Source organism: Pholis gunnellus (genome assembly GCF_910591455.1).
Source record: "Pholis gunnellus genome assembly, chromosome: 4".
NCBI classification, from domain to species: Eukaryota; Metazoa; Chordata; class Actinopteri; order Perciformes; family Pholidae; genus Pholis; species Pholis gunnellus.
The window spans coordinates 6,952,836-7,241,193 of NC_136530.1; the positions used below are offsets into that span (position 1 = coordinate 6,952,836).

Below are 288,358 nucleotides of genomic sequence, written 5' to 3' on the forward strand. Positions count from 1 at the left end.
ATAATGCTAATTATTTAAACGTTTTAATCTTGGTTCAGCCATTTGAAGAGCGCTTCAAAAATAAAGTTGATTATTATTACTATTATATATATATAGAAGCAGCGGCAATTTTACAAGTAATACAGCATTAGTTAAAAAAATAATGCAAGATTTGTACTTTTAATAGTTGTTAGTATCCAGTTAGACTGGAGTGATAACAGAAGCTGTATGTATGGTTCAGGACTGGCTTCACTTCAGATTGTCCTCAGCTGTTTACAGCAAAAGAACAAAACCACCATCACATTAATGACCATCTTAATAAGGGTCACACGATTTCACTTGTCTGAATTAAATTGCTGAAATATGTGATTAGATGCCAGAAAATGTCATATTATAGTATATCATGACAATTGTCTTAGTAGTATAAGTATAAAAATGAAGTCATATTTTATAAAATGGTACTGAATATCATAGCATAGTCGGCCATAAAAAACAATATTGTCGTATGTCATGAAAACTGTATGTTATAAAAAGTCATGGTTTGCCATAAAATGTCAGTATATTATGCCATAAATGTATTGATATAGTATTTTATTTTTAAAAAGTCATAGTATAGTATGCCACAAAAACGTGTTGTTAAAAATGTCGTAAAATTGTCATAGTATAATATGTCAATAAAATGTAATCGAAAATGTCATAAATATAGTATGTCATAAAATAAAGTTGTAGAGTTGTTAGTCCTAAAAAAGCCATTGTGTCAAGTCATATTGAAGTATGCTATAGAAAATAATGTATTATGTCTAAAAAAATGTCATAGTAAAAGCCATCAAAAATGCCACAAAATGTCACAGTATAGTATTTAAAGAATTAATAAAATGTCATAGTATAGTATTGCTTAAAAATAGTGAAATAGTAATTATACAGTATGTCGTAAATATAATTATATATTAACTATGACTTTTTGATGCATTTTTATGGCATATCATACAGTGACTTGGAATTACATAATATATCAAGAATTTATTTTTAGGCATGCTATACTAGTTAGTAATCAGCCGATAATCTATAAATAATCAGTTTTGAACTATGTTGTCCTAGCAGTGCTAGAGCATCTCATTGGACGGGAGTGGGTGTGTCTGTTTTTGGTTTTTGATATTGGCATACGCTCAGACCTCTCAGATATGTGTAATTTGTGCACAGCTGGCACAGCGTCGGTACATCCACTTATTATTCATGTCTACCATGGTTGTGCGAAACTAGACTGTAATTATAATGATTTACGGATGGGTTATAGAAATAATCTTTTACATTTTGAATTTGCATTATTTTACCTGCTCTTTGCCCTAAATTATAACTAACCCAGTCCGTTTAACCAGTTTAAATAGGGTCAATTCTGTTGAAAATCGTTAAAAGTGGTAACAGTATATATTAAAGTGGAGTGTTGAGTTTCTAGTTTAAAAAATGTAAAAGGAGATACGTAAGGTTTAATGGAGTTAAAATTGTATTTTTGACAAAACTCCAAAAGTATAAATTTGTTTATTTTTACATACTTTGTGACATATTACCATGGATGATGCATTTTAATCCTCACTTTACACAAGTTGCTTTATTGCACCACCTCCAACAACACCATCTCCAGAGAGGTTTTATTCTGCACGTCTCTTCGCCCATGGGTTGAGTCAATATAATAATCCATTTCATCACTTTTTGTTGTGTTGTAAAGTATAACATATTTTTGTTACAACCATCATCAAATTATGAAAAAACATAATTGTCGTGTTTCATTTGACCTCGTCTAGATGTATCTGAAAAGCTAAAGCCCTGTTGATAATTGTTGCCTGGACTAATAACTGTGTCTCACCTTTGAAATCAAAACACGGAACAGTGATGGAAGCTTCATTAAAATCAAAGCAAACAAAAGCCAAGTGTAAAGAAAAATGTGTTTATTATGCGTATGCTAGAACAGTTGTTTATTTTTGTGGCTTTAGGGGTGACTTTTGAAATGTCTGTAATTGTTTTTATGCAGATGTCAATAAAGACTATAATGTCAAGGATCTAGTGGGTTATGATGGTTTTATTTGCTTTCCCCCATTGGAAACCATTGGAAACCATTAAAAATCTTCCAATATGTTTTAAAACTAGGATCATGCACACAGTTTAACAGCTATCCAAATAAGCTTAACAATACAATTTTGAATATAACATATAAACTCTAAAACTATTAATATTGTTAAATGTCTTTTACGTGCAGCCATAATGACTCTGATGAATTTAGCTTTTATCACAGATGTTGTAGCTGCCAGCTGTTTTTTTCACAAGGCATTAAAACATCACAGGGAGAGGCACAAGAAAAGCAGCAACATCCAAACAGAGAAAGGTGACTATGAAGCAACAGTGACAGTTTATACATTCAGTTTTGTTTACATAAAAGAAACTATTCTAACAAGAGGGTTGTAGATGGTGTCAAAGTGGGCAGTGATACTATATTTAGCATTACCTGTTATCTGGACAAAAGTTCAGTTTATGACACAAAGAATACAAACAATCAAAATGTCTCACAAAAACAGATCCAACGCAAATGTAGTGGTCATGGGAATGATGTATCCTGATTTATCATTCTTTATAACCCTGCAGTTCATAACACTGTGAAATAGGTTAGCATCATATACATTGATATTCAGGACATTGATATTTTAGAATCCTTTACCGATTCTCAGATGGCAGTGGAGATCTCTTTCGCCCACATGAAATCTCTCCTCCCCAAAAAAACACTAGCAGGTAATGTCACCGTTTACTGTCACGAGTAGTCTTTAATATGTTCATTCATTAAGCTTCAATTAAGTAATTACATTTTTACATTGAGCCTTACTCTGAATGAATAAATAAACAAACATAAATACTACATTAAAAACATATGAAGTATAAAGTCCAATAGAAAGCAATTCATTACAATCCATCAGTGCTTCCCACAGTATACGATAATATGAATTATATCGTATGAATTATGTAATACGATGTCATATCAGTGTCATTACTAATAATCCTTTGTAACCGTCCTGTGAGCTGTCAGCTAGTGATGAATCATTTCTATGTCACTTGGCGGTATACAGCTTCATAAGAAAATGTCTGGATATCACATGTTCAACAGGCTTCACTACAGCATTGGTAACAAATGGAATCTGCAGTATATAGTGACTACATTCAAATGTACACTCAATAAAAAAGCGTATTTGTTTGTCGGTTAAAACGTATATCCGGTTAAACTATTTACTTGCTAAGTAGATGGTTCTTTCATCTTGAGGCTAAACTCTCAGCTCAGCAACATTTTCATTCTTTACTTTGACCAGTGAGGCCTCCAAGAAAATCTTGAAGCCTGATCTTTTTAAAATTCTTGTCACAGTGTCTTATGGGAAATGCACATGAAATTGAGCAGGATGAGCAGTGACATGTGCCAGATGTCATGAGATCTCAGAATCATTCACCATTTGAAAGTTCACACCGGTTCCTCTATTCTGGCAGAAGGAGCACAGCCAGTAAAAAAATCATCGAGCGTGGAATGAAAACTTACAGACAATGGCCGACAATCACTGGTATTGTGTGTACTGTGCATCCCTTTGCAGACCCTGCTCAGAAGCAGTACTCAGTGAAAGTCCAGTTAGCAGAAGACCTGTACAGGATGAGGGTGAAGGCTACCACTAGAAGGGAGTGTCCATCTGGCTGCATTTTGCAGCGGGTGGCACCACACCATAGCTCCGCTCCTGCCACCTCAGCCACTGCATGTGGACCTCTTTTTGGACCTGTCAAACACACACAAACACATATAGAAAATGCGGTATTAGGCTGTTTTCAAACTAGTCAGATGATGCTGTTGCAACTTACATGCCACATGTATTTATTCAAAGAATTATGTAATGTTTTTTTTTTTTTACTAATTCAATACGTGTATACAACACGGCAATATACTTAGCAATAGTTAAACATACAGTTACATATAAGGCTACAACCAGCATCTAGTTAGCTTAGCTTATGAATAAAAAACGTGGAATTAAAATGCATAATTCCATTGAGCAGTTACGCTTGATTATCACCACGGCGATCACGACACATCATTAGGTAGGTAGAGACAAATGTGTTTTGTGATGCAGTGAAACAGAATGTGTTTTAAAAGAAAAGATGATGTGGGAGACAACCCTACACCTCTAAAAGCTCAAAAGTGTGTGGTGATGCAATATGAATACATTACATTTGAATTCATAAAGGCAAGCAGTCAAGGGTGATGGGAAGCAGAATATTTATTTCGGTCATTACAACTGACAAAGGCACAGCACATTTACAGCTCGGTGGATTTTTTTTCCTTTTTTTAGTCATGTTATGTTTTTTTTTACTCATTTATTTGGAAAGTTGGTCCTCAGAATTTATTCCAACAATCAGACGTGTACATTAAGTTACAAAAGATTGAGAACCTCTGGTTTAGCACAAAGACTTGGGGAAACAGGTGACCTGGCTCTGTCCAACGGTAAGAAAATCCGCCCGCCAGCACCGCTAAACATCCTGTATAACATCGAGTGTGACGGGGGGTTGTGTCCAGGACAGTTTGTTGGTCAGGAGCGGTGCTTCTTGGGAGTCAACACTAGTTACCTGGCACATAAATTGTCCATTTACTTAACACCCCTGCAAAACAGCAGATTGTTGATTTTACACTTTGGTGTTTGTGTGGATTTTAATGCATTTATTTGTCACCGTTGGACACAGCCAGGCTGATTTTCCTCTTGTTTCCACTAAACTAAACTAACTGGATGCTAACTGAGCCTTAATTCAAAAGGACAGACATGAAAGTGAAATCAATCTTCTCATCCCACTCTTAATAAATAAATAATAAGCATAATCCCCAAACTATGTCTTTATACTTCAAAAAGAGGACAAAAACACTTTAAACATTAAATTCAATATTTACTTCCCCTTCCATCACAGAAGTCCTTTTATTGGATATTAAGCAATCTAATGTAATTATTTGACTTGTTATTGGGGTATCGTTAAATTTATAAAGCCTCAGGATATTAATCATGGATAATCCACTGCTGTATTTTTTTTAGTTCTTAATCTACAAAAGGATAAAGCTGTAGATTAAATGAGCTAATCCATTAGTGTATTTGAGGATTGAGTGACTTCCAAGTACTACCCATGAGGCCCTACAGCACAAAACAGATGAACATGGTGTTTAGAGTTATTGTGTACTGAATATTAAACACAGACTGTGTGGGGTTGGAAAGGCCTCATATTAATCTTAGTGGTTACATAATTGCTCGAGGTCCTTCCCTTATGCAATGAGGGTAAGAGGTGCTAATTATTTAGCTTTTTAAGCCCTGACAACTGTGAACCACTCAACCCTCACTGGTATGTGATCTGAAAACACCGGCTTATTATGCAACACAGAGCTGCAAATGTATCTGAGTGCTTTGTTGAATATGTTATAGTAAATGCTTGCGAGCGCTGTGGCTTGTACTGACCTCTTGATTGAGGAAGCAATAGAGAATCGATACAAGAAGCCCCTGTAAGAGAGATGGTGTGATCAGTAACATTTAGGACTAGTCTGCACCATTAGGTTGCTCATGTGAAGACAGCTTAAATAGCAGATGACAAATGAGAGCTGACAGGCTGAAGAATAAAAAAAGGAAAATCTATTATATTTCTCTTACACAGCCAAACAAGAGTGGAATAATGAATCGTTTGGATTTATATCTCAGTAATACATATCTGTATGATCTAAAGGAGAAGGCTGTAAACCCTGCTGCCTTTCTTCTTATCCTTATACTAAAACATTCCAAATAAAATTGGACATACTTGTTTCATCTATCTTAAAAACAAAGCCTGGGTTACAGTATATTTCAAGTATATTCCACACTTATATGACTCATCTGTGCCTAATTGATTTGAATCCAGGAAGGGGGGGCGGGGGCAAAATCCATTTGGAGAGCCGGCCAGCAAACCAGCCTGTGTGCCATGAAGTGGAGAAAGCCATTTGACTTGTCTGTGGTTGCAATTCATCTTCAACAGATGCAACACGGCCCTGCTAAGTCCTTTTCCACTAATTTACTTACGGCTTTTCAAGGATATAAGTAGGGCTCTTCAAAAGCATTTTATATTAAATCTGGTGTTCAAATTGAAATGTCTATGATAATCTTTTCAGCCATGTTGGTCCAGATTTAATATCTCATCAACAACTAGGCACACTCATTCATGTCCCCTTCAGGATGAATTGTTATCGCTTTGGTGAATCCAAGAATTGACAAAAGCCCTTTTGCTACACAGAAAGAAAAACATGAGAAAAACAAAAACAGCCGTCTGTTCCTGTAGTGCATTTTTGAGCATTTGCATCAGGAGGAATGTAAACAACAGCAACAAAACATTTCTCTTGGCAATATGATAAAAACCGTAACATAAAAAAATCAACATCGGGGAAACATTGTCCATCAACTTTGACTATGGTTGAGCACCAAGCATCATATAGGTGAACACAGAGTCCACCACTACATATTTTTTATGAAATAAGGTCCCATGGTGGTCAACCGGAAGGGGAGGGACGACACTCTCTATGCACAGAGAAGAAAAAGGACCTGAGAGGTTCAAGGTCTACTCATAACAGAGGACATTTCAACATCTTACCAAATTATATATTCCTATTCTATTAGTATAAAAAAAAAAACATGTGAACAAATTTAGCAGTGTCGGCTACTACAATGGTATTTGAGCATGTACAATGTGTCAGAATGGTGTGTGTGTGTGTGTGTGTACCTGGAAGGATCCAATGCACAGCTCGATACAGAGGCGCAGGTTAACATTGAAGTAGTCGGGCAGAAAATTGAAGACCATGTAATGAGTACCAAACAAAGGGATGAGGAGGAGAGTGGACTTAGTCAGGCGTCTGTTGCACAGAAGGAAAGAAACAAGATGCAGGAGATGAAGCTACCACAGGGAATCATCTAGTGATTCCCTGGGGTAGGGAAGTCTAATCTAAATACTGCTCCGGATAGCATCGTGCATGCAGGCAATCATCAGATTGCAATCAAGAGGATGTGTGCGCGTCAGTCTTCACGCAGAATTTCTTTAATGAGGGGAAAGGTAGTAGGTGCATGATTCAAAGTGAGGACAACAAAACGTGAGTGCAGATGGGTATGTTTTATTTCGTATGTGCAGGGGAACAAATCAAATTACCTGGTGCAATCAAGTCAAGCATCACTCAACTTACATGCCTTTGGTATGTCTGTTATAAGATCTGGATATGCATTATGTTCCTAAACACTTTCAGAGAATGTAGTAGACTATTTCAAATGGAAATTCTAATTCTGGGTAGCGGAACGCTACACGTGGCTATACTGAGTTTGAGGTTCAGTAGTGACCGAATGAATTATACATCGCCGACTGTCGAGCATCAAAAAGTTTTAAAACGACTTGCATCTTTCCCGACATCAAAGTGTTTACTTATCAGAGATAAATAAAGTCACACGGACGCAACTTTGAAAATTCAAGACTGTGTGAGAAAAAGATGAAAGCAAAATCTGATAAGAGCAATAAATGCTGTGATGACTAAAGTATGAGAAACTGTATCACTGCTGAGTTCAGCCACTCATACTGTGTCTGCATGCGTCTGCAGCCAGAGCATCACCTGTACTGAGAGGAGTTGTTGAAGTGGATCAGCCGAGGATTGAGCTTCTGTATCAGGATTCTGATGATGTTCATGAAGAGAATGAAATTGACCTGTCGATTGAAAAAATCAAGAAATGTTAAGCTTTAACGAGATAGAATGTCAGATGTCATTATTGAATGTCATGGCAACAATATGGGCAGCCCAGTGAGTAATTGACTAGGACAGGTGTGAGGGCAGCCTTTGACAGCCTATTCAAACATGCACAAAAGATGTTTTCGCTTTTTTACAATTTCTCCGAAACCATCTAAAAAAAAAAAAAGGAAACAAAACATCTGCACAACAATCTCCTAGGTGCATAACTAACAGCTTTGTTTGTTTCGGCACAATGGGAGTATTTACCGCAATAGACACAACAATTGGTCCCTTGATGATCCACCAATAGGGCGAGTCCTCGTTGATGTCCCAACATCTATATAGGAAGACAACTTTTAAATGTGCTCTTTAGACGGTCTGCAGAAGTTCTTTAAGGGTTTGATGTACAATGACTTCAACTGACCGTATAAAAGTCAACTCATAACCAGCAAATACTAACAAGTACAAAGTGAGTGCAAATTAAAATACATTTTCTCTCCTCACGGTGTGTTTTTTCATCAAAAAGCTATACTGCACATCATTACATTTTAGGAACATTCTACACACTGTGGCTCTGTTGGTCATTACGTCTGTTGTAGTGTGCCTTAAATATATATATATAAGAAATAACTGTGCTTGTGGAGATAGAAGTGGTACTAGAAGTTTATACAAACTCTGTGTCCTCAAAATACACCCTGGATCCAATCCACAGGACGATGAAGATCACAGGTACACCTGTGGAAAAAAGCAAAACTAATGTCAGTGAAATGCAATCAATACACACTGAGTTGGTTGAGTCTTTATTAGAAAGTTATCAATGTGTGAACCTGTTGAATGAAAACTTTTCTAATATCTGTATTGATCTGTAAATTGAATATTTTAGAGGCTTTATGCACTACATGTCTACAGTAACAATGTCCTGCCTTGCCACCGCTGGGACAAATTCCTGTATATTTAAATACATTAGAAGGGACTGCCACAGGGATGTTAACTTTTATTGAGTTTGTTCGGTAATTACAGCTGATGACACCGAGCCAGGAGAGTTTCTGGCTGTTTTAAAATATTAATTAAGTCGGGGATATCGGCCGATGGCAGTCTGTCTGCTTCTTGTTGTCCCTAAAGGCAGCTGTGAATCTCTTTTGAATGACAGAACTGCAATAATAACCATTGACCTCAATGGGATTGAAGTTAGTTATCTGATTTTGGAGAATGAAGCATAATTCATAAGTCATCTTAGGCCCACTTGGCATGATGTTGATGAGAGTGGTAGGTGGGATACACTATGTTAGGAATTTAATAATAAATGCTATTTGGAAGTAATTAGAGGTAAAAACGTCAAACTCTCCAGTGAGTGACCCTGTGGAGACCTAAAGTAAATGTCAGTTTATTTTTAAATTTGAAACTGCGAAGCTGCAATGTGACTTTCATAATACAGAGGGATGACGGCCCTAATTTAATTCAGTGTGCTACATTCATTTGCAGACTGAAAAATAAAGAAACCTCGTAAGTGAATAAAAAAAATAAATGATTGCAACACAAGGAGAAGTGTTCACTTCCAAACCAGGTGCAAGTCATGGAGTGAACACAAAACCACACACTGAGAGAATTTCTGCATCCCAAGAACAATATATATTAATATCAAACCATCAGTATACTGATACAAAACACATCTATTTTCTAAGATCAAAAAAGCAGAAACTCATTATGCACATAATGTATTAGCTGCAGAATAGACAGCAGTGCCTTAGCTCACACAAACCAATGTGGACTTGCGCGCACTTGCAAATTTTGCAATTTGCATTGATAACCGTCTGCTAATTTCCTTTTTCTCTTTCTCTAATGTATGTGTAACTCACCTTAAGCCAACATAGATTAGATACAAAACTCTGTAAAATATCAATCATCCAGTCTTTTTAAGTCCACTCAATTTGTTATGCTTGCATCTATCACCCACAAATGTTTCATACTGTTTCAGTAGTATCAGGAGTATCATATTATCATACAGGATACTATATTTTGTGACATCTCATACTGGAACAAAAGTCTGAAGCTCAGCATAACAAATGTCGAGGAAATGGCATGTCAAGATCTCTCACCCCATCCCAGCAGGCTGAAGCCCCAGAGGCATCGAAGGCTGTGATAAAAGGACGAAAGCAGCAGGGAATTGAGGTAAAGCGCCTCCACCAGGAGCCAGAAAAAATTGGACATTACACAGTAGTGACAGAAGACCACAGAGGCCTTACAGGCAAACTGGACAGAAAAAGACAAGAAGGAAAAGAAAGGTGAATTGTAAGGGGGGGATTAGTAAGAGAGAGGTGCACAGAGCCATAAGGAAGCTGCCCAGAGACATTTCTTAACACAACCAAGAGCCTCTTGTTCTTACTGTGGAAAGGGTGCAGTGGTTGGTGTCATCACTTGAGAACAGAGTTGCATCCTTTATGAACACAGCCACAGCTTTCAGGATAAATGTGATGAAAAGCTGGATGTGGATGAAGTTCCTGGCACAACGCAGCCTCCTGTTGAAGGATCAGGCAAGTAACAAATGTACTGTAGTGTCGTCTAATGCACAAAAATGGCCTATCAAAGCGAGACGAGTACAAGTCGGCCAGACGTTTAAAATATGTTCTGCATCACAACACATTGTCACACTACATTGTTACACCCTAACTAATACCTACAATCAGGGGTGTTTTTAGGATCCAAAGAAAGGGGGGGCTTAGCCCCAAAGAGAGAGGCATGTTAAATAAAACAATAAAAATGAACAGTATGAGGAACAAAGACAATAAATACAAATGTAAAAAGAGATGGAAGTTATGGAAGGGATTTCAAAGAGATTTTGTTACAAACAGATGTATAAAAACGGCACACCAGGTGCACAGAGAAAAAAAGAAACCATTAATTGAGCGGTTTTATTGTTCTACACGCTCCTACTTCTTTTAATCCAGTGAACCACAGAGCTGAGTGATGCGGGGAGATGAGGAGATCATTGACATTGAGATCAGTTGCTAAGTGGACTTATAGCACCTGTTGACCCATGTCAATGAACTGAGAGGAACGACACAGATAAAGGAGAAGCACGTAAGGGATTATGAGAGGGAACATTATGGTCATTTTTTTTACTTTGGGTTTCAAGGTTAGTGGCTCTGAAATGACTTCTTACAACAGCATCGCTCCTCTGCCTTAAAAGAAAAGTACAACATTTTGGGATATAGAGTTAGAAGAGAAGACCGGTACCCTTTTTCCGTGTGTACGCTATATGAATACTTTTTGTAATGCAAATACAACTTAAGAGTTTTTACATTTTCATTTGGGTACAAACTAAAATGTTGTTTATAAGTAATATTTAGAGGTGTTGGCTGGTGGACCTTTTGTACTTTTGGCAGGACCAGGCTAGAAGCTTCCTCCAGTTAAAAGTCTTTATGCTAAGCTAAGCTAATCACCTGTGGTGTCAAAAGTGCAGGAGTATTTCCCAAAATGTCAAACTATGCCTTTAATAAACTACACTAGGACATCACTTTAAATGCCTCAAAGCCCAAACAAACGCCCCCAAAGGACTAAAGGTGCCTTGGAATAAACCTTTTTGTTTACAGCACAATAGTGTTGTGATTGCTGTTGCTTGGCTCTCTGTGGTGAATGGAATGGCCTTGAGCTTACCAAAATGCACTGATTACTGATGAAACAATGAAATAAAAGTCTGTCTGTCCAGTTCTCTCTGGACAACCACGACTTATTTTAATGTTATCTATTCTTACCTGAAGAGCAACAGGATGAACACGGCAACACTCAGCACCACCAGAGAGATGCTGTAGCCGACGGTGTATATCAGCTTCACTGTGGCAAAGTATGACTGCTCCGTCTGAAAGCGAAACCAGAAGGAAGATTTGGTATAAAAAGGACGTTGTACTCCAGTGTTGAGGCTTTTAGAAATGCTGCGAGGCCTTAAATAAATTAAAATGACACCAAATTGCAGACAATGACTCAGCCGTACTTCAAAGATGAACGCGGCATTAGAGCAAGAAAGCTTTCTGCATATTTTGAAGGTGAGTCAAATGGCAGGCAGTATGTCTGGACTAAGCAGACAACTGAATCGATTGACAAAGCACATAAAAAGCTTCTTAATTACAGCAGAACTTTGAATTTGTGACTTTTCACCCTGCTATTGGAAGACTTAAAGGTATTTTTTTAACTCAATACAATAGAACTGTAGTAGTACCAAAAGGGATTTTCTGATAATTATCCTCCAAAAACACTGTTCAGTACGATTAAGCACCATTCTCTCTTTGTGAAACAAGATAATTTCAGCTATTACCTGATATGGGTTTATATTTTCATATGAGGCACATTTATGCTTGAATACATACTGGAGAGATAACGAGCCAGGAGGCATTCATACTCAAATTTAAACTATCCCAAAAAGAAACAAAAAGGTATATGGGCAGCAGTCTCTTTTCATAACAGTCTGACAGGCTGCACTACAATTTTGACAAGAACCTCTTGTAACATGGTACATTCATCTTTTCAAATTAGGCTTCTTGGTCCGTAAATATCTGGAGTCCCTGCTTCTATTTGTTCTTTTTCTGGTGGTTTTGTCCTTGCTCCTGTTGCATCGCCTCTTGTCCTGACCTCTGTGCTCTCTATTTCCCACTCTCCAGTTGGACCCCTTCATCTGCCTGCACACAGAAGAAGCTCTCACCTCGGGTATGTCATCATCCACACTGCAGGCGATGTGGTACGGTGGGAAAGGTCTGGACCAACCTTCTCTGGTGCAGTTACGGCTCACTGAACCTGAGGTGAAAGGTCAGGATATCAAAAAGATCATTTTCAGAATAGATTCACAAACTTGTCAAGAGATAGAAATTGAATGTGCGGTGATTTTAGCCATGCTGGTATATATATATTGTAATTCTGTCCCTCACACAACCAGCTCTGTGATCAAACAACCTCATTGAATTCTCAGATAATCGTGACCGCTTGCTTGTTGTTAACGTGAGAATCTTGACTGCAGCATTTGCATTTCGCTCAGAGCACCACTGTGCCCATATACAGCCTCACAGAGCCAATAGTGTGGATAGTCTTATTTCGACACTGTTGTATATTCTTACCGACACATAACACTTGTCAAGGTACTTTGTCTAATTTAGTTTAACATTTGTATGGTTTTCGATATCTGCGTACACTCCCAAACCTGCTACTTGCTACTAAGACAAAAGATTTCAGATTCCTGTGACAATGAAGCAACCATGTCACTAAGAGCCGCCATGAAGCTAAGAAAACATATCAGTAAATGAATGCCTGAACAAGTAAATAAACAGACATACTTTATGAGCTAAAAATCAAGAAATTTGATTTTATTAGAACAACAATTTAACTTTTTGACTCACTGTTGAAAACGCTGGTCTCGTCATTATCTCAGCCCGAACACCCTACTCACCCCCTCTTTCACCATGTGACCCTTTAGTCACCTGTGTTGTTTTTGAAGAGGGAAAAGACGGCAGGACAAGCTTTTTGGACCGGTTCCCCAACAGCTGCATGCGGCCAGCAGGCGACTGCATCCCAGAACGGACGACAACCTTTTTTGTAGAAGAAGAAAAAAGGTTTAAAAAAAAAAAAGGTAGGTGTGTGTCTGTCGGGGTAGTTAATCAGAAAAGAGATTACATGAACACACATTTATATGCAATGTCATACAAATGAAATCCAGTTTAAATATATACTCATGGAGTGGAGGTACCACAATACCTCCAACGACATACCTCAATGCCATAACATCCCCCTCTGTGTAAATTGCATTACAACATTCCAACCCAGACCTTTATCTTGAGATAGATTACATCAATTCTTGTGTAACTATCCTCAATGGTCTTCTCTACCGATGCATCACAGTGACGGATAACCCAGTGCGTTTTCAATCTGCAGTTGGGACGACCTGACAACTAATGATTCTCTGGGAAGCATTTATTCCAGCTCAGACCGTTGTACTTAATGTGAACATTGATTTTGAAAATGTAAAACACACCTTCTGTGCTTCTGTTGTCCTGCTCTGCAATGTACTGCAGGCAGTGACGCTCCTCCTTCTCCAGCTGAAATATGAACTCGCATTCGGGGTGCAGGCTCGACAAAGCCTAGAAGTAGGAAGGAAGGAAGAAAGAGATGCTTGGTTAGATACAGCTGAGGACACAGCGGCCACTCACTCTGCAATTCCATGAAAAAGGCATTGCCATGTACTGTGTATGTCAATCTCTGAAGGGCATTGAGTCATTTTGGCTTCAGCAGGAAATGCTTTCTCAGTAAAACAGTAACCTTTCGGTCTATTTCCGTCAGTGGCATTAAGCAGAATGGTCTTTCACTACAGCATACAGAGAGGGGAAGCTCAGAAAATTCATTAAATTAGTTTGTTCTTAAGAACACAGACACATTCCCAACAACTGTGCGCACCATCCATTTAGCACTGCTCAGAGCTCCTTCTGTTATTCTGCCCCATGCTCATCCCTTCGTTTAATGATGCCAAATACAAACAGAATAACTGCACTTGCATTTGACTGACATTGATCTGAGACGATTGTCGAGAAAATCGAGGGACAGACACACAGAGAGGAGGACGGCCGTGCTTTGATCATTGTCTAGAGGGAAGCATTATGGATATGCATATAGAATGCTTGTATTAGTCAGAATGGGTCATTTTCATTTGTGGTGACAGGTTTTCAGATGATTGGTATGCCAAAGAAAAGAAAAGGCCAGAAGTGAGTCCACATAACAATGTTAATTTTATTGTAAACATTCATTAAAGCAGATAATTTCCCTGTGCTCACTGAGAAAGCTGGTGGTCGTACTGTAAGTGGAGTATCTTGTGTAAATGGGCTCAACTTCACTGGGTTCAATTAAAGCATCATTTCATTTTATCTCATGCTGCTGCAGGAACTTAGGTGTTCTTGAATGTAAAGGTCAGAGCAGCAGGCAGGTGCCTTTTTAGTGAGCTTTGACAGCATACTGCCTAACAATGTGTGTTTCCGTGGTATTGCTACTGACAGAATCTCTTTGCTTACTTTTAATTCACCTCCACATTTTGGCATCATAAAATATCTGCTTTCTTTCTGCACCCTGATTTTTAATACTTGGGCAAGGGAAACACAAGAGATTTGCTTGCACATTATACAATATTAATTTATGTTAATGTCTGCTTGCCGATTATGGTTAGACTTTAGTCATTGACTTGGAAAGAAACATAACAATTTGATTTCAATTACTCAGCCATTCTGTTGCCGAATTTACAACGAAAAAGAAAATTATCTCAAAAAGATAATCACAGAGTTTAGCATAAGCTCCTCTTTTCTAGTCTCTGCGTGGGCCTTGAAGAAATCATCATCTAAGGTTTGTGTGTTCGTGGGTGAGTTTTATCCATGTTTTGGGGATTTGCCTTCCTTATGGGGACAAAATGCACACCCCCATAAAGCAAACCAACAGATTTTAGGGTGACTTAGTTTAAGGTTAGGTGCCGCTAGGCTAGTAGCGGTTATGGTTAGGCTAAGTCTCCAGGAAAGTCATGAAAACACAAGTGTGTGTGTGTGTGTGTGTGTGTGTGTGTGTGTGTGTGTGTGTGTGTGTGTGTGTGTGTGTGTGTGTGTGTGTGTGTGTTAAAAAGAAGAGAAAAGCACATGCAGATTACTCGAAATCTTCAAAATGTAGTATAGTTTTTCCCATGCTGAGTAACTTTGAGGCTGCTATTTCAGTGTAATAGAAAAAGATGAGTAAAACACAGAGGACAACACAGCAGGTTGCAGACACAACCGTAATGAAGTCATCTCTGTTATTGAAAGGCACACTGCACGTTCTGGATTCAGCTTTGGTCCATCGCATTTTGAAACACTTGAGGGAACTCATAATGAAAGGAGCTTCAGAGACTAAATTCCTCAGGGTCCACAAACTCTCTCTGGAGAGTTTCCCCCCACTCAACAGCCATCTGAGTGCCATCCAATAGAATGCGCCCGTTGCGTGATAAATATTTCCATTAAAAAGATGGATGAGTTTCTCGGAGGGTGAAACGGCAACATCTGCAAACCCTCCTGGAGCCAGTTCATGAAATGACATGACTGAATATGCCTTGCATAGATATAGCTTTATTATCATAATGTGGTGCATATGATTTGAACTGAGTGAGGGTATGTTGTTACTGGAAACACAAAACCTCTTGGGAAATTGAGAACAAAATGTCAAACATGTACTGGCAGCGCACTAACAGGATGTTTGTCCAAAATGTACACATTTTTTTATATTTAAGTAAAAGAAGTTGATTTGTGAGGTTCAAAACGGTATACAGATTTAGATTGAAACATATTCATTTCTTTTACACATTGATTAATATTTCCATAAAGTGTCAGAAGCAATATCCAATCTCCTAATTCAATCAAGCTATTGTTGAACTGGTTACAAGAAACAGTCTGTCTTTAAGATTGACATGAAAAGGAAAAGCCAGAGCATTGGAAGGATTTAAACCAAAAATACTGGATATTCAATAAAGACTGATGCTGTGAAAATAGATAACCATAGGTGAAATTCTGTTTCTACACCGCAATCAATCACCTCAGCCTTTTCTTCTCATTTTGTGTCTGAAGTGTGAACTCGTGCACCATCTCACACACACACACACACACACACACACACACACACACACACACACAAATAAAGGGGCTCTTAGAAAAAAGCTTGTGTTTGTGCAGAATAACAAACCATTTTGGCAACTGTGTCAAAACCACCTACAGAAAAAAAACAATACAAAAAACTCGTAAGAATTGAACACAATCCTCCCAACAGTTTTTAGATGGGAAAAATGTTTTCTCCTATTTTCTTTAAAGCTGCTGTGAGGAACCTTTCACTGTGTATTGACTTGCTCCGCAGCGGGGTGGTCGCTGCCCGAGTTTCTGGTGAACCCGGGTGCTTTCGTAAAATCCGACCCGGTGGCACCGATGACAAGCGTTAAGAACAACTATATAGAAATAGCCTATCTTCTCGCCGATGGTGTTTACCTATATATAAGTCATATAGAGTCATCCGTATTAAATGAAGACGGTTTCATTAACAGTTAAAAGTTCCTCACACTCACTTTAAATAAGTAGTAACAAACAAACAACCTCTCAGCTCCATCTCTCCCTGCATCAATGAGGAACAGACGTGTCGGAAGAAACCTGAGCAAATTGCTGCCAATCCTCTTTGTTCTTAACGCAATGCCAATAATTTACGAAGCAATTACTGCTCCGCCTGTTCAAAGGAAGGCGAGGGAACTGTGAAAAAAGGGTTTATCTTACCTCCTTCTGAGATGCCAGATCTAGCAGCGAGTGTGCTTCAAGCTGGGACATGTATACAGATGTAAAGGTATATTGTTCTTTGCTAAACTGTGGCTGTCTCATTATAATTCATTGTTTGAGCAGGCATGAGATGAACAGCACCACAGTTAGGGCATTTGCATTCAAAGCAGAAACACTTGTGTTACCATAAAGCGCACAAAAGCATCAGCTAAACGGCACACTGTGTGTGAGATGGGGCTCATATATGTACTACACATACCTTCCCTATTTATATGTAAGAGGATACTGTGAAGACATTTTATTCTAAGAATTGTGTGCAGTTGAGAGCAAAGCTTTGAGTAGCAGGGGATGAGGAACAAAGCAAGAGACTGGGTGCCTGATGACGTGCTCATGCATTTTAAGGAAGGAAGACACTAGCATGAATTTAAGAAACAGAAAGAGATATAAGGAGAGAGGTCTGGGGCTGTCTGGGTCCTATGAGCCATTAAACTAAATGCAAAGGCCCTTTCACACTGGCAGGTTGGTGTGCAGTCTGCTGTAAAAATGCTCTCCGAGAGGTGAACCCCATTATCCACTAACCAAAAAGTGTCCATCAAACTGGGCTCACTTTGCAGATGTTGCCTTATTTTTTACAGCAAATAAGGTGCACTTTTATGCTGCCGCCATGGTACTGTGGCACGGGATTACAATATAAAACAACCAGGTATCAGAAAGAGATCACAGACACAGATCACTTTGGAAAATGTGATTAGGTTTCTTGCTAGATGAGAAAATTGATACTATTCTTATATCTGTATGCTAAATATTCATCTTGAACTAGCAACTGGTTAGCTTAGCCTAGCATAAAGACTGGAAAGGGAAGCAGCTAGCCTGGTTCTGTCCAAAGCTAACAAATTCTAGCTAACGAGTACTTCAGTAGAAGCGTAAAAAAGGACAAACAGTGGTTTTTAGAGTGGTGTTTCGTGCCAAACTATTTCTTGGCCAAACCATAACTTGTCAATTAGCGAGCTGTTTCCTTCAGTCTTTATGCTAGGCTAAGCTAACCGGCTGCTGAATTTGACGTTAGCTCAATATTTAGTCGTACAAACATGAGACTGGTGTTGAGCTAACTCTTGAAAATGAATGACCGTATTTCTCAAAATGTCAAATATTTGTTTAACTGACAACTGTGTCAAGATGTGTTGGCTGCTGGTGAGACAATTCAGGTTTATTTTTTCACCATACAGCCAAAAAGATGACCAGACAACTTGTTTTTCTTTCTCCTGTGCTTCTTTAGGTGCAACAATTCTGTCATATCTGAACATTCAAAAGAGACAATGTACTAGTTTCCTTGTTTGTGTTAAAAAATCATTTCACTACAGGTTAATAGCCAGGACATTCTGATGTTGCATTTCAAAATTAAAGCCCTTCAAAATCTCATTCATGAGCGAACTTCAAATCACATTCATGAGACAATTTGTCTAATTTCAGATTAGATTTGAGAGGAAATGGTGCATAGTTACACAATTATTTCACTACAGGTTAATAGCAGACCACCTCCAGGTGTGACTCAGAGAGAACCAGGACATTCTGATGTAGCATTTCAAAATTAAAGCCCAATTAGAGAGAAGCAGGACATTCTCTAAAATGTAAAGTACTGAGTACAAAGTAATAATAAAACAATGCATGATGCTTGCATTTTACACACACTTAATTTATTGTTATTCACATGCATTAAGTAGCTAATAGATTAAATTCAGATCCGTAAGCTGATACAGTCCCGCGGACCTGTGAAGAACCAAACACCATCAGGTGCCTGCAGACGGACGCAGGGCGCGCACACAATCACCCAGACGCACAGGCTTGTTTTGATCAAAGCTTATTGAACACCACACGTCATTGATTTGTTCAATAAAATACAAGTCTAGACAGAGAACGGAACACGAGAGAAACGTTCTCAAATACATAGTTTAAGGTGTTCATTCGTTCACTGTTAAATGTCCTGCAAAAGAGAGCTTGAAGTTTTATACGTGGCAAACATAATAATTTATATTTTTCTTCCATTCACAAAGGTAAAATTAAAGTAAGTCACTCACAGTTGAAGCCAAACACATGGAGAGAAAAATCCCTCTGAGGTTGAGACAGGACATGTCGTCGGTTCTCATGTTCAGTCCAACGTGGCGCTTTCATCAGTGAGACTGCAACACGCACACTCCTGTAGGACGGGATGCTGAGACTTTCTCTCTGCCCAGGTGTAAAATACAACATTTATCAAGCACACAACAATCAAAATGTAGCAAGTCCTGTGTGTATTTTCAGAATAAAAAACTATTGGTCAGAAATGGCTCTGAAAAAAACAATTTTCCATTGATTTCTAAAGCCTTGCAAATAACCGCCTCTAATACTATGGTGAAGGATAAAAGTCAAATAAACCAGAGGTTGCTAGATTGTGAAGAGACACGTTCCTCTTTTATTTTGAAGGCAAAGGGTATAGCTTCTTGTTTGGTCATAGAGCTTCATAGTTGCTGCTGCTGGTGTTTGTTAGATACTCAAAACTCACCCCTCTGCTTTCCTGAGCCTGAAAGTGTCGCCAAACACAAACACAACAGTTGGTCTTGTGTTATGTTTCACAGAAGCATCAGGCTGGACTCCCACTTTGAACTCTAACTGAAAGAAAAGATTCATGAGATATGAGTCGCAGACCTGACTTTGATGGAAAACGTGTTTTGTTCTCTCTGAAGCATTAATTTTTGTCAGATTGCTCATTTTATCAATTTGTGTATTCGGTCAATTTCGTGGAAAACTGTTCATTTATTCACATACGATCTAGGTTAGTAGTGAACTGTTTATTTTTAGGGATTATAAAAACTTTCCCCTCTACATCACTTCTGATGTATATTGAGATATATTCAGATATTACCTCTGTTCTACTTTGTTGTCCTTGTTTTTATGTATTTATTGTTTATTTGTATATTCTGTGTATGTACGTTGAGAGCAACCTAAAACACGGAGTCGAATTCCTTGTGTGCGTACGCATACATGGCCAATAAAGCTGATTCTGATTCTGATATTTTTAGAAAAGAGGTCTTGTTAAACAGGAATGTTTGTGTGCTGCCGTCTCTGTTAATGTCAGACTTCTGAATGATTCAGGCGGCACACAGAGATATGTTAATCTTGTTGTTTCTGTCGTTTCAAGCTGTCAAACACTAAATCAGACACAGATTGGTGGATGTCGGAGGCATTTTATTCATGTTTACTGGGTTTGACAGATCTATTACCAGGTACACTGAGTGCTTGTAGCGATGATTCATGCACATTACATTCCCCCCAAATTATCCTTCAAAAACAGAAAGTAGAAAAATCTGTCCCAGCGCGAACACTTTGACAAAGATAAGGTAAACTTAACAGATTTAATGTTGTTTGTAAGAATTTATAAAATAATTATAACAAAGTGCAGCTCTGTAGAGAAAATAGGAGCCTTTGCATAGAAACCAATTTACACCCATCAAAAATATAAGTGACCGGGCTGTGAAGTGCAAACACATCTCTATAAAAGCAGCATATAGACACGCCCTTGCTTCATAGTGTATGGTTGTGTACAAAAGTGAGCGAGCCCGTTTTTTCCTTACTGCTTTGCTATAAAAGAAACAATTAACGGCACACGACACTGAAACCCCTCTGATCACCGAGAGATCAGCGCAGAGGGTTATCTAAACATATCACAGAAAGATTCCAGAGATTCAAATGATATCCAGACTGAAAAATCATTTCAACTGATAAAACTGAAACACATACTGTGCATATTGTGATTTAAATGTAACTGGAATTACATTTTGACAGAATAGTATCAACTCATACCAGGTGTCATGTTTTATGCGGATAACAAAGAGTAAAATATACCAATATAAATGAAAACTAATCTCTGGCAATCAAGAGTTAATAGGCACTTTGAAAGTACTGTAGCCCATAAGCTGACAGTCATTAATATACTTATAGTGTTCATCATTGTAAGTCAGTCTGTGTAAGAACAGGCACTCCGCTTCATATATGCTCCTATAACCAAATGGAGAAAGCTGGTTTGTAATCTCCTTGCACAGAAAGTAAGATGGCAATTTTCCTTTTTTTTCTTTTCTAAAAACACAACATTAGGACATGCTTCCACAATTTGATGTCCCACTCCTGAGATTTGCACAGAATTCATATGCTATGTGATCAAACAGAAACAGTATTTTTCCAGGCCAGTCACTTTTTTTCCTTCCTGCGCTGGCAAAGTGCAAACATAGTGTTCAGACAAGTCAGTTAATAAACAAGCTAGGAGCAAACCACTGTGTCTGCACGTTTCTGCTCTGAGAGCTTTGACTTAAAAGATTGCACATCAACTGACCATGATTTAGTAAATTTTAAAAATCTTTCCTGGGTCTCCATAGACTTCTTTTGCAAATAAATACTTGTTGTTGGACAACAGTCTCTTATCATATTTCATACCCCGAGTGTTACTTGCAGTGATCTGCATTCCCTAACGTAACAGCATATTTGGGAAAAAGAGAGATCGAAGCAACACTGAGACCAAACAGACAGAAATGAAAGGAAAAAATAACAAAATCAAACAATGTCTTAAACTTGACAGATTACTAATTAAAACCTAGCTGAAATAAAAGTACGTGCATTACTTGGTTTATATTTTAAAAACACAATAAAACTTGCATGAACATTTGTCTTTCTGTTTCTTTCTAAAACCGTTTTCAGATTGTTGACAACGCCTCAAAACATGAACACCACACACTTAAATATTAAAGAAAACGTGAAATACTTGGGTAAAAACAGGTTTTGGGAACAAAAGAGCAAAACCTTAATAAGAAACAGTCACTGAATTTGCCACCACAGTGACATCATGTCATCCAGCTTCAGGGAAAGTCGCTTCCATCATAGATTATGGGCCTCTCCATGGTCAGATGGTAGAAGACTTTCTTGGAGATAAACCTGTTGGAAAAGGGTTTTTGATCAAAAGACTGCAATCCGATGTAGTTGAAACGAGACACTGAGTGTGCCGGGATATGATTGCAAAGACGATACGAGTTAAAACACTTTACAACGGTAATTCTCATGCTTCTCCCACTGAGAGGAAGAATCAGCACCAAGACGCTGGATGTCAGGAGTTCCATACCGTGAGAAGGAGTTGTCAAAGATGAGCGTGTAGACGCCGGGGTTTCGGACTTTCAGTTGTCCCTGAATTGTCTCTTTATGGGAATTGCAGCGAGTTAGAGGAATCAGGACCTGAGAGAAGAACCGACACAGGAAGTTAAACTCAATGTACAGATGAGAGGATTCTGTCACAGGTTGTTGAACAAATCTCTCTTCGGCCACCATAACAGCTTCAATACTTTTGTTTTTATGACATTTACGTTACATTACACAATTGCTTTTGCTGTAAAGCAAAAATTGAATTACCATTATTATTATAATAATTGTAACATAGGGGATGATATATGACACAAAATGTCATATCTCCTTTACAAGCCTGACATTTTAAGTGCAGGACGTGTACCTCAACCTGCTGAGCGCTGCAACACTGGCAACCGGCAGTGGTTTTCCTCAGTCAGTGATATTTGAAAGATCAAGTAAATAACTAAAGACTGTAGGGGGCGCCCATGAAAGCATGCACAGGGTCAGTCCATTGTGTCTAGTGACAACTTCTGCTTTTAAATCATCATCATTTTTTAAGTGGCTGCCATTTTTAACAATTGAAAAGCACTGCCTCCAGCTTTATGATGTACTTTAATCTGAAATGATATAACAAAATTGGCTTTTGTGCTCTTGGACTTTTCCTTGGACTGAGTCTCACAACGCAGCGCATCTACCTTTGACTGCTCCACATGAGTGTCAGTGGATTCCCTGTAAACCACACTAAAGGAGATGCTCTTAGGCTCTGAGGAAAACATCCAGCTGATGGTTGGCCCGCAGTCACCCACGGCGACAGTTATCACACTGTAACAGCTGGATTTGACGAAGATTTCCCTGGAACCGTCGCCAAACTGAGAAATATCTTCAATGCTGAGAGGGACGGCCATCCTGCAATGAGCCCAAATTCATTTTAAGAGTGGTATGAATACCGAGTGACTCATCACATTAAAGGGTCACTTTGTTAATTTTTCAACTTGGATGCAATTTTTCCATGTTTTTGTGTCCATTTTGTGTCTTATTTTTTTAAACTGGTCCAGTATTGAGGGAGAATGCGTCAGACGGCAAACGGGCTGCAATGTTGTCGTTTTGGGCAATTTCTCACCGTCAACTTACGTCCTATAAAAGTGCTTGTTTCTTTCCTCTGACAGACTCAGATTGTTCTTATTGATGTCTGACAACATCATGGAAAACCTACATTGTTGAAATCAGCTAAATATTCAGCAACAACATTAACGTTTTTACGGCTGTCCTCTGCAGCGTTCTCCCTAAATAATGGAGCAGTTTCAAAAATTGTCGTCCCCTATTGTTCTTCACTCGGACACAAAAACATAAAATAGGGTCCAGGTGGAAAAAATACCAAAGTGACCCATTAAGTTAACCAACGGTCAAGACTTACGTGACATCTCCTGATTTGAGAAGGTTGATTTCTGAATCCTGAACAGTGGCAACATGGTCTTCAGGGTCATCAGGCGTCACATCTCTTGTGCCTCTGCAAGACACACAAGACACACAAAACACACACTGTAACATTTAGTTTTCAATGCATAGAACTCTTTAATGATAATCAAAGTATCCTGGTGACATAGGCAGAGCTGTCTTCAAAATGTCTTGGTGATACACTTCAGATTCATCATCATGGATTTAACCCATCCATTCTGCAGGTTTTATACATTATGTTGAACAATATTTATGACATTGACTTCAATCTAAACACAAGTTACTTCAATGTTAACTCATCTTCCCCCCCAGTTATCATTGAGGTACATCTTTGTACATTGTGTATTTTATATTTGTGGTATCTAGGATAACAGCAACGACAGAATACTTCTGCACATAAAGGTGTTGAAAAAACATTACACACAACATAATGGTAACACATGAGTGCTTCAGCCTCTCTCCACTATCCTTTCGCCTTCAGTAGCATGAAACTGGCACTTCTTTATTCTTATAAATTGCTTTTTCGCTGATCAATGGAAACAAGAAGAAACACTTCCCTAATTACTATTTGACACCTGGTAAGAGGCAGAAATATGTGTGCTGAACTCAGGGTGCTACATGTTGGAGATCCTATTTCCTGGGGTGTGCTGTGACTTCTAAGAGAGTGGGACAGTCTAGGGTAATGGGCCATGATGAGTGTCTTCAATGATCTTGTTGTTTACAACAATGACTGATATAGGTTAGAATGGACACATTGTCTCTTTGTAATTTCCTCTGACCCAATTGGGGTTGCATTATTAATACAGAACTAGTTCACTTCCTTAATCCTACTTCCCACCTTTGAAAGTTCGAGGAGGTGAAAACAACACGGCAAGCCGGAAGAACGCCTCATTGCTTGGTTGCTTTACAGGATTTGAAACATTTACACCTTAATCATAAAACTATTGTGTTGTATTCCTCCGTGACGGCATTATGTTTCCATCTGTATATACGTTCAACACAATATCTCAGGAATGCCTGGAGGGAATTTCACAAAACGTCCATTTGGACTCATGGTTGAACTGATTCGATTTTGGTAGTCAATGGTCACTGTGACCTCACAAAAAACATTTTGGGGCATAAATCAATAATTCATATGCTAGTTATGGACAGACATGGATGTAAACTGAAATTTGACTGAGGCAGTGATTCTAGTTTTGTATTTAAATGCGTCCAGCACCCGACCATACAGGCCTTTTGACTTGAAACAAGCTCTGCTTAGCCAACACAACACCAGTACACTTCATGAGTGTACTGTATGTAGTTGTCTCTCTTCTTAGAGCTATAACTGATTGAATTCATATATATATATATATATATATATATCACACTCACATATCCAGTGCTCCTGGAGGCCGTCGGTCTTGTTCTCCCTCCAGGGAGCCTCCTGTGGTCTGGGAGGTGGCGTCACTGTCGTAGACGCCGTTCACTTCCTCCTCTGTGATTATGTCAAAAACTCCATCGTCAGATCTGTGGCTGGGGTCTGAAACTGTGAGGAACAAATTAAACTATTGAACCACTACATATTCTCATAGTATAGTCTTGTGATTACACAGTATGCATAACACGTATTGAGTGTACACAGTAGAGAAGAAAAAACATTCTAGAAATCATGTTTGAGACAAAGCCACCACAAAAAGAGACCCATTGTAACATTATGCAGAGTCCCTTTCTTTACCGTAAAAATAAAACAGCTTCTCATGTGAAAGGAAATGTCACCCACTTCCCCTTTTGTCTATTGAACAAGACTTCTGCGGCAAAAGTTTCTGTCCTTGTTCCTGAATATGATAAACTCAATCTCTTTACTTCTGCTTAAACGCTCCCAGTGACCTTACAGTAAAGGGCCGGAGAACTACTAGCAATCATCTTTTTGGGCCAAGGTTGCAGTCATGTTAGCATGTAGTAGTTAGCATGTGTTTTGCCTCTTCACCTGTTACCCTGGGAGTGGGTTTATACGGGGCTGGCTCAGGTGGTGGCTGGGGTCCAGCTCCCGGTGGAGGAGACTGAGCGTCTGAGGGACTCAGCTCTGCCTCTGTGAACCTCTCCACCACCACGCTGTGTTGGGTGTAACAGTCCCGGCAGCAGCGCTCCTTCTTCCCACTGTGCTTGGTCGTCACAAAGTTGTTGCTGCAGTAGTAGCAGAAGATGCGTCCACACAGCCTAGAAAATGTAAAATGTAAGGATAAAAAAAAAAAAAGGGTTTTCATCCATATCGTACCAGTCATTTTGTGGCATTTAGGCATTTTGAGAAGTGCTACTGTATGTAGTGTGAAAATCAAACAGTGCCAGGAGCAACGGTGTGCAGTTGGCCCCAGTGTCCACGGAAGGCTCACCTGCAGTGATGTCTGCGCAGCCACCAGGTGAACTGGCCCTGGCAGCCGAGGCATTGCGTGGCCTCCTTGTCCACTAACCACCAGCGCTCCTCTGCTCGTAGTCTCTGCTCAAACTCCAGAGCGTCGGACTTCTGCCAAAGAGCATCTTTGTCCCTGTAATGCGAAAAAAGACAAACGCATTCAAGTTGTGAGTCATTCTGTGATGGATCGAAGATAAAAATGTTGTTTTCACATGTATGAGTTCAAATTAAAGCTACTACGAGGAATTTTCATTCTGTGTCCTTTTAGAAACCATATTTCTGCACTAAGAATAACTTCATAAAAATAACCAATCTTCTTCTTTAGTTATGTAGGGAACATCAGTACTACATTGAGTCTGTTTCACAACCAGTTTAAACTTCCTCATAGTAACATTCATTATTGTGTTCTGTTGGATGTTGGAATACACAATGCTCAGTATTTCAAAGCTGTTGCGGAGGCAGATAGTAGCTAATTGTAAAATAAACAAGACCTTTGAAGACTGAACAAATTGAGCATGTAATGCACATGTGCACATATGAACTGTAATTGTATACTACCATGTTGGATATACTTGACACCGGAAGTAGCCTCATTACCCCAAAAGATGCAGCTGAGAAGAACAATGAAGCCATACATGATACTAAAGAAGAAAAGACTGTAATCCATGTGGGCACACATGATTACAGTCAATCCCAAAGGAGTTGAGTGAATCATTGTATATGTGTTTTATCCCTTACAGAGTATGAAACCCTTTGAGGCAATAGTTGTCCCTGAATCCAGTGTAGAATTAATGATGAAAAGCTGTCTTTCTATTCGGTTCTCTACCACACTTCACCTGTTATGTTGGCCTCTCAGCATTACCTGCTCTGTTCTCTGTAAAGTATCTCAGAATTCATCGAAGCCTTTCCCCCTGATCCTCAGCCTTAACTCTCCCTCTTCGATGTCAAGTATAATAACATCAGAGATCTACTCTTACTCGAAGAACCAATTTAAAACACATTCCCCAGTGGGTCTATCAAAGAGCCTGTGGCAACCAAAACATAACAAGGCGGTAGACATCCAACAAGAAAATGAACTTTATCCCTTCTTTCATTAAGAAACTCTAGAAACATGCACCCCTGACGCTGCTGACAGCTGTAATAGAGGCAGGTCGTACCGTATAAGCTCGATGAGCCGCTCCTCCAGGTTGACTTTGGTTCTGTTGAGGTCATCGATCTCTGCAGTCATCTTCAGGCTCTGGTTTTGTTTGTCACCTTCTGCTGTGTTGAGCTTCTGCGTCAATTCCTCGCTGACCTTTTGCAATGCCGCGTGGGCTTCTTCAGCACTGAAGAGAAGTAAGTGTAAGGAGGATAAGTCAGCAGCTGTATTTTTGCACCCGGATGAAATGTGCAGGTATCACTGGTCCAAAAAAAACGCACCTGGTTACTGCATTTCTCAGTTGCTGAATCTCGCTCTCACTCTCACGAATGGATGTTTCTGCCTTTGTGATGTGAGTATCTTTCTCGCCAGTTAGAAGCAAGTACTTCTCATTTGCAGCCTTTATTAAACATTATAAAAACATGCAAAAAAATAACCATTAGTAAAAACATCTTTGACATATTCTTCTCTATAAATTAAACAATTGTTCCATGTTTGTTCTGAAGTTGGTCTCAATTCTGTTGAACGCACTTCAAGTATTGTACTATAAGAATCTGAATCTCATGTGCAGGCACACTTTGACTCTCACAAATACACTCAATAACATCTATTCTGAGGCCAATTATATCACCGGTACAGGCGAGTCCCCGACCCCCAGGTTGAGAACCACAGCATGTAGAAACATGTCATTCAGTTAAATCCAATATCAATCATATTGATCCATAAACACATCAAACCAGAGAGGATGAATTATGATTTGAAAGCAATTTCGTTGAGCTATCAATTGGATAGGGACCATTACATTGCAGTTATTTTGTATTCTACCTTCTGCAATCAAAGAAAACTGCTAAAGCAATCAAGGTCTCGCATTATAAAAAAAACAGACCTGAAAATCGTCTCCTGTTAATGAGTACTAAACAAACAATCAGACAGTTATTATGTCCCATGTGGTGTGTAGCTTCCTTTTCTCCATCCTCTCTGCAAATCCACTAATGATAAAGGTGCTGGTGTGACTATAGGATGTTGCACTTTTGACTGCAATCTATCTACAGTCTTCTCTTAATCATATATGGATGTCTTAAGACTTGAAAAAGTGAGTACATTTTCTTCTGATGATGGTCTATTTACATAAAACACAATTCTCCCCCTGTAATGACCAATCACTGTGTTTGACGCTTGAAAGACACAGACCTCTAGTTCAGACACTTTGCTCTGCAAGCTGGACACCTGCTTCGACTCCTCCTGCAGCTGTGCTTTCATCTTGTCCAGCTGCTCATTTACACTCTGAAATATAAGATAAACATAAAAAAAAAGAAACAGGAAGAGTCTACAGCCATGCTAGCAGCTCTGTGAGGCCGTAAAGGCCCAGCGGGGCTTTGAGCTAAATGATAATATGCTTACAATGATGGTGCTGCTATTCAGATATAATGTTTACCATGTTCACAATTTTAGAAGTACGTTGGCACGCTGAAATTTGCTAATTAGCACTAAACTAAAAGCTGAGGCTGATGGGAATTACTTTAGTTTTGCTGGTCATAAACCAAAGGTTAAGTATTGGACAGATCAAAATGTTGACTTGATGATGGCGTTACATGCAAAGTCAGTTACTAAAGTGTGCCAAACTGTGTAATTACAACTTTGAAAAAAAGGCCTTAGCGAGTAAAATGTGACAGGGGCCAAAAACGCTATGACTGCTTGGGATCAGAGTTAAAATGCGATCTGGATACATTCTCTGGAGAGGACAGTTAATGCCAGGTGTAAATGCATGCATGGTAGAGCTGGTCAGGCCGGCATTGAGATCTGATCTTAGGTGTAAATGCAATTCTGACTGATTCACCTTCATCTGGACCTGATGACTCATGCTCTCCGAGCTCATTTGGAACTTGACGGCCTCCACCTCCTCTCGGTTAGAGCCCTTGACACTCTTCATTTGGTTCTTGGCCTTGTCCAGCTGCCCCTGGAGCTCCACGATGGTCTCTGGGAGTTTCACCTTCTGTGTCAGCTCCTCTCTTAGTTTGGTATTCTCCAGCTGTAGTTCTGCCATGCTCTCTTCAAGTCGCTCCACCTCTTTCCCCACTTCTTCAATCCTGGCAGCGTCCCCTGCCCAATGCTCTCTAACCTCCTCCTTTTCTGCACTTAGCTTACAGATGGTCATCCCAAGCTCCGCCATCTCTGTGTTTGCCTTGTGTAGACCATCACGTGTCTCGCGGTTCTCTGAGGCTAGCTTGCCATTTTCTGCCTTGAGGGCGGACAGCTCTTCTCGGATGGCAGCCGCAGAGATAGACAACTCGGCATGGGCGGCTACTTCGCTATCACGCTGTTCAATCAGAGCCTCCTCTCTCTTTTTGCACTCCATAAGCTCTATTACATGCCTTTGATTCAGCGCCTCTGCCTGGACTTTAAGATGCTCGGTCAGAGTCCTGAGCTCGTCTCTTTGGGCCTCCGTCACCTCCAGCTGTGCTTGTGATTTTAGCCGTTCCTCCTCAGACCTCTGTAGCCGCACCCTCAGGTCCAGGATCTCTGCCTGGAGTCTGGACACTTCTTTCATGCACATCTCCAGTTGGCCTTCAAGTGTGCCTGTCACATCCTGGTTCTCTTTTGCCTGGACTGCGCTCCTCTCCAGCTGAGATTTCTCCATCGCGTGCTTGTCCGAGGTAATCCTTTCGATCGCCTCTGTCTGTTTAGCACAAGTTGCTTCTGCATCAGCTTTGGCAATCTCAAGCTCCTTCTCCCGGGCCTCAAGAGATTTTAAGCCGGACAGCACCTCAACAAGGTTCTTCTCTTTACTTTGTAGCTCGGCCTCTTTGGCTTGAAGCTGTTCTTGAAGGCTTGCTTCGTTCTTGCGTGACGCTCCTAAGTTCTTCTCCAAATCTCCGATCTGCCCGTTAACACTCTTCAGGTCAGCTTGCATGCGGCTGAGAGCTGCTTTCACAGTGTCCTGCTCCTCTCTCAGACTCTGGTTCTCATGCTCCAGCCGCTTTGACGCGGCCTCGGACTGCTTTACGGCCATCGTGGCTCGCTGCAGATTCTCATCCAGCTTGCGGTTCTCCTCACGCAAGCACTTCTCTTTTTCATCCACTGTCATCTTGGTATCATCCATCTGGCCGCGGAGCTGTTTCTCAGAAGCTCTTAGCGCTGCTAATTCAGCTTCAAGCACTATTCGGTTTTCCGCCATCTCCTTCTTCAGCTCCCCGTTTCTCTTCACCGTGGTCATCAGTTTCTTATTTACTTCAATTAGATTGCCGCACTGCGTCTTGTACTCTTCTATCTTCGTGACTTGTTCTTTGACGTCACCCTCCAGCTCAACGAGGTTAGTGGTCAGTTTGTCCCTCTCTGTGATCAGGCTTTGGTTCTTGGCTTCTAGCTGTTGTAGTGTCTTGCAGCTGGAGGTAAACTCTGCCTCTTTCCTCTTTAGTTGCTCCTTAAGGGCAGTGACTTCTACTTCTAAGGACTCTTTTAAAGCAGCAGCATTCTTCAGCATTTCATCTTTATCTTTTTGTGCCCTCATCTTCACCTCCTGCACCTCTTTCTCCTTCTCCTCTAGAGATCCTTGAAGGTCCTGCAGTTGCCTTTGGAGGTTGCTCGCCTCCTTCTCTCTCACTGTCAAGGCCCCCTGCAGCTTATCAATGGCTCTGCACTGTTCCTCCACTTTCGCCTCTGACTTGGCCTTCTCCTCAGACGCAGATATAACTAATGCTCCGAGTTTTGTTTCGCCACGCTCTGCAGCTGCCTGCTTGACTCTCAGCTCATCCTCTAGCCTTTCTGCCAGTCTCTTCTTATCCTCTACCTCAGCTACAGCTTCCATCTTCCCTCTCTCTGCCTCTTTCAATCTGTCCAGCAACTCGTGTATCTTTTGAGCTGAATCAAAATAACTGGTTGCCTGCTGGCCCTTCTCATTGAGAACCCCGTCCAACTTGGCCAGGAGCTCTATGTTCTTCCCCTCAGCAGCTGCCAACTTTTCCTGGAGCAGCTGTCGTTCAGCCTCCCTGGCTTTTTCCCCAGTCCTGAGTGCTTCCACGTCTCTGGACAGGGCTTCTTCTCTTCCCTGAAGAGCATTGAGATCTCCTTGCAAGCCCTGTTGCTCCTCTTGGGCAGCAAGGGACACATCCAGCTGCCTCTGGAGCTGCACAACTACGCCCCTGAGCTCAGCAGCCTCCTCACCCAGCTGCTGCACCTTATCGAGGAGCTCTCGCTGCTTCAGCTCTGATTGGTCCAGCTCCAGGCGAAGATCTTCAACTGTGCTGACATCCTCGTTGCAGGCAGGCAGAGACTCGTTCAGGTCACTAAGCAGACCCTGACCATAGTCGGGGCTGGAAGGGAACTCGTGTGCTTGCTAGATGGTTGCAATGGAAACCAGAGGAGAAGGGAAGGAAGAGAGGAGGAGTGATGAACCTCATGCAATCATTTTAGTATTATGATAAAATGATGTTATATGTGCGTTACCTGGGAGTAGGTGCTGGCCAGACTGTTAATACTGGAACTGCGACTTGGTGGTTTCCACATGTGGCCAGGTGAGTTTCCCAGTGTTCTCCTGTTGATCAGAAAATTAAATATACTGTAAAGATACTGTACTCCAAAGTAGGTGCAAAGGCTGTATTTAGACACACATGTTTCTGTAATACTTGGTAGATATTTGTGTGGTATTTATCTGCTTTACATGTTGTTTTCATGATTCGTTTTGTTTGTTACCTTGCAAAGGTGGGCCAGGAAGCATCAAGATCATGGCCCCTGGAGGCCACATCAAACTGGACCTCATTGAGTTCGTACAGGTGGTTGATTATGTCAACAGTAAGGTGGGGCTTCAAGAAGGGGCTTCTTGCATAGTACCAGTCACTGCGGGAAAAGAGATGAGGAAGAGGTCACAGTAGAACATAGCGTAACAACAAGAAACAATAATGGTGACTAAGAAAAGTACGTTTTGTCCAATATTTTGACACCTAAGAAGAAAGTGACACCTAAACCAGAAAAAAGGCCTATGGCACCAAATGACTGATGTATGCCTTCTTTTTCCTTGTAGTTGTGTATTTCTCTGGCTCTACACTCTAAACTCGGGTAAATAATCATAAAAACAGTATCTTAATTTGTCTTTGTTAGACTCAACTACAGCTGATGCTACTGACTGCTACTTTAACAGAGAGGGGAAATGGTGAAGTAAAACAGCACAACAGAACATCAACATTCAGTTCAGTGTAAATAAGGAAATCAAATGCCTATTTCTGCAAAAGTGTTTCCTTGTGATCCAAAAAACAGGTGCAGTTCCATTTTTATATTCAGTTTACTTGCACTTCAACAAAAGCCCCATTCTTCATATCTGCATGACAAAAAAACATTGCAAAGAGACGTGTTGTGCTCTGACAGTTTTACCTGGTGACTCTCTGGTTCATCAGACACTGCTGCAGGGTGTCAGCCAGTCGCTGATGTACGAGGGAGTATCGGATGAACGCTCGTCCTTTCCCCATAGATGTCTTCAGCTATCGAAGAAAAAAAAAGAAATACATTGTTTTACGTGGAGCCTTTGGTGTTAACTTCATACTCAAACTGCAGGAACGTCAAAAACAAAAAAAAGTAAATGACAGTTCATTATTTATTCGAAATGATGTTATCAATGTGTTCAAGATGTAACGATGCAGTTAGGGTCTATTTTAAACGCAACAATTCATAATTTTTCCAACCAATTACTGAATTTATCTATGCTCTTTCAAAGCAACAAGACTCTATTTACAAAAACTACATAGATAAGTTTCACTTTCAGTCTAGTTCCCGTTTAGAAAATATTCTAAATATAGCATACTTAAACTGGTATTACTTTTTTAGGTGGGCCTTTCTTTTCGGTAGCTAAAATAAATGTTGCTGCTGCCCCATAGCAGTATGTTGCTTCGCTCCTGTGCTAGTACTCCAGTCTGTTTCTCTAAACTGGGGGCGTGCCAACCACCGTCTAGGATAGGTAACATGCTGACTACGGATACGTCTCATACAAGGAGTTAATGATTAGTATGTAATCAGCGTTATATTAGCGAAGTCATAGTAAAAAAAAAAAAAAATCTTCTTACCTCAGTGATGGATTTGACAAAGCGGATCCCATCATTGGCTCCTTTGATTTTAGCCAGACAGTCAGTGAAGTATTCCCAATAATCCTTCTTTGTACCAAGAAATGTAGTTTTGTCCTTCTGGTCAAACTGAAAGATAGATATATATATATTGATACAGTTGGAACGGAAAACTGTTGAACATGTATTTTGAGGCACGCATTGATCATCTAGTTATTCACATCTTCCTTGAGTATAAGCTAAATAAATCACACCTGCAGCAGGTACTCCAGTTTGTAGGAGAACTTGTGCAGGTTGGTACTGTCATCTGTGATTGGCTCCCCACTTTCCCTGTACTCCTTTGCAAGCTCTGCCACAGCCTCTGAGATTCACATGGTTCAGAAATGAAAAAAGATCAGGGATTATAATAACAGCACAGGGTTCATACAAATAGGTGGCATGTCGGCAAATATATATTAGGGATGAAGCATCGAAACAAAAAGGCAGAAATGTGTATCTCCTTTTACCTAAAGTCACAAGGCCTAAAACAAAAGAAAATGCTTTTTGGTTACACACTCACACCCAAACACTCCTGGTGTCTAAATCTTCAAACTATTTCCATTTCTAACCTCTTCAAGCTCAGCTAGTCTGTAAATCAACCACTTGCCTCGTATCCATCGCAAAAACTGGAAGGACACCCGTGATGGGTGCATCCTCAGTATGCACTCTCTGTCTCGCTGCATGCTGACAGAGGCTTCCACCACACCCTTTCTACAGGGACATGAGGTCAGGTGCACGTTTTCCCAAATGATTTGATGACCAGGAAAGGTCAGATAGTTCCAATTGTAAAGATTGTACTTGGACTTGACTCTGAGACTCAGGTCATGACATCACATCATGTCCCTTCTTTCTCCTCTCTTCAGTCAAACCATGTCAGCCCAAAACTGCCTGCAGCCAATCTATTCACACACATTCACACGAACAGGCGCACACACACACACACACACACACACACATAAAGCTGCCGTACCATGCAGATCTCGGATAATCCTCTGGAGTTGGCTCTCCCCGACTGTAGCCCCAGCAGCCATGGCCCCACCGCTGGGTCACCGGGTCACATCCAGTCTGCTGAGTCAGAGAATCAGAAGCAGTCAGGAACAAAAGATGGACACGAACGCTCCAACACACTGTACTCCCTCGTGGCACACTTGATACACAAAAATGTTTGACACATTAATGACCGTTCTCATGATGGGTACATTGCATCTGGTAATGTATGATTTGTATAACAAATGTCACTTTACACATTCTGATCTTCTGGCTACCAACAACTATTCAACTGTTTTATTTTACATCTGTCAAACTACGCATCTTTGTATTTGTAATGACACAATAAGAAGGTAATTACATTCTAATATAACTGCAACATTGTGAATTTATGGATGAAATTCCAGGATTCTTGATTTACTGAAGAAGAAGAATACCAAAGGAGCGCATTTGCATAACTTGATCACTGTAACAACAACAAGAGAGTAAAATGTCCTGCGTCCTGATGAACGTTGGATCAGCCAGGACACTGTCTTTGGTCCATAAAGTCTGTGGGTCGGTAACACATACTTAAACCCAACATATTTCATGGAAAACAGGCATGGTAGGCTGGAAGATCTACCTAACATAAATGTAACTTAGTTCTCGCTGGATGCTGGTTAAACTAGACAATGCTAAATCTCACTCATCCACTTAGGAAATACCGGGAGAGAGTGAGTTATTCTTCACTAAAATGTGTTGAATTATATGTGCTGCTTTAACTCCCAGTGTCCATAAGACACCAGCACCACACATTATGGCTGCCATGATGACCACAGAGTTTAGTCAACTCCTCTCTGATAAAGTTTCAACTAAGCTGACAATCATAACACAGAGGAAGTACTAGCTGGATCGTTTGTTACGGTGTCCTCCTCCTGTAAACTCCTGTTAGTGAGCTGAGAGGTAGTAAACAAAGCATGCAAAGAGTATGTTGTATGCCATCTAGCTATAACTTTAACAAACCAAGTTTAATACATAATCATCGACACATTAATAACGCTAACGCTAGCTAAGCCTCTAAGATTTGTTCCACGTTAGCTAACAGCTAACTAGGTTAACGTCAGTTGGGTTTCAACAGTTTGAAAACAGTTTTACAACCCTAACTATCCGCTCGTACAGCGCTAATATTGTTATCTAACATCTAAGAACCACTGATAAGAAGCAACACGCTGGCTACTGAGCTTTTACAGACGTTTTTTGTTCTTTTTGAGGCTGTCACGGTGAAGTTAACGTAGCTATATTTAACTAGTTAGCTTTGACACAGTGAACCTTTGACAGACATTTTGAAAATAACCGTGACATCAACGGCAGACGATACATACAGTCTATGGCTTAGTTTCAGGTGAAAGAATAAGAAAATAAAAATAACTTTGACATACTTTTTACAGATATGACTCAAGTCCATAACAAACCAGATATTTTATGAGAGCATACAATCTTGTTGAAAGTGTCGTGGCTGACATTGCGTCGTCCAATCACAGAGTGACATGTAGCCCTTCAACCAATGACTAGAGGTTGGTAGGCGGGACCCTAAAGCTGGATAGTTTGGTTGTCGTAACAGAGTAAACAGAGGTGTCATGTGATCACAATGACATTCATAAATGCGTCTCTCTGAGGTCCTTTGTTTTCTATTATTGCACATCTTTAAAGTGTATTTAACGCAACTGCACCCCCCAACGCCATTTAGTTTATAACAACTAAAACAAAACTTGTATTACTTGCAAAGCCTTTGTATAGCATTTACTTAAAAATTAAAATAGTCTGACATTTAATATAACGCCCAGATCATTGGTCAATTTTAGTGGGGACTCATTTCTTAAGGGACCCAAACCATCAACTAAAAGTCAGGGCATCTCTGCTTCTGCTCCATCAATTTTGACCCTTCTTTAAAATAAAAAAAAAATCTGTTCCCCATAGGTAAGACATTATGAAAGTGCAACACTAAAGTTCCAGAGTACCCATTTTAAGTCTCATATCTCATTTAATGTCTCAGTATGTCTTGTCTTAAAGCGCTGGTTACTACGTTTAGTTTACTTAGGTAAATTAGTTTAACTTGTCCACATTTGGGATTTCTAATAATGTATAATATAAATAGTCTTTAATAAAACGGTTCACAGCATGTGTTGTGGATTATCCACAGAAACAGAGACAGTGCTCATGGAAATGCATGTTGCTGTTCAATTTTATAATTGTTCAAAGGTGTGAGCATCGTGAACAAAATCTCCCCTATCACCATTGTGTTGGCTCCAGAAATCTCTGAGAGGGATATCTAAACCACACACACATTCATTCCATAGACATAGTGTAATGTCTGTTTGTTGTTTTTTTATGAGAAAGTTAGCAATTTGTCTTTCTCCGAGATGTGGTCTAAATAAACAAGCACAAATCCGGCAGAGGTGAGGACAAAGCCATTATGATAAAATAAAGCAGGTTACTGGAACAGAAGTAGGAACAGAAAACACTGCCTGTCACGAGATTATAATAGCTACCCCGTTTTGAGCTTTCTGAGTATAAGGCATCACATCCTGATCCTACAACATATCAGTCCCATCAAGCAAGAGGTAGGTCAGTTGTTTTCTAAATACTCTAAATACACTAAATATAGTAACATTACACAAGTGGCGTACTATTATGTTCTCATTAAAGAAGTTTGTGTAACATGGAAAAATACCCTTTTTCTTATTATTGCTCTAATTGACCCTCTTGTCTCTATTTTATGTTGATTTAACAGTGACATGACTTAGAATAACCTACAGTAATGCACAAACTAATTCTATCTTTTTTTTTCTAGGATCCAGTTGAACAGCAATGAATGACTCTTCCTTTGACCAATATTCCCTGGACTATGGCGATGAAGTGTGTGAAAAAGACGAGGTGGTCAAGTTTGGATCCATTGCCGTTCCTTTGTTCTTCTCCGTTGTGATCACACTGAGCCTCACAGGAAACATCCTCGTCCTTGTGATCCTTGCTTTGTACGAAAACCTCAAGTCTCTCACCAACATTTTCATCCTGAACCTGGCCATCTCTGACCTCGTCTTCACCACCGGTCTGCCCTTTTGGGCAATTTACCACATCTGGGGATGGTTGTTTTCAGAGGCCCTTTGCAAAATAGTGACTTTTGTCTTCTTCACTGGGTTTTACAGCAGCGTCCTCTTCCTGACCGTCATGACCATCTACAGGTATCTGGCAGTGGTCCACCCGCTGTCTAACCTGAGCACACCAAGACTCATCACCGGGGCGTATGTGTCTTTCCTCATGTGGATAATCAGCATTGGAGCAGCCATTCCCTCCCTGCTCTACAGCACCCTTGTCTCGATCCCCCACAAAGATAAACACTCCCTGGGCTGTGAGTACGTAGACCCCCTGTGGAAAAGCATTAGTGTCTTCCAACAGAACATTTTCTTCTTGGTCGCTTTTGCAGTGATGGCTATCTGCTACATTCAATTGCTGTGGAAAATCACAAGAACAAGATCTCACACAAAGAACAGAGCAGTGAAGTTAGTCTTCTGCATCGTGGCTGTGTTCTTCCTCGGCTGGGTGCCGTACAATGTGGTTATCTTTCTGAGGGTTTTGGCTGACAATGTGGTTAAACCATTCGATGACTGTGACGCAACCATCAACCTTGACTATGCGTTCTATGTGTGCCGGCTCATTGCTTTCTCCCACTGCTGCCTGAACCCTGTCTTTTATGCGTTTGTTGGCGTGAAGTTCAGGAGTCATTTGAAGTCGTTGCTGCTCCGATTGTTCATTCGAAGTCCAGCTGAAGAACGGGAGGTTAGAATACCGAACTTCTCACATGCATCAATGCTGTAGTTGCTGTTTGAGTATGTCATTTCCTTGAATTTACTGCTGCATTTGCTGAAGTCCAGTGTGTGCTTGATAAAATCCATTGTATTGAAATATAGGGTTCATACTTTGCAGTTTGTAGCAAGCTGCACTCAATATTCAAATCTGACTTTTTCTCTTTATCGTGTCTGTGTTAAACCTCATAATATATAGTTTGTATGGGACCAGGGGTCTTGAATTGTTACATACATTTATTTACTGGCTCTTTAAAAAGAGACTCTTGTGTTTCATGGACATACAAATATAATTAAATAGTTACAGTGGAAGTGGAGCCTTTATATAAAATATGTGTTCACTGTGCAAATTAATTATTATGATATTTATTTAAAATTATACCTACTCTCACTTTTGTGAGGATGTTTTCGCTTATCATTTAAATTCTGATTTATTGTGTGAATTGAATACAATGTGCCATTGCATACAACAGTATCCAGGGATCAACAAATGTTGGTATTTCATATTTTAAAAGGAAGGGGTTTATTTATGGCCTTTATGTTTTAATGGTACTAAATATGCTTGTATATTATATTTAGTCCGTTAATGGTCCCACCCAGTAAAGATGTTTGTAATTTTGAGTCCCTCTGTGCAATAAAAAACACTGGCTTTTTTCAACTGACCACATGTTGTTTTTTATTGTGAGTCTCTACCAAGTGGTTGAGATGTCAATTAATGGTAAAAGTGCATCCCTACCAAAGTAAATGTCCGCTAATGGACAGGGTGGCTGTGGCTCAGGAGGTAGAGTGGGTCGTCCACTAATATGAGAATAAGTGTCCTTGGGCAAGATACTGTGCTCCCAAAGGCTTTAGATCATCCTCTGATTAATAGCAACCTCTGCCATCAGTGTACCAATGTGTGTGTGTGTGTGTGTGTGTGTGTGTGTGTGTATGTGTGTGTGTGTAGTGAATGTAGTGTCAAGCACATTGAAAGCTTGGATGACTAGAAATTATGACTATCATTACCAGCAAATGTGTTCAACAATTGTCATAGATTATGCAGTATATATATATTTTATTTTATTTATATATATATATATATATATATATATATAAAATAAGGCATCTTATTATATACAGCATATCAAATGACATATATATATATATAAGTCATTTGATATGCAGTCCAGCCTTTATAGAAAAAAGTCAAACCTGCTCAAATGGGCCCTCTACAGGTGGCATGGCACCTCAATCTGGACACACACTTTCAACGGAAGTTCCCCGGTGATCAAAGCGTTCATTACTATGCTTAGGGTTGGCTTTGCTGAATCATTGTTACCAGCATTAGCGTTTACAACATTTTAAAATAGCCAAAGAGGATAATACTGATATAATACTGTCAACATATATACATTGGAATAGCATTACATTTTGCCAGGGTCCTCTACTTGCCCTCATTATTAACTGCAAAATAACGACTGATGATGCTTTCACATTATACCTTCTTTGCATACTACCAAATAATGGTAAAATCTTGAAAATACAAAAATATATGTTAATGAAGCAGACACAAGAGAAGAAGCAAACTCTGTTTCATTATGGGTTGATTTTGAGTTGACAGTTATTTTGATTTGAGGTACTCATCAAGGAACTGTGTTTCTATCGGCACTGCAGACTCGGATCTGTATCGTGCTATAAATTAAGGATCCTGCATTCTTTTGGGAAACAATCTGAAACACAGGTGTAGTCCACAGTAAACATACTGTACTTTCTCAATCATTTAGATGTGCGTGTGGGTGGGATCAGCCGTGCACTTAGATTGCCCTTTCTAACTTCCTCCTTCAGTCTGTTGAGTTGTTGCTGTGCTCTCTAGCACACACTGCACGCCTAACTGTCACGGAAGAAGGATCCATTTCTGAGGTTTCTTCCTGTTTTCATCTATAAGGATTAAATAGCAAGTTCTAAGGTCTAAGTGTCTACGGTCGTAGTGTGATATCTTTACTCAAGGTTTCTTTTTTAAGGACGTTTTATACAAATATTTGAAGGTAAGAGAAAAGAGTTGTTATTATTACTGTGTGTATTACTGAGGACTTATGCTATAAATCCTAGTTTGTATTTGAATAAATACTGTGAAAGAGCTCACTAGAAATGCTTGCTGTTAACTTTCAGGCCTAATTTTAGTTTTTTTTATTGACATTTTCCAAAAGAAAAGAGCTGACTTTAATTGATGGGTTAGTTCAAAGGCATATTGAGTGAACAGTGTGGATTTGTAAAATTGTCATTGTCCTTCTGCATTTTTCAAAAGTTGGAGGAGTATGTATGATGATACTTATGGTGCCAATGCATCAGCTGAATCTCACGGTGACGGAGTTTCAGGTCAATATTATTCATTTCCAGAGACTGCATGTTTATGAAGAAGTCATTTTGTTTTACAGATGTGGTTGTGGATTTTGATTGGCCTTAACATCATCGCAAAGGTGCATGGGTTTGCATCTGGTAACATACAAAACTCGTGTGACGACATGTCACCTCATCATGCGAGACCAGATGGGTTATTTTATGATCCTCAGAACACTGTACCGCCCTTTGAGTTGAGTTGTGATAAACCTGGAAACAAGGAAGACCCTATTACAGGTAAAGAGACTATTGGATCCATTTTCCTGGAAGCTTGTATATCACTATCAAAATGTGTTGCAGTTGTCATTCCCTAAGTAGTTATCACTACTAACGCTGTCTTCATTTTCTGTCCCTCCACCTTCTCTCCAATGAATCTTCAAACTTTTTACCCAGTTGTTCTAAAGAGCAAACAACCAGCCACACAGTTCAGGGGCTTTATGTTGCAGGCGCTCGAGACAAGCGGCCGTCCTGTTGGAAAATTCATCTTGCTTGACCCTTCTATGACTCGTCTCTTGTCTTGTGTTGGTTCAGAAGTAAGTAACCATTGCATTTTTTCATTATTAGAGGTATTAAATGCATTACATTAATAAATTGAATACTTTCCATTTCCATTTTAAATAACACGTTTAATTGAAATTTACGGGGCAATTCAAAGCCAAAGCCTTAATAATCTGTCTGGTGGAAGTGACGCTTGCTTTACTTTTGTCTCTCTCCTTAGGACTCGGCTGTTAGTCATAAAAATAATCGAGGCAAATCTTGGCTTCAAGTTAACTGGATGGCACCGGGTGCAGACGTAAACATAACTTTCAGGTATTCGAACACTTTGACTGCCCTCCAAAGGTCAATATTACAATGCAAAGCAAAACGATTGTCATCAACATGTGCCTGTCTGATATATTTCAGAGCCACATTTCTTCAGACTTTTGATACATTCTGGAAATCAGTGGATGCGAAGGACTGCACCACCACACCAACACCCACTACTCAACCTACTACAAGTACTGTGCCCAGTACTATAATAAGTACTGGGCCAAGTACTACAATAAGTACTGTGCCCAGTACTACAATATGTACTGGGCAAAGTAATACAACATGTACTACTAAGCCAAAAACTACAGAGGCAAGCATGACCACTAAGCAAGTGGTTAATAGCCGCTCACGGGAGGTAATGGAGGTAAGGAGCGACACGGCGGTGGATTTGATTGAGTTTTGTCGACATTGTGCAGAAATCTATGCATTAAAAGGACAGTGTGTGGGATTTCGGGGCATCTAGCGGTGTGGTTGAAGAGTGCAATCATCTGATTACCCCTCCGCTCAATTATGCCTTTCCAAGAGTCCAGTGATATGGCTGGCGGTACCACGTTTTTGGAGTTTCACAATCCTGTCAGAGGTGAGCCAGTGTTTGGTATGTCCATTCTCGGCTACTGTAGAAACATGACAGTGCAACAAGACCCGCTCCCTATGTAGATACGAAGGGCTCATTCTAAGCTGATGAAAACACAACAATTCTTAGTTTCAGGTGATTATGCACAAATGAAAATATAGTTATGATTATTATATTCCCTTTCTGCACGATAGAGCCCACGAAATTTGATACACTGGCCCTTTGATACATAAATGTCAAACATTTTATTTACACAGTTCCTCCGTGTTTCTCTTGATTTGTCTTCAGAGAGCAGGTACTGTGGCGATTATTTCCGTCAGTTTTTTGGTGGTACTCAAAATGGTATGGTATTTATACATTTATGTTACCCAGTGAATTCCATTTACACAATAGTCCTACTACAGAAAAGTGTACAAAAAAAATGTATAATTCTCTTTATCTCTCATCAGGCACTGTCTAGTATATGCATTACCGCCCTCCACAACAGCCTCTTTTCTCGTTGTCTAAATAAGGTAAGACGTGAGGGCTTTTGTTGTCACTAACTGTCCTCCCATACTCTGTAGTGAAAACTATACAGAGGTAATTACAGAGTTTAAAGATATTGAATGACTTTTTCAGAAAGCCAACCAAAAAAAGGTGTTAAGCAACTTTCATAGTAGATTTGATGTACTTAGTGGTAGCCATTTGCATGTTGAGTTCATTGTTTGCATTTTGTATAAGTGCATTTTTCTTCTGAAAACGTAAATTCATCTTTCTAGCGTAAAACTTCCTTATATAGACAAGTATTGCAAATCAGCACATCTTATAAATGTTTGATGACATTTGTAGGCTCAGTCCGTAGTCTGTGCTTGTGTGTACAAACACGTATTAAATACTAATTATTCAGGTTTATTGAGATAAGTGAAAGTGCATCTTATTTCTTGTGTAGGTGTCACAGATATCTTGCAGCCTGCTGTGTGCGGCGCTGGAAATATCGGCTGTGATCTTGTTTTGTGTGGCTGAACCTGTTCAAGTAAGTAATAATAAGAGGTGTACAACATTTCTCTATATCTACATCTATATCAAATTTCTTAGTTGTACGAGGTTGTATTGACTGTGTGTTTACGTCTGTCTGTGTGTCTGTGTGGGCACGTTTAGGTCACTCTCGTTGCTCTTGTATGTGTGGCGATAGTGATTAATTTCATAGAGCTGGTAATCGTCTGTCTGCCAATTGAACCCAGTCATGAACTGTAAGTTGAACTTCCTCTTCTTCTGCCTGAATGTTTGACCTGAAACTCAACTGTAACACTTTGTGCACAGCTGTTATTGTTCCTCTTTTCTTCTGTTCAAGAAAGGAGATCTGTGAGCATGCTGTCAAAGTGTGTTCTGTCATCCATCAGATTTTTACAAGTGAGAGAGATTCACCTGATTTTAATCTATAAAGCAGTAAACTTAACTGCATTAATTTCTCTCTGTGACATGTTTAATGTATTTAATGCAGTAGTTTGCATCCTTGCTAACCAACGTCGCAGATTGCACGGTCTCTTAGTTGCCACAGCCTTATTTATTGCGCTGATTTTATTTCCAAATATGTTTTACACACAGTCGCTGTCATCTTCGTTGGTGTTTCGGACAAGTGCAGAAAGGACTGGCTTCTGAAAGTGATGGTCACTTTCACAGTGTTCTTTGTCCTGTATGCAATTTGGCTTTTCGTCAGCAGTACTCAAAGAAAAGCAATACTGGGGAGAAGCAAATTAGGTGAACGACTTGTACTACAGTGCTGTGTGAATATCAGTACAGATACACATTAAATACAATATAGAAATCATATATGAAGACCAAAATATCTGTCACTATTTTCTGTTACAGGGGGTTTACAAAACCGTGAGAGAGGGAAGCTCAGAGCCCAAGTGATCGTCATTGCTGTCTCAGTCATCTTCACCGTTGGAAACTTGTGTTTCGCTGTAGCGGTCGCTGTCGGGATGTTTGGGTGTCATCAAGAGTAGGCCTGCGTATGAAGGTGTGCTGGTACTTTGTGTGCATGTAATTCACAGTTGTTTTTGGGTTGTAATGCTTTTTTGTTAAATTTTTAAAAGTTAATCATGAATACAAATTAAATTAAAGTCCCAGATTCCTGACTGTAAGTTGCACACTTGTATGCATGCTCATGTTTAAAAGGGCATTCTTTTTTAACTGTGTGTTATGATACTTGTGTATGATACTCTTTTTGCACTATTCTCTGCACCTTGTTTGTATACTGCTGCTGTGACCTTCACATTTAAAAAATATTTTGTATCTAAATAGTATATTTTGTAAAAGTAATGAAAACGTATGTTGAATGTAAAATTGCGTTTTCCTGGTTGGTTCCAATCTCAAAATAACAATAAAGCAATCGAAGTTGAAAATGCTGTTTAAACCACACACACAATGTTTCAGTGTTTGCATATAACATCTCTAAACTTTTTCCAAGGAAGGTAATAAATGAGGTCACCTCACCTTCTTATCAGAGTTACACCTGTCATCAAGATCAAACTGCAAATATCTCCTCAAGTTACATTAGGTCATAGTTAAGTATCTCCTTGTACCAGGCGAATCATTTCCCAAGCTAATAACTGATTGGAATAGCTATACATTATATAGCTGAAATACTGTGTTTTTAAACATAGATGGATGATAGAGATAAGAATGATACCACATGTTGAACACTCAATCATGGCATAAATCTCGACTTGTGTTTACGGGCAAAGGTAAGTCCACTAAAGGAAACTTTAGTACATGATATGAATAATAAAATGTTGTTGATTACGCTAGGAAAATCTGAAGTCATGGCAATGCGTAGTTTAATGTGTAAGGAGGAATAAAACACAGGACTTTCAACCGAGAGACAAGATTTAACCTAATTGCAACAGCAATATTCTACACATATAGTCCAAAAAGAGAAATATGCACATCCATAAACAAATCAACCCCACGTGAATGATTGAGACTGGATTGTTAATGTTAATGTGTAAATCACAGTTGTTCAATATGTAAACAAAAATGAATGCACTGTGACTTAAAAATGATTAGTCATACAGCAAAGCGTGATTCATACATGATTATTAATTGTTATGGTACCCTTGAAGGGAGCAACTATCAGCTGTGTCCACGTTCATGTAGACAATTATCTAACTATTAAACTTCTGCCAACGTGTCAAGATGATGAGGCACATCAATCACTGAGCTGTTGATTAAACTTTGTTTCTTGACAGAACACGGACAATGTCAATTCATTTTCACATTCATTTTGATTTCCTGCTCTATAAAAGCACAGTAAATATTTCAGTTATTTTCCACAGCTATAAACATCACACAGTCATGAACTCTGCTTCGTATTGTTTATCCATGAATAGATCTGTGTTTTCAATACCGAGTTATACATCTTAACCTCTTAGTAAATGATTGAACAGCTGCTGTGTTTTTCAGTTGTAACTTCCTGGTTTCAAAGCTTTATAGTGCACTCTTAAGATGTTGTTTGACCTACACTCTATCACTTTATTGCAGTTTATCAACTACAGCAGGTTAATATTCTGATATTACACATGGGTGCTGGTGAGAAAAATAAAATTGCATTCTGGTCATGATTTTAATCCTTACCTTACAAAAAGTGTGCCATTTCTCTCCTAACAGAATAAAAAGTTTGTACATATTATATATATATATATAATGTTAACATATGTGACTGCACACTGACAGTCTTTAATAATACACCAGTAGTACAAGTGTCAGAGAAAGACGATCCTCCTGAGGTAACATTTTTACCACTGGGAACTATTTCTACTATGAACATAATGAAAATCTGAAACACTTGTGTCTAACACGGTAGGCTATAAAACTAAAAAGCATCTCTTATGCTATGAAATAAAACATTTGAATAAATAAATAATACAACTTGGGCTTTAGTGTTTCAATTAGTTACACCGTGGCTATATGCCAAAGTGGTTATGCTGCATGCAACTGCCAGATGATTTTAGACGTGCACCAGATGTAGCATTTGTTTTTAAAACCATTGTACTGTCGTTTATATTACTCTCCAGATAAGCACAGTGAATTCCCTCTGTAGGAAATACTTAATATTGCTATAAACTAAATGTCAATTACTTCCGTAATTGTTTGATCCTGTTGTGCTTTTGCACCTGAAGGTCTCCTGAAAGCAGTGATGAGGACAAGGGTTGGGCTCCGGGTGTGTCCATTCACATACTCAAAGAACATTTCGGTTTTCAGGAAAACACAACAATGAGTTACATCAATTATTAACTTTTCTAGTTATCAAAATAATCTTTATTGAAAATGTACACGTTCACGTGAGCAAAACTAAATTCATCTCAGAATGAAAACGTAAGAGGAATGAGGAAAAAACACTTTCCTGTATTTTTAAATTGTAATTTGCACAAATCAGTACAAACTCTTTCTGCAAGAAACCTCATTTGGGTTCTGAGGTTGTGAAGATACAGTATTAAATGATTCATGAGTGTTTCAAATATAGTCTATTCTTCTCCATTTCAGTGTTTAAGGCACATTTCGTGACTTGTTGACTAATATTTTAACAAATTAAAATCACCTAGTGAGAAGCTGTATGTTTCAAAGTCGACATTTCAACAGTTGCAAAGAACAAAGCGTTTTATATTCAATACAATATTCCAATCTAGGAAAGAGACAACATATCACAAATACACATTCAGAAAACAAACAAAGAATATAAAATATTTATCTTCATAAAAGCCAGCACTCTTGATAAGGATAGATAAAGCAAACATTTTAGTGCAAATCCAATTGTGTACACAAGAGAATTAAATGAACAATGGGACACACATCTCCATGGGGATATCAAACTGAAGTATAAAGCAAGCCAGCAGTTGTCTGAGAGATTTGATACAGAACAAGAAATGCAAATTTCCTCCTAAAACAAAGATGTCAATTAAAGATTTTACATTTTTCATTAGTTCCAATGAAGGACCCATTGTAATTCATGCTGATTGTTCAACAAGAACTCTTCGATGGGTATAAAAGCTGTTGTACAAAGTGCTGTCAAATCAAAACAAGGAGAATACATCAAACCAAATAATGTAATTGTGTGTTGTATGTATATAGTATGCTAAATCTGAATGAGAATATGCATTTCATACACTACTTTGGAAGTGGAACGATGGTGCCACTGTCACATCCTTATGCAAAAGCCTGTACATGTGTGCACGTGTAAAAACTCAGTGCTGGGAATCTTGAGAGCCGTTAAACAGAATCATCAACATTGGACTGCAGCCCAATTATAACCTCATCTTCGACAGAAGGAGATCAATACAACGGTCAATCATTTTAACTCAAGTATATATGTGAAATGTAACAGCACACGCGTTATATTTACATGTTACTTCTCTGGTTCAGAGCTCCTATACCGTGCCAAGGCGGACCAGACTGGTCCAAAGTGGTATTCTGACGTCCTCATTGACGGCTGACGGATTGACGGATTCATCAGCATCCTTTCTGCTCCACTTCCTTCTCAGACACTACAGGTAAGATAAGATGGGAGATGCGGCTCCACAGTCCCCCGTACTTGTCAAGGTCCATGTCACTGAAGCCGGCTTGGTTGCTGGAGTCCACCAGCCTTTCCTTGACATAGTCGTGCACCATCTCCTCCAAGTCCTTCAGACTCTGGTCAGGCTTGACCTCATCTTGAGGAAGAAGCACAGTAAACAACAGGAACACCCGCTTGTACGCAGCGCTCTCGTGGTCGCAGTAGCGGTAAAAAATGAGGGTGGAGCCTGGAGGCAGCTCTTCGAAGCGATGAATGACAGCCACTGGTTTGTCTCCTTGAAAGGCTGCTCGCAACTGTCTGTCAATGTCCAGCTTCACCTCATCGCTGTCCTGGCTGGCTTTACTGGCTCCATCGATGTGAAGGACGGAGGCGTTGAGGGCAGATGAGAAGGAGGAGGCCAGCCGCTGAGCCAGGCAGCGCAGTGTGCTCTCAGCCCTGTGGCCTGCAGTAAAGATCAGACTGACCGGCTCTGTAGGGTGGGACGTTTTGAGGTGCTTCTCCAGGTGGATCTTGCTCATCCTCCACAACTCAGGCCGCTGACTAGGGAACTGAGTCTCAAGAAGAGACAAATGATCAGCAAACATTTCTGGATTTACAGCCGTGGATGGATGCGTTCCACCATCTGCAGTCTTTTTGAGTACCGGGATGAACTTGCATGCCAGCAAGAGGGCCGAACAGAGCAGCGCCAGGAGAACCAAACGCCACAAACACCACATGAAGCCTGGAAGGACACAAGGCCGTATTCAAATGTACTATAGCAAATAATGTACAACAAGTATCTTTGAGTGTGACGATAATGCAAATAAAATGACGATAGCTCACCTCTACAGGAATATCCAGAGCTTTTCTTGATAACAGCAGCTTTTTTTATCCCTTGTAAGAGAAAAAATCTCATTAAATCAATGTCCAACATGTCACAGCCACATTACATGTTGCTAATGATTGAAATAATCAGTTGAAGCTGCAATACCTTGTTTTTTGTGCTGAGCAGTTTCTTTTTGTGTCGGAATGTTGTTCACACGTTGTCGCGTTGGGTAGGTTTTCTTTGAGGCTGGGTGCACACTTGGGACTCGGTGGTTAACTGTTGGTATACCTAAAGGTGAGGCAGAGTTTATCAATGTCAAATATGATCACTTTTTGGAGATGTAAATCCATTGGACAGGTGCCCAATGCAAATTCTTTTGACTAAAATATAAACGGGTACAATACCAGGGCTCTGGGCCTTGGCCTCCATCGTCTTCTTGTAGTCGGCCATGCTGGTGACCGTCACATTGTGTCTGTTTGCTGGTGGTCTGATTTGTGCGGCAGACTTGGTGGAGGCTACAGGGTCCTTTGTTGATGGTTTTACTGAAAACAAAAAAAAAACAGATTAGGATGACTGTATTATCTTCCCGTGATGAAATCATTCAGATTAATGCAGTATGAATCCATAGCCTTTACATACCTCTCTTGGTTTTCATCAAGTCTGATTCTAAATTTACAGCAACATTGGATCTGTGGCGTTCACCGAGCATAACACGTGGGGATAAATTCACATCTCCAAGATCGCCTGGTGTATAGAGAGAAAACCTTGATTTAGATAAAAACCTGTAAACTGCCGGTGATTAGATCCGATAGTGGCAACAAGTCTTAATAATCAGAGATTTAAAATGTCAGAGGTAAACAATCAGAGAACCCTAAGATGCCACATTTGTCATTTGATAACACAAAGACCAGTGTGCTCTGATAACATAAAATTATATACAAATATCACTAAGCAACTTTGGCTGGTGAAGAAATAATTGATTAACTTGTTAGTTGATCGTAACAATTTATTTTCCCGATAACTGGTTAATTTTGAATAAAGCAAAAATGCCAAATCAGCCTCTCAAGTGTTACGGTGTGCTGCCTTTCTAAGTTGTATATAATGGCTCATGATATACATTGAACTTGTGAACTATTGGTTACATAAAACAATATGAAGTTGTCACTTCAGACTGATCAATAATGACATTATTTCATTAGCTGCAGCACTAACCGTGGCATGTTGTTGGTCGATGAGTGCCACAAGAGGAGTCCTGTAGAACATCCATTTCCTGGTCTTCATCTCTCTCCAGATCTTCTTCGTGGACATCCATCTCATTCTCATCTCCACCGCCATCCACTGGTCTACCAGTCTCTGTCCGGCTCTTCTTGGCAGGGGACTCTGTTAAACGGGACAGAAAAGTCTCAATTTTTTTTCACACAGACTTGAAAAAAGGACTCACTGTTGGGCAACTGTTGTTGTAACAAGTCAAACAAGTTTTAACTGGAGCATCCCACCTTCATCATCGGAGCTGTTCTCCACATCTCCGGAGCCATTGACAGCTGGAACAGGAGCTTGGCTTTTTAACTCTTTCCTGGTCCTCTTGAGAGGGCCCCTGGGGGTCGGTTCAAACGTCAACACTAAAGAAGGAGCAGAAAGACATTATTGTACCGAGTGTCCCAAATCACTGTAGATTAAAGTTTCAAAACAACTGCTACACGTTAACGTAAAGCTCATTGTCTAGTCTGTTGATCGTCTACATTGACTAAGTCAGCTGAAATGAGTTTAAGCATAAATTAAAGGGGTGTTCTAGTCAAACTTTGAGTGCTGTTTAGTTTGATGGCTAAACTAGCCCAATTGTAAAACAGCCAATTTGCTCATCTTTAACGTTACCCGATGACTTCCTTGTTGATCGTCTCAACGAGTGAGACTCCTTATTTTCAGACACCCTGGAATCCATTATGAGAACGATGATATAAACATATATTAATTAACACGATAAACACATCGTGTTCACTCATAGACGAGCTTCCCTGACTTCCTTGTAGTTGTGTAGGGGAACCATTTTGTGGCAGACCGCCGTTGATGTCCGGGAAGTGTCACATTTTAGATATCTCGATGGGAAACACGGGCACCGCTGAACGTTCCGACTGGATGTTTGTGACCTGTCAGTGCGACACACGTAACGCAAGCTTCACAAAGATAAGGAAGCGGTACACCGGTCATATTCCTCGGCGATGTGATCGAGGGTTACGTGTGGTAAGAATTATAAATTACTATTCAACATATATGTATGTTATTTAAGTTAGTCCTTTCAGAAATAAGCCTGGCTAACTGGTGTAACCAGCATATCTTGTGTGACACTTAAATCGGTAGCTAGTTGGTAGCTAATCACTTGACAGTTATATTAGCTCCCGTCTCTCTGAGCGAGTGTTGCTAGCAACACTAATAACTAGCTAACTACTATGTTTTAGTTTGCTTACAATGTCTGCAAATTCAGTAAATTAGCCTCCAGATGTCACCAAGCTAGCCTCGGGGCTCTTGAAACAGACAATTCAATATTTCCAGTTTTGAGGTCAGGAAGCCTTTGTGTGCTTTTTGTTTATCGTTTACTCCAGACTTTGAACCTGTGACGAGAATCTGTCTAAAACTGATAACGCATAAAAAACTAGTGCTTTTCACCGATTTTCCTCATGCAGCCTTGAACCATCTCTTGAGTGAAGTGCCCCAATCCAAAGACATGGCAGAGCAAGAAACGGATCACCACCACACAGCAGGTAACGTTACTAAAAGGACAGATATTGGTTATATTAGACTATTATGTTTACTAAACATTTACAGCAGACAGTGGTTTAAATTCACATGTCATGTACTTTTTTTTTTTTTTTTAAATCAGAAGGCAAGGGACAAGAAGCTCAGCTCACACATATGGACCATGTCTCAGCATTTGATGAGTCCAAACAGGAGGAGACTGATATCGTAAAGCAGCGACTCTCAGAAGGTAACGTTAAGAAATACAAGCGAGGTCAATATGAATCCGTTCAACGTGTCTTTACCAAATGCTTTTTCTGCATCTGCTGTTCTAATCAAACATGGTCCGTCTCACCCAACAAGATTCAGCTTCATCATCCGCAAACAGAGAGACTAACGACGACGATGGTGAAGATGTGGTGCAGCCTGATGTTGAAAGCAAGTATATAATATTACAACGGTGTTTCATTGCTGAAAATAAGATTCTTAATTGAAAATTAAACATGAGCCGTTCAGTTGGACTAGAACTTTGATGACACTTGATTTCTATATTTGATTACAGACATTGATTCAGCTGCAGAGAGGAGGGTGTCTCTAACAGTAGGATCTTCACCTCCAGAAGACGACACAACGCCGAATGTGAAGGAGAACAGCAACCCACCTCAGGCTGAAGGAGGAAGTCATGGTGATTACAAGAGAGAGACACCAAGAACCGAGCAACAGACCACGACAGCGGAGGAGATTTCCAGTGAGTGTTCCCGTCTAAGTGTTAGAACAAGTGATTTCGACTTTATTATCCTTGGTATTCACATGGTCAAAGAGCCAGGGCACTTATATTTACCCACTGCGGAAAGTGTCATTTGTCGCAGTTTTGTAACTGTTCTCTCTAACGGCCCACTTCACTGTGTTAAAGTGAATTTACTGTATGCTCTATGCAGTGGTCGTGGTGTTGGTTCTGTGCAATGAGGTGAGGTTTCCACCATGTCACTGCAGTCACATTATACATCATCTCCATATGGAAATATTGATCTTGCCACGAACACCACAAATATCACTCAGAAATCCTTTTTGCCTAGCTCACCATTTTAAGAGCTTCCAAATGTTTTGCATTCACACTTTACATTCATATGGAGTTGTAAGCTCTGTGTGGATGTTTATAGATGCAAAATTACAGCTTTATGCACAAAACGAAGCCAAATCACCAAAGCAAATCAGTACAGTGTGCACAGGCTAGCAAATATGTATCCTGCAGTTTAGCATCCCTGTCATGGACGTGGTTGCTTTGTTTACAGCTGTTCTTTTAGTGTCTTTTTATGGTGTTCCTAGCGCTTTCTCCACTGCAACTTGCAGGTGGATGTCATTAAACAAACTGACCTTCAGTCATTGAACCCACCCTTTTTTTTTTTTAAATCCCTCTTAAAATGTAACTGTAAAGACACCATTGTTTGAGTTGCTTTCTGATGTCATCAGGAGAATACCACCCTGGAGAGACGAAAGCACCAGAAACAACCAGCCCACCAACCCTGGGTGGCAGACAGGATGACCAAGTAGATGGACCTGATGAGGAAACCCCAGACTCTAACACAACAAACCCCGACGCTGGAGAGGGTGAGTTTTCTCGAAATTCCAATGACTGGAAGTTTTCTCGTGCTGAGCTTCTTGGTATTCCAGTCTAACACAACAGGTGGGGTTCACTGGTGGGAAGCCAGTGAGGGAGCATGAACGCGTAGCTGTGTGCTAACCAGTTTTTTTTTTTTTTCCTCCTCTTGGTCAGATGACGAGAGCTGCTCGGAGAAGGAAGAAGAGGATATACAGATGAACACCATCTCCCCACAGACGGAGGAAGATGTTGAAACCATTGGTCCTACCACTCAGGAGACTGCTGATGCTGAACCAGCAGTTCCTGGAAATCGTGGAGGTAATCTTGTTAATTTATCCTTATGTTTATATCCTCGTTTCTCTTTCGTGTCATGGTGATTAATCGCTAAGATACACATTTATATCAAATGACTGCCAAGGCCTTACCATCTCAGTGGTGGTCATTTAAATAACTGCTCTCTAACTTTGTATATTGTGTATTTACAATTATAAATAACTTATAAATTACTTACTAAGTACACGTGCCTTCTCGCCATAGGAATTACAATCCTGACAGCAGCTGGTTTGGCGGTGTTAGTAATTGCCTTAGTTATTGCCTTCCTGTGGCCGCATCTCTTCCAACCCAAGTCTCCACTTCAGAAAGATGAAGTGCGGCAAATAGACATCTTCCTCAGGCAGTTGGAAAAGGTAAAGACTCAGTTCCCCAACCAGCGTGCGGAGCTCTGGAATAGGAGCAAGATCCACCTGCTGAGACACCTCCAAGCAGCCCAGCCCACCGAGCCGGTCAGTCTGATCCTGACTGCAGGCCACAGAGGTGAGAGGACACTGCACTGCCTGGCTCAGAGGCTGGCCTCCGCCTTCTCGTCTTCTCTCAACGCCTCCGTCCTCCACATCGACGGAGCCAGCAAAGCCAGCCAGGACAGCGACCAGGTCAAACTGGACATCGACACCAAGCTGCAGGGAGCTTTCGAAGGCGACAAACCCGTGGCTGTCATCGACCGCTTCGAGGAGCTGCCTCCAGGCTCCACTCTTATTTTTTATCGCTACTGCGACCACGAGAACGCTGCCTACAAGAACACTTGTCTGATCTTCACAGTGCTGCTGGGGGAAGAAGAGGAGATTCCCGCCGAGACTCGCCTGAGTACTGTGGAAGAGATGGTGGACGACCATCTTCAGAAGAAGTTCCTCTCCGATGGCCATCCGGTGTCTTTTGACAGGATGGACCTCGACAAGTACGGTGGACTGTGGAGTCGTATTTCTCACCTCATCCTGCCTGTGGCAGCAGAGGAGAGGATAGAACACCAAGGGTGCTAGGGGACATAAATAGTCACTCTTGAACCTTTAGTCCAAGCACTTAACGACCAACTATCTATCAGATTTCTCACTGGGTGACTCCAGTCATTCTGAGGCTAGTAACAGTGGTTTTAAACACCCAAAGGTTTCTTACAATTGCTATAACAAAGCTCACTACAGATTAAGGCATAAAGTATAAATGAGACACTTAATATTAAGATTATGTTGTGGGATGTTTGTAAAAAGAAAAAAAATCTCTCTGGACATCCATTATGGTGCTTTATTCTTTTAGTACTTTGATCAAATGTTATTATAGATAAATTACAAGATGGTTACACTTGGGGCTTTGTGGATTTTGCGTCACAAAGCTTGACAATACAGAGCTATTCTTTTGGTATCACAACAGGGTTTATTATTTTTATGACTTCTTTTTCTGCGATACTCAAACCTACATGGCACCACAAGCCTTAACCGAACTTCCTATGTTCCTTTTTATATACACATAAACATGTATCACACTGAGACTGTATATGATCACACTACAGTTAAGAGTTTGATTAAAAAAATAAAAAATAAAAAGTGCAGGAATTGGATGTGCCTTAAAGTGCAAATAAACAGGTAATTTAAAATGCTTTGTCATTGTTATGGCTTCCTTTTTAAAGTCCTTTCAGAAATATTTATTTCGCCCAGAAATTCAGCAGCTTACTCACGGTTTGGTGTCCAGTTGAATGAATAGAAGAGCAACGTACGTGTGTGCGCGTGAAACTACGTCATAACAAAATAGGATATTCCGCAGAAACCCAAAGTAAAGAGACACAATTTCAACTTTCACTTTGTCAAATGAACATGTAAACTATTTAAAAAAAACAAAAGCTATTTCTGCTGTTAGCATCCTGAAGGTGCATGCACCGTGTGCACAGCTGGTACTAATGAATGACGTGATCAACAGGTGCCAATTTACCAACAATTCAATGCCACGGTTGGCCACATGGGGCGCAAATACCAACCAGAGTCCAGCAGCATACTTCATAACAAGGAATTGAACTTCCTCCATCGTAGTGAACTATTTTGCCGCTAGGGGGCAGCAAAACCACAGCTGGAACTGGGCAGTTGCATGGAGACCGAGAAGCATCAAATCAATATGCAACAGGTCGAAATATCCTTTAGAACCTTAAATGCCAAGTTGAATCCAAAGGAAATATCAAGATCACGCTGAAGCTTTCAATGCATTTTATTTTTCCCTCACTAATAATAATTGTGCTTCACCATCATGTTTGAGAAGTCTTTTGGAGCAGTTTAACTCCTCCTCGCCCGTCTGATCAGGTCCGCCTCCTGTCAGCGCGGCTCCAGCAGCAGATGCCGGCTGCTCCCTCACTCAGTGCGCTGTTTCTCTGCATCCACTGACAACGAACAAGATGACATCCCGCTTTAAAGCTTAATCTCGCTAACTGATGGCTCCTCTAGATTCGCCTCTCTTATTTAGGAGCCAGAAGTAGGCTATGATATTTTCTTGGCAGCTAAAGTAATTTGTGACAGGCTGTGCCTGCTTGCACACTTGCAACGTTGTTTCTCTGCTCGGTGCTCTGTGAGCTTCACAACATGTATAAGTTATGCATTGTCTTCGTCCTGTGCTGTGCGTTTTTTCCACGGTGCTCTGCAGCGCCAAAGACCTGGGGTGCAGATCCCAGGTCAGAATTTGAGCGCCAGGCAGAGCAAAACGACGGGCTGCAGCAGGAGATAAACGGCCAGGAGAGCATCCTCTCTAAGGTAGGAGGAAACATCCCTTCTTCACATGTTTTATGGACATTTCATCATTTCGTGCGTAAACATTTTTGAATTGAGCGTGGTGCAAAAATCATCCGTCCTCTTCTCTTTGTAGCTGCTGGGTGATTATGACAAAGTGAAAGCCCTCTCGGAAGGCTCTGACTGTCGGTGTAAATGTGTTGTCAGACCCCTGAGCAGGAGCGCCTGCGGGCGGATAGAAGAAGGGAGCGCTACTGCGCAGGACTTCTACACCGTGGAGACTATCACATCTGGACCAGAGTGCAAGTGCGCCTGCATCGCTCCTCCGTCAGCAGTCAACCCATGCGAGGGAGAGTTCAGGCTGAAAAGACTTAGAGAAGCTGGAAAAGAGAATGTCAAGGTGAAGTGTCGCCCGGTCCTTTTCCCAGCCGTATACTCGACCCCACAATACACATACGTCTACATGCTCCAGTGCCAATAAAAGGCTGTTATACGCCTGGTTTTTAAAGAAGCCTGGATCACTGGGGTTAATGGATATCACGGGTTATCAAATTCAGGAGACTGAGTTTGGATGGGCTGGGGATAGACCTATTCTACACATGACATGTCTTTGACGGAATCCACTTGATCATTCCAGCTTTCCACTATCCTCGAGCTGCTGGAGGGCTCCTTCTATGGCATGGATCTACTGAAGCTGCACTCCATTACCAATAAGCTGGTGGATCGCATGGAGAACATGGAAAAGGTACAGCAGCAGTGTACCTTTTTTTTTTTTACTGTGCAAAGGTTACTGCAAATATGTTGGCATAGCAAACTATTGGCAGCAGGTGTGTTTTATATTGATGGCTTCTGGATTCAGTGTGTCCAATAAAACACACTCTTTGGGACAGTTTTCAAATGTATTAGGGGCTGGACCTGGAAGGAGTGCACAGACGTTCCATCACAGTTTAACTCACTGAGTATTGATCCCTCCTTAATAGCTGACTGACCTGATTATAATGGACTAACAAAATACATTCTTTGCCCCCTTCCCCCTATTTAGTAAATTACTTTTCAATTCATATTCATTTATAGAATGAAAATATTAACCAAATGTTTATTAAATTATGTAGAATAGTATTTTGGAGTTGACACAATAGGAGTTGAGTTCAAGTGAAATGGTTTAAAACTTACAGTCCTTTGAGTTGAACACCAATTAACAGTTTTAATTCTCAACTGTGAATTTATTTATACATGAATTGGATCAGATGGTCCAAATCATATCTATAATTGCCCCCAAAAATGTCTTGTACGTGTCACTCTATGGGTACTGAATCACTGAGTGAATTGGACTGTGGTATAATTCAACTCATTTCATAGGGTCACATGCAACATACCGTATACCTGCCCCTGAAGCTGCAGTGCATAAAACTGTCTGGGCAAAAGCTGCATTTGCTTCTGAAATAAACATGTTCACAGAGTGGTCTTGGCATGGAAAACACAGCTGCAGGGAATCAAATTAATGGATAAATGAAGCGTATCCATTATTACTTGTATTAGTTTCAGCTGCGCCTGTCCTGGTAAATGACAATGTGAGAAAGGTTAGTTGTTGAGAATTTGCAGTGACATCACTGACACTTTTTTTGTACAATGCAGTCTGGGAAGTATAAGGGAGACAGAATACATTTGTTGCCTGTTCCAATAATAATAGCACATGTGTAAATAATGAAATTACTTATAGCTGAATTGCATGTAGCTGCTGCAGGTTCGGGGTTACTGTCACACTTTAACTGTTTACGGGGACACTTGAATAGAGCGGAGTGATCTTTAATGTGCTTTTCTTACTGTGACAAGTCAAAATGTCTGCAGTGAAAACGGCTCATTAATGACTTAAGATTTCCTTCTGTTAGTGATTATGACTGCTGACGATTGCTGCCAATTTTCCATAAAAAACATGCACACTATTTCTGTTCAACATCTTGATTTGTCCATGACTGCATGAAGGCAGTAGCTCTGAACTACACCATGGTTGAAGTGAAGCCCCAGGAGAGCCCTCAGATCCAGGCAGATGCGACTGAAAGCCCGCCCACCCCTCCCACGCACCGGCATCAGGACCAGAAGAGACCAAGTGAGGTCAGCAGAGCCGCAGCATATCAAGACCCAGATGTAAGTGACATCTTATTATCACAGGTTTAACAAACGATGTAGAGGTAAAGAAAAGGGCTAAACTATGAACGCCAGTCAGTGATATTGGCAGGTTTTTATTTGACTGTACTATAATAAAACAGTAATAACTACATTTGTATTTTGGTAATTATTGATGCAAAAGGGTGATTATCTTTAATTGCCAAATAATGCCAACATACTGTAAATATTAAGTATTCACTTGTTATTTATGCTTTAATAGATAACACCTCAAAATGATGATACTGTCACAAAACATAACTTGGCTAGTATCATTAAATAAGATAACAGATCAGTAATTCCTAGTATTCACCAGATACTTATACAAAAAATATTTATACAGCAAAGTACATGGAGTCCTACCTGTAAATGATAACCGGTTGTTAGTAACTATTATAGTACCTACCTAGTACATACATATTTATTATGCTATTTACTACATTTATTCCTACCGGGACCCTTTGTAACAGAGATTCAAAATATCGGTGGGAATATCCTGAATAAATAAAGGTGAAATTGTAAATAGATTAATTCCTAGAAAATACACCCAAAGGACCAGTTTGTAGCATTTGAGGGGATTTAGTAGCAAAACTTTTCATTAGGGTATAATATAATTTTGCACTTGGCAGCTTACAGTCTTGGAAAGTGAGCGGAGGAGAATTCATTCGGTTGCCTTCTGCAACTACACCGCAAGATGCCACTAAATTCTACACACAGCATATTAATAACTTATACATAGATAATTACTGTTTCTGTTACTACAATGTTGCTTGGGACCCATGTGAGGTAATTACTGTTGTGAACAAATAACTCCACCAGAACTATCTGAACATCTAATAACAAAATAAATATTGTGCTTTAAATTAAATTGCCACTATTTTCATTTTTCACACATTACATTACACCAGTCAGTGTGTTATAACTCACTGTGATGTAATTCTTGAATGAATTAATAGCAGCTTAATAAAGTTGCTAAACTTATCCATGGTATAACTATGAGACTCTTGTCTTGTGTTACATGCATCAGTTTGTTACAGGACAAATCCTGACATACGGTAATCAGTATTGAAAGCCGTTGTGAAGGCTGTGAGTGAATAAACTGAATTCAGGAGAAAAACAAGTATAAAAGAAGTGATTGGATTCACATGTTGCTGCTCAGGCTGCGAAAACATTATTAAATCTTGCAAACCTTCAAAACAAAAGCAGCAATTATGTGTTCTTTCCACAAAGCCCCCCATAAAATCATCGTCCCCACGATACAAATGTGTAAAAGAGTTATTGAGATAATTGGAAGGTTTGGCAGACCCAGTGGACAACAGCAGACCTCAGACCAGCGACTTCACCACTGGGGCCCGATCCATGAGTTGGGTGGACCTGGGCTTCACATGCAAGTGATTCACAAGTTTAATATGCTTCACTAGGGCACTTGTAAGAAGCATGTATTAATGAAAATTAAAAGTTTCCACTTTATTAAAGAATAATTCAGGTTCATTGCAACTTGAGTTGCACTTTGTAGTTTTGGTCATCATGTATCAGTAATAATAACATTGTGCTCACCAATTTAGTTGCTGAGGACTGTGAATGTGGCTACTTAGCTAAAAAAGGAAGTCAGACGGTACAAGTAACAGGATCATGGTCACATTATCAGACTATCAGACTTATTTAGAAGACAAAATAAAGATAAACAGTAAAAGTATTAGGTAACACATATTGGGTGTTGCCAATTTATTTCCCAAAAGAAGTTGGTTCCGGCTAAAATCGTTTACAATGTAACCAGAAGCTCACCAAACAAAAAAGAAGTAATGTGTCCCTGGAACAAAACATTTCATGTAATTAGGTTTCTCCAAGTGTTCCACAATTAAGTTGCCAGTGCAACAGTTGTATACTTTCCTGTTTTTCTTTTCTTGGTAAGATGAAAATGCATCTGAAAAAACATTCACATAAAAGTCTTTAGTAAAATCTCTGTCTCACCAGTATGTAATCAAGCAGATGTATTGGTCTCATCCTACTGCATTTAGCTGCACTGGTAAATATTCTTTCCTCATAGAAGTTCTGTGTGTCCATCTGTCCACTAACAGAAACAGTATGAGAAGTTTATTGGGGAAAATCCATCCTTCCTGAAGACAGATGGTTCTGCTCAGATCATTGAAGTCGAACCTCAGGTGACTCTCAGAAACGTGGCAAACAAGGAGGCTCCTCATGTGTCGAAGACCGGCCCCAACGGAATGATCATAAGAGGAATGACTTTTTATAAATCAGAGCCAGATCCGATGGTGGCGGATGACGGAGAGCCTGGAGAGAACCGTGAGTGCAAACCCTCAGTCAGCTTTAAGGGTATAGGTTAAAAGCAGAGGAGGTAAACTAAAAAACTAAACTAGAAAATTAGAAATCTGCACATTACAGTCGTGTAATAATCAAGTGATCATCCAATTCATAGCTTTGCTTAAAAAGTGTAGCTTCTGCTGTTTGCATGCACTTCATTTATGATTTCAGACACAGATGAATTTGAATAGTATTGGATGATTTAAAAGAAATCATTTTGCTGCTCAGAATATTTGAACAAAAATCTTTTCTTTTACCTTTTTTTTTAGTTTTTGAGTATCATGGATTCAGTGGTGATGGCCCAATTAACCTCTTCATTGAGGAGAATCTTTTACAACACAGAGTCCCTCACCCCAAGACGAGGATGGGACCAAGATCATTTCAACCGAAGACAACCGGCCCTTTGCACGGTTCCACGAAGATCAGCCAATTAGCAAAACCGAAAGAAAGTGAGCCCACCTCAAAAACTCATCATGAGTTCGTCAGTGTCGTTGGAACCACATCGGTGGACGAGTCTACAGATGTACAGAGTGACGCATCCACAGCGAGAAGCGTCACGTTTGGACCAACCATTACCACACAACAAACCAGGACCACGGCCACTGCAGCTCAAACTACTCAAAGAGTCACTGCTGGAATCACTCAGCGGCCCATGCCTTTAAAGGCTGAACCATCTGGCACTTCTTTAAGCATCACTTCCAAGGAAACAACCAAAACTACAATAAACCCAACCCAACCATCCAAAATTACAGCCACAGAAGAAGTCGTACCAGCATTCACGACAAGAAACACACCAACCACCATAATGAAAACCTCTGCCCAAGCGGTGAAAGAACAAATACAAATCATCCCCAGCAGCACTGCAGCTCCTATAAGCACACATACGTCAAATACAGCCACTGAGCCTTCGACTACCATTCCGTCTTCCACTACAACCATCACGACCCATGCTGCCCTGACCACAGCCCGAATACACCCCACAACAGCTTCCACACCGGCTATCTCCACACAGGCAGCTGCCACGACACCAGAAGAAAAAACTGAACCCACCTTCTTTTCAGCTTCGACTTTGCCTCCTACCACACAGAGGCTGACCACTTTGTCTCCCCGCACTTCTCTGCCTTTCACCACACCTGAGACTACCCCTTCTTCAGCTGCCACCACCACCACCACCACCACCTCTACCACTACCACTACCAGACAGGCTGCTCAAGTCAAACAGAAATACAAAATCAGCTGGGAAGAGACGGCGGAGGAGGAACACCCGGAATTAGACGAGCCGATGCAAAGGCAGGAGGAATCTTACTCAAGGAAAACTGGTAAGTTCAGTTTTTATGTCGAATGAGCGGAAGACTTATCGAATGTTTATCAAGTCAGGATTAATATAAACAAATCTCTATTTTGCTATTAATTAAATCAATACCAAAGGCATTCATGCTTTTAAAGAAAACAGCTAGAAACGCTAGAAAACAGCAAAAAAAAAACATGTTTCAGTGCGAGACATGTTGATCGGCTGGTAGACTTTACTTTCTATGTACAGAGACGCTTTGAGCTCAGTGCTAATGTCAGCATGCTAACATGCGCTACAACTGAGGCTGATGGTCATAAACCAAAGTATTGGATAATTTAAAAATGATAGGCGCTAGATGTAAATTAAAAAAAAAAAAGTCAGGTTACTGGGACATTGGATATCTGTACCAAATTGAATGGGAAACCATTCAATAGTTGTGGAGACGTTTCTCTAAAAACTACAAATGGCGACATCATGTCATTGGCGACATTGCCATCCAAAGAGCCAGAGTGGCTAAAAAACATCTTGGCAAGTCCTTATAGGAGTTTACCACCAAAGATATCGCCAAAAAAGAATTTCCTTGTTAAGATTTGCTGTAATTACTGTTAAATACCAAAGAGAAAGGACTGACTGCCTTAACACTTTTCATATTCTCATGAAAGATTAAGAAAACTCTTAAATTGATATTGTTCCGTAAAGCTCAAAACTTTGTAATTCAGTGCTCAGTCCTTTGTGGCAACCTCAACCTTTCCGTGATACAAGCTGGTTAAAATAAAAGCCTCTAATTATTTTCAGACGTAGGTTTGAATAAACAGCCTCTAAATCCTCACTCATGGCTCTGACTCTTTCACAGGGGAGTGTAAGGACACTTTGGCAATGATTTCGGAGCCAGTAACTCACAACACCTATGGCAGGAATGAAGGAGCATGGATGAAGGATCCAAAGTCCGATAATGACAAAATTTACGTCACAAACTTCCTCTACGGAAATAATCTCCTGGAGTTCCGCAACCTGGAGGTTTTCAAACAAGGTGAGAGCCGGTCGTCAAAGCTTTCACTGACTTACTGCTTGTTTTCCTCTTGCTTTGAGGGAATCTCATGCTTCTCCACTCTTCTTTATCCTTTCCAGGCCGGTTTACCAACACATACAAGCTTCCTTACAACTGGATTGGCACAGGGCACGTGGTCTACGACGGGGCTTTCTACTACAACCGCGCCCTCTCCCGAGACATCATCAAGTATGACCTGCGTCGACGCTACGTGGCCGCCTGGACCATGCTGCACGACGCTCTGGTGGAAGAGTCGTCGTCGCCGTGGGAGTGGCACCGCCACTCAGAAGTGGACTTTGCCGTGGACGAGAGCGGCCTGTGGATCATCTACCCGGCACTTGACGACGAGGGCTTCTTGCAGGAAGTGGTCGTTCTGAGTCGACTGGACCCCTCGGACCTCAGCATGCAGAGGGAGACCACCTGGAGAACCGGGCTCAGGAGGAACCGCTACGGGAACTGCTTCATCGTGTGCGGCGTCCTTTATGCTGTTGACAGCTACAACCAGAGGGACGCCAAACTGGAATACGCCTTCGACACACACACAAACACTCAGATGACTCCCAGAATGCCCTTCACCAACAACTACACCTACACCACGCAGATTGACTACAATCCCAAAGAGGGTGTTCTGTATGCGTGGGACAACGGACACCAAGTCACATACAACATTAAGTTTGCCTATGTAGACCCGTAGTAAAGGGCTGACAGTAGTTATTTTATAAAGTCAATTGTATGGTTTGAATGGATTGTAGATCAGTCCACATGACCTTCAGTATGGAGACAAATGTACAAATATACTGAAGTGTATTGTGACAAAATTGTTTTGTTTAAATTTTAAACTGAAATGAATTAAACGATGGGCCCGATTCCTCAGTCAACACATCAAGTTGAACTGTGTATTGTTAATGTTAAAAAAAAATCGTCTTGGGTCAAATAACGCTTTAACAATTCACATAAATGAACTAATTCTTCCCCAAATTATGTGGAGAAATTCCATGTTTGTTTTATACACATGATTTTTTGTATTTCATTGTTTTTTGCATCATATGCCGCAGGTCGTCTGTGTCGTAATATCACAGGTGTTGCTGTTGACCTTTGTCTTGGGAAAGCACTTACCCCTCTCCATATCAGACTGTTTTTGAAGAGACTGCAATAAAGTTGGTAAATACTAACAGAAAATGTCATCTTTGTTTGGATAATCACATTAAAGTCAAAGTGGCTTTAATAATAGCTTGTGTGTGTTGATTTAACTGGCAGAAAAAAGAACAAAGAAAAACCATAAATACAAACAGAGGCAATGATTGTTCAAGCCTGTTCTTGTGGAAGAAAATACTCAGGAACAGTCTTTCTATTGTACTTGTTGAAAATATTCCCCTCAATAGCCCAAAGGATACACACAAAGGTATAGTAAAATCCAGTGTTTATTTTGGTTTATGCACATAATAGAATACGAAAAAACAAAACACTCACACATTTTTAATTGTACTGTTTGGATGCAATGAAACAATGCGGTGAATCAAATATGTTTGAAACCAAAAGGGGAAAAAAGAATTACACACACAGACACACAGATGGCTTGGCTCAAGAAAACACAGGCAAAGGTCATCTTTGTATGGGCTTGAGCTAAAACATAACCATCTGTACAATCATGTAGCTAAAAATCTTATATAATATAAATTTTGCAAAAACATCAATAAGTAAAAGACAGAATTGATCTTCCCAGGTTCTGCATTTATAGTGCAAATATTTACAACTAATTAGGACTAAAACTCAGATAATGCAACAGTTTCTAGTAGGTTGCAATTTCAATATAGGCTCAAGTGAACCAAATAAAAGTGCAATTTTGCCCACGGACGGAGAAGTCAGGACTCAAACTATGTTTCTCCCCAAGGTTAGAAGTCAAACATTGCCATTTTTAGCTCAACTGTAAAGGCATTGAGGCATTGGGTTTCAAATTTGATGCAGATCATTTTTTGGGAGATAAAAAAAAAGGGTGGCTACCCAGTGAAAAATACCCGATAGTTCTAACATTTATGATACATTTCCTTCCAATCCACCATTTATATACAATACAGTCATTTTGTTTTCTGAAGCGACTAGAATAAAAGTGTAATCAGACAGATAGAGAAAATGTAAAGTCAATAAATCTTGACAGAATAAATTCTAACCACGAAAAAAGGGAGAATTACATCTCACCACAGGAGTCGGCTTTACTGTTACATGATAATAGAAATAAATATGTACAGTATCTGAATCTGTTCAATAACATAAGAGAAGCACAGTGCAAAGATCTCAAAACTGACAAAAAAAAACAACACCTGAATCCTTGAATGGATGGGAAACCAGCCAACAACATAGTGGTTAGCCTGCTAGCTTTCACAGATCACCTGACTTCCTGAGTTTACTGACTGCCTCTAATTAATCTGGCATCTCCTACTGTTTCACTGTTTTCCCAATTATATTTTATCTAGAGGCCAACAGACTACAAATGAGTAAGAGAGAGCATTACAGCGCTCCGTTTTGTAACCACGAAACAAACACAAATGCCTTCCCAGTGCGATCAATCTTCTGTGCATAATTATTTTCAGTTGTGTCTGTTTCTGCAGCTCGCTCCCGAAATTAAGAATCCAAAAAGAAAGAGCAGGCTTGAGGACAGCCGCTACGGGGAGAAAGTATTTGTGTTATGACGGGGTGACTCAGGGTTCAATGCTCAGCCCCCCCCGCCGTTAAGCAATTACCCTTATGTGGGTCATCTGGGGTTACGGGGAGAAGTCAGTGTTGCCACACAAGGAGCAGGCGTCTGCTCGGACCCTATTACAGACCACCTCCGGATATCAGCCCTAATAAAGAATGCAGCCGACTAGTGCTGACAATTTGTATTTCACTTACATATAAATCAAGTCAGTGGGAGTTCACCAGATTTGAAATATACTTCATCACACGCACAAGATAAAAAAAAAAGAAAAAAAGTGTCAACTGGCGTCTTATCTTTTGTTTGTCTTCGTGGATTTAGTGGAGGAGTTATAAATAATAACAGGTGGTGTAGAGCGATCTTAAGCAGACCCCATGAGCACAGCGACCGGAGGCGCGGCCTGGCTGTCGGTCGATGAGTGCTGGTAAAACGTCTGTGTGCGGTTGACCCGCAGCAGCGGTGGGATGGCGGAAGACCTGATGTGGATGATCTTGGTGTCCGTCACTTCACAGTCAATCTGCATCATCACCTCGTAGTCTTTGTCCCTTATGATGCTGTCTGCAATGGCAGCAAAGGAAGCGGTCATTAGGTTATTGTTGACTGGTTTGTGTATTTGCTACATCAGCAGTGGGTTTATATAACAGGAAAGGATTTAATCAACTCAAGACACGAATAGTGCTCGCCTCACTGTATTCGTCATCATAATCACTGGCAGGTTTTCTGTCACTCGAGTTGCAGAAAGACATGATAAGAGTATTCTGGGAGCGTAAAAGAGTATTGTTTTGAGGCAGTTGTGGGGGGGGGGGGGGGGGGGGGGGTCTGAGAACCGCAGCGGGAGAGGGGTTGAGGCCGGGTCACATATGGAGTCCAGAGGTGAGTCACATTCTGGATTTCTCCATCATAGAGATAAACAAAACAGCCCTAAACAATAGCAGGACATGCACATTTGAGAGGGAACTCTGGAGCTAGTGTGGGAGAGAGAAAGAGAGAGTGATCACCGATGTTGAGTCAGTGATCCTTCAGACTTCTTCTCGTCATTTTTAAGAGATGAAAAGAAAAGAAACTCTGGCGAGAAAGAGATCAATGTTGATGAGTCAGGCTATATTGTGTTTGGAAAAAGTCCCAGAGACTACAACACAGTCCATGATAAACACAAAGCTTGTTATCAAACATAAATACATTTTCCCCAAGGTCGTCCTGATGTGTGACGTGCAAACAGCTGGCTTTATCTTGAGAAATTCAAGTTTGGGAAAAAGATGCTGGACTTGAGGCAACGGTTTTGGTTCATGGTTTTGTGATCTCCTAGAGCTTTGGGGGGAAGAGCATGTCAAATTCTTTTTCTATAAAAAGCTCTTACCAGCATGTTGAAGGGTCCTTTGTGGAAAATACATTAACGAACAACTCGAGAACATGTGGCTTCCTTTGTATGTTAGCGAGAGAGACAGGATGGATGATAGCAACATTCCACATATGGAGCACACAAGACAAACACACCTCAGTCAGTCTTAGTGCACGCTTATATGACTCACAAATGGAGCTGTAGGCGTCTTTAAAATTCCTGAGAGCGCTGCAAGTTGTTTTAAAATCTGCAGTCGTTTTCCCAGACACCTGTGCAAGACATCAGCTTCTTCTGCCTCTCGGCAGGATTTCCACGGATGTGTACTTTAGAGAATTTATCAGATGGTACGGTGACAATACAATAGCCCCTTCTGCAGCCAGAAGACTCCGCGGATGTTCATATGATTAAATGGTTCGTGGACGTAATGCAGAGTATGACTTCATCTGCTGCCGAGCTTCCGCTTTTGCACCTGCGGTGAAACTGGAACTCCTCAAATGGCTTCAGCGTTTCAACAGACATCTCTGGAAACCATCCTCTGGGTTAGGATTTTATGACGCAATGTCTATCTTAAATTAAGCCTCTGAAGCAGAGCTAGAAAAGTTATTCTCTGCGTATCTCCATATAGTTTCATGAGATCACAATTGATTTTTTTTTCTCCCCCCCCGAATGGTTCAAGGTCCTTTCATTGCTGCACAGTTCAAATCACACTAAACGGTTCTGACATTACCATCACTGAGCTCATTTAAATCCAATAATAAACCCCAACAGATGCACAAAGTGGAAAAGTGTTACACTCATAATCCAAATGCACAACACATGAGGAGGACGAATATAATGGAAATCCTGCAAATTCTGATGGATGTATAAAATAATGATAATAATAAATGTAAATCCAAGTGAATATTGGACTTCAAAGGAATGTTGATTTTTGCTCAAGTGTACACAGGCAACTTTTTGCTGACACGTTATGTGCAATGATGTGTCAAAGTTCTGTTCCCCCTTAGCGAGATTACTGCACCCCATCATTTCTTTATAAGTGCCCAACAATTTAAAATAATAATTACAATGTAATTTGTGGACCATAATCTAAGCATCATTATCCAAAAATTGAGGATTCCCATTTAATCCTCCACACTGTTTATATCCACCTTTTCACCAAATTACCAAAGTGTCTAAACTCTCTTCAGCCGCCTGCTTGAGAAGCCTGAACGGTGAAACGAGAAACACACAAACACGCAGCCACGGGGCACAGCTTCAAACAGCAGCTCTCTGAAGAAGCTGCCAAATCTACCGTCCTGCTCCGCGTGGTCTCCTTTCCCTCCCCCGTTTACTGGTGCCATCTGGAGATGTTCCAGAAAGTTTCAGCGACACAGTGAGCCGGTGTGCGCTGATAAAACCCTGCTGTCTGGCAACGACGCATCGGAGGAAACCTGAGAGCGCATCTCCGGGGGGACGGTGGTGGCTGCCAGACTGGCACACACACTGAGGACTTGTTCACGACGGAAGCTTTTCTTAATGTCAGAAAGGAAGCAACTCCTCAGCTAATTTAATCACAAAATGACAAAGCCAATAAAAATAAATGCGGGTCTAATCGGATGGTTATTAGGCAACTGAGACGTTCACATAACCTACTAATCCACACACTTTTTTAAGCCTTTTTGAGTCGGGAAATTCTGCCAATATGTTCATCTTCTATTGAATGAATGATTCTACAATAGTGGAACGAGCCAATGTAGAACAACAAAGTCATGTTTTACCATTAGATAATTAATCTCACATAGCTAGCAATGCTAATAGCTAGCTTTACGTATGGAGAATTAAGTCGCTGAGGCATAAGAATCACTTCCACAAGTTCATTTTGCAAGGGTGGCAAGGGTTAAACATGTGGGTTGCTAAGAGTGCACTCCTTTTCAGAGCACTGGGTGTTTGTTTAGATTAGAGGAGTAGGAAAATGTGACCCCCCATCTTCTTCAGTGGTGCGGAGCTCTATCCTTGAACCCCACAGAGAAGGCTGCCTGTTAGCTACAGCGCACATGTACAATCTCAGAGAAGGAAAAAAAAAAAAAAACAGACTGCCGTGCGTCTCCCACGGTCGATCCACCTGTAAATGATGTCACCTCCAAAACATTCCTCTCCTCCAAACATGTCGCTTCCACTTGATTGAGCTACTTTCAAACTCGGGGGATGTTAAATAAACAAACCCTCCGGTCCTTATGTGGAGCCACTGCTCAGCCAGATACGTTTTTTTCAGACAGAACCAAGGCGGTCACGGTCAAGTAACTGTAACAAAGCCTCCGAACCGTGGACAGCAACGAGTCGACGGCTTACATCAAAGTCTCCATATTCAACGTTCACTTATCGACCACGACAGAACAAACGCTGCCTCCAGATTAGCGGAGTCTATCCACCTCCTCCAGATGAAAACCATTTAGCGACTGGAGAAGGAAGGCATTCCTAAAGGAGAGCAGCAACAGGGAGCTGGAACGAATTATCCTCCACTGTGGAGCAATCACGCTCCAGAGAGAGGACAGTGTTTGTGCTTTGCCAAGGGTCTCGCCCAGCTAAATGTGTACATTTGCACTTAATCACTTCAAAAAGTTTCAAAGGCAACATAAATATAAAATGCGACTTGAAGGCTGTCATCTGTGTGACACGTGGGGCTTTTTTTTATTTTAACGTATGAAGGAGGGTGTTGAGAATCACCACCACGTCTGTGGCAGCCATCTGTTGGCTCGCACTTCAACTGAAGTCCACGCATGCTTTCTGTCAGGTCATCGAGGAACTAGCAGGAGGAGCAGTTGTGGCGCCTGAAAGTGAAGCTACTGTACGTGCATCTGTGCGAAAATAAAACTGCCGTTTGTCCTCTCTCTCTAAAAGATACCACATGATCTCGCCGGCGCATTAGATGCAAACACACCAAATGCCTGAAACAAGCTGGAAAAGACTTTTGGTACACAATGTTTTGCATTTGCGGCCAACTGTAGCCCCTCCATGACAGAACATGCAAATCGAAGGCCCTTTCCTCGAGCTACCAAGAATCTTTCCAGACTTTTCGATATCTCTCCCTGAAAGCCACCTTTGTTTGGCCATTTCAACAATTAGCTGAAAAGGACGTCTTGGATTTCACTATTTACTGCTGTTTCAATGGGCCATCTGACCGGCACGAACTGTAACATTCCTCCTCGACAAGACCAACCAAGAACAATGTTTACCTTCATCAATCTTCATCTCTTACGGCCCCCCCTCCCAGGAAAAAGAAAAAAAAAAGCTATTTCCCATCGGCCATGTCTTCCCTGCTGAGTAAGAGGCTCATATTCCACTGACTCACTCCTCTCGGAGCTGGTTGACTAATCAAATCTGGTGCTGGTGCTTTGCCACAGACGAGACGGCGAGATATCAGAGGAACAAGAGGAGTTCTGATAAGAATGCCAGGCAAGCACCCAACAACAACAGGCGGTCTTCCTAATTGCTCACACCCAACACAAACGCGACCCCTCTTGAACAAGTTTCCTTTCAGTCCCGCAGGCTTAGTGAAAATCAAGCCACCTGATAATTAACTGCAGCATTTGGCCAAAGACGACTTCATTCCACTGGAATCTCTGATGACCGGACTCTTGACATACCGTATTGATAATCCAGCAGATCTGAAGACCATGGAGAAAAGCTATGATGAGCTCATGGAAATCAAGAACATCTGTATACTTTAGTGATTCAGGAAAAAAAACAAAAACAAGTTGGCAACAAATGCAACAGTCCAAGTCCAAGTCGATTTGAATGTTCAGATAGTGAGGCGTACCTCGAGTATACCATTGGTAAACTGTTTACAAGAGGTTTTGTTTCTGAGGGCAGGCGGTCAAATAAACGGGTGATTGCATCTCAGACGAGCTGGTGGAAACCACCTTCCCCCCCAAACCGCAACCAAGAGCGCTCTGATTGCCACCCACTATGACAAGATGTGGACAGCAACTGTTCTCTTTGAGAGGAATTCAAGCAGTCTAGATGAGCGTTGTCCCTGCTCTATAACCTGAAGAGAACCTGCATTTGATGGTTCATCACTAGCATGCAGCCATCATGTGCGACAGTGAATGTTGTGCGTGGCACGCTCAAAACCAAAGTGTTTACATTTCCGCCAGGACCAAAATTGTCCAGAATAATTATTTCTTAGGTAAACTACTCCTACCTGGCATGTAACACGCTCACAAACTCACATTTAGCGAAGAAGAAACATAACGACACGTTGAACAGTGTGCTGACTCAAATAGCTGGATCTGATATCGGTGACAATGGGGCCGATCTATTCGATTCAATTCTATGTTTGTATACTATATATGCACTGGAATTATAATTCCTGTTTAAGTTTTGGCCAATTTGTTGAGCATTGAAAAAGGTCCACACTTGTTTTGTAGTTCAATTTTTTTTAAAGACTTTTTACCAAGTTGCTGGTGTACGATTTATCATCTTAATAATAACAATTCAGTAAATGTATATCTATGTATTCCTTTGTTGCATCTTGTTTTACTGATGTTGCCTATTATATAAAAGAATGATCCAAGTCAATTCCAAATAGTAATGCTCAAGTTCAAGCAATGTATTTAGTGATAACAAAGATGTGGTCGCATTAGGTGCCAGCATAAAGACATTTAAAAATGTTTTTTCTTAAAAAATATCTGTAATATAACTTTGGTAAATCTAACGAAATTCTCAAGTCACAGGCGTCACCTTCATTATTTTCATCACACAAAGAAAAAAAATCAAAGAAAAAAATCAAAGCTACAATGAAAAGGGAATGGCTGAACTGAACTAAAAAGGCAATTTTGTATGCTTGTGTCTCTCTGTGGTTGGTGTCAGTGGCTGTGGCTGTACAGACACTTGACAGCATTGCTAAATGCAACAGAAAGCATAATCAGAGGCTGAAGGACATCACAGAAACCACAAAGGGCTCACAAGGAGGTAGGGGGCGAAAAGGGCTTTGAGTCAAAGAAACTTTTTGGCAAACAAAATCTTTCAAGAAACTTTGATTGAAGTTAAACTGGCAACACACACTCTACATCCAAGAAGGTAGATTTTTGAAAAAAATACCAGCACAGATGAAAAAGAGGATAAGAATCATCTTAATAGGCTTAAAAAGCAAAAGTGCTCTATTTTTGGTAATAGGAGTGTCAAGTGTCGTACAGCACAAGTAATGCATTCTTGTAGGGAGACGCGTTTCTGAATCTACTCCCAGCTCGCCTTTCATCTGTTACATTGTGTGGAGTGACCAAACCCCCCCCCCCCGCCCAACTGTTGTGTCTGTGCTGCAGTGCCAACCGTTTATGTTCATGGCTGGCAACACCAAAGACATCTTGGGTCGACTTCCTTTGTTGTGGCTGGTGGCAGGAAGTAGAAGATGATCCTGAGAACAAAGAGGAGAAGGTCACCAGGAGGAAAATACAACTCATTTGAAAGCGAATAAAAACGGTCGGTTGCATGCATTCGCCAGTTGTTCATCAAGATTTTGAGTTTGAGGAGTAGATCCTCTGGAGGACATGCATTAACATCTTGAGGTTATCAATGATGCAATGGACATCTGGGAGGTCTAAGGGTCCTCGCATAAGGCAACAATTTCCATGACGGCCTTTCTAGTCATAGAATTCTTCAAATTGAGCACTTTTTTTAATACCTGGCCCCATCATCTAAATAGTTTAAATCAGTCTACTGTTACTCTAGGCTATTGGAGCACTTATTGCACTTATTGATCTACTAGAAGTCTACTAGAATTCATAAGAGAATGAGCGGGAAGAGTTTTAATCTGAGCACATCCTCCCAGAAGGAGTTGTGGGAGCGAGAGGAATGCTTATGTGCGAACACACATGTGACTCACGCACACACACACACACACACACACACACACACACACACACACACACACACACACACACACACACACACACACACACACACACACACACACACACACACACACACACACACACACACACACACACACACACACGGCGGTGTTTAGCTGTAGGTCCACTGCCAGATTTAAAAGCTATGACTCAAGTCATTTAATCAGTTTAATGATTGATACTGTGATGGTGAATGAAATCCAACATTATCTGAAAAATAGATTTTGTATTATCTTGACTCAGTTTGTAAGAAAAGAAAGTGAACTGAAAAAATTAAAAAGAAGAGACAACAAAAAATGTGAGCACAGTTAAAGGGTTAATCCGTGAATTCAGTATTTCACTTCCATAAAGTTGTGTGACTGAGTCAAAATCAAAGCAGTACATATCTTGTTTGTGGGTCAATCTCCAAAGAATCACTGGATCCTACTTTTCCCATAAAACAACTCAATAATGCCTTTCATTAACACCCGTCTCCTAAATACTGTTATCAAACTCGTCTTGCTAAACTCCGCCTGGGTGAACTGAAAATGAGGGGTGTTGAGGTGATGACAGGCAGGAGTGCGGTCTGGGGTTTAGGAAGAGATTACAGCGGGAAGATAGAAACGAGCAATGTAGAATATGTACAATCAAGGAGACTTATCGATCATGTGTGGGAAGAACATGATATATGTGTGGATAGGAATAAAGAGAATATTAAGAAAAGCAGAGCACGTGTGGGAGGCTTTTGTATGTCATTGTTCTTCATAATGCCAAGTAACACTAAGATGATGCACTCAGCTTAAGAAGTTATCTTGTGTAGCGTCATCAGTAGTGTTTCTTCACAATAAAGGGTTTGGTGTGATATACGATCTTGGCACTGCAAGGAATAAAAGGATAAACTGTCAGCCACCAAAGGGAGTATTAAATGCTACAAATGCCTCGACTGTGTTGTCAAGCTGACAAGCTCGCCGGTCCAGCTGCAGCTGCTATGAAAACAGGTGAATTTTCCTTGAATGGGATACGGTGCAGGGTGAAAGCAGCCAGTGTTTCCACCACCTCACCTCAATGCACACATACATAAAGCCACAGGTGCTGAAACAACACCAGAAGTGAAGCAAGACCGCAAAAACGGCGGTGGAGTGAGAGCAGTTCCGTGTTTTGGTCTTAAGAGTTATGTTTTCCATCACCTCACCTTGTTTCACACTTAAACAACGCCGCAGGTGGTGGTAATGTATCTATCAAGGATAAAGCAACCTTGACCTACGACTGGCCATCTCTGAGCGCGCAACATACTGCAGAGTGACATCAACCACTTGGGAGGGCAAGACGAGGCCACGATGAACCTGACGAGTCCCCCCCCCCCCCGCGGGGACACAAGTCAAAATTGGTAAGGATTGGCTTTAAAAATCCAAACAAAATTCCAAATTTGATCCAGAGCTTTGGCAAATCTCAATAATAACATCATACCTACTGGAACATAAAAACAAAAGCACACCCGTTTTTGCCGACACACACTCACTGAAACCCAGGAAACAAAATAAAGGCCAATAAACTGACTGAGAAAAGCTAATAAAAGTCTGTGAGAACTGTAATCTATGATCAGTCTTTTACTATTTTAGTGCTTGCTGTCATTCCCAATAATGCATCGTTGATTCCTCGAACCTTTCCCGCTTATTAAAACCAGGACAAGTTCTCCTCAGCATTGAAAAATCCCCCAAAAGACCAGGCATGTGGTAAACAAGGCAGGACTTGTGATATTGTATTTGATGTTAAAATGAGAATCAGAGGAAGTCAGAAAAAGTCACAAATCTTCTGAGAACTGAGAAAACGAATCGACTCATCAACCGCAAGTAAGTGAATCAGCAACTATCTTTATAGTGGATTAACCACAGTCTGTGGTTCAAGTTTCTCAATTGTGAAGATTGTTTGTGTTTCTTTGTCTTAAGCGATTGTAAACTGAACATCTTTGGGTTTTAGACAAAACAAACAATATGGAGACATCGCCCTGGGCTCAAGGTACTGTGATGGTCATTTCCTCATCGTCATATCAAAATAATCAAAGCTTTAAAACCATTGAAAAGCCTGTTTTCACTCTGTGGTTATTGTTTATAAATGCGATTACAGCGAGAGTCAGTAAATCTGGGTGATTCATTACAAAAACTGTGAGACTCTGACCTGCTATTTTATTTAACTGTTGATTAAAAGTGAAAGTATCCGAGAGGTTTTTGAGCTGTAATGTTGAACACCCTCTATAAACACTGCTCGTGCAACACGGAGCTGCTGGAAACTGACCGACAGCCACTTGACCTGTGGAGGCCCTCAACTCGGGAACACCATTGTTACCATTGTCCCTGCTGTCACCATGCCGACTGAGAGCCAAACCTATGCGACTTACTCGGTGACAAGCGGGTCTTGATCTTTGACCAAATGCTTCACAAGTCCCGCCCCACTGAGTAATCCTGAGGATTTAAGGGCTTAACACCACCCAGAGGTGTCGAGTGTGATATGAGCTCTTTGGAGTAGTGACCAAATATGTTTTTGTGAAGAAACACTTAATTTAATTAATGTTACTTTTTGGACAAATTTGTAAATAAATGTGCCTTCTTTGGCACAGTTGAGATGGAGCTTCCCATAATAATGAAACACAAACAATAATGGATAGAACTCAAAGGAAAAAGATTTCCCCTTCAGCACATTTGTTTTATTTTCCTTGAAAACAAAAAGGATTTAAGTTTGGCGCTCGAAATACATTTTTATTTTTGAAAAGAAACAAACAAATCCAATAACTTTTATGTGATCTTTTAACTTTTATTAACTAAAAACAGGTTCAGAGTCTCAAATGTGGAAAAATGGTCAAATGAATAAAGACCAAGAAGTTTAACAGTGACATAAACCATGCCTAGAAATCTACAACACGGTCTTGATGATTGTAAATGGGCCGAGGAGACTGGACTGGAAAGGCGTAGTTACACCCTTGGGCGTGTGTATTTCATCCCCTCCCCCACCCTCCACTTTTCTCTCAAATCAAACCTCCCTGTTGAGGAATGGACCTATTGCATATCATTTATGATTCATAAGTTACTCCGTCTATAATTCATTTCTTGCTTTTCATGGCCAGTTTGGGATATACATTTGAAAAGTTCAACGGTTGATTGTTGTTGATCTTTGAAAAACGTTTATTTTAACCACTGTGTCAGACTCTGAGTGGAGCCAACTCCCGTTTTTCTCCTCTCGAGTCAGTGTAACAAACCAAAAGTGTTGACACTCACCCTGCGGAAAGACACTACGTAGAAAGTGTCACCACGACGATTGAGCTCATCAAAGAAGTCACTGTAGGTGTGATGAGGTGCGTAGTATACCTGCAGCTCACTGCCTGGATTCCTGTTGATGAAGAGCAACAGAAAAATATGAGCAACACAGAAAATCAGTAGTTGGAAATATTCAGAAACAAGGAGAAAAAGACACGTATACCAATCAATGTTCTGTGCCAGAGACATGGATTATATTTGGCAAGTTGGGTGCAGATGAAATTCTTTAACTGTTTTGATATCAGATTTCTATCAAAACTCTAATATCAAATATGATCTGATTTTTCTATCCGTTTAACCCCAATTCAGACACTTTCTTCCTTGGTGTAAGAACAAGATCATTCAATCAACAAATAATCCAACGTATACTAGTGGAGCACACAGTCAGTCATCAAGAGCTGCAACTATAAGTCCATTAACCAGTCAATCAAAATGAAATCAATCTGCAACTATTTAGATAATTGATTGATTGTTTATGTAATTCTTCAAGAAAAAAATGCCGAAAATGATTTAGTTCAAGGTTCTCAAATATGAGAATGCTTTTCCTTGTTTTACATATGAGCTGTTGAACTTCCTAACATGAGCTCTGAGCACATTATTATACATCATTCAAACTACTGATTTGTTTCAGTCAATACAAATACAATCTTTTATTTCTTTATCATTTGAATTGTGTGTTTTTATGAAGAAAAAAACACTATAAATTACTATAAAAAATCACATTTTGTATTTTTGATGGTTTATTGACTTCAGAGCATTGAAATTATTTTTGGGACGGTGACATAATATCGTTGTAGACCAGCTGCTGTAAAACAACAAAGAGATCAGTAACTGTTAATATGGATCAATAATTATCAAAAATTAGTATCGGTGGCAAAACAATGTGATCATAGATCTAAAAGTTATATTTCCTCCCTTGTTTCTTTCGTGCTGATCTGAACCGTGACTTATATGATCCGTTGCTCCACTAGTCGACTGCTTCTAGTAGTATTTTTCCATCCATCCTCTGTAACCTCTTATCCTATTCTGGATTGCACGGGGGCCGGAGCCGAAGGCAGGGTTCACCCTGGACAGGGATCCAGACTCTAGCAGGACTGAGACAGACATTCACACTCACATTCACACAACCTAACATGTCTTGACATTGTGGGGGAATCGCCATCGCCCAGATAGAACCCACTGACGCTGACACGGGGAGAACATGTAAACTCCACACAGGAGGGCCGTCCTGTGAGGTGACTGTGCTAGCCACAGCACCAGCGTGCCAACGAGATGGTATGCAGGATAGCCTCTACCCACAGAGGTGTAGCACCCTGGCCTACCTCTGTGGGCTGGAGGTCCGTCGCATTCCACTCCATCTAAGGATCTGGTGGACCCAACTCACTGGATCAGTGAATCTTAGCCCTACTGGTCATCTGATCTGTTACATCACAGGACATCGCCTTTGATGTGACGGAACACTCTCTGTGATGTCACGGAACAAGCCCAACTGTTGTGTAACGGAACGTTCTATGGAACTGATGACATCATTAGTTGTGTAACCGAACGTTCTACACACATGTGATCCTCAGATTATATAACGTCCTTCTTCCTCATCCTTCTTTTTTTTTCTTTCCTTCCCTCGCTCCTCCCTTCATTGCTTCCTTCCTTCCCCTCCTCCTTTCCTTTCCTTTCCTTCCTCCCACCCCCCTCCCTCCTCCTCCTTTCCTTCCTTCCTTCCTTCCTTCTTCCTCTCTCTTCCTCGTTTTTTTGATAAACTTGAATAAATCCAGTAGTTTGAAATAGTTTTTCACATGAATATAAAATAGATATTAGATCGATATTAGTACACTCATTCTCTTTGGGTTTTAGACTGTTGGTCAGACAAAACAAAACATTGAATGACATCATCTTGAGAAAACATGATGATTATTTTACACAATATTCTGTTTAGCAACCAAGCAATTAATCGGTTTATCAAGAAATTAAACCACAGAAAATCAGTAGTTGGAATCGTTCTTGTGTATTTTCTATTTTCATTCTGGCCAACAGGTGGCCCTGCAGAGGTTAACTGCTGAAACTCGTTTGTTTTCCTCTTTTGTCCTGTAGATCTGGATGTTAATAGCCAGACTTACAACTGGGGTAAAAAAACCTGTGGGTGGCCAGATAACTATCGTCTCCCTCTGCCTCATGTTAACTACACGGTGCAGTCCAGCGGGAAATGTTCTTGCTGACCACAAAACCTCTGACGCTGTTCAGGGGGTCATGCATGATCAGACAGATTATGAAAACTGAAAAGCACACAAATACCAGAAATGTGGAAATAGAGGCAGAGATGATATTTCCCATTACAGTTCCATTCAAAGAGCCAATTTGGTCAAATACAACTGAATGAAACATACCAGTTTATGTCTACAGTTGCTTTACACAATGTGTTTATGAGTATCCCGCTGACTATAAACAATACAGTCTGCAGCACTAAACAGTTCTACTTTACCACAGTGTTGGTTCACCACACAAGCAGTAGTTACTGTATATCTACAGTATATTCTGCCCCCAAAATGCTTAATGCAGCTTTAAAATCAAATAGGCCTTCACTCACTTTTCCTCAGTAGATTCTGTGTATTGGACCGTCACAATCTGGGCACTCTCCTTATTCTCTGCTTTCTGTTAGGAAAGAAAAACACAGAATGAGCTACAATCTCTTTATATTCATATCAACTAATCTTTAGTAGGAGCAGGATAAACTGTTCGCAACACTTAATACAGACTCTGTCACAACTGACCATCATTTTAAAACATCTAGATATCAGCACACACATTCCAGTCCCACTGTGTGTCTGATAAATCACTTATAGTTTAGGAATCTTAAGATTTAAACTTGCATGTAAAACTATTCAAATGAACAAATATACAATTAAAGAGTTTTATTTTATTAATATACATAGGTTGAAATGCTGTGAAGACTTACAGTATGACGGTCTGTGGGGCTAGAACAGCTCAATGCAGATGAGAAATAAACACGTGTACTTTTCTATTTGACGTCAAATGAAGAATGGGTATATGCGAGCTAGGCAGCTCCTAATGGATTAGACCTACTGTGACAGATATTTAAAAAATGATGGAAAAACAGAGCAGGGGGCACTAATCCCACAGTGTTGTGTTTACTTTCTCAAGGCTGCCGGATTAAACTCAGCCCAATAAAGAGAAATGAGAGGCGGGAAAAAAAGGGGAGGTGAGGTAAAACAGTGGTGAAAGAAATGTTTTGGTTTGCCAAAAAAAACCCTAAAAACTTTATATGGCCTAAATTACAAGTAGAGTTTAGTTTGTAAGCTTTATTGCAAACACTGAACATCACGAACATTCTTACAAGACCCATTAGATTTACCAGAATGGACTTACCAGAATGGTCCTGGTGGGTTTGTGATTGCTGTTAGTCATGCGCCGGGATTTGGTCTGGTGTACTTCATGACGGTGGACCCAACCCCTCAACTCATGGGCCAACCTGCCAATCAAAGTGGATTAGACTATTCGCTTTTCTTTTTTTTTTACATTTTCGGTCAAATTTGAGCATTTTTGTGGTCTTACGTAAAAAAGGACCAAAGTAGGCCATGCATTAAAGAGTTCCTAACTTACTCTAAGCACTTTGTCCTGTTAACAGGAGGCTGGCAGGGGGGAGGTGGCCTGAGGAAGATAGAATCCTTCAACACCATCAGGGCCTTATCCTCAGAGCTGCAACGCAGAGAGAGGGCGTTACACTAAGAGAAGAGTGATAACAGAGACCTATCATATGCTCTCACATCAATGTAACATTCCAAACAAGAATCTGTACGAAAATATTTTCCACATGTTGAGAATATGCTTTGAATGCAAACTGAGAGCCAACATGGCCGCTTGCCCTCCGACGGAGGTGAAGCACCCAGAGTGGATCGGGTAACAGGAAGTGAAACGGTACCAAAAAAATAAACCAGCTTGGCTTCAATGCGGGGACAATTATATTCCTTTTGAATTTCAATGGTTACTAATGAGATTCATTGATTCAGATTCTTCATACTTGACATGTGCAGAGGTGGCAGAGCTTCAGTCGCTAATTGTATGGAAGAAAAATTCTGAGAGGGGAAGTGCAGATTCTGAAACGATACGTCCACGTGCTGTTAAGAGAATGATCAGAAACATGTTACAGACAACTGAGCACCACCACCCTGCAGGTCACACCAAGTCTGATTCAGGACAGCCCAACAATCTGGGTTATTACAGTGGGTTTAAATACATTATGGATTAGAAACAAACTGCATTGCTTGACTTGACCTTCCTCCTCAGACGTTACTGTGACGTTAATTACAACTGTTATAACCCTGCGAATGAATGATTATGTTGCTTGAGGTGATGATGTAGACTGTCCACAGTCAGGGCCCACCTGCAGGGGGCTTGTTACCAAAACGCCTGCCACCGACGTAATACCTCCCCCAGGCCCCGTTGATTTGAGCCAACACGTCGACTAGGCCTCGCGTTCCCGGTTCCAAACGCTCTGGAAATGGTTCGGCGAGACAACATGTCAGCCCACAGAGGCTTGATCATAATTCTAACTGAGGGCCTTGTATTAACCTTCCCGCACACACACTTTCCTGTTCAGTGGGACCCCGAGATTATGTTGCATGTCTCCCCCGTCATCCTCGTCCCCGGTGCGTTTGGTGCTGTCAACCCTTTTGTAAAAGGCTAATGTGTTCCTTCCTGCCCGCGCTGGTGTAATGCTGCCGGGAAACCTGACACTACAGCTGAATGGTTCGCATTAACATGTAACATACCCGATGCAGAGATCTGACAAAACCCAGGCTGGCGATGCCATGCACACATTAGGCGCTCTGACCACCTCGCAAAACATTTCAGGACATGGGGGGTGCAGGTAATGCCCCAAACAAGAATGTTATTTATGCAATTTACAAATGAGACTGCTGGGCCTCAATCGCATTTTAAAAAAAGAAAGACAAATATACAACCCTTTAGGTAAATAAACTCTTACTGGCAATATAAAGCTGGATGTCAAACAAGGCCGGACCCCAATTTCCCACCTTGTTACTCAAAGCACAACTGCTGGCTAACTAGCCAGGGGCCTGGAGGCATTTGAAAAAGCAGACGTTTGGACAGAGTTGGTAATCGGCTGGCGCTCGTGTTTACACATGCGGTAATGAGCTGTACCGATTCAGACTGGGCCCAGGCACAGGTGCATCCGGGTCTGCTGACGTGGCGTTGTGTAAGGTGTTGAGCTCATTACCTGTCGGCCATCTCAGAGGGGCCACCGTCGAGGGGATCGGGGCCCATCACAACCTCAGTTTCTGCCTCGGAGGAGAAACCCAACAGGTGTCTGCCGCCCTGCTGCGTGGAGATAACTCCGAGCTTGGAGCCCGGGCCACCCTGAAACAGACTGAAGAAACAGAGGACAGGCGAGGTGAGGAAAAGAGACAGGTGAGGCCAAATCAGTACAGTTGGGATGGAGGAAACGCACTGAGACAAAGAACTGGTTACTGGACTGAAATAAGCGCCAAATTCCATGTGGCCCACATCCTGTGCACAGGAGGGTTTTTCGTTTTTAGCCACAAGCAGAATCTGAACTTTGATCTAGACTGCATAACCCAAAGCACGGCGGGGCGCACACAAGCAAAAATACACAGTCTCTTTCAACGGTATTACTTCTCTGGGTGGCATTTTCATTTCAAAGGGATCCGACCTCAAAAGCGGGCATATTTTACATTCCAAAAGGAGAGCCCAAACACAAAACACACAGATTCAAGCACAGGTACAGACACACACACACATGCTTCAGCTACTGTGAATGCCTCTCAAGTCGCAAAAACAAACTCATTCACTGGCCCACAGAAACATTTTCATGTATGTCGAAGCTCTAGAGAACAACTGAAAGGACACATTCCCAGCACAGAGTGCAGGCAGATTATCAAAGCAAGCCCGTCCAACAGTCTCTGTGGAAGAAGTTAATCCCAGGAGAAAACAAACATTTTCATAACATGAGAACAGAGAAGTCATCGTTATATAGTTAAGAGGTGGATTTGAGTTGAGCTTGTGGGATTACGCAATCTCTCCATCTGCTAGCCGGGTGGAATAAACTATTTTCCCCAGTGTAGTTTTACGTAACGTATGTTAATTTGTCACGACTGTTAACATTACGAGCACAGATAAGAAATATTGCCATAAACAAATGGTTTACACTTCTTTTGTAGTCTGAAATGATTTTCTTTTCACATCTGTTAAGTGGTAAGTGTTTACTTTCCTCGCAATCAAACCGGGTGTTTTGAGGCTGATTCACGCATTAGTCACAAAGTCCTAAAACTCTGGCAGCAACAACAGAGGAGCGGAAGATATTGTACACACAAGAGCCATTTGGCATGGATGCACTATTAGGCGTCGCGGTTTCTTTACCAATTACCGGTACATCAGTTTCACTCAGGATAAGACTGTAAAACCATTTGATTTTCATGATGTCTTTCTGAAAATATACGTTTATTCACCTTCTGTCTGAAACGCTCCCTTTTAACGCCGGCCTCTTTAAGATACTGAGATGATTGCGTTACAATTTGTCAACTTTTATTTTTATTCCACTATGTTCATTAACTTTGTCAACTGAAATATGGGGGAAGTGGGTTTGTGTGAACACATTATTTCAATGGTAAATGTTGTGCTCTGTTTTCAATAAACGTTTTTTTGCGTAATGTCTTACAGGAGAGGCGTGATTCCCACAATGACTCATGGGGATTCCCATTTGTTTTCCTCCGGTAATCAAACTCTTGCACAGCCACAGTTTGTGGCAGTTACTGTTAATGTTCATGTATCTCGAGCTACAGCACGCCATCATTGGTGTTCTTTTGTTCTGAACTGAATTCAAGCTTTTAGAAACTAAAATCGGATTGCTGCGGAGACATACAGAGAGAAATCCATGGTCGCACAGCATGCGTCACAGGCTCACCTCATTGGTCCGACGTTGAGCATGACGAACATCAACACCACCATGAGACACACGGCTCTCCTCTTGGGGGCGGTTACCTTCAGCACCGTGTTCTGCAGGAAAAGTTAAGCATCACGTTGCATTACAAACTTCAAATCAGAGATTCTATACATGCATAATTCTCTCAAGACTTGTTGTGCAAATTCCTCCGCTTTTGTTACTTTGCACAGGCATCTTTATAAGTGCAGGCTGTGTGGAAGGATTGGCAGAGCTGTGGCTGCGAGAGCTCTCACCTCACTCAGCATGCCCTCCAGCTGCCTCTTGAGGTTGCCGTTCTCACTCTTGAGCGACTCGTTCTCAGACAACGCCACGTTCAGACGAGCCTCCAGCGAGAGCAGGTAGTCTTTCTTCTTTTTCCGAGACAGGGATGCCGACTCGCGGTTCTTTATCATGCGCTGCTGCCTCTGGCCCAACTTCGACTAAAGCGAGATGAGCGACAAAGACAGAAACAGCAACACACATTTGAAATATGTCATTACTCATATCAAGTCATCCCATTGTGGATGTATGCTCACCACACCTATCCTAACAGGAAAAGAGGGATGGTTATTGCGAAAACACGATGAAATGCCTGCCTGAGCCACATGTTGGGTTGTAGATCATAATGTGACCGGATGCAGTAGTACATCCTGTATTCGAGATATTATGTGTTGGTATGGGTATTAGAAGGCACAGCATGGTTTTCAATGATCTCAACGACAATTGGTTGAACATGACTTTTCATTCATATGAGCAATCTCTTTCAGTGAAACCACCCAAAACAAGTGTCGAGGGGATAAGTAGGAAAGCTCGCGCTTGTTTGCCTCGACCAGTCGTTCCTGATATTGCGTTCAAGAGAATGGGACGTACGTGCAGACAGACTCACAAATGAACTGACATACGGACGGATGGACAACCCGAAAGTGTGTCGGCATACAAATGGAATTACACACATTTATTTATGCAATAGTACAGTCAATGGTAGAGATGCTTTTACATATTTTCCAGAACCAGACCTCCATCTGCTCGGTCAAGGTTTTGCACCCACTCATTAATACTGAGGAGGATGTATGGGGTACATTGAACAACAGTGAGAACCTCCATACAAGAAGAAGTGAGAGAAGGCAGCAGAAGTTTCAAAAGGGCGACTCTGTGCTTGACAGAGAAACCACCAGTAAAAAGACAGAACACATAGTGAGAAACTAATTGGAAGAGGGGTAGTGGAAGTCGTCATAAAAGCCAGGGTCGACTTTGTTATTCTCACTGAGAGAGCACCACCTCGGCTGCTGATGGTCCAGTTTACTACGGTGACAGAATCATACAGACATGTTCAAGATGTGTCTTTAGGGTTGATGCCACCTCTGCTACAAATCATGGCTTTAACATCTCCCAAAAGAGCCCTTAAGTGCACACGATCAAGCTTCCGCTTGAAAATATTTACACCGAAAATCCTCTGAAAGGTCCAGAGGCCGCCTGCAATACCTCTGTTCTATATGTGAAGGAAAAGAATGTGTTTAGAGAGTGTGTCACTCTTTGAGAAATGGGTTCACATCTAAGACACATAAACACAGAGGCAATGTTCCAGGTCTGGATGTAAAAAAACAAGTCTTAATTGCCTTAATTAGCATCTTACACAAAGGTCCATTTGTAATTAAATAGACAATAATCAGCATTTTTCTATTTTTTTGTTGTTTATTTAAGGCTTCATTAGAATTGAAGGTTGCCTAAACCTCTGAAAAGGTGAGCATAAACAGAAAAGCGGGAAAATACTTAATAAATAAATAAGTACGAGTAGTTTTACAGCTTGTTTCCAGTAAGGTTGGGATTCCTTCCACTCAAGGTAAGTGAGGTAAGGACCGTAACACGACCTGTGGCAAATTAACACGACCCATGGCTGTGGTGTTACCCAAACACCTCCATTGACCATCCAGGCCACAGTTACCCCTCTCCTGTCCTTCTCCAAACTCAAACTCCCTCCCCCAGAGTAAGCCTCTACGATCCTGGGCCTAATAGTCCCGCTGGTGATTAAGTTATTTGGATCCCTGTATTTGTGTTCCGTCTCCTGAGAAACCCCTCTGTCTCCCAGCCCAAAACTGGGAGCCGTGCCACTAGCCCGAGCCTGGGAACGCTGCAAGTAAGCAGTTACCAGGGAGTGCAGAGAAGGGGGAACTTCTCATCGCCACCAGAACGAGGCTGAGGAGGAAAATGAGGGGCAGGCGGCAAAAAAGAAAAATGGCATTTCTCAATGAACCTCGCTGGAATGGGTGAGAGCGCGGACACTGGTTCAAACTCAAACTACAGCGTCTGTGGGAAAAGTCAACAAGGAAAAAGGAAAAAAAAAACTGCCAAAGTGCCTGTGAGCAGGGCACTTTTCCTCCAGCTGCTCTTGCAGAACTGCAAAGTGGCCAGCCGCATGCTGCAGGGTGTTGCTGAAAGGCAGAATGCCTGCTCAAAAACTCTTCAATGGATGAATGCAGGTGAAGAGAGAAAAAAACAAGAGTTGACAAGCCAACATATCCCAGCATGCCGAGCTGTCCCCTCTGCTGTTGAGGGTCGACTCCTTTCATTCATCATCCGAAGGGTTGCTCCAGGGGGAAGTGTGTGATGAACCAATAACCTATCCGAACAGGAGGGGGCTTAGTTTAACAAGTTCCTGATTTTATTGTAGCTCATTAAACACCTATAACTCTGGTATGTGTTCCTCAGGTGACACAACTGTCAACCTGTGGTGTTGAATCTTCCTAAAAGCCATTTGTGTTGCAAATCACTGTTTAGGTACTCCATTTCCCTTAATATCCACTTTAACACCCACACGGTACTTAACCAACTGTGCTAGGGATTAAACATGTAGGTGCAGAGCAGAAGCAAAAAAGCATGTCTTGCGGCGGATTTCTCATTGAGGTATTTAGGCAGCCATTAGTGCAGGAACCGGTATTTTTAAGGCATGTAACAAATGACAAAATTCACACTTCCATTAGTTACATTACAGCTGTTGTAACTGTCTGCAAATCCTACTTTGTCAATACAAATTAAACTTAACGTCAAGATGAAATGAAAACTTTACTAAGAAGGTGGTCATATAACCAATTTTAAACAATACTTTCATGGCATCTATCCATCAATCTGCAACTTTTTAGGACAAGCGAGGTATGTTGAGCCACAGTCCTCTGTAGCTCCGGATCGCGCTTCATTCTAAAAGGTTGCCCAATTTTTAGCGGCCCAATCAAATCTGATTTAAATCCCTCTTGTAACTGTACACCGCACAGATATTCAGTTTCCCTGGGGAATACTCACAGTACAGAAGCTAAAGATGCTCTAACTTCCGTTTCTCTGGGACTTCAATAAAAGTATATCATTTTCCACTTTTTAACAATGATAATCCCATTTTTCTTGAACTCAACGGAGCACTCCAAGTTGGAAACTGCACACTGATGCAAAAGAAAATTAAAGGTATAAAAGCACTCACATTGGAGGTAGGGCACTCGCTCACACACACACACACACACACACACACACACACACACACACACACACACACAGCTGAGACCCCCCCTACACGCAGCTAAATCCCTTTCCGTATAGGCACTCATTACAGTACAGTGACCCAATCCCTGATGGCTGTTTACAGCTGTCGCCAATGCTTCATCCTGCACAACACCTGTCTGAAGCATGTAATCGTTAGCAGCCGTTTAACGCGGGGGCTTATATATGCTAACTATAACCCAAAATACAGTGCTGTAAACAACATGAACAGTGTGTTACGGGCAAACTGTAGATACAACACGTAGTACCACCTGGCACAAGCACGTCATCTTTAACAGGCATTTTACACATCCCCCGACCACTGTGCTGTAGCCCAAAAAAACACAATGAGGTTATAAAGTGAACACAGCTGCAGCACACACACACACACACACACACACACACACACACACACACAGCTCAAAAGCTTCTCGGTGGGCTCCGGAAACGACTCTAAAATCCATTTACAGCGAGACCGGTATGCATACTTAGAAAGATGAAATAATTGATGTATGCCTTTATGACTCCTCTCTACTTGTGCTACTGTTAAACTGTGTTTTACTTATATTTCAATCATAATCGTCACCATTTAGCACAACACACATAGTCTCCCTTTAAATCATTATCAGACACCCAGATTCTGCAATATGAACATATATTTTTCCCACCTTCACTAAAATATCGTAAATACTTTCACCACTCCCTCTTGAGAAATGAATGGAGGTGTCAGCTCCAAAAAAAGCCACGTCTTATTTTCCCCCTCACGATTAATGTGAAGTCCCTCCCCTTTAATCACCTATTGTAAACTTTATTGACTTGATTTGCTTTACAAATGGCTGAGAGGCGTATTTGTTTTGGCCTCTGAGGTTGGGAATTCCTCGACACTGTTCGCAAGGTCTGTTCCTCTCGGGCCCTTTTACAGCCAGGGGTCAACAGTTGTCATTCATAAAACAACAACCACTTGCGAAGTTTCGGTTGAGGTTAATCATTAAAATAGCCTGATAAAAATTTAAAAAAAACACAGTTAACGTCAAGACAAATTGAGCAGACTGGTAAAACAGAACGTTGTGACATTAGGTGATGACTAATGTTGTTTCGTGTCCGTGGGTAATGCATCACTACCACATAATGATTATTCCTATAAGTTGATAATAGCTGACAATTGGATCCATTTTCTGTGGTCGTCCCAGAAATCACTGCAAATGATTTACAGTTGGAGACATTTCACAAATGTGACACATATGGTTCCTCTTAATTAAAAAAAAAAAAAGCGACCCTTATAAACAACGATGCATTTTGCAACTTCACTTTGCAACTTCACTGCCACGTCAGTTTGAGCGAGACGGCGTAATGGAAACGCTGAATGTGAAAGATTTTCTCACAGGAAAAAAAAAAAGGAGTTTCTCAACTCACTAAAAGGTCAGACATCAGCGAGCCATTAGGAGTTGTTGTGCCTGAAACAACACTGAAGTTGCTGAAAGTCACGGCATCTCTCTGACTTGGAGACGGACAATTCAGACCGGCAGAAAGATGCATTTGCAGTTTATTCGAGCAACAAAGAGAAAAGAAACAGAAACACAGGCCAACAAACTCGCCCCCCCAGGTCTTTAAAAGAATAACACTCTTCCACCCAAAATAAGCCCAGCATGCACATTGAGAGGCCACAACTTTGTACAACAGAACACACTATAATTGAGTTTTCTTTTTTAACTTTTAAATATCTGTGTCAGACACCGCTGCACCTTATAGGATTCCATAAAAGCTCTATGCTGTCATTACACAGACCCAAGAGAAACGAGTGCACTGGGGAGAATTACTGACGATCGGGAGGCTGTGTGTGTTAACTTTGCGTGTTTGTGTGCGTCTCCTGTTCGCTGCAGCTGTCCTGACATCACCCCTGAACGCAACACACGGAAAGATCTCACCCTCTGTCATCCACATGGAGAGTAGCCGAATATCTCTCTATGACACCGTTCACGCCGAATAAACTACAAATGCATAACGTTCATCTTTCCAACGAAACCCCACTGAGGTCAGCGATGATCATCTGGGAACTGCTTGTGGCTCCATTAAAGCCCTCGAGGCTCATGGGTTAACTTTTTCCTTCAACATTATATTTTAGGCCGTTAAATTGAAGTTAATGGTATGTGACATTAAAATAAAACACTAAAAATAGGGTGAGATGTTGGACATGGTATCCACAACATCATAGTAACATGGTGGGCAAGTACAAGCACGCCTGTGATGCACGCAGGCAAGTCCTCCCATGTGCATGCACACAAACACAACTCTTGAAGGTACTATTAAGTTGCTTATAAATTGCTTAGACACATTCTTAGACAGGAAGCAAATTAAAAAGGGTGAGAGCAAAAATCCCTACAGATTAGAGTAAAAAAAGAGAACAAAACTAAATGGTTGACAAGGATGTTAAGGATTCAGTGTTTGACATTTTGCTTTCAGCATTTAGATGTCAAACTAGATCTACAGAGTTTGGGAAAATGACACTAGTTCACCGGTATTTACCGACTTGATTTCTAAGTGAACAACCACACGTTTGTGTAACGGAGTTTCATGTGTAACTCAGCTCAGACAGAGAAAAACAGGTGGAGTCCCCTCGGGACCATGTTGGGTGTAACTGATGGAGGCAAAACTGAGAAATCATGTTGAAATCATTTAGAGACTCCTGATCAAATAACATTCTTACAGTTATGTGTACATGAGCAACCGGCTATAATGACACAAATAATAGATAGTTGGAAGGGGACAAATTGTAGGTTTTTTTTAGATGCAAACGTGGCAAAGCAATGTTACATTCTCTTGCATGACTAGTTACACATAAGAGGACGTTTGCCATTAACCCTTTGAAAGAGGGCAGCAATATAACTCAGCGCAGTTCAACAACGTAACAAGGAGGAAGACTTGAGTGATAAAAGAGCGAGGACGGGACTCACGTCATCATCGGAGGACGGGGCTCGCAGCGTGACAGAATACGCTGGAGAGGCAGCGACAGGGACGGTCCTGTCCTGGCTGAGCATCGGCATGGTGACCACATTGGCGGTGACAGTCTGTGGTGCCTGGATGTGTAACACCTGGCTGGGCTGAGACAGCACTATGGAACGTCCTGAGAAAGAGTACACAACACATGCACACATTTTCAAATTACGGGTATTAGCTATACTATAATCATGTTGTTGTTTTTTTTTACTGTATGATTAACATCGATAAACGCTGACTGTGATTGTCGGTTTGTTCCTGCGTTTGTGTTTATGTTCTTATCCCACATTTGCCTCGTCTGTAACATTCAACCTGATATTCGACACAATCTGGAAGCCGCATCCGTCTGCTGTTGAAATCGCCTCCTGCCACAGATGGTACAGTCCGGATCCTTAAACCCCCCCCCCTCACCGCCGGTGACCTACACTAACCCCTTGTCTTTAACGGGACTCTCTGTGTTTAAAGTACAGGTGGAAAAGATGTTTACCCTCTCGACCTGTGGTCTTAAACTTCCACATTCCAGACTGAGAGGTGTGTGAGTTTTATGTGCATGAACACACATAAACCTGCATGTTGGCACACATTCATAATGTACTATTTGTATGTATGTATGTATAAAGAGACTAGCAAAACACGATAGTGTCCGTGTTTATAAAGGTCCTGTTAATGTAGGCGCTTCCCAGAGTGAGGCCCACTCCTCCCAGTAAGACTGTGCCAGGAACCGTTCCTCGAACTGACCCAGCAACCTTCACCTCCAATACTAAACAACCTGCCAGTGCTAATTGTGGAGAAGTGTTACTAATGACTGTGTGTGTGGTGCCAACGCTGTGTCTCACCATCTGTAGGAACAATTCACGAGGATGAAAGCGAAAAGAAATGAAAAGCCTTTGGGAACACCTGTCAGCCTGTTTGTTCTTTGGAAATAACGGTCAAACTCCATCAAATGTGAACTCATTAGTAAATATCTCTTAATGTCTTTCTTCCATCTGCCTGATGCCCAGGGCTCACTCCTCAGCTGTGGATATTGTGGAGATCCTAAACCAAAAGGGACTCGTAACACTGAGCAGGCTTGACTTGACTTCCATCTGAGGTCCTAAACTTGGATGTCTTGGCTTTATTCATCTGCCATGTTGGCCATTACCAAGCCGACTGAGAGCCAAGTTCAAATTGAAAGTCGAGAGAGGTCAGATACTCCACCCATTCGGGTTCCAGACAATGACATAAGTATTTACATTGGCCACGGTGCTGCCGATGTAACCAGGTTGGTAACCCAGGCAGGCTAAACCACAAAACAAAAATAATAATGATTTTAATGCATGAAACACACAAAATCACACGGCAGCCCATAAATAGTCTGTGGCTGACATATGGGTTATAAAACAAACTTTCCTGATTGCATATTTCTGAAGGCTGATTCCCAGCGTTGATTTTTTTCCACTTTTAACATATTTTGGATACAAAAAGTGAGAATCAAACATCTTAATGTCTCATTTACTTATAATCATTTGACCATCAAGCAGAGTAACATGGGACAGTGAGGACTAAAGATGAGCATAAACTAAGGTTATACCACCATCTGCTGGACAAAACAACAATTCAATTATTAATTATAATATAATAATTATTAACGACAAACTGTACTACAGAAATACCATGTCACCTATAAATGAAAAAATAATAACTCTAAAGTAAGGAACACCGCACTACTCGTAAATAAATCCAGTGCACTGATCTGACGCGATACAGTGTGAGGTGAGGCAATGTGTCTTGCAGTGTGAGGTCTCACCTAGAGGGGGCGCTGGTTGGATGTTGATTGGAGCTTGTTTGACCGCAGACAGCACAGCGGTCTGCAGGGGCTGGATGATGATCGTCTTGGTCTGCAGGGGAGCTGCTGCATGAGCCAGGGGCACGGCTGTAATCAGCGGTTTCGGTTGGATGGAAACCTTCGGGCCATTCTGAATCGGCCTCTTGACAGGCTGAGCTGGTCTGGCTGGTATGTTTGATGGGGGGTCGACGGGGAGTGAGATAAGAAAACAGGATTTACGTCAATACAAGGAATGGGAGACCACAGATCACATGCCAGAATTCTGCAAACCCAGAATGTGGTGCAGAACTTCCTGTGGTTTTTGGACAAAGCGTACAAATATAGATAAGCTAGATAGCTGAACTGGGAGAGGCTGCCTCACCTCGGGCGTTCTGGTTGGTCCTCTTTGGAGCTTTCTTAGCTGGGGGAGAGATTACAGAAAGGCCGCTGGACTCTGAGCAGACTGAAACAGGGGAGGGCAGCGATTGTGGAGACAGGGCCTCGTCCTGGATGGGGAAGCAGAGAAGACTTGTGTCAATTAGATGCCGATACCTCTTTTTTTCTAGACATCAGCAGTAAACAAAAGCAGTGAAATCTGAATCTGAAATACAGGTAACTCCGACAAAAGGTTTCATTATTTTGACTTCTGCTGCTCAACACTTACAAATGCACAGTTCTAAGCTGTGTACCGAGTGCTTGTTTTTGTCACGCAAACGGACATTACGTCAGAGTAGCTGTAGATTCATGATGCTTGCCTGCAATCAGTCGTCGGCAAACTTCGCTAGAAGGTAGAGCACACTGTCTGACAGTATACGATTGTTATCACATCAGATGAAATATGAATCAAGTGTCCTTGTCAATATTCAAAGACTAGTGGACAAACGTGTCCTTGGATTCAGTCAGGCGGGTTCAGTTAGCAGACAAACGTGTGCAGACTGTGTGGGGGCCAGACGAAGATGTAACCCGTGTCCTTGTTTTGACACACTGTGAAAACATCTGCCTGCTAAATTATGCTAATGTGGCTGAAGTTGTCAGCACCTTCTATTTAACGAGGGGGCGGGGCACAGCTCAGGCGGGCGGCAAATTATTAGTGTGACAAGGTGTTTAAGGGTTTTGTTAATAAAGTGTCTAAAGTGTGTATGTGTAGTGCATCCAAAAGTAAAGAGCAGCTGTTAATGTTTGGACACCATCTGGATGAAGAAGCTTTTGCTTGCTCCGACCGCGCACGTATGTAAATATTCGCAACCAGAAACAATAGAGGAAGATTTGCATTGGAAATACAAGTCAACTGTCAAAAAACTGAGAAGGACGAAGAGTTGAAGACAGTGACTTACCTGTAAGAAGTATGGGGACAGGGCTTCCACAGAGGAAGGAGAGGGGACAGAGCTCAGAGTGTGCGCAGGTGACAGAGAGTCCACACTCACCTCACCATCTGGATTCACAAGGACAAAGGCATCAGAAAAATGTGTCATATATGTAGGCTTATAGATAGCATAGATAGCATAGATGGGATTTGCTTATCCCTGTGTAGTCCCACACATAAACTCAACACTGACACTCTTTCTGTATGCTTTATTCATTTAGCATAAATCACTGTGTCCCATAAATACACACCTCATTAATAAGCTACACCCGCTGTCTCTGCAAATCAATCATAAAGCGCCTATGAAGAACATGAACAAACTGAAGTAATCAGTTATATTTTGTCAGAATAACCCTCATTTTTCAAGAAATATTGCAAACATTCTGAGAGGTAGATGACTTCAGAAAATAATATATCATACATATAAATTATAATAATCTTAGGTAAAAAGTTGTTTTCTTCATCAATGGTACACTACACTTAAAACTTCCGACAAACACAACAACAGTGTACCTGAGAATATTCTATCACATCATCACATAGGCTACATCATATAAATATCAAACAGATGGATATGGGACTATTTTTTTTTGTTTAGTTCACATTCACCTAATTTGATGCTGAAATGTGATAGCCATGTTTACACAGATGTCAACATGTGTTGCTGTACCTGTGCAGGTGCTGTTTGTGTCCACTTCACTCCACGACGGTATGTCGATATCGAAGTCCAGGTCTGGACCCCCACTGGCCTGAGAAACCAAACACACAACAATAGACTTAATCAGAATGCACATCGGAAACAAAGGCAATGTCTGATCAACAGTCTAAGTAGTGGTCGTATAATCCCTTTATTATTGTTTTCTGAGCCATGCATTTCTGCCACGTGAGGAAAGCAGAATGTCAATAAAACTCTTGTAAAAATCCCTGTTATTGCCTTCGTTATGCCTAACACCTACAGTGTGTGTGTGTGTGTGTGTGTGTGTGTGTGTGTGTGTGTGTTTAGTGCTGCTCCTGCATGACGTGTTCTTACCATACTGTGCTACCATGTTAGCTAATGATGCACCTGCATCTCTGGCCCTGCACCATTGTTGACAAGCACATCCCTTTCAGTTTCAGTCGACAATATACATTTGCATACTGAGAGGATGAGTTACTCACACAGCCAGCATGCAGCAGGGCCTGAAACAGCTCATCCGCATCTCCCAGGTCGTCCAGCTCATCAAACAAGCTAATGTCTGTGTAACAACAAGCATACAGCACACAACATCAAGTCAAACTGCTGTCAGTAAGAGACAAATCCTGCCTTCAAATGTTACATTTCATATTTGCCCAGCAGAAAGTGTATGCAACTGGTAAATGAGAAACTTATATATTTCTATTTATAACTAGACCGTTATAAACTGTAAGCAGTTTGTACACAATACAGTTTTCATGTTAAATATAATAAACAGTTTATAGCTAACTCATTTGTTTTTTTTTCAGCAAAGTGTTTGCACCTTTTATGATCGATAGCACTAGTGTTGTATCTCTGTGTTGCTCGTTATTACACTCTCGCTCGGCATATTACATCACATCAGATAGCTAATGCTAACTGTATTAGCTACGTCTTGAAGGGAAGTGTAAGTACACGTACGCGATCATAATCAGGCGTGTTAAGAGTGTTTTTGAAACGGCAACCATGTCACAAATTGTATTTTAAAGGCACCTTAAATGATGTCCTCAGCTAGTAGCTAGCTAGACATCAGTACAGCTCTGTCTAGGAAGTGGAGTTAACCAACACTTACCCCACTCTCCTCCGTGGTCGATAGACATGGTGCCCGTCTCATCATCCATCACGGGATATTGTTGATGATTTTCTAAGTATAACGTTGTTGATGCCATCTTTTAAATTCATCGGTAAATCGTCTCAGGCCAACAAGTTGCGATCAAGCGATGGTACATAGGATTCACTCATGTTGCATGTTTGGTAGAACACTTCCTGTTTGACGTTTAGCTGCCAGTTAGATACACGTCCGACTTTACTGTCAATGTACGGGTGCCGCCGAGGGACTAACGTGTGAAAAAAGCAAACGCAGGGGAGCTTGTTGTGAAAATGTGCTGCCTGACGAGGCCACGAGGCGGCAGGATAGTACAGCAGGCCTTGACACATGCTATAGTGAGAAAGTGTGCTTCATACAGTGAACCTCTCTTAAAACAGTTTGTAACGGTGCTGAGTTAATGAACAGAGAGGAAGTATTTGAATTTTGCTAAATAATTTATGACACTATAATGGTTGTAATTTTAAATCACTTAATTGCATAATCCCCTCATTCTGAAATTATTGACAGTCCTATCCTTTAGAGTATTTTGTTAATCCAAGAGATACAGGCTAAATCAAAAATTCAACTGATCTTGCGAATGGAGTTAACTTGCGCCTTATTCTTGAGAATAAGGGGCAGTGATACACGAGTGTACGGCTGAGAGACAACAGGGCACAATAGGCCACCTGAGAGTCCCCCTTGTTCTTGATTGCCAACATACTGTTTGCGCTTTATGATACAGTATGAACTTTGGTGCTTACATTTTATGAAAACTCCTAAAAGTGCTCTGGGTAAAATCATAACAACTGAGCTCACTTGACAACTAATCCATCTCTGTGACAACTTGGCAAGCTGCATCCACTGATGGTGAGCAGCGCTGGAAAAAGGTAATGACTGGACATGAGTTGGGATTGTTTTGTCCAAATTCAACCACAATTCAACCAATAGCCTGAGTTGTTAAAGCCAGTGGTTCTCAAAGTAGGGTCTGGGAACCCATAGGGAACTGTAGCCCCTGCCAGGGGGTCTGTGAAAGGCTTTCAGAGTTGTTCATTTCAATATCATAATGTAAAAAATGTATTCTTTTTAATGATTCAATGCTTCAACGAATACTATTATACATTTTTAAATCTATAATAGTTTATAGATTATGCTCTAATCTAACAAATCTATCTTAGAATCTGCAAATATATTTAATACATGTCTAACTTATTTCTAATACACTTTTCTTGTGCTTTTCTTTCACATAACTATGACTGTAGGAGTGTAAAAAACAGGCAAAGTCAAATAATTCCAGGGGATATACATGAGGGGGTCCCCTATTTTTCTCCCTTGCCAACTTTGCGAACTGATGTCCTGTTTGTAGGCTGCGCCGGGCATTCAAACCACACAAAACGTAAATTTATGAAACATACAATAGTTTGATGAGGCAGTCTATGTTCATTAAAAATCCTTGATTTAAGACAGATAAATGAGATAACCTCTACATATTTCTAACGTAGCCTTCCTTTAAAACTACATTTTTGCATTGAATACACTGATTGGTTTGGTAATGCTGATGTTCGTCAGCCTGGTGAAGATAGTTTGGCGGTCCGCTGTCCTTTGAGGACCAGGCTCACCAAGGTGCTGAATAGATATATGGGTCTGAGGACAGTGAGGAGTGGTTGGAGTTGATGTGGATTGGACAGATGGATGCTTCCATATGGGTTTACGTGCTGCTGACGCATCAATTATGGTGTAACTTGTACTTTAGTATCACGACAGGCAGCGCAAGCATCTGGCTTGGAGCCCTTTTAAGCCATATAAAGCCTGTTTGAGGACAAAGGCTTTGCGAATTAGAATTAAGGTTCTCCATCATAACTCTATTTTTTTAGTAAGTGGGTAAAATCTATTTATGGAGCACTATTACAATGCATACTACAAAGAAAGATAGAAAATGTAAAGATAATACTTAGACATTATTCAGAAAATCTAAAATAATGATTTCAGGAAAATATGTGAAAAATGCACATGAAAATAACATTATATAATGTGTCAAATAGCTCTGTGTCAAGTCTTGAAAAATAAAAACAACAAAGACACGAGTGTTTACCAGGCAGGGAGGATCTATTTAAAGACACTAAAGAGTTGCATAATGGGATGTGAAGGATCCAGTTTTTTCATGTAAAATCAGGACATCTTGGCCTCTACTCTTTTTAAAATCCCCAACTTTATGAAAGTGCAAGACTTATCTGCTGGCCTACCCTTTCAACTCAGGCGATTTCATATACCAGTCTATAAAAAGAATCTCCGGTGTTTGGTGACCCTCTCCTGATTGGCTGAATCAGTACATGAATCATTTGAATCAGCACATGTAAATGTCAGTGCACCTATAATTTGATCTAGCTTGTTCATGGAACAAAATGTTCTTGAACTGCTGTAACTGCCTTTCCCACATAAGTGCTGCATGTTGTGGATACACTGTACACATGAAAAAACACAAACATGACATCTATCACACAGTTGGACAGGAGCTCTATCAGCTTCCTGTTGAATGCGTTTCAAAAAGTGGCTTCTTATCCGATAAATCTGCAAACAGGTCTAATGTCATCAGATGGATATGTGCGTAAGCTCTTGTTACAGAATGAACCTACTCCATTACACTTTGTTTGTGACTTTTAAATGACACAGCCGCGGCAGTAAGTGACATTGTGTGCTGAAAATCTGCGACTGGGCTTAATCCTTCATGGGCTTTTCAGGTCGTAGCGAGATTAACCTGAGGTGGTCTGGCTGATTCCCTGCTGGATCGGTTCAGCGCCACACTGGAAGAACAAGTCCCCAGTCTGTATTAACTTATTAAAGCAAGGTAGAGACTAATATAGAGGTCAGCCATCTGCCTGGAGTCTGTGGTTTACCTATAACATAAACCTAATCAGCTAATGTAAGCAATCATGAATCACTGCTGTGTCCAGTCAGTGTAAGGTTTCTATGCTCTTTGTTGCTAACGTGACAGTGTGACTGTGCACTTTGTCGAAATCCAAGGTTGTCTAACGCGTCAAAAGTGTCAATTATTACTCACAGATCTTAAAAATACAAGCCATGTGTCGGGCTAAAACACGTGTCCTGATGGTAATGAAAATGCACCCGCATCAGATTGGAGTGGTGTGGTTAATGACACGCACTGTGTATTTAGTCTGTGGATAGTTGAGGACTCATCATATTGATTGTGTGTAAAGCCCCTCAGACACACACACGAACAGTAGATTAACAGGTTAACCTGATTTGTTTGGGCAGAACGGTTTAACAGAAGGTTTGTGGGAAATGAAGTAGAGGCTTTGGTCACATTGATGTTGAAACTGTTACAATGTGTCTCATCATTTGTCTGAAGTATGACATCCAAAACAAAATAACGTGACTATCAGTGAGAAGTGCCTCTTTTAGATAGATAACACTATTAAAATAAATCCAAAACTTAAAAGAGATTTAAACAAGATAATCAACGAGACAATATCACATTTTGTATCTTATCAGCTATGCATACTTCAAGATGTTTGTTCATTGATTAGCCATCATATCAGAACACAGCAAGATTATCCAATTTGAACCAACATTTAGCATTTGGCCGACTGTGTCTCTTGTGATCGGTAATCAAAATGGCAAAAGATGAAACAACTTTGCCGGCACGTCAAAGAAGAGATGAAATAGGTAAAAACAGCACAATGTTGTCCACTAGAATCCTATTACCACACACACAAATCTGCTATTGCGCATAAGTTCTGCCACTACACACCAACCATTGCTGTCTTTATGCTGCTGCCAAAACACAAAGTTAAGCTTAGAACTGGTTTGCAGGATTTGGCACAGCAACGGTTTGTAATAACTTTAGTGCTAAACTGAGTGTGACAATCACATCATGGCAGATTACACTAAACTCATTGAAGGACAAACTCAGTCATAAAACTGTCATGCATCATAATAATCCCCTTTTTGTTATCTTAGAAAATGTATTGTGTTTTATGTGTTTGGAATGTTGATTCTTGGGCCTCTTTGGAAAGAACATTTTAATCTCAGTGGGTTATTTTACCTGAATAAAATGACTTCAAATCAAGACATTGGTGCCTGTCAGAGACTGTGACCAAAGACAAAAAGCCCCTTGCTGGTGGTTAGACAATGTAAACCTAATTAGGCATAAAAAAAAGAGGAGAAACAAAAGGTAGATGGTGGTATTTGTGTGTGTGTCACTGGTCTTTACCACCAAACAAATGCATGTAAATTTGGCAGAGGCCCGTTGGAGTGTCCACAGTCTGTTTTCAATCAGGCGTTCCTTATCTGGAACATATTTTTCCTGCAGAGGAACTGAAACAGAGTTCATCTATCACTGGAGATGTTGAAATGCTGTCTGGATACTTTTGTGTTTGTGCAATTATGCTCTGGTGTTTGTTTTTTTTGAAATACTTAGAATAGTTGCAAATGCGTTAACTACTTAACTCCCATCAAGCAAGGCAGAAGAATTTGTTGGTGAACCAGTAATCCAGCAGTGAAAAGGAGCGAGAGAGGTGGAGGACGAGCTTCCTCTAAGCAAAGAGAAACCTCTTTGCAAAAGGGAGTTCGAGCTACATTTCATCTTTTGTGTCCCAGATTGATGACCTCTGAGATGGATGATGTTCTGTAGTGCTGTGTGGCATTGTCTTATCCTGGCCGACACAAAGAGGGGGAACACTTATCATCTCAGGCTTATGTATGGAGCAGGGGGCAGGGGTTGTCAGAATTGTGAAGAGGGTCCAGGAGGGTGGGGGGTGCTGGGGGTCCCCCCCCCCCCCTTCGATAAAGCGTGGTGGAGATGGGTTAATGACAGCAGAGGCAGATGGAGAGAGCCGTCTCCCATGACGACGCAGCCAGAACCTCCATACTGAAGCCAGAGAGGGATGGATACAGAAAGACAAGGAGAGAAATAGAGGAAGGGGGCCAAAAGGAGAGAGAAGTGGACTGAAAATAAGATTTGTGCGTGTGTTTGGATGCCAATCCGTGCTTGTTGTGCTCTTTGTATTAATGCATGTGAGGTGCTGTTAGGTGACTTTAAACAGGCGGTTTGTTGCTCAGGTTCGTGTTCGCTTCTTAGCTAAACTGTGACTTGCTAGCAGGTGGCCCAGGTCTGTAGAGCTTGGTTTAGGATTAGGCTTTCGGACATTGTTTGGTGGGAATGGTGGTGTGAATACAAAGGGATTAGTGCAAAGGGTTGCTTCATTGAATGTGAGTTTGTATGTGTGTGTGTGTGTGTGTGTGTGTATATGTGTGTGTGTGTGTGTGTGTGTGTGTGTGGGGGGGGGGGTTCTGAAGTTGATGGATGAATTGGATAGCCACCAGAATAAAACATTTTCCTCTAATTAGGCAAAAACAATAGAAATGAAAATGTAAACCATATCAAAACAATAATGATGGAATAAAAAATGAATACAAAATAACAGCGTTGTTCAGGTCAGCAGACATCCCTGCTGATTTTTTGACTCTATTTTCAGAGAGAGCATAGCAAATAAATGAATACATAAATAGAACAGTAAACTGTTAAAATTTGAATTTGAAAGTGTAAACCGCCACCATGCTTGAAAAGAGGGAAACATAGGTTTTCTCCAGTTCCCACGTTCCTCCCCTAATGCACCGGAGAGGAAGAAAAGCCCCACCAAAATCATCTCAATGCCTCCAACCATGTGCCACCATTAGGGACACACAAAGGGAGATCTGACAAATGACCATTTTAACGTCCCTCTTTGACTTTAATGAATTTATACGTTATCTGGCCCTAATGGAGGCTGAGGGTGGAGGGGCTGGCGCAAGGCCATAACAAATGAAAAGCTCTGATTAGTGTAGAACGAGTGGAGGAAAAAAATGCCATTCATCTTGGTTAGCATCCTCCTGTGCTCTTTTATGGGGCGCTGTTACAAGGACGGTGGAGCCGGGGGTGCTTGTCCCATTAGCGGGGCAGCCCAAAGGCCCGCTGAGTGGTCAAGCGGGCCCGGCGTTGACGGAGCGTCTGCCCGCTCCGCGGTTCAGAACTGTGAATGCCTCAGTGCGGCTTGACTCCTGAATAACCTTCTGAGGTACCGGGAGCTTCACCCCTCCATGACCCCGCACTCTGAAGAGGGGTGTGTGGGGGGACTCCGGGGGGTACCCAGACCAGGACTCACACTAGCAGTATGTAAACACTGGAGTGATCCCCTCGAAGAAGGAAGGACGGCAGGAGATTAAAAAACAAGTGTTTTGCATTTGACATTTTTAGAAGCATCACATTATAGATTTAATGGACTTTAAGCAATCCCCGATTAGATACTTAATTCGATTAAATAGCACCGATCCACAAGGACGATGTGGGAGCTGAAAAGCTGTTTTAAATTATGCTACAACACATTTAAATAATTGCAAATATCGTTGTAGACATTAAAAGTATCATGACAACCAGTGTTTGATATGACTGGTCAAAATAATCACAATAACCTAAAATAACATGGTTTGTAATCTAATCTAAATTGATAGCTATATGCTATCAAATCTGCTGGCATCACTGATATGTTTACATTTCCTTATTAGACCTACTGGCTGCAGTTCTTTTTCAGTATTGTGTTGAGATCTGTCAGATTGTGTTGAAACGCGATTTAAAAATGGGGTTGCATTCAAAAGCACCACCGTATCTCACTCTTTTTTTTCCCCCTACTGTCGCGATTCCTGGAAGAAACATTTTACTGTGAAAATATTGCAACACAGTGTCACTGCAGGAGAGATGTTTCGTCACGATCGCGTTGGAGTTTGATATCGACCACTGTTGTCATTGGGAGAAGCCCTGTTTGGCCGCCCCCCCTCCCCCTTCGCTGGGCCCCCGTTGTGGAGCCGCCTTGCAGAGTTCAGTCGGGCTGCGAGAGGAATGCGCTGGGATGCGGAGCAGCACCAACCGTAGGAAATCGACGCAACAACTCGCCCAGTATGGACAGTAATGATCCGTATTTACACCTCAGTAAGTTCGCCTCAAAGATGTATTTATAGCCCAGTCTGTCCGCTGTGTTCTTCGCTGAGCTGCTGCATGTTGTTTTGAGTTGGAGAGTGCGTTCGCTTCATGGCGTCTTCTCCCCAGCCTGCGAGCTGTGCGCGAAAGCGTCCGCGGACTTTAACCGCCGACTCCCGTCTGGGAATCCGCTTATTCTGCTATTTCTTCTCGTTGATAATCGTTTTTTTTTGCAACTGTTCCGATTGAAACGTACGCCGCGACCGACACAAAAGTCAGGTGATCGAGGTTGTGCCGGTCAGGCAAGGTCAGAGGTTGGCACTTTAATTGCGCGTATGTAATTTATGGCGCTTGTCGCGCGTCTCTTGCTAAACTGTTTCAGACAGAAACAGAATTTATTGGTCTGGGATGGCCGTCAGATCCACGAGTGAAATGCATGAAACTGCGTTGAGGAATGGCGGAGCTCGACTGATGAACAAACTTGTACTTGGGGGTAAAAAGAACGACGCGCCCAGGTCACTATACCCAGCTGAATGACAGCATGATGTGGTTTTGCTCGGTAAAGCTGAACTCTGCTCTGACTCGGCGACTTTGCCCTTGAACCCAGCTGATGCCTTTTTCTTTTCTATTACTAGCAGTTTTGTGGCAATCCTCAGAGACAAGGGAATCGGACTCCACTGTGGAGTTTCCAACATGTGGGATACACTCTGTACAAATCCTAATTTTATCGTGCCAAATAATCGCCAGGCCTCTGTTTTTGTTAGCTAAACCTTTCTTCTTCTTCCAGATTAGACTCTATCTGGAGGCTGTGAGCGCTTCACTGAGTCACACACTGTATGCATCATTTATCATGTGATGTTTTTTTTTCTCTCACTGAAAGATACACTCATTGTTAAACCCCACTGCAGCACAGATATGCCATGTGCTTCTAAACCAATGCCTTCTGTGAAGGGGGGCCATGAGCAATAATAGTGTGGCTTTACAAGGAAACAAATAAAAACTGCTGTTGGAAGATTAAAGAAAACTGTGCAACCCCTTTATGGTATCGCAGCTATCTCGGCACCATTTTGAGGGGCTGAAAAATTGTTTCCATAATGAATGTGACTCCCCGGGGAATGAGGGAGACATCTGGATTGGAGAGCTTGTGGAGGGAAGCCCGCAGCGTACAGGAGTAACAGAGAGGTCCCTCTGGGCTACACAGGCCTTCTTGTCTGTCTTTGAAGACTAACTCTGATCAGACAGTTGTGGCATCTAAAGGTTTATGCACATCAGGACAGCATGAGACTAGTGTATTATTGTGCAGATATGTTATTGAGCCTTTATTAATAAGTACGAGATATTTGTTAGTCATGTCGTCCCCTGCTAATGCTGTTTGCCCGATGTTACTCTCTGGTAACAGCGACATACAACTGTCTGTAAAAAAAAAAAGAAGCTTTTCTTATTTACATTCCTAGTGCCTTTGATGGCTTATTCAATTGTTTACACGGTATTTATAGTTTTTAAAAACTGCTCATCTCAAAGAATTGGATCAATCTTGGTCTCAATGAAGATTAAGCTCCAACAGTAATGCTGTTACAGCTTTCCTAGCCGACAATGACTTGCAATCTTGATATTGGTCATTTTTTAAAAGTACTGGTTATAAAATAGTATCAGCTGAACTCTTATCTGTTAGTGCTTTCACATTCTATAAGTTAATAAAGCACTGAGCTGTTTATGAGTGAAAAGCCACAACCGCTAAAAGATAATTTCAAGGAAGAACTGTTCTTGTTTTGCCTGTGAGTGTTAGCCCCCCCCCCCCCCCCTAAATATGATTTATGATGTATTTTTGCACCAACAGCCCTCACACCGAAACATGTACAAAAACAGGGCCACTAACTCCTTCGGTGGGAGAAGATCGCTCTAAAATGAATCTGTCATTAGTGTGAGGCAGATTCGAAGCAGTCAGGAAAACAGTCTGGTGTGTGGATTGTTTCGTGATCCACTCGGCTTTTCCCTGACACGGTATGTTTCAGCAAGTTTGATGCAGGCCTGCCCCCGGGCTTTAGGTTGAATCAGCATTTTTCTCTCTCGGCATTTAAACATTTTTTTTTCCGTCAGTGGAAGTGATTCTAGACGAGCTGACGAGCACCCACACAGGGAGAGTGTATTTAGCTCGCAGATCGGGGAAGTCATGGCAAAAAGAAGAACGGCATGGGAGAGTGAAGGGAGAAAAATAAAGGGGAAGTGTGTGTGTGGGGGTGGAGAAAGAGGTCACCCTAGTTGATGTGAACTCTCATCACTTGCCAGGGGTCAGTGATTCACCTCCCAGTGCACACTCAGAGGGTCACACACACGCACACAGTCACACACTCATGCCTAAACTTCACAGCTGCAAATATATGGACCTCCTATGTATAGCTTGTTGCTCAGCAAAATGTGACCGTGATATCATGTGACTTAAAGAATGTGGGTGGTGCTATTTGACTGTGAAGTGCCGGCAGTATTAAACCTGCTCTCTTAACAGGCCGATCCCTGCACAGAGCATTCCCCCACCCACTCCTACAGAGTTAAAACAAACCACACAGGTAGAGAGGGGTGTGGCTCTTCGCAGGTATTTGCTCGAGAATTGTGTAGCTTGAGACCTGCAGAGCCTCAACGCCGACACACGCATTAGCACACACTGCGCACAATGGGTTTATTCCCAGGCACTTTTGATTGAGTGTGTGTATTTATGTGTCGGAGAGGCTGCTTTTCTACAGAGTGTGTGTGAGAGTGGGTGCTAATTGTGAGAACAGGATGAGGAAGAGAAGGGGCGTAAGGAGGCCATTCTCTGGGCTAATTGCCAGTAATTAGTCATTAGTGAAGAAGGTCAAAGCCTTGATTTAATTCCAGCTTTAATCAAGCAGAGAACCTTGAAAGGCTCACGGGCTGCAGCGGTGTTAGGTTATCACATAGCTTTTTCATCATGTATTACACATCCCTCTCATCTCAAGCGTGTATCTATTTCAGTGTTTGCTTTTAATTAATGAATCAATCGCAAAGGCATAGCAAATAAATACATGGCAACATCACATGTTGAATAAATGACAGTGTGTCTCAGTGCAGAGTAAATGCAACAGACAGCTGTTGGTGAGTCTCCAAAACCAAAATTATTCCCAGACATCATCTTTAACAATAAGTGGCAAGTAAAATGCCACGTCGGGCTAGTAAATCCATCAGCTCACCTGCCCGATCGGGAAAATGGTATAAAAGGATTAAACACATTATATTGTTGGATTGTTGTTATTGAAGCATTAACATGTCAGCAGTACTTTAATGTTGTAGTTGGTTGAGGTGGAGTTTATTTTAACTCCCTTATTTACTGTTGGGTAATTTAATCTATTTAGACACTATTTATAAACCAATTACATGTTTTATATGTAAAATACTAATGTGCTACTAAATGTGGCTGTCGCATAAATGTGTCGAAGAAGTTTTATATTTTCCTCAGAAATTAAGTGGAGTTGAAGTATAAAACAGCAGAAAAATGAAATACTCAAGTAAAGTACAATTCGTATGCACGTAGGTGCTTTCCACCAATGTGTACATAGTTGTACAACATCCTTTGATATACCCAGATAGTGCGGAAATAATTTGTCAATTAATAAATTGCTCAATCAATAGAACCATTTATGAACAAAATGTAATTTTCTGAACTTACAGACTTACTGAAATAATAGCTGTTTTATTATTTGCCTTTAACCACTTAGTCATTATATCCACATTGCTGATTATAATGCAAAAATATGATTGTGTAAATATCTTGTAAAAGCACCAAATACCTCAACACATCAATATTGAGGTATTTGGTCAAAAGTATCGCGATATTTGATTTTCTCCATATTGCCCAGCCCATGATGGGCTTTTTCATTATTTCAGACATTTAAAAGACTTAACCATTAGTCGCTTCATCATACAATTAATTAACAGATTAATCAGCGAGGGGAGATTTATGGCTCAGTACAAGTTGGTTTGACTGACTGGGCAAAGAGTTCTACTCGGCACTCTGAGCTCCACAGGAGCACGAATGGCAGCAACAGGTAACAGCTAAGTACATTATGTCTCATTAAACCTCTCCACCGAGGGACATGAAGAACAGGCTGAAAACCTCGCTCGGCTATTTTGAGTGCTGTTTTAGTGTGCCGCTCCTGTCTCACGCCTAAATGCATTAACACCCCAAGCACACTTGAAAAAAACAACATCTTTTTCTGCTTTTTTCTCATTTGCTTTTTTCAAATGCCATTTCCTATAAATGTCCACCCAACTGAGTGTGTTGCATGATAATGTCCTTGTTTTTCCGAGAGGAAGACGTAAAGAGAAAAGTGTCTCCTCTAGAGATCAGTTTAGCGGGGCAAACTAGCGGAGTCATTGCTTCTCTTTCTCTCAGTCAAGTCTGTACAAAATGTACAATTTGTAGACACAAGTTCATGACACTGGCTACAAAATAACAATTAGGTTATTAACCAGTTCAGAATAAACATTTAAGAGTGTACCACAAAATAAAGGATGCCAGTTATCCTCCTCCCACGTTTTCATAGATACTATGATCTATGAATGCTAATTATGGCTCTCAGGACTAATTTAGCATGTATTATGTGGGCCACGACACAGTATTATAACACAACGTCCATTTAAGGAGGACTGCATTATTTTAGCTTCTCCCTGCGGGATTTGCCAAGACTGAAAGAGAGACAGCATGTGTGTCTCCTCCTTCTCCGTCCTCCCGTCTTCTTGTGTCTGTCGGCTGAGTCTCTTGCCAGTTTACTGTCACTGAGGGGATCTGGTTACTGGTGGCTACCCTTCAAGCACTGTATAGACATTCGAATCCAGCCTCATGCAGGTGCACAGCACAAGAAAACTCTGTTGAGTCATGTCGAGTAAAATAGATGCACACATGTTGGGGAAAGCTTCTCAAGTTTTGAGCAAATGCCTGTTCCCCAAAGCTTGAAGGGTGCCCATTTGATCGGATGGCAGGATAGATTAAAAGGAGCAGCTGCAGATTAAAATCAGTGCCAATTTTACATTTATTGCCTCAGGCTATTTTCTGGGGATAGTGATATGACAAACTTCCATGACCAAGAATGCATGCTGCCTCAGACATTGTTGACCTAAGTTAACTCCTACTTTTCGCAGGCTGAGTTTAGTGCCGTTTGTTCCACTAAAACCATTGTAGTACTGTTTTTTAAAGCCTGTTTTGATACGCAAAGTCTTGAAACGGTCAGACTGATGATTGAATCCATCCCTGCGTGGGCCTTCTTCGTTGATTTAGGCTCCCTTAGGGTTTGCCATGTATTGTTCCTCGTTGCCTTTAAGGTATATTTTTGGCCTGTGTTTGCATCTGGGTTTTCACTTTGCTGTGTGTTTGCTTGACTATCCTAGTGCACTGAAACAGACAATTCCTGACTTCCTGGAATGCTATAACACTTGTTAAACACACAAACATACTAACAATGTGCACGTAGGCAACCTGACATACCACTACAGTACCATTAAGCATGCATGCGGCTGGCACAGTTATTTCTTGGCATTGAGGGAAATTAAAACTGTTATGAGGGGCATACAAGAGGTAATTATTTAGCTTCTTGATACTTCCAGTCACCTTCTTTCTCAGCAGTCATCTCCCATTTATACCACCTACATATTAGACAGAAAGCTTGTGACTAATATTCAGCAAAAAGGAAGAAAGTGGGGATATCTCTCATTGAAAAATGTCATTCGACACATAATAATCTCTGTTCTACAGGAACATCAGCGTCGTACTGTCTCCCCATGCTCTCCAGTCTCGGCCCCTCTTAAGAGGGAGTAATTGGAAACGTGTGCTTGTACTCACTACACAAGTGTGAGCCCATCCACCATGAGCACCCTCCTCCCTCGTGCCAGTCACGCTTGTTCTGCCAGCTGCAACATGTGTCGCTGTACGGATAGTTTTACCGACGCTGACAGAAAGAGACGCACGGTGTTAGTGGGCGTGTGGTAGAGCTGATTTGTGCAACGGTCGGTCAGTAAACAGTTGCCGTTGGATTGATCTCTGGGGAAGGATAATCTGGGTAATCCTATAACAGGCGCTCGTGGACCCCGCCTCTTTTGCTCTTCACTAACGCCCCGCCCATTTTCCACGTCGATCCGTTTGTTCCTGTTCTGTCCTGAAAAGTCGTTGATGTCTGGAGTATCCACATAATTTTTTTTTTTAGTTTGTCTCCGAGCCAACACTTGAGTCCTGGTCCTGGGTGACTGGCGTCCTGCCAGCGCCACGCTTGCACCCGAAGGCATGTGGCACCCCATGGCATCCCCTGCAACTGGAGGCAGCCCCAGGAAGGAGATAGGTTATGGCCACTGTGAGTAGCCGGGTTTTTGTCTTGCTTGCGTGTGTGTGTGTGTGTGTGTGTGTGTTGTTGGATCAGATCAGAATCAGAATGTATGTTGTGGAAGAGGTTGCCTGTCTGTGCACTGCTGTTGCTCTGTGATTTTCCACAGAAGTGGAGATGGGGCACTAAAAGCTAGCGCTGCACAGATGCACTACGGTAATGCCTCTAATCCCTGTGCACTCTCCGAACAAGTTATTTTGAATTTCCTTCCCCAGTAGGAGAAACCTGCAAATAACAGGGCAAATTCAGCGGTTGACTTCTTTGCATATGGATTATATACGATCCTCACTGTGATCCGTTTCCCACATTGACTGTATGTGGGTAGGGTTGGTATTATGATACCGATTTCATGATCTCTTTGGCCCCCAGCAGCTGAAAGCCTTTAAAGTCATTGGATCATTTTAACCAATTGTGACAGGTACAAGGCTTTGGTGTTGCTTGTGACTCACTTTAGGTCTCAGATGTGGTCAGTGGGGATGCCACTCAACTTCAGAGGATGCTTCCAGCTCTCTTTGCCTCGTCCTTCACTTTCAGTTTCTCCCTCGACACTTGTCCCTTCCTGTTCGCCCTCTCAATCCTGCTTTCTCTCACTCTATCTGCTGTCTGTCACCCTGCATCCCTCCTTCAACGCTCACTGTGATGAGTTTTTTTTGTTGCTTTACCACCTTCCTGTGTGAAGAGATGTTGGAGGTGTTGATGTGAGCTCACTTTCACGCATACTGTAGTCGGCCTATTAACTGGCTCACTGTTTGTATGTTTGTGTGCACAAGTCTAATGTGTAGATTCTTGTATCTAGTGTCTTTGAGGGAAGCACGTGTCCCTCGTGTTTATAACTGTAGTTCCTCCTGGCTGACAACTTTGAGGCTGTTCATTCATTTTTCAGCTCGGGGCCCGATGAAAGGGTAGAGACAAACTTCACAAAGCTTTTCACAGCATCTGATCTTGGCCCTGGAGTACAAAAACGTCCATGCTAATCCACCTGTTCTGCATGTACATGCTGTCTATATTTTCTGTTCCGCTCTCTCCACTAAGCGCACAGCAGGGCAGTCCACACAGCTGCGATTACAACCATAATAATACTCATCATTAGTCCACAATAATGTTGATGGAAAAATGGATTGAAAGGTTACTTGTGCCTCTGCTGAATCTTTGGAGTAATGTGTAGAAACAACTGGATCATTGTGTAGATAAAAGCTGGATGATTATACTAGAGGTTATGTATGTTATGCATGTTTTTCATTAACTCTAGACATTTTAAATTGAGATTTGTGTAATGATTTTATTTGTTTTAGTCTAAACTTGATGTGACTTTCTGTGAATTCATTTTCACATTGTGGTTGTATAATGTAATAAATCAATTTGAAATTGTTTAAGTTAAAGGGGTAAAACATGCAAAGCTAACAGCCCATTTAATAAAGCTTTTTCAGACATGGTTGGTCTGTGAGTCGATCCACCACTTAGGTCCAGTCTGAAATATCTAAAAAGTTATCGAATGGAATGACATTATGGGTAGACATTCATATTTCACTGTGAAACAACATTGACTTTTCCTGTGGTGGCACCATCACGTCCACTGGCTTATTGGTTTATGACCAAAAATTCCCCACAAAACTAATGACATTCCCACCAGCCCCAGCTGTACGTTGTGTTCGGTGCTAATTAGCAGATGTCTGCATGCTAGCACATTAAACTAAATGTTGTCATCCGAGCTTCTCTGTGCTTTGTTGACATAGCCTGATCGGCTGTCGTGCCTTTTAGTGCATGTGAGTGTGCCCTGCAGGCTAGCTCATGGACACCACTCTGCACTGCTGTCATACAGCAGTTTAGCTGATAATGCGTTCCAGACCGACGGCGTCATGGCAAAAGTGTAGCACTGTTAGCTGACAGCACTGTTGCTGTTGTTTGCACCATTACCACTGTTAGTAGGCTACCGTTAGCTGCTAGTCGGCCGCCGCCATGTTGAGAGCCATGTGAAAGCAATAGATATGCTCTGATTCAAATTGAGCACACTCAAATAATATACCTGCTTAACATCAACATGTTAGCATTGTCTTTGTCAGCATGTTAGCACGGACTTTAGCATTATGCTTAAAGCTACGCTGTTCTGCAAAAGTACAGTCTCACAGAGCTGCTGGTGTGGCTGTTTACTGCCTTAATCAATAGCTAGATTTTCATCCTGATGTAGCGCAAATGTTAACAACATTTTCAGAAAATCACGTAATAATGCGCCTTTCTATCCACTGCTGTTATGTGAACAACTTGGAGTAGGTTCATCAAGATAAACAGCGTCAGTCAAACCTCAAACAAAGGGAACAATGTAGAAAATAAGATGGAAATATTGCATTTCTGTTTGTGTCATGTAGTAATTTGAGGAAAGTTACAGTCTCCACATTACTCCACACAGATCTGATGCAATTCTTTGTCTCTTCAGTGAAACGTAAACCTCAGTGGATGCTTAAGTCAAATGCTTTATGTATGTCATGATTTTTATGTCTGTTTTCATTTTACTTTTATCAACAGAACAACTTTTCCACCTCAGCCAGACATGAAACACAACTTAGTATTATTTTGAGGATTTTTTTCCTCTAATTTCCAGCGTTTTCACTCAGGTATTGTTATACACAAATAAAAACAGAAACATTATTAATGTTAATGAAAATTTCTTTCACAATTTATACGATGCCACTTTACCATGAGACTACTAAGCTGGTTGTGTAGTCTGGCTGTCCTAGGATCTGGTCACAGATCCTGAGGTCAGGTCGCCCTGGTCACACTCACTTGGTCACAGCATGAGCTGAGTGGGTTGGTATGTATTTTGTGTGTGTGTGTGTGTGTGTGTTTTGATGGCCCCTCCCCATCTCTCCGAAGCCCTCTGTAGCAGTGAAAGACTACTTCTGGGAACTAATTTGAGTTACCTCATCAGACGGATGCTTCGGTTTGCATTGGGCCTTTCAGTCCACCTGTTTGTTTGCTTGGTCAGCCTGTTCTGTCTGTCTGATAGCTCTTGCAGTTTAAGTTCCACATTTTCTTTATCACTTGCAAAACAATCTCTATCTCGTCTCTGTCTCAGCCCTGGCCTCCTCATCGATCCTTTGCCTCTGCGTAAAAAGTCTCCCGATTGCATGTCTGCAGTGTTTGTGAGGACACAGCAGCAACGGCCTACATATGGGAAACACAGTATGACGTGTTTGCTTTATGTTCATTAGCTTGCCTGACATTTTCTCTTACCTTTTTGAAGCTATGCTATAGAGGAACTACAGAGCGAGGGGGGGATACAGTAGGTAGAAAGGGAGTTCATATATCTTCTTTTGATGGAAAGTGTGTGTGTTCACAAGAGAGTTCACTACGGGACAGAATTTAGAGTCAGAGAAGTTCACCAGCTCGAGTGCTTGTGTTGTCACAGCCGCATGCCTTTATGGTAAAAACATGTTTCTATTTCTTAATGTTTTCAACAAGAGAGGAATATTATATATTATCTGCTTTTAAAAAAAGAAGTTCATCCAATATTATGCGCTGTATTTATTTTGTCTGTTAAACTCCAAAAGGGCAGTCAGAAATTGGATCAGGAGTCCCTGGAGCAGCTCTGGACATTTTGCTGCTTATGTAACAGTAGAGAACGTCTTCATTTTCTCTCACCAATAACCATGTCTATCTCCTCAATCACAGCTCTGCAGAAAAAAACAAACAAGGGCTTTTTTCAATTGATGATTTAATGTTCTCAGCCAGGAAGAGAGATTAGAGCGTGTGTGGTGGTGGGATCATGTGAGCTTTGGGGAGGGATGCCGTTTCGGGGCGAGACAATGCCCTCCCCCATCCACCCATCGTCCCATCCATCCGTCCATCCACTGCTCCCTTCCTTCCTATCTCCATCCCTCTCTCCGTCCCCTCCTACTCTGCCTCCCACCTTCTTGACAGCTGGCCTGCTGAGCTGCAGATACTTACCCGGGGATAAGAGGATTTACTGACACAATTGATCAGACATCAACCTCATTTAGCACAGAAATGAATGTTTAAAGGGTGGTGATTTTGTGCTAGTGTGCATGAAAGAGTTTGTTTCGCCTCTTTTAATGTGAAAGTCGACCAGTGAGCATGCTCGCGAGTAGTGTGCGTGTCAGACGAGGGTTCACGGCTGGCACTTATGAGCTGGATTGGCAGGGAAGAGATTTCTTAATTACATGTCCGCTGTATGTAATGAGCTGTGCAGGCTGACCCTCTGATTGCTTTATGAAGCGTTCTGCTCGCGGTCACTTGGTCAATGTCAGCCTCAGATATGAGCATGAGAGCATGCACGGGTACGACACACGCAGACCCATACAACATGGTATTAAACAGATCAATGCACACGCTGAGGGTCTGTCTTCATAGGGCTAATCTGATAGATATTGAGGAGTTGTTCAGGAGTCGATTTGCTGCTCCCACCCCAGTCACTCATCCCTCACTCCCCCCCCCCCCTATCCGACATAGACTCCTATTGCTAGTCTGCTCTCTCCAGACAGGAGATATTATTAGCTTGTGGGCCATGGGCTTATTGAATTACCACACAGTGGAGTGCTCCATCCAGCCTCTACCCAGTAATTAACAGTGAGGGATTTAGTGGGGTTTGTGGTCTTTTATGATTCTTTAAACCTGTTGAACATCACATCATTGTGATACATTTGTGGCTTTGGCTATTCTCTGCCACAAATGTGGGAATTTGTTTGACCTACATAAATGATTATACAGCATACAGCAGCTGTGTGGTGATGATGACGAGGAAATCGGAAATTGTTTCCATTGGAGATTCTGATTTTCCTTGACTACGCCTCTGTAATTGTTTGACAATATAAGATGCTTTCAAGAACTTGAAATACTTGAAACTGAGAAAAGCAGCAAATCTTGATAGATGAGAAGCTGGAGACAGAATGGTTTGCAGTTTTGCTTAACACTTAACTTTAATAAATGATCTAGATAGTCGGAGATTCATTTCAGCACTTTCAATTTCACAATTTCCGAGTTTCAGCACTAGCTCACAGTATATCTTGGGACTACCCTTCTGTCCAGTACTGTATGTGGTGCCATTCTCCAGTCCTTGTACCATGTGTGTCAGTGTACATATAGTCGTCTGTGGAAGACCATATATGTCTAGCAAATATCATATATCCAGATATAAGTACAGTTCTTTCACTAATATGACCAATGCAAATTTCTGTTTATTTTGTATATACACTAGTTATAATGGTTTCATATTAGGACTAAACAATAAACTGAATTTAGAAAATTTGCCTACAATAATATTATCCTATTAAATAACTTCTATGACATTATACTCAAAATGACAACAACACGTAACAAACTAATCAGGCCAAAGTTCAGTCCAGGTGGTCGCAATCAGGACAAAGAGGTGAGCCGGCACATGAAAGAAAATGTCATTTGCTAAGGTAAAAATAGTGTTTGCTACATTTGTTGCTGTTATAGTTACTTCATCAATTCCTCATGATTAGTGTACATCCCTATCCCCATCCCTAATTCAGATCAAACTTTGATGATTTGCTGTATTAAGTGCATAACATTAGGCGCCGGTGATTCACTTTGTAGGTTGTACGTCCCCTCTGTGCAGTCATTTCTGAGAATGATGAGTGGAACTGTAGGCTGCTGCAGATAGGAACCTTTTTGAACTTGTTTCAGGAGTTTGGCAACAGGCGACCTTTGATTTGCGACGCTAGCGGTCAAAGGTGCCCTTCGCTGCTCTGTCTGTTTGTTTGTGCTCAAATAGATGCTTGAGTTGCTGCAGCACTGTATAGGTTTAAACTAGGGCTGCACGATTATGACCTAAATGGTAATCATCATTATTTTAAACAATTTTGAGATCATCATTATTCCTTGATTTTAGGGACAAAATATTTGTGCTACATTCTTGCTTATGAACAAATCTTTGCCTCAAAAGCAGACTGGTCCTTATTCACAGTGCATCTCCTTGGAGCAATTTAAAATTGTACCCAAGCTTTTTTACACAAAACGTACTACTGTTTATGCTTTCAAGTTGTGCGAGGCTACATTCCTGCAAATGCATCAAATTAAGACTTAAAAAACACTCAATTCAGTGCATTGTTGTGCAGACGGGCAATACTAGTATCGCTCGATGGCCTCCTGGTGGCTGTCTGTTAGTTTAGGAACGCTTGATTCGATATGCAGCAGAGTTTCTGAGCGTAGAAAACTCTCTCAGTCGATCATGTTAATTTAATTGCTGGAAGCCAAAATCGTGATCACGGTTTAATTTACTGTGCAGCCCTAGTTGAAACTGACAGGAAGCAGTGGAAGTAAATCTGTGGGAATTCTGCGAGTGTCTTATGATTTTTTATGATTTCTGTGAACAACCTCCCGGGGATTGCTAATGTACCTTCCTCTGTTGTGCAACGTGTGATAGGCGTGTACATTCCAGTGGCTTCTTTGTTTAGAGGTGATTTACATAGAATAGATATGGAACAGCCGGTTGAGGCGGGTCATTCGAGGATAGGCCCCTTTGAGCCGCTCTGGGCCGATTTATGCGTCCTCCGCTGAACATGTTGGCCTCCTTCCACACACACACACACACACACACACATACACACACACACACACACAAACACAAACACACACTCCCCTCACAAAGCATGCTCAACTCGCCAGCCTTTCCTTTTCAGGCATCCCGCCACCAGCTGACTGTCCATGTGGTTTTGTGCTCTCCTGTGTACTGCATCTAGGAAGACTCTCAGGTCTGGCCAACATGCAGCCATCTTTGGTTTTGTCCTAAACATGCAGTTTATGTTGAAGACTTGAATTGTAATATCATGTAGGAAAATGTACACTTCACCAAGACAGAGACTGAATCGGTTCTTAAATAGGAATGCACCTCATGGCTAATCTAGAAAATGGCAGCAATGTTCAACTAATCGATGAATCGGCTATTCACCTCAGCGTAAGTTTGACGTTATTGGTCTTAAAATACATGTTTGGGACCAGAGCAGATGATGTCCTTCTAATCCTGCACCTCGACATTTTGTGTAAGTGTGTGTGCATTATTAAATAGAGACAGGGTTTTTGAGTTTGGGGCTGTTGCTTCGCTTGTTTGTCTTGATTTCAAGCTCATGAGAAAGTGTGAAAGTGTCGACACAATCCAGTACAAGTATAAGTATAAGCATTGGTGCCCTGCTCAAGGTTGTGAGTTTAGTTTTAAATGGTGCTCGTGTACCCCACCACTCTGCCTTTTAAATACTTTTTTCCATGTAACAACCTTTATCTTCTGGCCTGGGCGATCGTGATACTTTTTAGTCTCGATGTCTGCGAGAACACGTTGGTAAATTGTTGGCTGGAGTGACGATAGGCTCTGTTACTGTATCTCAGCACTTCTAGAATAGAATGGATCTTTGCGAGCCCAGAAGGGAATTTGTCATGCACATAAAGAGGGGTCAGCGCACAAAATCAGACACAGTACATGCTGTACAGTCCTCATCCATTACATAAGCTCGTTATTTAGAGGAATCTGCCCTCCAAATAGCTGGGAATACACATTGTAGAATTTAAATCTAGGTAGCACTTACAGGCAGTAGCATACAGTTTAAAGAGTTTGGTGCTTTTGAATTGTATTGTACTGCAATATGTCTTGTGTGTCCAGTCAGCTCTGTTGGAGAGAGGGAGGCCCCAATACATATTTGTCTGCCAGGGTTCACTCATGGAGGGCTGGAGAAAGTGGGCGAATGGGAGAGGGGGTGGAGAAGCTGTAGTCTCAGCGCTAAACAGGAAGTTGCACAACATCTGTTCCTTGGCATACAGAGAGGGAGTGAATGGTCAGCTGTGTTTCCTCATGTTAAAAATAAAAAAGTGCATCAAGGCAGACAATGTGACATTACTCTTTGTTTCCCAATTCCCTGAAATCTGAAAGCAACTGTCTTGCATTGCTCAAACTTTCCATTTCCTTAAAATAGAGTCATGATATCCAGTGGAGAAGAAGCTAATGTGCACTTAATCACTGTCAGAGGTTAAGTATCAGAGCAGCATTTCAAAACGATTGCAAAGTATTTAGCAAGTCCGTTTAACTTTCAGATAGACTGCAAAACTGAAGTCACGTGCAGAATCAGTCCAAACATTATTTGTGGATTTAGTCTTTAGAGCAATAGAAATGGAGAACTCATGCTGAAATATGACACATGTGAGTTTAAATGATCAGTGCAGCTCGAGGCTGGAGAAATTATCAAGAGAATAATGTCTTATTTACAATTTTATCTCACAGCACATTTTCACATTTGTTGGCTCTTTAATGAGACACAGCTCCCTTTTATTGGGCCTTGAGTGGCAACACGGAATCTGTGCGAATGTAAAATGGATCATGTAAAATGGTCATTCTTCCTAACAGCCATCAGGGGGGGCGACTCCTCTGGTTGCAAAAAGAAGTCTGATTGTATAGAAGTCTATGAGAAAATGGCTCTACTTCTCATTTGATTTATTACCTCAGTAAATATAGTGAACATGAGTTTATGGTCTCAATCAGTAGTTTCAAGTCGTCTTCAATACAGTATAATGTTCATTTAGTAAATGATGGTCCATACAGAATAAAACAGATGAGACTTTATGGTTGAAAAAGAAGAAAAATTACCTCTGTTTGTCTCTTTTTAAGAAACAAAAACACAGGTGCTGTGCATTGCGTGCCATGCTACCCTTATACACATAATAAATTTGACATTTAATTAAGAACCGTGTCATTGGGCCTGGTGTCACACTGCGAATCGATGTGTGTGTGTGTGTGTGTGTGTGTGTGTGTGTGTAGAGGTGGGTGGGCGGATGGTGCACTGACACACAAACAGAAGCTTTTGAATTTTCTGAGCATTGAGATGAGGCCAGATGCGCATATGGTGGCATGTCACTCTTCATCAGTAACATTTTGCTCAAACAAAAACAGTTTTATTCATTTCGTTGAGTCATCAACGTTAGCCCAGAAGAGGCGCTTATTGCATTTGTCTGTAAGAGAACAGGCAGTGACAGCTTGTGGCATTTGCCTGTGCAAGAAAGTACATTTCGATCCATACATGTATGTTGGTATTTGTAATATGTGGTGATGATGAATGAATGTGCTCACAGCTACATCACATGCATGAACTTACCACCACGCCCCGATACTCAGTTGACTGACAGCTTTTCTAAGTAGGTCATCTATGTAAATGCCAGCCTGTCGGTTTACATCAATGGATGAAAAGCAAAGTCAGCATCCTCTGACCAAAATCTGACGTCCTTCACTCTCTATAGCCATATTCACCCAACCGTGGCTGCATGAAGACATATTCCACTGTTAGTCAGCAAATTATTCTCCGATTCTCAGGCTTGTTTAATTCCATTCATATGGTGCTTAACATTGAAATGTGTATATGTACTATACTATACTGTCATTTTCCCATAGCTGGTCCTCTGACGATGTTTGCCATGTAGGCTATATAGATGGAAGACGCGTTTCCACTTCCTACCACTGTACAACAGTGAAGTCAAAATATCCCAGACACAGGAGCTGCCATCTTGATATTTTTACCTCATGTGAAGGCAGAGTCTGCACTGTAGTCATCGATAGGGCTGGAGTCGCAGTATCGAAGGCCTTCCTGAGCCAATCACAAGCCAGGGCTTGTTAGCGTGAACCGGCTAGCTGCTACGTTAGCACAATGATAGCTGTTTGGCTCGAAAGACACAACAACTAACCACGGTATACCTGCTACATTTATGATCAAACTGACACATATTCGACTACATTTTGTCCCGACTACTTTGCTCACAGCAGCTGTCAATCACAGCTGTCGATCATGATGTCTCACCCCCTTTTTTTCAGAGCATTAAATAACTAATCAAAACCAAACATTTCACAAAAATGAAAACTTAAATGTACATCAGCATGATAAGAATTGACAAAAAGTGACAAAAAAGATTTTGGTAAAACTGTATTTGACGTGTACTTTGACTTGTGTCCCATCCGCTAACAAAGAGGGGGCGGGGCTTTTGACTTGTACTGCAGCTTAGCTATCAAGATGTTTTGGCATCACTTTTGTGCAGCTGTCATGTCTTCCATCCTTATATTCAGTCTATGGTTTGCCTTAGCTACTTCGTAAGTTGATAATATGTCAGTGTTGGTGCGTTGGTCCCTTATGGCAGGTTTAAGCAATATGATTTATTATAATGGATGCATTCGGTTACCTAATCAACTGGTAACTCTGTATAAATCTTTTTATCTTGTGTCTCCTCATTCGTTTTAACACATTCTTCCTTCTCCTCCAGACTCTTCGGGGCCAATGACCCACACCCACCCTCCTCCCATGGGTGGCATGGTCGGCCACCCGTCGGTCATCAGCACCTCCAGGCCCTTGACGTCCCCAATGTCCACTTTGGGCTCTCCGATGAACGGCCTGGCCTCGCCCTACCCCGTCATCACATCATCCCTGGGTTCGCCCTCTATATCGTTGCCGTCCACGCCCAACATGAACTTCGGACCACTCTGCAGTCCACAGGTGAGAAAATGCGTGGGTGTGTTAATGGTCGTCAGATAGCTATGGACTTTGTCTTAAAAGGCATCTTTTTCAGAAGGACTTCAATTTAAACTTTCCACTTAAAGAAAATATGCTTTTGTACATTATTAGAGGCCCTTCCTTAACGAAGCTACCGCCTCAGTTAGTGAAAGAAAGACATTTGAAAAACATCAAGCCAAGGTGCTTTGAAACAGAGCGCATGTGTTTAGTACTCAACACTAACCCTCTATTCATTCCTCCTAAGCTCAGCAGAGGTTCATATTCTTTCAAATGTCTTCTTTTGGAAAGCATCGTCCCTGTTAAGCTATCATGGTCTCTGGTTAATCATGTGCCTCTCATTCTTGAAATCTCCTACAGCAGACCCAGGTTGAAGGTTAGCCATATCCAATGTGTTTGGCAGGCATACCTTGGCTTTCCTCCCTCTCCCCTACCCCTCTACCGACCTTTAAACTTCTCGCCCTAAAGGTCATCCCTAAATTCTGTGTTACTGCTGTCATGCAAGGGGACTTAAGATGCAGTCCGTCTATTAGCCCTTTAATGGATTACTGAGAGAAAGGAGAAGGAGAAGGAGAAAGAGCAGCCTCAATTTTCTCTGGATTTCTTCACTCTTTCTCACCATTTCTCCTCTTCTTTTTTTTTTTACCACACTTTCTCTTTCCTTGTCACGGTAGTCTATTTTTTAGTTCCATCTCGATTATTATGATACCTGAGTTGTTCATGATCCTACAAGAGATCCTTTCGCTGCGAGGTTGCATCTTTTAGATAGGATAAATAATATAATGACGGGCGCATAAGACTACGAGAGAGAGAGCTAATGGAGCGGCTTTCTTAAGGAGGTCTCTTGAATGAACTACAAACCCCACAAGGCTCAGTACTTTGATGCTCATCTGCACATACAGAAACACAGATGAACGCACACACGGAGTGCTTTAGAGGCTGGATGGAGGCCAGTGCTGCAGGGCACAGCAGACAATGATATACATTGGTTCAATCACAGTATGGATCTGTGCCTTAAGGGGGAGCCATGGTTGATACAATTGCCTGATGTAACCGTCTTTTCACTGCTCGCTGGCCGCCAGTGACCAAGCCTCCATCAGGTCACTGCATCATGCAACATATGATTTTCATGGGTGAACTGAGGTTCATGAACCGTCCACGGCTGACAGAAGCAGGAGCCAATTCATCATTATAGCTGTACAGCCATTCTGGTGGTATTCATGTTTTCTACTATCATCTTGTTCTTACCTCTTTAATCAGTATTTTCTGATCATATAAATTGCAGGTATATATTCACCTGCATAATTCACACAGTGAAGAATAAAGTGTTTTTCATGATATGCTGCATTTCGTTGTAAGCAAACCTGTGACTGCAGTTATGTTATGTTCCTTTATATTATGAATTGAAAGATACATCAATCAATCTATGAGGGGGAGCTATTTCCACTCATGTGTTTTGAGTTTCACATAGGAGGAGGAGGAGGGGGCGGCATTTTCATGATCGATTTCATTTTTTGCTTAATTAGGGATTAATCATTTGATCCATATTTATTGAAAATAAAAATCAATCAAACAATCTCAAATGAGGTAATCATAAATCATAAGGTCCCCCAGCATGAATAGAGGATAAAAACACTGCAAAGATTGTGTGAGTTCTTTCTTACATGATGCTACATCCTGTATTTATTTTTTACTTCTCTACCATGATAGCCAGCTAGCCAGCTTTTTCAAGTCACTCGTGACAATATTCAAAATTATCCCAATGATGGAAATTCACCACGTGTGAGTGTTTTTAATCATGACCCACGATTCAGTCCTACAGCGTCCCATTCCTACATGTATGATGCAGTGTGGTCTACACGCCATGTATTGTATAAAGAATGTATGACGCATCAATAATCCAGATACAGTGCTTGTAGCAGTTTTCTACAGACGTATGTTCTCTGTCTAAAGCGACATGTCTGAACAACTGTTTGAATGCTCCACAAGACTTCTTTTTTCAAACCATACATTACCATACATACAGTATTTGTGTTGAGTGGTGCGCTGATGAGGAATAGCTGGCTCACTATTGACTCACATAGGCAAGTACGCGGGGGGCTCAATGCTCATTTATGTGTGACTACCTGCCTTTGGGGCAGCAGGAGAAGGTTGGTGGTGGTTTAGAGAACTAGTGAGCTCAAGGAAAACTGAAAGACAGAAAATAAAAATCTCTTATATATACTCTCTTGTATCTCTTGTATATACTCTCCTCTGCTGTAAGGTCACAGTCTGCCATTAGGGGATATTCAGAAGAGTGCACATTGTAAATAAGTGATAGAAAGAGCCTGAGGTGACTGTGGGAAGGATGTCCTATATGCAACGCAGCATCAGATATATAGGACAGGGGGGCATGTGTAGGTCAGTCCTGTTGTTGCAACTTGGAGTGCAGATGTTTGCAACTAAACAAACAAAAATGCGCCAGCACAAACATGCATTCCGCCCGGCACTCGTCGGAAGGAGAGGGTCAAAGGTCGCAAAGTTGATAAAATTGAAAGAGACATATGTAGACGTCAAAGGGACTTGTTGCTTGTCCTGAACTCGTTTCACCCCTCATTTCTTAAATGTTTCGGGAGACTGTTTGGGATCACATATGAGATGTTTTAATGTCTCGTGACGCTTTGATTAAGGGGTGAATTGTGGTCGATCCACCTGGGATGCCGTTATAAGAAGCTGATGATAAAAGAAAATTTGGACTGGTGTGTAGATAAGAAGTCTTAACAACGTTTTTCAAAATAAAAAAAGACCCTACGCAGGAGTGCCCTCTGCTGTGTTTGTCAGAGAACTGCACTCCCTGCACACGTGACTCCTCCTCTCATCTGCCTCTTCCTGTCAACAAACACCTCAAAACCTGTATGACAAGCCTCAGACAGAAGCCTCAGTCCCACCCACTAATTGAGCATGTGATCGCACCCTACACTTTCACAGTAAAGTGTATGGGTGGAGAGAGGAAAAAATAATACGCGTGAAGAAAATGAGAGGAAGGGGGAGAGTGTCATGAGACGGCCTCACACTTGTCACTCTTACTTCCTCCACTGCTCTGTTTAGTTCAGTTCTGGCCACCTAAGCTTAACATCTTTATCTCCTCTGTCTTCCTGTCATCCTCAGATGAACTCTATGAACAGTGTTAGCAGCTCGGAGGACATCAAGCCTCCGCCGGGCCTACAGAACCTGGGAAACATCAACTACCAGTGTACGAGCCCCGGGGGAATGTCAAAGCACATCTGCTCCATATGCGGGGACCGCTCCTCAGGTAATGTTAGAGGGTGAGGCGGGGGGGGGGGGGCAACGCAAATGTACTCTCCCACTCACCACAAACATCACCACCCAGATAACTGAGGGGAAGATAACAAAGGCAGATAGATTTCAAGGTTACTTGTCGGGCTTTTTGTCAGGTTTATTAGCGCAATGTTGACTTGCTCTTTGATCATTTCAACAGTGTTATTGGCCTGAAACCAGAAAGCAGCCGTGTTGAGTCAGAAAAGAGAATGCAGGAGTGCAAATTCAGAAAAAGAAATGGATGTGTTTGGAATTGTCAATGGTTGTTTTTTTTTCCCTCCAAAAAACACAAGACAATACTGCAGCTGGTTAAGCCACTTCTAAAGCAAGGCAGCCGGGACAGATTGGAAGATTCCAATCTGTCTACAGACCTCATCACAGCACTGATAATCCGTTAGAGTCCTCAGTTGCTTCAGATCCTATCTGGAAGACAGGGTCTATGTTGTTGCCATTGGTGATCATAAATCTGATCAGATAACAATGACATGTAGAGTCCCACCTGAACATGCTCCCTGTAGGTCAAATCATACATGACGATAATGGGTATTACCACAGCTGCACTCTAGCTGTATTTTATTTTATGTTTTTTTTTTTTTAATTTCATTTGATCTTGTCTTAATTAACTTAATTCAGGTTTTTATTGCTTTTGTTTGTGCTATATATGAGCTATAAATGTGCCATATACAAAAGCTGCCTTGCCTTGCAGTTTTAATGTTGCTAAGATCTTTATTGTTTTGTTGTCAGTGTATTTACAAAGGGTTTGCCATTGTGGAGTGAAGGGGGGAAAAATGCTCTCATTTGTGACACAGAAAATGGTTTACAATATTGTTGCTGACGTCGTTGTCTCTGTGTCCACAGGAAAGCACTACGGCGTGTACAGCTGCGAGGGATGCAAAGGCTTCTTCAAGAGGACCGTCCGTAAAGATCTTACCTACACGTGTCGAGACAGCAAGGAGTGCCTGATTGACAAGCGCCAGCGAAACCGCTGCCAATACTGTCGCTACCAGAAGTGCCTGGCCATGGGCATGAAGAGAGAAGGTGTGTGTGCAGGTGTGATATGCTTTTAAGGATCAGTCTGAGTATGAGCTGCTGGCTTGTGCTCTTGATCATTATTTCCATCATTACAAATGCATGTTTACCCGACAGCAATTCTTTTAAAATTGTAGTCAAGATCCCAAAGAATCCGAAAATACGAAGCATGTACTGCTCTGTGGAAATATGTATGACACGATGCATCTTTGTGTTCATCTTTGATGGTATGGTGCAGTCATTTTTGCACTGTAAGCAAGTCCAGTGCAGAGTTAACATTAGTGATGTTATAGTTTTGCTTCTATCTAGTCAATGACCATAAGCATGGGGGTGTTGGACCTGAAAATATATGTGTGTTTGTGTGTGCGTGTACAGCGGTGCAGGAAGAGAGGCAGCGTGGAAGGGAGCGAGGGGAGAGCGAGGTGGAATCGACCAGCAGTTTCAACGAGGAAATGCCAGTGGACAAGATCCTGGACGCTGAGCTGGCTGTGGAGCCCAAAACAGAGACGTACAGCGAAGGCAGCCCCAGCAACTCGGTAAAAATCACAGACACTGAGCTTTTGGTCCCATGAATTATTCATAATCACTGCTTTTATCACGAGGCTGAGGTGGTACCTAACAGACAGAAGAACCACTTTATGGTAAAATAAGTGTGCTGCTTTATTACGCTGGCCTGATCAGCGGTGGTCAAAAAAATACTCACCCAGTTGAGTAAAGAAGCGCTTTGCTATAGCAAAGCTGAATGAATAGGATCAGTTCAAATGAAATTCAGCAGATCCATGAATTGATACAATCAAAAGTGTTTTATTAGTAAGCTACTCAAAAATAGATAACACAGGAGACTACATCTGGTCTCGTGTTTAACTCATTGCATCAAGCTACTGACAGACACTCTTAATATGTTTTTGTTTTGTGCCATGCCGTATTTAACTTGAGAATCATGTAACGGTCAGACGTGAGTCAGTTATTACCAATTTATTGGGTAGACGTGTACAATCTCATGCAATCCATCACAAAAGCAATAAATCATACCACCTAAAGCTCATAATGTTGAACTTTGGTGTCAGAAAAGAAGTGATTCAACTCAGCGGTACTTTTTGAGGCTGTAGACTGCATCGCATTGTCTTTTACCTTTTGTGTAATTAAACTTCAAGAAAAACTGTCTTGAGTCTAGAGAGGAAGTTGATGACCCACAAATAACCACAGCTGCACACCTGCTGACCGCTGTTTGACACATTTAGATGTCACCAAAAGGAGCTCACCTCCACATTCAATGACTCACTTATTTTTGCATTCTTCCAGACCAACGACCCCGTCACCAATATCTGTCAAGCAGCAGACAAGCAGCTCTTCACCTTGGTGGAGTGGGCTAAAAGGATCCCGCACTTCTCCGAGCTCCCCCTCGATGACCAAGTCATCCTACTACGAGCAGGTAGACACACGCACACACACACACACACACACACACACACACACACACATACACACACACAATCCCATGCATTCACCAGAGATATATGCACAAACCTATACGTGCAGGGAGGAGATGAACAGCATTAAAAACACATGTTTCTCTACAACAGTAAACCTTTCTACGACCCGTTGTCCTCGTGGTGGTGCAGCATTTCTTTCGGGGTAGTTATTCATCCCCTGACAGGCAGTCTATTTGAGTCTTTTACATTTGCTCACTACATTTTTGCCATCTAGTTTAATGGAGCAGTGAAACCAAATATATCTGAACTATTTGACGACTCCCAGCAGTGCGGTTTGCAGCCACACCAGCGCTGACCTCTGCTGGTGACACACAGGCCTGAAGGAGAAAGTGAAGAGGGCACACAGCAGACCTAATAATAATCATAATAGGGGAAGACTGATACGTCATGCGAATTGTGTCATGTATTATTTGAAAATACTTGAGGATGACTTAAAGGGAGGACTAAAAGGATGTTTGTTTGTTTGTTTTTTGCATCCAGGCTGGAACGAGCTTCTTATCGCCTCATTCTCGCATCGCTCAGTCACGGTAAAAGATGGCATCCTGTTGGCGACGGGCCTCCACGTCCACAGAAACAGCGCCCACAGTGCTGGAGTGGGCTCCATATTTGACAGGTAGGTAGCATTTAAAACAAATAAGGCCAGAGTTACTATATTGTCTTATAAAACATTTGGTTTACAACCACCAGCCGCTACACAGCCTCCTCCTGTTGGTCACAGAGTAGCCTCATTTCTTGTTGTTTGTCACAAAAGACAAACGCAGACATATTACAATCATTTTGTGGTCTGAGGTAATTAAACAGAGCTAATGATGGAAGTAGCTAAAGAGTGAGTCTCTTGTTTCCTTCTCAATAAATGATCCAGAAAATATTATACAACTATACAAGTGAAAACAACATTATTGTTGAACTCTGCTTCTAGGGCATGTTTTTGTTTTTTTGCTCTATTAACCTTCATTGTCAAAACTCTCTAACGTGGTTCATTTGATCTCCTGCAGAGTCCTGACAGAGTTGGTATCCAAAATGAAAGACATGCAGATGGATAAGACAGAGCTTGGCTGCCTGCGAGCCATCGTCCTCTTCAACCCAGGTCAGCTCGGCCTCCTGTCACTTTAATACAACCTTGGATGGGAAATTAATCTGCATTTTGATTGGCTCTCAGTGTCTATTAAAGGAGGTAGATTATGATCCTAAAGGTGTATTTGTATGTATTTGACATACAGTACACAATACTGAACTGAATATCATCATGGCAGGCTTGAGGGACTTCTCTATGAACCCATATATTTTTACTTTTAAAGACACTGTGGCTTTGAGATATTGTGGACTTAATGTTTTATTCCTGTGACGTTTGGCCTTACTGTGAGTATTTGTTTGTTTCAGACGCAAAAGGTCTTTCAAACCCATCAGAGGTTGAGGGGCTGAGGGAAAAAGTTTACGCCTCATTGGAGTCGTACACAAAACAGAAATACCCAGACCAGCCTGGCAGGTAGGAGACGCATCGCGTTACAGCAACAATCAATATTTATCACCAGTGTTTAATTGCTGCTTTGGCTTGTACGTAGCAATGAAGATTGCAGATTACTTTACATTACTGCTCAGCTCTTAAACACTTGAAACAGCATTAGATTTAAAAGGATAGAGGCCGTTAGTGTTACTGCTTATAGAAAATGGTTGCAATTGATTTTTTTTGATTTACTGTTGGGAGCTAAATAAGATCAACAGATGATGTGAAATAGAAAGTCAACGATGTCAGTTGGTTTCAGCTGTGGACAGTTCCACTTGTAATTGAAGGCATAAAAAAAGAAGAGGAAATAAACTAAATATTACCTTGATGGATTCTTTCATTTTCTTAAGAAGTTGTGTCGATTATGTAACAAAAAAATACTGCATTAAAGGTAGAATTCTTGGATCCAAAATTTCACAGAAAATATTGAAGCATTAGCAGAAGTAAAGAATACTTAAACATCATAAGTAAAAGTACTCATTGGTAAAATGCAGATGCATTTAGGATGCATTTCAGGATGTAGGATTTTTAAGTTGTAGGTGTTACACAAATACACAATTTGATCATAATAAACTGAAGAGCAGTGCATCATATTTTTAGTTTTTGCATAAATCTTGATTGACAAAGTAACTATTAACAGTTGTAAGATAAATGCGGTGGTTTGATATTTACAAATTAAATGTATTGCAATCAAAAAACTTTTTTATTTAATTAAATGAGATGCAATTTTATAGCTTTTGAACAGTAAACATAAAAAAACAGTTTGTTCTACATACTAGAAAACAATGATTGCTAAAGTCTGCTTCTTCTTCTCTCCGTCTCTTTCCCGCAGGTTCGCCAAGCTGCTGCTCCGCCTGCCCGCCCTGCGCTCCATCGGCCTCAAGTGTCTGGAGCATCTGTTCTTCTTCAAGCTCATCGGGGACACGCCTATCGACACCTTCCTGATGGAGATGCTGGAGGCTCCGCATCAGATCACATGACCCCAGTCCCCCCCTTCCCCCTGTATATACTCCCACATTGTGAGCGGTATGAAGACGGAATTGAAAAAGACTTGATTCAAATTGTAAAACAACGTATTTTGTACCAAGCAAAACATTGTAATTAAAATTTTTAAGAGAGGTATTTTGAGGTTGTGGGGAGGGTGGAGTCTTGAGACAGAGCATTGAGTACAATGTCAAAATGAATTCTAATAGAATTGTTAACAGATTTCTTTTGTAAATAGATAATTTCAGGTGTCCGTTTTAAAGCAACCCAATGCAATTTGAAAATAAATCATATTTTATTCAAAGAGGAATTGTATAAAAACTGAAACCATCCATGCATTTCTTAAAACCCATTTGAGAATTCTTACAGAATAAAGTTATTTAAAAATGTATTTAAAATGTGTTATCTGTCTTGTCTTTTTCATATCATTTGTTACAAAACTGCATCACAGTTAGAGCTACAGAGGGATCTGGGTTTTTCAAGCCAGTGCAAATATAGTTCGATGTTATTTTATAAATAGTGTTTGATATATATCAGTATCAGAACAAAAGTTGCCTTTAATATCCAAATTCATCGTTAATTTGTATCCTTGATATTCTGAAACTGCATTTTTGCAGGATAGTATATATCTTACTCAGTGTCAGAGAAAATGTTTCAGTACACAATTTAGAATTATATTATTTATTTTATTATTTAATAAAAATCATAAATAACTACCCTAATGCTATTATGTTCAACCCAAATATCCACCCGGTCTATCAGATATAACTTAAACAATTACCTAAAATCATGAAAACTTGTAGAAAATCACATATAAAATATACAGTCTCTTGACAGAATATCACATTTCTCATCTGCTTAAATCTTGTTGTTTTTTTGTAATCCCACAGACAAAAGCAACTCATAAATATTTTCTGTTGAGTGAAAACATCAAAAATGGATGAAACAACTGTTGTCTGTTAAATACAGTTCTAGTTGTTGCCCACCAGATGGCGTGCACAGAACGTAAACGCCACAACCTTGTGCTGCTTTCTTCATGTAGCCTGGTTGATATTATCCTCATCGTGGTTCCAGTCTGTAGGCCTCTGCATCAGTAACACCTTATAACACCTTACTCCTCATAGCAAAGACCTGTGAAGAAGTAAAGCCTGGTGGTGGAGGTGATGTTATATGGGAATGTGAATGTAAAGAATGACACGTCAAAATATGAAAAACAACTAATGAATCGGCTTATGTTCACTTATCAGAATATATATATATATATATATAAATCAGTCTATATGTCGTCTCACAAGACATTGCAGTACTAAAGAAATGCTCAAAATGAGTGGGAACATGTGTTTGTAAATATATCTAAAATTACTTAAAATATGCTGTGTAGGCCACAAAATTAATGATCAGTCCTGCTCTAGCATATATATTTCTGCAACTCTTTATATTTTTCTACTGAAAACATATCTGATCTTTTGAGAAAGCAAGTCTAAAAGAGATCTATATAGTTTATCTCTTTATCAATCCATCCATCCATCTATCTATCTATCTATCTATCTATCTATCTATCTATCTATCTATCTATCTATCTATCTATCTATCTATCTATCTATCTATCTATCTATCTATCTATCTATCAACAATAAACAATCTTGAGATACAATGTGACCCTTAAAGTATGGCCTTTCAACCTGCACTTTACTTCCTGAGCACTATATATTTATTTATAATGAAAGAAAAAAACCTTTCATGTGCGTCTCTAGTAACTTTGTAGCATCCAGTGTGGGGAGAGAGAGACAGAGGGAAAGAGAGGAGGAGGAGGAGGAGGAGGAGGGGGGAGGTAACCGGCACCTGCAGGAAGTCTCCCTCTCTCTCTCTCTCTCTCTCTCTCTCTCTCTCTCTCTCTCTCTCTCTCTCTCTCTCTCTCTCTCTCCGTCCTTCCCGTTCACTCCTAATAGGATAATTGATAGAAAGCCTAAATAGTCAATACCGGTGGACTCAGAAAGGTCGTCGGAAGCTCTGAAGAGAAACTTTGATGCGCTGCTCGCTCTCTGCTCCGAGCAGCAAGTTGCAGCAGGACTTTGAGAGCCGGAGATGCTCTGAGATCTGAAGAGTTGAGAACCAAAATACTTTTCTGCGGTCTGGAAACTCGCACTTTGCAGGTATGGCCTTCTTGAACTTACAAAACTGTATTTAAACTGTTATTTTGCTATATTGATATACCATCCATTATCTTTGGTCAAAAAAAGGCCTATTGACAATGTTTCTTCAGTAATGGTGGGTCGACCGGTGTTGTGCTTGGGTAGGTAAAACTTGATGACATGATCTTATTAATAAAGCTTTAATTCATTTTTAGTATGAATTTAACTTTTGATGTATTTTTAGCACTATTTTGGCACATGGTCATCAGATATTTGGTCAAATTAAGCAACAGTCAGGAACAATATAAAAACACTTGACGTCTCAATATATAAAACCCACTTTTTAATAAAAAAGCTGCCTTTTTAACCAACCTTTCCCTCCCATTACAACGACGTAAAGTCGCAGTTTAATGACCTCTCCATCAAACTTGGTTCAGCCTTAGTAGCAGCATCTCAGCTGCGTCCTGCTGATTGGAAAAGTGTTCTAATTAAAGGATTTCCCCATCATTGCAGATATGGATCAGCGGGCAGTATGTGCCGGATGCCACCGGCTGATCAGAGACAGATTCCTGCTCAGAGTCACTGACGGCCTCTGGCACGAGGAGTGTGTGCGGTGCGCGGCGTGCGGGGACGCGCTCAGGAACTCCTGCTTTCTGCGGGACCGCAAACTTTACTGCAAGCGGGACTATGCTGAGTGAGTGCTGATCTCCGACTCTTCGTTACTGTTTGGTTTTCTCCTGGTGTTACGGCCGAAAAATCATAAAACACGTACATTTAACTTTTTATTTTCCTGGTTAAGCTCATCTGATTTTATACTGTGATACATATTTACTGATTTCATGAATACATTTGATATATATATATATATAGATGCATTACAGTTTTCATCACAAACGTTCGTAATATGCTAAAATAATCACTTTTTTCTTGTTTAAAATTCTTTATTATAAATATGTTTTTTTCTGGTCCTGTTATGATGCAGTTTTCTTTGGCATGTACAGTATATGTTACCAACAATAAGTCCATGTAATTACAACAAATATTTTGTTTCATTATATTTACTTTATTTTAGTTTTTGGCCTGCGCCACAAAACTTACTGTGCGTTATTAAGCCTATTTTGACAACGAAACCCTTGTCCAGATCTGACCTTGACTAAGAACGTGTGTGTGTGTGTGTGTGTGTGTACGAATGACAGAGAAAGGGGCAGAAAGAGAGAGAGAGTTGTGAAATAAGTGATTTCTCTTTACACACTCTTTACTTTACACAACTTAAACACATCTATTTGTAGTTAGTTTTGCATGTTTTACATATGGGTGTGTTTTATAGTTTATGGCAAAAGTATTGTGTGTGTGTGTGTGTGTATGTGCGCACACACATGTAGGTGTGTACGTGCATATATGGTGCAAACTGACTTGCAGGGAACTTGGCACAGTGCACTAAGAGAACAAGGTGACTGGAGGAGGAAGGGGTGGCGAGGGAGCTGGAATGTGAGCGCACTATTGCATAGTGTACATCCACACACACACACACACACACGCACACACACACGCACACACACACGCACACGCGCACGTACACACAAAATAACACGGTAACACCTTCAGGCACAACACACACACAAACAAACACACAGCACACAACCAGGGGTAGAGCTCAACTGACACATTGTCAAAATGTGTTAAAATTTCGAGGCCCATTGGCGTGGCAACTGCAAGCTGGGGACAACATATGGTCTCGTCGATGAGGCGGCCATCACCCCCCCCACACACACACAAAAACCCCCCTCCCACTACCATCACCCATCGCCCAGCTCCCTCCTACCAGCCCATTGCCTCATCCCCTTATTCTTTCTCCAAAACATGCTCTCACCTAAAGAAGAGCCAACAACTGCCCACCCTAACAGGCAGCAGCTCACATTATTTCTGAACAATTTAGTGACGGTCGTTCTGCCAAGCAGGCAGGGAAACAAGAAGTGTTACACTTACCGGTCCAAAAACGCTCCCCACCACCATGTTGCCAGTCAACTAAACCACTCTGCAGCTTTGTAAGCAGAATATCTGTGAGCAGATCATTTAAAAAAAATGGTATAATGACCAAGCAATAATTTCAACATTTTAATTTGTAATGGAAGTGGATTGTAAAAGCACACAATTCAAAGTGCTTAGCGCGCACAGAGAAAAAGAGCAGGACTGAGAGGTAATTAGCAGAGTAGAGCCATATGTCAGAAGGTCTGGTGCATCCCTACAAGAGAGACGCTGAGGATGGGGTGAACTTATTTTGGGGGACAGTGCGCTCCATGAGCCCTGGCGTTATGTGCCGCGGCATCTGGAAAGCTCTGCTCACAGCAGCCCCTGTGTCGAGCAATGGGACAACGCCCAGCCGACCGTGAGATATCTGACCCGACCAATTAGCAGGAGGCCTGGTGCCAGAGCTCGGCCTCCGAGGTCTCACGTCTCCACCTCCAATGCCCGTCCTGTCTGGGGTTAAGACACCTTATAACATGTGAGCGCCACCGTTGTCCACGATGTGGGTTTTAAAAAGTGTGCCAGTGTTTTTTTTCTCGCAGTGCAGACTGTGTTCTGCTCCCTCCCTTCTTTTGGTACAGAAATAATGTGAAGCCAGCTCATAAGTGACAATTATTCCATACTGTGACAACATTTGTCTCCAACCACACGCTGTATCCTCTCCCTTGATTTCTTTCAATGTGTGCTAAATCGATGCCAGCCACACCACCAGGTTTGGCCCGCTGGCGTGTTCTAGCTAAAAGACAATAATGCCACAATTTACAAAGTTTTATATTTTGTTCCCTTCAATCATCATGTGATTTTATTACTGACTCCAAGAGGCTATACATATTCAGAATTGTTAACTATACGTCAAGATTATTGTAAAGATTTATGCCAGAACATGCCAAGAGTTCATATCTAAGCAAACTTAAACCAAATCCTTCCCACTATTCAGGAAAATACATATTTGATCAAGTTTAACTAACATAAAATCAACGAATGCACACCAACAAACATAACAAAAGCTAAATAAAAACCCAAACCATGGGTTGTAAAAGGTAAAGACTTTCAAACAATGGTGTACAAAATATAATGATACAATAACCCCCCCCATAAAAAAAACAGGCATTTTTAACAGTCTAAATGCTATTTCTAATAGGCTTAAACAGACATCTTGTTATCCAGTATGGATAAAATAATTCAAACAAATTGCATAAATAATATCAATTGTGTTTCTTCTCTAAACCGTACAGATTTTCAGCTCATTAGATGATGGATTTAAGTTCATTTGTCTTTTGGATGAATCCATATCTAAAAACTGCATAAATAAAGATAATACAAATATTAATATTAATAATAACAAAAAGGTCTCTATTTCCTTGGCAGTGTTATAGTTATATATGATGATAATTATTTTTGCTAAGACAAAACAATCCGTTGGAAGATTGTCAGAGATATTGATATTCCTAACATGTTTATATTGTCCACGTAATTCATCTAGTTTGTTTGCCCGACCCGATGCGGCCACACAGGACACAGAATACATACATCAGACTGTTCTGTAATTTAATGAAGCACTATGCAAATTCCTGCCTGACAATGGGATGTTTAGGTCGCTCAGATTGTCAGTAGACGAAGTTTGGCTAAACGGTTCAGTGGACAGGTGGACTGGACACCAGATTGGTCGTCAGATCAGCGGTCTGGCTGGTGGTGCACTTGACCCGCAGATCTGTATCTGATACACGCTCTCTTTTGCTGTGTGTGTGTGTGTGTGTGTTCAGCAGCAAAGGATCCAGGTTAACCTGATCCAGAAACAGGATCTGTCGTCTCTGCTTGTCCACTAGACCAGCAGTCTGTCTGCCAAAGGTCAGCACTGGAGTCAGGGCAAGAACAATGAGAGAGGAGGGCTTTGCTGTGGAGTCAATGTGTGTGTGTGTGTGTGTGTGTGTGTGTGTGTGTGTGTGTGTGTGTGTGTGTGTGTGTGTGTGTGTGCATTTCTGCCAAACGCTCACTGTATTATACAGTACATCTACCTTGAGAGTGGCTGACCCTGGCCAGAGTCAGTGTGGAGGAGCGCAGGATTTTGCTGACTTATTTCTCTGTTATGATCTTGTCACTAATTGCCGTGTCTAAATCCAGCGTGACTGAGTGTTCCCGCTCTCCTGGCAGGGCCTCTGGGCCAATCATGTCAACGGAAACTCTGAAATATTAAACGCCTTGAGCTGCTCCATAAGCGTTGGAGGTACTCTTACCTTTGCATTAACATCGCTTAAGAAATACTGGGTACGATCAGACGAACTGGACAAGGCGCGTAATGGAAAAGCGATTCTCGAAACACGAATGATCTCACAACATTAATGCCAATCAAGCACTTTGCTGTATCGTAGAAACCCAGAAACATTCCGGGTATTTCCTCTGCCACACTTCCTCTTGAAAATGTTTCGTTGATGCATCTTGTGTTGCCACAGGAATGCACACATCGCAGACGGTATGTTGGCCATATTAAAGCACATACCATTGAGGCGGTGGTGGGCAGACGACTCGGATGGGTCAACCAGCCCGACTGACCCTCCTGAGCTGCTGGGAATGGGCTTTGCGGTTTCCCTAGCGACCCCACAGCAACAGTGAGAGGTCCCAGCAATGTTTGTCTTTAGGATGTTGCAGCTCCGGACCTTTTGACAGGGATGTCTCAACCCGGCTGTTTGCTTAATGTTTAGTCAGAGGTGTTGTTTGTTTGTAAATATTGTGCTACATTCCCATTTAGCGTGAATTCAAAAGGAAGTCAAACGCAATGTTTGTTTCACTTGAAAGTTATTGTGAAATCCTGAATTCACTGAAATCCCCCATTGCTAATATTTCTGCTTATCTTCACCTTTATGTCAGAACTGCTCGAGGCATAAACGTGCCACACCACAAAAGGAAATCAGTATTATGTATTATTATGTAATATATATTTCTGCCTGGTACAATTGCTTTGAAAGGTCATGTGACACAGCATCATTTCATTTACACCATAATCCCATTTGTTTGAGATAAAACACACAAATGAACATTTACATCATTGATCAAAATGACAAATATATTCTATATGAAATATATCTAATGCAAAAATAATGATGACTGTGGTTCTTCCCAGGAGGCCAATATAAAATAAATATTAAAAGGACAATATTATTCTGTTATTTAGGGGATTTTTAGTAGAAACTTACATTTCTTATTTCCCTCTAATGCTCCAATTTTATTCTACAAAGTAGCAAAAGAAAATAAAAAATCTCAGCTTGAACCAATGACATACGTATAGGCTCTCCTCTTTTTTTTTCCATGTGAAAACAAAAACATGGAAAAAAAAAAAAGCTGTCACTTTCTCATGCCTCTGGGCTGACTGGTCTGGTGACCCAGTCAGGTCTGCAGACAAACGCCAGCTCCAGAATGATGACGCATCATCCTGCGTGACAGACCCAAAATGCCGCGGTGCCAGCCAGCGGACAATGGTCCTGCTGCTTGGGGGCTGGCTCTGTCTTTGTCCCGCTCTGGTAAAGCAGACTTAGGGATAATTCCGCGGATAATTCATTGGACCGGCGGCTCAGCCTCTCCCACCGGGAGACCTGATTCCCCCCCTCTGCCTGGAGCCATGGCCTGCCGAGAGCTTTTCTCCTGCCTCCCCAGGAGCACAGCCTCGGACAAGGCAGCCGGAGCCACGGCAACAGTCTCTGAGGCTAAGCCCACCAGTCCTGGTTGCCAGGCGCTAAGATGCACACCCGCCACGCTGAGGGTATGTGTCTGAGTGGTCGGGGCAGGAGGAGGAGGAGGAGAGGGGAGAAGTCAGGTTGCCAGTTGTTTTGAGTGACGGCTCGACTCGGCAACATTCCCCAAGTCAACCAAGCATTTTCTCTTTTCTCATGGAGACCCCTTCTTACTGAGGTGTGAGGGGTCCTCGAGTGTCTCAGCTTATACTCAAGCTCTCGGCAGCCAAACAAAAGCATCACTCTCTGTTATTTACTGAGCTCTCACAGTTTCTCTCTATCTCTTCCCTCGCTGCCCCCCCCACCCCACCCGTCCCTCTCTCCAGTCTGTTTGCAGTGCGTTGTGGGGGCTGTGCGGAGGCCATCTCTCCCACAGAACTGGTGATGCGTACAGGGGCCGCTGTGTTCCACCTGCGCTGCTTCACCTGCAGCGTTTGTTCCTGCCGCCTGCAGACTGGAGACTGCTGTGTCCTCAGGGAGGGACAGCTACTGTGTGCCAGAGAGGACTATCACCGGTGTGTGGCCAGCCCGACCTCCTCCGACACAGGTACAGGCTGTGTACAGTTTGTTTTGTGTATGTGTGTTTGTACATGTACACCAATCACTGGGTCAAAACTGACGCATGGCAATACTGGGTTAAGACAAGACAAAGGGTTGTTTTGACTCAGTGTTATGTTGGATTTTTTTAGAATATGGCATGGTTGCGAACTGTTATGATCTACTATTGACACTATTTGTTACTGATTGTTAGTCATTTGTGTGTCCTTTGCAATTTGTAGAATGTGAATAAGCACGACATTTTGTAGAACTAACAATACATGTGTGAGCAAACTTGAGCTTATCGTCTTGGTCAAAATAACTTTATTTTGGGTAAATAACCCAACAGTAATATGAAAAAATACCACTAACACCATGTCAAAACAACCCACTGGTTTGGGGTAACGTTTCCTGCAACCAGCTATTAAAAAGACAATATGATTAGGTGCCAAATATTGATCAAATTATGCTTTTATACAAACATTTATGACTAAAACTACCACTGCCTACAACTTTTGTATTGAAAATTTCAAGGGGTGCAGGATCACTCTAGGTTGTTAAAAAGCATTCTGGAAAATGCAGCCAACCACAAACTGCAGCAGTGATCAGTCAAGTTGAGGTTTAGTCTTAGAAAATCAGAAAATAGCAGAATGCAAATAATGCAAGTTGTTTTATCTGCCTCTTGACATTTGTCTTCCATATTTAAATGCTTGGTTGAGAATAAACATATGGTTTTTTTTTAATCATGTCCGCTCCCTAGGTAGAAGTGATGATGAAGAGGAGGAGGAGGCGGAGGAGGAATCTGGGAGGGTTACAAGCAGACGAGTTCGATCAGAAGACCTGGAGAGCAAACGTCCCAAAAGGCCGCGCACTATTCTGACAACTCAACAAAGACGGACTTTTAAAGCCTCCTTCGAGGTCTCATCCAAGCCTTGCCGAAAGGTAAAGTGTTTATTCTCTGTTCGCTAGTAGTCTGGAGGTTCCAGATATGACAAAGGTTTCGTTGCAATGGTGTTTCTGCATAGAGGGGGTCTCAAAAAAGACCAACTGTTCTTTTCTCTCAACACTCTTACTGTAATTCCTACAAAAAAACGGAGAATCTTTTCATTTTAAAGAGGATTTTACTGTGGTAGAAATTAGCGTTTTTTGGTTTTCATTTAACAAAATAATAGTTTTTTCATCTTTTTTTTTAGTGAGGACATCTTACATTTTATGGAATGTGGACAGAAAACTATTCAATCATGAGTTGCTCTCATGCTAATGAGAAAAGAACAAATAAATATAGAAGTTTGCCCATGTGTTCAGCTATCTACTGTATATAGTAGTGCTGTACTGCTGTTAGGCAGATATACTATAGCCATAGCTAAATTACAAAGCAGACTTTTAAAAATCCAAAATTGCAGATATTAAAATATTAATTTGTTCTCAAAAATATGTTTCCTAAATGCTTAATCCTTTCCTCCTTGTTTGAGGTGGATTGGTGAAAAGATTTAATTTTTTTTTTTTCAACCTTCAAGTGACCTCCCCAATTTTTACCCTCCCTTTCTTACTTTCTCCCCCTTTTTCCCCCCTGAATCTTAATCCAAGGTAAGGGAGACCTTGGCAGCAGAGACTGGTCTGAGCGTCCGCGTTGTGCAGGTCTGGTTCCAGAACCAACGAGCCAAAGTAATACAAAGTGCACACACACACACACACACACGCACGCACACACACACACACACACACACACACACACACACGCACACACACACAGACAAACAGTCATATGCGCTACTATTAAAAGGACTCTTTCTGCACCGTGTTTGAATGCCAGAGTGGAAATCAGCCTGGTTATCTCTTCATACAGGAAACTGATGACATCTCACTGCGAGATCACTGCAGATTAATCCCCATATTTCCTCACAAAGTGGGCTCATGTGTGGTTCCCCTCCACCACTGAAAGATGTCCTTTACCTCACTGTTATTACTTTGCAATTGAGTGAACACACTCGTACGCCTGGGTGGCAGAAGGACTGTGGAGTGATACAAATATTTTACACTAGGCCTGTATATGAGATTTATGCCTGCTGCTGATGCATGTTTTTATTTGTAGATGAAGAAGCTGGCCAGGAGACAGCAGCAGCAGCAGGAGCAGCAGCAAACTCAGGAGCAGCGAGAGCATCCATCACATCACACAGGTATAATGTTTTAATAAGAGCTTTACTCCCATGCAAGATGATATACTAAAGATAAAAGTAAGATCTCTCCTTTCAATAAAAAACCGATATACCAAGAAAAGAAATACGTCTATATTTTACAACATTTTATAGAAGTACCATTTTAAGTATCTTTTAGCAGACAAAAAAATTATATTACGAAGTCAGATAAAGCTGAATACCAGATATCTGACAGAGCTTTAAAAATCACCAAAGTCATTTATAATAGAGCTCTAAAGATGGCTAAAGCAACATGAAGGCAGCACAGGGCACAAAAGCATTACTGTAACTGATAGCTGTAAACACAACTCATGTGTGTCTCCTGTGTCTTGTGTGTCCCACAGCGCCCTCCTGTGGCGGTTTGACATCTGAGCTAGAACACCTGGGGTCCTCCTTTACCCACGTTCAGCAGCAGCAGCAGCAGCAGATGGGACTCACCACGCTGGAGCCGCAGGACTATGACATGGACCCCTTCAGACAGGGCCTGACCCCTCCTCAGATGCCAGGGGATCACATGCACCCCTACGGTAAAAACCTCAGAGCTGTCAAACCACGATGAAGAATTACAGTATATGTATAAAGTAATGCTCGACAAAGGTTGTGTGATAAGTGGGATTGGTGGAATGAACAAAAAAAAGAATGGTATTATGTTGTCAGCGTGAGTTTGTTAAATACACAGTAGTTTGTTTATTTTTTTTCAAATTTGGACCTCAATTTCCTGCTCTGTGTCCGCGTGCTGTAGAAAAGCTCTCATTTCCTTTTTAGCACAGGTGCCATCGAAAGGTTTAAATGAAAAAACATTGCTGTCTGTCGGTGACTGTTTAGATGCGATGCTCCGCTTTGCATGAAACACTCGTGCAACTTTCTGTCAAGCAGTCCAACATAATGTCAGAGGTAACCATATACTGTATTGTGGATGGTAAAAAATGATGGAAAATAACAGCTAAATTACATCTTAGAGTAAAATGCAATACATCAAAACAACCAACACTGACCTGAATGAAAAACCTCTCCAGCACAAAAACATTAACATTATATATTCTTTAAGGGATTTTGTATTGGATTTCATTATACTCTCAGTTGCTCCTGTTATTGTATTCATCACTTGTACAGTGCAAAAATAATTTTAAAGGGCCAGTGTGTTGCATTTCTATTGATAGAAATGGAAAATATTATTCATAACTATGCTTTCATTAGCTTAAAAAGAGCCCTCGATATCTTCAAAATGGAGCGGATCCTCTTTATAGTGTCCTCCTTGTGACACTGCTACGGTAGCTCAGAATGGACAAACCAAATGCGGGCTCAAGAGGGCCTTTTGTGTTTTTACAGTACTTGAAGGCCCCTGTAGTTCTCACAGATTTGTGAGTAACGTGAGCCGCAGAATGTAAAACTGCTGGTACTGCCGGCCGCCGACTTCTGTTACCCCTAAAGTAATTTTATCATTGTAAGGATAGTCTCTGAGCCGCGTTACCACTGTTTTGCACTTGGCTGCTCACCTTACTGCAGTCTTGGAAAGGGAGGAGTGAGTGGAGAAGTATTCAGTTGGTTGCAATCTGCAACCATACTGCTATATGCCATCAAATCCGGCACACTGCCCCTTTAAAGTCCTTTACAACTTCTTCAAAATATCTTTTTACTTCAGGCAGCACTTCCATAAAGTTGGGTCAAAGATGGTCAAATTGGTAAAGCAAAAGCTGAAGCAGAAGACAGACATTAAAAAAACTGTTTTTACATCCTGAATGGTACACCTAATGCCGAATAAACAGAACTTCATGTGTAAAATAGTTGAAGCGCCGCTTTAAAAAAATGATCAATGATGTTGTGTCTTTCTTAGGTTTTAAGGGTCTGTACGGCGACATGGACAGAGACCCTCTGTGCCATGTGGCTGACAGCGACTGCCTGTCCCTGGGTGACTCCTCACTGCTCACCCCTATTGACCGTCTCTACTCCATGCAGGACTCTTACTTCACCTCCTGAGGTTGAATATCGGACTCAGTGAGAAGCGGCACGTCTCCCTCACTCTGCATCGCTCTCCGGTCGCATCATTTATCTGTCTATACCGCGCACAAGGTAGTTGAAGAAGTGGTTGCAAAATCACCGCCATGGGGATGTGGGTACACTGTGATACCATGCAATATACCACGTGCACGTGCATAAAAACATGATTACACTACTGCCTCTTATGCTTTACAATCCCACTGTACAACACAGGCTCCTGTGTATGCACGATACTGTCGGACCTCTCTCACTATGTTTGAATGTTAGATTATGATATTATAACTACTACTAATGTAAATAACTGTCTGGGTGTGTATTTGTATTTATTCTCACAACGTGTGTATGCTGTTCGTCTTGAATGAATCAACAAGGATCAATAAACAATGCTTATGAAACGGTGAATATTTAGTACAGCACGTGTGACATAGTGAGCATGAAGCTCAGGCTGATTTATTATAAGGACGGGGTATTCATGCCGAGGGTTAGAGCCGGGTCAGTCCATCCTCGGTACTTATCAGTCCAATCTAGGTGACAGGTCAGCGAGGCATCTTCCCTTGGCTGTCGGGTGGATCATCAGATTGTGAAATGCTGGGCTATGACAGCTGTATGGGTCAGTGGCAGGTAAGCATCACATCCACGCCGCCATCATCAACGCTCACATTGTGCTCCTCTCGGTCAAAGGCCCTCGCTACATTTTTCTGCCTTTTCCTTCCTCCAGTCATAGACGACCACCCAGGCACTGTGTCCAGCTGGAATGCACCAATCCTGGGGAGGAAGGCTAAGAAAACCCAGGGTGGGGGCTCAAGACAACGGAGGGGCTGAAAGCTGTGTCAGGGGAGAATGCCCAGGGTGACACAGAGATATGAAGCCCCACTGTATGGAGTGCCTCCTTGCCCCAGCCATGAACCCTCTCCTGGACCCATCTCATATTTCCCACTATGAAATCAGACCTTGCAGAGCAGAGAGCGCAAGTCAATGGTCAGGAACAATCTAACTGTCTGTCACCGTGGTATGCTCCTGCCAGCCAGAGCTAAAGAAGTGTGCAGCAGAGTCTACGGAGTGTGTGTGTTTCTTTGAGTATCTGTGTCTGTATCTGCTCTAAGTGTCTGGCATGCGTGTATGTGCTCATGTGTTAGGTGGAACGACACTCTTTGTCGTTGGGACTGAAGTATCATAATGTAGTTCCTTGTATCTTTAGAGGTAGATGAAGGGAGAGGAGCCAGACTTAAATATCAGGGAAGGAAGCCAAGGTGGTCAGCTGCAGGGCTTTTTTCCCCTTCTTGTGCGCGAGTCTGTGCACAGTTGGCACGCATATATGGTTGCCAGCAGCAGTGGGTGGGATGAGGAAAATAATCAAACCGTGATCATACGGCCACAGCAGGTAGCAATAACCTCATTATTATTCTGACGGTAGCCAAACAGTTTCCTGTCGACAGTGTGGTTATTTATTGCACCCTTCATGCCAACCACAGGCCACAAACCCTCTGTCTTTTAACCGCTATAATTGGCTTCATGCTGTTGCAGCGCCAAGACAGATGCACACGCTTTGCTGAAGATACTCCATTGGCCACTTCCCGCACAAGTCTGGGGGTAAACTATTGGCACAAATACACAGGGAAGATTCTATACATTAGATACAGCCATACAATAGAAATTCCATACTTAAACAGGAGGTGGATTTACACCTAAATCGGTAAGTATAAAACGTATATCAGCCCTCATATGAAATATGTTTTCAACGCCATGTGAGTCACAGTTCAGGCAATTAAATTTAAAATACTGTGTTTGTGAATTTCCCCTAAATGTGGGATCAGTGCCCAGTGTGACACATTGCACTGAGCCTGATAATAGATCACCTCATTACCACTCAGTGACAGCAGCTTTCTGGTCTCTAAATGTGCTAAACTGACACTTTGTGGCAGTTTGGTAATCTCAGAGGTTTTCTGCCACTTCCCCCAATTGACCCCGCAGTATTGGTTCTTATTGAGGAGGTCAAATGTGGTTACACTGAGCTGCAAGGGAGGGCACCAGCAACACAGGGTCACCCAACACTGTAACAAATGACACTGCACACAGACAACAAAGAATGACAACCCTGATATCATGCTTAATGTACATTCTTATAGTTTATTGACAAGCAAACAAGCAAACTTTACTTTATGTCTTTAATAATGAAACAAATGTGCATGATTATCTACATTTTCAGCATTTTCTGATTGGAAATTGAAATCACAGTTAAGGCGAAGCGCTAATCCTACTGTAAGCTTTTGGTACCAGTATCATAACTACCAGGCTTCATACAGTAATAGCAAGCAATAGGCTGCAGTATTTGAAATGACTTGCTGGAAAAATCAAGTCTCAAAATCAAATACTGGATTATATCTCTGTCCCCATGCAGGTGCATCAGATATGGTTGTTTTTCCTGCAAAAATCAGAAACAAGGATCAGGGACACACTGTGAGTGCTGCACCATGTATGTGTATGTATGAGACTGCAGCAGTACTGTAGGTCTCACCCCTTTTCTTAAATCGCATTATAATGAACAAAGCCAGTCCTATCAGGAGAAGTGGCACAGCAACGGAGGCTGCTCCTACACCCGTGGACAGCAGCATGGCAGTCCCCGCTGACACACCTTCCACAAGAACACACAAGATCACAGTCAATACAAGGTTTTTACAACTTATTTTATATTTTCACTGCATGTTCCTTGATCCACAGATTATTCATCATAATTCCACCACTTTGGTCCAGACTGCAATATCTAAACAACTACTCGATGGATTATCATAAAAGTTTTTACAGACATTCATGAGGATGGAGTCTAGTGATCTTGGTGACACCCCCTCTAGCGCCAACAGCAGGTCAAAGCTTTCACTCATCCAGTGAAATATTTCATCATCTACCTGATGATCCTAATGACTTTGGTGACCCCCTGGACTTCTACTCTAGCGCCACCATGAGGTTGATATTTGCTATTTTAAAATGTCTTAACAACTGTTGGAAAGAATGCCCTAAAAATGTCCAATGCTTTGGTTTATAATCAAATTCATGCAAAACTAATGACATTCCCATCAGCCTCAGCTGTAGTTTTTTTTATTTTATACTATTTATATATAAAAGTATTGCTTAATATCAGCATGTTAGCATTGTCATGTGTTCATGTGATGAAAAATCTATTTACCTGAGCAGTTAGGCAGGCTGTCATTCCAAAACCCAGAGGAGGAGCAGAACAGCACCTCTGTGCCGTTCAGGGAGAATCCCTCCTCACAGGTGAAGAGACACTGGGAGCTGAAGCTGAAGTTCCCAAGAGGATGGGAGCAGTTCATAGACAGGGATAAAGACATGGCCCGAATGGCTTCACACTGTACAGCTGAGATGTGGAAAGGACAGAAATTGTAATTACTGACATTGGATCAGCCGTTTGAATACCAGCATGACAAAAGAAAGTTTAAGGTATAGTGAGCACTCACGTTGGCACGTGGGTGGATCTTGACTCCAGTAACCTGAGTTGTTGCATGTCATAGTTGGTGTTCCTCTCCGCCAGAAGCCCTCAGTACATTCAAAGTCACAGTGGGAGCCATAGCTGAAAGGGGAATGTGGATGGCTGCAATTCATCTCCCCATGATGTGGAGCCGTGGCCAGTAGAGGGCATGGCTGTGCTGTATATAACAAAAAATATGACCATCAGCTTCACACCAAATAATCCTCATCTTCTGGGTATTCCCTTCAAGATCTAATTATTGATTTAGGACGTGACAAGTTAATTAATGTATGGACAGATGTAAACGCACATTCCAAATCACAAGTGTACAGTAATGTGCACACAGCAGGAGGGAATATATGCCAAGTGCATCTCCGATATTATATTATGATTTATTACCCAGACAGTGGGGCATTTCTCTGCTCCACATGCCCAAAGAGGTGCACTCTGTGTCAGCTGTGCCTTTCAGGACAAAGCCTTCCTCACAGGTCGATGTGCACTGAGAACCAAAACTGAACTCTTCATGGGGATCAGAGCAGAAAAAGGAGCCATGAGAGGGAGAGCTCAGATTGGGACATCTTTTAGCTGCAGGGGGAACAGAGAGAGGGAGAAAGCAACAGCTTTACTTGGTGCAGATTACAGTTAAAACATCTAAACCATTAAATGCAGAGCTCTTCTATGGAGTATAATCAATCAATTATTACAAACTTTACCCAAGCAATGTGGGGTGTCGGTGCTCCACGCGCCCAGAGAGGTGCACTCTGTGTCAGCTGTTCCATTCAGGAGGAAACCCTCCATACATGTTGACGTACACCGAGAACCAAAACTGAACTCTTCATGGGGATCAGAGCAGAAAAAGGAGCCATGGGAGGAAGAGCTCAGAGTAGGACATCTTTTAGCTGCAGGGGAACAAGAAGAAGGGGAACCCAATATATTTTTAAGAGCTTCACATGGTAAAGACGTGCAGTCAAGCCATCTAAACCATTAAATAAGGAGCTCCTCTTTTGTTTTTGAAAATCAGATCATGATATAGATTTACTGTCTTTCTGTTGTTGTATTTTTTTACCCGAGCAACGAGGGATGTCTGCGCCCCATGTGCCCAGAGACGTGCACAGTGTGTCAGCCGTCCCATTCAGGATAAAACCTTCCTCACAAGCTGAAGTGCACAGAGAACCAAAAGTGAACTCTCCATGAGGATCAGAGCAGACTAACGAGCCATGAGAGGGGGAGCTCACAGTGGGACATCTTTTTGCTGCAGGGGATCAAGGAGAAGGAGAACCAAATATATTTCAGCGCTTTACATGATAAAGACGAACAGTCAAGCCATCTAAACCATTACATTAAGAGCTCCTCTGTTGTTGGGGAAAAACAGATCAAGATAGAGATTTTAGTCTTTCAGCGTTGTTTTTTTTACCCAAGCAACGAGGGATGTGTGCGCTCCATGTGCCCAGAGACGTGCACAGTGTGTCAGCCGTCCCATTCAAGAGAAAGCCCTCCTCACAAGCTGACATGCACCGTGAACCAAAAGTGAACTCTCCATGAGGATCAGAGCAGACTAAGGAGCCATGAGAGGGGGAGCTCACAGTGGGACATCTCTTAGCTGGAAAGGGAACAGAGAGAAGGAGAGACCAAAAACATTATAGCTGTATGGTGTAAAGTGATACCAGAAATAAATTACAGATCATGATACAGACATTTTATTCATTTGTTCAATTTCTTTATCCGAGCAATGTGGTAAGTCTGCGCTCCACATACCCAGGGAGGTGCACTCAGTGCTGGCTGTCCCATTCAGTAGAAAGCCCTCGTCACAGGTTGTCGTGCACAGAGAACCAAAACTGAAGGATCCATTTGGGTCAGAACAGGATAGGGAGCCACGAGGAGGATTTATTGGGTTACACCTCTTAGCTTGAAGAAATGCATAGACAGGGGAGAGACTATTAGGTAACAGTCAGATTACTTAAAGGAGTGATGAAAACAAACGGATTCATCTGTGGTCATACCCTGGCAAACAGGAAGTGCATAACTCCAGTCGCCCTGTGAAGAACATTTCGTCACGTTTGTGCCAATCAGATCAAATCCCTTTTCACATTGCACAGTGCATATTGAGCCATAGCTGTACACTCCCAAATGGTCCTGGCATTGCATGGAGGCATGGGGTGGAGCCTTTAAACTGCCGCACTGGACCACTGGAGAAGAAGAAGAAACGCTATTACTCATCAGAGCAGTTGTCTGTTTTCAGGAAGCTTGTGTTGCTTTCAAGGAGCCCTGACATCATTTCTGTGACCCACCTGCGCAGGTAGGTGTAGGGCTGCTCCATTGTCCCGAGGCCAGACAGGTGAATGTGTCCTCTTTGGTCAGGTAGTAGCCTTCCTGGCAGGTGAAGTTACACCGCGAGCCAAAGGAGAAAGACTCCAGAGCGTCCACACATGTCACGTTGCCCGTGACGGGAAAGAAAACGGGGGAGCACTTTTTAACTGTGGTGGGATATAGATATAAATCACACTTAGTCCACTCAATGGTCAATGTTCCTATGAAATACGTCAGTTAGAGCAATTGTGTATTATGACTCCACTTTCATAAACATACCATGAGCATGAGGTGGGGGATGTGAATAACCATGCTGACATCATTTACAGTCAAGGGAAACCGTAACTGCCTACCCACATTAAATAACAATGTTGGTTTCTCGAATGCAGACAAATGAGTGTGAAGTAAAGTGATGACAGATGTGACCTGAACCTAATCTGCTGTGCAGTCTGGACAGGATGTGACTACACATTGAGGCCAGCTAAGTATTGGAAAAAGCAGTCAATCTATTAACAGGGGTCAAGTTTACCAAAAAAGGAAGTTACATGAAAAGTGTCAGTTGTAGAGAAATTCACAAAAAATATTCAAATAGCAAATAGCTATCAGTAACATTAAATTACAACTAGTGTTAAATTACTGAGTCTTAATGTTCAAATGTCCCTATGGGGACAATAAAGTATATTGTTTCCTATAGTATCCTATCGCTTGGTAAAACATCATTGGGTTTAATTCTACATTCAAAGGTAATGACAATCACTTTACTTGTACATGTGGGGACACTGGCTGTCCACTGGCCGGTGTGGTCACAACGTATCTGGTTCGGCCCAATGTGCTCGTAGCCTTCATCACACCTGACCTCACAGGTGGAGTTGTAGCCGTAAAGTGCGATGGGGTGGCTGCAGTTCATTCTACCTGCACTGATGTTGGTGTGGTTCAGAACTGGACACCGTTCAACTAAGAAAGGCAGTGACAAACATTTTCCTTGTAACTTTGGCAGCTGAAATAACAAATGTTTTGGCGTTGTTGAGATCCAGTTGGCATACCTTGACACAGAGGGACAGGGTGGTTCCAACGTCTGCTGGCTTGGCACTGCAGTTGGGGCACGCCGACCAACTGAAAGCCAAGTTCACAGTGGAAATGGCAGGAAGAGTTGAAACGATTGGACCCATGGGGATGGAAACAGTAGTGAGAACCTCGTTCTGGATCCAGCAAGGGTTCGCATGCGATTGCTGAAGAACATAAAGATGAAACAAGATACTATATATTTTTAGATATATTATTTTAATTAACTTACAGAAAGAGGTCATGGTTGGCTTGAGGGGAGACATTCCAGGTGAATAGGGCAAAATATTAATTAATTCTTAATATGTCACCATGAAACTTCCCCAGTTGATAACTTACACTAGGACAATTAGTTTTTATATTACAAGTTTCTTGTATATGCAAATTAGGCATTATTTTATCAAATTTGTGCTAATCTGCATACATTTCCAGAACAGAAATCTGAACATTGGATGGAGCTTTTAAAAAATGTTGTCATATTTTTAGGAATAAAATGTTAAATCAGGCTATGAATAATATGTGAAGAAAACCCTCTGAAAGAGAGATTTCCAGCTCAGTCTGAGAAAAAAAACCTCACTTTGAGGAAACGGCCTTTAAAGATGTGTATTGTAATCTTCCATACATTTAGCGAGACACTACAGGTAAATGGGGTAAAAATTGTAGATATCACCATTAAACTTCTCCAGTTGATTACTTAAATTAGAACAATTATTTTTGTATTATTATGATGCATTATCTAATGCTAACTCATGTAGAATTTAGGAGAAATATACAGACCCAAATAGACAACGTGTAGAAAAATAAACACTCTTAGGACAGAAGACACATTATGGAAGCAAAATAGCCCAAAATCTCAAAATTGACTGAAGCATGAAAAAACAATGTTTTTGTCTGTAGTGTCTCTCCTTAAATACATTATGATAAAAAGATTGCTCACCCTCTTCGCAACGTGAACCCAGGAAACCAGGATGGCACCGGCAGGTATAGTTTCCTATTATCTCCACACAGTCTGCATTGGTGCTGCAGGAGTCCTGTGTACAAGAGGCTAACACACACACATACATACAGAGGGTGATCTCACATGCTACAATAAGTCTACAGGAGTCAGTAAATGTATCCATCGGATAAAATAAGGGGTGTTTTTTTTACCAGTGAAACAGATGGTTCCCTTCTTCTTTAGACAGCTCTCATTGTTCCACTTGGCTGTGTCTTTCCCCCTCTTAATGTAAATCTCCACACAGTCCTGAGCTGCTATGTTATCTGGCTCCTCTGATGCCCAATTCTGAGCATCTTCAGGCACCCTCTCATGGGTGTCTTCCCAGACCCACTCTTCGCCCTTTTTGCCTATGCCTATCCAGTAATATTTTGGGTTAAACGGCAGCAGATTGTTGATGAAGTCACTCTCCGCCTGGTTCCGGATGGGCACCATGTCTGTGAAGTGCTGAAGGCACCACTTGCGGGCATCAAGCCAGCTAAGGTTTGGAGTGGTGCTGTAGTTGTAGGTCCATGCCTGTGCTCCTCCTCCGCTGCTCAGGTCTAGGATTAGGTTAACATATGATGAGACAAAATTGAACCGGTGAAGCTAGAAAGAGTGGAGCCTGACTGAGTTTGATTCCTGTAAGATTATGCAGACGTACCTTGGACAAATACAATGACTGTAACTATCAGCAACATGTGATGCAGGCTTTGTCTAGTATCAACCGATTCTGGAAACATCTGAAATAAAAAGCGATTTTTTTTTTTTTATAATCGTATAAAAGTGTGAAACACTTGCACTGATATTTCACAGGACTTACCGTTTGATACGCCTTAAGTCACTCAGTCTTGTCGATGCATTTACTCCACTTTGCTGACTACCAATGGCAAAGTGGTATTAATTGTCCTGCAGGGAATGAGTCAATGACCAATTTTGTAATATCACTTTTAACCGTGACTTCCTTTCAGGAAGGACACCTCCTCTACCACCCATAACTCTCTGGGAACACAAACACAGAGACCCAGACACACATGCACCACACACATACAGTCACTCATTTTAAGATTCATTTTATTGAATTAGTCTCATCGTTAGCAAAGATACCACAGAAATTCACCTCTAATGTTGTTAAATCATTTTACATAATGCATGATCTAATAATGAGCCATCACATACACATACTTTATATCCATGCAGTGTATCCAAATGAAGCTTAAACATACAGTATATTAGACAAAACGCTTAGCTAACTGATTATCCTAGCATACAGGCTGTGCAGCCGGTGGCTGTTTAGGTTTATTTAATAACCATGTACTAAAATGAATACGAGTAACTGCATTAGGTTCATAATAGATATATTTTGGTCCCAGTTGTCCGTCATCCCTGTGCCTCAGTGAATGGACTTGTAGCTTCTTCAGGCTGCCTGTGAGAGACGAGCAGATTGACATTAAAGGGACACTTGCCGAATATTTTACTGAACTAAATCACAGTTTACGTAAAATGTTGTAGCATTTTTGTTAACAGTAGTACTGAACATTTGAGTGTATCAACTTTTCAAATATTGGATGTGCGTAAATGGGTGGAGCGGCTTTGGACAAGTACATTTCAACACTGACCTTACTTGAGCAAGTTTCTTTCCTGTGAGAAATGAACAGACAAACAGATCACTTTTGGAGGTCTGGTGCAACAACATGCATCTCTATTTCGATGTAGTGTGATTGAGAAACACTAACTTTTTCTGCGCTTCATCCAGCAAAAACAGATGCAGCAGAAGGCTGAGACGGCTGCACACCCAACCACAGCCAACAGAGCCTGTTTATAGACTGAGAAGATAAGAAAGTTCCTTTTTTTATCCTGAGTCATACAAAACTTGACAAAGTGATTTTGAACAAGATATAAATTCAACTACTACAGCTTCCACCGCCAATAATAATAATAACTCATCACAAGCAGAATCACTTCTGCAGAGAAACAGCAAAACCAGTACAATGACTTCAAACAATTACTTGCACAAGAAGGTCTCGGGCCGCTCCAGACCCCCGTGACCCCACAGGTAACATCCTGCGAGCCTGTTATCAGGAAGCCTGGGTAGCATTTAAACCGACAGGTTGAGTTGAATGTCAGCTTTTCTCCCGAGCAGCTAAGGTATCCGTTATCAGGCTGAGACAGAGGGGGGCATTCCACAGCTGAAAGCACAAACAGGTTAAAGTTTACTAGGGATGCAGTCATGTAACGTCTTACGCCAGCATTCTACTGTCATAACAACACATAGCACACACATGCCGATGCAAGTATTTTGTTCAGTACTTTGAATGTGAACCTCAGACTTGACTCAGGAAACAGAGGAAACAGATGCGAGGCTTATGATGACATATTTTGTCTAAAAAGACATTTAATTTCTGAAGAAGTGCAGTCTGGGTCAGTGAACTATGCAGAGGAAGGAGATAGTGAAGTCCATAACATCAGAATGTGACTTATTGCTGAGATAAAAATATACAACACCTGAAATTGCTGAAAGTGAGAGTTTTCAGGTATGCTTAATAATTGTCAGGAAATAAAAGGCTTCTAAGCTTACAAGAGCAACTCAGACTGACATTCTAAGGTTGTATTGGTGCCTGATTATGATGACAGAAAGAATTGACATCAATTTACTCTTGTTGATATCAAACCTGCATCAACAGATTTTTGAACACTTAGAGGCAGTGGATCAAGCTGTGATCCCGAAACTGACATTATTGTCACAGTTTAGGTTTAAATGGGGAACTTGTTACCAAACAGCTGCTTTTTGATCATCCAGCTTATACGGAGTAACATTTGCATTCATTCGAGTCGTGTTTGTTTCCACCAGATGACCGTACATCCCATATCTAGTCACTCTCTTTTTAGCTCTGTTTTTGTTCTCCACCAACATCTCAGGGAAATATATATAATTTTACCGTTAAATGCTCCACTATGCTCAGCAATAAGGCTACAGGGCTGGTCAGGTAGTGTACAGTGTGTTTTTTTAGCTTTCAGCTGCTGCTGAAACAATGGTAGCAGTAAGTGGTGAGAACCAAAACAGTAAAGTTGCGGACTGGAGAATTAAAACAATAAGCTGAAAGACACTCAAATCTATAAAGCTCTATAGAGCTAGATTACGGTTACATGTTATGTGCAGTTAGCACGTATTGCTGAATAAATTATGAAGAATTTTTGGTCTTAAATTCACCTTTATGTAGTTTATGGACATGAACAATTCCACCGACAAAAAACTATTTCAGTGTAAAAATGGGCACGCGAGATAACTTTCCCAACAGATTAACTTGAAAAAATGTCAACCTCTTTTTTAATTACACAACACCTACTGTAATAATGGATGACATTGTTCCAGAGAGCAAACTCCTCACCTGTTTGGCACCTGTTTCCCTTGAAGCCAGGTTCACAGAGGCAGGTTATGTTATCTATGGTCTCCTGGCATCTTCCTCTGTCACATGATGTTGCCTTACATTGGGCTGTTAAGAAAAAGTGCAACGTTAAAACAACCTCTATCACTTTTGAAACTGTGACAACCAACAAAATGAATCAGCTTCACGTACCTTCATAACAAACAGGGTATTTTCGAGTGGCGCACTTCTCATCATTCCACTTCCCTCTGTTTTTTCCATTGTTCACGTAGATTTCCACGCAAAACTCCGTGATGTGGTTGTTGTTGGGCTCGTTTTCTGCCCATGACTGCTCACCAATCCATGTGCTGTTATTCCCAATCCAGGTCCACGTCTCATTCGTGTGGTTTTTAGTGATTCCAATCCAGTAATACGGAGTTTTACTTTTGGTTGGCAGCCAGCCGACTAAATAGTCGTTCTCTGCCTGGTTTTGGATGACCACCATGTCTGTGTAACTGCTCTGGCACCACTGTCGAGCCTGGGTCCAGTTCATAGTTATATCTGAGCGATGATATTTCCAGCCCACGGTAGTCTCGGCCAAGATACCTAATGTGCATTTTGAAAAAAACAAAAGTTAAGAACAACTCTAGAGTGATAATTCACCATCCGATCCAATTGTGCCTTAATGCTAAAAAAAATAACACTCACCAAGGAGGAGGATTAGCATCCACTTCATTTTCATTGAGTGAACGACAAACACCTGCTGTCTGACCAAAAAAAAACAGAGAATCAGAGAATAAATATTGATGAATACCATCATAAAAATAAGAGAATAAGCGTACTTACCCAGAGCTGGTATTTTAGAATATAAACAATATATATCCTAAATTATATGAATCAGCTTGCTACTTAAGTTAAACTGCTTTTCTAATCGTATCAAATATAAAACTTCACACCAAAGCGTTTCAGTAAGTGAATGTAAGAATGGTGCAAGCAGAGATCAATGTCAGGCTTTTATAATTCTCATAGGTTATGCAGTCCAACATTATGATATAATACCTGGATGTTTACTTTCCAGAGTGAATGCATGTGATGAATGAATTACTGACTTAATGACCTCTTATACCTGAATAGACCTTTTGGGAAATGGCCTTTGTTTCCTGTAAGCGTGGGGCAAATCAGGGGCAGATTTTCTTTTTACAAAAGAGAACACAAACAATATAGAAATGTTTAAAATTAAAGTAAAGCACAGTGAGGGTCACCATTGAATATTGGAGCCAACACAGAGAAATACTTCCTCGCAAAAAATATTTTATAATAGGGATAATTTAGCCAGTTTTTGCAACTAATTGCATGTTCTTGGGTGCTTTGTTTAGGTGATGTATACTTTTACCTTTACTTAGAAAACACATTTTTGACTTTTTGAAATTATCTTTTTATATATTGACTCAAATCTGTTGCGTACTGTACATACTAGCAGCATGGAATAAAGCATTTCCCTTGTATAAGCTTAGCTGACCGTTGTTAGTGATACAGAATTACTGCATCCTGACATTTTGAGAGGTCAAGTTTTAAACAGCAACACATGACAGAGTGCCCATGCTGTCTTCAGCCTTCAGTCTGATTGATGGTATCCGATTTATTTATGAGTGCTGACATAGAAGACTCTGAATCTGGTGAAACAAACAATGGTGACGATCTGTAAAACAGATTACCCCAGCAATATAGCTCTTCCTGCAGCCTCTCACTGTTATCCGTCTCTGTCCTGACCATTATGATGGAGTGAACAGAAACAAGACTAATGTTTGCATTGTATTTGCAAAAAAAACCTGGATCTCTGAAAAAACACATGAGATCCTGCAATGTCAGGATAAATGTTCCTACCCAGTGTGGGAATGTATTGGTGTTGCGTGTGGAGTTGATGGCTGAACTTTTCTACAGTACCAGTGTATCAGCGGAGTGACATGACTGACTATATTTCTATTTTCTTAACTGACAATATAAATATTCGTTGATACTAAAAGATGCAAAGACCACAAGCAAATGAAAGTTTGAAGTTTTATTATGACTAGAAATCAGCACTGCTTTAAGAATACAGAGATATGAATGAGCATTTCAAATGCAATAACCATCGGTTAAATAAATAGTACATAAATACCGAAATACTAAAATTATTCACAGTTCTGCGCGACATGGCATTCTTGGCGTTATGTAATATTTACGATAACATGAATAGAGCCACCTTTCCAGCATACTCGTAAAGCTTTAGAACAATGTGTTCAATATAAAACTCCCTTTGGGAGGAAATACAGTACATACTAATAATAACAAAATTACAGAGCAAATCGTAAGATTCAACAATATGCTCTCACATATTCAGTTTTCCTGTTAACAAGTTTAATACTAATGTAATGTATTTATATTGTTCACATTACTATGACTGGTGACTCATATACAGCTATTGTTAGAGATACATTCAGTTATCCTTAGTTGTCTCTGAAGAATATGACTGTGTTCTATATGAGGCTGCCAATGCTGTTTTTGTAGACTTGTGGAGGGTCCTCTATGTCAGAGTTGCTGTAAGAAAAGACCAAAGAAAAAGATGAGCACTGCGATTCAACAAACAGGTTTCTTAAAAAAAAATAAAAAAAACGTATGATTTCAGCGAGGTGAATGCTTATCTGACCTGTTAAGCTCAAACTTGGTTGCTCTCTGTTTCAGTCGCTTCAGGATCCACATAGCCAGAGACAGACCAGACAACAGAGCGCCCCCTGTTGCCACACCAGAAGCAATGGCAGTGACCGGAGATGGGGGAGCTGTCGAAAACATAATGAAATGTGAATTATTTGACCTTTTTTTTTTATCTCTAAACATGTATTTTGTTCAGGTGTTGTATCAAAATATCTTCTAACGTTTGTTCCTTTTCTGTCTTACCTTGGCAGGTGGGTGCAGTAGTCCAATTGCCATGCCGATCACAGGTCAGCAGCTCATGCCCGTCTAATGAGTAATCTTGATTGCATGTGAAGGAGCACTGTGAGTTGAACACTGGCTCACCGTCTGAGCAGTTGATATGACCGTTTTCAGGAGCCTCGAGCAACGGGCATCTCACTGCTGTGGGAGAGGACAGCAAGGATTTAGATGTTATCCATCACGTATTGATGAAGGAGATCACGTTTTAGTGACGCAACCCTAACATGCAAATAGCGAAGGTATTACTGACAATGCAGGTAAAGTGGGGATATGTCTGTACCTGTGCAGTTTGGTGGTGCGGTGGTCCACCGGCCTGGATTTGCACACTCCATGCTGAGTGCACCCTGCAGCTCATGGCCTTCATCACAGCTGAACATGCAGACCATACCGAGTGGATGGGGGGTGACAGCAGAAGCAGGTGAAGACAGAGAAGGGCTGCAACTGATCTGGGCACTTGTTGGGATCTCAGGAGCAGGACATCCCATTGCTGAAAAGAAAAAAAAATAAAGATGATGAGGTGTCAGGACGTAGCACATAATGAGAGTACAAATAGTGTTGTAAGCACAGATGTATGTGAGCATTATGCTACCATACCTTTGCAGGTAGGTATGGCATTACTCCACTGTCCGTCCTCAGAACACTGAGTGCTGTGCGCCCCCTGCAGATCAAAGCCTGCCTCACAGCTGAAGCTGCAGGTGGAGTTTGGCCGCAGTTCAGTCAAAGGTTGGCTGCACTGGGGGATGAGTTGAGCTCCTACCTCTGGATTCTGGCAAGTGATGGCTATAACACATTAAAAAAAATGTTTTAATGTTTGCCACAAAGGCACAAAACAAGAGAGCTCTTAGAGGGTGATTGGATTCAACTTTAAGCGCGCCCTCACCTTCACAGCGAGGCTTCCTCTCGCTCCACACAGCTGCTGACGTGCACGTCACCGTGCTCGGTCCCACCAGGCGGTAGCCGGGGGCACAGCTGAAGCTGCAGGTGTTTCCGTAGCTGAACATCACATCTGCATCGTCCCCACATCTAATAAATTCATTGTCCAGCTGCTGGAGAGGCGGGCACTGGACAGCTGCAAAATGGAGGGGGAGCAGAACAGGTCAGCAGTATTCTTTAAAAAAAAACAACAACATGATAATTGACTGAAATACAAAATAGCTTTGATATAATGGATAATACAAAATCCTACGAGATAAAAACATAAAAAGTGTCGGTGTACCGAGACAAAGCGGCTGCGAAGCATTCCAAATTCCTGAGGCTTCACATAGCAGGGTGTTAGACGGGGAACCGGCGAGTACGTAGCCTTCGTCACAGGTAAACACACAGGTGGACTGGTAGCTGGAGGAGCCCAGAGGATCGGAGCACTTCATGGATCCTCTTGCTGGACTTGACAGCAACTGACACTGGACCACTGTGGACGACAGGAAACACGTTACAGCAGGCTCCATCATAGTAATAATACAATTCTGTTGCTCTCAATATGATGACTTGAAATCAAGATTGGTCAATATCACATCACTTTGCTTATTTTTTGCAGCTTTGCAACACACCACAACTCACATTCACATGTAGGAGGCTGCTCGGACCACTTTTTGGAGGCAGTGCACGTCAGGGGTCTTGACATACTCAGCTGGTATCCTTCCTCGCATGAATACTGGCACAAGGAGTCGTAAGAGAAGTTCCCATACTTATGAATGCAATCTACACTTCCTTTGTATGGAACGGTCACCTCCTCTTCGGTACACTGGACAACTGTCAACAAAGAAAACCAGACACAATTAGATATCAGGTCCTGGCTGTAAGCGACTTAAAGTAATGCAAACTTGAGAACAATTACAACATAATTGTATTTTTTTTTACCTTGCTCGCACGTCTCTCCGTAAAAGCCCTCAAAGCAAGCACACTCGTGGCTGTTGATGGTTTCTACACAGTCTCCATAGCGGCACGAGTCGTTCTTACAGGCAGCTGGAGAAAGAAGCAGTACGTTCATATAACTTGCAAAAACACATCAAAAGGTAATTACAAAGAGTCAAATCAATAGATTCCCTCTTGACAAACAAAAATAAGACAGCTTAAATGAGCAGCTCTTGAATCCCTAATTTTTGCTCACCTGTGTAGCAAAGAGCGGTCTTCAACTTTTCACACCTCTCATCATTCCATTTTCCGGGCTGCGATTCCCTTTGAATGTACATCTCCACACAATCCTCGCTCACCCTACTAATACGTCCCTTTTTGCCGTTGTTTGGCTCGCCCTTTGCCCAGTTGGTTGCTTCCGCTGTCAGAGTCTTGTTGGTTCCTACCCAGGTCCAGACATTGTTGATCTTGCGTATTCCAATCCAGTAGTATTGGGGTTTCTTGGGCAGCCAGCTGTTGAGATGCCCGATCTCCTCCTGGTTCTGGATGGCCACCATGTCTGTGTAGTTCGTCTTGCACCAGGCTCGGGCTTCCGGCCAAGTCATGATGGTGTCAGAGTAGTAGTAGGACCAGCACTCTACACTAGTCAACATGCACAGCACTGAGGATGGAGGACAGAGATACAAATTAGATGGTAGAGTAATAAAAAAAAAGAAAAAGCTACATAGAAGAAAACACAAGTTGAAAGTGGGACTCTAAAGATTCTGTTTACATTAGAGTTACATACTTGAGCAAAGAAAGGTCAAGCTGATCCATGAGGTCTTAGGTCTGCGGGTCTGAAGTAATCCAAAGCAGAACTCCTATCAGAATAAGTAAAAAAGACCAATTAAGAATTTGAAACCCTAAATGTATCACTGACCACAAACAGCAATGAAGGAATTTGCACTAAAGAGAACTTAAATTGATTTGTCCACTTACCATTTTAAGTGGTATGTGTGATAACCGGCAAAAGACTCTTAGTATTTCTTTAGTCTCTTCACGTCTGAGGATGAGATGATTCTGACTTTTATGTGCAGAGGTGCCTGCTTTTATACCCTCCGTTGGTCTGGTCCACTTTTCCTGGAAGCGCTCATCAGAAGTCAGCTATTCATGGAAATTCCCACCTCCCACCACCACTGCCCCATCCCACCAGGGTCCTTGGAAACTTCCCCTCTCTCTGTTTTACTCTGACGCAAAACAAATCCTTCGTTTTAATATTAGTATTGTTATCATTAGTATCTCATTGGAAAGTATTTCCTCAAGTACTGCATTTAAGTATAGTTGTACTATACTTGAGTATTTCCATTTTATGATACCTTACTTCTACTCCACTACAATTCAGAGGGAAACATTTTACTTTTTACAATCCATATGACTTCTATAGTTTCGTGTTATTTTTAAGATTTCCATTTTCATCCAAACGTATGCTGAACTTACAAAATGTGATGTATTGATTTACATTAAACTACTCAGTTAGACATAGCTCCAGCTCAACCACATGATTAAATCACTAATAATACTTAAACAATGTATATTTTACAACAATCGTGCACATTGACAGGGGCAATTCTAGTTTTATTCTTGATACTTAATTACATTTAGATAATAATAATATCTTTGACTTAAGCACAATCCTCATTCTCAATGCAGGACTTTAACTTGTAATGTATTAACAAGTACATTACATAGCTTTATTAGTGCGTTTACTCACTGTAAGTAAAGGATCTAAATACGTGCCTAAAATGGTGCTGTACTGATAATGAACTATTGTGCCCAAAAACTTGGCAAATTAGCACACACGTAAGAAAATAAATAGCATGAAGAAGAGTGATACGTTTCCTGGGGAAAGCACGATAGCATTCAGCACACGCAGTGGAGTGAGGGGCGGCTGAGAGGGAAATTGTTTTGGGAGCTGTGAAATCCTGTGAGCTGATAAGACGATTTAGAGTGCCAAAGATATCCTCGTTGTTTCCTCTTATTTGAATTTGAACCTTTTAAATAATTGCCACCAAATGAAAGCAAAGAAAAGTGCAAGCTTCGTGAGTGTGCATGTTGATTAATTCCGGGTGATGCCTAATAGTATTAGTACAAAATGTGCCTGAAGACGATCCATAGACTGGAACTGGCTTTTCACGGTTCAAAGGATGTGCTCATCAAAAAAAAAGGAAAGAGAAAACAAAACAATGCAATGGCAGCGAACAAACACTTTACTATTGTTTAAGAGGTGTCCAGAGACGGGAAACGTGTGGTGCAGGAGTCGAGGCGTCTGCTGGCTGCCTGTGTTTCCAGAAGTGACAGTGAATATCCTTCCTCTCTGACCCGAGGCGCTGGATAGTAGCCGCTGTTGCTTGACACCTCTTAACCTCCACCCTTTCCCCTGAAAAATAATACAAACCAATTCCTAATTAACTTATACTGAACAAGACCAAAGGGAGAGACTCAGTTTCCGCTTTGATTACAACATCCTAAACAGATGCTGATATGGATCATGGTGAGCTGATTAGGGATTTAGTCACAGATTTATTCCTTGAAATAATCATGCATTACAGAAGTGGGCTAGGGCAAATCCCTTTATGTGAGAATTACCACATTACTATTACTGTTATAGACTACTGGAACGATAAAACGCCACTGTCTTATTTGGCATGACGAAGCCTGAAAGGAGAGGTTTGTGTTTGAAGGCCGCACGATGGATTACTGGTGTAAGGGACCATCTGGCAACCAGAGGTTCAACTACCTGTGGCAGAAACTACATCGCTACCAGCTTTGACTCTGACCTTCCTATTAGACACCAGCGGAAAATCTTCTCTGGCTACAGGAAATAACAAATCAGACAGAAAGATAAAAGAAAAGGGTGAACAATAGGCTTGCCAACATGAGACATATTGTTGATCTCTTCCCTTTGCTATTAACTCGGTTGGTAAATGTAAGTTGCAGTGCACCAATCTATAGTATATTGACTACATTATTTCTGGTTTTCGAGGGCTGTACAATTCTAACAGTTCCATCTTGTTGCCACATGGGGTCACCAGCGCGCATTATCGTTAACAGTAATGGCGACAAGGTTGCAAAACTGATCTGTCCCTTTAAGACAGGAAATAGACGTCCCAAATTAAGGCATTAGTGAGAACGCACCATGTTTATCTGTCGTCTGTAGACCTCTGAACGGGTCTGAGAGTCTCCGGTGCTTTCACTAAAGCCACAGTCACAATGGCAGACGCTCTGGCGAAAATCCCCGTTGTTGAGATTGATCCAGAGGGAACCTTTAAGTACATTCTGCTGAGAGTGAAAGTGAAAGATGGCGATGTGCACAAAGACATAGTCCGGGGCACAAAAAGTGCAGAGTATCACAGTAAGTTCATAACTGTATAGCTTGCTGCACAGGAGCGCGTCAAGTGGGTCAGTGTTGCTCGTGACAACATGCAAACCGAGACCTGAAATGTTGCTGCGCAGATTAAAATGGGCTGCGACCTGATGTTCCTTTGGGTAAACGTGCAATGTGCATAAAAACTGCACAGATCAGACAGATGCAACGCTTCCCAACCTCATGTGTTGCAGATATTGGAGGCAGAAGCTTTGAAAGATAAACTGGGAGATTAATGACAGAACATGCTTTAAAGTCTTGCTTTTTTGACTGTCCTGTAACTTAACCAGTTTGTATGTTTTGATTGATGGAATTATTTGAATTATTTACAGATCACATATTTGACAAGGTCAATCCAGCTATGGAGGCCTTGGGGATGGAGTGCAAATGCCTCGGAGGAGGGAAGATAGAGCACAACACCCAAGAGAAAAAACTGAGGGTGTTTGGAGAATCGACTGTAAGTTCCTTTGATTGGAAATGCATTAAAAGCTGAATTAAATACCATTAATACCATACAATAAATGCTCAGTAAACTTTTAATGTGATAATGTAAATGCTTTCTCATTCATTTTCAGGCGTTTGGTAAAGCAGACCATTCTGTGTCTGCAGAGAAGTTGAAGAGTGCCTTCAGCGACTATGAGATCACCTGGTCTGATGACAAAAAATGAACCTACATCTCATTTGAAATATCTGCCTTTATTAGTTCCAAAACAACCTTTATCTGCAACCATTATTTAGTTGAAGTGCACCATTATGCATTATCTGTTTGCTTCTGATTCTGTGAAAGCACAAAATAAAGTGTTTTTTTCATTTTTGTGCACCCAAAATATGAAGGATTTGGTATAAACTCTGCAAACCTCATTTGCCTTATAAATAGAATGATTCATCTTTACTTTTGCTTGGTGTCTGATTGACTTCATCAGAATTGAAAGCCGCTTGCCAAGCGTAAAGTCCATACAGGAAGGGGTGAGCCAGTTGGAATCACTAACATATCCTGTTGCTCTGAGGGAAAGTTTATTGTTTAAAAAAGACGGATAAGAGGGGCTTTCACTTACTGTCATAGTTACAAGCTTTCATGTGTTTGTAATGATAAAAAGTGAATTCCACAGCACTTTACAGACATTTATACAATAATATAAGATCTGACAATCTGAGACAAGAACAACAAAAACAACAGGATAAATTGGCTGAGCTGAGTCATATCAATTTAAAAAAAGGCCTGTTCCTATTTTCTCTTACCTTCCAGCTCACATTGAGCAGCCTAATTCCCTCCAGTTATATTTAATAAACATTTTGGGGGGAATTAGTCATAACTACCTGTGTGGAAAAAAAGATCTAATGTTTTCCATCTGTGGTCTGCACAGTCTAAGGAAAAACAAGACTAACTAACATAACGTCTCACACCCATAGCAATTCTAAGCAGGTTTTTAGTAAATTGTGTGATACACACTAGAAAAATGACAAAATACAGTATAGTCGAAGCAGACATGCACGCTAAAACTGTCAATTTTTGAGTGTGCCATTCATGCACTCACACAATGCAATGCACAAAGGAAATTGAGGTGCTACTCAAAGTTGGAAATATTTCAAATGAATTGTGGGTGGTGGTGAAAACGGCCCGAAAAACATCTTTGAAACAAAAAACAAGTGTAGTCTTAGAAAATAAACATCTCGATGATTATTTGTGAATTTTATTTTGCATTGACATTCCTAATCACAGTTTGATTGACAACCAATGTTACACATATTGTATAATGTCCTGCTTGTATTAATTTGTTAAGTAGGTTGATATTCGTAGACCAACTGCTAAAACAATATGTTCTGACAGTACGTAGTATGGATTTGTGATACAGTTTAAGAGTCTACAGCCACAGCAGGTAGAATGATTACCATGTTCACCCTTTGAGTTTAGCAAGTCAGCATGCTAACATTTACTAATTAGGATTAAACACAAAGTACAGCTGAGGCCGATGTGATGACATTAGTTTTACAGGCATTTGATCATAAACCAATGTATGTACACATTTAAATGTTGACCTGATGATGGTACGAGTTAAAAAAAAGTTAAAGATTACAAAATTCCTGAATTACATTTCATCCCAACTGTTGTTGAGACTTTTAAGTGAAAACCACAAAAAGAACCTCGCGGTGTTGCTAGAGGAAAATCATGGGATTACCAAAGTAATTGTTCATTTGGGATGTGGATGTAGAGGTATTTTACAGGATACGTGAAAACCTTGACCTGCTGTTGGCATCAGAAGGAAAAGTCAGGAGATCATGAAAGGATAATCCTCTGTGGATAGTGAATGTCGAACAAAATATAGCATCTAATAGTTGCTAAAGTATTTTAGTCTGTGGTGGACTGATTGAGCATCTGTCTGTGAAATGCAAATTTAACGGCAAAAAAAAAAGAGATTACATTTACTATTCCTAAAATGTTTGACACTCTAGCATCTGTGATCCATTCTAAGGACGAAAGGTATAAAGCCAAAGTTCTAATCTGTGATGACAGCAAGTGATGATACCTGGGCTGTTCAGGTGCCTCTAAATAGGAGACTAATTTGCTGCTGTTTCAAATCCTTGTTATACGTATTAGCCACAAAATATTACCTTTATTCCCACGAGATTCAACTATCCATATTACAAAGGTCTACATCCTTTTTCCTGTGGGTTTTTCCCATATGGCTGGGTCTTTCTAGGTGCACTTTGTACTCCAGCAGTTAGGCACATTCTTGCCATTACTTTCTTCTTTTCTTTTTTGCTTGTGACTCACCAGCTGTCTGGTGAGCTATAAAGAAAACACTAAGAGGAAGAGTGGTGTGTAACTGTGCTGACTATATTATTAGCTACTGCCGACACACTGAAGAGAGCTCCATTCACCTTGACCCTCATCAGCAGACTTAACATAGACACCGATACTGACGGCATTGTGACTGTGACCTCAAAAAAAAAATAGGAAATAAAGGCATCTTCCTTCCGTTTTCCATCACAAATCTGGAGCAAGTTTCCTATAAACTGATAACCTTTCTATTATCTACAAACAGGGAGGTCAGCACTGGAGGGAGAAGTATTTTACTGTGTAAGACTCAACCCACTTCTTGGAAACTGTTGGGATTAATGAGATTTCTCATGAAACATTAGACTTGTCTATGACCCAACAGTAATCTGTCTGTTTAGCCATGTAATGGTTCAAAAGGCAAATTATGTAATCTAGTTGGAGGCCTTCATTTTAATCTATACAATCTCACAGAATACAACCCACAGAATAACTTTTCCTTTAATTTGTTGAAAGTTATCCTGTTTATGTATATGTTGAGTATTTATTTTGAAGTACTTATATAATGTATACACTGTACACAATGGAAAATGGAAATGCTGAGACACACGCTGTAGATGCTTCATTTCGACCTCTTTGTGGACAATGGAAAATAATTTTCATGGGGGAGCAATAACAAATTTGGAAACATGCTTTCCATCATCCTACAATAGCCAAATTACTGTATTCTACAGGAATGTTAATAATACTGGTTATGTTGGGACTTAAGTGAGTCATAAATTAATAAATTGGGTCGAAACTTCCTTCCAAGTAGACTACATAGCAAGCAGTTTCACAATAAACTGTATTTGAAAGAGATAACAATCAATGTGTAGTCCTGTTTCCTAAACAATAAGTGAGCCCTTTCCTGCAGCCACAGGCGCTAACACCTCTGTCGGGAAACAAAGGTGCAGCAAAAGCGTGATGGTTTACTTCAATGCTCAAGATCGTATCAGTAAAACAATAGCTCACCAGACACTGATTTTATAGAGTCAATCAGGTCAGCGCCAAGAGAAATTCCAGACTCCTAAAGGATAAATATCATCCTTCCCTTAACTGATTTAAATACAATCTAAAAATTCCTAAACATCTCAGTCATTTTCAGCTCAACCTGAATGTGTTTACTTATTAATTAGAAATGTACACATATAGAGTGTACTGCATATTGCCAGTAACATCAAGTCACAATCTGTGGAAATTGACATTTCCAATATGTATCCGTTATGTGCTTCGTTTTGTCACTGACAGAGTTTGTCATCAGGTCAAAATAGATAAGCATGGAGGGAAAATTCAGAAACAAAAATGTGTTTTAACTAACTTCGAGAGGATTAAAACTGCTTGTAAAAGGGACAGAGACAAGGCCCTTACAGATGCTTTACAGACACTTACCTGCCTCTCAACTTCATTTTTAAAGTCTTTATTTACAAAAACATATTTTTAATTGAAACCATCATCATATTTCAACAAAAGTGCCCTTGATTGGGTAAGGATTATTGAATTTAACCTTCATTACATGAGAGACAATTTACATAAATGTAAAATGATACACATCTGAAAAATATTTAAGAATATCTTATCGATATATATTTTTGACTGATGTACAATATTATTTGGCAACGCAGGCAGAATGTATTTACATGTGTTTATCATTTTTGCAATACAAAAAGTATTCTGTCTGTATATATAATATTTTAGTTATTTTTTACTTAGTTAATATTATTTACTGTTTTATTACTTATTTACTTATTTGTAATACTTGTTTTTTTTATTTACTATGTCTCTTGTTTGCACTACAATGTATGCTGCTGTAATACTGTAAATTTCCTCATAATAAGAAAGGATTATTTTATTTTACACAGATTCATGATGATGGTTGTTATTTTCAACGATTTGCATTCATTGCGTTCTTCAATTGGTTGAAACCTTTGGACTTTAACATTTCAACCAATCAGAGTGAGGGCAGATGAGCAGCCGTTGCGCACCACGTCATATCCGATTCAAACAACGGCGCGCGGTATGTCTTGTCCAAAGCAATGCAAAGACTGTAAGGTCCACAGTCACTTATCTTCTTTATAAGTGTTCCACGTTTTAATAAATAAAATGGTGACGCTAAGAGAAACAAACGCGTAGGTGTGACTGTGTGCTCCTGAACAGAAGATACAGTCAAACATTTATGGTAAGAATCCCTACGTGTTATCGAAACTATCATTAACTACCATGCTAACTTTAAACGTTACCGTTAGCAAAACATATCGTAGCAAGCTAACGTCAATCTCGTCTCTCTCTCTCTCGTTCAAACAGGAAGTTAATTCTTACTGATGAAAGCTATGGTAGTAGATTGAGTCACTTTGAGTGACTCAGTCGGTGACATTGTCCTGAAACGTTGTGTCCTGACCCCCCCCCCCCCCCCCCCCGGTGACTGCTGTCATCATGTCCCAGACCAACACATCTCTGCTGGACGAGGTGGTGCAGTGGAGTCAGGAAACCTGCCGCCAGAAGCTCAAGTCTGTCCTGCCAAAACTCACCATATCCTCTCAAACGTGTCATCTAACTCTGTTTCACCCTTCAGGCTCAGCTCGTGATTCATAGCATCATACACATGGTGGTGGCAATATGCAAGTTGTTATGAATATATATTGAACACCAAAATCTTCAAGATGATAGATGGTAATGTTTGCTAAATGTTTGGCTTGGTGTTTTCTGGAAGAAGCGCAGCACAAGTTTGTGTTTTGCTCATGCTTATCCATCATCTATCAGGTTTATACAAAATTAATTAATTTCCTGTTGTTTTCCTTGACTGTTTGCACTCTTTGCATAATAACTCTGAGAGTTGGGATGATCACATACGTAAGTTTATTCACTGCTCTATTTGTATTTACAGACTGCTTACTTTTTGCCTTGAGCACTATTTTGTGATCTAAGTATGAACTGTCTTTTAAACATACCATCCCTACAGGTATACTGAAGATCATTACAGACATGTTCCTCCCTCACATTGGTTTGTCTGAGCTGGAAGATGAGTGCTTCTCCAAGATCTTACCAAAGGTAAACAACAAGATGAATACATATTGTCACTAGGACTTATTATGTGAATATCTATACTAGCATGTGTTAAATAATGCAAAGTTGTCTTGTCAATTACTATGCATTTACACCTTCTCTTAAAGGTGTATTGCAGTATTGATTTGTTTCTGTCTTTATCTGTCACACACGTCTGCAGGCGGTGACCATGTTTGAAAGCATGATCAAAGAGATCTTGGACCAAGTTGGAGGGCTGTCCAGTCAAAACACTGAACTGTGTGCCTTACTAAGAAACATTCTGCAGGTACGATTATTATTACTTGTTACATAGCAAGGCTGTGTAATAAAAAAATGGTACAATTAGCACCATACAAGTTTAGGACATGTATGATATTTATTTCAGAAAAAATATTGTCATTACTTCTTTCCATACCAATAGTTTGACGAGATGCTTTCTATTTAAGGCAATGATGCAGATAGTTGATGCCCTGTCGTCTTGTGTTCGTCACATTGGCACATTCGAGGAAGCCCCCGACTTAGATGCCATCCGCTCGTTACCGACTTGTATCCTGAAAGTCCTGAAGGAAACCTTTCAGCACTGCAAGGTTGGCCTGTTTGGTTCATTAGAGGCTGGAATGAGTACATTTAACTCCAGCAGAGCTCACTCCCAATCAGCTATGCATGCTTTTATGCATCTTTAATTATTCTCTAATTATGGCTGAATGGTTTATATGAATTTATGAATTTGTAACATTATTATTATTAATAAAAAAGCACGTTACCATTCATCAGAATGAATTATAAAGATATATAAGATTTTAAGAATTAAGAATATAAGAATTTAAATTTCGTGTTTTTAGTTTTTGTACACAAAATATTATTCAATTTATCCTTGCTTATTTTGATATGGGTAAAATTTGATTTTAAAAAACGGATTAGTGAAAATATTTTATTAATGTATTATTTGAGCTCAAGATGACCTCATCAACTAGAAACTACAGGGATGAGCGTCTTTCTGTAGCATTAAACAAATCACAATCAGTTGGCGATGCAAGGGAACACACACATTCATCTAAATCCATCTTCTAAAAAACATTTTCTGTATTTGTGAAATCTATAACAAATTAAAATAATGAGTTTCAGCATACTGTACGTGTTGTCCTCAGGAGAGTGAGGTGCTTTACTGCGGCCGTCTGTCCCTGGTGGCTGACCTGCTGCAGGGACTCTTCAAGGAGGCTTACTCCCTCCAGAAGGGTCTGCTGGAGCTGCTGGACAGGGTTTCCCTGGACAGCAGTGCCCCAGAGGAAGAGGTCTCTGACATTGTAGCAGGTATATATGTATGTGTGTGTGTGCGTGTTTGTGTATTTGTGTGTGCATCTGTTGGTTTTCCACCATTAATGCAAGTTATTTTTCATCTTCCTCAGTGATTCACACCCTGCTGGATATCTGCTCTATTATCTCCAACCTGGACATAGCGCTGCATGCAAACACATGGAAGTTCCTCATCAAGTCAGTACAGCAGACACTCATGTTGACACACTACTGTCACTGGATGAATCACTTTGTTGTAAGAGTTGAATGAATACTTCTGTTCAGACAGAGTCTGAAGTACCAGTCATTGGTGGAGGAACATCTACATCACGGTGACATCAGCAACAGCCTGTGTGACAACCTGTTGGTCTCCTTCAACAACTGTGTGGAGCTGGCTGAACAGATTAAACGTGCTGGTCTGCAGGTAGGAACGCTGGGATTGGTAGAAAAAGAAAAGATATAACGATTATTAGACTTGTCCGAGATGAACTGCGCCTCGCCTGTAAAGTGGTTGAGAGCAAAACAAAAACACTGCGGTCAAGTTGTACATTTTTCAGCCGCCTTCAAAGAATAAACAGAAAGTCACCGAAATAGTTGCGTCCTATTAGATGCGATCCGTAGCTACTTGTAGGTGGCAGACCTCGTTCTGATTTATTCATACGTTCGTTTATGTGGAAATGTGCATGTATCTGCGTTGTGTGCTCTCCTTTGTTCTTTTATGTCTGCCTGTGAAACACATTACTGCTCGCTTTGATATCCATCCATCCATCTTCCTCCGCTTATCCGGTGTCGGGTCACGGAGGCAGCAGGCCAAGCAGGCTGACCCAGACTTCCCTCTCGCCCGCAACATTTTCCAGCTCATACTGGGGGATCCCGAGGCGTTCCCAGGCCAGCTGGGAGATATAATCGCTTTGATACGTGTTGTATAAATAAGCTTTATTATTATCAATCACACGAGATAACGAGACAACAATCGAGCGTTAAGTATTATAGGATTTTCTACAAAATGTGGTGTTTGTTGTTAAGTCTAAGAGCCAATCAGCTCTTTGATCTGGCGACAGCCAGGCGTTTCCCATCATGCATTGGGGTCATGCAGTCGGTGGAGAGCAACTGCGGCGCCTGGCTCTAAAAACTGCATCCGCCTCGATCTCGTGAGGTTACTCTTAATGAGTTTTTAAGTTTTGTTTCCTTTAATATTTCGTCACCTTTTTGTATTAATGCTCTTTTGCTCTTTTTTAAAGGAAGCGACACAAAGCCCAGAATACAAGCTGTTCCAGAAAACTGCAAAGATGTGTCGGTTTTTTGCCAACACTTTGGTTCATTACATAAAGGTACAACAAGTTACATCTGCTTGACTTCCTCTTGACTCTATAAAAAACATTATGCCATCTTTATGTCCGTGACATTTTAAATTCTCTACTTCACAATACAAAGCAGCTGATCATGCATCCCATCGTTCCTTATACTTTGAACAGGAATTCAAGTTTTTTCTGACAAAGTATTGTAACTGCTATCACCAGCTCTACCTCCAGATCATCCGGTACGTGTGGTTTTAAGTAGCAGATGCAGACAACAACGTGTCCTTTTGAGTTAACAACTCTTGAGTAAATTGAAACACTCTGATGTCTTTCAGTAACTTCCCTCCCAGCTTGTGTGCTCCAGCATTGCCCTCGGCTCTGTCCGTGGAGCTGAATGCGGCGGCTCTGGTTCCCATGGATGCCCTCTTGCTCCAGCTGTTACCTTTGAGGCCCTTCGCCGAGTTTGTCCTCCAGAATGACCTGCGTGAGTTTAATGCTTGTCGTCTTCGTGATCTTTTCCCAGATACTGTTGATAGAAGCTTCTCTATTTCCCTTTGCAGTGGAGACATCGTTTTATGCACTTTTCAGTGATGAGCTGGAACCATTCCTCATTCTAATGATATAAAGTATACAATTTGTATTAGTAATGTCAACTATTTGGCTAATTTTAAAATAAATGATGTATTACATGTTTGTTGTAATTGTAACAGGTCTTCTGATAGTGGACATGAAACAAATAAGGGCTTTGGAACAGTACTGTCAATTTTGAAAACGTAATTAAATAGTTATATGTTTTAGTTTTATTTTATTACCACCGTCCACAATTTATATATATATATAATGTGTGTGTGTTTTCATCTGGGAGGAATAACTTTAGTTCTGTGAGACAATGGTGCCTATTTCAGTAATTGTTTTGTATTAACTTATTTACTGTTAGATTCACAATGTAACACCTTTCCAACACATAAACGGAAGTGTTCACTTTCCCTTTAAATACACAAATTGCTCAATAAAGCCACACCAAAGTAAAACACACATTTATAATGTGAGTGACATGTTGATATTTGTAAACACTGTTACTTTATTTTGTCATCCCATTCCCGGTGTGAGCATACCACCCACTCAAAACTCATCAACATTGGTATTTAGTAGGAATACATCATTCACACTTTTCCTTTTACGATATGTTGAATTAGATCAGAATCTGCGCTGATGTATCGTATGCAGTTGAACACAGGACATGCATTGACATACCCAATTTATGGGGCCTTCAGGACACACTCCAATATTTTACTTCCGAAATGTCATATCCACTGAGGACTGACTTCTCTGACAATTACATCATTGGTAAAATGTTGACTGTATGTTGTTACTCAAAACGAAGTGGCCACCATGTTTCTAGCTGCTGACTGACACTTGTGGCACACACAACCCTGGAATGCCGTTTGTCTTGTTTGTCTGCAGGGATAGCTCCTGACCATGAGCTTCCTCACTGTCTGCTGCTGCTGAGCGTCCTGGGTCAGCTCGCCTCCCAACCAGAGGAGGTGCTGCAGCTTTGGTACACTGGCAGCCAGTTCTCAGAGGAAACACCCAGGTAATGAATAGTGTTGATGTTGTTGTCATCAACTGAATTTCTTTAACATTTGGTGCTTTACTACAGAGACAAGCAGTTCATTTTAGAACAGATGTTCAGGTTGGTAACGAACTATAACCTTTTGGTTATTGATGTTGATGGATAATTCATTTTTTTGAATCTATAGTGCTAATCTCAGTTTTCTTATTTTACAGTAAATTCAGATTAAATCATCTTAGCATCCAACATAACTGATTAAATCAGATTTGTAATCAGATTGTATTCCAAATAAGTATTATAATAATACAAAATCATTGCTTTTTGATACTGATATCCTATTCAGCAGTAGTAGAGCCCATGGTCGCTAGTAATTTAGGACTTTAAAGAGTATATAAAAATGTATGCATCTTTTAGCAGTCTTGATTGATTTTACTATTCATTTATGTATTTAAACTATTGTTATGTAAATATACCTAAAATGCTTCTTTTTTTTCCATCCCCTCTGTCTCCAGGCTTCCTCTCCACCAGGCGTTGTTCACTAGTTTCAGGCGATGCTACACTGAGCGTCGGGTACCGGTGCTGTTGCCAGGCGTGATGATGAAGGGACAGGCCCAGGTCCCGGTCACGCTACACAACCACATTGGTGTGCAACTCTGTGCCAGTGTGGCCGCTCTTCCCCCGGTGTACTTCGCCGTGCTGGTGAGGTCGACACACATACCACGTACATCGTATCATAAGCAGCATCGGCAGAAGTGAACACTGTTTTGTTATTAATGATCCACTGTGTATGTTTTCATAGGCATCATCCCACTTCTCCCCCCACGGGACACACAAATCAAGCATTTGCCCATTTTATTAAGTAGTAGAAACCAGGAATGAGTTAAGGAGTGATTGAGAAAGAAAAAGTGAACTAAATCTGAAACCAGAAGTTTTTTTTTTTTTTTAATCTTAAGGCATCTTATGTCCTGCCATTGTGTTTTATCCTCAAACCTCTGAAGAGAATTTGAATTGGCAAACAGTCTTGCAAATAATCAAGAATGTTTGACACAAGCAGGGTTTGTTTAGTTTCGGGCGCGGTTGCAGTTGGGGTCGACCTTCTCACAGCAGAGTGACGACAACACTTGCCAAGATGTGTCTTCAATCAACTTGTCCTGAGTCTCTCTTGGACATTTCAACATTATTTAATTAATTGCCATTTAAAAAAAAAAATATTAATAATTTATTGTTCAAGTATAAAATAAACTGGCAAATAATAACACAGTTTGAGGGATACTAGTCTGGAATTTCTTTCATTTTAAAAATGGATATTGGCCATTTTAATTTTTTTACCTGCATGAAAAATGACGCATGAGTTGGCCTCTGTTTTTAGGTGGTTTATTTATTTAGGATATTCATTGATATTCTGGCCATGAGTTTTGTTTTGGTGCAGGATTTCCCGTCATTCATTGCAAGTTATTCTTTCACTTTCGTTCTCTCTTTCTGTTAACTTTCGTGATATCTTGTTTTTTCAGAGTCCCGCATTTTTTTCCGTTTACTCACGCCTTTCCCCTCTGACCGTTCGCTGTCCTTTTATCTGTTTCCCAGGAGCGTTGTTTGGTCGATACGGTTCTGCAGCCTGATACTCAGACAGCTCTACTGGCAACAGATGTGTGGTGCTTTACAGCACGGTGAGTGTGTGTTCACATATATCATTTGTATTAAAAGAAAGTGTAAACTCTGTGGCTATATTTTAATTGGGGCATACTTCTCTGTACACTGTCGTGCTACATTATTTATAACAAACCCTACATTTGAGGTATCTTCAGTTATTATTGTTACTGTTTCACCAAAGTCTTGTTGTCAGCAGTTTCTACCCATATTTTTCTGCACAATATTGAACCCACTGCTGATTTGACCTGTGCTTACAGGTATGGAACAGCAGAACTGTGTCTACATCATGTCCTCCTCGTTGCTCAGCTGGTGGGTGGAGACGGGTACACAAAACACTTGAGAGAGTCCATTTTGTGTTGTTTTATTTGGATCAGAAAGAAAGGGAGTTCACAGCAAATTGCACTTTTACAACCCATTTTCAGACATGAATTATAAAGATTCGGAGTAGACCTTGAAATTGCAGGATTTCTGAAATCTAGGCTCTTGATGTTTCTCCATGTCTGTGACCTCTTCCTGAGCACTTTCTAAAATAACTCTAAATCCCCTTAATCTCCTCTCAGTGGGGTTATGAGATAGAATGGAGTCCTGTGGCCCCCCTACAGAGGGGACAGTTGTTGTTGTTGTTGGACCTCAGGGACACCTTTTAATAACCTGTTACATCACTACGTCATCAGATTAAAGTGGATCTCACTCATTTTCATTCACGTCTCTTTCCATCAGTTCGTCTCTCTTCTGCCTTGATGCCCTCGTGGTTTTACTCCCCCTGAGTCTTCACACTGACACTCACACTGTTCCTCACCTCTTCTCTTCTCTCCCTCTTCTCCCCCAGGTGAAATCCTGCACCACTGAGTGTTACCAGTCGGCCCACCTGGGCCTGCTGCTCAAACGCATGGTGTTCCTCATGACGCCGGACCACCAGGTTAGAAATGCTGGGAACTGAAATTGCATTTTTTTATGAAATCACAAATGACTTTAGAGTGTCAACTTAAATCTAATTTTCACAGTTTTGTATACAAATTCCCTCAAAAACAGAGTACACACAGTTACTACCTTCAAATCTGACAGTTCAGTCAATGCTTGTTAACACTAAAAGGCCAAATATGATGAAAGATGGAGAAAACGTTGACTTAAACAATGAAAATGGTGTAAACTTTGTATTACAGGTATTTTACTTACATCTAACAGTTGCACAGTATGACAAAACAAATTGTATATAGTTTTAATATCATTTTGTAAACTATATGTTGCTACAAAAGTTGGTTGTCCTTGACAAACAGAGAGACTTTCATTGGGTCTTTTACCTTTCATTTCATAAGTTCCAAAATTAAAGTGCTTAAACATTTAGAGGCATTGGGATATTTATATTGTTTCCCTTTTTCTAAATGGAACCATACATGTTATAGAGATATAGATATATTTTTACATTTCATAAACCTATTGACATTAAAAATCAATAAAGTAAGGCGATGGGCCACCAGAACAGCTTCAGTGCTCCTGTGAGTGGATTCTACAAATCTCAGGACATTGTACTGGATTGATGAACACCATTGATTTATGTGAATTATTATGTTTTTCTAGATGGAGCTGGTAGCGCACTTCCCACCATCTGAGGTGGAAAACCTTCCAGTGTGGCGACATGTCCTTCTCAGAGCTCTTTCGCAGGATGCACGTCACCGCGTAGAGGCCGACATCATCGACCTCAGTCAAAGAGCTCTGACCGACTGGCAGAACGGAGGGTACAAACTAGGACAAGTGGACAAAGTGGTGAGGACAACCTCAGAGTAACCAGTCGCTGCTTTTTGTTAACGTCACGATAGCGGACTGTTGTTTTCACCTCCTCCTACCATCATTAAACAGTGCGTTAATGTCTGCTTTGTGCTCAAGTGAAGGCGACATAACTGTGCAAAGACACACTCATGTAAACTCTGCATGGATTTTATTTCAAATTGTGAGATAAGGTTAAATGATGTTTATGTACATTCTGCCGCTGAAGACAAGGAAAATGTAGTGACTGATATTGAATTACCTGGAGAGGAAATGAGCAGTACAAACATCAAGGGCAAGGCTGCGGCATTGTTTCTGTCCTTGTGCACTCCGGAGAGTGGATAGATAACAAATGACCACAAGTGATATTAATAGTAAGATAAGCTTGTTTCCATGGCTGAGAACCGATGGCACAGATTGCTGTTACATGGTTTACAAGGTTTTAACTCATGACTGCATAATAGAACACTTATTGCAACAAATCGCACTTTTAAGTCCGATTGTGTATTTCTCCTCACCTTCATCACTACATCACTCTGCAAGCATGGAGAGGGTTTGACACGAATACAATACATCCCATGTATTTAGAAGATCATTAGCCTTCATTGAGATGGTTTAGACCATAAAAGATTCATTTTCAGGTGGAAAAGCTTTGTTAGTCTCGTTGGTTTTAGAATATGACACTTAGTGGATCGTTCTTGATTTTATTAAGTCTCGACTCATGCGTGACCTGTCCTTTCATCCACCTTCAATAATCTTCTTCTTCAGGGTGTTCCAGTGTAGCTCTATTTTACAGTCGTATTTTCCAGCTGCTATCAGTCAAATTCATGCCAGAATGATTAAATCCAGCTGAGAAAACAATGCAAGGAAGCAGGGTGGGGGAATTTAAAATGGTAAACATGCACGAGTGTTGGATTCTACACAGTTCCCTCTGTCTCCAGAACATGGTGCTGTTCCCCCTCCTAGCGGTGGTTCGGGTGCAATCATCTCCAGAGGAGCAGTGTGTGTTGTCTGCAATGAGGATAATCACACAGCTCTGGTTACGAATGTGTCCAGACCAGGTGAGATCCCCCCCCCCCCCACACACACACACACACACACAGACAGGCGTAGTGTGAATGCCTGACTGTTGTCCCTATAACCTGTCATACTCCAGGTGCAGACCCACCCTGTGCTCCAGTGTACTCTGCAGCTGCTTCTGTCAATATCGGCCATTTTGGTGAAAAACATCGAACCACAAGTCATTTGTCAGGTATGTTGTTAGCTTTCACAGTTCACATTAAGTAGATGAAGAATGGAGAAAACATCTGTTGTGTGTGTGTGTGTGTGTGTGTGTCCCAGGCTCTGTTGTGTGTGGATAATGTGGTGTCTCAGAAGTGTGCAGATCAGCTGCTGCTGGCTGCTCTGGAGTTCCTCTCCTCCCTGGGGAAGATCTTTGTCCCTTCTGACAGCCAGGTAATCAGACCAGACTATTTCATGGGGATCTTACCTTTTAAGTTCATTGTCATATTTTCTCTTTCACACCAACTTTTTTTTTTTTTTGTCCCACAGAATGAAGTTCTGCCGAGGCTGAGTAGCCTGTTTGCTGTCCTGTTGGCTGACAGCGCGTGGCTGCTTCAACAGCACGCCCTGGAGGCCTTTTCTCAGTTTGCAGAGGTAGGGCAGCAACTCAATAGGTGTAATATTAAATACGGTTTATGCCAATGTCATAAAGTGAATGTGTCCTTTTGTGATTCAAGATTACAAACCATGAAGAGGTTATTTCTCAAAGCTTGAGTGTAGAAGATACCAAGACGAGGGTGGTGAACTATCTCAGCAAGGTAAGGAGAACACATCGCAACGGAGATCGACTTCAGATAAAATGAATGAATGTAACTAAGTGTGTCTTGTTGTAGACTGTTAATGCTCAAGAAGATGTGGAGTCGAGGCTGCAGAGGCTCAAACTGGAGACGGCAGTTATTGAACAACACAATGAGAAGCTGGAAATTACCACAGAAAATGCTTCCAACAAACTGTCTGCTGAAGCTGTTGCTGATTCAGAGGTTGGTGGTGTCATGAAGTTAAATCAAAACGTCATTCTCAGTGGCATAAACTTCTACTTAGACTCATAAATGAACTGATTCGATTTTGGTGGACAATGGTCAAGATCACAGTGACCTAAAAACACTTTTTTTGGATATAAACTAAGAATTCATATGCTCGTTAAGACTATTTTAATGACTTAATACTATGGCTTTTTGACATACCATAATATTTTTAGGATTTTTTTAATGAAGTACTATATTATATTTTTATGAGATTATTTTGACATACTAGACTGAATTTCTCATGACTTTTCTATTGCTTTTTTTGGCATACTGTGACTTTATATACGTTTACATTTTTGATGACAATTTGTATGCTGTGCTGTGACTTCCAACAATATTATGAAAGTCAATGTACATGTCATAAACATTTTAATAAATGTCATGTCATTTAAAATAACTCACTTAAATGAGTTAAAAGCGTCATAGTAAAGTATGTCGTAGTATAGTACGTCATCAAAAAAGTAATACAAATTGAAAGTCGTATATCATAAATAAACTCAAGTGTAGTATGTCAGAAAAAAGTCATGATGAATGTCATAGTATTTCATTAAAAAAGTAATTTAATCGTTGTAAAAATGTAATATAGATATATAATACAATTATATAATATAGTACAAATTTAGTAAAATAGTCTTAATATAGTATGGCGAAAAATGTCGATATATATATTATTTGACAAATGTCATAGTATACTATGCAATAGAAAATGTCATAGTATTGTAAGTGATTAAAAAGCTATTTAAAATGTGATTGTATTTAATTCTAATAGCTCGGCCCAAACCTCCCTTAGCAATAACAAGAGCACTGGAAATAGTACATTTATTCAGCAAAATATTTCTCTAATAAGTATTACATTATGTCCTGCTCAGCAATTCAAAATGTCATTTGTACAAAGCAAGATTTCTGCCTCATCTGATGTAAAATGAAATCACGTGTGAGTGAGAATGTAACATGAATCCTGGAACTATTCCCTCAGCCGTCCCCAAAGAGAGCTCGGCAGGAGACCAGCGCAGAGGACGAGTACGGCCGCTACATCCAGACGGCTGCGAGTGCTTTGAAAGCCCTTCAGGCTCTCGCCGAAGACGCCGCCAATATTCCAGCACCGCCTCCACAATGGCTGGAGCCCAGACTACAGGAGCTCCAGACCCTCATAGCCCACATCAGCACAGCCAGACGCACAACCTAGCAGTGTACTCGCCTCCTTCCTTTATAGAATAACAGGCCTGTGAGGTCCGGACACTACGCTGCTGCTGCTGAAAAGTCACTCTTCACTTTTTTAAAACCTTTCCATGGTCTGCTTTGATTGATTGTTTATTAAACTTGTTTGAATACAAGTCGTTGTTCATTTGTTTGTATTTAGCACAAAGTCAAACAGGAGTCTTCACTGACTTTTATCAAAATTGTGCCGTACAAAGTTCCTGCATTGAGACTCATATTGGCTGGAGACTTGTTTTATAAAAGTCCAAGTTCAGTACTTTCCATCAGTAGCCCTAAACAATTGCAATCACTTTATACAATAGATCTAACAAATGTCTCATAAAAAAAACAAGGTCATATTTTATACAATAAAATCTTTACTTCACCAGCAACCAAAAGCTAATAAATTACGTAATTTCACATTCATTCAAAGTGCAACCCCTCTGCAATTTAAACCCGACGCAATTTCGGCAAGTTATGTCTCGCTTAAAAGTATATCTTAATTTCCATGCCAGTGATGAAGTTGGCACGTTTATAAAAAAAAAATGGAGAATCAGATGTTAACATGACGTTCACCTCAGATCAGGATCATCTTTTGGTGGCTCGGACCAGTTGGCAAACACTTTAAAAATGGCTTCATTTGTCCAAGTCCCGCACCATCTGCTGATGAACTTCAAATCTTATCTTAACAAAAAGACAATAATGTTGAGGAACCTTCATTATTCTTACTGCATCACGCTATCAAATGAAAACTGGAGCAACGTTCATCTTAACGACTGCATGTCTTCTCTGGTGCATCTTGAGGATTCGAGTCTCAGTGGTCTAATTATGTTGCTCCAGATGAAGCAGACGGATCGAACGTCATCACCAGGAACCAGACTCATCCTCCCAGTTCAGGTCGTCTCCATCACCCCAGCCAGCTGCTTCAGTCTTTGAGAGAAAATAAAACAGAACAATCATCACCGAGACATTTTCTCTCATGCAAAATGACTTATTTAAATATATATATGAAAAACACCACCCCACACACACACACTCACCTCAGTCAGGTTGTCAACTGCAAACTTGGCGGTGAGTGTTACAGTATTGATGGAGGAGTCGACCTGCAGAGATTTAGTGTTTTCTGAAGAGGCTGTAGATAGTCCAGCCTCACTTGCACTGCTCTCGTCCCGCAGCAGCAGCGCTGGAGAGGACAGTTTGATGTCCGGCACCATGTCTGCAAACAAATCCAGCTCTGGGTCCGGCTTTTCCCTTCTCTTCACCTTAATGGTGAACTCCTCCCCCAGACCTCCTCTGCCACCCTTCTTTCGTGGCACAGTGGGTTTGGGTCTGGGGTTCAATGGGTTGTGTGAGTCACCCTCTTCTTGAGCCCAGCCATGGTCCAATGAGGACGCGGTCTTGCTCTGTGTGGATTGTTGCAGTGCTGGGGTCAATCTGAGGGGTTTGGAGGAACCCAGTCTCGGTGCTTCAGGTGCATGACCAGCAGGTGTAGTAGCGCCCCCTCTGGGTGCTGTGAGTATAACTGGGTCTGATAAAATAGCCGTGGGGGAAAGATCTGAGGCAGCTTCAGTGTCCTCAATGTCGTCCCACGGCTCCCCTTCCATGTTCGGGTGCGAGAGCGGCAGTCCGCTGCCGACTGGATCTTCTCTCTCAGAGGCCTGAATGTGGATCTGGACCGACTGGCCAGCTCTGTTCTCGCTCTCTTCAGGGTCGCTCCAGTCCGGCCAGTCTTCCACTGGACCTTCTCGTCTGTCCGTCTGCTCTGGGCTGTAAGACAGCGGCTCCATCTCGCTGTCCTGACGATAGCCATTTAAAGGTAGAGACAGCGGTCTGCTGACATCTGAAACATGTAAAACTAAACACATAAATAACGAGACAGACTGCGATTCAGACAAACGAACATGAAACCGTGAATACATTTAAATTATTAGTATGGGAAGGGGTCATACCTGATTTTATTGGCAGCAGGTAACTTCGTGGAGTCTCCTTACTACCTGCTAAGCTGCCCATGTGACCCAGGACCAGACCGTCAGTCCCTGGTGGTCTGGGGAACAAATTCAAGACTTTTGAAGGTTGGGCCACATGAGGGTGGGAGCCTCCGACTATATGGACAGGTGAAGCTAAAGAATAGAGGTAAGATTAGTATTGAGCGACAAAGTCATAGTATAGAATGCCATTAAAAAAAAGTCATGTTGTATGTCATAAATAATGTCGTAAAAAAGTCATTTAAAAAGTCATAGTATAGTACGTAAAGAAAAGTCACAATATAGCATGCCATTAACTACTCTGTCATTAAAAAGTAATTGTATTGCATGTCATAAAACATGCCATAGTATAATTTATCATAAAAGAATATTCAAAAAGTCTCAATATAGTATACCATAAAAAAGTTATAGTATAGTTCGTCATAAAAAGTAATTAAAAAAAGCAATAGTATGGTACGCCATGAATGCATCTTACATCTTGACTGTCTATCTGCACGGTTGTCTGCTTTAAAACTTTATTGATATCGTTTCTCGTTATCGTCATGATTACGTCAGTGTTGCTTACTTTCGGGGGTGACGTCTGTGGACCGTGTGAAGTTGGGTGTGGTGCGTTTGAAGACCTTGGACCTCTCTCCACCGACCACCACCTGAGCCCCCAGCAAGGGCACCAGCAGCGCCAGACTCTGCAGAGTCATGGCCACCAGAGAATCACTGGTGTCCCTCATTCCCAACAAAACCTGCAGCCAGGAACAAAACAAAGTAACTCAGACAGGAATCGCATAAAAGAGACATGTATGTCTATCCTCAAATGTGACACGCTGGTTACGCTCTTATTATCTAACCCTTTCCCAGAAAGTCAAACTATTTCTTTAGTCTGGTAACTTGTCAGCACTCCACCTGAGGTAGGATCTGGATTTTGAGCTCGTCTTGGGAGAAGAACTCGGCGTAGATGTGCATGTGACCCAGCAAAACGATCCGGATGTGTTCCTCTTTGACCTTAAAGAGCTTGAGAAGCTGAGGAATCACGTGTTTACGGTACAGAGACACAGACAGCAGGCACTCTTCATCGTTACCACCACCACTGGAATCTGTAAGATAGAAGAGAGACGATGAGCAACAACCTCATGCAGTGTCACACAACTATTAAGCAGGACAGCTACAGAATGCTTCTTTCTTTTTGGCAGGGAATAAATAAAGTACTGAGTTATTATTATTAGTTACAGAAAGTTTAATAAAGTGACATTCTACCCCTCTTTGGCCTTAGAAGATGAGGCAGGAAGCTTTTGACTGCCATGGGTTCTGCAAACACAAGCGAGTTGAGGAGTTTGGGGACAAGGCGTGAAGCTATCAGCTCTTCAGGGAGACTCTGGACCCGGTCTAGAAGAAACCTACACAACAAACACAGAATAGGGTAGAATTAAATGATACATTATCTAATTGAGGGAATGTATAAGAAACAGCATTTTAACATCTTACAAGTACACAAAAACAATACGATTCTGAGTGTAATATATCTAATTTAAAGTCAAAGTGTGGACAAACAATATGACACCTATATGAAACTGTTTTGCATGAACACGTGATTGCTGCACTGATTAAAAAAACATTTGTTAAAGAAGACATTATTCTCACTTAAAGAATTCATTCTTTTCTTCTTCCATCTTCAAGGTCAGGCTCTTGAGAAAATCCCTCACTTCCAGAAAGTCATTCCTATTCAAAGAAACATGTGTATTGTGTTTGAAAACACATCATTTCCCACCAAGTACTGACAACAGCAAAAGCAAACAGAAGCCCACTAACCTGAAAAAGTCATGAGTCAGCAGAGAGCTGAGTGGGGGTCGAGACAAGGGGTCAGGGTTCAGCAGGCCCGCCTGCAGGGTCTTCGTCAGACTGTCGGACAGCTCCTGTGTCACTGAAACAGAGGAAAGAGAAGTAGAAGTGTGTGAGAAGCTACCCGAGTGTTCTGTTAAAATGACACACACTAAGGTTGAGGTCATTAGTTACTCCACTCACCACAGCTGTTCAGGAGAGAGATGAGCGTCTCCACCATCATTCCAAAAGAGTAACAGTCCCGAGAGTGAGCGGTTTTATCCGGAAACATTTTAAAGCCCTCGACCTGTCGATGACATGTTCCATGAGAACATAAAGGGGGAGGTCTTTCATTTTCATAACACAACCTTTAATCTGCTCACCTGCTCTTCTGGGGGAACGCAGCTGGCTTCCCTCACATTCTGAATGCTTGCGAGAAACTGGAGGAGTTGATGAAAATTAAAAATTAAAACATAAAACTGATATGCAAAGTCAAGACTTCTTTTTATTTTTGGAAGAACAAACTACACACAGACGTCATCTTGGATACATTCTGCCCGTTATTCAATCTCGTACCTCAGGCGTAGCTTCAGAGAACTTGCAGACAGTATCCATCCCTCCCAGTTTCCAATGACCATCATCACTGACAAATACAGATGAAATGCAGACGTTGTTGTGGCTGGATTTGCCCTGGTGGATAAGGAATACAATTTAGGAACTTATCCATGCCCACCACTGTGAAACATGAAACGCCAACAGCACCTCAGTAGTTACTTTACATAATGATGCCTCATTTAAATGTATTCTCAGGGACAATGATCATTGATTGATCGTCACTTTAAATGAGCCAGTGTTAAGCCAAAAGGCTAATTTTCAATTGTTGTCCTTCGGCCTGATGTTAAAGTTGGCCATTAAACAAGCTTGGAGGAGTAAGGAAGCATCTTGTAAATTTAGTCTCTCATCCATTAGGACAATTTCTCAGAGGCTACTTTCAACTCGGCTGTTCTTTTTGCTCACCCTCTCGTGCAGAAACACGAGCGCCTGCAGGATGTCGTAGATTCCCGCGCAGATCTCCTCCGGGGAGAGGCTGTCCAGCAGCAGCTCCAGGGGCTGCACGCGCTCCGTCACCAGGTGGATGCCGCCGTCCTGCACCGAGCAGGACAGGAAGCGCAGCAGACATGGGTGCCTCAGAGTCTTCAGGTGCTGCAGGAAAACGAGAAGTACTTCTTTATTTCCTACATACACGTTCCTTACAGTGAATGTCATGCAGCTGAAGGAAAAGTCTGATTATGCAGCCTGAGTGCCAAAACAACCAATTAGCAATTTAGTACACAATGCTGTCAATGGAGAGCATGAAGATTTCCTTTGGTATTATGATGTCATGATGATGCTTGCGAATTTGGTGGTAGGTCTCGTGGGCGAGCAGGAAGACTGCACAGATTATGCTGCAGTCCAATTATCCAACATTTGCCTCTGAGAACTACATCACTAAGTACAAAACACTAAACAAGTACTCCTGAGCTAAAGGCTTTAGTATGACTTACCTGAGCAGCTTTGTTGACTTTGTCTTCATTGCCCCGCTTGTGAACAAACACGGATGCCGGCTTTCCATCCTGGAGCATCGCCGAGTGCATGGTGAGTCCGGATGGCAGGGTCAGCAGCGGCTCCTCCAGCGTACAGCTCCGCACCGCGCTGCTCTCGGCACCCATGGTCCGCGCTTATTCCTGCTAGTGGGGATGGGGGCAGAGGGACGCGAGTCAAACGTGATGTGTGGCAATGCGATGTGGTAAGCAGGCAGCCATAAGCGCAGAGGACACACTTTACCTGTCTCACTGTAGTGGATGCACCGCTTGCTATGTGACAACTTAGCTAACGTTGTGTTGTTAGCTAGCTAACCTCAGCGCTACGTTAGCCAGCTCGTCATTGCTGTGCGTGTCAGTTGCCCTTCCGCCTTCATACAATCACGCCAATGGCGGCGAGGTTAATCCCGTGCTTTTTCAATTTGATCAACCTGCTAGATATAAACACGTAAGATATATTGCCGTCCACTTCTGGACTAATCAACGATGCTAACGTGGAGCGAAAGCTGCCCAGTAAACACGGACTCTTCCGGTAAAAGACGGAACCACAGAGCAGGGGACACTGTTAGTTCAGAAAATGAAAGAAATGAATCACCGAGGTTTATTTGCTGTGTTGGTAAAATTTAATTTCACTGCTTACGAAATACACATAAGTTAGGCATTAGATGTAACATTACTGCGCGTGATTTTAAGTTTTTAAATCATACAAAACCACCAACACCCCTGCTCTAAAACATAATGGTTGCAACCAAAGTGGTGTGACAAAACGCAAGTATGTGCATATGGTGTCTAAAATGAATGTAGAAACTGTCACTTAGATGATGCTCTTTGTCTGGTAGATTAGAGTCTGTGGTCCAAGATATGTCTTTGTTTAAATCCATAGTATTTTAGCGACCCTTGGTCAAGAAAAACAGTTTGGAAGCTATTTAGGAACCTAGGAATTAAAGAAAAAAACAGCTACAGGTGACAATTACACTACAGGGTCGTGAACTTCATGTGGCGGTGGAAGGGACAGTTCTTAAAATTCTGCTAAGAATGTTATCCTAACCCAAAATAGTGAACACTAGTGTAACATTACAAGTGAAGAGACAGCATTTGAAGCTTTGTCCTGATTATTTTCTGGCTTCATAAAATAAATAATCTCCACAACATTTCTCTCATGGGATTTATCTTCTTTATGTAAATGGTTTGTGTTACTGTTAAATGTTATCACTATATACTTAAGATCATATAATTGAGTAACTGTACTCATATTGTACAGTTAAGTATCTGGAAATGTTATATATTTTACTTGTGCTTTATATGTGTATTGATGAAGTTATCATTAAAATGGTATTCTTAATTACTGATACATTGATAATCAGTTCTGTGTGAAACACTTGTGAAAAGACACTGAAATTGTGTTTTATGTCTACTTTTGGCCTTAAATTGTGTTTGTTTTCCGCTGAAAACCTGTTTTTCAATGCATTTATTTATATTTTATTGTACAAATAAAAAACTTGAAATTGAAACACTGAAGTGGCGATAATGTTTCCAATACTGTGGCTTTATTAACATGCTGTCATACACATAAATATACATATTATATACATAAAAGCACAATCAGTTAATAATATCGTTGTATCAGACATTTCACAACTGAGCACAAAAGTCAGATGTTGTCTCAGTTTCAGACGTGGCTCTTGGTTTCCTCTTTACAAGGAAACAGCAACATCGCATACCAACCATAGTAAGGTTTCTGCTTCAGTAACAAACGAAAACACACCTTTGTCAGAGGAAGTGATGATTTTGACCAGATGATAATTTGGGCCGGTTACCTTAGTAACTTAACAGCAGCAAAAAAACAAACCAAAAAACACTCACTCACTCTCAAGTAGAGAAAGCAGGAGACAACATGGACGAGCTCGGTAAGACATGTTTTATGCTGCTGATCATACTCAAATTGATCAGTGGACATCGTTTTAGATATGAAATCATTATTGTAATTGTAAAATATTCAGAGCAAGATGATTTAAAGTTGATGTAGAAAATAGAAGTGAAAGGAATAATTGATCGTAGAGTAAGATGACAGTGCTTTACAGCACGTATTCTGTTACCCACACCAAGTACAGGGCACAATACGCTTTACTTTTAAATGCAGTTCAGCCTGTAATCATTTAAATCATTTCTTTTTACACTGTTTTGTTACTGTGTCTTGGTTTTGTACTGTAATTTCAATCATGCTCTTAGTTGTTTGTAAAGTAACCTGCTTTTTTTGAGCCAGGACTCTCACAAATAGTATCATGAGAAATAAAGTTTAAAAAAAGATTGGGCTTCACTGATCATCAAAACATACAACTCATGTCTTGGAATAAAAATACAAAACTTTCACTATGTTCTGAAAATAGAGGATGTTCAGATTTGTGTGAAATGTGACGACAGAGTTATAAAATATCAAAGACAATAGTGTTAAAACATTTATTCTTTTTCTTCAAACAGCCGTGTTGTTTACTTTCCTTAGCAGAGACTTTATTCATACAAATATTCCCATTTTCTTAAATGTGTGGGTTGTTATTTTATGAAGGACAGTTGACATTTTCACAGGTCTTGCAACAGTATTACAAGTTTCACTTCTGCAACATGCAGCACCATCACTTCCTGAGGAAGCTGACATGCATGAGGCAACCTCAGAGTAATCCATCTTTAGCTATACATCGAGGTGCACTGCATCTCACTTCACAGGAAATATTTCACACCGAGCAAACTTTACACATCCTCCAGTGGAACAGTGCACACCCAGAAAGCACACTCGATGTGTTGTGTAAATACTGCATGCTTGCATAATGTATTTCTGTTTATGTGTGTGGTTAGAAGATTTATGGCCTGTATCCTGCCGCAGATATGCTGTTGGAGGAGTTGGCCGTGAATTCAGCAAGTTCAGAAAGTGTCAATGAGAACAGGAGCAATGATCCAGCCGCTGGAGTGGTGAATACAAAGGCACGCAAATTAAAAAAAACACTTAGACTGGACCACAACTTTCTTCATTATCACCTTTTTCTGTTGTAATCAAACTTGAAATGTATTCTCAACCAACTCTACTCTCTAAAATAATTTGTCATCTTGTCCACAGGTGTCAGATGTAGTTTATGCTGGATTAAACAAAAAAGGAAAAGGCCCAGTCTGCTCCAATGTGTACAGGTGAAGCACAAGATTGCCCCTGATTCACATTATCATTGTGTAAACTGTAAATATAGGAAACAGGAGATTGCTTGAAATGAATGGCACATATGTTAAAATTACAAGGACTTCCACTTTTAAAGCATCCTAATGTACACAATGATCTTACTGATTTTGCAATCTACTACTTTAAACACTAGAATTTTTAACAGATCTAACTCCAGAAATATTAGAAAAGACATCATATCATAAGTATGGCCCTATGCCTATCTCTGTATGGCTTCTGTGTAGATTTGTATTCTGTTTTCTGAATTTTCCTAGTTCATAACTCAACATTACATTATTGTAAAATATCACCCTCAGATTATGTTCAGAGACCTCGATAGGAATGTGTACAGTAGTCATGGGGTAGTTCGTATTCTTGCAGCTTTCTAACTTGCCCCTCTCTGGGTTTTAGTGATCTGCCAGCTCCTGTGGCAGCTTCCCCGACTCCTGACTCTCCCACTAAGGAGCTGGATGCTATCTTGCAGGATATGCTGGGTCTGGGACAAGAGGTCAGTACATTGACTGCAAGTGCATGTGTCAAAATAATTGAAATGTATATATTTTGTTCTGTTAGAGAATAATTCACAGAATAATTCTAGTCCATATAAAGTGGTGATGAATATGGTAAGAGACAACGGTTTATGTGCAGTGAAGAAACTTTCCAAACAGGAGTGAAATTAACCAGGTTTGACAACAGAGGGCAGTATTGTACTAATTCCAACACTGCACAGCCTCAAGTAGAATTTCAGTATTGGAGCATTCATGAGCACCGACTTTAAAAAGACACATTAATCAAAAACACAGCTACAAACAACAGATTTCTGTACGTATTTGTTTCATCACTTAGGACCCAGAGTCTTCAACAACCCCACCGCCTCTTACACAAAAACAGTCTGTGAAAAAGAAAACAGAAGATGGGCAACGGGAGAACAAGGAGAGCAGCAGCAGCACAGCAGCTTCAGACGCAAACGCCTCGACCACGAGCAAGAAAACTGAAACAATAGATGACCTGCTAGGAGGGCTGAGCTCTGATTTGGAGAAGATTGGCGTGCGCACCACGGCCAAGGGCCACTGTGCTTCTTGCAACAAATGCATCGTGGGAAAGGTATAAAAAGCCACATAATCAGATGGGCAAGCATTTCAAATCTAAGTATTGTAGATTAAGAAATCTATATGAAAAGACGCAAAGTCAGCCTTATACATTGACAAAGGACAATTGTGTAAACCTCTCTATTTCTCCTTGCACTACCTTTCCTCTTCTGTAGATGATCACAGCGCTGGGTGAGGTGTGGCACCCTGAGCACTTTGTGTGTGTGGCGTGTAAGACGGAGCTGAGCACCACAGGCTTCTTTGAGAGAGAGGGTCGGCCGTACTGTGACAAAGACTACCATCAGCTCTTCTCTCCTCGTTGTGCCTACTGCAAGGGGCCCATTTTGGAGGTGATAAACCTAAAACTCTTCTTTTTTTGGTTCACTGTGTGTTGACGATTTTCTTTTTTTAAACAAAAGGAACTCAATCATATACTTAAATGGCCCACTTGCCTTTTGTTTGACACTAATTTGTTCTGTCATATATTACATCCATTTATGTAAACAATAATCTTTCAAAGATTGGATGATGACATATAGTAGTAGTTCATTTTTCTAGACGTATCCAACATGTCATCTTACTAAATAAAACACAAAACCATATCGGGGATTCTGCAGTCTGGGCTTATGCTGCAGACCAAAGTCATTAATCAGCAACTTCTGCAATGTCCAATGTCTGTGGTTCAAATGAGGTTTGTGCTTCCTCACATCTGAACATATGACATGTGACAGACCTTTATCCTAATCTTTAAAGGAAGTAAAAGCATGATGATGTGTTTTTATGTCTGTCTGGTTTACCAGAACATCCTGACAGCTCTGGACCAGAGCTGGCACCCTGACCACTTCTTCTGTACACACTGTGGAGGCCTGTTTGGACCTGATGGTAAGAGGCTTGTGCATCCATTATTATTCACTGGAAACCACAACTACAGTACAAATAATCTCATGTATTATCACTCAGAATTAATCGTATGTGTCTTATGCATGTCGCAGGTTTCCTAGAAAAGGATGGGAAGCCCTACTGTAGCAAGGACTTCTACCACCTCTTTGCTCCCAAGTGCTCAGGCTGCGGGGAGTCAGTGAGGGAGAACTACCTGACTGCAGCCAACGGCACCTGGCATCCAGAGTGCTTCGTCTGCGCAGTGAGCCTTTTTTTTTTTTTACCTCAGACCACACACACGGCTCTGGCTCGCACACAAGCCTGGGAGTAAATGAGAAAGATACCCACACATTTGCTTTATTTGCAACATTCTGACCGCAAGGCTGATGAAAACCGTATGCCTGATGAATACTCTGCGGTTGAAATGATGCAAATAAATCAAGGAAACCATATTTCCTCAGTGTGTGTGTCTTGTGCGTTCTCTGCGAACCTACTTCTGTATGCAGCATCTGGACAAAAAAACGGTTCGGTGTGCAGCTTTCCTTCTGCTTTACTCGGTTTTGAGCAATTGTTAGACATAAATGCTGTCAGTAGAGACGCTGACATGAGGTAGCAACTTTTCATACTTTATGGCCCCTAAAGAAAACCATTCTTTCTTGACTGTGCATAAACCTGAACATGAATTACATAAAATACATTGCTCTTTAAACCTATCATTCAAAATATCATAAATACAATTAAGATTAACAACATCACATAAAACATGGAATACATCCAACTACGACTATCCAACCCAATCATTGCTGCAGTTTTATCATCCCCATCACAACCAGCATCTCACCATTAGCACAGAACATAAACATTGTTTTACATGGAGCACTTATTATTATTGTCATTATTCAATCAGCAAGGTCAGGATTTTACCTGGCCTTCAGTGAACTACATCTAACTCCAGAGGTCCGGAGGTCAAACACTCCATTAACAGGATGAAGTGGACACTCAAAAAGCAGCCGAGCCTTTTTAATCAACGTCCCGCTGGAAATAAATCAGGTAGTTCATAAAATGTAGCACCTTTGATCTTTCTGGCCACTTAGACCATGCTGTGCTGCAGCCTGGTCTCGTCAACAGAAGAGAGATTTTCCTTCCATGAAGTGTAACTACAAAACCTACGACTACAAAATGTTCTAAAATCATTCATCATCAATAGTTTTAGCTGCATATACTTTTAAGAAACATTTGTCTCCAACACTAACCTTTCTCACAGTGGACATTGTGACTTGTTAAAAATAGGTTCAGCTGTTTGTGTGCCAGGGCCCTGGAGTTGTGCATGCTGGCGCACTGTTATGGCTTACTGACTCACATAAATGAAACAGAGCCACCGTTAATGTTAAGAGTCACACCTGTGCTTTTACTGCTATGACGAGTCAAAATGCCCGCCAAGAGAAACCTTACGCAGCATCCCTCCCTCCTGGACTTATTTAGTTTATGTTGTAAGTGAGGGATAAAACCGGTTCCATGATTGTAATGGTTGACAGAGAAGCTATAAACTAACCATTTTTAGCCACGTAACAGGCCAAGCTCCAGCATGACGAACTCATGACATTCCCATTAACCTCAGATGTACTGTGAGTGCTACGTGCTACATGCTAATGACAAGCTAAACCAACATAGTGACCATGATAAATATATTCACAGATTCTGATATATATCACTTAGATCTCCATCATAACACATGGCAAGCTCACTTTCTACATTATGGGACCTTTAATCTGCAGATTATGTAGCTTTAGGCCCACTTTACATTATAGCTGACCATTTTGCAGAGCATACTAAAGGGTTATAAATACCTTCCAGGTGGCCTTTAGTTTTCATTCGTTTCTACAAATTATAGAGATTATAATGTGACATTGTAATTTCATGGTAATAAAATTGTGGAAAGTTTCCCTTCTTATTCGACGAAGAAAACTGGCATCAGACACCAGCTACTGAATGCACAAAGCTGTAAAACTCTCACTATGATGACACGTTCACCCTTTTTGCACATCTTATATATTTAATTTAGCAGCAAGATTGCTTACTTTCAAATATCTAATCACAGCATGTCCTTGAACACACCACGAAGGGGCCAAGTTTTAGAAAGAGTTCCTGCTTGCATCTACATTTCTATTTAGTAATAATCTAATTTAGGTAAACAATCATGTTTCATTGATAACCTGTTCCAAAAAGTTAAATTCCCATGCAGAACTAAAGCTGTGGTGTGCTTTGGATAAGGATCATACACCCATATACATGAGAATCAAACATGATCCTTTAAAAGCAAACATTTGTGTCCAGATTTTACACCATTATCCTTCTTCCTCCATCTCTAATCTCTTTTTCTGTCTCTCTGTATCCTCTCTTCCATCCTTTCCCTATATTTCTCCTCTGTTCTTTTACCCAGGACTGTCTGAAGCCCTTCACTGATGGCTGTTTCATGGAGTTGGATGGTCGACCCCTCTGCTCACAGCACTTCCACTCTCGGCAGGGCACTCTGTGCGGCGGCTGCAGTGAGCCCATCACGGGCCGCTGCATCTCTGCTCTCGATCGCAAGTTTCACCCCGAGCACTTTGTGTGCGCCTTCTGTCTGCGGCAGCTCAGCCAAGGCATCTTCAAGGAGGAGAAAGGGAAGCCATACTGCTCGGCTTGCTTTGACAAACTCTTTGTGTGAGACATACCGTACGCAGCGTACGAACAACGCAACAGAAACCAATCAAATGCAGCATCATTGTCATCGATGAGATTATAATTTTCCCCATACACATTACATACGGCAACTATACTATTCTTACATTACAAGAGTGTGTTTGCATTAGTACAGATGCACAAAAGTTTCATTTTATTCAGCGCTTCTTGGCCCACCGAGATACTTGAGGTTTTCATGAATTGCAATCCAAAGTGTGCAACATGAACTGTGACATAAATTATTGTTAGATTTTGAAAATCTGGAAAAAATTCTCACATTATAACAGAATTAACGACGTGGTTGTAAAACACGTGGAAAGTACCTATGATGATAAAAACACTGAAGAAACCTTTGGATGGTTCTAAAAGGTCTGTTGCTGACACTTGCGCTAAATTATATAGGATTTCATACATCATGATCACATAAAACTCATAAATGGAGAAAGAAAAACACAGAAGTGCAGTTTTAATCCGTGGTTTCCATTAAACTATCCTCAGTTTGCCATAAAACTTGGCCGTCTGGAGATACTCTCTGGCAGTATGGAGCAGTTCGTCAAGGGGACTTGTCTATGTGTCCTGATAGCTTGTATTGGCAGGGACTGGCATGGAATCGGCGTGCCAACCTGAGGTTCCTCTTACTCTGACTTACCATTTGGCCCCTGGCATGCACTGGATTCAAACAACCTCTTCAGTCTCCACACAGGCTCCTTTATAGACGCCTATAGAAGATTAATGAAGGTGGTGATGTGAACAAAGGTGGTTTCAGGAGGAGCTCCTTCACATCGCTGCATCTCTTCAGCTTCTCACTTTCACTGTTGAGGGATGAATCAGCCTCAAAGTGCTTTAGAGTACATTTCTTTTTTATGATGCGCCTCGTATTTCTGGGCCCATTTTTTTTTGTTGCCTGACATTTTTTTTGTTCACTCCTGATAACTAACAGCTTTCATGATTTGTTGAGAAATTTGCAGCCCAGTTAGGATGGAGCAGAACATGTTTTATGTATTTAAATGTGAGAATTTGAAACAAATACCATTAAAGGGAACATATTGTGCTAATCTTTAGGTTCATGCTTGTATTTCTTTCTTTTTTTTACTGGAACTCCAGATACCAAAATGTGTGTGAATCCCCTTTAACCTCTTCATGATGTACATGCTCCCGTTTTTTCTCGTCTTATATGTGATTTTACGTGAATGTTAATGCTTTTTCTGCTGCCAGCTTTCAAACATCTTACATCTGCATGATCTTGAACACAACATCAAGGACAATGCGACAATTGTCAGATGAAGTAGAAAATCTGTATGAAGTTCATACAGTGCTGAAACAAACAAACAATGGAAGCTAGAAAATCAATAATTAAAGCTATAGGAAATCAAAGGAACAGTGTGTAGGATTTAGGGAGAGTTCTAGGCAGAAATGGAATATAATATTCATAACATGTTTCCATTTGTGTATAATCACCTGAAAATAAAAATGGTAGTGTGTTCATTACCTTAGAATGAGCCATTCATTACTACTGGGGGGGTCCTCTTCATGTTGCCATGTTGCATTGCTATGTTTCTACAGAAGCCCAAAATGGACAAACCAAACTCTGGCTGTAAATAGGGCCTTTTGCATTTTTATGTCGCCTGAAGGCCAATGTAATGGAGGGGTGTTCAGCTGGATGCAATCTGCAATCTCACCACTAGATGCCACTAAATCCTCAACACTGCTTTTCAAAGTAAAAGTAAATTAAGCTGATTGAAGGATAGCGGGTATAGACGAGTAAATTAAACCACTTTATCAGTGACATATTTTTTTTTTAAGTATTGAATGTCACAGAAATAACCTTTGAAATATTAAGATAGCCAAACCTCTGTCGAACACTAAGTTCAGACTTCTTGCCGATGTCAAACCGTAGCTCATCAAACGGTGTCTTATCCTCAGATGAACACTGGCTACATTCTGTCGGCCCTGCGGCCACTTTTTTCTTCGGCTTTTCTTCAAGACACTTTGACTTGCTGTGTGACGCTAGTGTGCGAGTGGGAACGGAGGCGGGCATTAATCATGCTGTCATCACTGTCAGACCAGGCCTCTCATAGTCTCCACAGGGTACGGCCCTTGCATCATGGAAGAAGTATCATGTTCAGTCAAAATCCACAATCGTAAGTGTTTAATGATCTAACAGCCGTGTTCCCAGATTCCTGAACTCAAAGACATACTGTAATGTAAAAAGTGTAATATGTTGAAACACACCGCAAAGATTTGCATTTTGTGTTGCAAGATACCCGAGGAGTTTCTTTTTTTCCCCAGCATGAACCGTAAGAAGAACATCAACCTGGATCTGATCTGAGACCTCGGTGACGTGTTTGTATAATTTCCTATCGTCACACGACCTGACGAATGTCAGGATGTTCATCCGAATATTAAAAATAGTTCTTTCTGCACCATTCACTGTCACAACTGCCTGCAATTATGAGTGGACTTGCCAACACTGTCTTATAAGTGGCGAGACATGCGTATAGCTCGCTTTCCGACATATAAAAGCTGTAAACTAGCGGTTAGCTTAAATTTAGATTAGCGGACAACCTCAGACGCAGAACACTCGCCCTATAGCTGTCAAGTGTATTTACTTAAATACAGTCAACACCGAGGCTTTGCAAAGTCTGGAGTGGAAATGTAGAAAACAAAAATACGATGCGGGAAAAGAAGTTCTGGTATTCACAGAAAAAATATGAATCTTATGGTATAGCTGGGTGAGTAGGGAGGAAACAGGTTCTCTGACATGTAGTAAAAATGAGAAAAACATGAAATGTGAGCGGGGGTCTATTTTAAAAGGGTGGCGAATAAAGGGCCGTCTGTGGAAAGCAGAGAGAGTGTAACTCAGGTGACATTTACAGCAGTGAAACAGAGTACGAACGGTCTGGGAGCGCACTGGGCCATAAGATGGCAGCTCGATCTCAATGGGGGAGGGAAAGGGAGTGAGGCACATATTGGGACATAATGGATACTGGTGATGAGGGAGGCAGGGTGAGGAGGGCAGCGGTTGAAGAGTGTAGTTGCAACAGTTACCCCTGCGTGACACTGAAACCCAACACTTACCTCCTGTCCTGTAAAACGTCTGTGTCCCCTCGGCCACCCCTGGTGGGGACGGAGGAGCTCCACTGTGGGTCACGCCCGGCTGCTGGTGCTGCCCTACCCTGTAAACCCAGCAGTTCACGTCAGCTTTGAACCCATAACTGTCACATACATCTTATAGGTACAGACTCACTCATTAATCAGTACATTTGCTTGTAGATACACATCTATGGAAACGCCAGCTGGAGACAACTCCAGTTGCAAATCAGTCCCGACAATGTGACATCACAGCTCCAGTAGGCGCAGTAAAACATGGACGGATCAGATTACTGTAACGTCAATACTAGGCATGTCCATGTATGCACCGGTGAACTAAACAGGTCACTGCATCTATAACGATAAGTAAATACAGATATATTACTCTCAAATGCACACAGTGCTCGAAAGAGAAACAAATGGAAATTTAAAAAAAAATGTATATGTATTCATAATTTTTGTACTTTGTGCACTTGGAAAAATTATATCAAGTATATTTTTTGACAAGATGCCCATTGCTTTCAAATAAATAATATTCCCAAAGTGCACGAGGACCGAGTGTTTTGTAAAAATTCACAAGACGCATCAAAGTTTCTTGACCCAAACAAAGATGGCAGCCAGAGGAGTAATGCACTTTCCCAAGATGGTTACCCACACTGCCAGCCTTCGAGTCACATCACAAGATATTGGAAGCAATGGTAGCTTTGGGACTTTAAGATTACAAGAGGGAACTACTTTTGCTGTCAGTAATTGATATCTCCAAGTCTGACGTAGACAGTTTTTCCAACTCGGTTGCCAGTAATAGAAGTATAAACAATATGACGTGAACCCGGCATTAGCACCTGTCATTTCTTTGTTTGTGATGTGATTCTTGGAGGATGATGCCGAAAAACCGCTTCAAAAACACAGTGAGTGCAATGTCGTGACTGCATTAGACAGCTCCAATGAAGACTGGAAAATTTGTTGAACATGCTTCATTTTGATTTGTTTATTTGTTTGTCAGCTGGCAGAAGTGAGACCAGAAGGTTACTGCGACTCCAAGGGCCAGAAAATCTAAACGTTATGCAAAGAAAAAGTCGTCTGAACTGGAAAGAGTTGGCGTGTCCATCGTTAATGGCCAAACAAGCACATGTAAATTCAGCGCTCCACAAAGGTGAGCCGGTAAGCCTACAGAGCCTGTTGAGAGGGCAGTGAAATAGAGTGCGTCTGTGTGAGAGTTCAAATGTGTGTTTTTAACAGCAAAGGAAAAGTGACAACTTCAACACCTCGGTAATTACTTCCACACAGAGAGAAGTTGAGCTGCGGTGCTCCACTTTTGGGTGTGTTTGTTTTGGCGCTCTGCTGATGCCGGGTGCAGGTATATCACACCTGATTCATGACTAGCTCCTCTGTCCAAGAGGAACTTCTTGTTGTCCTTGGCCCAACACCGAGGGCTCCATGCTATCTCACACACTCTCTCACACAGCAGTAGGTATATGAATACACACACACACACACACACACACACACACACACACACAAACCCAACAAACTCGTAAATACTATTTGTGGATTTGCTATTCATGCTCTCTTGGGTTCAGTCAACACAATCGCAAGAACAGACGTGCACATACACAACAACAACTCAACACAAATAGCTTCAGCTTACCCATCCGTACAACCATACGCGTGCATGTGTATGTACCACATGCGCACAAATCAACCCAAACATCTGCATGCCAAGGGTTTAGTATCACACACACACACACACAGATGCAAAACACATCACATAAACATATAAATACTATTTATGAGTTTGGTCTCTGTCTCTCTTTCCATCTCTCTCTCTCTCCCCTCCCCCCCCCCACACACACGCAAAGCCAAGAAAACTATGGTCTTCTTGGGTTTGGTTGACACAAAGCATATCTGTGCGAGCATCACTGCCTTCTCTGTGTGCTTGCTGATCCTTAACCAAGTGAACTTGAGGTCTCTGCTTTTATGGGTTAAATGGAGTCAGCTCCCAAGGGGGGGACGCTATGGGAGGTTCTCAAGACAACTTCAAAACACTTCATCTCCTCTTCCTCCGCTGCACGTCTTTGTCTCATCTCCCTTACATCTCCTGCCAGGTCTCTCGGCTGGACCTCCATGCTCAACAGGGAAAAACAGGGAGAAAGAGAGCATGGTGCATTTTTATCTAGATCCCGATAACGCCGCAGAACAAACAGGCTGGGGTTATGAGAAAGATTTATAAGACAGTAAGCTCCTTCTGTATGCTAGCCTTCAGTGTCAAGAGATAGATGGTTTCATTATGCTGCTTCATTGTGTCCATGTGTGGGTACAGTGTGCCAGAGAGGTGCAGTCTGTGATCTGTTCAGGGGGGGAAAGCATTCTTGCGATCGACGGAGCTCTTTGAGAAAATGAAACCCTTCTTGTGATTGTTAGCTACATTGGTTTGGAACAGCGGCGGTTTGGACCAAGTTTTTCACAGGGGTTTAAAACTGTGTTATGGACGGGAATTCGACACTAGGGTGGAGGTTGTTCAGACTCAGACTTGGATCTCAGTCGATGCCCGGCATTGTTTGTACGGCAGCAGCTCTTGGCTCAGCCTAGGTGGCAAGACTGAGGCTTGGGCCAGGGGTCAGACAGTGAGCAGAATGGCTCTGGGGCTGGGCCAATTGGGAACATAGCTGTGATCCAAATCCCCCGCCTCTGTTGCAGCAACAGCATGGATCATTATACGATTTGTTTTAAAGAGTAATGGTTAACCGCATTATGGCCCTGTTGCCTAAGAGCTGAACGGCCTCCTGGGTTTATACAAGCTCGTGGAGGTTTGTTGAGGGCTGGGAAGCCCTGCGAGGAGCAGATCAGCACGGGCTGGTTGATAAATCAAAGGGGCTGCAGGGGGAGCCCTCAAGGCCGGGCTTTTTAGTCCAACCTCCAACAGGCCTGCTATGGAAAACACTGGGGAACTTTGTATAGAACCACACACCCACGAACAGTAACATACACACACATATGGGGGTCTATATTTGTATTTTAATGAGTTTAATGGCAACATTTCACCCCTGCAACCCCAATTGGGTTCTACAGTCATTTGATTAGCAGGTGTCCACTTTCCAGCACCTCAGCTCTGGCGTGTTTGACAGAACATCCATTTAAATTGGACCGAGAGGATTCAGGTTTTCAGCGCTGAAGGACACATTTTAGCAGCTCGGTCCAAGCTTTCGAGTCTGAGGAGACATTTTTCCAATCATTAATTCCCCAGTACTTTCTGTGACACCCTGTTCCCACTGAAGCCATTAAGATGCAATCATAAGCCCTTGTCTGAGCTCAGGGCTGGTTCACCGCTATGTGAAGATGGAGCTGAAGTTACTTCTTTGCATAAAAAGGATTTAGTGTGCAGTAATTTAAAACCACTGCACTGCTTTCATCAAAAAGACGACTTCTTCATCTTTGTAATCTTGCAACTTCTGTCATTCCTGTTCCATTTATCTGTAAAAGCAGGAGAGTATTTGGCAGAAAGTTCTCTTTGGGGATATACTGCAATCAGAAAAAGTTCTTCAAATGTAAAATGTAATCTTAAAATCTCACTTCCTTTTAAAGTGGGTGACTGCCCGTGAACTGAATCAATAGCATTTGATCCAAAAACGAGTTAATTACTTTTGAAAATGTCCTTTAGCCAAGTGACATTACTTTAAATGAAGATATATTATTTGAAACAAAATACAGCTGCCCCCCTTACACATATTTCTCTTTGTTCATTTTAAACAAATGCAGTGATACAATTCACTTATAAACCTTTGGAGTTTCAAAGACATGCTATTAATAGCAAAAAAAAGCATTATTCTTTAGATATAGAAATATATATTTCTATTTTCTATTTGCAAAATCTTTTTGGTGGAAATCAAAATATGTGCTTTTATAGTTTTTGGTTATCGTTATCAACTGTTCCATTAAAGGATAAATGGTTCACACACATTGTGCTGTACTTTATGATAATCAACTATAGCAGATTCCTGACAGGATCTTTACATTTTACATCAGTTTTTCATCAAAACTCATGTTCTCAGAGACTGAACGCTTGTGATTCTTTTTTTAACACCAATTTTCTTTCCCCCTCACACCAGAAACTTGCTCTCTTCGTTTTCTCCACAGCTCTCCCTCCCTCTCTCTCTCTCTCTCTCTCTCTCTCTCTCTCTCTCTCTTTTCCTCTCCCTCTCACACACACCATTGTCACATAGCAACTAACAAAGCCAAGACAAACAGGAACTCCAGGATTATTCAGTCATTTTAATCAACATCTTCTTCACTTTCCGTCCCCGAATGATGTCTGGCTTCGGAAATGTTTCCACTAAACAGCTGAGTCTCCGTCAGGGCTTACGGCGGGATTAGAGCTCAAATTACTGACTCTGTGGCTCATTTACTCTCTGAATCCACAGACCTCGAAACAAAAGTTGTATGCGGACATGTCCAGTGATATGATAATAGCATGAAATGAGAAACACATTTCAAGAGCGAGACTCTTTCCAGTGCCGCGGTGAGGCTTTTATGTGTACCGTTTGATGTTGCAACACAGAGGATGTGAAAGGCACGGCCGCAGACAAAAGTAAAGGATGTTCTGCACGTTCGACTGAGCGATCAGTGAGAGCAAGAGCAGCAGTGGCAACAGTATAAAATACAGAAGGAAGAAACTATTTCTCTGAGAAAACTGGGCAGAATAGTTGGCAGTAGTAATAGGATGACAATTATAGTGAGCCAGCTGGTTGTCAGAAGTTACACCATTAGCATTATGACCAAACTGAGAACAGAAACAACAAAACAAATGTCAAATGAATATCATTTTGGACAGTGACGTGATTAATGATAGTGATTACAAAACGTTTTATTATTAGTGATAGTGATTATTGTTAATCCAAATTAATTTCCCCTAAAACTGAGAATATGTTTCACTGTACGAACAGCCGTCTCTGATCCAGTTCTAATTTAGAATCTTTTTAAAGCAACAAATAAGAAAAATAAGACAAAGCTGTGGAACTGAATCAAACAACATTGTTACGACATTGTGCCAGTGTGATTTTACTGAAGATAAAATATCTGTTCAACACAGCCATGAGGCTCTTACCACCAGCTGCACAATAGGAGGCTGATGTTGGTCACTGCGGTGCTGCAAAACATTTAGTTTGGGATCGCTCTGTTTGCAGTGTGAGCGGTTTGCTGAAGCTGCATCACCCGTCTCTTGTTATCTCCCTCTTCTGTCTACAAAACCATGTGGTTAACAACACTCCATGCAAGTTACCATCTTCTTAGATACTGCCACTGTATGCTGCCAGTTAGCTGTCTAAGACAGTTCTGGCTGACTCCAGTTGTGACCTGTTCCCACAAGCTCACTCAAGAAATGAGGGGGTGACCATCAAGATATGTTATGCTGATCAGGAGCAGTGTGATCCAGGACTTTCACATCGGCAGCTGAACAGCATTGCATTCATGTGGAACTTTGTCATTTAATGAAACTGCTCTGTACTGAGTACTATGTCGAGCGTACTGTGTGCAGTGGCTACAATACTACCAGTTAAAGCAAGAGACTAAGTGGCAAGTTCACAAAAGGGTTGCTTGGCTTTTGCGGCCGCTTTTGCGCCGCCAGGCAATAGCCAGCTATTTGCACATATTTAAATAAGGTAATATATGGATGAAGCCGGCGGTCCAGTCCAATAGAGACAGAGCGCAACGCATCATACTTTAAAAGCCATGCCCACCAGAGGGGAAGACCATCGCTGCCACAATATGCAACCACGGGCTGAAATAACAAAGTGCCTGTAGCTTGCTAAAAACAACATTCCACTATATCACAAGTTACATTGTGTCAAAATACTTTAGCTTAACTTATAGAAATATTGTTAGCCTAAAACTGACATTTGGACAAAACTAAGGCATACTGAGTGCTTACCTAATAATTAAGAATACAATAAATTAAAAGCCAATGGGTCTCATCTTCTGGTGGTGACTATGAATGTCTGTACAAACACTCATGGTTTTTGGGAAACTTTCGTCTGGACTGACTGACCGACTGACAGACAAACCGCCAGTTTGCCATTGCCGCTATCATCTGATTTTGAATGGTTATCCAAAAAGTATGAAATGAAAATATATTTAGTTTATCTAACTGCATGACTGCAAGAGAAACTAATGAGGGACAAAAATTGAACCCCACCAAACACTAGACTCTGTATCCCGTCTGCTCAAATTACTTTGTAAGTGCTACTCCGTCAACTTCCTTTGAGACCCAACCATATCAAAACAGAACACAGTTATCTCTGGGCATGTGCCGTGTGGTGAGCGAGTGGCCGGTACATTGGCTTGGATGTGACTTTCAATCATGGTGGCGTGCCTTCGACCCAGTAGACTTCGCTAGGTTCAGCTCCGGCTCATAAATCAACCGACTGTCTCACTGAGTTGGCTGCAGTGTTCGGAACTCCCCAGAGTGTAATGTATGATTTAACCCTCTGCAGTCAGAGTATGGGCTGTTCTCATCAGGCCTCTGTGTAGCTACAGTGGTCAGCAGGGTCACTGCTAGAGTCTCCCTTTGTAATACACCTCATGTCTGTGCTGTTTAACTGGTGTTTGTCCAGCAGGTCAAGTGTGGAACACAGCAAGAGTGCAGAAGTTTAACATGCTGCGCTACTCTGCTTTCATGACTTTGTTTTCACAAATGATGGTTATTAATCGTCATTATGTTTTGCAAAAGTTTAGTAGAGATCTTTTCTTACAGCACCATAGTAGTGATTTTTAATTAGCCAATTCTGACCAATAGGCAATACCCCCAGAAATACCAACATTCCCTCAGCTGTACATTGTGTTATGCAGTAATTAGTGAATGTCAGCATGTTAATACTCTAAACTAAGATCGTGAAACATGCGAGGCCAACCTGCTTGTCATTGGTGAGCATGTTAGCTAGCTGATGTTAGCATTTAGCTCAAAGCAGCACTCTGGCTACGTACAGAATATATATATATATATATATATATATATATATATATATATGTGTGTCTACTGATACAGTTTCTATCTGCATGGTAGGGCATAAGGCTCCCAGTATGCCCTCCACTGGGAGCTGAACATCAGAGCTCACACAGGCTGTAATTCATCTTCTATGAGGCCAGGTGGAGACTGGAGGCTGTCATCGTGATGTTATTGATGGGCTGCACTTGAGCCATAAGGAACTGAGCTGTGCTCTGAGCTTGGTTTGCTAAAAGAGATTACTCGGGGGGGGGGGGGGGGGGGGGGGGGGATCTTGACTCAATAAGATGATAATATTTTGGGACTATGTTTAATGATGCAGTGAAGTAGTTAATACCAAGCTAAGGCATAGTAAGTGGGTAATGATATGATCATCATACTGTACACACACATGGCAGCACAACACATATGTCCTTTGGCAGCCCAAACAGAGCTCGGGCAAGACCATAAATAAATCTATAAATGAAAGAGATGAAAGGTTATTTTCTTTTCTCCGTCTCAAACAGTAGATTACAGTATAAACCGTGACACATGTTCCGGATCAGCTGAAGCAGCAGAAAATTACCTCTCAAGACCTTTCATGGGCAGACTGTTTGTGTATTTGCGTGTGCGTTTGTGTATTCAATCATAAGGGTCATGCTGTTTGATGTGTTTCTGTTCTTTGTGTGTGTGTGTGTGTGTGTGTGTGTGTGTGTGTGTGTTACAGTTCAGTCGTACAAGCCGTGCTGTGCGTTGCTTGACCTACCACACATGTGTGTTTGTGTGTATTTTGTCATAGAAGCCATGCTGTTTGACATGTTTCGACTATGTGTGCATGTATGGATCTGTGTTTATATCAGTGTGTGTGTGTGTGTGTGTGTGTGTGTGTGTAGGTAGCGCAGCCTGCTTCTCGACAGGCTCTGGGCCTGTTGACAGCTCCTCTGCTCCCTGTCAAGCACCAGAACAGCTCTATGTGTGAGTGAAGAGTAGCTGTAGGAACGATGCCCAAAGAGCAGAAAGAGGTCTGGAGTGTGTGTATGTGCATGTGTGCATGTGTGTGTGTGTGTGTGTGTGTGTGTACCTGCGTCGCTGCCTATTTGTGTCTGTGTGTTCATCTGACTCCACAGCCAGGTTGTTTTTATGGAGACAGATATTGAAAGCTCCTACCGCCTCCTCTTTCTACAAACCATTAACTTTCGACACTTGAAATATGCCCTTTAAGGCACTATATTATGTCTGCCTTGTATCAATACAGAGTCATTAATCAGACCTAATCATCTTCGTCTCTGGCATCCCTGCGTCTCTTCACATCCATTGCTTTCTATCACCACCTTTCTTTCCTTTTGTGATTTAACTCTCGTAATTTCCCTCTTCTCCCTGCTCCCTATCTCGCTTTCCTCTCGTCACGTCTCATATTCAGAAGACTGTATATCCACGCTGACACATGAACTTAAGTCTTCGCGTCTGACGGAGCAGACCAGCCAAGTGTTACAGAACCGCGCACTGATATTGAAAATAAACAGAGCTGAAAAGCCAAGGAGACGTGTGTGGGGGGGGGGGGGGGGACAGAAAAAGAGACTCAGAAAAGAGCAGATGATGGAGAGGAAGCATGAAATGTCATATTGTGTTACCAAAACAACATTACATGCATAGTGGGGAGGGGGCTGTCACATCATTCTGGCCTCTCTCCAACGGCCTTACACTGGCTCTGACCTCACCGCCGAAGTCCAGTGCATTTAATCACAGAGATCGAAGAGCTTGTGAAGGCATCATATGGTTCTCTTTGACGGGGCAGCTGAGTCAAGACGTGTGCCCTCGTGTGCCAATGCTTCTGTGAGTTTCAACACAGGAGACCGCATTGACCCAAAGGATGCCAACACACAGGTCAGACATTAGACTTCAACACACATATTTAAGCCACATGTCGCTCCTAAACAGCCGTTGAGTTAAATCATGAGACAGTGGCTATTTTTCTGCTGCGTACACACTTTGTGGGGTTTGTTGGACACCTGGCTTCACAGATGTGGGTAAACAAAGCTCCAGTCAGCCTGTGACTAAGACTTCCCCCTCAAACACAATTACATCCAACAGAGGCCACAGCAGCCGAGGTACAATACCGCTACAGAAACAAGTGCTAGACATACACCAAAAAAAAAAAAAAAAAGAATAAATGCAGGAAAAACACGGTTAGAGTTTCACTGCCACCAAACTGAACTCTTTACATCCGAGCAGAGGGAGCCTGCACTGACTCAGGCGCAGAGCCAGGCTTTCCTTTCTGCAGTCAGCCCTGTAAACTCACATTACAAAAGCAAGGAAGAGCACCATGTATGAAAACAATGTGGGCAGACGGTGGCTAAATCTCTGTTGATCTTTAAGCATGATATCTTTATACCGAGACGAGCTTTGATGCCACGAATCTACTATACATGTTGCATAAAAGCTGTTTGGGCAATAAGTTAATCTTCAAAGAACCTCATTAGAGCAAATGGCCATCTTCAAAGTCCAAATCCAGATTCTGCTCGACTTAAGGAAGAGCTCATCTGATCCTCCGGGCTGGAGTTCATGTGTGGTTCCTTCACATCAGTGCAGACCAGAGGCTTTGATTTAATGGTATCATAACACATGCTGGTTATACTGTGTTCCCCATCACAGCCAAGTGCCTTATTTTTGCACCGGACGCCTCTGTTGATCCCCTGCTTAGATAAACCACAAACAGGACATTGACAATGAACACCAAAAGTATTATACGGACCAACATTAGCTATATATATATATATCATATTTCCATAATATTATGATATGAATACATCTATTGTCCAGTGCTGAGATTTGCCGCAGCATCCCAATGGCTGTTGAAATGACAAGAGGGGAAACATCATTATTTCTCCATATCTTATTCGTTCACCATTCGAGTAGCCAAAAGGTAGATCTGCTTAGCAGCGGGGGGATGGGGAGGGGGGTGGGGGGGTCTTTTCACTCCTCCACCTCTCCTGCTTTGGCTCTCAGGGCTTAAATGGGGCAAAATGAGAGAGAAGATAACAGGGGGTTCCCGATATGGATAATACAGTTACTCACAATGCCGATGATCAGTGGGAGAGAACACAGTGCATCATGGGGTGACTTTGATGTGAGATAAGATATGGCTCTCTGCGAGGAGAGTCAGTAGGAATGTGTGTGTTTGTGCAAAAAGAGAAAGCAAGTGAATAATATGATGGGAAGTGTATGTTAGACTAAAATCTCAGGACAAACAATACCTGTCATCTGTCTGTGTATCCACAGCTCTGCAACGCATATAATCTGTTTGGTTCCAACGCTGCTGAATTGCAGACGTACATTCTGTTGCTACAAAAAAAATATTATTTTTTGACATTTACTGATGCTTGAGTAAGCTACATGCACTGCCCAACACGCACAGCTTCAGGAAACACTGGTTTGAGATTCAATATGGCAGTCCCACACACTTCATCATCATCATCACTATAGCTGTTATGTCATGCATGCAGTCCACAGTAAGGAGGTGATGGGGATATAATGTAAACAACAAGACCTGCTGTTGTTGTAAATGAAATGCCTGCTGCTGCTAGATGAAGCTGTGCTCATTGGTTTATTGTTTAAGTTGCCATTTCACACTAAAATGATAAAGTGCCCCATCAAACCTGGATTCAAAACTGCCTCTGATCTAAACGGAACTACTTTCATCACTCACTGTGCATAATAACCAGTGGAACTCTGATTCATGTTCCGCTTTCCTTACATCACCCTAAAACAATGACAGAAACCCGAAACATACGAGACATTGCTTCCAGAAAAACAGCCCTGCCCATGACCCCTGTCACTTTATCTCCTCCTCTCATCTTTCCCCTCCTGCTTTTGCTCATTCTGGATGATGAAGATAGACAGATAGCCGTCCACTGCCTGTGTTGACACGCCACAGGGGACGTCACTGCAGAGAAAACATCTTAATGCAAACCTGCAGACCTGTTGCCACTGAACACCGTCTAAATCAGGGTGTACTTCTTCCACAAACACCCGGTGAAAGCCTCAGACACAAACCAATCATCGGGGAATAGATTCAGACTCTGGGCGATTTAGCGTTCGCCGACTTATCTCTCCCTGTCTCATGTGACCGGGCTTACACAGACTCATATTAGACCCCCTTCTGACATTCTTTGACATATTCCAACCCCTAACATTACCCTTCTCCCTCACAACCACCTCCTGTCCCGCCCGTTTCCCCGGGACGTCCGGAAAGGGAAACCACAATAACATTTCACCGGAGACTCAGTCAATATTATTCCTAGACATCTTCAAAGCGTGACAGAGGATATTGGACCCCGAGCGAGAGACGGGTGGAGATAGCGAGGGAGTGTGTGTCTGTAGTCCATCTGAGAGCAGAGACAGAGAGCGTTCAGTGTGGACAGCCAGTCTCTGAGGTATGGCTGCCTAAAGCCATGAGCCACTCCTTCATGTCCATTAAACCCACATTTTCTTTGAAGCGCTATCTCTCTGCCCTCGGGTTAACCATCTCTCTTGTGTCCTTACCTTTGGCCACACTGTGCATAAAGCTCATTCTTCCTCACACCACTAGAGGTCCCTGTTTACATAATGAACAAAAGAGTTTGCACACACTTCCAGCCTCAGTTACCGCTATCTCTGTAGTCGTTTCACATTTCCTCTTCATGTGGTGTGGTAGTAGTGTAGCAGTGGTAGTAATAGAAGTAGCACCTCTATCATTACATACCAATAGACAAGTAATGATGCTGAGGCAGGGAGTTAATGTTGGGGTTTTGTGGCAGGACTTCTGCACAACATCAGACAGACGGACGCGGAGCCACAAGGACAAGTAGACACAGGATCCTTAGTGCTGCAGGGCCACAAACATTAACAAGGTCTCTTCACTCTCTCTTTTCCTACTCCCTATACCTCCCATCTGGGGTACAATAGCGGACACACTCAGGAAAATATATACACAAAAGACGATAAAAGTGTTGGAAAGCACAAGTATCGGCTGGGTTCAGTTGCAGATATACTTTAACATTTTGAAAATACCTTTAGATCGGAATGGGCTCTTTTTCTCTCAACTTCTCCCTATAACGCCTCCCCAGATGTGCGTTAGTGCGTCCCGCTAACAGAACATTAACTTTAAAGTCTTCTTTCGTCCCCGGCTATACGTGCACTATGCTGTAAGCGCTGGCCCCCGGCCAGGAATCTCCTGCAGCCAGCCGCTCATAAGCTCACTTCTAACCGGCCAAGAATGTGGAAAAGCTCCTTCAAAGAAAAGCCCACTGCAAGGTGTGGTTAAAGCAAGTACCTGAGTCCACAGGTGGCCATATTAGAGCAGACGAAACCGCTAACTGAAATCCCACACCTGTCTCGGTGGAAGGAGAAGAAACAGAGTAGCGAGGATGAAAAGATGTGATTAGATCCACGTGGCTGTGTCGTGTTATTCCTGTTATATGCCGCTTTCACGCATCTAAAAACCTCTGAGGCTGCATTCAAGTAGTCCATTGTGCAGATGTGTAAAACAAAGAAATATAATAATAACAATAATAATAATAATACATTTTATTTCTAGAGCGCTTTTCATAATTCTCAAAGACACTTTACAAAAATATTGACTCTTCAGCCTTTCAGATTCGCAGAGCTTTATGAATGGCGCCCAATAAAAGAAGTCAAAGGGTCAAAGGGCAGAAGTGTCACAGTTTTACAACGTGAAACTGTGTTAAAAGACAAGCTGATCAAAGACACTTAGCAGAAACGCCCAATCCCTCATCTGAACGGAAAATACAATGAGCGTACAGGGACGGTCGGGCACCAACAAAGCTGCCCAGTAACACAAGTGAGCGCGGAGTGGTGAGAAGAGGAGTGGAGAACACGGCCGAGGACAAAGAGCTGCTTGTCCGAGGTCTGTCTGCCATCGGCCTGCAGGGAGGGGCCCGGTGCCACTTGTTTGAGGGGTCTCCATGATAAATTTCCCACTACTTGACTCTGTCACGCTGTCTGCCACTTGGACAATAACTGAGGTCACAGCAGAGTAGTGGAGCGTTGACATCGCGGCCTGCACAGATGGGGGGGGGGGGGGGGGGGGAGCATTTTCCCTCAGCGTTTATTTCAAATCCGCCCGCTCCACATCATGACTGATACATCTTAAGAAGAGCGCTGGACTGAAAATAAATAAAACACTTCTCACAGTTGTCTTTACTTGGACCTGTTTATTTGTGACCATTAATCACGAATATAAGGTCCGAATTTCTCTGCCGCAGTAAGACACATGTAAGGCTGCAGGGTTGTCAAACAGAGAAGGACAGATATAAATGTAATTCTCCTGGAGAGCAAGCACATGACAACATGTGAAATATTGCTTATTTACCTCTTTGGAATGACTCTGTTGAAAACCAAATAAAACAAAACCGTGGGCTGCCAGCACTGTGTATGCCACATGACCTCCTGGCTCTGCGTTATTGGTCACAGTTTTCTTTAAAGAGTTACAGAACTCCAGTTCAACTTTGAAAGAGATGAGGCTGAAAAGGATTTTTTTGTTTGTCTAATTATAAATATAATTTTTTATAAACATCTTGAAGCTGCACGAGCTCAACAAATAACACCACAGGAAATTCTGCAGTACATACAATATATTTCATCAAGCTAAACAAGTTTAGTAACAATTGATTTCTTAATTTGTGTAAATAAAACTGAGAAAAATACAAAAACATACTAAGAAACTATATAAACTCCCTATTGAGTATCAGACATTCTAATATGAAATACTATAGTGATACCATAAGACAGGAAAATAACCAAGGTGAATGAGGCAATGTCCAAACTCACAGTGCCAGACGTTAGAAGAACATTCATCCACCACTCTGCACTCTTTTCGGGTCTGTTTTGTGGGGTTTTACACACGCAAGTCATCTCTGAACCTGCGCTCCCTCTTAAAAGAAGCAGGGGAGTGAGTGAGTGTGTGTGTGTGTGTGTGTGTGTGTGTGTGTGTGCGTTTGGATGGGGTAGGGGGGTACTCGAGTCGTCCCACCTCCCTCTCTTCCAGTCAAGACGCTCCTAACTTGCAGAGCGCACTGCGGAAACTCTCCAAAGAGTTTTCAGCAGCTCCCGCTTCAGCTCTGCACCGAGTTTTAAAAAAAGAGGAGTCAGAAAAAGTTTCAGACAGGAACAACTAAACTCAGCCGCGGAGAGCGTCGGGAATGGTCCTCCAGCGGCGCGGCACATGTGAGCCGAGAGGCCACCGGTAACGGGTTTTTTGTTTTTTTATTTCAGAGGAGAGACGGGAAAAAGGTTCAGTGAGAAGAGAGCGTAAAGGAGACATCTCAGAGCTGACTTGTCAAGAGTGTCATAAAACCTCGACACGATGGTCTGTCGTCCGGGATTCAGCTTGGTCTTCCTGAGCGCTCTGCTGCACACTGCGGCACCCTGGGGCGCACACCGACCGGAGAGACCGCGGCAGTGCGACGCACCAAAGTCGGTGAGTCGTGTTGTTGTGGGGACTTTATCATTTAATTGTATCATTCTACCTCTCTGTTCTCCAGAAAGTTAAGATACTCACACTTGTTGTCGACATCCTAAAAAGCTGTTTCTTGAAAACTTGCAGTTGGAGAATAACAGTGAAACGCACTTTCACCATGTTCATTTTGGAGGGGAACTTTACGACAGGATCTCAAAACATTTATCATAATTATGCTCCACAATGAGGCCAAAGGTTACGACCTATTACACATTTGAATATGCTTTTTATTATAAGCTAGGATGAAATTATAACTTTTAGTTGCATTATTAGTGAAAATGGTTGTATAGAATAACTATAATAATATGAATAATAATACTGGATTTTCTAAACTAATATTATTATTGTGCAGTGATCAAACACAGCAGCCTTGTCTTCAGACATATGAAGAAATTCAGGTATTTCAGAACTGACTCATAAAATCACTTCCAAGAAGAGACGCGGGCCTCAGAATTGAAAGCAGTTGCCAAGAGAAATTGTTAAAGCTCGCCAACTTTATGGCTGTTTATGTGACAAACGCAAGAAGGGGAACACCCACCGCTGACTTTACTTCATTTGGAAAAGTTTCACCGACCTTACAGGAGTGATCGTGTTTCAGCGCAACGCACGAGGCCTTATTAAAACACTTATCGGCGCATATTGGTAAAATTATGGATGTGGCTTGAACTCTTATACCGCGAGGAAGTGCAGCAGCGCGGAGCAGCCGGCCATAGTCCAGCACAGTTCATGTGTCCGTCTGCCTCCCACCGTGAAGGCATCCTCTGCATGAAAGGGGGAAAGTTTATTAAAATCATGACATCCAACACGTTTGTCTTCTGGGGTTAAAAAGTTCGACCTCAGCTACAGGCACGTTTTTAAATTATGACACTTGTGCGCACGGGGTCTTTTAAAGATCACAGGCTGTTGTTAGTGCATTATATCCTACAGGCGGATAATAGATCTGTTGTCAGAGATCACTGAAGACTTCGTGCTCCTTCGCTTCATGTGATTTGTAATGCGTCAGTGCAGTGGTCTCTGTTTTCTGTTAAGAGTAATTACCCCCATAAAAAGGAGCCCTTGCGCGTCAAAGCTCTCCAGAAACGTCCATGCAGCTTTAGCAGAAGTGGGGATCTCGCCTCTCCTCAGGACACGACCACACTTTCCACGTCGAGAGGTCTTCTTTTCTGGGGTAGGCCTGTGCGCACATGTGCAAGTTAACAGATGACAAAATGCTGCACATGCACGCAAAAAAAAAAAAGCTCTGCTCTTTAGGTTTCCGCGTCTCAGAAATACGACGGAGAATACGCTGATGCGTCTTATGCCGCATCTAAAGCGGCGTGTACTGCTCCCTGCCAATGTGGGAATTAAGTTAGAAACAAACTGTTCAAACATTTAAGTGTGTCTGCAAAGAAGAAACGCTGCTCTGAAATTAAATGTAGCACTTTTGATTTGTTTTATGTAGAGAGAGATTGAGCCAGAAATTATAAATTCATTGTAGTTAATTATAAAGATAGCAGAACATCCCACATGATGACTCCACTGGCTTTTGGCTGCAATTTGAAACGTTGTATTTGACAAAGGCAACGTTGGCAGCGTGCAGGATAATTGAAACCCATGTTGAAGGAAATCTTGATTAAATTTGAGAAGTAAACATTTTCTAAGAATAACTTTATTTTACACTAATGGGTTTCATCCCTCAAAAGGCCTGATTACGCTGTGTCTCAGAAGCCAGGAGTTTGATATTGTTTATAGAAGTTAATTCTTTTTTCATATTTGAATAATGCCAACATCAAAGTCATAACACATGCACAGCACATCTGCAGAGCACTTAACAAGAAACATACTTTAAACGCTATGCGGCCCTCACGCTCATTTAGAATGGCTGTGATTATTTCATTTCCATTGTGACATTGTTCTGTATTAAGATAACCGCACCAGACAAACACTTCCTGTAATATAAACCGTAGAGGACAAAAACAGTGCCGTACTTAAGGCTGTCAGCACCAGGTCTCACTGCCTGGTGTAAAACATTTCACAAACAAAAGTATCACAGTGGGGTCAGAACGGAGAGCAGGTTTCTTTCAGCTTTTTGGCTTTCATGAGCTCCAGTGCAGTGTATTTGCACTGCAGCCTTCAAAATGCTTCCCAGCCCGAAAGAAGCGCTGGCAACCGAGGTATGCACCTAAACAATACACGGGGGTCTGTTCACAGCGCAGAAGGCCCCTCTATAAACCCCCGGACCGCACCACAGCAGCAAACCTCGAGCTGACTCGACTTCATACCTCCCCTGGCTGCCGTCATCTCAAAACTGTATTTCAATCTTTAAGTTGTTGACCCGAGCCTGTGAGCCAGTAAACCACAACAGAGGGAAAATGTGTCCGCTTTAGTTGAACTTCTCTAAATGATGGTTCTGGTATTTCTTGCTTCCTTTTGCTCTCAAAATCGTTTCCTCCTTTTATTTCTTCTTTCCTCTGCCTCCTCCACAGCAAAGTGACATGAACTCTTTCTTGTGGAGAGTGAACCGTGCGCCTCCTCACCCACCTTCTTACTTATTTGGTACCATCCACGTGCCCTATACACGAGTCTGGGACTTCATCCCCGAGAGGTCCAAGCAGGCTTTCTACAACAGCCGCAATGTGTTCTTTGAGCTGGACCTGACCGACCCTCTGACCATCTCCAAGCTGACCAGCTGCCAGCTGCTGCCCCACGGGGAGAACCTGCAGACGCTGCTACCTCGAGACCTGTACCGCCGCCTCAAACGCCACCTGGACTACGTCAAACACATGATGCCTTACTGGATGACCGCTGACCAGCGCGGCCGCGGCCTGTATGCTGACTACCTGTTCAACGCCATTGCGGGGAACTGGGAGAGGAAAAGGCCGGTTTGGGTGATGCTGATGGTGAACTCGTTGACGGAGTGGGACGTTCGGTCCAGGGGGACGCCTGTGCTGGATCTGTTCCTGGCTCAAGAGGCAGAGAGGATGGGAAAGGCGACGGGGGCGGTGGAGCGGGTGGAGGAGCAGTGTCACCCTCTCAACGGGCTGAACTTCTCTCAGGTAAGAGGAGGAATGAACGCTTGTTTATATTCTCATTTTTGCATTTCATTCCCTGAGGAATAGCAGGAGAAATTGCAAGAACAAGCCCGGCCTAGACGGGGCATGAGTAGATGTAACATTTATTCTGCTTGTAGTGAAGCAGGCTGAGCTCTAGAAAATGTGAGAATGTGGGAGAAAACAATATAAGGAGAAAAAAAAGTGATCAAAATCTTTCTGCTGGAGACAGCTTTACGGTTATGGATGTCCATCCACCTCACTAAACAAACACTAAACAGCTGCATGTGCAGAGAGGGTGTCAGGCTGAGCAATGCACATGTAGAACGGATTAGAGAAGGTGAGAAGAGCAGGGAGCTCTCTCTTTCATTAATGCAGACTGTCTGTCTGGCTCTCTGCAGCATTGTGGGGCTCGCACTGTAATCGGAGACTGGAAGATGAACAAAATAATCGTATTACTTGATGAGCAAAACAGCCAACCTTATCTTGTCTGATGATAAATACACGAAGGGAACATGCATCTATTTATATAATTAGTCAGTTGGAGGTCACCTAAGCTGGAGACCGGTTTTCCAACTGTGGGAGGTCCCGTGAAAAATCTGTGAAGAGCCTCAACAGCACCCAGAGGATGCTCCGTTCTAATTCATGTTCTGATGCAACATTTGATCTAAATTAAAGAGGAAAAAAAAACATCTCGGTATGTGTATTCATGCAGCCCTCCCAATCACACACATGTGCAGTGCATTCGCGGCACACCGCACACGAAGGCGCACTGTACGCATGCAAAGCTCCATACATGCACATTGGCGGTGGCTTAGCCTCCATGTGACAGGTCTGAGGGCTCCGGGGCTAATTTGAGAGGCAGTGGGCTCCCAGCCTCTCCTCTTTCATCAGCACCTCCTAACTACGTTGTCAAAGTCCCGCTGCATGCCCCTGCACATGCCTTGGAGCTTTACTGCCCCTAGAAATAAGCTCAGCAAGGCACACTGTGCCTCACAGTAATAAAGAGGAGACGTGCTATAGCCGTTAGGAGGTTAGGAGGTGTCCTGTTGACATGTTTTCCTGTTATCTTAAAGGGATTCATGCCTCCTGTCTTTTTTCCTCTATAGAGAAGTCTCAGTCCCTGACAGTGATCTGTCTTTAGTGTGGCGCGGCACGGCAGTTGCCCCTAAAAACAACACAGTTTTAAATAACATCCTAACAGGGTTGAGTAGCAGAACAGTGTCCAACTTTAGAAAGCTGTGTTTATGTTCCCTGAGAACTTCCATTCGACCAAAAGAAGCGTAATCTATTGATCTTCAGGGAAAAGAACAGGCACTGCATTTACATGGGATGGTAACAGTTTTACAAGACAGGTGTTCAAATTCAGACAAGAGTTTTACTGCCTTGGAAATCCAGTCAAAATTGGCTCGTGGATAACACCAGAGCACAAGGGCCGTTGGATTTCCGAGCTTCTAACCGCCCTCGTTTCCAGATATGTATGAGAACAATTCGGTGCTGAACTGAAGCTGACATGGCAACCATTATTCTCAATTATAATAATTTGTGATTTAATCTGAACACTATGGTTGGTTGATTCCCTCTACGCTTGACTGTAACAAGGATGAGGTCAGAAGGAGGAATAGAGGAAGGGTCGAAGAGAAAATGCGTGGGTGGGAGACAGAAGAAAGAGAAGTGAGACACAGAGAGAGAAAGGCAGAGATAGAGACTGACTGGGGGGAAAGACGAAAGTGTAAAGGCAGCGGAGACTGATTGCGCATCATCTCACCGCTAACGCTAATCTGAAACATGAGCAATGCTCAAAGGGAGATCTGAGTTGGGAAACGTTCCAAACCCTGACAGCCCACATATTATTTGTTCCCAATAAAAGTAGTTGCTTACAATATCCTGTAACTTTGACTCCGACGAGGGGCTCTTAGGAACATAAGCGCCGGTGATTCATCATCTGACACATTGTAGGTTTCTCATAGGCACCTGGTCCCGAGCGCCACTGGTAGACGGGTGGTCTTGAGGCACTGGTCCAGGTCTACAGGTTAGATGTTGCCGGGGGGGACCTGTGACCTCATTCTCTGTGGGATGGGAGGAGGTGGAGCGGGCATATTAATGCAGCGCTCTCCAGTTAGCAGCGGTGATGTGTTGGTGCTATGGCGTGGGAGGGGACGGAGAGACGTCGAGTGTGCCAGAGCTTTCTTTAGACCATTGTGGTCTAAGAAGAGCTCTGTCTGTCTGAGACCTTTCTATGGTCTCTTTAGATCACAGAGAGGTGCGGGCGTCTCTGTGCGAGGCAGTTTAGAGTTTGTGGAAACAAAGGCGGGTCGCGGTGCATGGTTCTTCTCCAGTTCTTTGGAGGCCGACGCAGGTTGACAGCTGGGCCGGCCGGCCGGCACCGATGTCTTTGTGAATGCTTTGAGCAGCGATTGGGAACAGCTGGAGAATGCATAGTCGGCTCAGAGGGTGCGAGCTGCACAATCACAGCAGCAGGAGGTGACTCCTTTGCAGCCGCTTCACTCAAGGGCAGATCAATGAGTTACCATCATGGCTTATGTATCTCTATAAATACATACAATAAGAAATCAGAAGATGCAAGGTACATTTACATCTTCTGAAATTAAGTACATCAACAGTCTCAGTCACAATGGTACAGTGCACAGTACCAAACCCCAAAGTCTTATTTGTATGTTATTGGTGTTAAGATGTGGAACAGAAACTGCTCCGGTGCAAAGTTGCTTTTGGGAAACTCGAGGGCGGCTCCAGCCTGTGGGCCTCTCTCCCTCCCACCAAATAAACACCCGTATTTATTTTCCCTGGGTCGCGTTGCAGCCGAGGCCACTGGCCCATGTCGTAGAGAAATTACATCATATCAGTGGCGCCTGTCTCCTGGGCAGGGGTCAAGGGTCACGGCGGGAGGTGGTAGTGGAGCCGCGGAGCAGCAGAGCGGTAAGGAGACTGGCAGTCTGCTGGGGGTCAGTCTGGGCACTGCTGAGCAGGCAGGCAGCGCCCAATCTCATAGAATACCTGGCCCAACCTCTCAACAGGATGACTTTCCGTCAGCTCAGGCTCTGTTGTGCCATTATTTGTGCAACTGTGTGTGTGAGTAAAAGAGAGAGAGAGAGATGGCTGACAACGGTTGTCACCCCACGGCTGGAGAGGGGAGCGGGTTAAGGTTTTAAGAGCTGGGAGGGTGGATGGTGACAGAATCCAGTTCCCTCTCAGCAGGAGGTCGTCCTCTGTTTACAGCTTCAGTGACAACCTGACATGTCTATTTCAATCAGTTAACCTCCGCTGTCAAGCTGAGGCTTTCTGCTGTGCTGACACTGCAGCCTCACCACACATGCTTTGGTCACAGTGGGGCACTCTCAGGCCAAAACATCACAACAGTGTATTTCTTTGTGGTAAATTAATATAAAATGTGATTAAAATTTAGTTTTTCCAAGATGTCTTGGAAAAGAGCATGGTGCTAGGATAGCAACCGCTGAATTTACACACAGTGGTCACAAAGTGAAACTTCTGTCTGTCTGGGCCAGAGACATTCCCTTTAACTGTGTGCAGACCCACACGGCCTGTGTTTCCCATAAGTCGCTATTACTTTATATGATATTCAATTTGATTTGCATTGGTGTTTGGTTTTCCAATTCAGATTGGACCTCACAAAGTATATGGCCCGAGGATACAATGATAAAATGATTTAAAAAGTAAGTAAAATACAGCACATATCCAGGAGAAACGTCTTTCCCTGTACACATCCAGTGGTTTCTGGCTGTACGTGCCACTTATTTGATGAGCATTTATGGTAAGCGGTGAGTTTAATACTGTGAGCCCAGCGTGGGGAATGTCTCCCGGCCGGGCGAGGGTTGCTAAGAGTAACAGCAGTGCTGAAATCAAAATAAGATTCTCATGTGTCGCATCAAATCATGCAGAATACTTTGCGTTGTGTTCTTTGGACCTTGTTCACCTAAACAGGGCATCTTTAAAGGGAGGAATTAAGTAACATCCAACCTTACCCATATCCAAACATTTACATTCCGTGACGGGTGTGCAAGTTTAGGTTTTGAAGCGGTGTGTTGGCCACAGAGGCTGAACTGATGGAAAAAGCAACTCTTTGTCTGCTCTCTGCTCTTCTTTTCTCTGACCTTCCCACTCCTTCTCGCTCCCTATCTTTCTCTCTGACATGTCCCGAGGCTCTGGTCGTCCCATTGCTCATCTGCACACACGGCAACTGGAAAAAGAGGAGGAGGAGGAGGGGGAGGAGGAGATTACCTTTAAAGTGTGCTGGCGACATGTATCCCCTCTTTAAGCATGACATCTGAGGGTGTTTCACATCTAAGCTATAATTACCTGCTCAAATATGTGGAAAACGGCGAGGCAACTCGTATCAGGCCGATCATCTGGTCCTGTCGGCAGGCGGACGGCAGTCTCACTGTTGCACTAATGACTTAATAGGCCCCTTAATGACCAAATAGCCCGCTGCCATCCAGAAGCACTTAGACAATTATGTGCTGGCCAGAACACTGCAGGCTGATGGCGAGATGGAGGGAGGTAGAGAGGCTGGATGTTAGGGACGCTGAGAAAACAGGGGCACTGTGCACTTGACAACTGAACAAATCACAATTTCTTTTACTGGTTTCATATTTTGTGAGAAAAAATGGTTAAAGCTATGATAGAGCTAGAGAGCAGGCAGCAGACAAGAGCTGACAGGAACCTGGTACAGGGCGGCTACAAGAAATGTTCCACTTAAACAAAGTGCCACAATTTTAGCATTTCCTTAACTGGAAAACTCGAGTCAACACAGGCTATCACGATAACTCTCTCCACTCACTCCTTTAACGAAAGTTGAAAGTGGCAAGTTCAGCAGCAGTGAAGCGTGCAGGGAAAGTGGGAACATAAAAAAAAAGAAGAATTCTTCTGTGAACTATTAACTCGACTGTGATCCCCGCGGTCCTCCATAAACCCGCTGCTGTGTCTCCATTCAGTGAATCCAACAGAGGTCACATCCCTCGTCACACTGAGTTCTGTACCTGAGAGACCTGAAGTAATGACTCCACCACATTGTCACTGAGCTGAGTGCCTCTGAGGTAGTGAGTTAGTGAGCGCGGCGGGTCAAAGTGCTCTTCCATACTTTAGTGTTCAATGTGCCAAATCCTTCGCCCACATTCTCCCTTTGTTGGAGAGAATGAGCGTTCCTTTCTGCTCAAGCGGCCTCGCGTCACACTGTGGATCCATCTTCACTCCGCAGTCATCATCCCTTCAAATGAGGACCAAAGCATACGCCAGCACACACACACACACACACACACACACACACACACACACACACACACACACACACACACACACACACACACACACACACAAACTGTACTCTGTTTCTGTATAATTATATTGTCATCCTAGCAGTGGAAATTGCAATAAAGAGAACGGTGTTTGAGCGTGTTTTCCAGGCAGGTAGTATCAAAGACACAAACACACGCACACACACACACACACACACACACACACACACACACACACACACACACAAACACACACACACACACATTATATTTCCACAATACACATTTGCTCATCACAACAAGGGAATCTGCAGTAAACTGTATGGAGCTGGAGGTTATTTTCTATGGGATGGGCAGGTAGTTTCCATGCAGGCTGAGGTTAATCTCAGGTTGTCTGGGCCAGAGGCTGATTGATCACAGACAGGAATGTGACTGACTGATTTCCTCAGAGACCCACTTGGCCCCTCTGGAATGTTGTTGTCTTTTGGGACGTCGTTGTTTGTAACCTTTGTTTAACCAGGTTAGCCCCCTAAAGCCCCCTAAAAAAGCCCCCCAATGTATGTGTCTGTGATGTGATGTGTGCGCCGCTTAAGTCTGTGCTTCTCTTTAGATTCTCTTCATCACTCACAATTACATTCTACCTTCATATATTTCATCTAATATCGACTTTGAGATGAGGCTTAAATAAAAGTAATCAGCTCGTGAATACATGGAAACATATTTTGTCTTTGTATCAGTTTTTTTTAGGCTTTAAGTATTTTTCAACAATACTCGCGTAACTGTGAGGTTGATGCCCAAGAAAACATACCGTCCAAAACAAACGTTTTTCCCCCGCACTGTGTCTCTGGCCGAAAGCGATGAACTCAGCTGCGTGATCACTTGTGGCCCCAACCGGCTGGGGGACGGGTAGTGAGTGAGGTGTCAGCTTTTAATCAATGGCAGCATCAAACAGGCAAAACAAGGTGTTTTGAGAATGTGTCCGTCACTGCAACCACCAGAGGTCCTTGAGCATGCAGCCATAAATGAGCACCCAAGATATTATGCCGTTTGGGACAGCAGTATGCAAGATTAGCTGTGGACAGACACAGGGATGCACACACACACACACAAACGCACGCATACACATCAGGCAGAGATAACATTGCTATTGTTAAGGTTTGGTTAGGCGCAGGCATAAAAACGACTTGGTTTTGGAAAGATCATGGTTTGGGTTCAAATATATTACAGTGGTCATGGTTAAAAGAAATCAATTTTGAGTGTTTGCAGGTAACAGGAAGTAAACAGGCGGCTCCTTAGTCAAAGTTAAATATTTTGTTGATCCTCCTGTAGATTTTGTTGCTCTGTAGGTTGTCGTGCTGTTTCCTCCGTTGCTCCTGACAGACAGCAGTAATAATTCCAACGTCCTCCAGAGGGCTTTGTCCCTTGAATTCAAACAAAAGTCACTTTTGGTCTTTTTTTTCTCTGAGCGACAGTGAATAATCTGCTTCCAAACATGTACTGCTTTGGTGGTTTATGATCGTGTAATCCTGAATTCCTCTTCCTCAGGGGTGCAGTAGCAAGAATTTTACACATAAACAGACACAGACAATTGGGGCTAAATGGGACGAAGTAGTGTGAGTAGCGTGCACAGATTTCTATCCACACCATCTACCTTTAAAAGCATCGAGGAACCAATTCTCGGCACAAAACAGTCATAAAAAATACGGCATATTGGTGCTAAGAAACATAAAGAGTGTAAGAGCAGCACCCGACGAGTAACCGGACAACGTGGTGTGTCAGTATCGCCCAGTGTGAGCGAACACGGAAAAACGATTGCCAGTACGCCATGGCATGCAACTTTCCATGTCGGATGTTTGGTGGTCTGAGATGAACTCAGCGTACCACACCTCACACACACACACACACACACACACACACACACTGGCCAACGGTCATAAATAGGGCCCAGGAGAGTTGTGTTGTGTGAGCCAGGCTTGTCGGGGATTAGGTAGCATTAGCAGAGCCCTCTCAATGAACCCGGTTTTAATGTGACCCATGCGTCTTCTCTGCCCCCTCTGCCTTGTCCCCATTATACACAACCCAGTGGAGCACTTCAGCTCTTCTTTCCATAACCCCCCCGCCCCCCCCCCCCTCCAAAAACCTTCACTTTCTTACTTACTTGCATGATCCCGCAAGTCAAATGATAATGTTTCAGTTGTGCTTTTACTGTTTATTTATCCAGTCAGGCGTGTGGGGAACATGTACGTCATTTTTTTGGGCTAATTCTGCGTGTCACACATTCACTGAGCTGTGCTTATTCACACTTGGATCAGTCCTGCATAAACAACCTGTAAAAACACTCTGACTCGACTTCAGTCTCATACAAGAAGTGCTGATTTGGGCCAAATGCAGGTTTTTCATGATTAAACAATCTGAGGTTGAGAAGCACCGCTTACGCCGTGTCAAGATTGTTTCAATCTAACTCTGTCAGAGAAGAGAGCTGAGAAGAACAACAAAAAACATAATCGAGCAATCATAAAGGCTTTAACCACCGACATAACTGGCCCAAAGTAAAATGTTAGAACCCTCTCTGAAAGGCTCAAGTGTGAAACAGGTGAGCCGTAATTACATTACACTTTGTCTCAGGAAGCAGTTGATACTCCTGCTTGGCCCTGTAAACTATTGATTTCATAGCCAGTGGTCGAAGAAGTACTCAAACCTTTTACTGAAGTAAAAGCAGCAATACCACAGTGTAGAAATACTCTGTTACAAGTACAAGTCCTGCACTCAAAAACTAAGGTGCAGTTGGTAAAGGTCATTTGAATTATTCTATATACTGCCGGGTAGCTTGTGAATTTACCCCCGGGGATCAATAAAGTCTCAGTTGTTAGTGAGCACATAAATCCTGTCATCCGTTCTACCCCACCATGCAATTGGGGCGACGCCCATTACACATCTCTCCATGTAAGAGAACCTCTCAGCTGAAGGAGGCAGACAGACGAAACAGCAGGCGAAGGCAAGAAAAGACCGCAGGTAGAGACACGGGGAGGCAGGAGGCAGGAGACAGGCTCCAGAGCCATTAACAAGTCTTCAGACACAGATGTTCTCGTACAACCAAACAAACAGTGGTTGCAGGGGATAGATTACTGCACAGATAAGTGAAAGCACAAACACAGAACCTCACAGGTCAAACAAAGCCGAGTCATGAAAAATGTTACCGTCTGTCGACACTTTCATCCTCCCGTGTCAGAAATGTTCTCGGTCACAACCCTTTGTAGTTCCTCCCTGTAACACATAACAGGACGGGTGCATGTATGAGTCCGTCTTCATCAGGTCTAGATGTGGGTGCACATCCTTGTGATGGATTTGACTGCATTTGGCTGCTTTTCAAAGGCCACACCATGGTTAGTGTAGATTAAAAACAGCAAAGTGTCTATTTAAAAACGGATCCCAAAGCAGCAGCTGACCACCTGGACGGGCAGTAGGCCCTCACGTTGCTGCGGCCTTCATCAAAAAACCCTTAAGACCCCGGTCAATACATTAGTTTTACCCCAGCGTGCCCTCAGTAGCTCAGGGGATTTCAAGCGTTTGTGCATTCAGGCCTCTGTTTCACCTTTCAAATTAGGGCTCCCAGAACTTTCTCTGAGCCGGATTGACAGAGGGAGCCGATTGCCCTCGTCCTCGCCCTCTGGACGACCCCATCTCTTTGGCTGAAGCCCCAGAAGCCCCCCCCCCCCCTCTCCCTCCTCACCAACCCCCCTCGGCACTGCTGTTGAACATGACTTTCTCAGTTCCTTGAAACGACACAGGCCTGAGTCAATTAGTTTTGGAAAATCTTGCCTTAACAAGATAAGCGGTTTAGTAAATACGGATGAATGGATGGAGATTATTTCTAGTTTGGTTTTTTTTGCACTCTAAGATGAGTTCATTATGTCAGGACAGTGACGAAGAGTACGCTAACGTAATGTCTAAACACTTCACTGAGCTCTTTGGTGCTCTTTCTATAGTGAGAACTCCGATCCATCTGCCACGTAAAAATAAATAAATGATCAAATTGGCTGCCCTGCTTTTGACATGTGACCAGGTCAATCCCTACCACGGGAGAAAGGACCCAAAGAAAAAAGGAAAGAAACATAAAAAGGGATTATGAGAAAGAGAGAAGTGGAGGAACAACAGCAGGAGAAGCAGAGTAACCCCCACGCCACTCAGGCAAAACGGGAAAGAGGAAAATTAAATTGTTCAATTTGGTGGTACTGGGAGAGAGCAATAGCAACAATAACAGAGGAAACCTTTCACTTTCTCCACTCAGCAGTTTCCTCTCTGCCAAAATAAAAAAGACAACAATGAAAAAAAATAAATAAAGGATGCTGCTGTGAAGTTTCTCTTTCTTCTCTTCTCTTCTCTTTTGCTTTTGAGTTTCTTCTCCCTCACATCACGGACAATTTCACCCGTCATTCACCAGCGCAGTTCTTTTACCTTTCCCAAGACATACGCTCTCTTGGCGTCTACTGGAACAGTTTAAATATAATATCCAACATATGGCAGAGTTTATGCGACGTAAATGGGATGAGAAATCAAATTTACTTCGAGAGTCGTAGCGGGACTGTGGATTTCTGAGGGGCGCCGTTGTTTGGGGAGAGCCTAACTGATGGGCAGCTGTAATTGAAGTCACAATCTGAGTGGGAGAGCTGGAGACGGAGGGGATGGGATAGAAGTGAGAGAACCAGAGGGAGAGGGAGACTGGAGGAGGAACGATGGGTGAGATGGGGAGAAGTGAAGAAAGAGGGGGCTCTCGGTGGATGGCTCTTTTCTCCCTTTTCCGCTTCGTTCTCTCCCGGGCGGCGCGTGCATCATGTGACGACGTGTAATTGGCCTGTGGTCACACCAGAGTTGTGCAAACAGATTAGCGGGGAAATATGTCAGCCTGAAGGGGCTGCGGAGGTGAATGTGTGTGTTGTGTGGATCACAGATGTGGGCCTGTGTGGGAAATGGTTTGATGGAGTAAAACCTTTATTAATGATGAACAGCCGGGGGCGGTTGACCTTGTCGCAGACAAATTTGTTGTCGTGGGCACGCGGGGCATGTCTGGAGCTCAAGTCTTTATGCTCAGTTGCACATGCATATTGAATATACATATTCATTCCTACACCGATTTTCAACGCTTCATTTGCATTCACTAAATTCAATTATGTTTGCTCTCCACTCATATATTCCAGAGGTTCTGTGCGGTTTTATGACACTTGAGGATACAAATCCTTGTTTCTGCCACAGTGAACAGAAGTTAATGTGATCCTGGTTTTCCTAAAACCTCTTACAACATGTTTGTGGCTCACACACTGTAGCCCAACTTACACCTTTTTTATATCATGAGGGGTATTGCTCGTTTTAAAGCAGTAGGCTGACAGTTTGGGAAATGCACTCAATTCAGTTTTAAGCTTAGCATAAAGACTGAAAATGTGGGAAACAGCTTTCCTGGCTCTGTCAAAAGATTTAAAAAATCTGCCTACCAGCACCTCAAGACATCACTAATCAACACGTTATATCTATAAAAACAGAGCGTAAAAATACAATTTGCCATTTTACGAGGGGTGATGTGCCGAACCATTTTCTTGGCTGCGAGAAGTGACTTTCTGAAGTCTTGCCATCGCTGCAAAGTCGCCAGGCAGCCAGTGGAGGAAAAAACTAAACGAGATATAACGTGTTAATCATCGGGCCTCATCAAAGGGTCTTAAAATTCCCATGAGGATTTTTCGAGGTATTCAGAGCACAGAAGAGAAAGAAACTGTCCATTCGTGTTCTCAGCTAAAGTTGACTCAGACAGATACGTGAGTTTAATTTGGCAGAAGAAAGTCGGTGAGTAAGCAGACACAGTTATTGGTTTCTGATGCCCCTGTCAGCTCTGTGCCAGACCACCTTCCTTGGGGTAATAATAGCATCCCATAATATACCACCCAATGTGGCTGGCAACTCTGAAATACTTCAACCCCTTTATGTCTTTCACTGTTAAAAAGAGACTTTTATTTTCAGCATGTGTTGAGTTTGGGCCACTTTTGTGTTACTTTCTAGCACAGGATTATAAATATTTATACTTTTCAAAAGTATTTTTGTTAGTTTTCTGGTACCACTTTCTAACAACATCAAAATATGCCCGGATAGGCCCAAATACTGATCCTATTCTTATCCTCTAACACATATCTTTAGATTCAGTGTGACACTTTCAGAGGATAATATTATCTCTGATAAACATTGAGTAAACATCCATAAATCTGCTTAGAAATCAGAAATTTTAAGTTTTCTTCAGAATCAAAGTAATTCACTGATGGGTGTGTGTACATCTGTAGCTGCATTGTAAACAAGAACTGCTTATCGCTAATTCAACGTACTTTTAATGGTGCTAATTGGGATAAAATAAAGAACCCAAGTTATAGCTAACAGCTGACTCCATGGCAGCATTATGCCATACATCAGAGAGATTACACAGAGTTTGCAAATTACTTTTTAAGAAGGCCCTTTTCCATCGGTTTTGTCTGGCTGCATCTTCATAGTTCACAGTGGGATTTGGTTTTGCCATGCATGGCATCCGTCCTTGTTGTTCCAGGCTTAAGTATGATGAGGTTCCGCCAGCGGTGAGGAGCTCCACAAAGATATTTCTTTGCCATTTGTCTCTTGCGGATGTGGCCCTCAGCGTCTTATGTCACGCTGCAACTTTACGGCATCTGATAATATGAAAAATATGGACCGGGCGCTTCGTGAGCCAAGCAATGTTCTGGATCGGCAAGAACAAATCCCATGTTTTTGATAGGTTTTTCTGCTGTTGATTCTCTCAGGTAGTAGTGTCAACGCCTCGGGCGGCCGACAGAAGCCTGACGGACAGATGGTGAAGGCGTGCGTGCCATTGTTGACAGCCAAAAGCTGGATCTTTGTGAAAAGCTCACAGAGAGCGAGCGAGTATTGGAATGGAAACACAAGTTTATTTTATCAGCTTGCCAAAATGCGAAGGGGAGAGTGCATGAGAGAGGCAAAGAGAGAGAGGGAGAGAGACGGAGAGGGAGGCCAGGCCTCCTCAAAGCCTCTTTAGTCAGCTCTGGTGACGGCCAACCCAAGCACATGAGAGCAGTGTGAATGGCTTTTTAATGCCCGCTAACAGCCGGGGTATTTAGTGGGATGGTGGGGGATTGATGAGGGGATACGGTGAAGGATGAGAGAAAGGATGAGAGTGATGACAATGTTCAGACACGAGGTCCCAGCTGGACAACAGCGCAACGCCGCTGCCCTCGCTATTTGCTCTACGGCTGCAGGACCGAGCGCAGTCTGGGCTCCACGGCGTTATTGATCACCGTTTTTAAAGCTGTGGTCTTTTCTGTGACTCCAACCTCATTTATCTTGGTCGTGTCTCAGTATTTTGCCTGAGACTGACACAAATGAAGTCTAAATTACATGGAAATCACAGGCGTAATTGCCTTTATAGCTCAGCTGTCTATAGATGAATGTCCCGCTGGCTGCTGATTATACACTCACTTACATAGGATTTATATGCTGTTGAGAAATCCTCTCCAATATAAGTATAATACATTGCCCAATATACAACCCTGACACATTTGCATCCTATTGTGGCAATGGCCTGAAGGAAGGCACTAGCGTGTCTTTGAATCGACTTGGACTTTTGTTTGGTCTTGGCCTTGACAAAGTTGATCGTGACCGCAGCGCTGATTTACATTTTCCTACAACTGTTCAGAGACAAAAGGATTCCAGCACAATAGCTCTGCCTGAAACCTAACACGCCTTTAGATGTGTCTGTTTGTTGAAGGAAGGCGTAGGAGTGTAACGATCACGAAATTACTTCCATTATTTATTTATTTTTGTGTCTGGAGAATTCAGTACATATGATATGACTATGAATTTAGACTAAAGACAATGGTGAGTGTGTGTGTGTGTGTGTTTGTCTGTTAGGCTTTCTGTGCTTGTAAGTATACGGATGTTGTATCTCCCTGCAAGAAAAAATAAATTGTATTGACCTTCACTTATGGGTTTATATAATAATAAAATGGTGTGCTAGCTGGACAAAACAGTACAGTATGTAATCTGTGTGTTGGGTCACGCGCGGCATGTAATGGATTAGCTTTGCGCTGCATCGCCAAGGAAGCAAGTTGGGCCAAATAAAAGGAGTCAATTGCTGCTGTTGGAGAAAGCAAACTTGCGTGTGCAAAAGGTTTCAATAAATGAGTACTTACGCTTTGACTGAACTACAAAGGATTAAAGGAGGATAAAGGATAAAATCACTTCGCTGGCCTCAGTGTCATAAAACTCAACATATGTAATGAATTGTTGTCTTGTATCAGTCCAAATGTCAAAAAAAAAGAAAACTAAGGAGAGACAGAATGCATTGCTTTCATGTTTATCAGAGGAGGAATACTAATGTAAGAAACTGCTCAGGTTGTATAATATACTTCACTATCTTACCTAAACCCGGCTGCTGTTTACACAAATGGCCCCCTGACTCAAACAAAAGCTGGAAGGCTCCACGGAAACTATGGGAAGAGAAGATGAGAATGATGAGGACAGGAAAGAAAGAGAAAGGAGGCGGTGAAGGAAGAGAAAGAAAACAAACGGAGAAATTAAAAAGTGCTTTTTCATTTTGAGTTCATATTTTTCAAAAAGAGGCTTCTTTTTACTGCCTACTGACTTTGAGATCCAGATGTCTGGTAAACTGGAAACAAATCCCTTTCTTGAGTCTTTCTTTGTGTGTGTAAATATACTTTTAAAGTCTTTCAAAGAGACTTCTATTCATTGTTTTTGAAGTATTTACTTTGTCTGTTACTTGTGTATGAACCAACCCCAAAGCTTGGCAAGAGAATGATCACTAATGTATCATGTATAGGCCAACACATAGCAAACCTGTAGTGGTCTGCCTGAACACCACAGAGAGACCAAACCCTGACCAACCCCCCCCCCCCCCCCCCCCCCCCCCCCCCCCCCATGCCATATAAGCTGCTCCACCTCACCTACACCCACCACCCCAACCACAGACAGATTGTTTCTCAAAACCATCAGCAGGTTCTCCGGATGAAAAATAACTAAAAGATTTCAGAAAGTGTGAAGTCTGGTTTAAGTCTGCAAGATGTTCCAGGAATTCCATCCGTCTTCACTCGGGCTAACCTGGCATGGTGCGGACTGTGGAGACGGGAGTTTTTTTGGTTGGGAATGTGCCAAGCTTTGGAGAAGTTTTCAGGCAAGTCTGTAGGAATGGTGGAAGTTCCCCCTCACTATGAGCAATTTTCGAGCTTTTCTTTAAAAAAAATAAATAAACGAAATGCTTTTCTTGGATTGGTTGTGGTCGTCAGTGCCCCAGTGATTGTGGATGAAATCATTTTGAAGGATGTCTGGTTTGGGTTCAGCTTTTCTGGGGCAGCACTGCCCACCCAGGAGGACCTGCTGATCTGGCTCTTGTAAAAAAAGCAATTCTCTATTCCACTTTTTCTCTCCCAGAGAAATACAAATAAATTCCATTTAATCAGCCGTGGGTTCTTGGAGGGCTCATTTGGAAGGAATGTAATTGAATCTTAAGGTAAAGTTGTTCGTAAGGTAAATGTGCTACGCTTGATTTCTCTGTCCCACAGCTGGCCTTTGATATACCCGAGAGGGATCTCCAACAGTTTAGATGAAGACACGATTATTAGAGGCGGCGTGGAGCAGGGCTTTGAAAGCGCTACGCTCTCCGTGAATAGTAAAACGTACGCAGCACGGGAGGTATTTCAAACAATGATTAAATACAAAATCTCCGATATCATGAGTGGTCCTTGGCTCTCACTTCCTGTCTGTCTTCTTTCCTTCTTGTCCGCTGCTCTCTGGAATGCTGAAGGGGGGAAAAGGTCCTGAGTTCAGCTCCTCTGAAAGAGGATCCAAACCGCGTGCTAACGAGAATGCCAAGCCTAACAGGGACTGACAGCTCATCGCGCTGAGAACTGCTGTGTGTAAATGTGTCTGCGAGGGTTTGGGGGTGGGGGTGGGGTCGGAGCATGCCAAATATCTGTGTGCATTTATTATGAGAAGGCAAACATCCCTGGTAAAGCTCAATAACTCACTCATTTTTTTTTCTCGCACGCATGCATGCAGGAATGCCCCCGCATAAACACACGTGACGACGGGTGTAGGATTGCGCACAATCGCACGGACACACTGTTCACATGCATCAATCAGTCAGTCTCCGACCATCCCCGTCAGCTAACTCCATCCTAGCCGCAACCACCAGCTCCCTCCGCTCCGTCTATCGGCGCTCAGATGAAAAGCAGATGGGTCAGAAGGGTAGCGGAAGAGAGACGGGAAGAAAGACATGAAGAGGAATACGATGGGCGTAAAAGTCAGATGAAGGCTAAGGGGTCGGAGTCAGGAGAGACGAGAAAGTGCTTCAGAGAAATTGTCCAGGGAGAGCGAAAGCGAGAGGCGAGAGGGAGATAAAGGCAGCTGAGGGGTCAGGCTGGGAGCGAGGGAACAGTCAGCCATTTTCACATGAAAGGAATCCCACCAATCCCCTCAATGATAAACATGTGTCTGTTTCACCCGTCCCAGGACTCGGCTCTATTTATGTGTGCGTCTGCGTTGTTCACCGCTACACTCTTTGACTGCCGACACCGGCAGCGCCGAGGACGATACACACTCTCAAATACACACCGACACCTCGTCCGCCATTGTGGAAAACATCAGGGGAAAGTGTTAACTGACACAAGCCATCACACCCTCGACACAACACCAGAGCCAGACAGCAGAGCGCTGCATCTCCTCACGTCTCTACTCCACTTTTATCCTGCAGTGCTGTCCTCACCTGCCATCCCAACTTGCTGCTCACTTACACCCTCAGAGAGCAGACAAAATAACCTCAACACCTTGTGAAATGGGAACCAGAAATGACGGAGTCCAAATTGCAAACAGAAATGAGCGGTGCAGGAGGTTTGGTGACATAGTGACAGCTTCCACAACACTGCTTGTATGATCACATCCTTCCATTTTGGACTTTACACAGGCAAGATGGTTTATAGGTGGTCAATGGTGCAAATCTGCAATGCATCATCAACAAAAGCTGCATCATCCCTGGTTGGAATCTGACTGAGGTTCTTTGCTGCATGTGCGTGGAACCCTAGTATATGCTGTATGTGTCCCTTTGTTTGCTTGGCATATTAAGTCATCATTTTTGACAATAGTTCTTTTGACTAAATAATTAAATCTGCCCGTGCATAAATGACGTGGTCTCTTCCGAGCTTTCTTATTTGGCTCACAGTTCTTTAAAAGGTCAGCCAACATGAGCCAACATTACAATCTGTATTTCCAGGCTTCGTTTATAGCACAACTTGCGACTGGCACTCGACCTAATATGACTCACATTTGAAGGAGGGTTCGCTGAGTTAATTGTCTTCTCTCTTAAGTGTTGACAGTATTTAGTCTTCTGGACGCTCCTTCCCATTTCACCTCCTCAGCGGTCCCCTTAATCTCCTCTCATACGTTCATTCTGGGATCTTTGCAGTAAAAGTTGAGGTCCCCTCGCTGCCAGAGACGGAGGTTGAGAGAAGGAGGTCTGTCGCTCGCTGTTGACTAAACCACCTTCTTGGGAGTGTTGCCATAGCCACTGCCAGCCAGCCTGGCCCGAAATGAACCACGTGGGGGTGCGGACACAGAGAGCAAGGGGGTCGGTGAGGGAGAGGAAATGAGGCGGAGAGAAAGGGATGGTGGCCTGAGGAAACGGGAAGAAAGAAGAGAAACTGGGAGAGGGAGCATTTTGTTTTGGCGGGATAAACATTCTTGAGCTTGTTCCTGTTATTTGAAAGATAGTGCCCCTGGCCTGTAAACGTCAGTTGTGCGTCTGAGGGATTTTGTTTTATATTTTAGGTCTGTGATGTGTTTGTATGTGTATGTAAGTTTATACCAGTGTGTGTTTAATTGTGCGTTACTTCCTTTATGGTATTTTCACAACAATGGCTGTGGTGGACAGGGTATTTATTTGTGGGAGCTACAGAGTACAATCACTCCTTTCCATTCTTCTGTTGTAACCCTGAACTGTTTAAGGCATCTGTCAGCGAGCTCTGACAGTGTGTGTGCATGTGTGTGTGTGTAGCCATTGAAACCACGGCTACTCACCCGTAACCACACACTGCCGATTGGGTCACTGGCACACACTCATGCATGCAGGCGAACACATAAACACTCACAGAGACACACACACACACACAGACTGTGGCACTGCTTGATGTGGCTCCATTTCCACTCAATTGCCTTTGACAGATATTGTTTTCAGTGACCCGCAAGTCGATAACATCATGTCTGTCTGTCTGTCTGTCTGTCTGTCTGTCTGTCTGTCTGTCTGTCTGTCTGTGTGTGTGTGTGTATGACACACAACATTTTAACACACTGGAGCCTCAGCCTCGACTTCAGCACTTAATTACTGTCACAGTCGATGTGAAGCTGTTACTAAACCAACAGTGATCTAGTAAAGTCCCGGTGTTAATTAAGATAGGCTTTGGCCCAGCAGGGAGTGTGGTGAGATGGAAACTGAGAGCTTGGTGCGAAAAAAAAAAAAGCCCTTGTATGTTTAGACAATACCACCAGTGATACACATATAAATAGACAAGGGAATAATGAAGCGATTATTGTTTTCAGTACAGGTTAATGCACCAAGATTAGGTTCAGTTTTGGTCAATTACGGTTTTATTTTATAGCACGGAACAAAGAGGGCATCTCTTACAATAAACAAAAAAGATAAACAGATCTGGAAACTCACAGCAGCTTTGGTAGGAAATTGTTTCCTCTGTGGCGAGACCATTAAGCTGAGGTGTGTGGATGCGTGTGTGGATGTGAGACAGTGGAGATTTGCTTGTGTTTGTGTGTGTGTCTGTGGCTCCGGAGCCAGTTCAGTTCAGACAGTTGGCCTGACGTCTCAGGGAGTGTTATCAAGAGAGAGAGAGAGAGATAACACTAAGGTTAGGCCAGGGTCACAAAGAAGTAGTGTGTGCACATATGGGCACTGTGCTCACATGAAGTGTGCTGTGGCTGCACATGTTGGGTCATCTCTGTTCTGTGTCTCCACACCATCAGACTGGCTTCTGAAAGGAACCGCACCTTCGATTTTAATCAGCTTTTTTCAAAGCTGCGGTTTTTCCAGACTCAAATTTGGAACTTGGCCTGTCCACATGTAGAGTGAATTTGCAATCCTGCGCTCTCAGTTTAAGAGTAAAGGTTTGTCTCAAAGGCGTGGTCGCACCAGCATTTTAAATGGGAAAAATTTGGTGGCGGATCCAATTCATTCCAGTGAAATTGAGACGGTTCGGGGATTCGCTCACGGGTCAAAGTAAATCCACGATGATTTTTTTGCATCAAGTTTAATTGAGGTATACTTTGACCTGCAAATTTGCGCCGCTGACCAACAGCAAGCTGTCCTGTAAGCTGACCTTTGAGGGGATGCAGAGGCAGAGAGTCCAAGATGGAGGATCGTTTATTGACTGTGTTGCACCATTCTCTTTGCTTTAACCTCGTCTGACGGAGTATAAACTGTTCCACAAAAGAGAAACTCTTTACAGACAGTTCATAGACAAGAGTTGATGGTACGAACACGTCTTTGATTAGCAAACAAGCTAATTTAACATGCTAATGCGTTTGCTAACTCAGAGCTTCATTTTCGCTTCTCAATAACATTTTATTGAACAAAATGTTGTACAAGGGTGAACAAAATACCAGAGGGAGTAAATGAGTGGAGATAAAATAGAGACAATCTACTGCATTGGACTAGCGCTAGCCCAGCCAGCTAGAGCGTTAGCAGTTAGCCTGATAGTTCACCAACTATATCGCTGTTGCACTTTCTGGTGTGGCCAGGTATTAAGATTGAGGTTACTTAAAAAACTTTATTTAAAGGTTTAGAAACACTTTAAAAGTGATCTTTGGAAGAAAAAGTCTCTGAAACTATATTGGTCAACAGCCTAAAATGTCTGAGTTAAGGTAAGAAAAGCATATATTTATTGAATTCCATGTCACAGAAATTGTTTCGGCTATAGACATTATACAACACTTAGCATTGTGCTGATCCCTGCCACCTCCTTTACTAGCTGTTTTTCCAAAAGGTTTTATTCTTTGCGTTCCAGTGAAGACAGACTGCAGAAGTTGTAATCTTATTTATCCAGCACTCATTTAAAGCCACAATCCTGTGATCTGTTGACCACAAACCCTCAGTATGGCTGACCAAGTCTGCCCTTGAGCAGTGTGGGTTGCACAATCACATGCACACACACATACCCCCCCCCTCCCCCACACACACACACACACACACCATAAGTCTCACTGACAGACACAGGAAAAGCACAGAAACACACACATACATAGACAGATATATGTGTCCATATATGTACACCTCACACCTACTGTACACACACAGAAACACTGAATTGTGGGTCTTTCCCATAGGCTGATCCCATCTGTCAGAAGCCTATGCTGAGCTGTGGTCCAAACCCAATGTTTTCCTTAATAGAGGGTATGGGGTGCTAAAACTATTAGAGGCAGCAATCATAGTCTTAATCATATTGGATTTCTTCATACCAAGCACTTTCCCTGGGAGGCTACAGGGCTGAGAGCTCTGGGCGGCTGGAGGTTGCATGAATATGGAAGTGTGTGTGCGTCGCAAGCAAGCCAGCAAGAAAGAAAGAGAGCGAAACAAAGACAGTATAGTTAGACCTTTGCCGTAGACATCTAATTATGTATACGCATGCTCTTGAGTAGTTGGTGGCGGTTAGCAAGCTGTGGTTCAGTATTTCCAGACATGGAGAGGCTTCAGGTTAGCATGCAGTAACATCACCACAGTCCTGATAACAAAGACAATACAGAGATAAAGGAAGAGCCAAGAATGTGACAGAGAAAAAATAAAACTGGTAGTGGAAATATGTGTCTCTTGATTCATGAAGGAATATATTCACATTTGCACCAGAAATTTAATTCACTGCTTGCGCTGTACTACAATTCAGCTCCTGTTGGTAGGCGCATGCAGACACACACAATATGCACGCAGCAGCCACGCAAACAACAAGGGAACAGAGAATAAGACTACTGCTATTTGTGTCCCACATAAATCCAAAAGTCAACAATAACTTACTTTAAGTTAGGTAAAGTACTTAACTTTTGGAACTCTAACCCCCGAAAAAGCGTCCCGACGTGTTGGGAATGAGAACGGGTTGCTCTCTCTCTCGAGCACACGTGTACGCACAGAAACATGAATCAAGGTTGTAAATAAATTAAAGAGATAAAACATTCTTTAAGCCTCGGCGTAGGCTCAAATCAACAGAGCCGAGTGCCTAAACTGCAGCTTTATGAAATAATGAGAGTCTTATGTAGGAAGTAAAAAGCCCCCGTCTCTGATGTGACAGCCAGCACTGCTCATAGTCAAGGCCAGCTAGAGGAAGAGCCAATAATCTACGGCCAGCATTACTGTATCCCCTCCACCACAGGCCGTCCAAACCACTGGCAGCATAGTGGAGTTATTTCCCATGTCCTATCACTGGGCTCTCTCTCCGCCTTCACCGCCTCTCACTCGCTGCTTCTGTGAGTTTTGCTGTCTGTTTGTTTGTCTGTTTTGCTCTGTCTCTAAGTTGGCTTGGCTGCCTCTTTTTCTGGCCTCCGTCTTCCTCCAACACAGGCACAAATACCGTCTCTATTTCCTCTCTCACTCGCAAACACAAGCAAACACACTCGTGCACTCACACAAACCCCTGTTTTCTCCTACTCTCTCCCTCTTCCCAAATTGATTTGCTCTGGTGATGCAGGCCGAATCATTTATGGGCTTCTCGTAAAAATGATTAATTCCTTTTCAGTTCGGTTTTCAGCACAGGCCTGATGTCTGTTTTAGTTGTCAGTATATGAACAGGTTCAGTTAATTAGTTGCAGCATAGCGAGGCCAAAACTTCTGAACCACAGTAATTAAGAGAAGCACATTGGAAGCCTGGCTACTGTCCTAACTTCATAAATCTCATTATTCTTTTCAGTTCATACATGTTTTTTGTTGTTGTTCTAGTCCTTTTATCCCAAAGCTCTTGAAGTAGGGCTGGGTATCCTTTTACCTGGTACCAATACCAGTGCTTGTGACGACTGACTGTGAGTAAAACCATACGAATAGTACGGCAAGTGAGCAATGATGAGCAGTGACAGGTGAGGAGCGGCGCTCAAAGCCGCTCAAATTGCTCACTGCTCGCTCCAAAAAACAGACAAACTGCGTTGTATTTTACTTATGGCTGTTAGCTACCACATTCAAAGCTTCTATTGGAGTTTTTTCGGATAAAGCTTCAAATGTCCTTGAACAAAATTCTCAATTTGATTAAAGTGTTTCATCACTTTAAATGAGCTTCTTTAATAAAAATGAATTGTTAATTTTATTTGATTGCCGCTAGACAGCCCGGGTAATACAGGTGTGTCCTTTCTGTGCGGCGAGAGCAAAGAGTTTTTGATCGCAGTGAAAATGTTTGTGAGGGCTAAATGCCAACAAATATGTATCGAATAAATTTCAAAAAAGAAAAGAATTTGGAGCGGATTGAGCTAAAAGAAAATCTCCTCTGCGCTCCGTACAAAGTCCTTTTAGTGTTCAGGAGTATCAAGATTCCTCTAGTCAGTCCAGCACAGTATCCTTATAGACTGACTGTGAGTCTGCTATTCATCTGCTTCTCATTCACACGGAAAGAGAGTGAAACAGAGGAGAGAAAGAAATGTGTGTCTGCATGAGACGCACCGGGTTTTCAAGTATCTCTTTGTTATTGACAGGTCGCTACCATGGTGTCCGGGGGTTGTCTGTCTGATCATATTAGAACTTTAACCCTTTCACAGTGTAGTCTATGTTAATGAGAGTTAATTGTAACATTTTAGTGGCCAAAATGTCTTATTTTGTCTTATTAAGCATTTGTTTGTACTTGACTCCACCATCTCATGTCACCTCTGGTTGGAAAAAAACAACAAAATGGCGATGGCAAAAAGGCTGAACTCAAGGCTTCAAAACTAGTCCGCAAACCAATGGGTGACCACCGCAGTCTATGGTTCACACACACACTCCATCCCTGAACAAAACCCAGCCTGTTCCTGAGCGTGACTCACCAGTAGCAGAATACAGAATGTGGCATGGCAGGGGGTTAATCTCCCACTCCTTACTGTAAGAAAGGATGCAGCCATTAAACATTTTCCAACACTAAAATTACTTTCTATATCTGTCAAACATATCAGAAGTCTCTCTGGTGGTCCCACAGTTAAGTGCTGGCAATAGTTGGGAAGGTTGTATACATTTGTGTGTGTGTGTGTGTTTGTGTGTTCTTTTCCGCACTTCATCTGAGGCAGCTTGTTCTCATCAGGGAGACAATTTGGACTCTGCTTCCTCATGGATGTGCTGACAAAAGCTTTTGAAATGACAGAGCAGCGTGACCCTCACTTATAGTGTGACCCCCCCCCCACCCCAAAACTCTTATTACACTCACTCCCACACGTATACTTCTTGTTCACAGGCTGTATCTCAAGGTACACATTTCAAGTTTGCTCCGTCTCTCTCTCTGTTTTTCTGCAGGCTGAATGCGCTTGCGTGAAATTGAACATTTCTCCCTCTGATTTGCCGTGAAATGGTGTGCTTGTGTGGGATTACGCCGCTTTAGCTTCAGTATTGAGTCTTTGAGAGGAGAGGAGAGGAGAGGAGAGGAGAGGAAGTTTGGTCCACTTACTCCTCTTTCTGCAGCTCCATAGACAGAGCACTGTGCAACTTGGACAAACTCCTTAGTGAAGACAGACACATATGGAAACACAAACACACAGTGTCCACATGCATGCGGACGGGCAGTGAGCTACAAGTTTGTCTGTGTGAGTGTGTACCAAGTGGAGCACAGGAAGGAGGCAAGACATGAAAGCTAAATAAACAGAGATCAGTGGCAGTGGTGGAAGGAGAGCCGACCACCGAATGAAAGAAAAGAGAACGAGGGACGGGTGGGAGAGGGATGAAGGGCATACTCTGGAGATTTGTCCTTGAGAGCGCATAACCTGGGTGGGGAAAGGGAGGAAGGCTGGTGATTGAGGGTTTGAGAATTGATGGAAGACGAGTTGTTTTCGGAGGGACGGGGACAGGGCTGAGGATGGAGGGGCTTCGGGAGGATGAAGAGGGGAGGTGGTGGAGGGCATAACTGCCCAGCTGTGTTCCAGACCTGTTAGACAGAAGAAGAGGAGGAGGGCAATGGGTCTGCTCCCTCCTCTCTTCTTTCTACCTCTCCTGGTTAACTGTAAACATCTGGCCTATTTTTATCTTTTGGAGTGTTATGATACTTTTACATTACCCCCCCCCCCCCACCACCACCACCCCACTGTGTCTCTTACATTTTTTCCTCTTTCTCCCTCTTGCCGCGTCTCTCATTTTATTCCATCTCTCTCACTTAACGTTTTCTCTCCTCCTCCTCTACTGGAACACACATGTGCAACATGCAGATGTTAACTCCTACATAAAACCTTTCAATCGTATCCCTTCAATATGAAATATGCTTCTTTTATAGCTGAGGTTACACTCAATGCTACTAAAGTGTCCACTCCTCTGCAGGGGAAATCCAGCCTGCCTGTCAAATAGTGCAAACAAGAACAATTCAGTCTTGGATGCTGGCTGAGGTGCTCCCACAAACTCACAGAGGAAAAAATCTGTTTGACAGACATTACATCATTTGAACATTGTTACGATGATGTGTGATGATTGAAGGCTGCATGAGTGCTTGACACGCACACACGGAAACCTCAGCAAGGATTTCTCTCTTAAAAAGAAATGAGTTCAATCACCTGGACCAGCTCCTACTAACAGTTTGGATGGTTGCTGTTTCTCAATCTGGACCCAGTTTTTACCCCCATTACATAATTTATGTTCATGCAGGAGATTATGTGCTGCTCTCGTGTTTCAGCCGGACCTAAAAACAAAAGGACGAATCATTCTTTGGGAATTATTCTGTCTGAAGCCATTAGTCCGACCAAAGCAGACTGTGGGAGATAAGAGAGAGTGGTCGGACCCTGGTTAGGGGCCGCGGAGGCATGTTTTAAACATACACGGCTGTTTCTGCTCGCTCCTTTCTCATGCTGCGGAGAAGACCCGGCTCATCTGGTTTGGATAGCATCACACATCATAATGGGAGCCGGATAAATCCGATGGAATTCAATGAGTTTTTCCTCGGGAAAAAAAAAAAGAGCCGACTGTGAAATGTGTTAGGATTAGAGGAGGCCGTGATGAGGACTACGAGCTTTGAGGGAGATGCGGTGAGAGTGACCTGATCTGGTGTAGATCTTAGCAAGTTCTTTAATCTTATTTGCCTTAAAACAGCTGAATAAATCTGATGGATCTGAGGGCGGGTGAGATCATTTAACTTGTTTCAAGTGCAGTTTATTTACATCCGTGCTCTCTTAGAAAACCCCCCCCAACAGATTCTTGAAATAAAGCAGATTACACCATTAAGAATGATGAAAATGATACTTGACACATCTACTTGATACTTTTTTTAGTTCTCCTTGATTCTAAGAGGATACTTACCCTAACAGCTAAGGGACTGTTTAACCATTAATAGCCAAATTATATTATAGTCACACCAAACATAGGTAGTGGAGGGAAAAAAAGAAAAGGCTGACCATTCCCAAACATTTTGTTTAATAGCAAACCAGGACTCTTAAGCCTTGGCCCTCTGACCCCCCTTCAGTTGTCGGAAAAAAGTGAACTACCAGCCCAACTTACTGCGTCCTCTCCTATTGTACTGCAAAAGTTACTTCTGAAAAGTTACCTCCTGCTCTGAAACAACAATCTGTTGCTAACTCAGTCCAGCCAATGCAACAAGTAAACAACACGGTGCGTTATCACTACAACAAACAGCTAATTCCTGAAGCAAAATGTGAATCCTCCTTACAAATAATCACATCATCACACAAGCTGTGTGTGCACTTCAGCAGAATATGGGGGCATTACACAAAATTAAGCACAACCTCCTTCTATAGTTGTCCGCCACTCTTTCACACCTTCTGCTTGTGGGCATTCACGGCGAGGGACCAGCTGTGTGCTTTGTCCGTCCGGATCAAGTGATACTTTATTATTTTCTCTGTTTTCTGGGGAGGCAGGAAAGCTGGGATGACTGGCGCAGCGGCAGCACTGCCAAGTCAAACAGCGGGGTTTATTTGTGGACAAGTGTTGGGGCGACCCCCCCCCTATTCACTAGAGACTCTTATTAAGTCTGGGGACTGGAGGGGCGTATACAGTATGTGGTGTGTATGGGTGCAGATAGGTCTGGTTTTTATGGATGGAAAGAAGATAAACATGCAGAGAAGAGCAAGCGGAGAAAGGGGGAGATGGTAACGGATAGGAGCAAACTTTATTCAGAGGAATGAAGGATGAGGAAAAGACAAGGAGGTGATGGATGTTTAGAAGAGTTTTACCATTCCAAGCTAAAAGTGGGATACTTCCCATCATTAGACACTCACCCCCTGCCTCAGAGAGGGAATAAGACAAGACGGAAGGAAGCAGGAGACGGGGGGGGGGGATAGGGGGCTTTCTGTGGAAGATGGGAGCAGCAGGCCTCTGCCACTGGGATTGTCCCTCTGGTAATCCCTGGATTTCCTAAACTGAGACAGGGGGTAGACCAGGCCCGGTGAGAGACTTAGTGAGACAGAGAAAGAGAGGGAATGAGAGAAGACAGAAAGGAAGTGGACAAAGGAGACACAATATTCACAATATCGGCGCTGTCTGAGATGTCTTCTCATTCATTTTCTGCAATATGTGGTTTGTATTCAGGTTATTGCCCAAAGAGGAATGTGGCGTGTACAAGTATTGGCGTGTGTGCTTATGGGTGGTTGTATATACATTTGAAAAAAAGCAAGGCTCTGGCTTGCCATAGCTCATGCCAGATGTGATAAAGTTGAAAGCGGTGCTACCTTCAAATAAGGAAACGATACACGCAGAAAGGCGCCGAAGGGCTGTAAAACTATTTTGGCAACGCTCCGACGATGGAGGGCGAGACGGATTACACGATTCCGTCGGAGAGAAATGCGAAGGAGCGGGTTGTTGATAGCACCGTAGGACACAACAGTGAAGCTATCATGTGAGACTGTCCAGACAACTTTGATGTGGTCTTGTGTGACAACGTCTTTCGAGCCTAATGTATTCAAGGTGCTTTTCAGTGCTAGCGTGAACTAAAAGGTCAGACAACGTCAGGCTTTTGAAATACCCACTGCCACTGCTACATGCACGTCTAAGCGTGAAGTCATACTGAGATAGCACAGGGTAAACAACAATGGACACATGGGTGTTTTTTAATGAAATCTCTCATGACTCTCGGCGGTGGCTGTGGAGGGGACAGTACACTCACACAAATTGGTATCCACCCTTTTTTGGGGGGTTGGGGGGGGGGGGGGGGCTGCTCTGCGGGGAACGGGGATGAGCTATCGCACTTCTCCTATTCTTGGGTTGCCCGGGATGTTATTTCAACTCCCTTTCTCCCTTTCCGTCAGTCACCCCAGGGTGCTGTGAACCCAATCCCCTCTTATCGTCTGCAGCCCAGGTGGGGGAGGCTGACTCGGCCCAGAGGAACCCAGCAGTGCGTGTCCTGGGTCAGGGGTCTAGATCCTCTCTTTTTCAGGCGATGAAACACAAGCGGCTCTCGGGGAGACGAGAGCGCTGGAGGGGAACAGCACAAACCTTAAACTGTTTGTACTGTTCTTCTTCATCAGGGGCTGATTGGATGACCAGAGATAAAGACAGAGAAAGAGCGGAATTCCCCATTATGTTTGAATGGATGGAATTCAGAGATGCCAGAATATTTTTTCAATGTTCCATATACTGGATTCAGAGCATTGATATAGCAGCAAACAGCTATTTGCAAAGATATTGTGGAGTAAAGTCTACCTGAGCAGAGAATGAAGTCTCTCTCGCTCCGTGTGTGTTGTTATCTGAGCGTCTCTGTGCTATGGTGACATAGGCGGGCCGGCCACGGCTGCATTTCAGTGCATGTGAGTCTCAGTGTTGTGCACCATCGGCTAGGTAATGGCCCCCCACCTCTGCACTGCACTCGTACAGCGTTACCAGTGGTACGCTGCGCTAACCCACAGCATCTTCGCGGAAGAATGAGCATGCTAACATTAACATTTAGCTCAAAACACGGCTGTGCATAACTTTAAAGGTGCTAAGTAAGAGATTCAGAGCATTTGTATTGAATCACAAAGAGTGGCGGCCATCGCTGTAACGCCACTCATGGGACTTCCTATAGTGCCAGCCATTGTGACGATTAAAGAAAGCAGTAATTTATTCCTGTCCTATGTTACACATAACACCTGAGAGGACACAAAGTGAAGTGAGCAAAACAAGGAGATGGATGGATCTACTGAGAGAAATATCTTGGGTAAAGCTGGGAGAAAGAGGGAGCTGTGTGAAGGAACAAACCTTCTCAGATCTCCTGCCTGACGCTGGCACGCACCATCGTGCTTTCAAGCACCTGACTGCCTGGTAATACCCGGTGCCCATGCCGGGCCTACACCCGAGCTGTAGATGAATCACCTCCATCTGCACAGCACATGCTCCTCTCATAGAGAACAAGGCTTTGTTTGTCTTATACCATTCTTTCACACTCTCACCTCTCTCCTGCTTTTTGTTCTCTGCTCCTGCTCTCCTGCTATTGCTCCTTTCTTCTTTCTCCATCAGTGTGCAGCATTGTGTTTTAGTGTCTCATTGTTTTGCCTCCTACAGCTGTAAAGGGTACGATATTTTCAGTGTTTGGCCTCCACAGTCTGACACTTCCTTCTGTTGTATCGCAGCTCGAAAGCCCTTTAGCACTCTCCATCACTCACATTCTCCGATTCAGATTAAGGAGGTATAATAGGGGGGTGATGGAGTCGACAAGAGCCCCTTGTCATCGGCACCTACTCATGCTTCAGACCCGTTAAAGCTTCAAACAAGCCGACACTTTTGCAAGCAAACAGCCAGGATTTAACGCACTTCAAGGTCAATTGCTGCAATGCACACACATGTTGATAAATCACATGTTCTGAAACATAAAATATCTTCCTGATTTCTTCTTCTTTCTTTTTTTTATATGTTACTCCTGCCCTACCCCTTTTTTTTCCTGTTTTCTTTCCAACGCACGCTAATGAATTTTTGGAGTGCTACGCCTCAAGATCGCAGGTTCCAAAACCATCCCAGTGCTCGGCTCCTTCCAGCTTTGTTCTTACAAAGCTTTTCATTTAATTACAACGGTTGTTTCTCACGCATGTATTAGAAGAGAGAGGAGACCTGCAGTAGTAAACTATGTGGTGAGAGAAGTCAATGTTAGTTACTTTGAAAAGGCCGGGCTGTAAAAGAGTGAGTGGACCGCTCCAGCATGAGAACACCCACTCCGTCAGCCGACACGTGCGTGCACACACACACACACACACACACACACACACACACATATCCACGCGTATAGATGCGAGCACGCACACACTGGGAATGTTTGCATTTTTTCCTCTCTCCCCCCTCAGCCTCTCCCGCAGTGATTGACATGCTCTTTCATTCAGCCCAGCACACACTCAGGCGCCATGGTTACAGCTGCAGAGATGTTCTTTCCCCGGGAGACGGACAATATTGAAATAACAACTCCCCTAACAACACAATCATTCACACACAACCCCTCCGCTCTAACCATGCATCCTCTAGTGCGCCCTCTTGTCTGTCATGTCTGGTGCTGTTTGCCGTGTTAAGGGAAACTCCCGGAGCTGGGAGTAGTACAAACAGCCTGGCAGGTGTGTGTGTGTGTGTGTGTGTGTGTGTGTGTGTGTGTGTGTGTGTGTGCGCTCTGCCCGCTCCAGCCCTTCACTCTACCCAGGGCCCGCTCTGGTGTTTCCTTTGGAAAAACCGTTGAGCCGTGGCAAAGAGCCCCGTGGGTCAAGGACTCGGGGCAGTGGCAACTCATTGGAACAGAATCAGCGACTGCAGAAGCAGAATTAGCTACTGTAGCTAGTTAGCCGCCAGGCAGAACGAACAGTGTTGGCTTCGCTGGGCACTGGCATCACACCTCAACCATGATTTTAGAGCTTTAAAACAATCTGGCGTGGGATGGAAATAGAAAATAAAATGAGGTATGGTGCCATAACTCACTCAGCAGGGGGGCTTCTGGGTTTGGGAAACGGTCACAGATTTGATCGAGACTCTTTCCTGGATTACGCACCTCTGGCCGAGAGACAGCGTGGCGCTGAGCACAGCAGCAAGATGTCAAAAAGAATAAATAAGATCAGACTTTCGGTTTTCGGGTTGGACAGGAGGAGGAAGGAGCTGGCAGATGACAAGAGAATGAGCACTCTTCTGAAGAGAAAGTGGAGAAAGAGAGAAGATGAGAGAGGATAATGAGAGTGATGTGTGCCGTTAGCTCATCCGTTGTCTCTCTGCATTATGTGGAAAAAGAAAAAGAAGCTCACTAAAGCAAAAGCTGAGCCTACAAAGACTGGTTAGCAATGACCTCAGAGAGACGGAGAGAGAGGGAGTCACAAGGTTGAGCTTAGAGCTTGGTTGTGATTATCCCAGCGTGAGGGTTACCTGGAGTTGAAACACTCAATATGCACGATATGGGCATTTATGATTAAGAAAACATAACATAATTGTGTGAATTACGACCCAGACTTTTGACATCGGGCTCAATCAGTTGTGCAGCTGTATCGGCCTTAAGCTGCTCCACAAATCATCTGGGCTGGGATGCTGACGTTCTCCCTGCAGTATTTTTCCGAAGCGCTAGTCAGGGTTTCTTGGTAATTAGGATCATAGACATGGATCAGTCGGGTGCTGTTTGAAGACGTGATGGGCTGAGTCACTTGTTCTGATCAAGTCAACGCAAACCGTCTCACCGGGTGCACTGTAGAACAGTGTGAAATCCGTAGTACACACAGAGAGAAGCAACATCTCCTGTAAGAGAGCTTAACAGTGATTGACAACTCGGTCCCGCCTGCTAGGCCAGTCAGAGGTGGCGCGGGATTGTGGAGGGCGGGAGCAGCTAGGTTAACCCCTGGTGCCGAGGACTGCTGCAGAGTTCTTGGGCTGGCTGGCTGGCGGCTGCACACTATAAATTCTCTCTAAAGAGGGTTTACTTTTGATTTTAATGGCTGCTGTAAATTTACAGCACCCTGGCCTGGTGAAAGAGAAAGAAGGGTTGTTTTTAAAGGCTCCCTCTCTCTCTCTCTCTCTCTCTCTCTCTCTCTTTCTCTCTCTAGCCCTCCCTTTCTTCCCCTGTTTTCTCCTTCCTACAGAAGAAAGTCAGTGGCGTTTTGCCATGTCTCTTGTGGTCTGCTTTTACCTGTAGTCAGCCTGAATGGAAAGTGTATGAAAATATCCTGAAAGAAATGAAAACGCTGCAGAACAACTTATATTTCGCCGGCAGGAACAGCGGCTTCATTGTGTATTAACGTCACATTAGATTTTAAAAGAGGAACACTGGCCACGCTTGCACAGTTGCTCCCGCTCCATGACAAATTCCTCTTGAGCGCAGAGCAGAAAAAAAAACTTTGAGTTTGTGGATGGAGAAAGTAACAGCGCCCTTCCTGTCTTCCTGTCTCTTTCTCCCTGCAGGTGCTGTTTGCGTTGAACCAGACGCTGCTGCAGCACGAGGGCGTGCGAGCGGGCATCCTGCAGGGCTCCTACACCACCGAGGACCTCATTACCCACTACAACTGTGGAGACCTCAGCGCCATCATCTTCAACCACGACACCTCACAGGTCGGGCTCCTCCTTTAGATTTTGGATGACTAAGGTTCATCCCAAAATAAAAAAAGAATCACTGCCTGTTCGCTTTCCTTTCAGCTATACGGTCCCTTTTGCAGCTTCATTAAAAGATTCAATTAATAAAAGAGCCAGTTTCAAAAAAGGCCAACGTGAAGATCGTAAAATGAGTATGAGCGGCTTGCCAAACATAATACAAATGATCTAACGCCATAGATGCACTTTGCCAAAAAATCCTTAATTTTTCACATTATCTCCCATATTTTCCTACTTACAAAGTTGTATGTGGTCCAACAACAATCCGCTGTAAATGTCTTGCTGTTTCTTCAGATCGTTTCCAAAAACGCTTCACATGACGGCAATCAGACACGTCCATCCATTCTTTGTAGGTGTTGAGTAACAATAATCTGCACAAATTGACAAATACCTTAGGTGCGAGCAGTTTGGGTTAATTGATGACTCTAAATTGCCCGTAGTTGTGAATGTAAGCATGAATTTTTGTCTCTTAGTGTCAGTCCTGCGATAGTCTGGCGACCTGTCCTGGTTGTGCTCTGCTTTCCCTTTTTTATATTCACTTTACAGGGACAACCAAGAGCAGCGGTTTAGCCTCCCTTCGCTTAAGTGTTGTGAAAGTGAATCTTTGTCGCTTTTTGGTTTTGTTTCGTTGGACATAAGGGATGGTGAGGTTTCTGATATTATAAAATAGTCACACAAAATACCAGCTATACTTGCAGCTTAAGTCCAAAACAACTTAACGGTATTCAAAAACCCAAATCTGTCAGACCCCTGATTTGAGCTGGCAGCCCTCTCAAACCCACTTCTCTGCCATTACGCCATCGTCACCTCAAACTTTTAGGCTTGCACATCAATTCCGCAAAACTGCACATTGCCCTCTTAATCCCTCTCTCAGGCTCGGGTTACTTGATAGTCTGGCACTTTAATAGCTCTGGACCCAGCTGTAAATACGCCATCTGACCTCCTCTAACTTTGTGCTTCCTAACATAGCCTCTGCTCCCGCGGCGACGGCCTTCCTCGTCGGGCTTCACACCCAGCTCTGCTGTAGCTGTCAAAAGGCCACTCGATATATAGCACCCACTGACACACACAGTGGCTCTCACTCCGTCTCCACCCTCGAATGATTTACTGAAAAGCCCTCCTCATAAGTCACTTATGCTGGGTCAACCTCCCTCACTGATCCTCAAGTGTCATTAAACCTAACGCGCCATGTAACCTCCGCTCACCGCTATACACTGCAGAGATTCAGCATCATTTACACGAGAGACACGTCTCCTCACGTTTTTACCATCGCCGTCTCTCTGGGCGCCGTGACGAGCTTGTTAGCCACAGTTTCACCTGCAGTCGCGGCTACATTTGTCTCCTGCATGAGCGCTTTAAATCATACCAGTTTGCCTCCTGGTCCTCATGTCATGATAACATGTATTAACATTCCCCAGCACATGCTAGAGCAATCAGACGCCTGACTGTGGTGCCATGTAGACTGCTGATCTATAGCAGGTTTCTGTGTGTGTGTGTGTGTGTGTGTGTGTGTGTGTGTGTGTGTGTGTGTGTGTGTGTGTGTGTGTGTGTGTGTGTGTGTGAACTTCCAAGCACCATAAAAAAGCAGGTGTTTTTTGATAGATAGGACCGAATCCAGCACCCCTGGTGCTCCCCCAGTTCAATCTCCGTCATATTAGAAAGCGGTTGATGATGGGCCTCTGTGCAGGACAGGGTAACGCTTTCCATCACAGAAATAAAGTCAAAGGTGGACAGAGAGAAGGAGACAGAGAAGAAATAAGGTGAAAGGTAGAAGACAAGTAGGAAAAAAGCAACTTCAAAGAATTGCAAAATGTTGCAATCGAATAGTTCACTTGAAAGTTGAAAGTGCAGTTGGAGCACCAAGATGAAAGTTGATAGAGAAGGAAAGGAGGAGGCAAATGAAAGGACAAGAAGGGAAAGGTAAGGAAGGGACATGAAAAGAAAGGAAAGATAAGATAAGAGAACAGAAGGACTTCAAAGAGCCAAACCATCAAGACAGTAAATTGCTGACAGAGCAGGGGTACCAGCGGTGAGGAAGGGAGGAAATATTTCCCTGTCACTCTACATTTCCTGTGCGGGTCGGGATACAGAGCAGCTAATGGCCTTCCCTGCGATAAGTTATCTGCGTTTACCGCTACACTCCCACCTCGACCCGTCTCCGACCGAACATTTTTTGTACCTCGTCATGAAACACTCACGCTACCCTCACTCGTTTAGAGCAATGATGAAGCTCCGTCTCTCTCTCTCTCTTTAACTCGGCTTCTTTTTACTTCTCCATCATGAGCCCCTGTCAGTCTGAATGAACCCGGGTCATGCACCCTGAAAATACACAGACAGACAACACAAGGCTTCAGGCTATAGATATCTGTGTGAATTTCTTTCTTTCTGGCTTTTCTTTCCTCGCCGAGTAAGTATATGTAGAGAGCAGTGAGCAATGTGGCTTATGTCACACAAACCATTTGGATTTGCAGGTCTTTGAAATGAACAATCTGCCAAATGAGAGTGAAACTGTGGCAGAAAACATCGCGGTCATTCAAAAGTAATCTTTGTAAATTGCAGAAGCTTATCCTAATAATAGGACATTTCACAGAACTTGGAGGTCTGTGATCATTTTAAAGCAAAACTATGATAGAGCTTTTCTGTGGAGGCGTGACAAAGTAGACAACAGAGCTGTTTTATATTCCCTGACAAAATGTCACCGTCCTACACGCTGGTATTTACCGACCGCACACATTTGGTGTGAATGTGTTTAATAAGAGTACTCCACCAGGGTTGGGCCAGTGAAAATATTTTCAGATCATTTTGATGTTAAACCTAACGCCCGTCTTGACCGCCATTCCTAATTTTACCACTAGGTGTCACATTTGACACCTCATCACCCAAAAAAACACACATTAACTTTATAGAACACAAACATAACTTGCGGGCCGCGGCTACTGAAATTCCGTCTCCTTCATGTTGCCGGCAGTAAATTGCTCATGGCCTGTCAGACACTAGTGGCTCTGTTAGTCCGTTTAGAATGTTGTCATATGTCTCGTTACTAACTCAAGGCCAGTTAGCGCTGTGACGCCGTCGCCACATCATCACAAATGCCAGTTCAGTTGGTTTGCGTAAAATCAAACCAGTTCACGTTCACAACGGACCAGACTGGCAAAACCGTAAATTGACTCAACTCTATCCTCTACTGATACAGCATTGCAAAATGAATGCAGCAGAACCAGAGATCACATTCGTCTTCTATGGCATGGTGCCTACAGTACCCATAATGCCACTCGACTGCCGACAGTCGGGTCAAAGATTCTTGCCTTAGTCAGAGGCGCGGAGCGGTACTACCGAGGGCCGGTGAGCTTCAACACTGACTCAAGTGACATCACTTGAGGGCAACATATCAAGACGTCCAGGCTTCAAACTACTTTTTCCACATTATGCAGTTGTGCTCCACAAAAAAACCCGTAAACGGACGTGTAAAGTTCGTATCTGTTCTCCTTTGATGCACATCCTGAATGAAATAAATAAACATGCGATGCAGGTTTGAATTAGAACCTTTCGACCATCATGTGAAACAGACTGAGGGGCGGTCGAGGGAGTGAGAGAAAAAGTGTCAGATACAAATTATGAATGGATGCACCTTGTTCACATGTGGTGCAATAAATCCCCCCATGTATTCAGTATTCAGACACACACACACACACACACACACACACACACACACACACACACACACACACACACACACACACACACACATATTTAGGCATCATTTGTGGCACCACAACAGTAAAAACAGTTAAGCCAAGAGAAGAAGTAACAAACCAAATGAAGCATACTCTGGCGTATTGGGATTTCACCTATCTCTAATATTTCATACTTTATTGCATATATATATCAAGAGAAAGAGCCAGAAAAGTCAAATCCAGTCACAACGATACCATGACAGGAAGTGAAAGAAGTAAAGACGGACTGTGTGTGTTTAGGTGTGTGTGAGTTGGACAGACCCCGGCTACCCCCGCCGCCGACCCCCGCTCATCCTCACAGATTAACAGCCTGTTGAATCCACCGATGCAGCCAAGTGTGGCGCAGAGCCAGCGTGGTCCGCCTCCGCCTGCCTGGCTCTTAATAAATCACGCAGCAATTAAACACACATTCACACGCTCACACTGGTGGGTGCAGTGCACGTGCCTTTCGTTCAGTGCGCCCACCTCAGACGCACACACACACACACACGGAAACGCCGTCACATACAAAAATGTGCTGAGACAGCCCGTCCTCCTCCCTTCCTCTCCTCGTTTATTGATGCTTTCTCATTTTAAAACCGGTAGAGCACTACATTGGTCCTTTTCTGTCAAGCTGTCACGTCACAAACACTCCCGGTTGCCAGGTCTCTCACTCACACAAGCTTGAACATGTTGCCAGGTTGTCACTAACACCGTCCTCTTCTTTCTTTCCATCTCATTTTTTTTTTTTTTATATCCCTCTCGATTTCTTTAACATCAGTTCTTCTTGTGTTTGATGTTTGCTTTACATGATTCATGTGCGTTTTATTCTCCTGTGGATTTTTATCATAAATGTTTTTAAATAAAAAATGTTTCCTTCTTTGCCTTTCTCACTCTCTCAGCTGCCTCACTTCATCAACAGCTCCCTGCCAGCTCATGACCGCACGATCGCCCTGCAGATCGACAGCTACTTCCGCCAGGAGCTCATCTACAAACGCAACGAGCGAATGGCTCGCCGTGTGTCCGCCCTGCTGCAGAGAAATCCCAACCAGACATACTTCTTTGCTTTTGGTGCAGGTAAGGGAGCCTCAGATACCGCATGGGGGATGTTTAGGATGAAGTAGTTTACCTTCAAAAGGCCACGGTGGCTGACCTTTTGTCGCGCTGGTTATGTGATGTTTCTTTAAACTGTCATCAAGGCAGCGACTCCATCGTGAATGTCTATTTTGCATTAAATGAGGTCTTTCCAAATACGTTCTGATTGGAGCTGAGAGTGTGTGTTTGCATGTAATTGTGAAGTGTAAGAGAGATCTAGTTTGCTTTGGTCTGGAACACTGATTCTGTCAGCACTAATGTGTGTTTATGGCCAACAATTTGCTCTATTTTGTGTTTGAAAGCAAAGCTGGAGAAAAAACAGGACAATAATAGTGTTCAATGGTTCCCAGATCTCTGGCACGAAAAACTGGGTGTCTTTGCAAGTACACACACACACATACACACACAGAGACACAGAAGTCTCAATTACAGCCAGCTCCCACCTCAAAAATGAAGAAACCATGAGCTGTTTGTTTCAATTAGCATTCCTGGCTAATGTTGCTAATGTTTCCTGAATGGTGTAGTGTGTCCTGAGGGAAGTGTGTGTGTTTACATGTAAGTGTGTTTGCCCACAAAAACAGGTGGTGGGTGGGTGTCTGTTTACTGTATGACTGTGTCTGTGCTTGTGCATCTGAAAATGGTTGGTACCGCCTCTAGGGTGTGTGTCCGTGTGTCCATATGTGTGTGTGTGTGTGTGTGTGTGTGTGCCACAGTGTGTGATTAATGCTGAATGCCTTGGTCCCTCCTCTGAGCATTTCTTGCTCCCTCTGCTCTTTGTACTGTTTGGACAAGGCTGTTGTTGCACCATCCAGCTGCTACGTGTATGTATATATGTGTGTGTGTGTGTGTGTGTGTGTGTGTGTGTGTGTGTGTGTGTGTGTGTGCACGCTCATGGACTGAACACTGTAAGCTAGCATATGAACTATGACTGCAATGGAGGAGTGAAATTGTGCAATAATACTTAAATAAGTGGTCCTCTGAAGTGTGCGTAGATGAATAAATAAGGACCGTTGATACGTCCCTCTGCTGTCCACTCTGTGTTTATGAAACAATGAAAGTCATGTGAACCTTTAGAAAGCAAATGAACCCAATCCAACTCCTTAGGCTAAAAAAAGCAGTTGGCGAGTAGAGTAGTAGGAAAGTAAAAAAAAAAACATATTTCCTATGACAAGGTATTAGCCATGCTTAATACATGTACAGATAAGATATGACAGTATTTTTCAAAGGCAATAAGCTGGAAGATATTCTTTTGGCTTTTGTCAAAAGCAAACTGAAAATACAGAGGATCACTTTTAAGATTAAGAAGGTGTTACATTATAGTTTTATGCTTTATTATTTGCAGGATAGCATCCATATGATTTCTATACTAATAAGGCAAAGTTGTAAGCTTTGATGCAGCACTGTACTGTTTGGTGCAAAAAGGTGGAAGCTCGAATGGCCCTACCTATAGCCAGTGTTTGGTTTGTCCGTTCTGGGCTACTGTAGAAACATGGCGGCCGGCTCCGTGATGAGGAGCTGCTCTGTATGTAGGTATAACCGGCTCATTATAAGGTCATGAAAACACAACTATTCAGGTGATTATACACTATAGAAAATATGATTAACATTACATTGCATTTCTGCCAATAGATCCCCCGTAATACTACACACTGTTCCTTTAACTACAAATGAACGTCCATGGCCTCTGCCATTTCTAAAAAACGTCAGCCATGTCAGCCACAACTCGTGAACTCGAGATTTTGTCTCAGGATGTGTTTTCTTCTCATTTCTCTTTCAAATTAGTAAAAAAAAAGAAAAGAAAAAGGATTGTGTCCCGCCAATAAAAAACTCTGTGGATAAATCTGTGACTGTGCTTATGTCTGAGCGTCAGACATTGTCAGCTTACAGTAAGCAGACTATTAACAGCTCCTTGCAAAGCATTTCAACTTGGAAAAGATAGGGAAGTGATTGTATGCAACAGTATTTAAAATCCAAACTGAATGTACATTGCTCACCTGTTCTGCCTCATAAGAATTTACCATTAATATCTGTTCAAATGCAGCCTCGTGTTTTGCAGATTGCCCGTCAGTACGGCAGCTATGTGTTCGCTTTGCAGTGTGTTCTACCTGGCCTGTAGAGACCGCAGGGTGAACATGTGTGTGGGGTCACCTACAGGCTGCAGCGCTGTGTGTAACACAACTGACAGCTAGTGTGAGGTGATGGGAACCACTACAGTTATAGCCCGCCATGCGCACACACACATTCACACACACAGATTCTTACATACAGTACTCGTACATACTTTATAACATGAACAAAACTATCACACACACACACACACACACACAAACACAAACACCTAGAGTTAACACAGAAGTCTCAGTAAAAGCCTCAGGAAGGCAACGAGGGCCAGATTCACGAACATAAAAGAGCAGAGCACTTTCTCTCTATTTTGCGCTCACAATCTGCATGTGATTAGTGTCTGATTTATTACGACCGAGGCTAATTACGCAACTGGGGCTGCCCTCTAGGTTCATTCAAGGAGAACTTTCAAGTTATAAAAAGAAATAAAAAACTAGTCTAAAAATAGAAATGCATATCAAATGACTTTAGGGCATTTAAAAAACACTTTTAAAAACTTTGATTATTTACTGATCAAATGATAATCATTTTTAGAGGTATTTAAAAATACAATTATTCAAACCAACAACTGAAAAAAGAGAAACTCAAAACTGATGTCTTGAATGCTTTCGCCAATGCCACGTTAAGTTCAAATTTTATGACCACACACTTAAAACGTGTCACTAATTCATCGCAGATCTAGAACACAGGTTATTAAAACTGAAGCTTTTCCACCACCACGTTTCCTTAATAAACCAGCACAAATGTTCTGCCACTCCTATAGTGAATCCAGCTGAACGCGTGTCTCCTTCTGCACCAGTAGTTCAATCTTTTTGTAAATGCACAGACTCAGTTTGCTGATTAGACATAAGTTGAGTCTCAGGGGTCAAACTGGGCCTCCGAGGTGTTTTGTCAGCTGACACGCACACGTCTCTAGATCCAGATGTACCGAAAAACAAGATGAAAAAAGGGCCTCGTAAATGAGGCATGAAAAGTCTCTCCCATGCTTTAATCACAAAGCTTCCTTTCTCTCATCTCTTATTTCTGTCTTTAAGACGCTGACTCATGTCTTTACAGACCTGTAACTGTCCCCGCCGGTCCCAGTTTCCCATTGGCCGTAACCAGCCATGACATTTTATCATCCAATGATGCCAAGAAGTATTAAGTGACGGCCCGGGCCTCCCAGAAATCTGACAGTGCTTTTCGAGATTTCAAGAAGAAGCCCTGGAAGGGGTCAGGCCCGCTCTGTGAAAGGAGTTCTGCTTATAGTCTGATAACCATCTGACCGCGATGCATATTTTAGAGTGATGAAGAGAAATGAAGAGGATCGGAGGTGTGAGGGTTAAGATTGTCCAGACATATTTCTTTTAAATAAATACAGCCTGGGGAGACATATAACAGACATTTTCAGGCCAAATGTGGGCGTACATTAATGTGATCACATAAAATCTAATCTTTATGGTCAGATCTCAAAAATCACATTAATATGACGAGTGTAACGGCAGGCAGCACATGGCTGATTCTCGTGGACCATAAAACAGAACAGTCATAACTTTTGATCTCTCTGTTACTATAACGGTGTCTGTTTATGTCCGTGTCAAGTTTTGTGTTTATCACGTTACATTTCTGCCGTACAGCAGATAAATATTAATGGCCCCTCTAGCTGCCTCTTTCCTTGGACCCGTCACTTCCAGCCTGAACCATGTCCAGAGCGCAGAAGGAAAACAGGGCTGTCGGGAAAGAGCCGGGGCGGCGCTCAGGTCAAGGCCCTCTAGAGTTACCGATGTCGAAGTCCGTCCAGGAGTTTTTTCACAGGGTAATTAAACGTTACGACGTGTGTATAAAGTGGTTCAGGCAGGAAATCCATCTCTGCTCAGCTCAGCACCTTACTTCCCAGGCTCCCCCTTTCCTCTCGCCGTACACCTACACCTTCCTGCAGCAGAAGTACTTTTATGTGCAAAATGTATGCTTTTCTACTTTCTGAAGCAGTTTCTTTCTCTTTTTTCCTCCATCCTGCACACACATGTTGTAACAGACATTCTTTATTTTCTTCACTTTCACCAACAGGCTATTAATGCAAATTACAGACGTGAAAGAGGTCCAGCAGGCATAATTGAAGTACCCCAGGCAGTATAGAAGAGACTGACTGAGTAGTATTACTCTCTCACTGGAGCTAAGATAAAGTAACTCAGTCGACTTGAGTCTCTCGGTGTCATATGTTACAGTCATATTTTCAGATACTAATGCAGATTCTTATGCAGTGAGAGAACATTTCCATGAGCCTCAGATACATCATTAAAACTCCAGTCAGTATGTTCTATTGCCATTGTATCAAATGACTACATGTTAAAGGTGTTGCTTGCAGTCATGAACCTTGTCACTGAATCCTGCAGCTCCAGGCAGATATTTAACCTCATTTACAGTCAGTGACAACGAACCTTCTCGATTATTTTTTTCCTACTGGAGAAGGCATGACCATTGCCTCTTATTATTGTTGCCTTTGTTGGTTTGTTTGGTTAGGTTTAGGCCCAGAGTAGTGACATTAGTCAACTTTAGGTTAAGATTATCCAGGCAAGCCAACCAGAAACATAGTAGGGCAGGTCATGCCTTTGCCATGGTAGGAAAAAAATGGTGTGACCGGGAAGGTCTGGTGACTTCATTTTGCATAATAATTAGTTACAATATGTTCCTGTTTGTTGCACTAATAATTTGTTTTTTGGCAGCAGTGGACCTTCAGAACAATGGGAGTTTGTTTTCTGGATAAATGGGCTTTAAGAGCTTTTGGTAAAAAGGGGATATTTTTTGGACACGCAAGCCTAGGTTTCGATATAATGGGCCATCACAACATTAGCATGATACTACTATGTGCTAATGTGTTAGCCATAACAACTTGATAAGGTGATATCAGTGCTGCTATCTGTCTGACAGCTTGTTTGACATTTGGCGAAATAAACTTAATGTCTTTCTTGCTGAGAGTTTGATGAGAATATTGATACCACTCTCATAGCTGTAAGTTAAATATGAAGCTACAGCTAGCAGCCAGTAAACTAGCAGCCAGTAAATTAGCAGCCAGTAAGCTAGCAGCCAGTAAGCTAGCAGCCAGTAAGCTAGCTTAGCGTAAAGAGTGGAAATGGGTGTAAAATGTCAAATTGTCTGTCTCCTCACAGTCTCCCATCCTTTTCCTTTAAAACCACTGTGGTCACTACAGTATTATGTAACAGGGACCAATCAAATGCACCTACCATGGCATGACGTTAGTGTTCTTTGTGAGGCCAAGTGAACGCATCACTGTTTCCCATTGGACAGAATGACACGGCAGCACCAGATGATAGCGGTACGGGGAAAGCATGCTTCCAGACACGTTGTACACACATTGGACACTTGCTTTGTTGCTATTGTAAACAGATACAAGCCTCAATGTGATGTTTTCCATCACTCCCTCAGCTAAATATCCATTCTCAATTGCCCTCTCTCTCCCAATTACGAGCAAACAACAAACGTACACTGTCACATTCATACACGAACACACAGAGTTAGCATTGCTGAAGAGTGGAGGATTGCTGCGAGGTTACGATCGTGTGTTGTTGGAGCTCTGTGGTGTGCTTCAGCAGGTTTTCATTTGCCAGTTCCTTGGCTGCCGCTGCCCGGCCTTATTGAAAACATCCCGTGGAATTTCCTGACGCCGCCGCGGCCTAGACACACACACACACGCACACACACACACACAAACACACACTTACACGTGTGTCTGTGGGATGTTTGCGACACAAAGTCATATGATCTTCAGGGATTTCTATCACCAAAAAGAGTAGTTACTGTCAAAAATACACATGTAGCATTGTTTGTTTTGAAGTCTGAGCCACTTTGGTTCTGAAAGTTGTTGCATGGGCCCATAATATAGCCCATTGTGCAGGCAGAGTGGGCACATGTGTTTTGCAGTCGCTTGCGGTGCTGCGGTGTTGAAGTGATGACTGAGGGAGAGAGCCGGCTTGGCGTGCATGTCACTTTGTCTCTTCCCCAGTTTGTGCATATCTGCATTTCTCAACCTTTTTTTCTGCTGCCGGCTCTAATTCCATCTTTCCACCTGTCTCCCTGCCAGTTTATTTGTCTTAAGCTGCTATCTCTCTGGTCCGTCTCGTCTTCATTAAAGTCACGCCACACCTCACTGCTGTCTAGCCGCTTCTCGTCTGCTTCTGCTCTGCATGGCGCGGAGACATTTTATGAAGTGACGGAGATGCCGTATATGTGCGTCATGTGCTGTCTTCTGCTCGGCGGAGAAGACGGATAGAGAGGGAGAGATAGAGAGATACCATTAGTGCTTTCCTACTGACGGTTTGGACTTAGCACACATTTAAATGGGTTTTTAAATGGAGTGTGATTTGGGTTATTAGCAGGGTGATGGTGTATATGTGTCACTGCATAGTGTGCAGTATACAGGGCTGCTTCTGTCCAATAGGGTGAAAATATCCCTCCCAGCAGTACTACACGCTTCTCACCTAATGTCATAAAAACTGTTTTGTAAGTACCACTTATCTTCAAGAACTCAAACTTTATTGTTGTGTTCATTTATGGATGGTCACCAAAAAACATACACAAATGCGCTGTACTTTTCTTCTTTTCTGGCTTCTGCTTCTACAGTATGTCTACAGTATAACAGAGTGCACTTTAAACTATATCTTGCTGAATTTTGCACAGACCTTTAGTTATTTACTGTATTTTTTGGAAAATCATTTTAGCGATGTATTTAAAATTAAATTGGGAAAAATACAAATTTTAACAACATAGTTTCATTAAATGTTGTGCAAAGAAAAATTTTCACTTTGCCAACTTTTGAATGTCTAATGCAAACACAGTACAGTATGCATCCAATCTGAACCACTTGGGTTGTGAATATAATGAAGTGCATTACCTGACACAAACACACTGTGCTGTTTTTACATATTTAACAAATGTAATACATTTTTTTGTTATTAATTTAAGTGCCATTTAATAGTGTTTTTTTAATTGTCTATGCGTTTGCTGGATACATGAGATTTTCTCTCTAAGTTAACTGGTAAGTAAACTGGTCTTTGTAGAAAGATCAGATTTTTCCCAACAGGTTATGTACTAAATATTTGGATAGAATTCAAAGCATAGTTGACTTGAGATGAAAGCACACATACCGTATAACCTTTGTAGCAACAGAGTTGGCTCTATCGTGATGCCCATGTAAGGTTATCATCTTGTAAACGTTCAGGAATCTACCTGAGGTGAGTTTTTCGTGAAAACATCTTCTGGTAATTCTTAGCTATACGCTGGTTGGATTCCTGCCTTTAATGAAATCAACACAGCTCATTAGCTTGTTCAAAGATTACACACTTCGTTAGCAACTGAAAGAACATCTCAGATTCTTTTTAAAGCCAATAAGCTTCATGCTACATGTCATAAACACGTGGATGCTTCGGTCTGGCTTGCTTTAATCTTTTGAGCATCAACATTGCCCGACATGCACACAGCGCAAACTATGTAGACCAAAGAATACAACAACACAAAAGGTTCACTTCTTGGGATCTATAGCGCTGCGGGTTCACCGACTCGGTAGTTAATTGCATTCACCTGGTGTCCCAGGTGTAAATCAGACTCTGATTAAATGGTAAGAATGAAAACCAGCCGGCCTCTGGTCCTGAGAAACAACCGATGTGAAGCATTGGTTTCCGCCAGCGCAGACACGGACTCACGCTCACACTTACAAAAAAAAAAAAGCACACACATACAGCAACATACACAGTCGCATGCCTACGCACTTACTTTTATCTCTGCGCTCATGCCTGCTGGGCAGCATGTCTGGGTAATGTATGCCACACACACACACACACACACACACACACAGCACGTCATCAACACATGCACACATAAACAAGATGTTGTGCGTGTAAGCGTTGGTATTTTGTAAAGAAAAGTGAATAAGTGATTATTTTCGACATGCTCACATGAAAACTCCATGCGTCTCCTTTAACTTTAACTGAAGGGTGGAGGAGAGGAAATGAACCGACGGTGCAAGAATGAGATGAGAAAGATAAAGGCCGCCATGAGACAGAGCTCGGTTAGGACACCACGTCTTCCATCATGTGTGTGTGTGTATGTGTGTGTGTGTGTCTTTCTCCATTGACCAGCTGCTCCCTATACTCCTCTCGTCCAAGCAGAGAGACATGCAGCTGACAGGAACAAAAACAAACGATGGGGACAATTTTCACTAACTTTTGTTGGCTCCACTCAGCTCAGCTCCCTTCCTCGCTCTATTTGTTCCTCCTTTGTATTCCTCCTCCACTTTCCCCCTTTGCTTCCTTCTGTTTTTCCCCCTCACCCCCTTTCTCTCTCTGCCCACCATGATGAGCGCTCTGCAGACTGCAACGGCAAGCTCACACAGTTTAAATATTTTCCACGTGGGGAATCACTTTAAAGCTTCTAACACTGAACCGCTGAGCGCTATTCTGACATGGAGCCGTGTCAGGCCCGCCGCCGCAGGCAGCAGTCGGCCTCTGGATCGGATCCCCCCCCCACCCCCCCTCCAGCTCTCTTGATCTCCGTATTTGACCAGAACAAGGATCAGAACTTGGACGGGAACAGCCCCGTCACTCGTAACACCTCAGCGTGGTGCCGGGAGACAGACGGACGTGGTGCCGCATGCATAGGAAATGAAGTCATTATGGAGATGAGGAATGACTGAGAGATGTGGGAGGATGAGGGGGAGGAATCCAGATTGCCATTATTCCCCTTCTATAAACCCACGAGCCGAGCCGAGAGATGGAATTTAACATCCTGAATTGTTAGATTTACACATCAAGTTTAAAGCGGTGCTTCATTTTCAAGGCAACGGTTCAAGTATTTCCGAAGTGCCGTGGGTAGTTGTTTCTCCGGCTCCGCTCTGTTAATCCAAAGGCTGCGGTGTGATTTATAGAGGGATCTTAGTACTGTAAAACCTGGAAGTGGAAATGCACAGCGAGGCGCGGGGATGCTGGGCCTATTAAAATCTTTGTTGCATTACTCATATGTTGTTCTAGGAAAGAGTGGTAGTGCTACGCAGGATAGCACAGAGAGAGTCTTACCACATCCAACAGCATCCGATAATACAAGTAGACAACAACAAAGGCCGGCAAATTCACAGGTGAGAAACTGAAAGAAAACCCTCCCCACCGGACGTCAACCCAACTGACCCTCAGCAGAGCTCAGCTCTTTGTTCTTTCATGGCACATACATACGAGTACAACTGTGGCAAATTTAACACTCGAAATTTGCAATATTTCTGAAAACAGTGGTACTTTGATTTTTTGAAGTACAAAAAAGTAGGCTTTTCACTTCTAGCCGGCACCAAGCATGGATTTTGTTGGCTGAAACGACCACTGTCCATGGCAAATTTCGTCAGCTGTGGCGAGATAGCGTAGGCTAATGCTAACTTTAGAGCGGGTTGAAAATTCAATCTCCAGCTGATCGGGCCGATTTGTTTTAACATGAGAACCACGTAAAAACGAAGTGCGACCCCACATTTTGATGGTGATGGCATGAATAGCAAGCATGCTGATACCGTTATTATTACGCATGATCCATGATGATGATAGAGAAAATTAGCAAACTGTCATTATTTTAGAGAAAGAAACTTCAAGCTCTCCCTGGCTCCCCTGTAGTTCACACTGCTGTAGCGGTATGCAGTTGCTAACAACTGATTGGACAGTCTCAGTTTGGGGGCGGGAGTTAAGCAAATGGTCAACTAAACAACTACGGGAGATCTCGGACTGAGGTCGTAGGCGGCTTTCTCCTCCACCACCATCATGAGGGGATATTCTATGAAAGAATGGTGATCATCTGAGACTCACGGTGGTCCAACACCTTACGTGGTAGTTTTTCCTTTCATTTGTCACCTACACACACACAACCACATGGAGATGAGGGGAATTTTCCCCCCATCATCTCAGCCTGCGCACACACTAACAATGGAACACCTTTCCTAACAGATCTAAAGAGGAACACACCCTTTTGTCAACTATAAAGTTGAACCCTGCTGTTTGCCGGGGTTCTCTCTTCACTGTATTCTCTCTTTCATCTGTTGTTCAAATGGCTGCAAGGCAACAGCTTGTGTTTGTTTGGATCATAATGTGGCAACAGCACCCAGCATGCACTCTGGCCAGTAGAGGATGTACGTCAATGCAGTCCCTCTCCGTCTATCCTCCACCTCCATCCACTCCCTCAAGCTATTCTCCATATCCATCTATCTTGTCGCCGTCCCTCCTCATTTTACACACTCAATCCATCAGCGAACTCTCCTCCGTCGTGTTTTCTTACCGTTTGTGCTCTGATTGCAATTTTCATATGAGGTGGTCCGCTTGCGAGCCACGTGGGTTGTTTTTAAACCGCAAGCGTGCATCAGTTGATCCATTGTTTACACAGTGTAATTGCAAACACATTTGTTTGCGCAAAACTGAAAACTAACATCATTTTCTTCCTGTGCGTTTTGGACCAATCTCCAATGCTTAACATGCTCCCTGTTTCCATTACCTTTGTCTTTGCACGTTGTCCAGAGGGATGAAGAAAGGTGAATAGACATAAAAGGAGGCATAAGGAGACTACGCCTGTGGAGGAGAGAGGGGGAAAGAAAGGGGGCTCGAGAGATAGAAGGAGTGCAGGCCCAGGCTGGGTGTTAGTAAAGAGAGAGACATGCTACAACACCTCCTTTTTTTGCAACAAACACGACTGCATTCATACACAAACTGACATGGAGAGAGAGAGAGAAGAGAGTAAAAACTGACAGACAAACAAATAGAGGATGGAAGACAGAGCCGCAGGGACAATCGGACGTGCGCGGACGCTTTAAAAAACACACGATTGAGTCTGGAAAGCCAGACAGATAAAGAGATAGGCCCGAGACAAGAGGTGGCTACTGTAAACACAGACAGAGTGGAGTACAGTAAGTCGCTACTGTAGGTGGAAATCAGGATGAGAGGTTATTAAACAGAGTAACGGGGTCTTTAACTCTGCTCTCAGGAGGGGAAACACCCTGTAAGGTAAACACACATACACACACACACACTGCAAGAAGTCACTGTTGCTCCGGAATCTTCTTATTTTTATTATATTTAAGACATATCTGCTTCATTAAGAGTGATGACAGCAGAGCAGTGAGAAAGACCGGAGGCTTGGGCGAGATGGGAAAGTGGTTGGAAGTGGTTTAAAGCCACTTTACCACAAGTTACTGAAATGAAGCCACACGGCACGCTGCAGATAAAACACTGTGATGCAGATGATGATGAAGACCGAAGCCTGGTCCCAATTGCGTATTACATGTTAAAGTGGCAAATAATGCAATGGTGACTGAGTCTGTGGCTCACTGATGAAGGTATTGCAATATTTACATATACAACAAACTGTGGCAAAATCCGAGGGACAAAAATGCTGTATTACAGTTTTTCTCCATTGTATACACACATAACATGGGACTATGCACACAATTCTGAAAACTCAAGACTCAAACTTAACTAAAGAAACGCAAAAAAAGCATTTATTTGATCGTTTTTAAATCAAAATCCACATCACACAAATATTCGCTTCACCGTGGGAATGCTCACAGTACAGAAGCTTCTTCCTTCCGTTTCCCTGGGATGCATGGATTATAAGTGGGCTGTTGATGTCCCGACATACACAGTGACATCAGAGCATCCCAGGTCCAGCGTGTGGTTAGGTTTAGGCAACACGCTCTCTTTGGTTAAGGTTCGGGGAAAGATTGTGGTTTCCATCAAACGTTAGGAAGTAAGTCAACACGTCCTGTCTCGTGCTTCAAGTCACTTTGGATTTTGTCAATATTTAACCAAGACCACGATGGTTCAAACCTAAACTTAACCAAAGGCTTAGTGAGGGCCTCAACAAAAACATAAAAACGTTAATCGTGGAAATAGAGGAGCTTCTCACAGCTGCAACACATTAAAACAATGATTAAAACTGATGGTGGTGACACAACATGAGGAAAAAATAAGTATCACGTCTTTTGAATAATATTTTGCCTTCTCATTGTTCAATTTAATTGGTAGAGGCCTTCCAAAGTCATGTGGTCAATGTTCTATTCAAAGTCTGTGAGCAGAAAATAGAAAATGACTCCTATTGTTCCTCTTTTAGGAAAAAACTACTGCAGATTTTCTGTCAAGTTAAAGGAACCCCAAATTCACCCCAAAAATAAATAAAAAACAGCGATGTCTCTTCATGACCCGGTTCCTCGAGATAATTCACAGGCCTTGTTGTGAACTATAATTAGTTCCGACATACGGAAGATTGTGAAATGCGTCTCCATCGCTTGATATTTAAACTGTAAAATACCAAATCAAGAGACAGTAATTTGTGTAGAAAATGTCAAACATTAGTACTTTCAGTAACTTCCACACACAGAGCAGCATGTTTTGTAGTGTACTGCAGCACGCAGCAGGGGAGCAATTAAGAGTCAGCTGACCTCTCATTACCTCTGTGCTAATGGAGCTGTTTGTTGGGCCGCCTCTCTGGTTACCGTCTGGATACTCTAAAAACAAAAACACACAAGCCCAGCATCCCCCCCCCCCCACACACACACACACACACACACACACAGTCATCTGTCACACACAGGGATGAACCACAAAAAACACACAGCAACAAACAAACAAACACATGCCACTGTTGTCGGATGGAAAGCTTGTGAATGAACTTTTTTCCAAAAAAGTCAAAATCATCAGGAAGTGACATAAACATTTTTGTTCGTTTGACAAATTGTGCCAACTCATGGGGAACCGAGCAATCCCTCAATTTAAGTTCAAACATCAAGTTACCGAAATTTGTGGTGGGTTCCACCTTGATTAGGACAGTGTGTGTGTGTGTGTGTGTGTGTGTGTGCGTGCGTGCGTGCGTGCGTGTGTTTGTAGCTGTGGTTTATTCGTGTCTCGCAGACATAAGTGTTTGCATGGCTGCCGTGTTTGTTTGTGGATACGGCATGTTGCTTGAGAAGTGGCTGCATGTTTACAGCATCCTGGAAACAAAGAACGGGGTTTACTGACAGAGATCGAACGCTTTAAAGAACACGTTTACAGCAGGTGTGTCTGGGAAATGAAAAACATGTGGTCCGCTGGCTGCGAAGAAAACAACAAAAAAAAAAAAACTACAATTTCATCACACAAATGAACAAACACAGACACACTGCTCTGTCTGAGTGTGCTATTGCATGACGGCAGAGCGGAGGAAATCAAGTCAGCAGCACATCAAACAGTCAGCTTGACCTCACACACAGGAGGTGTTCTTCTCTGCCGCCGGCCGGCAGGAATTAATGAAATAGCTGCTTGACACAGATATGAGGGTGGGTTGAATCTATCAGCATGCGGCCACTGAATGAGCTCTGGCCCCGGAGTCTTTTTAGGAGAAAGGGATGAAAGAAAAGAGAGAAGAATGAGTGGTAATTACAGTATCTGTGTAGGGGACTCTTTTCATGTATCATTACGTTTTAACTGTAGTATTATAGGCTATACTTACTGTTTGTTATGTCAACCATTAGAGTATATTGTTTGCAGTTTCTCTACAAGCATGGCATCACACGCTGGCGACCATATTTGGCAAATGTGGTGTTTGTCAGTAAAACGAGATTAAGAGCAGATATGCTCGCGGCTCTGGGAAGCTGTACTACGGCACTGCAATGCTTCGAGCTAAATGTTAGCATGCCAACACGCTCACAATGGCAATGCTAACATGCTAAAGTTGTCGGTCAGAATGGCGGTCAGTACGCCCCCAGTTTGGAGAAAGGATAAGAACTTAAAAAAGAACAAACTATCTCTTTCAGCGATCACCAAAGTTATTACAATTCATCCTGAGGTAAACGACAACACATCTTCACGTTGTGGTTGTTGAAGGGATGCAATTTGAGCTGCATTGACAAAGATCACTTTAACTGTCGTACGTTTCAGTTTAAGTACACTAAACCTGAAAAAGACAAAAGGATGAGAAATGCATCCTCAAATCTGCAATTTGTGAACATATTTTGTCTACACATGTATCGCAACACAAGAACACACACACACACACAAATACAAACTCCCGCCGCTCCCCCTCTGTGCAATCCCATCTGATCTCGCCGACACTCTGCTGTCCGCGGCCTATCCCGGCGCTGCCTTTGAACTCGGCTGCCAAGAAAGTGTAACAGCGCGCGCCTCTTTCTCCGACTCTCAGGAATGATCAGGAGCATCGTAATGATAAAATTGGCAGAGGTGGGTGAGGAGCTGAGTGGGAGCAGAAGGCCCCGATGGAAAAAAAAAAAGAAGCCAGCGAGAGGCTCGAATATTGTCAACGTGTCGTTAATAAGCTGCGGGAGAGAGCTGAGGTGTGTGTGTGTGTGTGTGAGAGAATTCCTGCGCGTTTGCAACATTTCTGGATGCGAATTCTTCCGTTAGGGTGTGTGTAGCGGGTTGAGTGACACGCAGGATTATCAGCGGATGGGAGAATATATATATGAAAAAAAGAAGCAGCTTTTATCAGTGTGGGGCATGTTTGATGTCGGTCTGAAGGAATCGTATACAAGGAGAGGGGACAGGAGGTTGAGTGCTGACAATATGGGGTCATTACCAAAGTGGGCCATGAAGATTCGAACAGTCCCTGTTATCTCACAGATCCTCCACAATCCTGTTTCTTGCTTCTGACAGGACCAGAACGGCCACACTATAAACATATCCCTACACCTTGGATGGATGGATGAACATCTTCTTTGGTGGGGCGGAGGTCTGCTGAATGTCTGGCAGTGGGTCCGATGTTTAAAGACAAGCTGCTGTTAAAAGCATCTAAATGTTTATTTTTCCCCAGGTTATATTCAGTCATTCAGACAAAATGCGTGCTCAGCTGAAAACTTCAACTCCGTCTTGCTTCTCTTGGATCCGTCGTGACTTTCTGGCCTCTTGTCTTCCGTTAGGTCACTTCCTGGGGAACCGCAGCGTGCTGGACATCCTGAGGCAGGAGGGCTACGAGATCGTCCAGGTGACCCCTGATCACCAAGAGCCGGTCCCAGAGTGAGTGTGCAGAGACGAGCGTAACGGACCACAGAGCATGTCATTTGATTTTAAGTGCTGTGGTTACAAAGATGCAAACAAGATAAATCTGTTTTTGAAACACAAGAGAAGTAGATGATTGCTTGGGTTAGTAAGTGACAAAATACAGTGATTGTTTGACATGACCGAATCTGACGAGGTTCATAACAGTTTAGTATTTTATTTTGGAGGCTAAATAATTCAAACATAATCTAATCACGAGCAACGGATGATTCAAATTTTGAGCATGCAATCAATTCCCGGTTACACTTTAGATCCTAAAAAGGTGATGAATGGAAAAAGACAAAGAGGGCGTTGTTATGCGCTAGCATCACACAGTATACGGGAAACATGGACTGTGAGACAAAACATTTGTGCACTCTTAAGTTTTTTGGCAGGCGAGCAGATAAATGTGGACATCCGTCAGCTCAGCCAGGCAACATCCGTCTCATTCTCTCCAGAGTGGAGCAATTTAACCTCAGCAGATTTATTGAAGCGCAGCGCTGATACGGTCCAAATTGTGCTCTGCAACAAATAAAACTAAGCTATGCAGGAATCCTTTGATATTGTACTTCATCAACTCCCTCACCTTCCTCCCCTCCGCCCTCCCTCCCTCCCTCCCTCTCTCCCCTGCTTGCCAAAGGCGAGCTGCCAGTGGGGGGGGGGGGGGGGGGGGGTTCTGCTTGTTTTCAGCCGCCGCTGGTACCACGGTCAACACAAACACACACTCAGCCATGTGTGTGACGGGTGAGTGGAGGGATGCACCGTGCCAAGGAGGGTTGTGCACACACTTAAACTCATGGAGGCTTGGCGTCCTGCAGCAGTACTTCACAACAACCTTCCACAATCCCTCTTAATGTCTCAGTGTGCGTGTGTGTGTGTGTGTGTGTGTGTGTGTGTGCAACCCCATTCCTTGGCACAAAGAAGCTCCCCTCTCACCTAAGAGTTGTATCCATGGTCCCACGATGAAGTAGTAAAGAGAGTTTCTTGAATTAGGGCGGAAATTGGAAACAACATGGGGCACTCCTTTAACAGTAAATGCATCCATCCATCTGTGCAAACTACAGCTGTAAACGCAGCCTCCCTATCTCCCTACGCCCTGTTTGCAGAGTTGTGGGCAGCCAGTTCTGGCTTCAAAGCTGACAAGTGGACTGACTTACTGTGGTCATGAAACACTCGCGTACACACGTACACACACACACACACACACACACACACGACCGCACACTTCTACGTGTGCGCAGCCACGTTTAGCTCCCTGATAGAAGGTGACAAGACAGGCCAAGGAAAAACACCACAAGATGGCTGAATGAGAGGTGTTTAGGAAAGCTGTTAGCCTCAGAGCTGTGAGTGTTACGGCCCGTCTGGCAAAAGGTCTTAAAGGGTGTATTATTATATGACTGACAGACGGAGTGGGCTGGAGGTGGGTTTGGCTCCACAGTAGCTTGACCGCAGGCCTGGAGCTATCATCACCCTGACCGACGGGGGGAGACGGGGGGGGTTCATGTCTGTAGAAGTAGAAGAGCAGACCATCAAATGTATGATGACCGGAGGGACTAGACCAATAATGAGTGAGCTGTAGGAATCATGACTAAAAGCCTTCCCAGGATCCATATCATGTTTGAGAATGATTGAGTAACATCAACGTTTGACACGCGCATAAGACATCCTGTATTTTTGACTTTCTACGGCTCGTTTCAGTGCGACCGCCTTAGATGACGTGTGCAATAGGCTTTTTGTGATGTCAGCTTGAAACACAAAGTCACATGCGAGCCATATTGACAGTTAAAGGACGAGACGAGAGGAGACGGTATGAGTAATGGGTGGAAGAAAGAGGAGCACGGCAGACGTTTTTTCAAAAGGAGGTCGGCGATTCTGGGTGGTCTGCTTTGGGCAGATGTCAGTTTTGATGCAACAGTACGGTCACTTCCTCTGATGTCGCCTGCTGGATATTTCTGCCGTTCAGGGCAGCGTTTGTAGAGCAAGACGTCCACGTCATTGATTGAAGCAAAGAGATGCTGAGTGGAAAGCAGTAGTGGTCAGAAACCACAAACGACAACATTTAAAAAGTCTTATAGTTTCCATCTATGAGTCAAAGGTTTTTAGTGATACCTTTGCATACACTTGTGGTCTAAAAAAAAATCCTGAGCGGGCTTTCCATGAGTATAAACTGACTCCATATCCTCTCCATCTGGTTTTTTTTCCCCCTGCAGGAGCAAACCGGCTAAAGAGCCTTCAGCGCGGTCCGGCGAGGAGGGCGCAGACAGCAGCACGTCGTCTCCGGACAGCTGGCTGACCAGTCCGTCAGAGCTGGAGCTGGACTACGCAGAGAGCGTGCCCGGCTTCGGGGACGACGAGCTGCCTCACATTCTGCTCCCCGACAGCCTGAGCCAGCTGGAGGAATTCGGGCGACAGAAGCGGCCTCGCAAACCTCACCGCGGCCACGGGAGGCCCCGGCTCTTCAGCGACCTCTGGGTTCGCATCGGGGACAGGTGAGATATCGTTTTCTTTTTTCATCAGTTTACTGCAGTGATTTTTCACTTAACGACACCACACCATGCTGATTTCTTGTCCTCTTCCCACCAGCACTACTACGCCACCTAACGTGAGGATAATCAATGGCTACGTGACAGTGGAGCCTCCGATGACCCATCAGGAGCAGCACAGACGGGTGGAGATCTCTGCCACAGAGCAACAACCAAGTCCGGCTCCCTCCACCCCGGCCAGCCCCAGCTCGGCCTCAGTCCTCCGCGCACTCACGCCGTCTTGCATTCTAGCCTGGCTGTTAACACACATGCTGTTCACCTCCTGACCCCAGGACAGCGTTATCTCACAGACAAAACACTGCAGACACTACTGCCTCCATACCAGATTAGTGGACTGTGATAAACAAGGAATGGCCATCAACACATTGCGGAGAGGAGACGGAGGAGCTGCCTCCGTCTGCGGGGAGGGATTCGGCTCCGGCCCGCCGAAGTCTACACCAACTCGTCGAGTCTCAAAATGTGCGAGATAAGCTCTGAGCCGCGACGCAAGCAACGAACGGACTGTGTTCTTCGAGCCCCGTGAAAGTATTATGGTAGAATAACAAACACATAGCACTATGAAGACATGCGTTTGAGCGAATAACAACTGTAATACTGTGTAGAGAAGTAAGAGGTTAACAATGAGAGTAGGACGTACTAATAACAGTCAGAACTCGGTGATACATGAGTTGAATGCATACAGTCACACGGTGCTGTGCAGGAGGTGGAGCACTCTGTTGCCACCGTTTTTTGTAAATTGTGCATTTTGTTCATAAAAAAAAAAATATTGTATATTTATTATTTCTGGAAGAAAAGAATATATTTTCTTGCTTTTTTTTTTTTTGAAGATAAATGAAAAACAAAATAAACTTTGGAAACTTATGAATTGTTTCAAGATTTCTTTGGGGTTGCACCTTCATGGTGCAAATGTTAGAATAAAATATTTGTAATATTGATTAATCACTGCGTCGTTATTCATCATGCACATTCATGAAGCCCAGGGTAAATGTGCCAGTGTTAACAATCAGTGTGTGTCATGCTTTGTTTAACACACTGATGCTTTTATTGACTGCATTAAGAGTGTACATTATGTTAGACTGTGATTTAAACAACTCGTTTACACAGTAAATTCCCATTAATGATGTACTAAAAGCATAACTTACAAGTTAAAAGCACATGTGGTTGAAAGAGAGTGCAGAAGGGGGGGGAAACGTGTGCAACAGGTGATCTCAATCTGCCACCTGCTGGATAAAACTAGGAAAACACCATTCGCCTTGAGCCTCTACTACAAGTACTACAGTTGCATTAGACAAGTGCCAGTCAGGGTAATAGACATCAGGTCGCAGCTTTTCCTTCAGAGAAACAGTAAGTTAAAGAAGTCAAAGAGCGATGAAGAAAACGCTTCTGCTAACTCAGCAGGGAGCGTCAGTCAGCAACAAGCGGCCATGATGTTCTGCTCTTACATGCACAGCTTTTCTTAAACTGTATCGGCTGATTTGAGTCCGCAGTCACGACACTCTTGATGATATGAGCTTTGATTGTAGTGACTGGCTTTTTCACATCGCTCTTTGAAGTCAAAGTTGTTGCTTCTGCGCGTGATGAAAAGTGATGAAGGTTATTTGTTTAAAGCCACACAAAGATGTGCGAGCAGGAGAAGAATAGCTTCACTTTCAGGTGACTCAACGCTGTAGAAGTGCAATGAAGAGCTTTGAAACCAGTTGAAACTTTTTTAAAGTAATTGGCCGATTTTACTGTCACTCAATATTTATTCAAAATATTGTGCAACAATGTGAATTTAGTTCCCAGTCTCTCACAGCTCCGTGGTCAAAACCAAATTGAACTGAAGGTATAGTGAAGTTATTGATGATGTCAGCTGATTGACCTGCTGTACATTACAATATGTGTTGGTCCAGTATGAGTGACAGGTAGAGGACTTCTGGCTGTGATCTGTTGATGAAATGCGGTTAGCTTGGAGGAGTCGCCTTCCGATAATGAACTTCATTGCAATGCGATTCATAATAATGTTTATAAATTCTCCACGTCTCATGGGAAGCTGAGAGTTCATTAACAGAAAAAAGCATGACTTTACGGATTTTAGTTTGCCTTTATTGGTCTGAAGCTTTACATTAAATCAACAAGACAGCTGTTTAGTATCATCCAGCTGCCTCTGTGTAAGACACTTGACCCCTAAGGCGCTCAGGTTGAACTACAAAGTGGTTAAAAGCAGAAGGTTTTCCTTATATAGAATTGTTCAATGTGTTTAACACAAAATATAATGTCAACATAGTGACCACTGAGAGAATTTTAAAGCAGGTGTAGTTGTCCCTTTAACCACTAGGTGGCGGTAGCGTCACACAATAACTTCAGCAGCAGCACAGACAGCACAGAGCCAGCCGGTGCACCGCTGTTTACAGGCCTCATTACCAGAGCACGAGACCTGCAGAAACAGAGGAAGGTATTACTTTATGGATATACCATATCTGAATAGAACATATTTATATTTAAAACCAAATATTATACAGTTAAATACGACGTGATATTTGATCCAATAAATAATCTTTCATTGTACAGTTTAGATAAGCCAATTAAAACTGGACCTACTGATCTGATTCCAACTTTGTATTCCTCATAGTTCAGAGCTTGTGTTTATAATGTATTTCAAAGTCATTACAAAAAATAGAGATATTAATATATTCACAAATATTCTATGATTCCTACATTTATATAGAAAAGATTTATTTTTAATTATTCAAGCATCTTTTGCAATGTTTATCACATTATACTGATCACTGTCACAAAATATCAGAGACACAGAAATACTATATTGTTTTAGGTTGTGTTTTTAATTAGACATTTATAATTTATATTGAATTTATGCCGACTCAGGTAAAATTTCTGAGCACTTTCAAAACAAGAAAGGACATTTATATCCGATTGCGTAATAACTCTTAATAAAAAATGGAAGGAACATTATGGCTTGTTTTACTCCCTTTTATGATCTGGGGTAAAGAGTTTTATCATTTCTGTTTGCCTGAGTCACTTAAATGCATCAGCTGAATGCCGTATGCTGAGGTCAGCCTTGATTCAAGATACATTTCACTGACTACACTACACGATGTCTATGAAGCAGACAAAACCATAAAAAAATGAAAAGATCCATATCAATACTTCAAATAAATAGTCAACCCCATAACTAATGTGATTGGACACATTGGACACAAATAAACTAGTAAAAACAAAGTGAAATAAGCTAAATATGTAGTTTAACTATGCCTAAGGTACAGTGAGTCTAATTCTGACATATAGCTTTAAACTGATGCTGCCAAAACCTCTTTAGATGTTTGAAATAAATATTGATTAGAAGCATTTAATTAAGAGCTAATTTTGTTTCAATTTCAACTTTACACGTATCTTTGAAGAGAGCCTTCGTCTCTTAAATAGTTTCCTCTTTAACAGTGAGAAAAGGGAGCAAGGGCAAGTTTTTTAGAACAAACAGCCTTCTCGCCCCTTAAGCCGAGACGGGACAATATTTGCCTTCGCTAGAATACCATTTTCCCTGGACTTTGGGGTGTTGTTTGACGGAGTGGGGGCCTTGACAGGGCGCTGTGAGGGCTGACCCTCACTCTGCCGGGGACACGCCGCCCGCCGCATATAAATAAAAGATTACAGTGGAAAATCAATTTCTGAGCAAACTCATTAAAAATGCCCCTCGCCTTAAATGATTCCCATTTCCTTCCATTCAACCTGTTAATGCCGGGCTGTCCCTGAGACCGACCACCACCACCTCGTCCCGTCCCACCCTTCCCTCCCACCCCTCCATCCTTCCTTTACCCTGTTGCTCTCCCCCGGTGGTAATTACTTGCACAAGTCGTTTTTTGCCCTTTGATTTGCACCGTTTCACAAATGAAGGTTAAGTTTGTTTAACCGTGCTGGATTTGCCAGTCATGTTAAAGCATATAATGTGGCAGGTCCTTGGTTTCTCCACACACACCTCCGACACCCCCTGGCCTGCCTCCTCCCCCCCTTCCCCTCCCTCCCTCCCTATCTCCTTCCCTGTTGGCCTGGGCGTCTTGGGGAGGGGAGGGGAGGGGGGGGCTCCAAGGTTAAGGCTTACTGAGCCTGAGGAGGCCTGCAGTGGATCAGGCTTCAGACCCATTGACTTGACTGAAAGGGGACCAGGAAGTTGTAAAAATCACCTCTGGTAACAGGATTAAGAATCAAACTGCTGTGTTTGCCCTGCGAGGATGTTAAGGTGCTGTCAGTGAGCCTCTGGGATGATGGAGGGCAAGAAATAGGAGCAAGATGAGGGATCTCTCCAAGGTCTAGGAGCTAGAAGCTATTGTCTTATACTCCTTTACAATTACTGAACAAACAAGAAATACACAATAGTGAAAGACACACAAGTGCAGGAGTGTTTTCACATTTCAGCGCCTCGTCTTTGATCAATACCTGACAAGAGAGGGAAAGTCACCGGAGCCAAGGTGAACATTGATCCCAGGCAGCTGGAGCCGTTCATAGCATTTTAAGTGTGTGCGTGTGTGTGTGTGTGTGTGTGTGTATGTGTGTGTGTGTGTCGCTTTGATTGCCGAGCTGCAGCTCACAGCAATAACACACTGAGGAGTGTGTCATCACACGGCCAACACAATACAGGACTGGCATTCACCGCGACGCATTGTCTCTCAGCTAATCAGGTCTATTGTGGCAAGACGTGCACTGGAGGAGCGTGGGCTCCGCCTGGTTGTTGCTGAGGGATGTTTACCAAATGTCTTCCTTTTCTTTTAACACTGGATCTGTAATTATGAATTACTGGGAACGTCCGTCTCCCCCCCACCATGTCCTGTGCGGTGGATGTCTCCCCACTGAGAGCTTTGATTCCCCGTCTAGCCGAGGGGCAGCCATAAAGCTTTGGGAAAACAAAAGTGTGTTTAGCCGCGCAGATAGCGCTTCTTCCCTTTTAGATGATCCCGCTGATAGCGGGAGGAGAGGCCAAGCGTAAGGTGTTTGGTGAGCTTCGCTAACTCGCAGCTCATCCGTGTTTGTGCTGGTTGAGACATTATTCGCTCCCATTGTCCGAGTCCCCTTGAAGATGTGTGGCTTTGAGCCGTGGGATTGAGCTGTGGCCTTGTGGTGCTTCAGCACGGGTCAGGTGCAAGTCTCCAAGAAGAGACGGCATCTGGTGGAGGTTTATCAAAGCTCATAATAAAAAGATATATTTCTTGTTAATTAAAACGTATGTAAAAAAAATGAACAAGGGACAGTAATTAAAGGATGAAGCTGCTATTTTATTTCTCATTCATCAATTCCGTTTGAAAGACCAACGATTCATTATTGTACTAAAATGATTGCCTGTATAGCTACAGAGTAATATAGCTTTATTAATGCTAATGTTAAAAAACAAACGGGCCATCCTGGTGCACCGGGTGACTTATTCTAGCTACAGAGATACATGACCAGCGTTGTTTGTTCTGAAGCAACTCAGCCACCGCATTTGCAATCTCTGGAGGACGTCACTGAGCATGCTCGCCGACACGGCTCCATGTTTACACTGCCTTAATTTAGCAGGTCACTAAAGGAATATGTCAACCAATGAGACAGTACGGCTCTTTTATGTGCTTTTAGTAGTTTGCAGATAACGAGATAGAGGAGTAAGATGTATCAGGCTGTGGATATGTGACTTATTTTGACCATTTATGGTTAGTTTTGATCTTTTTCTAATGGGGTTCTAATAATACAGACAATCGTGATCATATCATCCCCCAAAGATTGTGTGTATTGCATTTCATGTGCTGTAGCAAATAGAAACTGTGCGCATATATTAATCAGTTGGAAATAAACTTAAAGTACGAGAATAGCAGAATACAGATATGCTGCACCGCTGGTTCTATATTTCAACATGCAGCGAGGCAAAATAGTTTGTTTTGAGTGCAGAGGTAGAAGGAGCGAGTGTGTACCAAGGAGAGCAAAGTAGGTACAAAGGAGAGAGGAATACCGCGTGCGCTTGCGTGTACATGTGCGCGTGTACACGTGCGTGTGTGTCTTTGCGTGTGCATTGAAGGATGGTGGTGAGAGTGTTGTGTTTCACAGTTTTTTGCCATGATGCACTGCTTTATTATTCTGCACAAGGGGCACTTCACATGCGGAATGGGTTCTCTTTGATATCGACAGCAGCTTGAGGGAGAGAGTGCACTCAAAAACAGGCGCGGGCGAATTTATTCTGGGAAAAAAACAGATAGTTGTGTACTTCCCTGGCAGTGGTTGCCGCACATGCGAAGAGCCAACCGCTTTGATGCTCCAGCGGTGACACTCCACACGCTAATGAAATATGGTAATTACAGCCACATGAAAGCCCTCGCACACGGAACCGGAGAAAGGGTATAAAAAAACAACAAATATGACTTTATCCAAAGATACCCACTGTGATTAATTCTCCTTTTCGTAAACATATATTTTATGCCGTTCACTTGCGACAAAGCAGTGTGGGCCATCAGTTGACCCAGGAACTGGCGATGGGGGGAAAGGTCCGCTGATTAAGAACCCTATTGTTCCCTTTCAATAGTCGACCCTGTCTGCTAAATAGCACAGTGGGGGGAAAAAAGAGGACCTCCAAAGCACTGCCGCTCTAATTTAGGCCCATTTCTCTACAGCAGCAGATATTTTTCCCTGATTTGAAATGGACCTAATCTGGACGGCAAAACCGACTCTCCAGCCCAAACCTCTGGCTCCGTCGAACGTCCCAGGAGTCACATTTGTGGAAAAACTGGTAACTTGAAAGTGGGAGGTAGGGGATTTAAAGGAAGGTATTATGTTTAAAGTTTACACAATGGAAATTGGAGCAATATGCTTGCATTTTCCAGTCCAGCTCCAACAGTCCCCCAGATATCACCCAGAGAAACAAATCACAAGGGAAAGGACCACAACTTGATATGCCGTCAGTTACTTTTTTTGGGGGGGGGGGGGGGGACGGAAATAGTTGTATGATTGTGCTGGAAGCTGGTGAGGGGGGCAGATTTGGATGGATGGTAAATTTGGCGGTAGTTTCGTTGGAGATGAATGAGGGACAATTTGGCTCTGGAGTCCTAGTGGACGGATAGAGACAGAGACGTCCCGTCAGAGGGACCTGGAGGAGAAGCAGAGGTGGCTCGGCGGAAGGATGTGAAAAGCACGGCATGGCTGTCACCATCAATTATATCTTTCTGTTGTTATTATAACTACATTTTTTTGCAACCGTGGAGAATGAATAATAAAGCTAGAACATTATAAAACAGTTTTAGTTTTGTCAGACAGTAGGAAATCTGTTGCTACAACGAAAGATAATGTATTCTTGGAAGCAGCTATATATGGATTTTACCTACAGCTCGGTGCAATAAAGAATGACTTCATGAAGCTGGCGCCAAAGTCCACCGAACACATATTTCATTAACAATAAAAACTGAAATGTTCCCTGTATACTTGACACATAAAAACAGGTGGAGTGACACGACGCACTGCTCGTCTCTGAGGAGGACGGAGAGAGAATACAAGGAGGTGGAGGAGGCTGTGTGTGTTTGACCATCAGTGTTTGCTTCCAGTCAGACGGCAGAGCAGTCCCCCATCCTGTCACACACACACACACACACACTTTCGCCTCGCTGACCCGCTCTCCCGAGGGATGCAGACCTCCACCCTCTGGAGGTCAGGGAGAAGGTGGAGGTCAAATGGGCTCTGATAAGTCCCGCTAATAGGACGGTGTACGTGTGTGTGTGTGTCTGAATAGGGCGTTGGGGGTCTGACCAGCTAACTGGGGCTAAGTGGACAAACACACAGCGATGCAATGCGCTGATCCACATGAAGACAAAATATACACACACACACACACACACACACACACACACACACACACAAACCCATGCACGCCGTATGCAGGCATGCACACTCTTTAAGGTCAGAGCACAGGGTGAGAATGTTAAATGGCCAAGTTGGGGACATCAAATATTTTCCTACCCATCACTATCAGCAAACCACCTGCCTGAAATCTTCAAGTGTGTGTGTGTGTGTGTGTGTGTGTGTGTGTGTGTGTGTGTGTGTGTGTGTGTGAGAGAGTTTGTGCATGGAGGAGAGGGTGGCTGAGAAACATATATAGGCTTAGCTGACTGTTAGAGCACACACTGAGTCAGACAGACAGGCGGGCAGACAGACAGACAGATGGGAGCTTTTGGGGGCGGGCCGCGGCCGCTCAGATAGGGAGATCATTCCCCACCCTGCGTTCGTAACACCCCCGGCCCTTTTTATCGCTCTCCTCCAGGTGTATCCAGGTAACTCCAAGGCCACGGCGCTCTTAAAACCCGCGACAGTCAAGGTAACGGGTAATTGCGGAATGGTACTCGTAAAACAGCCTGTTTGCCTTCAGCTGAACTCCGCCCTGCTCGCTTTAGACGCCGAAAATGGAGAGGCAGGAAGCGACGGATCACGGGACGAGGTGACATGAGCGTGGTGTTGCTCCCTTTTTTTTTATCGCCCTCCATCAAATCTACTTTCTTCCCCTTTTTGCCTTCAGACCAATCCTCACTCGTCCTCCTCCCTCTGCTTCCCTTACTTGCACTCTTCAGCCTTTTGATAGCAGTTCCCTTATTTTTATTCTATTTAATTCCCCCAGGCTGCTTCTCACCGTCTTTATCTCTCCCTCTCCCCCTCCAGCGCCCATATTTCTCTGACTTTATGAGCGACTCTGGCTCCCTCCCTCTTTTAATGTTTGATTCCAGGTGATAAGAGGAGACCGGGAGATGAGTCTGACTGCGCCGGTTAATGTGGTCAAAGGGCAGAGGCTGTGCTGGGGGGCGAGGGGCCGGGCCGTCAGTCAGTCAGTCAGTCAGTCAGTCAGTCAGTCAGTCAGTCAGTCCAGACTGGACCGCGCTCGCCTTTTGGACCGCGAGCTGTGGATGGTGGCGCTTAGCACAAGCAAGGAAAACATACATATTGAAGCAATTGTCCATATCTGCCCGATGAGTCACTATCTGACAATCTATCAAGATATTGATCAAGAGTTTGTATATCTCTACTGTCACATGTACTTACCCTCTGAACAGCGATAAGAATGCTACTTCTCTTTGCACACGGGCCAATAAACACATACGCGCACGCAGAAACGCATGCGTGCTGCAAATATGCCGTGTGTATATTTGTACACATAAACGAAACCCATTGTATACAGGCAAACATGAATGGATGTAGCCTCACACACACACACACACACACACACACACACACACACACACACACACGTAATGTACAGTTCACTGTCAAACACAGTCACAGTCCATCTCCTCACTTTCAACAATCACTTGTTTGTTTCAGACCACAAACAAACAACTCACTCCCCCACATAGTGGTCATTGACACGGACTCTCCTCTCGCTCCTCCATCTTTTGCTCTCTTGTCCTCCCTCACCCCTCTCCCTCTTTGTCCCCTCTCTCTCGCTCCCCGTCTCTCTGATTTCATCCCTCGCCCGGCTCCGGCCATTATAAATTCATTGTATGCTGTCGTGGCTGATTGAAGTGATGGGCTGATTCCTCAGAGCTTCCTGCCTGATGGAGGGTGCTATAGCAAATAGCCCAATGGGTCTGTTTAGATAACACTGACCTCTCGCAAACCACCGCCACGTCTGCTGTGAGTGAGCTCGGTGGGACTCTCTGTCATCCATGAGTGGAAGGACGAACACAAAAAAAAAGGGGGGGGGGGGGGGGGGATAGATAAAAAAAAGAAAGAAATATTTATTATTTACAAATGGGAAGATAGAAAGAAGAAAAGAGAGAAGGAGAGATACAGATGAGGGGTTAAAGAGGGAGAGTAAAGGGGAGATCTCGGGTGGGTGATTTGAAGCGTATTGTAACTCCCACCTGCCCTCTCCATGAACAAAAGTGTTAGTCATCATCAGGGTGGATTGTGAGGGGAGACAAGAGGCCGCGGCGCTGGTCCCCCTGATCTGCATTCTGCCCATGGGGTTACCAGGGTAACGAGTACAGTACACCGAGGGGGGGGTGGGGGGGTGAGGGGGGCATGGAGAGGGCACTCACCCTTTTCCTTGGAAATGGATATTCACGCCTTTGTTCTGCAGGAGGTTACGATCGCGTTGATTATGAAAAAAAAAGAAAAAGAAAGAAGAAGAATCTTGGCTTCAGACACCGTGTGACCGCCAGATCAGCACCGATACACCACCACCGACAACACGGAGATAATGCAAAGCAGATAAATAACCAGTGAACGTAAATGCATTGACCTTGTCTGTCTGTCTGTCAGACAACCCTCTGTCCAGAAGCTACAGTATATGTTGCACAAAAATGCTCATATTTCGTCTGGATAATATCTCTCTGTCTCTTGTCTATATATATAAATTCACATGTGTTTGCTGGTAGTGTGTTCAGACCCATGGGTGCAGCATTGTATCCGAGTCCATATCTGCGGCCTTGTGTTTAAGTACCCACTTTATGATACGCATCAGAACACACATGCTCCGTCTTGAAGTGTGCATTTAAAAGAATAATGGTCCTTGGCATTATGCAACGCTTTTGCACACACTGGGCAATATTATGGCTCATCTTTTGAAAGCTGGGGGGGGGGGGCCGTAAAACATCATTGAAACTCCCGCATGTGACGAGATGTTTTGCAATCGCGCCATTAAAAAGCTGTTGACAGAGCACGGGCCGTGTAGAACAGAGGAGGGTAGAGCCAGCAGTGAGTGTGTAGGTGGCACACTCTCCTGACTCAAGGCATTCCTCACTGCGAGGAGTGCAGCTGCCCTAAGATAATGTTGTTCTTTAATTAAACTATCTCTGCTGTGCTGTGAAACAAAAAGAGCGGGGGGAGAAGGCACGGAGCTACGGTAACCTTGGGCAAAACAATGCATAATGAATTCTGAGTATTGTAGGTTCTTTGTGTGGTAGCAGTGTGTGTGTGTGTGTGTGCAATTGGAAGTAGAAGTGTGTGCAGTAATAATTAGTGTGTGTGTATGTGTGTACACTTTCCACACTGACAGCCAATTAAAACAAGCCTCCGCCCAGCGAAAACATGAAACTGACTCTTTCAATCACAGTTTTGAATCAGCCATCAGGGCTCATTACAGGAATCAGGTGATCGGCCTCTGAAGCAGCTTCACTTTACAAGATTAAAAAACGATTAAAACACCGTGCATGACCCAGCACTGTGGTCTCAGCAGAAATAACAGACCATCATCATCACTGAAACAAATACGCATGAGATTTTTTTTTAGATATTTCAAATAATATTTTTTCCCCATATAGTCTAGGCCTTCTGCTTGTTTTAAACAAACTGCTGTATGCAAATCTAGATATCAGAGTAGCCCACTAAACCCACAAAAAGGCTGAATTACATTTAGTCTACAATAATCCAATAGGCTTGAAGGAGCTGATAAAGTTGCCTTCCCCCCCCCCATACATTTATTGCTTATAATTACTAATAATATTATAGATAAAACCTATACGTGCAGGCTAAAATGTCACTCCATCCCTCCATGAATAAGTCTCATGTTGATCCACGAAGCCTGAAATAGTCAAATATGCAAATCAAATGTTGCGGAGGCTGCAGTTTTTGTCGCGGGTGTACGCTTGGATGCAGTAGAGTAACTTGATCCGGCAGCTGCTGCCGTGTGTGATATCTCTCGGCCCGAGTGGCGGTGGGTCAGAGCGACTACTGCTGAGATTTGAGAGGAACAATTCCGCTATCTCCGCGTCGATCCGCGTCCTGCGGTTTCGTCCACGCGGCCTCAGGCTGACAGAAAGTTGGCGCGCGCGCGCGCAGTGCAGTCCGATTTAACCCGAGGAGCCCCGAGTCAAAACGGGGCCGATGATCCGGCGTTGTCCCTTGAACACATCGCAGAGAATGAACCGCGCTACTGTTCCGTAGAGACAGGCTCTGGTGTAGGAGGCTGCTGTCCTCCTGTAGTTCACCCCGCCGTCGCTAGGGGGAGGTGTGCATGAAGAGAGAGAGGACTGAGAACTGCAAACTCAGCTTCAGTGAAAATCATTAAAAGGGTGCACGCTGCACAGGGAACCGAAAGTGAAAAGTGAGCCTATAAATAAGTGAATAAAGAAATGAATAACATGTAGGGACAAGTAAAAAAAAAGTAGGGTAAGAAAATACATATATGTCTATAAATATTTAATCTCACCTTTGGTCTCTTCGTGAGAAAAATAATCATATTATGGAAAGGGAGTTTTAGAAAAAGGGCCACGAGAAGAAAAAAAAATGTAATTTAGGATTCAAGATTTCCATTTGGCCGCCTGAAAGAGACTTAACGCCAATTGTCCCCGCTGGTCATCTCGATAGAATGCAAATGCGGAGGTCTATAGGGCCCGGTGCGGGGACGGCCATTGATTTGGGATGAATACAGTGGCTACTCTCAGGCCCTTCACAGTTATTAGGACTAATAGAGAAACATAAAATAGTGAGAGAGAGGAGCACGGACCCGCACAAACGCCCTAAATAGCCGGCTCCACAGGCCTCTCGGAGAGTTTGGCTTGCAATTTGCATTCCTTTGTGTGACAACTTGTAATCCTCCTCTCAGCATGCCAAGAAACACACAACAGATTTATTGTCCCGGTCAACAAATCGTTTAAGTCATCCCAAACCTATTACTCCCTAATGCAGTGGGAGCCTGCCCCCCCCACCCCCACAGCTCTCCATGCACCGCCTCGTCTCAACCACCGGAGGCTTGCGAACACAGACCCGTGGCCGCGCAAGCGGGGGGGGGGGGGGGGGGGGCTTTGTTGGCTCACCCAGAGTTTGATTTTCTTTTCACCCTGAAACACTCAAATGTAAATATAAATCAGTATTACAGTATTCACACAAACCGGGTAGTAATTTTTATTTTTATTTTCATAAAACATGTTGGGTATCAAATGTCGCCCACATTTGGGATTTATTTCCCCTTATAATTAGTCCTGTCTTGTCAATGTTGGTGTCTCATTCTTGCTACCCGTTTTCTAACATGAGGCATAGCCTAAGTAAATCATCACGCGTCATATTGTTTTTGGACAATGACCTAAGCATGACAGTTGTTTGGTCCTGTTATTATATTTGATGGAGCGCGACCACATCCTCACGTGTCTGCATGGAAAGCCAAAACAACTCTGTATTTTTGCTCGTCTGGGACATCAGGCGTGGACTGACTTGTTTGTTTGTTGTGGGAGGGAGGGAGGCAGACAGGAAGATGCTTTTGTGCACTTTTATCTTTTCTGTTTTATTCTAAAAATATATTTTTAGTTCACTTTAAAAAAAATATAGAATAATCACACCAGGATTTGAGGCAAACACTATTCTCATCGACGCGAACTGAATCGAGTTATTGAGTCGAATTAAAGTGAATTCACATGAATCGAAGTGGGAGTAAAATACATAATGAAAGAGGGAGAGCAGCGACAGAAAGAGAGACTGCAGCCCATCTGTGTGTCTCGGCCTCGCACCGCAGGACTCAAACGTGGGGTCAGCCCAGAGAGAGAGAGAGAGAGAAAGAGAGAGAGAGAGAGCGAGAGAAGGGGGGAGGGATCTCTCCCCCACCAGTCATCTTCCCACAAACACAAACGGGCCTTTGATTCGTTTGTTTGGACACACACATTCATGTCTAATTGTTGTTTTTCTATTTTTTTTCTACTTATACCCCACAAGGCGCACATGCATCATGCAGGACAGGCCGCGCATGTGGCCTCGGAGCTCCTCTGGAACCACAATAAACGGCTCCGCACAGCACCGGCGCTTCCCATCGCATGCAGAGCGGCCGCTTCGGGCTTGTGGCCCGACGAGCGTCATTTTCCTCGCTATGGAGATCAACACAGCCATAATTATAACGGAAGTCAATGTCCGTTTTAGCATCAACGAAGAAGAACCGGGCGAATAGATCCCGCATGCATAACGAGTCACTTAAGACACGCAATCACTCCCAAAATGTCACTTTTTGTAGAATATTTAAATGTTGGCAAAGGGAGCGGATTTCGTTTGAACGCAAATATATTTTTTTGTGCAAAATTGGCCAGTTTTCTTGACCCTAATTTGGTGATGTGACACATTTGCTTTGCTTGAAGCAAGAGGGAGAATCACCACTTCCATGTTCACTCAAGGAAAGTTTAAGGCCAAACACAGAGCCCTGCAGTGATAGACTCTGAGCCTGTACGTTTTTAGTCTGATACACCAATGACACGCGAGGACCTGTGAGGTAAATTACAGCCCCTAACCTGCTTGTTGCCAGGCTGCACAGCAAATGCTAATTTGTCATAACTCCACTCCGGCATCCAGCATTTCTCCTGCCAACAAAGGCTGATCTGGCTATTTAACACCCGTTTTCAAGGTCCAGCAGAAGCCGGATTTAACTCTTATTTCCCCCCTGCCCTAATCCGCCTTTAACCTAATTTAAACACATTTATTGTACTGTAGAAGAAGAAAAACATTACAGGTGAATGAAGGGGTTAAGAACATAATTCTCCATTGTATTAAGCGCACAACTGCACGAGAGCTGCATCATGCACTCAAAGCTGAAACACATGTTCTCCATTTCCATACAGTCACTGACGCGGAGTGTGATTCATGGACCAACTCCTGCGCCACAGATAACATCATCCATTACATCATTCTAAAGATGTATCGGGATTTTATCAGCATACTTAGCTTGAGATAATTGATTTAAGAAATACAATTTAGATCCAAATAGTCGATTATTTAATTTAATTTATTGTTAAATTATACATTATAAGGTCAAATTAAATGGTGCTAATAAACAACAAAGGTTGAGCTTATAGTAGAATAAAATATAACAAAATAATTATTTATCATTATTATTAGTAGTATATCATTCAGAATCAAAGAACTGTTTATTGCCAAGTATGTTACACATACAAGGAATTTGCTGTGTGAATGGTGCATAACAATAAACAGTATGAGACATAATTAAAAAATACAAAATATAAAAATGTACAATAAAATATGCAAATGAATAAATAAATAAGAGCACATTAAAACAAGTATATTATTAAAGTGTCATGTGTATATTAATAGACAAAATATGTGCAAGGGTGTGTACTGTAAGAAATTGTCCTGGGGATTTAAGAGTCAAATTATTATTATCATCATCGTTATAATTAGTTTTGTTGTTGTATTAAAAAATTCAGTCCCTCTCTTCCAAAGAGGAAAAAGTCAGACAACATATTCTACAAATGCTCTCTAACAGAATGAGCTGCCATTAGTAACTGATGTAGGTTGCAGTGCGTATACATTCATTTATTTTGTCACATTTAATTTGTCTCAGTGTGTCAGGCCCACTGAAGTCTGGATGTTTGTAGCTGAGCTTGGCGCAGAGAGCTGGCTTGTTTTCAACACGGCCTTGTGTTTCAAAAACTATACTTCTATGAGTTTATTTCATTTTTAAATATAATTTCTCAGCTCCAGAGCTTGGGCAGAATTTCCAATGGAGCGAAACACGCTATGAATACCACCCTCTATATAGACCAATATTCATTATAACGAAATACTCAAATTCCCAGCAGTGTGAGGCAATGTCTCCTTTGATTTCCGTGACGTTTTCATTAGCAATAAATATGCCTTTAATGTAAAAAAACAATGAAATCAAAACATTTTGAACATAAGTCGTACCCCTATACTCAGGAAGCCCAGAAACGCAAAATGAAGCAAGAGCTCAGAACGAAAGCGTTTTATTTTGGAAGAAGCGAGGGCCTAAATGAATCTCCCTCAAGGCAAAAGTGAAGCCAGAATGACCTAAGCGACGCGAGTTTCGTCTGCATACATTTGTCTGGCCACATGGCTCCTTGCACACATGCCCTTGGTTAGGTCGTCTACTTTTTGCGAGACTTCCCACAGATTTCCCCGCGTAACTCAATCTGTCGCCAATCAATACGCTGCCCAGAGCCATATTGAATAAATACATTATTCAATCACTTGGAAAACGCCGCAGCATGCATCCTCTATTTTTTTCCTTCTTCTTCATCTCACCAGAGGAGGAAATCGGAATCAGAAATGGAGTCAGATCTGGCATGCTCTCAGTGGTTGCTGCAAATGGTAAGAAAATTACATTTTAGTAGACCTTTGGCACTATTTTGTACGAGTTACAATATCTGAGTACTGCCAGAGGAGTAGTGCGTGTATTCCAGCGTGTGGGGTGGCAGCAGAGAAGCAGGTGTTTCTCCTTGCTGGTTAGAAAGTCCCACCGTGAGCTTAAGGACGCCGTCATCCCCGGTCCTCCATTCTGCAGCCCTGCTTCACCTCTCCTCTCTTCTGGACGGCCTGCTGCTCCCCCCCCCCCCCCCCCCCCCTCCCCCCACCTCCTCCTCTTCTTCTTCTTCTTCTTGGGCCTTTGATCAAAGCTGGCCTCTTTGCCACAGCTGCCCATCAGGGGGCTCCTCACCCTCACCTACAACAACACGGCCTGCTGGGCGTCCCTCTCTGATGCACACACATGGGTGCAAACACACAGGGGCTAGAAGCAGGAACCCACACACAGATTCACACACAGATCAGCCCCCCCACGAGTCACAGAAAACTATTATTAATTTCTAAGAAAACAGCGAGCAGGACGTGAGCCAAGTTTAAAAAACTTGAATTACTTTTGCCAAGGTGCGAGCGAGCTACAGAGGAGAGACAACAGGCCTTTGTGTTTCTCTGTTTGTGTGTCGGTGTCCTGAGGTCTGCACACGGATTCACAAATTCACACAGTGTTCATATGTGTTTTTGCCGAGCGAAAAGGGGGACAGGGAATGTTATCCAGAGTACATGCTATGCCTCGACTGAGCAAACACATTATGCGCTGGGAGCTGCATTTTCCACATACAAACAGACACCAGAACAAACAAGCAGCACAGCTTGCTTACACATGTAGGACTGCACTCAGTTCCACCTGTAAGCTTTTATCCAAAGGCCCGGTGCCGGAGTTACTTCCTCTTCTGTGCTTGACCTCAAAACTCCTCTCATTTGGCATGTGCACCCCCAATTATAGACAAAAGAAATACTTTGGTCTGCCTTCCAGCACAGCATCTTTATAAACTCTGGTGTTTTACTCGTCGCAGCGGCAAATGTTTGTTGACTTCTTCTTCTTAGTCGTTGTCGATGGAGCGCTGTTGGTTTCTCTTTGAAAAAGTCCACTGTTCGTCTCCAGAACTGGAAGTAATCCTGTTAAAACATCTGGTGATGACTCAGGCTGCATATCAGATACACATCACATGTGATTCATTATCCTGAGGTTGGCCTGTCCCGGGCAAATTGGACTTTGTATATTTTCAGACAGTCCCATACATATACATGGGACCCGGCTGTGATGACACATCGGCCCCGATGAAAGTGTTTCCAGTGTTTGTGTCCCGGTTCAAAGGGGCTGATGGGTACCTCCACTGGGGATGTGACACAGGAAGCACCTTGGGCCAAACCTCTCCACGCTCACCTGCGGCCCCCATCACCCCGTTTACTCCCCGACTCCCAACAACACCGGGGTCAATTAACTAATTAAGTGCCAATTAAAGCATTAACTGCTTCCCGGAGGTTGTGAGGTAGCAGTGCGGTGGGACGTGGGGCCACGGGGCTGAACCATGAACAAGTTCAAAAAGGGTTTGATGTCCTGAAAACACGACGACAAAGAAGAAGGTCGGCGTGGGGAGTGTGGGGAGAGCGGATGACTTCAGCATATTTAACTATCACTGCCTGGTAACAGGTCTCAGAAAATAAAACACAGATTCTCTCCAACCATTTAATTAGGCTTTCTTTAACGATGACTCAAAAATGACATGCTCAATCTATAAATAAATAACTTGGTATTACGCCAGCATTTTTCTATTCACCTGCCACAAATGGGTAAAAACAAACACTGGACTTCATATTCCTGTCTACGTGGATCTATGGTTTGGGTGGAGGTTACCGCTTCGTGCCAACAAGTTTAGACAAACATGAGGAAGTGTGTGAAGTTATTTAAGCATAGACTTATCTTCCCGATACCATCAGAGTCATTCTGGCTGCAACCCGCCTACCCGACAGGTTAAAATTCGCTTTAAGAATTATTTCTGAATATTTGACCCGAGTCTCGCTGCGTTATCCCTCGCATAGACACAACTACTGTTAACACCTCTCGCTCTGTGCTGAATACAGTGTTCGCTCTGTGTTTTTTTTTCTTCTTTCTCCCACGATCCCCCGCTGCTGGCCTGGACTGTGATTAAACCTTAAAACGGTGAGAGTTGAAGGGGGAACGGAGAGTCAGTGAGGTGAAAAGCATGACGGGCGATATCCATACCGCTGCGTACAGGACGAAGGGCGGATACATAAGTAGCAGTGCATGTCCATGTGGGGCTCAAATGTCTCCCTTGTAGAGTTGGGGTCAATTTGCTCTCAGTTTAACATGTAATATAAAACCGCAATTCATTAAATGACACACTGGATCCTAAATCACTTCCTTATAGGTTATTGCAGCAATTTTATGGTTATTTTCAAATTTCATTTTCAAGAAGATCTACTTGGAAGGTTGACTTAGAAGTGAATTAAAGTCTGCTGAGCTGCAAAATGGGATACTGCCCAACTGGAAAGTGATTTCCTGTTTGCAAGACCCAGGTCCAAATCCCGTCTGTTACCTATACGTCCCTCGGCGCAGCTGCGATCCAACTTCACTCCTAACGCCTGCTCCTTCTGAGCCTGTGTGAGGGTTAGCTTTGGCCCCGCTCGCTTCCCCAAAGGACCAGTTATTGCACATTTTCCCTCCACGTTTAGGACCAACCGGCTGTGTCCCTGGCTCTCCCTCCGCACTGTGTTTACCCAGGCCGGACGCCACCTCCCTTTCAGCAGGTTCACATGGAGTTCTGGGGCTTTTCAACTGGCCGAGCGACGCCCGAGTCAAGGAATCACATCACACCATGACACCGGCAGAGAGGGTGGCGAGAGGCAACACTGCTGCTGTCGTAAGCTAAATGCAAAAAAAAAAACAACGTTTAACTTTGCATTCAGCGGGCAAACGGGCGGCTTTATAGGAGACCGGTGGGAGGAATGAAGGGCAGGAGACGAGACTGATGAGAGTACAAATAATGTCTGAGATTGTGATGACTAAATGATGCAATTCTCGCAGAGTGAGTTACGCTTTAAGATGCAATCTATCTCACCTTTGAGGCATTTTGTTAAGACAGGGGATAACTAATGGGAGGCAAAAGTTTTCATAAGCTCTGTGGCTTGCGAGGCATTCGTACAAGTGTTATGCGAGACAGGAGGAGAGGGGAAAGAGACACCATGGGAGTGGAGGAGCGACACAGGACGGAGGAAGAGTTGGGGTGGAATGTCCAGGAAAACAACAACGCAACACAAGTGACTGCAACTGTTCGGCATTATCGGCCTTTTGCATGGCCAGAAATCTCTGCAATGCACATAAGCAATGCAGGGACATGCATACAAAGACACACACACACACACACACACACACAAATGGACAATCCAAGGAATGCTGACAGCAACTGCTCCTTTATGCGCATTCAGTGTTGAGAGGGAATCTGAGGAATGGTGCCGCGAGGAATTTCAGATATCTAAAGCAATCTTTCACTTTCCTCCTAGAGGAGGAATTTAAGCTCTTACTGCTTCGCCAAAGCACTGAACATCTGAGACTCATTCATCATCTAACTCTGCCCCGAATCGATGCTCCGACCAAACCCAAAACAAGGACAAACGCTTCTGTTCCATGTGCAGGAATACGGCAGGCCGCAGGTTAACGCTCAAAACGCAGCAGCCTTCTCTGAAATATTACCCTCCTCCCTCTCTGGGTCCCTCTATCTCTCATCTCTCCTTCGCTGGATGTTTCTCCTGGCACTCGGCTCCCCTGTCTGTGTGCATCAACAAACACACGAGGAGGAACTAGCAACTGTATTAACAGATGGCCAGAGTCAATAAAACACACACAAATCAAGCGTCGGACACATCTGTTGTGCGTGGAGTCCGACTAATCTTTCTGTGTGGTTTTTCGACGGGAGTGATGGAATCGCAGCAGCTCGGCCAGATTAGAGGGGACGGGGCGGATCACCCAAGGGGGCAGCAGGCGGCTTTGTAATGGATCGTAGAATGGAGATAAAGCCCGATAGAGGCCAGGGGGGACGTGTTTCAGTCCGATAGAGTCAGTAGCGTGGATAAGAGCCAGGAATAAATGTCCTATCATGTGTCCATTAGCTCGCTGTTGAGAAACCTCTCTTTAAAGTGTTTATTGAGCTATTATCTGAGTCACATGGCACTATTTACGAGACAGCAGCAACACAGAACGTATCAGACGTCCTTGACCACATAATAAAGAAGGAGAGGGACGGTGGATACGATCTAGCGGAGTAAATTATATTTTAGAGTGCGATATAAACAAATTTAGAAACAGAGAAATGTCTGGAAAATGATTTTAGAAGTCGTTTAAGAAGACAAACCCAGAGGTTCACGGGGCTGTTTATTAGCAACGATCTGTGGATACAATACAGACCAAGAGACAGGAGTTATGATTCAATATAGTGCGATACTGTAAGGAAGGCGATAAATTGCATTTTTATTAAATATTAAATCTAATTTGAATTCATTCATGGCTACTCCAACAAATTTCATACTTCCTAATGAAGCTATTTCATCACTTTGATTCAAGAGTCATGTTAAGCCAATATCGCCATGTCATGCTAATAGAGCCCTTCCAAACCGGGAGATATTAAAGCGACAGCTACCACAGTACAAACGACATGGCACAATGTCCGATAGCATTACGACTACTAACCACATAAAACACTAAACGCATGAAAATATGCAGCCGCTCTGCTGCGTCACGGACTCAGTGAGGATTAGGGATTCCTTGTGCAGCTGATGCTTAAAAACCCCAATAAACCTAAAGTGGCAGAGCAATTAGTCTCAAACAGTCCTAATGGCCGTGTCAAGTTTGTTGAACTATTTGGGACAACTAACTCACTAACTGTGTGACATAGTGAAGTACTCTAGCTGCTGGTTGCAGCTAATAAAATATACATGAAAGACAGTGATTAAGAGAGAGAGAGAGAGAGAGAGAGAGAGAGAGAGAGAGAGAGAGAGAGAGAAGAAAGGACTTCGAAATACTTTACAGAAAATCATGACGAGACAATTTATTACTTTATTATTATTATTAAGTGTAAAACATTAAAATAATCCTGATGAAAGTAATGACGGTGACTAAAAGATTCTTCCGAAGTCATTATGAGTCGCCAATTTCTTGCATATTTTGTGATCAACTGTGATATTTCATTCGTTATGTTGTGTGCATTTTATGTAAATGATCTTATCATCATAGATTATTCTTTGAGAGAGGCTGAGGATTTAATCACGGTCTCCTTTTAATGCAACGCACAACCACTCGGGCAGCCTCTTGCGTCACTGGAAAGTCAAACATTACCAGTGAGATTTAATTGGGAATGAGCCATTATGGAAAGGCCAGCACTGCTGTGACTGGAGGAGATGTGTGACAGTTCACGGAGGGTCTGCTGCTGCCGGTGATTAGAGGCCAGGTTAATGCTGCACAATGTTAATCCTCCATTTGTCTGAAAACACATCAAACAGAAACGTACAGCAAAACCGTGAGCCGGCTGCAAAATAATGCTGAAAAGCACAGCACCCAAACATCAAACAGATGTAATCAGATGGGGTCGATAAGCATTCGGGCTCGGTTAATTCCCAACAAATTATCTAATCCAGATGTTGCACTCTTAGTGTAAACACAGTGCCCTGCCGAATCATAAAACAAATAAGCATGAAAAAGGTTTAAAGTTTCAAACAGAGCCTAACCCTGGACCGAGACCTTTCCACTAAAAAAAAAAAAAAAGAAAAGAAAAGAAAAATCCACACCACACACTCCCCCTTTGCTGCCTTCTTGAAACAGGAAAATGTAAATATGGTAATATTTAGCACGTGTTTTAAAACAGATCGGTTTTCTCAAGCAGGGAGAAGCACAGTGAGAGAGGGAGAGAGAGAGAGAGAGAGAGAGAGAGAGAGAGAGAGAGAGAGAGAGAGAGAGAGAGAGAGAGAGAGAGAGGCAGACGGGGAGGAGAAGAAATGAGAAGGAAAAAAAAAAGCGGGCCACACACGATAGAAGGCCTCCCCAGATTTGTGTGTGTGTTCCAGCCCGTGCGATGTGGACAGACTGCGGCTTCCTCTGTTTGCACACAGCTCCACCAAGAGCTCAGGCCCGGTGCTGATGGCCTTGACACACTCCAAAACACCAAACTGGATCTGTCACACTGCGAGTCTAGAGAGTCAACAACAACTTAACAATAGGAAAACACCACTCCAACGGGTCACATCATCCATCTGTGCGCCGCAGCCATTTTTTTCATGGAAGGAAAATAGGAGGAAGGTGGAAGATAGAGGGAGGGGGAGAGAGAGAGAGAGAGAGAGAGAGCAGAGGGAGGAGCAGAAATGGAAACATATGGATGTGTTTAAGGACCACCAGGGAAGGGAAACTTGTGCATTTTCGCATAAACCCCGATAAACTCCAAATATGTAATTACACGGGGTTTAGGGTTTGTCTGTTGCCGATTCATTCAGGAATTTCTGGTTACGTCTCTCTGAGAGTTCGGGTGTAACAGGGCTCTTTATCGTTCTCAAGTGGCGGATCTGCTGAGCTTTAGTGCCGGCCAAGCCTTCCACACACACACACACACTCAGCCCTGGACCCGCTCAGTGTGAGAGTGCCATTGTCCCCCCCACCCCCCCCACCCCCCCCCTCCACCACCACCTATTTAACAAGGCGCTGTGTTAAAGAAGAAAGCAGTCAAAAGAAATACCTCCAACTGCATAAAAGGCAAAGGAGTGGCAACATCGTAAAATACCTGCAGCACGTTTAAAGATTTCATCACGTCGCAATATTTATAGTTCTTCAATTCCTTGTCAGTGTTTGTAGCCAATTTGTTGAGCTCCAATAAATAGACTGGCCTATTTATCAGCAGACCACATGGCAGCCATTTATGGCGCTTAACAAGAGGCAGATGTGTTTTGTATATGTTTTCACATGCAGGTTTGACGCGCTGACAGGCCGAGACAGATAGCCGAGATGTACAACCCTCTGTCCTGACTGCAGTGTCGGCTGTAAACAGCGCCTCTGATTAGAACGGGGTAAACACAAACATGCCTGTACGGCCGTCCCCGAGCCTTATTTGTCTTCGCATGGCAACGGTCTTTGATTCACGCACTGGCTTGAGTCACTTTGACTTGCAAGACAGACGTGCACTGAGGGAGTGTGCACCTTCTCTGCAGCCTGTGAGGCCTGTGCATGGCGTGTCTGTGTGTGTGATGTCTGTCCCTGAGTGTAAACACAAACTCTGCCTTACGTGTGTACGTTTAAAAGTGTCTATTTCTTTGTACTTCCTTGTGTTTTGTGTGTGTGTGCGTGTGCGTGTGTGTGTGTTGCCAATTACCCCAGCTATAAATACAAGATCCCCATCCGTCACTGAGTTTCTGGGTGGCTGCAGCGCCGCCATAATTGGTTTCAGATGGTCACCCAGATCTTTCTCTCTCTCTCTGCTGCAGCGCCATCACACCGCCCGTGTGTGTGTGTGTGTGTGTGTGTGTGTGTGTGTGTGTGTGTGTGTGTGTGTGAGAGAAAGCCGCAGGGGAAGAGCGAGGCTGAGAGAGGAAAAAAAAAAGAAGAAAAAAAGATGAGTGACAGGCGTGAATAAATACAGAGCGAGCACAGGAATAAACAAGCAGACACTAAATGTTTCTTTTGTCCTGAAATTGTCCCGAGCGTGGGGAGCGTGGGAGGGAATGGAGAATGTTACTTGTTAACTCAGTAAAAGCTCATGGTTTTGGAACCGGGGTTCTCATTTTTGGATGTGATTAATTAAAATCAGATGAGGTTTGGGAGACAGGATGTGATATAAATGTTGACATATTTGTTATCCATAACGAATGAATGTGGAAACACAAAATTATATATTTTCTGCTCATGTCAGCTTGACGTTACCACAAAAAATGCAATAAAGCTTAATTGTTATACATTTTGAAAGCTAATAGTATTACATTATGCCACTATAACACAATAATAACTGATACTTAGTTGGACAAGAACATTTAGTGGTAACATATAGTTTCTTAATGAGGCTGTAATTTATTCATTCAGTTATAATGGCTTGGCTCAGCATGGTAATTTCACTTGATGGTATTTATTTGATGTGTTACTTAAGGATTTAGCTGAACTAGGCTGTGTGTGTGTGTGTGTGTGTGTGTGTGTGTGTGTGTGTGTGTGTGTGTGTGTGTGTGTGTGTGTGTGCGCGCTGTTTCTCTATCTGGTCCCAGAGGACACTTGATCAATGGACATATTAACAATGAATTAGCCGACTAGGCCTATCGATTAACTAAGCAGAGGACACAGCGACTCAGTGACAGCTGGTGAGTGGCTCAGTGTGAAAAGGTTGCAGCTCAAAGAGGAATCACAAGCCAGCAGACAGAAATAAATTCAAAGCCCTGCTGGCAGAAATATAGGCTAAGTTATGGTAATGTTGTGGCTAGTAAAATAAAAAAAAACTGCAGGACGACCTGCAGTTGATGAATAAACAACATTCCCCAATATAAAGCAAATTCATTTCTCATAATGCCTCGTCTGTCTTTATTTCATATGCAACTTAAAGATGATATATAACATTAAAGAATTTTACACTCCGCTAGATATTATAAAATAATACATCTTCAGCTTATTTATTAGAGCTGCACAATTAATCTAAATCCTATCAAGGTCGCAATATGGCCTTCTGCAACTTCAATCCCTCTATCAGTCAAAATAATCATTCGATATTTTTTCAAAATCATTCAACCCGACTATTTATTAGGAAAAATACGAATAGAGGATGTTAGTTTCCTGCCTATAATAAACCCGACTACTGCATGCTAATGTTGATGCTCACCAGGTAACATACTGGTGTCATTAGCTGCAGAACTTCTATGGAAAACCACGTCCAAATACAAAATGTGAGAAAATGACCTTCATTATGAACCCTCACGTGTAACAAAGTTTTACACATGTTCACACTATACTCCCACAATCCTCTCCTCACTGCCCAGCATCTGTGTTTGGCCTCGGCTACCTGTTTCCATCACGGCCGTGGGAAAGCGGTCGAGAGGAGATGCAGTTTTTTCTCTCTCTCTCTCTCTCCCACTCTGCTTTGTGTTAATGTGGAGGCGGCTCACCAATTATTACAGATGTTGTTAGTCGGCGCAGCCAAGAGCATGCGGACACGCAGGAATCCTCTGCTGTAAATCCATTAAATCCCTCTCATTAGAGCGCGAGCCTCGTCGCTGCAGAACAGGGCCTTGTGCTGTTTCTCACACCGGTGTCGCCCTGCCCTCGTGCGCTCCCTCCGCACCGCACTCATTACTGACTCGCTGTGGCTCCAACTGCCTCACTTTGCCGACAACAACAACAACAACAACACCACGATGTCAGCACAACAACACACGCGAACGCTCATCTCAACAGAGGTCGGCATAGACAGTGGCGCTGGAAGGATTTAGGTAAAAGTAGCCAAAACACCACAGTAAAAGTTAGAAAATAAAAGTTCTGCCTTAAAAGGTAAAGTAAGTCTGATCAGCAGTTGATGCTGTAAAAATGACCAACCTGTCCCCGTCATTAGATTCTTACGAGAAGAAAGAATATTTGTGTTGTAGTTTGTAGAGATGCTACTTTTTTATTTCTTTTTACACCGTTTTTAGACTCAAGTCGAGTACGAGTTCCACGAAATGTGTTCTTAAGTTACTCAGATGTTCTTAGTCACATTCTACCACGAGCCCCAGAAAGAGAAGCAGTGTTTAATAGAAGGATTGAGTAAACTATGACACTGTCAAACCGCTATATCCCAGCATGCATTGGAGTAAGGGCAGAGAACACCCTGGACAGGTCAGCAGCCTATAACAGGGCTAACGACTCCAGATATAAACAAAAAAGTATTTTATTTTAAGATAAACATCGCAGTTATTATTGTTAATTTGTTAAATACTGTAGCTATCCAA

General features: G+C 42.4%; 16 protein-coding genes across 22 annotated transcripts; 10 read left to right on the forward strand and 6 right to left on the reverse strand.

The window, feature by feature from the left end:
* Nucleotides 1-3,674: 3,674 nt before the first annotated feature.
* Nucleotides 3,675-19,181, reverse strand: ghrhrl (growth hormone releasing hormone receptor, like; the record flags this gene model as incomplete). Its single annotated transcript, XM_079157571.1, has 13 exons — nt 3,675-3,776; nt 5,487-5,528; nt 6,772-6,901; nt 7,643-7,734; nt 8,024-8,093; nt 8,431-8,491; nt 9,853-10,006; nt 10,140-10,272; nt 11,509-11,612; nt 12,450-12,541; nt 13,219-13,326; nt 13,770-13,875; nt 19,128-19,181. The coding sequence occupies 13 exons, from the start codon at nt 19,179-19,181 to the stop codon at nt 3,675-3,677; spliced, it is 1,248 nt and encodes a 415-aa protein (XP_079013697.1).
* A 1,080-nt stretch (nt 19,182-20,261) lies between these two features.
* On the reverse strand, nt 20,262-35,721 carry fyco1a (FYVE and coiled-coil domain autophagy adaptor 1a). Of its 2 annotated transcripts, none has more exons than XM_079158333.1 (18): nt 35,671-35,721; nt 34,236-34,333; nt 33,481-33,587; nt 33,230-33,355; nt 32,544-32,650; nt 31,869-32,012; nt 31,623-31,710; nt 29,017-31,512; nt 28,371-28,463; nt 27,461-27,579; nt 27,199-27,366; nt 26,022-26,174; nt 25,619-25,848; nt 25,024-25,177; nt 23,609-23,701; nt 22,890-23,100; nt 22,196-22,305; nt 20,262-22,011 (listed from the first exon to the last, which is right to left on the reverse strand). In XM_079158333.1, the coding sequence occupies exons 2-18, from the start codon at nt 34,294-34,296 to the stop codon at nt 21,936-21,938; spliced, it is 4,536 nt and encodes a 1,511-aa protein (XP_079014459.1). In that variant the 5' UTR covers nt 34,297-34,333; nt 35,671-35,721; the 3' UTR covers nt 20,262-21,935. The 2 variants fall into 2 exon arrangements, with proteins under 2 accessions (XP_079014459.1, XP_079014460.1); XM_079158334.1 differs by having other exon boundaries at nt 34,236-34,330; nt 35,671-35,693.
* A 1,365-nt stretch (nt 35,722-37,086) lies between these two features.
* Nucleotides 37,087-38,733, forward strand: LOC306694490 (chemokine XC receptor 1-like). Its single transcript, XM_079157371.1, has one exon. It carries the CDS (start codon nt 37,100-37,102, stop codon nt 38,102-38,104), a length of 1,005 nt encoding a protein of 334 aa, XP_079013497.1. The 5' UTR covers nt 37,087-37,099; the 3' UTR covers nt 38,105-38,733.
* Nucleotides 38,734-39,942: 1,209 nt separating this feature from the next.
* On the forward strand, nt 39,943-43,968 carry LOC306694648 (uncharacterized protein). Its single transcript, XM_079157576.1, has 12 exons — nt 39,943-40,115; nt 40,506-40,704; nt 40,861-41,000; nt 41,186-41,277; nt 41,371-41,641; nt 42,140-42,193; nt 42,301-42,363; nt 42,780-42,863; nt 42,989-43,080; nt 43,182-43,240; nt 43,436-43,588; nt 43,700-43,968. The coding sequence occupies exons 2-12, from the start codon at nt 40,506-40,508 to the stop codon at nt 43,834-43,836; spliced, it is 1,344 nt and encodes a 447-aa protein (XP_079013702.1). The 5' UTR covers nt 39,943-40,115; the 3' UTR covers nt 43,837-43,968.
* Nucleotides 43,969-46,217: 2,249 nt separating this feature from the next.
* Nucleotides 46,218-50,236, reverse strand: LOC306695325 (uncharacterized protein). The gene is made up of 8 exons (XM_079158549.1): nt 50,080-50,236; nt 49,704-49,826; nt 49,420-49,587; nt 48,847-48,951; nt 48,612-48,749; nt 48,373-48,495; nt 48,225-48,275; nt 46,218-48,123 (listed from the first exon to the last, which is right to left on the reverse strand). Exons 1-8 carry the CDS (start codon nt 50,144-50,146, stop codon nt 47,339-47,341), a joined length of 1,560 nt encoding a protein of 519 aa, XP_079014675.1. The 5' UTR covers nt 50,147-50,236; the 3' UTR covers nt 46,218-47,338.
* Nucleotides 50,237-50,337: 101 nt separating this feature from the next.
* Nucleotides 50,338-54,455, forward strand: LOC306694546 (torsin-1A-interacting protein 2-like). 3 transcript variants are annotated; one of them, XM_079157447.1, is made up of 8 exons: nt 50,338-50,445; nt 50,886-50,963; nt 51,083-51,187; nt 51,301-51,375; nt 51,500-51,685; nt 52,408-52,545; nt 52,712-52,855; nt 53,075-54,455. In XM_079157447.1, the coding sequence occupies exons 2-8, from the start codon at nt 50,927-50,929 to the stop codon at nt 53,848-53,850; spliced, it is 1,461 nt and encodes a 486-aa protein (XP_079013573.1). In that variant the 5' UTR covers nt 50,338-50,445; nt 50,886-50,926; the 3' UTR covers nt 53,851-54,455. The 3 variants fall into 3 exon arrangements, with proteins under 3 accessions (XP_079013573.1, XP_079013575.1, XP_079013574.1); XM_079157449.1 differs by having other exon boundaries at nt 52,411-52,545; XM_079157448.1 differs by having other exon boundaries at nt 51,086-51,187.
* Nucleotides 54,456-55,220: 765 nt separating this feature from the next.
* On the forward strand, nt 55,221-63,624 carry olfml2ba (olfactomedin-like 2Ba). 2 transcript variants are annotated; one of them, XM_079158396.1, is made up of 8 exons: nt 55,221-55,596; nt 55,709-55,972; nt 56,210-56,317; nt 57,556-57,717; nt 59,814-60,039; nt 60,327-61,376; nt 62,202-62,378; nt 62,477-63,624. In XM_079158396.1, exons 1-8 carry the CDS (start codon nt 55,429-55,431, stop codon nt 63,088-63,090), a joined length of 2,769 nt encoding a protein of 922 aa, XP_079014522.1. In that variant the 5' UTR covers nt 55,221-55,428; the 3' UTR covers nt 63,091-63,624. The 2 variants fall into 2 exon arrangements, with proteins under 2 accessions (XP_079014522.1, XP_079014523.1); XM_079158397.1 differs by having other exon boundaries at nt 55,476-55,596; nt 55,780-55,972.
* A 175-nt stretch (nt 63,625-63,799) lies between these two features.
* On the reverse strand, nt 63,800-94,233 carry atf6 (activating transcription factor 6). The gene is made up of 16 exons (XM_079158236.1): nt 94,043-94,233; nt 93,417-93,493; nt 92,929-93,007; nt 92,230-92,327; nt 91,278-91,401; nt 90,878-91,081; nt 89,049-89,218; nt 82,830-83,015; nt 82,558-82,649; nt 80,854-81,003; nt 79,218-79,313; nt 78,984-79,086; nt 78,184-78,248; nt 75,564-75,675; nt 71,735-71,819; nt 63,800-65,646 (listed from the first exon to the last, which is right to left on the reverse strand). The coding sequence occupies exons 1-16, from the start codon at nt 94,137-94,139 to the stop codon at nt 65,450-65,452; spliced, it is 1,935 nt and encodes a 644-aa protein (XP_079014362.1). The 5' UTR covers nt 94,140-94,233; the 3' UTR covers nt 63,800-65,449.
* A 6,671-nt stretch (nt 94,234-100,904) lies between these two features.
* rxrgb (retinoid X receptor, gamma b) lies at nt 100,905-126,637 on the forward strand. 3 transcript variants are annotated; one of them, XM_079157775.1, is made up of 11 exons: nt 100,905-101,036; nt 107,234-107,377; nt 117,674-117,903; nt 121,066-121,210; nt 122,095-122,286; nt 122,641-122,801; nt 123,568-123,697; nt 124,239-124,371; nt 124,754-124,845; nt 125,139-125,244; nt 126,095-126,637. In XM_079157775.1, the coding sequence occupies exons 2-11, from the start codon at nt 107,311-107,313 to the stop codon at nt 126,240-126,242; spliced, it is 1,404 nt and encodes a 467-aa protein (XP_079013901.1). In that variant the 5' UTR covers nt 100,905-101,036; nt 107,234-107,310; the 3' UTR covers nt 126,243-126,637. The 3 variants fall into 3 exon arrangements, with proteins under 3 accessions (XP_079013901.1, XP_079013902.1, XP_079013903.1); XM_079157776.1 differs by having other exon boundaries at nt 122,095-122,274; XM_079157777.1 differs by lacking the exon at nt 107,234-107,377 and having other exon boundaries at nt 100,911-101,036.
* A 2,256-nt stretch (nt 126,638-128,893) lies between these two features.
* lmx1a (LIM homeobox transcription factor 1, alpha) lies at nt 128,894-138,837 on the forward strand (the record flags this gene model as incomplete). Its single annotated transcript, XM_079157240.1, has 7 exons — nt 128,894-129,072; nt 134,455-134,675; nt 135,426-135,607; nt 136,253-136,330; nt 136,758-136,842; nt 137,205-137,387; nt 138,695-138,837. 7 exons carry the CDS (start codon nt 128,894-128,896, stop codon nt 138,835-138,837), a joined length of 1,071 nt encoding a protein of 356 aa, XP_079013366.1.
* A 2,163-nt stretch (nt 138,838-141,000) lies between these two features.
* selp (selectin P) lies at nt 141,001-155,697 on the reverse strand. Its single transcript, XM_079157860.1, has 30 exons — nt 155,655-155,697; nt 155,124-155,528; nt 154,874-154,978; nt 154,574-154,765; nt 154,233-154,424; nt 153,897-154,085; nt 153,611-153,796; nt 153,297-153,503; nt 152,981-153,157; nt 152,733-152,862; nt 150,755-150,813; nt 150,260-150,652; nt 148,691-148,870; nt 148,306-148,322; nt 147,346-147,424; nt 146,858-147,244; nt 146,646-146,753; nt 145,690-145,875; nt 145,409-145,600; nt 144,628-144,813; nt 144,340-144,525; nt 144,095-144,244; nt 143,754-143,939; nt 143,406-143,591; nt 143,053-143,238; nt 142,739-142,924; nt 142,329-142,517; nt 142,040-142,228; nt 141,374-141,490; nt 141,001-141,280 (listed from the first exon to the last, which is right to left on the reverse strand). Coding segments are annotated over exons 1-30 (5,217 nt in total). The 5' UTR covers nt 155,656-155,697; the 3' UTR covers nt 141,001-141,209.
* Nucleotides 155,698-158,041: 2,344 nt separating this feature from the next.
* On the forward strand, nt 158,042-159,951 carry LOC306694477 (14 kDa phosphohistidine phosphatase). The gene is made up of 3 exons (XM_079157357.1): nt 158,042-158,258; nt 158,603-158,727; nt 158,846-159,951. Exons 1-3 carry the CDS (start codon nt 158,117-158,119, stop codon nt 158,936-158,938), a joined length of 360 nt encoding a protein of 119 aa, XP_079013483.1. The 5' UTR covers nt 158,042-158,116; the 3' UTR covers nt 158,939-159,951.
* Nucleotides 159,952-163,515: 3,564 nt separating this feature from the next.
* On the forward strand, nt 163,516-175,571 carry firrm (fignl1 interacting regulator of recombination and mitosis; the record flags this gene model as incomplete). Its single annotated transcript, XM_079157712.1, has 24 exons — nt 163,516-163,611; nt 163,893-163,932; nt 164,042-164,130; nt 164,306-164,410; nt 164,571-164,711; nt 165,273-165,435; nt 165,531-165,619; nt 165,707-165,841; nt 166,659-166,748; nt 166,893-166,957; nt 167,051-167,199; nt 168,180-168,309; nt 168,801-168,987; nt 169,873-169,955; nt 170,196-170,247; nt 170,768-170,857; nt 171,517-171,702; nt 172,644-172,763; nt 172,859-172,954; nt 173,044-173,157; nt 173,254-173,358; nt 173,442-173,522; nt 173,598-173,744; nt 174,766-175,571. The coding sequence occupies 24 exons, from the start codon at nt 163,516-163,518 to the stop codon at nt 174,973-174,975; spliced, it is 2,763 nt and encodes a 920-aa protein (XP_079013838.1). The 3' UTR covers nt 174,976-175,571.
* On the reverse strand, nt 175,007-180,861 carry scyl3 (SCY1-like, kinase-like 3). The gene is made up of 14 exons (XM_079157713.1): nt 180,605-180,861; nt 180,325-180,504; nt 179,798-179,983; nt 179,357-179,470; nt 179,164-179,220; nt 178,985-179,087; nt 178,772-178,883; nt 178,604-178,681; nt 178,220-178,359; nt 177,869-178,059; nt 177,537-177,708; nt 176,936-177,106; nt 176,027-176,826; nt 175,007-175,916 (listed from the first exon to the last, which is right to left on the reverse strand). Exons 2-14 carry the CDS (start codon nt 180,487-180,489, stop codon nt 175,851-175,853), a joined length of 2,355 nt encoding a protein of 784 aa, XP_079013839.1. The 5' UTR covers nt 180,490-180,504; nt 180,605-180,861; the 3' UTR covers nt 175,007-175,850.
* Nucleotides 180,862-182,079: 1,218 nt separating this feature from the next.
* Nucleotides 182,080-189,735, forward strand: lpxn (leupaxin). Its single transcript, XM_079157483.1, has 9 exons — nt 182,080-182,267; nt 183,239-183,336; nt 183,470-183,537; nt 183,974-184,070; nt 184,409-184,666; nt 184,827-185,000; nt 185,451-185,532; nt 185,643-185,791; nt 187,970-189,735. The coding sequence occupies exons 1-9, from the start codon at nt 182,255-182,257 to the stop codon at nt 188,234-188,236; spliced, it is 1,206 nt and encodes a 401-aa protein (XP_079013609.1). The 5' UTR covers nt 182,080-182,254; the 3' UTR covers nt 188,237-189,735.
* A 15,941-nt stretch (nt 189,736-205,676) lies between these two features.
* trabd2b (TraB domain containing 2B) lies at nt 205,677-262,647 on the forward strand (the record flags this gene model as incomplete). Its single annotated transcript, XM_079158645.1, has 7 exons — nt 205,677-205,790; nt 208,295-208,864; nt 239,690-239,836; nt 244,491-244,665; nt 259,721-259,817; nt 262,049-262,327; nt 262,422-262,647. 7 exons carry the CDS (start codon nt 205,677-205,679, stop codon nt 262,645-262,647), a joined length of 1,608 nt encoding a protein of 535 aa, XP_079014771.1.
* Nucleotides 262,648-288,358: the final 25,711 nt, after the last annotated feature.

Coding starts and splice junctions, on each gene's coding strand:
- selp (XM_079157860.1), bottom strand. Junction 153,797..153,896: donor GAGGAAGCCTCGCTGTGAAG/GTGAGGGCGCGC, acceptor AATGTGTTATAG/CCATCACTTGCCAGAATCCA. Junction 142,229..142,328: donor AGATCCACCCACGTGCCAAC/GTGAGTGCTCAC, acceptor TCCACATCTCAG/CTGTACAGTGTGAAGCCATT.
- LOC306695325 (XM_079158549.1), bottom strand. CDS start 50,146: ATGGATTCCAGGGTGTCTGAAAATAAGGAGTCTCACTCGTTGAGACGA. Junction 48,750..48,846: donor CTTGATGAAAACCAAGAGAG/GTATGTAAAGGC, acceptor TTTTGTTTTCAG/TAAAACCATCAACAAAGGAC. Junction 48,124..48,224: donor CTCTGGATATTCCTGTAGAG/GTGAGCTATCGT, acceptor GTGTCCTTCCAG/GCTTCATGTGGTGTTTGTGG.
- LOC306694648 (XM_079157576.1), top strand. CDS start 40,506: ATGTGGTTGTGGATTTTGATTGGCCTTAACATCATCGCAAAGGTGCAT. Junction 41,001..41,185: donor TGTCTTGTGTTGGTTCAGAA/GTAAGTAACCAT, acceptor CTCTCTCCTTAG/GACTCGGCTGTTAGTCATAA. Junction 43,589..43,699: donor ACTGGGGAGAAGCAAATTAG/GTGAACGACTTG, acceptor TTTCTGTTACAG/GGGGTTTACAAAACCGTGAG.
- LOC306694546 (XM_079157447.1), top strand. CDS start 50,927: ATGGCAGAGCAAGAAACGGATCACCACCACACAGCAG. Junction 50,964..51,082: donor GGATCACCACCACACAGCAG/GTAACGTTACTA, acceptor TTTTTAAATCAG/AAGGCAAGGGACAAGAAGCT. Junction 51,686..52,407: donor GACAGCGGAGGAGATTTCCA/GTGAGTGTTCCC, acceptor TGATGTCATCAG/GAGAATACCACCCTGGAGAG.
- scyl3 (XM_079157713.1), bottom strand. CDS start 180,489: ATGGGTGCCGAGAGCAGCGCGGTGCGGAGCTGTACGCTGGAGGAGCCG. Junction 179,471..179,797: donor TCGTGTTTCTGCACGAGAGG/GTGAGCAAAAAG, acceptor CTTATCCACCAG/GGCAAATCCAGCCACAACAA. Junction 179,221..179,356: donor TCTCTGAAGCTACGCCTGAG/GTACGAGATTGA, acceptor CAACTCCTCCAG/TTTCTCGCAAGCATTCAGAA.
- LOC306694477 (XM_079157357.1), top strand. CDS start 158,117: ATGGCAGACGCTCTGGCGAAAATCCCCGTTGTTGAGATTGATCCAGAG. Junction 158,259..158,602: donor AAAAAGTGCAGAGTATCACA/GTAAGTTCATAA, acceptor AATTATTTACAG/ATCACATATTTGACAAGGTC. Junction 158,728..158,845: donor GGGTGTTTGGAGAATCGACT/GTAAGTTCCTTT, acceptor ATTCATTTTCAG/GCGTTTGGTAAAGCAGACCA.
- atf6 (XM_079158236.1), bottom strand. CDS start 94,139: ATGGCATCAACAACGTTATACTTAGAAAATCATCAACAATATCCCGTG. Junction 83,016..89,048: donor CCCCGTCCTCCGATGATGAC/GTGAGTCCCGTC, acceptor ATCTCGCTTTAG/TCGAAGTTGGGCCAGAGGCA. Junction 75,676..78,183: donor ACAGAATCTACTGAGGAAAA/GTGAGTGAAGGC, acceptor CTTCATCAACAG/GAATCCAGGCAGTGAGCTGC.
- LOC306694490 (XM_079157371.1), top strand. CDS start 37,100: ATGAATGACTCTTCCTTTGACCAATATTCCCTGGACTATGGCGATGAA.
- fyco1a (XM_079158333.1), bottom strand. CDS start 34,296: ATGGCTGCTGGGGCTACAGTCGGGGAGAGCCAACTCCAGAGGATTATC. Junction 33,588..34,235: donor GATTATCCGAGATCTGCATG/GTACGGCAGCTT, acceptor TGTGAATCTCAG/AGGCTGTGGCAGAGCTTGCA. Junction 27,367..27,460: donor CTGAGAAATGCAGTAACCAG/GTGCGTTTTTTT, acceptor ACTTCTCTTCAG/TGCTGAAGAAGCCCACGCGG.
- rxrgb (XM_079157775.1), top strand. CDS start 107,311: ATGTGGCACCCCATGGCATCCCCTGCAACTGGAGGCAGCCCCAGGAAG. Junction 121,211..122,094: donor ATGCGGGGACCGCTCCTCAG/GTAATGTTAGAG, acceptor CTGTGTCCACAG/GAAAGCACTACGGCGTGTAC. Junction 123,698..124,238: donor AGTCATCCTACTACGAGCAG/GTAGACACACGC, acceptor TTTTGCATCCAG/GCTGGAACGAGCTTCTTATC.
- olfml2ba (XM_079158396.1), top strand. CDS start 55,429: ATGTATAAGTTATGCATTGTCTTCGTCCTGTGCTGTGCGTTTTTTCCA. Junction 55,973..56,209: donor CTGGAAAAGAGAATGTCAAG/GTGAAGTGTCGC, acceptor TGATCATTCCAG/CTTTCCACTATCCTCGAGCT. Junction 61,377..62,201: donor ATCTTACTCAAGGAAAACTG/GTAAGTTCAGTT, acceptor ACTCTTTCACAG/GGGAGTGTAAGGACACTTTG.
- lpxn (XM_079157483.1), top strand. Junction 184,667..184,826: donor ACAAATGCATCGTGGGAAAG/GTATAAAAAGCC, acceptor CCTCTTCTGTAG/ATGATCACAGCGCTGGGTGA. Junction 185,001..185,450: donor GCAAGGGGCCCATTTTGGAG/GTGATAAACCTA, acceptor CTGGTTTACCAG/AACATCCTGACAGCTCTGGA.